This window comes from Squalius cephalus, assembly GCF_949319135.1.
Source record: "Squalius cephalus genome assembly, chromosome: 10".
NCBI classification, from domain to species: Eukaryota; Metazoa; Chordata; class Actinopteri; order Cypriniformes; family Leuciscidae; genus Squalius; species Squalius cephalus.
The window spans coordinates 10,301,599-10,530,365 of record NC_137131.1 but is presented as its reverse complement, the minus strand read 5'-3'; the positions used below and the strand labels follow the sequence as shown (position 1 = coordinate 10,530,365).

The 228,767-nt window shown below is 37.1% G+C and overlaps 27 protein-coding genes across 41 annotated transcripts; 13 read left to right on the top strand and 14 right to left on the bottom strand.

Annotated features, from left to right (window-relative positions):
* Positions 1-1,408: 1,408 nt before the first annotated feature.
* Positions 1,409-6,313, bottom strand: LOC307166344 (sorting nexin-5). The gene is made up of 15 exons (XM_079884644.1): positions 6,222-6,313; positions 6,102-6,142; positions 5,503-5,610; positions 5,310-5,417; positions 4,660-4,729; positions 4,422-4,549; positions 3,730-3,813; positions 3,477-3,551; positions 3,350-3,380; positions 3,137-3,221; positions 2,969-3,008; positions 2,795-2,881; positions 2,211-2,300; positions 2,042-2,107; positions 1,409-1,875 (listed from the first exon to the last, which is right to left on the bottom strand). The coding sequence occupies exons 2-15, from the start codon at positions 6,102-6,104 to the stop codon at positions 1,732-1,734; spliced, it is 1,119 nt and encodes a 372-aa protein (XP_079740770.1). The 5' UTR covers positions 6,105-6,142; positions 6,222-6,313; the 3' UTR covers positions 1,409-1,731.
* On the bottom strand, positions 6,293-12,172 carry ccdc174 (coiled-coil domain containing 174). Its single transcript, XM_079884623.1, has 11 exons — positions 11,891-12,172; positions 11,606-11,710; positions 11,404-11,504; positions 10,908-10,966; positions 10,624-10,786; positions 10,427-10,522; positions 10,176-10,312; positions 9,967-10,061; positions 7,629-7,758; positions 7,352-7,501; positions 6,293-7,234 (listed from the first exon to the last, which is right to left on the bottom strand). Exons 1-11 carry the CDS (start codon positions 11,930-11,932, stop codon positions 6,927-6,929), a joined length of 1,386 nt encoding a protein of 461 aa, XP_079740749.1. The 5' UTR covers positions 11,933-12,172; the 3' UTR covers positions 6,293-6,926.
* Positions 12,173-12,779: 607 nt separating this feature from the next.
* On the top strand, positions 12,780-13,997 carry ghrl (ghrelin/obestatin prepropeptide). Of its 2 annotated transcripts, none has more exons than XM_079884683.1 (5): positions 12,780-13,077; positions 13,177-13,315; positions 13,462-13,542; positions 13,621-13,729; positions 13,889-13,997. In XM_079884683.1, exons 2-5 carry the CDS (start codon positions 13,202-13,204, stop codon positions 13,894-13,896), a joined length of 312 nt encoding a protein of 103 aa, XP_079740809.1. In that variant the 5' UTR covers positions 12,780-13,077; positions 13,177-13,201; the 3' UTR covers positions 13,897-13,997. The 2 variants fall into 2 exon arrangements, with proteins under 2 accessions (XP_079740809.1, XP_079740810.1); XM_079884684.1 differs by having other exon boundaries at positions 12,943-13,077; positions 13,201-13,315; positions 13,889-13,991.
* A 158-nt stretch (positions 13,998-14,155) lies between these two features.
* tatdn2 (TatD DNase domain containing 2) lies at positions 14,156-19,693 on the bottom strand. 3 transcript variants are annotated; one of them, XM_079884583.1, is made up of 7 exons: positions 19,588-19,693; positions 18,655-18,971; positions 18,112-18,465; positions 16,611-17,594; positions 16,393-16,520; positions 14,965-15,148; positions 14,156-14,844 (listed from the first exon to the last, which is right to left on the bottom strand). In XM_079884583.1, the coding sequence occupies exons 2-7, from the start codon at positions 18,958-18,960 to the stop codon at positions 14,704-14,706; spliced, it is 2,097 nt and encodes a 698-aa protein (XP_079740709.1). In that variant the 5' UTR covers positions 18,961-18,971; positions 19,588-19,693; the 3' UTR covers positions 14,156-14,703. The 3 variants fall into 3 exon arrangements, with proteins under 3 accessions (XP_079740709.1, XP_079740710.1, XP_079740708.1); XM_079884584.1 differs by lacking the exon at positions 19,588-19,693 and adding an exon at positions 19,459-19,527 and having other exon boundaries at positions 14,634-14,844; XM_079884582.1 differs by lacking the exon at positions 19,588-19,693 and adding an exon at positions 19,367-19,439 and having other exon boundaries at positions 14,634-14,844.
* Positions 19,694-25,013: 5,320 nt separating this feature from the next.
* vhl (von Hippel-Lindau tumor suppressor) lies at positions 25,014-27,418 on the bottom strand. Its single transcript, XM_079884671.1, has 3 exons — positions 26,564-27,418; positions 25,560-25,682; positions 25,014-25,290 (listed from the first exon to the last, which is right to left on the bottom strand). The coding sequence occupies exons 1-3, from the start codon at positions 26,757-26,759 to the stop codon at positions 25,097-25,099; spliced, it is 513 nt and encodes a 170-aa protein (XP_079740797.1). The 5' UTR covers positions 26,760-27,418; the 3' UTR covers positions 25,014-25,096.
* A 117-nt stretch (positions 27,419-27,535) lies between these two features.
* crbn (cereblon) lies at positions 27,536-33,678 on the bottom strand. Of its 3 annotated transcripts, none has more exons than XM_079884630.1 (11): positions 33,536-33,678; positions 32,870-32,979; positions 32,469-32,671; positions 32,133-32,291; positions 31,880-32,036; positions 31,410-31,469; positions 31,026-31,110; positions 30,826-30,941; positions 30,628-30,692; positions 28,762-28,893; positions 27,536-28,662 (listed from the first exon to the last, which is right to left on the bottom strand). In XM_079884630.1, the coding sequence occupies exons 1-11, from the start codon at positions 33,609-33,611 to the stop codon at positions 28,485-28,487; spliced, it is 1,341 nt and encodes a 446-aa protein (XP_079740756.1). In that variant the 5' UTR covers positions 33,612-33,678; the 3' UTR covers positions 27,536-28,484. The 3 variants fall into 3 exon arrangements, with proteins under 3 accessions (XP_079740756.1, XP_079740755.1, XP_079740757.1); XM_079884629.1 differs by having other exon boundaries at positions 31,410-31,472; positions 33,536-33,676; XM_079884631.1 differs by lacking the exon at positions 33,536-33,678 and adding an exon at positions 33,390-33,451 and having other exon boundaries at positions 31,410-31,472.
* A 169-nt stretch (positions 33,679-33,847) lies between these two features.
* Positions 33,848-35,180, top strand: LOC307166362 (uncharacterized protein). 2 transcript variants are annotated; one of them, XM_079884668.1, is made up of 3 exons: positions 33,848-33,922; positions 34,482-34,696; positions 34,793-35,180. In XM_079884668.1, the coding sequence occupies exons 2-3, from the start codon at positions 34,486-34,488 to the stop codon at positions 35,113-35,115; spliced, it is 534 nt and encodes a 177-aa protein (XP_079740794.1). In that variant the 5' UTR covers positions 33,848-33,922; positions 34,482-34,485; the 3' UTR covers positions 35,116-35,180. The 2 variants fall into 2 exon arrangements, with proteins under 2 accessions (XP_079740794.1, XP_079740795.1); XM_079884669.1 differs by lacking the exon at positions 33,848-33,922 and adding an exon at positions 34,366-34,401.
* Positions 35,181-37,377: 2,197 nt separating this feature from the next.
* Positions 37,378-51,908, top strand: fgd5b (FYVE, RhoGEF and PH domain containing 5b). The gene is made up of 21 exons (XM_079884715.1): positions 37,378-37,601; positions 38,497-40,841; positions 41,372-41,477; positions 41,563-41,621; positions 41,746-41,776; positions 41,923-42,029; positions 42,143-42,263; positions 42,463-42,541; positions 42,665-42,715; positions 43,688-43,746; positions 43,886-43,957; positions 44,085-44,153; positions 45,241-45,324; positions 46,657-46,736; positions 46,820-46,913; positions 47,010-47,147; positions 47,572-47,674; positions 47,770-47,882; positions 50,127-50,249; positions 50,337-50,479; positions 51,114-51,908. The coding sequence occupies exons 2-21, from the start codon at positions 38,557-38,559 to the stop codon at positions 51,148-51,150; spliced, it is 3,954 nt and encodes a 1,317-aa protein (XP_079740841.1). The 5' UTR covers positions 37,378-37,601; positions 38,497-38,556; the 3' UTR covers positions 51,151-51,908.
* Positions 51,909-59,540: 7,632 nt separating this feature from the next.
* Positions 59,541-72,999, top strand: prkcda (protein kinase C, delta a). Its single transcript, XM_079884241.1, has 18 exons — positions 59,541-59,850; positions 64,654-64,782; positions 65,282-65,481; positions 65,568-65,634; positions 67,596-67,755; positions 67,836-67,867; positions 68,109-68,194; positions 68,272-68,401; positions 68,742-68,842; positions 68,948-69,044; positions 69,125-69,255; positions 69,481-69,654; positions 70,958-71,049; positions 71,163-71,225; positions 71,342-71,480; positions 71,568-71,756; positions 71,843-71,971; positions 72,058-72,999. Exons 2-18 carry the CDS (start codon positions 64,674-64,676, stop codon positions 72,214-72,216), a joined length of 2,058 nt encoding a protein of 685 aa, XP_079740367.1. The 5' UTR covers positions 59,541-59,850; positions 64,654-64,673; the 3' UTR covers positions 72,217-72,999.
* Positions 73,000-73,836: 837 nt separating this feature from the next.
* ddi2 (DNA-damage inducible protein 2) lies at positions 73,837-81,202 on the top strand. Of its 3 annotated transcripts, XM_079884238.1 has the most exons (10): positions 73,837-74,219; positions 74,788-74,914; positions 75,000-75,311; positions 75,404-75,530; positions 75,642-75,769; positions 75,931-76,059; positions 76,166-76,269; positions 76,684-76,876; positions 78,225-78,276; positions 78,529-81,202. In XM_079884238.1, the coding sequence occupies exons 1-9, from the start codon at positions 74,082-74,084 to the stop codon at positions 78,233-78,235; spliced, it is 1,269 nt and encodes a 422-aa protein (XP_079740364.1). In that variant the 5' UTR covers positions 73,837-74,081; the 3' UTR covers positions 78,236-78,276; positions 78,529-81,202. The 3 variants fall into 3 exon arrangements, with proteins under 3 accessions (XP_079740364.1, XP_079740363.1, XP_079740365.1); XM_079884237.1 differs by lacking the exon at positions 78,225-78,276; XM_079884239.1 differs by lacking the exon at positions 78,529-81,202 and having other exon boundaries at positions 78,225-78,282.
* Positions 81,203-81,803: 601 nt separating this feature from the next.
* LOC307166319 (rho guanine nucleotide exchange factor 19) lies at positions 81,804-126,208 on the top strand. The gene is made up of 13 exons (XM_079884602.1): positions 81,804-82,014; positions 82,216-82,371; positions 82,500-82,576; positions 82,702-82,955; positions 83,071-83,231; positions 83,844-83,996; positions 84,102-84,231; positions 84,313-84,387; positions 84,750-84,842; positions 84,924-85,075; positions 85,162-85,323; positions 85,673-85,740; positions 126,120-126,208. The coding sequence occupies exons 1-12, from the start codon at positions 81,872-81,874 to the stop codon at positions 85,713-85,715; spliced, it is 1,599 nt and encodes a 532-aa protein (XP_079740728.1). The 5' UTR covers positions 81,804-81,871; the 3' UTR covers positions 85,716-85,740; positions 126,120-126,208.
* tomm6 (translocase of outer mitochondrial membrane 6 homolog (yeast)) lies at positions 85,874-86,492 on the bottom strand (the record flags this gene model as incomplete). 2 transcript variants are annotated; one of them, XM_079884686.1, is made up of 3 exons in its annotated part: positions 85,874-86,037; positions 86,142-86,271; positions 86,398-86,492. In XM_079884686.1, the coding sequence occupies 2 exons, from the start codon at positions 86,490-86,492 to the stop codon at positions 86,175-86,177; spliced, it is 192 nt and encodes a 63-aa protein (XP_079740812.1). In that variant the 3' UTR covers positions 85,874-86,037; positions 86,142-86,174. The 2 variants fall into 2 exon arrangements, with proteins under 2 accessions (XP_079740812.1, XP_079740811.1); XM_079884685.1 differs by having other exon boundaries at positions 85,874-86,034.
* Positions 86,610-88,663, top strand: uqcc2 (ubiquinol-cytochrome c reductase complex assembly factor 2). Its single transcript, XM_079884682.1, has 4 exons — positions 86,610-86,891; positions 87,180-87,254; positions 87,511-87,580; positions 88,091-88,663. Exons 1-4 carry the CDS (start codon positions 86,754-86,756, stop codon positions 88,195-88,197), a joined length of 390 nt encoding a protein of 129 aa, XP_079740808.1. The 5' UTR covers positions 86,610-86,753; the 3' UTR covers positions 88,198-88,663.
* On the bottom strand, positions 89,318-91,459 carry tspo (translocator protein). Of its 2 annotated transcripts, none has more exons than XM_079884676.1 (4): positions 91,176-91,459; positions 90,068-90,241; positions 89,790-89,928; positions 89,318-89,619 (listed from the first exon to the last, which is right to left on the bottom strand). In XM_079884676.1, exons 2-4 carry the CDS (start codon positions 90,238-90,240, stop codon positions 89,443-89,445), a joined length of 489 nt encoding a protein of 162 aa, XP_079740802.1. In that variant the 5' UTR covers position 90,241; positions 91,176-91,459; the 3' UTR covers positions 89,318-89,442. The 2 variants fall into 2 exon arrangements, with proteins under 2 accessions (XP_079740802.1, XP_079740803.1); XM_079884677.1 differs by having other exon boundaries at positions 90,068-90,254; positions 91,176-91,448.
* frs3 (fibroblast growth factor receptor substrate 3) lies at positions 95,426-104,864 on the top strand. 2 transcript variants are annotated; one of them, XM_079883790.1, is made up of 8 exons: positions 95,426-95,707; positions 97,812-97,936; positions 98,075-98,163; positions 98,317-98,503; positions 99,389-99,550; positions 99,806-99,927; positions 100,736-101,647; positions 102,012-104,864. In XM_079883790.1, exons 3-8 carry the CDS (start codon positions 98,098-98,100, stop codon positions 102,438-102,440), a joined length of 1,878 nt encoding a protein of 625 aa, XP_079739916.1. In that variant the 5' UTR covers positions 95,426-95,707; positions 97,812-97,936; positions 98,075-98,097; the 3' UTR covers positions 102,441-104,864. The 2 variants fall into 2 exon arrangements, with proteins under 2 accessions (XP_079739916.1, XP_079739917.1); XM_079883791.1 differs by lacking the exon at positions 95,426-95,707 and adding an exon at positions 95,714-95,868.
* Positions 116,379-125,849, top strand: slc6a11a (solute carrier family 6 member 11a). Its single transcript, XM_079884596.1, has 14 exons — positions 116,379-116,634; positions 117,341-117,475; positions 117,959-118,099; positions 120,408-120,495; positions 120,745-120,877; positions 121,088-121,222; positions 121,340-121,443; positions 122,131-122,255; positions 122,617-122,729; positions 122,824-122,961; positions 123,129-123,231; positions 123,322-123,422; positions 123,723-123,893; positions 124,274-125,849. The coding sequence occupies exons 1-14, from the start codon at positions 116,466-116,468 to the stop codon at positions 124,388-124,390; spliced, it is 1,773 nt and encodes a 590-aa protein (XP_079740722.1). The 5' UTR covers positions 116,379-116,465; the 3' UTR covers positions 124,391-125,849.
* ppil1 (peptidylprolyl isomerase (cyclophilin)-like 1) lies at positions 126,123-134,182 on the bottom strand. The gene is made up of 5 exons (XM_079884675.1): positions 133,938-134,182; positions 130,294-130,351; positions 128,548-128,702; positions 128,181-128,249; positions 126,123-126,383 (listed from the first exon to the last, which is right to left on the bottom strand). The coding sequence occupies exons 2-5, from the start codon at positions 130,347-130,349 to the stop codon at positions 126,163-126,165; spliced, it is 501 nt and encodes a 166-aa protein (XP_079740801.1). The 5' UTR covers positions 130,350-130,351; positions 133,938-134,182; the 3' UTR covers positions 126,123-126,162.
* Positions 134,183-138,472: 4,290 nt separating this feature from the next.
* Positions 138,473-143,305, top strand: eno1b (enolase 1b, (alpha)). The gene is made up of 12 exons (XM_079884637.1): positions 138,473-138,661; positions 139,447-139,535; positions 139,645-139,740; positions 140,382-140,440; positions 140,547-140,616; positions 141,310-141,443; positions 141,619-141,841; positions 141,930-142,127; positions 142,228-142,429; positions 142,546-142,654; positions 142,765-142,823; positions 142,945-143,305. The coding sequence occupies exons 2-12, from the start codon at positions 139,451-139,453 to the stop codon at positions 143,009-143,011; spliced, it is 1,302 nt and encodes a 433-aa protein (XP_079740763.1). The 5' UTR covers positions 138,473-138,661; positions 139,447-139,450; the 3' UTR covers positions 143,012-143,305.
* A 1,294-nt stretch (positions 143,306-144,599) lies between these two features.
* On the top strand, positions 144,600-158,252 carry rereb (arginine-glutamic acid dipeptide (RE) repeats b). Of its 3 annotated transcripts, none has more exons than XM_079884557.1 (17): positions 144,600-144,755; positions 145,608-145,656; positions 145,957-146,081; positions 146,243-146,342; positions 147,440-147,538; positions 147,699-147,779; positions 147,867-148,020; positions 148,167-148,259; positions 149,057-149,253; positions 149,336-149,512; positions 149,622-149,732; positions 150,551-151,689; positions 151,953-152,193; positions 152,650-153,340; positions 153,603-153,740; positions 155,872-156,046; positions 156,886-158,252. In XM_079884557.1, exons 1-17 carry the CDS (start codon positions 144,730-144,732, stop codon positions 156,917-156,919), a joined length of 3,630 nt encoding a protein of 1,209 aa, XP_079740683.1. In that variant the 5' UTR covers positions 144,600-144,729; the 3' UTR covers positions 156,920-158,252. The 3 variants fall into 3 exon arrangements, with proteins under 3 accessions (XP_079740683.1, XP_079740684.1, XP_079740685.1); XM_079884558.1 differs by having other exon boundaries at positions 153,603-153,695; positions 156,886-157,978; XM_079884559.1 differs by lacking the exons at positions 155,872-156,046; positions 156,886-158,252 and adding an exon at positions 153,818-153,902 and having other exon boundaries at positions 153,603-153,695.
* Positions 158,253-158,368: 116 nt separating this feature from the next.
* Positions 158,369-164,272, bottom strand: perm1b (PPARGC1 and ESRR induced regulator, muscle 1b). Its single transcript, XM_079884570.1, has 4 exons — positions 164,137-164,272; positions 159,643-162,216; positions 159,451-159,567; positions 158,369-159,312 (listed from the first exon to the last, which is right to left on the bottom strand). The coding sequence occupies exons 2-4, from the start codon at positions 162,182-162,184 to the stop codon at positions 159,245-159,247; spliced, it is 2,727 nt and encodes a 908-aa protein (XP_079740696.1). The 5' UTR covers positions 162,185-162,216; positions 164,137-164,272; the 3' UTR covers positions 158,369-159,244.
* Positions 164,273-164,627: 355 nt separating this feature from the next.
* Positions 164,628-167,216, bottom strand: LOC307166358 (RING finger protein 223). The gene is made up of 2 exons (XM_079884663.1): positions 166,920-167,216; positions 164,628-165,901 (listed from the first exon to the last, which is right to left on the bottom strand). The coding sequence occupies exon 2, from the start codon at positions 165,875-165,877 to the stop codon at positions 165,194-165,196; it is 684 nt and encodes a 227-aa protein (XP_079740789.1). The 5' UTR covers positions 165,878-165,901; positions 166,920-167,216; the 3' UTR covers positions 164,628-165,193.
* Positions 167,217-168,580: 1,364 nt separating this feature from the next.
* Positions 168,581-172,984, bottom strand: cUnh1orf159 (chromosome Un C1orf159 homolog). The gene is made up of 8 exons (XM_079884678.1): positions 172,910-172,984; positions 172,222-172,306; positions 171,923-172,009; positions 171,660-171,701; positions 170,935-171,069; positions 170,672-170,697; positions 170,497-170,527; positions 168,581-170,285 (listed from the first exon to the last, which is right to left on the bottom strand). The coding sequence occupies exons 2-8, from the start codon at positions 172,259-172,261 to the stop codon at positions 170,182-170,184; spliced, it is 465 nt and encodes a 154-aa protein (XP_079740804.1). The 5' UTR covers positions 172,262-172,306; positions 172,910-172,984; the 3' UTR covers positions 168,581-170,181.
* Positions 172,985-174,367: 1,383 nt separating this feature from the next.
* Positions 174,368-178,300, top strand: ccdc36 (coiled-coil domain containing 36; the record flags this gene model as incomplete). The annotated part of the gene is made up of 8 exons (XM_079884598.1): positions 174,368-174,536; positions 174,694-174,766; positions 174,923-175,076; positions 175,287-175,438; positions 175,590-175,638; positions 175,747-175,837; positions 177,075-177,172; positions 177,281-178,300. The coding sequence occupies exons 1-8, from the start codon at positions 174,494-174,496 to the stop codon at positions 178,298-178,300; spliced, it is 1,680 nt and encodes a 559-aa protein (XP_079740724.1). The 5' UTR covers positions 174,368-174,493.
* Positions 177,537-182,496, bottom strand: kbtbd12 (kelch repeat and BTB (POZ) domain containing 12). The gene is made up of 6 exons (XM_079884591.1): positions 182,339-182,496; positions 180,883-182,072; positions 180,414-180,684; positions 180,062-180,212; positions 179,736-179,933; positions 177,537-179,453 (listed from the first exon to the last, which is right to left on the bottom strand). The coding sequence occupies exons 2-6, from the start codon at positions 181,962-181,964 to the stop codon at positions 179,284-179,286; spliced, it is 1,872 nt and encodes a 623-aa protein (XP_079740717.1). The 5' UTR covers positions 181,965-182,072; positions 182,339-182,496; the 3' UTR covers positions 177,537-179,283.
* A 1,396-nt stretch (positions 182,497-183,892) lies between these two features.
* slc26a6l1 (solute carrier family 26 member 6, like 1) lies at positions 183,893-190,287 on the top strand (the record flags this gene model as incomplete). The annotated part of the gene is made up of 19 exons (XM_079884572.1): positions 183,893-184,026; positions 184,105-184,244; positions 184,327-184,437; positions 184,601-184,776; positions 185,400-185,564; positions 185,657-185,809; positions 186,148-186,230; positions 186,555-186,702; positions 186,793-186,906; positions 186,988-187,065; positions 187,200-187,295; positions 187,435-187,541; positions 187,658-187,727; positions 187,966-188,058; positions 188,534-188,644; positions 189,279-189,677; positions 189,756-189,810; positions 189,926-190,071; positions 190,197-190,287. The coding sequence occupies 19 exons, from the start codon at positions 183,893-183,895 to the stop codon at positions 190,218-190,220; spliced, it is 2,403 nt and encodes an 800-aa protein (XP_079740698.1). The 3' UTR covers positions 190,221-190,287.
* A 311-nt stretch (positions 190,288-190,598) lies between these two features.
* Positions 190,599-196,565, bottom strand: p4htmb (prolyl 4-hydroxylase, transmembrane b). Of its 2 annotated transcripts, none has more exons than XM_079884614.1 (10): positions 196,256-196,565; positions 195,612-195,950; positions 195,447-195,528; positions 194,258-194,448; positions 194,054-194,150; positions 193,781-193,943; positions 193,451-193,636; positions 192,503-192,593; positions 192,263-192,386; positions 190,599-191,965 (listed from the first exon to the last, which is right to left on the bottom strand). In XM_079884614.1, exons 2-10 carry the CDS (start codon positions 195,825-195,827, stop codon positions 191,748-191,750), a joined length of 1,368 nt encoding a protein of 455 aa, XP_079740740.1. In that variant the 5' UTR covers positions 195,828-195,950; positions 196,256-196,565; the 3' UTR covers positions 190,599-191,747. The 2 variants fall into 2 exon arrangements, with proteins under 2 accessions (XP_079740740.1, XP_079740739.1); XM_079884613.1 differs by having other exon boundaries at positions 195,612-196,014; positions 196,256-196,545.
* A 1,488-nt stretch (positions 196,566-198,053) lies between these two features.
* Positions 198,054-225,683, bottom strand: myhb (myosin, heavy chain b). The gene is given in 79 exon segments (XM_079884059.1): positions 198,054-198,182; positions 198,320-198,451; positions 198,549-198,644; positions 198,724-198,828; positions 198,917-199,087; positions 199,201-199,326; positions 199,413-199,616; positions 199,697-200,005; positions 200,093-200,217; positions 200,334-200,499; positions 200,587-200,770; positions 200,853-201,049; positions 201,133-201,251; positions 201,374-201,500; positions 201,593-201,982; positions 202,081-202,171; positions 202,291-202,436; positions 202,584-202,760; positions 202,841-203,083; positions 203,197-203,452; positions 203,543-203,679; positions 203,761-203,884; positions 204,662-204,779; positions 204,916-205,003; positions 205,084-205,154; positions 205,300-205,606; positions 205,708-205,878; positions 205,952-206,101; positions 206,209-206,327; positions 206,421-206,559; positions 206,781-206,884; positions 207,021-207,119; positions 207,207-207,270; positions 207,363-207,491; positions 207,495-207,651; positions 207,789-207,816; positions 207,936-208,092; positions 208,207-208,350; positions 208,437-208,648; positions 212,642-212,729; positions 215,613-215,744; positions 215,843-215,938; positions 216,021-216,125; positions 216,206-216,376; positions 216,529-216,654; positions 216,744-216,947; positions 217,070-217,378; positions 217,460-217,584; positions 217,677-217,842; positions 217,925-218,108; positions 218,191-218,387; positions 218,468-218,586; positions 218,668-218,794; positions 218,869-219,258; positions 219,353-219,443; positions 219,538-219,683; positions 219,784-219,960; positions 220,041-220,283; positions 220,397-220,652; positions 220,743-220,879; positions 220,966-221,089; positions 221,377-221,494; positions 221,646-221,733; positions 222,058-222,125; positions 222,212-222,518; positions 222,620-222,790; positions 222,864-223,013; positions 223,121-223,239; positions 223,333-223,568; positions 223,570-223,702; positions 223,853-223,951; positions 224,036-224,099; positions 224,196-224,288; positions 224,379-224,484; positions 224,579-224,606; positions 224,696-224,852; positions 224,948-225,091; positions 225,243-225,475; positions 225,578-225,683. Coding segments are annotated over 78 exon segments (11,892 nt in total). The 5' UTR covers positions 225,438-225,475; positions 225,578-225,683; the 3' UTR covers positions 198,054-198,161.
* Positions 225,684-228,767: the final 3,084 nt, after the last annotated feature.

Here is a 228,767-nt window from a genome sequence, read left to right as displayed (position 1 = left end):
CGTTATGGCAACTTTCGATTCTCTTTTCCTCTGAATGATCTGATGGAAACGTGCAGATGTGTGGAGACCAGGACCCAGTTCTCAGGGAATATAAGACAATGTTTTACAAGCAGGAGATCATGTGTGTTCTTGTTCACAGCCCTAAGTACAATGAGAGGTTCGAGAAATTCCCAAGGATTGAAAATAGCTTCTTTGTAGATTATGAGGAAAATCTAATTATCTGGAAAGCACAAGCAATTGGTGATGACATTACATTTGAACTAATGGTGATTAAAGAGGACAAAATCGCAAAAGCTGAACCTGTGAATAAAAAATATTATTATTAAGTATGGGATCATGTTTGCCTGTTATTTCATTTCAAAGATGTCTTAAAGTTCCCAAAAGAAACCCTTAAAAAGATCTTCACCCCTTGTAAACTGGCCAAAATAAACATTGCAAAGGGAAAATGTTGCTCATATGAAGAAGTTACAGTAGTCATAAGTGGAGTGGAAGCAAGCACATCTCCTTTCCAGGAAATTGACCTCCACATCAGCATTCAGCACTTTGATATCATGAATTTAGTTTATCATTGACTGGTTGTTCACTATTAGTGATTAATGTTTTGTAATCTTCTATAAATCATTTTTAATATAATTTCTACATAGCTAATACGTGATCAAGTCTATAATAATAATTTGTTACATTTATATAGTGATTTCCTTTGCACTCAAAGCACTTTACATACAGAAGGGGGGAATCTTCTCAACGACCACCAATGTGCAGCATCCACCTGGATGATGCGGCGGCAGCCATATAGTGCAACAGAGCACACACCAGTTTATTTGTGGAGAGTGATAAGCCAATCATTATATGAGGATGATTATGAGGCCATGATGATGGACAGAGGCCAATGGGCAGGTTTGGCCAGGGGTTACACAATGACTCTTTCTGAAGGACATCCTAGGATTTTTTATGACCACAGAGAGTCAGGACCTTGGTTTAGGATGGTGTGTTTTTGGTGTGACAATATTGTCTCTCCATCACTATACTGGGGCCCTCAGAACCACACAGACCCATCCAGGTTCAACCCTGCTTAGCTTCAGTAGGTGACAGCCGAAAGCTCCAGACTGATAGCGGCTGGCATTTAATCAAGAACTATCAAGAATCATTATTAAATGAGTTTTTAGATTTTTCTTTTCTTTTTCTTCTTGAATAAGCAGTTTGAAATATGCTGCGTGTGTGTGTCTCATATGTGTCTTCATATTGCCTGTATTTTAGTTTTACTTTTTACCTTACTATATACACATATTTGTAAAGGTTTCTTGAACCTTACTATAGTGACTTTGTATGTTACACTTTTATGGGTAGGCCTGTTTGTCTGACTTCAGTTTCTTTTTGTGCAGTATTATTAAACCATCACCTCAGAATTGACAATGTTTGCAAAGTAGAAACAGTCATGGGTTTTATTGCTTTACTGCAAGCTTACATACAGTAGGACAAAGTTCACTTCTGAATCTATAGTCTAACTTAGAGTTGTGGAACTGGAAGTTAAAGTTAGATGACTTTTCAGCGTTAAAAGCTGGAAAACATTATGTAGGCTACAATCAGATTAAAGAGGACAGTTGATTAAAAAAAAGATGAGAATAAACCAAATTTACATTGCACTTTTATCATTTCTATTTTTAGCAGTCTCATAACAGTTTTATTACATTACCAGAAATATTCTTATGATCAACCACCTGTTTGTTTCATTCATTCTGAATACATGTTTCTGCAAGCTTCGAGATGCTGAGAGTAGAGTTCGGCGCACTCCTTCGCTGTGTTGAGCTGCTGTTCACACCAGCCAATCAGGGCGTTCTTCAGCACATTCACTCGGGAGCTATGGAAGCGCTCAATCTGACACACACATTAGTCCAATAAATATACATACCCTCTATAAATGTACAATGTGCAATCAACATTTCTTTAAAATGAAGAATCAGAAGTCATGTCAGTCATGTTTCCAGTGTAACACATTTAGCAGATAATCTTCTTTGGGTTTAACATCAGTCACAGCATTTACCTCTTCTTTAGCCACAGATGAAATCTGGTTGAACTCTTTCTCAACAGCTTTTTGAAACTCTTCCATCTACAGTATTAGACACAGAAAGACTTCATCTGAATTTACCACTTCAGTGTGGACGTGTGTATATGGACAGAAAATACATAAAAGATACACATTAAAAACATACCACTTCTCTCTTATTGGCCTTGGCTTTTTCTGTACTCTTCTTAACAGTTTCCAGCTCTATCAGTTTACAGGTTCTTCTGAAGAGCATCTCCTGTTACAAGTAGAAATAGACAGCACACCAGTCTTGGGTTAGATTTCATTACATTGCATACAAACTTGCATACAACATAATATATATATGCAGTTTGAACACACCTGACTGAAATAATGTTTTGAGGCTTATGTTTAAATGAGTTTTCTAAACAAAGAGTTCCAGCCCTCAAATTTGATTGGTTGAGACTGGGAGATCAGATACAGATATACAGTCTTGACTCTAGCAGCACAAAGACTTTTTACTGTATCACTCCACTTGCCTTCATTTTCCAGACAGTCTAATAAAATAAAATAACAAAACATAAACTTATTGGTTGCCTTACTAGTTTGTAAGTTTAGTTTACTAAGTTTACAAGTTTTCTGTGGCACAGCAAAAATAGACAACGTCGCTGGTAATATTGTATCTAAAAGGTCTCTGTATTAAACATCGTATAAAAGCAATATCACACATAAAAATCAAAGTCATGCTTATAGGCATTTTATAAAACATACTTTCTCTGCCTCTTGGTAGCGAGACTCCAGGTCCAGACCCAAACCAAGAGTGGTTAGGTTGTTACTGGCAACTTTCTCAAAGTTTTGCTAAGATAAAAAAAAAAAAAAAAATTCAAATTTTAGTATTCAATATTTTTATAAAAAATAAATGAAGGAATGAGAGAGTGCACTTACCTTTACTGCCTCAATAATATCAGACAGCTTCAAACAAACCCTAAAGAAACACAACATCAGAATAAACTGATTATCCTCTCATAATAACCAACATTCACATAAACTCTCTTTATTCAGCATCCACATTAATGCAAAAACAAAAGGTCATTTTATTTAGTAAATTCTAACTTGGAGAAAGCTACAGCAGCTGCATCGTCCTGATTCACACAAAGATGAAGAGATGTGGAGAAATGTCCACAGGCCAAAGCAAGCTCTGTAAAACACACACACACACACACACACACACACACACACACACACACACACACACACACACACACAGTGATATATAAGCCTACTGTATTCCTAAATGATGTGTGAAAACTTCTTGCAGTGACTTACTTTGCTCTGTCATCACAACATCGATTAATTTCTATTAAGAGAAGAACACAATATTGCACATTGTATTATAAAATGACTAACAGTGCACTGGCTAGATAAAAACTGAAAACCAGCTTAAATAGTGTACCTCTGTGGCAACCTTTGACAATGCGGCAATATTTGTGTTTTTATTTCTCTCGTTCTGAAAGAAGTTGTCCACGTCCTGGGGATAATACATTTTACATATGATATAAATCACATTCATATATCTATAAAGTTTATATTGTCATATATCATATCATTACACAGTGCTGTGTTTGGTACAAAAGACTTTCCCAGTGGTGGATGGGATGAGCACTGCATAAATCACTCACATGAACAACAAACTTTTACACAGATACCTTATGACTTTCCTTCCTCATCTCCTCCACAGCCTGACTAAGGCGATTAAAGATTCCTTTCCTGCCTCTCTGTTTTCCAGGAGACTAGTCAAACAACACATGCAATGACAAAAGTGAGATTATCAACAATGATTTTGTCACCTTTCCCTCAAAACCGATTAATGTGATGACAGAAAAACAGCAAAATGGTCAAACAATAAAAACAGACAAAAATCTTCTCCATGCTGGGAAATTTTTAGCTGTTAGCAAAAAAAGTTAGCTGTTGTTTTCGAACCATGACAGCTAGTTTCCAGCAGCTAAAAGCTAGTCTTAACCGGTTTAGGTGGCTGAGGGAGCTGGTTGAGCTTGGTCAAGAACACAGCTGAAAAACAAACCAGATAATGCAAGCTTAAACTGGTCAGCTTTTTGGAGCATAGTAGCTGATTTGTTCCAATATGGGTGACCAGCTCAGCCAGGTCTCCACCAGCTGATAGTACAGCTAATCAACCATCTAAATGACACTTGACCAGATAATGACCAGCTACTATGTTCTAAAACACAACTACTACCTTCAGTTTTAGCTGGAAACCTCAGCAGGACACGTTAGCCTGGTTAGTTGCATTGTATTATCAATCATAGATCAGGCTGTGATGCAGAATTTGAATTAATGAAAAATCACAGTCACTTTGCGTATGTGTGTGTTTATAGTAAACCTCAGAGTTAATAAGAAAGCTGTCCAGTGCTTTGCACTTGCAGAGAGTTGGGTGTGTTGCCACCTGCTGGAGATAAAACTCCAAAGCCTTACAATAACCCTGCCAATCCTGTCCTAGAGCCAGGAATCCTGAACACATACAGAACAACAGAAAATGTGTTACATAAGAAACTAAATATCAAATCATTGGCATTGGCATCCACACACACACTGCCTGTGCATATTCAGATAATACATACCAAGTTGTTTGAGTGCTTTGGTCTGCATGTTTGACTGCAATGGAAGTGCTTTAGGGGGCAAAGGCGGAAACTGTGGGCATAAAATCATCTCATGTAAGTGTTTCCCCATTCATAGATCTTGTGGTTTTAGAGTGAAAATGAATAAGAAAATGCCTCATTCAGAGGTCCCTGGCTCAAATGTTTTATTTTGTCCATTTCTTCTCTGAAGAAAGACTAACATAAAGTAAAGTGACATGTGGATGCCAAGAATTGTAACCCATACTCAGAATTAGCATTAGATGGCACTATTAGCAAATAGTGATGAAAACCAAAATATGACATGCCATGAATAAATATTGACTGAGTAATCCACTATTTTGTAGAGGGGGATCAAAATGACAAAAATGACTTGAAAGATCCATCTTTCTAAAGTAATTTTCTCCCCCTTAATTTGACTCCAAAAAATCGTCATTTCGACCCTCCTCTACAAAATAGTTAATTACTCAATAAACATTCATTCATGGCATTTCATACTTTGGCTTTCATCACAATTAATGTTTGTCTCTCTTCAGAAAAAAATATTAACAAAATCAATAAGTTTAGCCAAGGAAGTTCAAAATTCGGTTGATTTGACACGGAATTAGCCTATAATGTTTAGAGAATTCACTCACTATAATTCCCTGAAGTCCAGGAACATTTTCCTGTGAGAAAAGACTCTGTTGAAGCCATTCAAAGTCCTCATGTGCCCGAAAAACACACACCCCTGCACTGCTGTTCAACTGAGGGGAAAAATTAAGTAATGATATTTAAGCATTTCACAAAACATGTTTAGAACAGGTTTTATGTATTTACTACACATCTTACTTTCTGGGAAGTAATGGCAAACGTCAGAACGTCTCCATCCTGAGTCAAATCAGTGATTCTGATGCTGTCCGCACTTACGCTTAGTGCTGATTCTGCACTTGAACCTTCCTAAAACACTCATTCATTTACACAGTACAAGAATTGAAATCAATGCTTGCAATCAATTGTGACTATTATAAACATTTACAGGGTTTTTATAAGCAAATATCTGTGTTGTGAAGAGATAAAATCTCTTACTACTATAGGTTCAATTCAATAACATAAACTAGTGTATTAGGCATCATGAACTAATGAACAATGCTTATCTACTTACAGTAATGCATGTTTAACAATAATTAATGACTTATGAATTAACTTGAATTAACAATGAACAAAAGCATTTTTGCAGTATAAATTCATTATATAAATAATTTTATTAAATATCTATATAATAATGTGATATTTATAAATGAACGAAGATTAATAAATGCTACAAAAATTACATTTCATGATATTTAAAGCATTCATTAGTATTAACAAATTGTCTACAAACAGCAGACGGTTGAACAGCATGTTACTACATGGTCATGTGATAATCACAACCTGAAATGGTTACTTACCATCTCACTGGAATTCAACAGGTTTCCTTCTTTGGTTTAATCTTCATAAGGGAGAAAACAGAGACATATGAGAAAGCGAAGTAAACTCTTCTCTTAATCTTCCACATAAACCCTTTTTACCTTTGTCTTTGTCACTTCTACTTTATTTCCCTTCCTCTCTCTCTCTCTCTCCAGTTGATACAAAATGCTCACACGCACATTCTTGCGGAGACAGGATATCCTTCAGATCAAAGGTCACTATGGTCCTGCGATTTGGTTGTATGTGAAATTTTATCCAATATATAGTTTTTTTGTGTGGAACACATTCAAACTAAGTAACTTGTAAAGCACACTCATTACAGGCTACTGAGTAACTAAGCACAGTTACACTGGGCAAAGTTTATGAGTTGCACATGACTGCAGTGTTCATAGCATGCATAAAAACATAAGTAAAAGATGTGACAAACACAAAGTAGAATGACACTTCGCAATCATTAGATGAAGAGAACAGTAGCTTTGGTTTAAATCAATGTTTTTGATTGAAAAAAATAATTTTATAGACAAAAGTTACTTATATTCTTATTTACATTTACAACCTGGTGAAAGAATTGATGGCAAAATGAATTATGGTTAAAGCGGTTGACACTGGGACTATAGAAAGATAGAGATGAAATAAAAGATGCACAAAGATCATACAAAAATCTGGTCATTCTTTATTCTAATTTTGCAAATTAGTTACATTTTACATAAAATCTAACTGTCCCTTCAGCTTAAGACTGACATAATGCACCAGGCTTGATGGAGCCTGCCATTTCCTATAGTTTCCCAAACGATTTTCTGACTTGTTCACGTAGAGTGTTTGTAGTACGATAACAGGTCATCCAGACTCTGTGTTTGAGCAGTCTGTGGTTGAGAAGGTTGTGCATATGTGGGCATGTCAGAAGGATGACTAGGGGTAGATATGTTCTCTGTGTTTCTTTCGGTGGCCCTTTGGGATTCAGACCACTTGAAGGCAGGTTTTCCTTTAGCCTGCCCTTTGTCTGTTGCTCTGCTGTGATTGGCCCATCTGTCATCTGCGAAATAAGCAGAGGGAGGAGCAAAATCGGAGTCTCGCTCCTCTCGACGAAGACTGGTCCACTGACCCCAGGAGAACTCTGGAAAAGGAAATACATGTTTAAGTTGCATTTACTTCAAAACAGCAAATGTAAACACTGGAGCAAATGAAAAGGAAGGAAGGGATGTGCGGTGCATTTATGTGTCAGGTCATGTACCTTTGCCTCTGTCCCACTCTCTTACGTATGGAACGCCAGGTTTGGTGTCTTTTCTTTCCTGAATCTCCACCTCCACTTTCGGCACTGTTGCAGGGGCTGGAGGTCCAACTTCTTCATCTTCAGCATTCTCAGCATTCTCAGCGGCAGGAGCTACAAGGGAACATCACACATGATCCAAAAACATCCTCACATCCTTCAGAAATAACCACCAACATAAAGATACACGTTTAATATGCTTCAAAGCATATAAAGACTTGTTAAATATTCAGCAACACACCATCTTCTTCATCCCCTGGCTCCAGCTTGCTTTTCTTTATCTTTCTCATCCTCACTTTAGCGAGTCGAGCTTCAAGAAGGGATTTCCGCTTATCCTTCAGTTGCTCGCGTTTGCTGCGCTGTTCTGTGGTCTGCAGAGAAAAAAAAGAATTGTAAACCGAAAGAAATTTTTTTTTTTACAAAAAATGTACAAATTGTAATAATTTACAATGCAGCCAATAGTAGAGATGTTGAAGAAGACATTTCAATAACAGCCAATAGTAGAGAAGCTGAGGAAGGAAGACTGTTTCAATCGTGGCCAATAGTATAGAAGCTAAGCACACCGTTTAAAAATATAGCGTTAATCTTTAATAACAATAAAAATATAAATCACAATTTTTAAAATATATCTCAATTAACTGTCTTTCATATTATCAATTATATATTATTGTGATGCCTATATTCACTTGTATTTAAATGTAAAATTTAAATTACTGTTTTAGTTTTTAGTGATTTACCTTAATTTATATAGACAAAATGGTATAGAATGGTATAGTAATATTAGCCATTTTTAATGGTCAATAATAATAATAATAATAATAATATGGGTCACAATAAGCATCAGTCAGAATTTTCATATGAGTGCACCTCAAGTCTCAATGCATTTTGGAAGTGCTTTCTCAGCAAAAATATACATGTGATACTGCTTAATTTAGAGCTAAAACAAAGTGTCTTAAGGCGGGCGTACACGGTGCGAATTCGGACACTCGGGAGGTTGTGAGATATTGCACACGTTACGAGTCAGTTAACCTGATAATCGCGTCAAAGCAGTGGGTACACGACATGACTGTCCTGCACGAATTTTATCCCGAGCCGGTCGGCAATCACGTGAGCTTTCGCGTTAAGCACAGAGACCGGAGTTTTCAATGCTGCAGGCAGCTTTAGCTTCAGATTGAAAAATGACAAATGTGTGTGCAAATGATTTGTTGAAAAGCAGAGAACAGTAGCCATTCCTTTCAACATAAATAACTTGAGAGGGAGAGGGAGTTGTCTGTCTGTCTGTGTGTGTGTGTGTGTGTGTGTGTGTGTGTGTGTGTGTGTGTGTGTGTGTGTGTGTGTGTGTGTGTGTGTGTGAGAGAGAGAGACAGTGTATGCGCACGCTGTATGGTTGCAGCCACTGAACTATAGCCTCATCGATCTAGCCTGTGACATGGTTGTGTATGATTTGGCAATGGGGACAGCCTATACGCTGGGGAAAATCGGGCAGACTCCCCGAATCTTTTAAACATGTTTAAAAATTATCGTGAGTTCAGGTTGTTTGTAACATTATGGAAGCTTGTTTCCGCCACAGAATAAAACATTTTAAGAGATAATTGTGACTTTTTATCTCACAATTGCGAGTTTACATCTCGCAATTCTGACTTTATTTCTCAGAATTTCGAGATATAAAGTCAGAATTGCGTGAAATAAAGTCGCAATTGCGTGTTATAAAGTCAGAATTGCGAGATATAAAGTCAGAATTGCGTGAAATAAAGTCGCAATTGCGTCTTATAAAGTCAGAATTCTGACTTTTTTTCTCGCAATTACGACTTTATATCACGCAATTCTGACTTTATAATACGCAATTGGGAGATATAAAGTCAGAATTGCATGATATAAAGTCGCAATTGCGTGTTATAAAGTCAGAATTGTGAGATAAACTATTCTGAGGTAAAAAAAAAAAAAAAAAAAAAAAGTGTCTTTTTTTTCCCCTTAGAATTGGACTTTATATCTCACAATTGTGAGTTTATATCTCACAATTCTGAGAAAATATGTCAGAATTGCGAGATATAAACTCACAATTGCGTGTTATAAAGTCAGAATTGCGTGATATAAAGTCGCAATTGCGAGAAAAAAGTCAGAATTCTGACTTTATAACACGCAATTGCGACTTTATATCTCGCAATTCTGACTTTATAACACGCATTTCTGACTTTGTATCTCGCAATTCTGAGAAATAAAGTCAGAATTGCGAAATGTAAACTCGCAATTGTGAGATAAAAAGTCGCAATTATCATTTAAATTTTTTTATTTTGTGGCGGAAACAAGCTTCCATATAACATGCTCGCTCGGCTCGTAATTCCTCTCACATGTTGCGAGCCGCGACCATCAACGATTTTCAGGCGATTTCTCCCAAGTGAAAAAAAATCATCTGCGAGACCGCAAAAATCGTCCAGTGTACGCCCGCCTTTAGAAGGCGACATCATGCTGCCGATCTTTTGGAACAGTCTTTGCTTCGTATGCACACTTACAATGCTGTCTAGGTAGGTAGCTCATTCTGCTTAGAAAAAGAGTTTGTGACATTTAATTGTTGTTCTGACCTGATCTCTCAGCATGTCTAGAGTTTCTCTCTGTTTTCTACGTCGGTCCTCATCCTGGGCAAAAGCAAAATACCCAACACCCAGCTCTCTGGCCTCTGAAACGGACACAAAACACTCATGTCAGACACTCTCAAAGCAGCACTACTTAGAGGCATTTTCTACACATTAGACAGGATTCGGTGTGTCTAGAGATCACTCCTCTCCATCACCTTGCTCTCTGATATTTTCATAGTGAATGGGTCCAACAGGTCTCTTCATCTGCTCCTCTTCCTCTTTCTCCCACTGCTCTCTCTGCATTTCTCTCCTCATGTCATCAGATAACAGCGTTCTGTCAGCGCCAGTCACCCTGTGCATAATAATAGATATATATTGAGTACAACCAATGGCAATTGGTTAGATTGGTTAACGAAAAACAATTGGTTAACGAAAAACAAAGCAAAGGTAAGAACAATAAACGTACCTCTTGTTCTGGAGATCTTGGTCCATTTTCTGAAAACCAGGTAGGTCTTTCCTCAAACATCTTCGAGAACGTCCTAATGCATCAACATAGTCCACCCTGTAAGAGAGAGAGAGAAAGCAAGCAAGAAAACCCATAGTTGAGTTCAAATCACATTGCCTCGTAATCAGGTTCAAAATATAGTTATAAACACACCGTACCATTCTTCATTTGCATTCTGTGGGTCTGGAACAGGGACGTTCACATCAGAGTCCTCTCCATCTCGGTACCCTGCTTCATCTGCAGTGCATGTCTGTGGTTCATTCCTCTGGTTGATGATCTTCTGGGTGAAGTCCACCAGAAAAAGACTTTCAGTCTCCTCGTCTAAATATAAAAAGAAATTGTCAACTTCAATATCAGTTCATTTACAAAAAACCCAAAGCAGTGTAAAAAATGTATTCAAGAAGTGAAATGTTTGAATTTGGGATGGTCAACAAGCATATACCTGGGAAATCTCCTTTTGTCATCTGTTCATAAAGACGTGCCTTTTCCTCCAATTTTCGCCTGCATAAGACAAAAATGCATCAGGGGAGCATTACTATAATTGTATTCCAAAATCTAAACAATGAAGGTGATTTAGAGTACTATTAGAAGGATCTAAAACATGACTTTTTTTTTTACATCATTATATTGTAAAAAATATCCTACAGTCATTACAATATATCAGCATTTGAAACAGGGTGTATGGTTTCAGATTATTATATAATATCAATAAAAAAACAAAGTAAAAATAAAGTGTCAACTGCAAACACAGAAGATCTTTTCATGGAACAAATTTTTGGAAATCAATTGGTTTGTTATATACTGACATTCATTCAACTACTGTCTATATACTTTTTGAGCCACTCTGTGCCTAGTGAAGCAGGCAAAAGAAATGAATTGATGAAGAGGATATAAAGAATCAGAATAATGTAGTACTGGACTATGTATAGCCTATTCACCTGGATTTGTCCAGTGTGTTTTCTTCCTCAACAGTTTGCTGAACGTCCCTCTGCGCTCGTACATTGACACCTTCATTTTGTTTAGTCCAGATATTGGGCTTCTGTGAGCACATAAACACACACAATTACAATTACAATTACAACAGGCGTGTATAATGGTTGAATGATCACATCTAGTAGTTATGAACTGCCCGTGTCTTACTTTTATTTTTGTCTTGGACTTCTGTGCAGCTCCAGCATCTTGACCAAGTCTGTCGTGCTTAAATTTCTCCTGCTTCCGATATAATTCCGCTTTCAAATCAACCAGCTGAAATGTATATTGAAAAGTATACGTTAGCCAAGAGATTTTAGGATTTTAAAAAGAGGTAACGTTACACAATGCAAGTCTACTGTCAGCTCTGATGCTAAGCTAACTATAACACACAAACAAAACTAAAATTGTGAAAAGTGTCTTGTTCAAAAAAGAGATAAGATACAAATTATTCACCGATGAGGCTGTAACATTGTATGGTTTCTTCTTTTTATCCATGTTATCTGTAGCTGATTAGGTGATATGGTAGGCAAGCACTGACATTCAGAGAGCAAAACAGTATCCAAAAACAATGCTGAAAAGAAGAAATGTAGCCTGCCATCTGCCGTCTGGGAGGTCAAACTACAACAATATTTTAAATTGAAACCAGTTTTTCATTTCTATGGCGTAAATCAAACATGTTTCTACCATGTCAAATGTCCAAAATATGGCGTTACGCAACGAAATGTCCAAAAAAGCAACCGGACAAAGCTGGGAACGCTGGATTTAGCGAGTTTAAGATGGTCAAGCTGGTGTTCAGCTGGTTTTAGCTGGTTAGTTGGTCTCCCAGCCTGACCAGCTAAGTCCAACCTGACCTTCTAAAGAAGTGACCAAAACCCCTTTAAAACCAGCCTGTTAAGCCTGTGACTGAAGACCAGATAAGATAAGCCAAGCAGTTTAGGCTGGTTTTAGCTGTTTTTTGTGTGTGAAAAATATGAAAACCATAAGGTTCAGCCAAGTTCTATCTATTTATTAGTGCTGTTCTCTACTATACACCCCTCACACACACACACACACACACACACAATTGTAAAGTAATGGCCCATAAACTGATATTCTCCATAAAAATGGCACTTTATGCTACATTATTATTATTGATAAAAAGAAAATGGATTGTATTCAGAACCATAAAAATAAGTGTAAAATAATTGTTTTAATTGCCATAAAAACAGTACATGCATATCAGTTATGGATAGGATCATGTTGTTGGAAGAATATGCTGCCAACCATGTACAAGGGTGAGTCCACTTAAAAGTGTGTGTTCGTACCAGATATTTGCTCCGGTTACAGATGAATTGCCAGGTCTGTAAATTAAACCTGCTAAGGCAATAGTTCAGTGGTCTAGTAACACATATATCTATTGACACAGCAGCCACATCACCATATTACTTTATTTGTCATCATCTCTTATCATATTCATATCACCTTAAGGTAAATCTCTGTCACACATTCACATACAGTAACAATCAGGGATTTTCAGTTCTGTTTGTTTTCACAGTTTCATTTGTAGATTTTAATGCTAATTGTTAACCAAAGGCTATTATAAAAGTGAGAAGCAGATCTTTGTGTGCAGACCTACTGAAGCAGTTTGATCATTACAAAAGGTGGGATTGAATGATTTTTTTACTATTTCTGCACACTCAGTTTATATAAAATGATTTTACTTTTAAAGTGCAGTCGTTAAGATTGTTGTCATTAAACAGAACTAAACCGGGTGACTTTCCCAGGATGCCTCTGCGCAGTCGTGCCAGCCACATGTTCCTGCTCTTATGTGCTCTTTCCTTATGTGTCGAATCTGTAAGAGGCGGCACCAGCTTCCTCAGTCCTGATCAGAAACCACAGGTGAGCATATGTCTAGCGGATGTGTCTGAGTTTGTTTGGAGTTAACCAATTTTAGGAACTCAATTTAAAAAATAAATTTGGTCAAGATCACATCAATTCATACTCGAAGTCTGGCATCAGATATATTGTGTGTGTCCCATTTCAAGGGTCGAAGGCCACCACGGGTGGGCAGAAGAGATGCTGCTGAGTCAGAGATCCCAGTGATTAAAGAGGATGATCAGTTTATGGTAAAACCAGCAAGTGCACATTTAAATATTTCAATGAGTTACAACTGTAGTCATACTTTGTTCTCACTACCTGTTTAGATGAGTGCTCCATTCCAACTGTCCGTGTCTCTGAGTGAAGCAGAATATGAGAAATACGGTCCTGTGCTGCAGAAGGTTCTTGTGAATCTTCTTAGTGATTCTCCATTTGGTGAGCTAAACAGATCCAAACAAATGGAAAATTTCTCAGAAAAAGTCCCAGATTTAACTAAAAGTGCTTTCTGACAGAAAATTCAAGACACCGTTGTATTTGAATAGTTTTAGTGTTCTTCAGACTAACACGCTAAATGTATGTTCTCATTTGTTTCAGAATTCTGACAAGATCTACCAATCCTACAAAAATCAACTCCTAAATCATAAAAATAATTTACAGTTTAAATCAATTTCTAACACATTGATTTGACAAAATAAAGGATGACAAAGAAATAACTTTCTGCCTCTAGTTTCTATTTTCTTTGCTCACTCTCATGCGTTTCAAGGTCATGTTTGTGTTACAGATGAAACTAAACCTTTAATGGAGTCACAAAAGGAAAAGCAGCCTTGTCTTTCTCAAAAAATTAATTTCATAAACCCATTCATGTTGCATATACATTTATTTAAACAAAAGTTACATTTATATAAAACCAACAACTTGGTAAAAAGCTATTTGTTGTGGTTTTTCACAATCTGTTTCACATTTTCTTTTTACATAAACTTTCATGTGAAAATGACTGGTTTCTAATATAAGGGAAGACACAAGATGGCATTTTATGTCACTTATGTCTCAAAAGCATACATAACTTGTAAGCATGTATGCAAACACACGGCCAAAGAAACCTGAGAACAGAGAACCATGTTAAAACACAAAACTGAAGAGATATTAAAATGTATCATTGCTAACGGTTTTAACAGATGTGAAATTCCCTATAACACGGTAAGAAACTTAAGTAGCAATGCTCATACACTTACTAACACACACTATAGTACATTGGAATATCAATTCTTGAAGACATTGTTATGTAAACACAAGAAAAAGGTTTAAAAAAAAGAAAAGAAAATGCCAAAGATGGAAGACTAAACTGCTAGCAGGACTAAGATTTTGAAGGACTCCAGTTGATAAAATAAGTAGTTTAACAGCGTTTCCAATCACAGTCCGTATATGTGTCTAGTGTTCTGCCGTACTGTTTGCAGTACTGTGGTTAGCTGCTCTCCTTTCAGCACACTAATCTCACGCAGTGTGTGTATGCCCATACCAGGGTGAGCAAACCTGCATACGGACTTGGGCACCTACAGAAAGAGGAAGAGAGGTGAATGTATGTGTATTTTAAAGAATGACAAATTAGACAAGTAATGCACATATGTGTTAGTGGAATCAAACAATGTGTGCTTAGTAACTAGCACTGATACCTGTCTGGGTAGGAAATATGGTGCATCGGTCTCCAGTAGGATTCTGTCGAGTGGGATTTTTTTCACAGCTTCTCGAACCTCCAAAGCGCGTTGGTACGTCACCAGTCCAGTGAAACCCACACACAGGTTAGGGAATTCACTTAGGAACGGCTCAATCACAGAGTAGCTGTTGGTGAAACAGTGTCTAGCAAACATATGAACACAGGTTAGTAGACTATAAACTCTGACCAGTGCTGCCAACTATTTTCAATGGAAAGTAGCAAAATCCTGCTCAAAAAGTTTGTTGCATATACATATACAGATAATGACGTAATGCGGTTTCTCTCCTAATCCATGTTCACATACTGCATTTTAATATAATATATAGCCAAATGCATAGATATGTGTATGTAGATGCAACATTCGACCACTCCAGGCATGTTGGCGCGCCCGCCATCTTGGAACAGTCAGCGTGATGTCTCTCACAGTGAGAATCAATGATGACGCAAAATTGCGCAGCTTCTGGTTGTGAAACCGCTGAGATTTAAATTCCAGAAGAAATGGGATAACCTTTCACAGGCGAGAATGTTGGTTTGTGTTTTTATATGTATTAACTCAATATTACATAACACGTCTTGTTAGCTGATGCCTTCGTCTTGTTGTATTGTTAGTTTAGCAAAATCATCTGCTGAAGTCTATTGCAGATTTAGATATTCATACGTCTAAGTACATTTGCAGACGGTCAGTCAACTTGCTCTCGAGTGTTCACGGACCAGTGTTTTGACCGTTCCAATAAGACTGACGGCTTACGTATAGCGGCCCATAGAAACAGCCGCTAATGAGGCATATATGTTTATATATCTATGGCCGAATGTCCAATAAAGCCGTTCTCATTTACATACTTTTTATCAATGGAAAGCAACTAAATGTTAACCAGCAGTCAAAAATAAAACAAAATAAATAATAATTTGCTAGATTTGTTGCTACTCAGTTTTTCTTTGTAGAAAACGGCACTAAATTGGCAACACTGACTAACTAGTATTAGTGTAGGCATTTTATGCAGTAGGGTGAATCTCAATAAAATGTAATTTCACTTAAAAAAATAAGATATTCTATTTTATAAATGATAAACTTATCTAAATAATATAAGAGAAAAAAAGAAAGCAGAAAAAAATATATAGATTCTACGATCCTGTATGGACACTGGACAGAATGATTTAAAAATAGGAAAAAAACAAATATTGTAAATATTTTAATAATACATACATCAAATAAATATTAATGCTCCTTAAAACATGCTTCATTGTTTAATTCCAAATACAACTTATTACTTTAGTTTAATGTTAGAGTGAAATATGAGCCATGAGTTTTTATTTAAATGAGATTACTTATTATTTCTAAGAACGAACATGAAAAACTGGCCCGAGTGTTTGATTTATGAGAACTGACCTGTGTATTTTGTAATCCCGGGGGACACACCTCTTCATAATTTTCAGCAAATCATCATCGGCATCACGGCAATGTATGACTAGAGGCTTCCTGAGAGTGACGGCCAACTCCAACTGTCGTTCAAACACCTTGACAGGAAAAAGACAGAAATTATGTTCTTTTGACTCTCTCAAATACATGCTTAAAACATTTGGAGGTAATCATCCAGTCTGTCATACCTCTTTCTGTTTCCTTGAGTCTGTGGAATTCTTGTGCGAGTAATCCAAACCGATCTCTCCAAACGCTATGGCCTTAGGGTGTCGCATAGCACGCAAGATGCTTTGCTCATGAGTGTGGTTATACTCTTTGGCAAAATGTGGGTGGCAACCAAATGCACCCCACACTTTCTCCTCTGCCAGTAGCCCCTCCCAGATGGCCTCTCTCTCTGTGATTCGTGGGTTGCAGAAATCTGCGATGCAGCCCCTAAACTCCAAAGGGAAACTACTTGCATACTCGCGCTGAAACCTTTGAAAGCTTCCCTGGAAACCCAACTTCCCATAGAGCATGTCAAGGTGACAGTGCGTGTCAATAAATCCTGCAGAATCTGCATTTGAGTAGGTAAAATCTGACAACCAAAGAGGCTCCGAGCCAACCGACATCCTGCGGGTGTCACTGTCAGCAGTGAGAAGCATCCGTGAGGATGAGTAATTTGATTCCGAAGTCCTGCGTGTAGTATGAGGAGAGCAATCCCATCTTTCAGGTGTGAAGGGGGCGTAGGTGATGCTTCTGAGCTCGGGAAAAGGATCGGCCAGTGTAGAGCTGCTGCTGATGGACTGCTGTAATTTGAGGGTCCGCTTAACTGACATACAGCATGAATAGTTATTGGGGGTTGCGAGGTCAGAGGTTGTAGTTTGAGGCGGACGATCCGACCACAGCTCCACATCCCTGGCTGGGATGGTTGGGGTAGTGTCAGCCCCTTGAGATTCTAATTTCCAAAGGGCTTGTGAGAATGTTGAAGGCTTTAAATCTGCTGGTGATGAGGAGTAAAGGTTGAGTTCCAATGGTGGAGGAGCGTCACTGAAGTCCACAAGCTCACAATCCCTTTCAACCTTTGTTTGTTGCCCCTTCGGCTCAAAGGACTCATCCTGCGAGAAAACCTCAACCTGCTCCGAGTCCTCAACATCCGACCAATCCGGCGATTCTGGCCGCTTTAGGATCACACTCTGTGCATAGAGACAAAGTCAGTATCAATTCTTTTAAAAGACATTTAAAATAGTGCAGAATAAACATTCTTTATATAGGATTGTGTGTGTATATATATATATATATATATATATATACACACACACACACACACATACATACATACATATATATATATGTGTGTGTGTTTGAAAGTCTCTCATGCTCAACAGGGTAGCATTTATTTTATTAATACAGTAAAAACAGTAATATTGGGAAATATTATTACAATTAAAAATTGCTGTTTTCTGGTTTGCTTTATTTTTTTTTAAATGTAATAATTCCTGTGATGCAAAGCTGAATTTTCAGGATCATAACTTCAGTCTTTAATGTCACATGTTTCTTCAGAAATAAATCTAATATGCTGATTTGGTACTTAATCATCAATATTCAATTTTCTTGCAACAATGTAAAAGTGTTTACTGGCACTTGTGATCAATTCTTGCTGAACATAATAATTCATTTATTTCCCCCCAAAAAAGTAGTAGTATCCATTACCCTGGTGTCCAGCTTTACTACTTCCCCTTCATCTTCTGTGTCAATGATCTCCAGCGGGGGAGGCCCATCATCCTTAGTCGTGAGCAGAGAAAGTGGTTCATTCTTCTCACTGAATGAGCAGCAATCAAGGTCAGAGCAGCTTTCCTCCTCCTCTGCCTTCACAGCTTTGTCTGGGGTTTTCTTCGCAAATAGAATTTTAGGCCCACCAAATGATGACTTTTTGTCTGCATTCCCCACTGCATCATTCAGCGCCTTGAGATAAATGATTTTCCGTCCATCCTCTGGACTCCTGTGTTTTTTCCCAGCAGAGGGAGGTGAAGGCTCAACAGAGGATTGTTGCCCTGTAACCGTGTCCTAAATGCCACACAAAAAAACACAAATCATGGAAATCCTCTCAAATACATGCAATTTTTAAATACACACTTCTACTACTAAGTTACATAAAACCACTATAAAAAAAAAAAAAAAATTATATATATATATATATATATATATATATATTGACTGGGGAAACTGAACAAAAAAATCTTTATTGTTACTCACCTCACCAGGACTGTTTTTTTTCCGGAGTGCTCGGTGGGGTCCAGTCAATTTTAAACGTGATTTCGGTGTACTTCGTGAAGAGTGCTTTGGAGTGGTAAGATGGATATTTTCCACGTCGCCAAGTCCAGCTGACCCAGTAGATGTGTTCAGACCAGGAGAGCCAGCCTCGCTCATACCACTATCCTGACCATCTCCATCCCAGCATGTGGGCAGTGCCACACCCACACTGTTCTTCATGAGCTTTCTGGGAGAGCTCAGCACCTTATTCAGCCATGTCAATTTCACCTTTTCCCTTTTGCGGTTCATCGTACTAGGATCTTGAGAAAGAAAGAAAATGTATACGTGGGTCAAAAATCAGAACCACAAACAGATGCAGCTGTTTCTAAGCCAATTTTGAGATGGGTTCACTTCCAGGCTCTTTGAAAAACTGAAAACAAACAAAACACTGTAAATTCAAAGTGGAGATGCAGTCCAGCAACCAGATGCAGTTACAAGTACATTTGAGACTCACTTAAGTAAAAGGGAGTTATATTTACTCCCTTAATTAATTAATTAATATATCATTTTAATTCAATATATAAACGTATCTTTAAAAACGCATTGGTCAGCAGACAGGCATTTTTCTGTAGGTTAGCTAAAAGGTTAGAAACACATCGACGGCTCTTTTATACTATCTATTTATTTCTACACATTATTAAATAAAAGCACAAACCTGTGTACACTGTAAAACGCGGTAACATGTTTATTTACAAAGCTCTTAGTTAACTACAGATGCTAGTAATTAGCAGAAACCTCATGCCTGACCTAAAACTGTGACCCCAAACGTCAGTGCACATAACGGCGATCACAAGAACGGTAAACAGTCTGAAAGTGTGTAATAGTCTTGATTAAACCCGATTATGTCAAAGCAACAGCAAAGTTAATCTCACAAACCTTAAGGCCTATGCGGATGAAAGTTCAGGTGGATCACGTGCGTAAGTAATTAGCGGCGATGCGTTCACTGCTCACTGCTGTCAACGGTCCTCACCGTACTGGACCCTGGATAGCATGGGTGGTGAACGCTTAGTTTGAGACACACCAAGTATGGAGTGTGCACATTCCTCCATTTCAAGCATGTGACTTTGAAGGAATATGAAAATCAACATTTAATTTGACCTACAGAATTAAGTTAAAATGCAATATCACTTGTAATTGTATAGAAACGCTAGAGGTAGTATATCGCAGGGTGGGTTTATTTCTGAAAAGCAATTTTCTGTAAGGTGGATACAGGAATTACAAAAAGTCACATAAAAAAATAACAAAACAAAAAATAACAAAACAAAAAAAAGCCGTTGAACATTTCTGACGTTATTGCCCACAATGCCCAGAAGAAGAAAAAAGATGCAGTTCGAGGAAAACACGTTGATCTTCGTGGCAACACGCCCCAGATCTGCCGAGGAACAAAATGGGGTAAGTTGTTAAAGTGCTTTTCATCTAAAATGTATAAAAAATAAATAAATAAAAAATCAGTTCAAAAGCGATAAAACACAAACAGTTCATATAAATATACAGGAACATCAAACCATTGTTTTGGCCAACAAATATTGTAATTAATAAATTGTATAAACTTTTTATTTTTACATTTACGCATTTTACATTCTTATCAATTATTGCTTTCCCTGGGAATTGAACCCATGACCTTGGCAAGCGCCAACTCTAATGTTTGAGCCAGAGCCATAGAGAGTTATGAATTTCTCTCTATGGCTCGAGCTACAGGAAAACATGTGACAACTTGCTCCTTCCAACCTGACAGAGTTAACTATATAAAACAAAATCCTTGAAATGAGAACAGATCACAATTTTGGTTAAAATCTACTATCGTTAAATAATTAACACCTACCTTAATGCATCATGCCTCATTTGCAATTTTATAATTTTAGTTCGAAAGATGCATCAGAAAATGTATTGTAATTTAAGTTGGGTTTGAAGTAGATGTTTAAAAGCAAGCAAAACCACTTTTAGAGAAAACTACTATATACACACAGTGCCTAACAATTTATTAGATAGGCCTGACCATCTAATGTAAGGTTTGTGTCACAGCTGTCCTAAACTAACAGTATTGGCTATTACCAAAATATTTTTATATGCTTCTGTAATGGTTAATCCACCATTATGTGTAAGCTCTTTAGTCAAAGTTAGCCAAGTCAAAGTCCGGACTTAAATCCTATTGAACAAATTTGGAAAGATAGATCGCACAAAAGTTTCATCAAAAGCAAGCCTTTGGGAACAACTAGAAACTATTTGGAAGTCAATAACAGAGACTGTGAAAAAGTACTGTACATAAAAACAATGCCAGCAAGAATGGAAGGTGCTATCAAGGCCAAACGATGCCATAGAAAATATTGTTTATCATGTGTGAATAAAGACTATTTAGCTGTTTCAGTTTGCTATTTGCCTAATGACAAAAAAAGAAAGAAAAGTTTTAAACAAGTTTTGGATAGATTCTGGGGTGGATTTTTAATAGATAAAATAGTAAACTGTATATTAAACTAACCATGTTTCTAACATCTAACGTTATTTCTCTTTTTAGGCCTAACATGATAACACTTTGAAACATAATGTACTAAAACGTTCTGTCCTGTGTTTTTGAATGTTGTATGTTGTGTTGCCATACCCCTCTGACTTTGTTGTATGAGTGTAAAAATAACATATATGGGAATTGAAACTTTGAACTTGTGATTAACAATGAAGTAATCATTAAAACAAAGTTTGCTTTACCTAGTAACAGAAGGGTTTGCGTTTGCATATGAAGAACCAATCAAATTCATATCATTTTGTACCTCCCTATTCTATAAAAACGGTTGTATTCGTGTTAGCTGGTGGGATTCTCAATGGAATTTGTCTGAGATCCTCCGGCCTTGCTTCTTCTTGGGAGAGATTCGCTGAGAACTGCTCGAGAGATCCTCCGGCCGTGATTAAAGCATTTAAAGGACATTTGCTGAAGTCTGTTTGTCGATTATTCCTGCGCAGGAAGAAAGCTAGTTAGGGCAGGAAGCAAGTTAATTAGGTAGACTATTTATTAAACGTCGATTGGAGACGTTAGGGGACGTCGATTGGAGACGACCCAGGGAACGTCGATTGGAGACGACACAGTTAGTTAGGTTTAGGGAAAAATCTACGTCAATTTGGCAGGCCAGATCCAGGAGTCCTCGGAATCTCTCTGTAGAAATGAAACTTGCTTTTTGTTTGAATAAGACTTTAATTCTGATTGAATATAATGAAAGATAAAGAGAGAAATGAGAAATGTTGAAATAAGGTCAACAAATTTAAAAAATGCATAAATTGTTAAAATTATAAATCATAATAATAGGAATATGCACTCTGTGATAATTAGGTAATTTTGAGTCATAAAGAAACTTTTATGAGTTAGACTTTGATTTATTAATGTATATGAGATATATAAAACCGAGCAATAGCCTAGGTGCTCTAAAGTGATGAATAATAAGATATTAACTGCACGTGTTTAAATATTATACTTTCTATCTGAAGATGTCTAGAATTTGTATCCCGTTATCCCTTGTGGGAGACAGTGTAAAAAAAAAAAAACCTGATCCATTGCAGAGATTCTAAGATTTTGGTTTATGTTAACTAAGATAATTTTTGTGCATAGTATGAAAATGAGATTGTGTGACCAATTTAAAATAGAAATTGTGATTTGAACAAGCACATAACAGACATCTTAGAGCCACCCTCCAAAAGAGGAAGTTGACACTTCTGAGAGGGGTCAGCATGGGGAGACTGATTCAGTGCAAAGGTGACAATTCACTTGAGACTTTTCCTAAAGACAATTTTGCCATGCATTATGCAATTTTGTGGCAGAATGGATCAAAAGCCAGGCCGAGGAGAGTGCCATCACAGCCTGACGATCCAATCAGCCTGAAGTTCAACTGAATGACAATTCACACAGAAAGACAATCCAGTGTATCAGACTTGTGTGCCAGGTGCTGCATTTTCAATGATCACTACAGAGACCGTTTCAAATTTAGTTAATTATCATATTAACTTGATTGTTTTTGATTATTCACTGGTTTCAGCAATTCTTCATATTTCTTCAACTCACTCTTTGAACCTGCTTTCAATAGGTACCAGTAACAGCCCTACTGCAGGAAGTTCAATAGCGGAAGTGAGAGCATGACTCACGAATCGGTTAAAACTGAGGCTGGATTGTCCATTGGATTAGAGAGGTGATGTTGGGATTAGCTCTGGAAAAGATTAGATATACAGTGCACGGCTCGGAGGGTAAATATGACAGAACCTGGTCACAGTTCATAATGCATATCAAGAGTTTGCCTTTTGCTTGACTCATCATTTTTCTTATTTGTTGGTAATTTAGTTTCTTGCTCTGTTTTCTGTCTCTAGTCTCCTCAATGCCCGTATTCTGAATGTTACGTTTTTTTTTTTTTTTTTAATTTTTTTATTTTTTTTTTATTGTTATTTATTTTTTGTATGCTTGTTTTCCTTTCTGTGGGGATACCACCTGGATGGGGATGGGGGGTGGGGGGTGGAGTTCACACAACTTTTGTAATAAATGCTGAACTTATGTCAATGTTTTGTTGAAAATCATAAATAAAGTTGTAAAAAAAAAAAAAAAAAACTGAGGCTGGATTTGGCATGGTGAGGGTTATTACACTAACTAACTAGTGGTAAAGGCATGAATAGGTTATTGACTATGCAGAATTCTATGGAAAAGAAAAATACAATATAGGCCACAAGAGAAATTATGGCTGGAAAAGCAAAAATATTGGTCACTCCATTTCATTTAGAAGGTAATTTTCTAGATTCACTGAAAACAATGGATCTAATTAAACTTCTGAAATCACATGCTGTCATCACCAGAGGTACGAGATGGAAATGTTATTTTCATTTTGGATCAAAGATTGTGTGAAGATTTCCAAATCTTCTTTTAAATAGCTTATGAGCAACAACAAAAAGTTAGAAAAATTGAAATTGTGCAATGAATGACAAATTGCATCTGAGAAATTAAAACGGACTCTCTCAACTGCAACTGGTCTATACGATTATTATTTAAAGTGTTTAATCTATTTGATTTTGAAAAGTAAGGTTTACATTCACTGTGTTAAACTCACATGGCGACTACATCGGACAATTGAAAATTGATATCCTAACGTTTAGACACTGTCGCAAGGGGAATGCCACAGTGTGTCTATGTTCAGTAGTTTCTGTCGTCGTAAAAGTTGTTACCGTTCAGATTTGGTGGTATTCCACACCTAATAAACATATATGTTCCCCATTCAGTTCATAAACTGCTATGGCAGACAAAAACGTATGAATCTCTGGCCAGAGAGGGGTGTGTGAAAGTGTGTGTGAAATATGGTGTTCCAAGACAAATAAATTATGTCAATCAAAACAGCTGTATCTAAATTTATTAAGTGGGCCCACAGGGTCAAATATACCCAATAAAACTATCCTGAGCTGGGTTATTGTTGTGGCAGAAAGAAACAATGCCACACCTGTGCAGTGCATAACTTTGGGAAGGCAGAGAGCAAGCAAGCTTGCCCTGTCCACCCCATACTTAACTTTTTCCTTTTGCAGGATGTCATGATGGATCCCATCGAACAGAACTGATTCTGTTTCAAATGTATCAAATATTGTCTTGTTATTGTTTAACATGAAATTTTACAGGTCTCATCAAAAAAGGACAACCGGCCAGACAAGCAGATGAGTTAATACATGTGTCACTAACAAAAATACTTAAGGTCTCTGTTCACAGGTTGTTCTTGTGGTTCACTCCACAAACAAGGTCCAGTGGAGTGCGGTTGTGATCTGGGGAAAAATCTTGCAACTATCAGCAAGGTTGAGGTCCAAGCCGCTCACCTTAAACTACACCAACCAGCCTCAGCAAACCCCACACGCCAACCCCAACATGAAGCATAAAGTGGGGGATCAAAGACGTGCTAGTAACGTACCTCCCTTGCCAACGATATATATATATATATATACATACAGATAGATAGATAGATAGATATAATGAATGCTGGCTTGATGCAAGAGTCGTTAGATTTAATTCGAAAGTTAGATATAATTACAAATTTTTATATATATTTTTATTTACAAAGAACATTTTTCCAAGTATAAAGTTATTGGTAACAGAGTAAAAGTATACCGAGAGCTATTGCAAGGTCTACTAGAACTACACAGACAATCACACAAAATCTGCATTTTCTAAAGTTCTTTCTGTGGGCTCTCAAGTCAGCGCCACACATTAAAGCCTAAATGACCTGAATGCATTGCTTGATACATGTTTAAAGCATCCATTTGCTTAAGAAAATATTCCACCTGATTTCAGGTTTGTATTTTACAGTGTCAGACTACATTGTCCGTTGTATATGGTGCTGGTGCACAGGCCTGGTCAGTAAATATGTCCAAGTAAACGCTCATATTTTCATCTGTTTTGCTGTTCTCTGTTCTCCAGTAACTTCTGTTCCACTCGCTGGCTAATGCGTCGTAGATCGGCGTGGATGCTGGGTCTCTGAGAAAGGTCATCTTGTAGGCAGCGGGCGATCTCCAGCCGACAGATATCTTCTCTGCGCACCAACCGCCTCACAGCTTGCAGACAGCGATCTCGCAAGGTCAACACTGGTAAACAAATATTAAGTGCAAAGTCAATTTTAGATTCACAGTCTGATTAATGATCCTATAATTGTGTGTGTGTGTGTGGTTCCAGATTTTTTTTTAAAGATCTTTTCGTTTACAATGAAAGTAATGTCAAGTGTTGGTTTTTTTGCCGTGCCTAGAAATACAGTTATCACAGTTACTCAATATTAGTGTAAGATTTCTAATTTATAAAAGGAGTGAATTGGTTATCAGCCTGAATACTTAAGCAAAAGCCAGTGAAAAATGTTTACCAGGCAATGTGATGTGCGCAATTGAGACTTGTCCATTTTCAACGGAGGCTGGCAAGTACATCTCTTTACTATTGACTACCATTGGATCGTCAGTCTCTGCATCCCGAAACATCCATGGGTGTCCTGACATAAACAGAAATGCAGTATAAGAAAATGACATTCAAATAGATTATTGCACTACTTAACCCTTTAAGGCACAGAGACAATATCTTTGAGATTATTCATTTTATTGCCATGATGAAGAAGTCAAGAACAAGAGTCTGCTCGTGGAGCTAGAAGGTCCAATCACACCCTAACCCTAAACTTACCCTATGCCCAAGCCTAATTAAGTTAAATTCCACCCCTTAGGCCCACAGAGGTGGAGCTGGACTAGATCAAGCTTCACCCATTTGGCTCTGCAATGCAAATGGTGCTCACTGCAGAGCCAAATGACATTCAGCTCCCCCTCGGTTGAACTAATGGGTGGAGGGATGGAGACATGGTTAAAGTTAGGGTTTGGTTGAACCTACCTCCACCCATTACAGCCAAATTACATCCAAAGAGGGTGTACATAATGTACATTGTGTGGACAATGTCTCTGGACATAATGGATGGAGCTTGACCTTCCCCAAGCTCCACCTCTGGGTTTAGGGATAGGGTAGGGTCCCATTACGTCTAGAAAGGGGGAGCTGGACGTCAAGCTCCACCCATTTGCTCTGCAGTGAGCAGTGAACGCCACTTGCAAAAAAGTCTAACCAAGATGTCAATGGTTTCGAATCACTTACACTTGGGGTCAAAGTTAATTTTTCAAGCAGTTTCTTTTTTGACTAGATACAGCTCAATTGAGCTCAACCAGACTGAACAGTTTGGTTTGCCTGGTGCAAAACAACTGGTGGTTTGTATTGAATGGCATTTTTTTATTACTTCTTAAGGTATAACGTTAACAGGATTAAAACGAGCAGAACGCCTCATACTGTAATTTTACCAATTTATAAAGAACGTAATTCAACAATAATTTGACGAACCCACATAAGTTGTCATTCTTCGACCGGTGTACGGCTGTATATCTACGTATGGCTGCGGCTCCCCTCGGAAGTTGATCCAGACGGGCTTCACGACGCGCGGGCTGTTGTTGCAGAACAAAACGATGGTCGGCATCTGGCTGACCAGAGATCGGACCAGCGGCAGCGATTGCTGCCCCTCCTGAGATTCCTGAGGCATCGACAGGACAGGACCAAAACAAATCTACAAATAACAGCTTCGCTACTACGGAGTAACACCTAAAGCGCTAGTTCTCTCTAGCGCAAACAGACACAAACTAGATACGATAAAGTTCACTATCAGCTCGGACCATCAGGGATCTGTTTTAAAGAGAACACGAACGGAAAGAAGAGAACGCGTACGTGACTATCAGACATCCATCTGTACAGCTAGACGTTTGTTGTTGTGTTGCGTAATAACGTGAGAGCCAGTGAAGAAGAAAGCGCGCGACAGCATACCAACACCTCCCTCTAGTGGTTTGGTCGGAAATGAAAACATGACGCATGAAGTATAGCCGTGCTCAAAATGAAATACTAAATTATTGCGGTATGTACTGTATACTTCCTTCTCTTTTAAGAAGTAGCATAAGATACAGTAGGCATTACGCAACGGATGTTTCGAGCAGTAGTATGATTCACTGTTGTCACATGACCTCAATTAGGCTATTTCAGCAGAATCCTGAAAATAATATTTGCAACATAATTTCATAATTTTTGTCTACAAATGTGTTCAGACTGTGATCAAACTATGGCTGTTTGGAATGCCATACTATAAATGTTTCTACAAATTGTAGTGTTACCAAAATTTCCTTAAAGATGAAACACACTGTGACTTTTCAGAAGCGGTTTATTGGTGAGAATTTATTCGTACTGAACAGTATTTTATGTCTTGAACATTACAGATATGCAAGTCAGTGGTTTTTTTATGTAACCGGTGGAGAATATACACATGTGCCAATTGTCTGTATAAAGTGTATTTTGCACTCCATTTAATGAACATGTGAACAGAATCTTTATATTTTTAGGACGTTCTCAGTGGAGACTGTAGTTTGTCACACGCTACTTCCATCCTGGAAACACACATCTGTTTTTTGGCTCTCATCTCTAAATATACATCAAACCATCATTTAATTAAATGGTCTCCAAATAATCAAATGACAAAGGAAAAAGCAAAACAGAGAAACTGAGAAATACAAAATAGTTTTTGAGAATAACAAAGGGTAACTCCCTGATATTTCCTTTATTCTTCACAATCTGCAAATTTTAGCCAGTTGTTGTGTGCCAAGTACTCAAAGCAAGCACATGAGACAGCATGTGGAGAATTATTTCATTTTAAGCAGTTTAGATCTTGTTTTGAAGAAGCTTAGATGTCCAAGAACAATACATTGATTGAGGTATTCTACATGATGATGATTGATTATGTCAATAAATGTGGGCATGAAAGACTTTTTGTCAGACTAAATGAGATGGTGTTAGAGATTTGTCCTTATTTTAACACGGTACTTATTTCATGAACATCCAAACAAGATCTTGCTTAAAGAGCATCAATAACTGTCATCTAGTCAGTAATGATGAAGAAAAGACTGTAAATTAAGTGCATTACAACAGACTGTAATCTTAAAGAGCTCATCTGGTATGATATTGCACGTATCAGCCTGTAATTTACACAGCACAAGGTGTGTGAAGGCAACAACTTTCTACTTCTGTATCTTATGCATCACTGTCCCCTTTTTCTTTCCTCTCCCTGTTCATGCACACATCTACACATATAAACTCACAAACACACTTTCTCTCTCTCTAGGTGTGGTTTGGAGTCTCATGTTTTGGGGGTGATAGAGGAGACCCCTCGGGGAGCATATGCTTGTGAGCTGTTGGGATAAAGGTCACAAGTAATCGTCAGATCACATCACAGGCACAGCAAGCGTGACCCCTTGACACCCTCCTCGCCTTGTGGGATTGTCGGTAACAGGGCAGAACGAGTCAAACCCCAGAACCGAGGTGGACTCAGATCCTTTTTTACTGCTGAGAACTTCCAGCCTATATGAGAGCCGCAGGTTCTGCACTGAGCAATTGTCCACGCATACCTAAGAAAAGAAATGCATCAAATTTGATGTGACAATGGCTAATCAAAATTCAAGTGATCAAAAACACATTATTGAACACACAAAAGCATTAAATCTCACCCTGGAAACCAACTATGCAGTGTGGAAGGCCGTCCAATCAAGTTGAGGTTGTTGGCCTTGTAGACCGTAAGTGTCTCATGAACATAACCATGTGGATTCACATATGCTGCCATTGGCCCATACAGAGACAGACTAAAAACAAAGGAGTGTTGCATGAGTAACTGTTTTCATTTCCATCTTAAAGGAGAAGATCACCCAAAAATGTCAAGTCTGTCATCATTTGATAAGCCTAAAGACATTGAAAAGCTCAACAGGGAAATAATGACTTTACAATGTAAACTTTGATCTTTTCCCCAACTAAAGCTATCATATGGCTTCAGAGGACTTTGAATATTAAAGTTGCAATAAAACAGAAGGAGCGACACATTGTTGTAATGTGCATTCGAATAAAAAAATGTAGGGAGGGGACTTGATTCTATCCATCAGTTGTAGAACTGATGGAGGCAGATCTGACTGCGAGCTTGCAGTCGATTGTAAGAAAGGTGCAGGGTTCAAAGTCGTCATGAAGTAAAAATTGACCTTATTTACTATGTTAGCCTTGTGGTGAATAATTAATCCATGCAAGTTAATACACAGAAAATAATTTGTTTGTCAATAATAATAATAATCATTTCAAATCAAAATCTAAAAATTTGCTTCCGATCTGAAATGGCGTTGCTCCTCTGATGACGTCAGTTTGATGGCTTTGATTGAATATCCTTAACCATCCCCCTCCAACCGTTAGTCTGCTATGAGCGAGGGATGGAGAGGAGGTGCGCTAAAGTAAAACCCCGCCCTCTATTCAATATTCCGTTTCACTTGGAAATACGTCACAACACAGAAGTAAAGTCGGTTGCAACTTCCAGTTCACCGTCCGGGACTTTAAGTAGACTAAATTACTGGAGAAGTCCGACGTACGTCACCAGAGAGAAGTCAGTTGTTTCACCAGAAGATCACGTTCTGACAATAGAAATGTGACCCCGCCTGTGAAACCCCGGCTAAAATATCCCTTGAAATTTTATTTATTTATTTATTTACTCCAGATTTACTCAATGTTACACCGTGGGTCAGTAAGAGAATGATAATTTCAGCGAATGAGAAATGTTATGTTATTTAATTGATATATCATTGACATTTTTTTCACTGATATTACATTTTACTAATAAAGTTATACAAATCATTCCACCGAATTGACATGGTAATTGTTGCTACGATCAAGCTCTTGTGGCACCCCATTCGTTTCAATGTTTTTATGCTTTTAGCTTTTTGGACATGCACATCATAATAAATAGACCTGTTTTACAAAACTTCAAGAATTTTTCCACTGATGTGTCATATAAAGGGGAGAATCTCAGCTTTAATGTGTTATATGGCACATATGCAGGGTAACTATGGATCAAATGTGTTGCAGTTTTAACAAATAACCTATTTTTAAATTTGAATTTCTCAAAAATATGATTTTCTGAGCCTGAATTTTTGCACATCTTTGACATGGCCTTACTCAGTCAAAATTAAAGATATCAAGGTTATATTTTCACAGAATGTTCTTTACATTGTGTAGGATGATTTTATGTAGAAAACACTGAATCACAAAAAAATGACTTTAGCTGGGTTTTCACAGGCAGGGTCACAAATGTCTAAATGTTTTTAAAAAAATGAAAGATAAGCATGGATGAATCGTTCATGCGACCACTTTCATGGAACTTTTAGGGTGCTTTATTTTCCTCATTGGTGCTTGACAGGCTTTGGTGCCTTGATAATAAAATATATTTTTTTAGTAATCTTTCCCTTTAATTCTCCTCAATTGCCAAACAATATATTATATATAACTACACTGTCAAATTCAGTTCTCAGCATTTAAAAAAAAAAAAAAAATCATTGTCTGACCTGAAGATCTCATTCTTGCTGGTTATCTCTGTATCCTGACACTGTTTACAGCAGAGAGAGGTGCACTGTAAAGGGACAAAAAAAAAAAAAATGAACATGATCTTTTCCTGCATTTTACAATGCATAAAACAAACTCCTAGACAAATAGAAAGACATATATGAAGATTAATAGACAAAGGCAACTATACACATACACACCCTGTCCATGATGTCCAACTCACAGCGCAGTCTCTGGATGGCACTGCCAATCTTCAGTAGCTGAAGTCGTAGAGCATCATCTATTGGTAGGCATGCGGCCACCCTGTATGAGAAATCTGCAGAGAGAGAGAGACAATTTCTAACTACTTGACTGTGTGTGTGAGCCTGAAAGTGTCTGTGTGCTCGTGCTCAGTGTGCACCTGTGGGATTTGTAGGCAGGGACTCGTCGTTGAGGTTTTCATCCCATTCATGGAGTTGTTTCTTTACTCTGCTCATGAGAGTTTTCTGGAGAGAAACACATACATGACCATCAGTGCTAAAATGTTGTCAATATTATCTAAATGATGATGATAGTTTGCTGAGATTGTACCTTTTAGAAACGGATCAATGTATTTACAATCTAAATAAATAATAAGAATAAAAGTTAAATAATATTTACAATAAGTAAATAATAAGTTCTCTCTTATTTCTAAAAGGTATAATGGTTTAAGTGACAAAAAATGCACCTTTAAGACTTTATAATGTATAGTGTAAAATCTTTTGTTTATGATATAATCAAATTAATAATAAGAGATCAAACTCACAGAGTCATAGAGGGCATACACCCAGGGAGGCCATGAGGTCATACCAGCACAATGGAGCTTCTTCTATGAAAGAAAGTGAAAGGGAAAGTCACATGTAAGCTACGTGTAGAAGAGTAATGGCAAAACAATGATAAAGTAGAATAACTAGTCCAATTAAATATAAATATAAATATATATATATATATATATATATATATATATATATATATACTACATGTTCTTAAACAAAAACTAGTTATTGAGGGGGAAAAATATTTCAGTTTTGATCTTGAGTGTATGTTTTTTAGCATTTTAATTAAGTTAGATTTTTAGTGCATTAATAATAATAGTTAGATGTTTTAATATAATAACAACTACAACAACAACAACAATAATTGCATTTATAATAATTATAAATTTCATCCTGTGACCCCCTTGGATGTTTCCTAAAGTGGTCTAAAGTGATGTGCGTTTACCTGTATGTCAGTTACCTGTCTATGGGTCTGGCTGCACCGGTCCTGCAGTGGTGTTGTTTGTGAGCATTTGGTCTGTGGAGTGCATGTATGCAAGCGGGGCAGGAATTGCAGTGCACATAAAGGGTCTGGCAGAATCCTTTCCGGTAAAATCTGTACTTTTGCCTGACGAATCCTACGAAATACATAGTTTTAATTTTTTCAATTATTACATAACTGAATTCAATGAAAAACAGCATTGTACCCACTGAAAGCATGTGAATACCCCTACCCATCTGCTTGTGTGCGAATTTCATGCACTCTGAAGCGTTGCCGTCCAATAGCTTTGATCTTCACTGTCTCGATGCCGTACTCCTGTTCCTCACGAAATGCATAGATCTCTGCCGTCGTCCCAAACTCTGCCTTTGTCTCTGCTCCACTCGTATCAGGACTGAGAGAAATAGAAACCTGGTCAAACTATGACACACATGTACAAATGTAAGAAATACCAATACACCTGCAAACCCTCTACTGCAACCTGCTTAAATAATGTCTTTGAAGAGGAATCAAAGGTACGTGATCATTAATGTGGAGTAGTTATTATCCTACTTCTTGTGTCTGTTAATACCTTTGTGCAAGCACGGCAAACGTGCGGTCTTGGCTTATGAGGTTGCGGAACATGCTGACCTCCTGTGGTCGAAAAAGCTGCAAGGGCAGCGTCTGACCTGGGATCAGAATGAGGGCGACGTGGGGAAGAACCGGCAGATTCTGCACACTGTCCTCATCATGCAGGGTACGGCCGTGAAACTCCTCCATGTCTAAGCCCAGATACTTCACAATACACACACAAATGAAGACGAACATGCAAAATAAAAATAAAAACTATTGATGACTTGGTTACATTATTTCTATAAATTGAGATTTCTTTTACAGCAAAAAATCATCCATAAACGTGCATGCTAATGAATTCAAATGAGTGAAAGAGCTATATCCTAAAAATGATTTTAATCTTATTAGTGTTTCACTCACAGCGTGTGAAGTTGGCAGACTCGTGTCAAAGTTTATAATACTTGGCTTTTCTGCATCCTCACCATCTCGATCCTCAGTCTCCATGATATCCTCCTCTTCCTCTTCATTTTCTATAAAAAAAAAAAGAAATAGAAAGATTAGAAGTGGAATATAATTCCTCTTATTATTTACTCCATTTTCACTCATGACTCATACTTTCATTTAGTCAACTACTACATTACAACGAGTCATCTGAGGACAACGGGCAAACATGAAGTCACTATTAAGCAAACAGCAAATATCAAGCAATATCAGCAAATAACTCATATAGGTACATAATCATAATGCAGTGAATAACAACTGTTCGCTGACAACACAATAAAACAACAAAATGCGTACAACACTTGACTTCAAAATATTGTTGCATCCATTTTAAATAGCTTAAATACCTTAAATATAAAAATACCTTTGCACACAAGTGCAAATAGTGTGTGTTCTAAATAACAGGTATACGCAGACACTTTCAGTTTGTAAAGAAAACCTGTCGGCTGTCATGCACGGCGACTGCTGCGGATCTGGAAATGTCTGTAAAGATCTCCCTGCAAGTTTTGAGGAGGACATTAAGATGGCATGATTTCGACTCTGATATAACTCCGTGTTTAATAGGACACAAATAGGAATACGCACCTGGCAGGAGCTGTAGTTGGTTCCCCATTTCGTCGTTAACGTCGTCGTTGTCGCCTCCGCCCCTCTCAGCAGCCATAGCCGTGTGTTTACAATCCGCTCTCAAGAAGCAGCACTACCGTGAAGAGACAGGCGAACAAAAACACAGCGCCCTCACGTGAATGGATGTTATGGCGTAGTGAATCTTTTGAATCATCTTAATGAATCGAATCTTTTGAAATTGTTCACACTAATTCGTTCACGAGGAAATACCACTAAAAGAGCGCAATAACGTTTCGAAACGCTGGCCAGCATTGATTGAAATTCTGCGTTTATTGATCGGGATAAGTAAAAACTTTACTTTGCTATTTTTTTCAGGGAATGTTCTGGGTGTAATATAGGCCTACTTTGGTAAGTTTGCTGAAATTTATTAATTTCTTTCTTATGAAACCTTAGTGGGCCCATGTGTTTTTGGACACTAGAAAAGTGTGAATTCCATTGTATTGTAATTGTGTGTGCATCATTATGATTTTTTCCCCAATAAAGATAAAAACCCACCACAATACCAATACTAGCAAAACTACAAAAACATTTTTTTTAAATTATACCTAATAAAACAGCAATGCTGTTTAAAATAAGCCCTTTTTGAGACTTTCTGGTTTTCAGACTAATTGGAGGGAGCATGTCCATAGTTAATGTGATGAACTACACCTGTGATTACTCTGCTAGGACACCTTGATGAGTGGATTGATTTAAAAAAAGAAAGTTAAACGTAATTGCACTTATGGAAAACATTTTTTACATTACTTATGAGGAAAAAATACTTGGCATAATTTGTTAACAAATGTCACTTTGTTTGATATATCATTATACATGTTTGTTTTCTGCTGGTACATTAAATATGTTTTGTGGCCGATGTTTGAACAGTATATGTGTATAGGTTTGGTTATTATTCTCATTTGATCTTCAGGTGAATGATGGCGTCAGCAGAGCATGTATGCATGGTGCTTCTGTTATGTGTGTGTGCCTGTATTTGTGTGAGTGACTATTACTCAGTTCTTGGAGTTCCTCGCTCTGCATCTTCAAGGGAGATCAAGAAAGCATTTCACAAGCTGGCACTTAAACACCATCCTGATAAGAGCCAAAGCCCAAATGCACAGCAGACCTTCACACACATTGCTCAGGGTGTGTGTGGATGCACAAGTGTACATCCTAAAATACATTTATTCACTACCAAACTGAAGTTTTTTATTAATAATTTTGTTCCATTTTTTTCCTTAGCCTATGAGGTGCTGTCTGACAAAGAGAAGAGGCGAGTCTATGATCAAATGGACCATCTAACTAACCCTGATCATGGCAGAGAGAGAAAGTTCAAGAAAGATCAGAATGAGGACATGGGCACCAATCCCTTCATTAATAAAGAAGCGTTTCATAGTAAAAGGGGTTTTCAGCATTTTAGTCTAGAGGAGCTACTTCATACGCTCCGGATGGATGATGACTTTTTTATGGGTGAACAACCTGCTTATGAAGGATGGAGTTTTAATTTTGGGCCTGAGGATGGTGATGAAACAGTCCTCCTCAGTGATCTTTTCGACATGCTTTGATTTCCATTGTTTGATTATTTGTTTGGTTATAATTTTATATATTCAAATTGATTTTAAATTGCTTCTGCACAATTATCTTTCTTATTAAATAAATCTTTAAATAAACGTAAAAAAAACCCTGCATATGTCTTATTGTGATATAGAGATCTGACCTTTGAGGGCTGACCAATAAAAAGGTTACTTTAACCTTATGATTTTTTTCTTGAAAAAATTGTTAAACTGCTTCTAAGAACAGTACTTTCCAAAGATAGAGACCTTCAGGGATTTTACCAGCGTGAAATGTAAGTTCATAAAAAATGTATGCAACTCTTTTTTAACACATTTATATGTTGGCTTTTTAATCCAATAAAGCTTCATCTGAGCTCCACATTACTTGCTGCAAATAACTATACATTAACACACTATTTCATTTTTATAAAATGGCAAATTCACCCTTCCTTCTTACTTAACAGATGATATTTCCTCATATCCTTTCCTTATCTTTTTTTTTGTGTGTTGTATCATTGCTGTCTTGAAATATAATGCTCTAGTCAGAGCTGATGCTTTAAATATACCTATGTGATATCCTGCATCAACACATATCAACAGGGACTGGTAAACACATTTGCAATGAAAACTTAACTCATGCTAATGTATGATCAAAAGGACTGATGCTCAGATAAAACAGAATCCTTGATAAACACTCAACCTACTTTATCATGCTCAGCATTTCCTGCTTGAACTGGAAAGGGTGGAGTGTTCAGGGTGTTTTTTCCCCTCTTTGTTCAAACGATGAACAGTGATTTTGTGTCAGTGTGTTTGTCTCCACCATGTCTTTATGTGAACGCCTATGTGATTGTATGTGCCTGTGCTTAACGTTTTACTACAGCAGGTTCGCTAACTGCCTACTTGCTGTTAGCGAACAGTGAGATCTCCCTCATTTTCCAGCGTTTTCTTTGACTGCAATGTGAATGAAAACACCAGAATCATACATTCAGGTTATGACTAACTTCAACACTGTGTGTGAAGGTAATGAGCCTTTGTGAGTGTGGTATGAATCAAGGATAAGAAATGTGCCTTATAATCATATTTGTTTATGTGGGCAGTGAGTGGAGAGGAGAAGAGGATATCAGTAATATTGTCCACCTTTGTTCAGTCGCCATTGCGATTCCAAAAGTAGCATGGAGATATGAATATCATAGAGGGAATGGAAGACATAGACATTAGGATGCCATGCATGATGTGATCCAGTGTATTATGTTGTGCATGCAACTCTTAACACAAAGTAATACACTTTCCTTTTTTCTAGTTTATCCCAAGTTTGTGACACTTTTGTTGTCATGGTGTCCCAACAATCTGGAACAACTGAACGGGTAAAACATTTCATCCTGCAATTATTTTAACAGAAAGGACACCTGAATAAATGTTGTACTCAAATTACATTACAGTAAATAAATAAAATAAGTAAAGTTAGGCACAAGTCCTAGGTTTAAAGTAGTTTTTTGAAAACCTCTTCAATTGTACTCTTCTCCTGACCTGGAGAATTGAATGCTCACACTATCCCAGACTGAACTCGGGCTAAAGAAGTTTGAGGAAGGAAGCATATTTCTGTAGAGATGTTGGAAAAAGGTCATGGCCTTATTTAAGCCTATAGAAAAGACTTCCTACTATTAATCATACATGTAAAAATAACAGCTGCCAGTTTTACTCCTGTATCAACTCATTGGCCACTTCAGATGTTGCAGCTGAAGCTAACAGCTATAAACTGATGATTCTAGACCCTTTTTCAGTGCTAGCTTTACTTTACTTATTTTGCAGTTACAAACAGACATCTGAACAAACTGACATTTGAACTATTTGGATTTAACCTGTGACTGATCCTATCATTTGTATAAGAGATTTACACGATGAGAGATTCTAATCTATAATCCTGTGCAGGGTTTTTTTTTGTTTTTTTTTTTGTTTTTTTTTTGAGGGGCATCATGAATGCTTATGGGACAAAATGGCTAGGGACAAATTTATAGAAAATCCCCCAAAGTGGTAGTATGCTCATTATATACACATATTGCCTGCTCTTGTGTATGTTGTTAAGGGAGGTTGTGCAGGAACAATGAACAAGGTGGTCAAATTTCTACAAACTCTATCTGTATGCATATAGAGAGAGAGAGAGATATAGATATTATAGATATAGATATATAGATATATATAGATATACATTTTCCTTATTTAAAAACTCCTTATTTGTTCTCTATTTGTCTTGACGCCCTTTCCTCAGGAAGTCAAGGCGAAGTCTCGTCCGTGAGTGTGTGTGCACGCGCGCTCGGGCTGAGCTCCTGCTGTCCTGCACTGCTATAGCGCAAAACGAAGAGAAGGCAGTAGTTGAGGTATAATCTCGTGTTATAATCCCGTGTAAATTCTCGTAGGATTACGATTTCATCTTTATCAAATGGATTTGACCTATTATTGCCGTGTCTCAGATGTTAGATGATGTTCGTCAATGACCGCAGGTGAGTTTTTGACACGATTCTGTAACGAAAACCAAGTAGTATGGTAATTTCTGAAACGAGGAATATGTGTGTTGGAAATATCTGAAAGTATGTGAAATAGTATCAAGTTTAGAGTAGCTCACCTTTCGATATTTTTTTTTATATTATTTTCTCTAGAAATTTGTCTCATTGTATTATCCTGTATGGAGTTATAGGCTACAGTTGATCTGACTGGTTAGATATTTAATTGTAAATGCTCAAGTAGAGCACGTGTGTAATACGATTTGCTAATCCAAAATGCCAGCACTGTTTTGAGCATACCATATTAATATTTAAATTATTATGAGAATGTTTCCTAAGCTATGGGCAGTTTTGGCCCAATAGAAGTAATTATACATAATAAAATTTCCATTATAGTAAACTGTAATTGAAAGTGGAACTTGTAGTGAAAATTAAATTTGAAACATATACAATGCAAACTTAAATGGTTTATTTTACTCTTTGTGTAGATCATAATAAATTCATTTTTATGATGGATTTTTATAGTTTAAATTAAAAGTTTGGGTCCGTCACAAGGGTAAAAAAAAAAAAAAGATATACTTAAAACATTTAAAAAAGCAGAAATAAACACTTAATGCTTGATAAAAAAGTGTATGCAAAATATAATATACAAATTAATATGTCAAGACACTTGTGTGTATATCATACAATTTGATATAGAAATGTGTATTTCTGAATTTCTATTTTTTTATTTTTACTCTACATCTTATTATTCTATATTTTGTGTCCAGCTAGAAAATCTTAATGCATAAAGCAGAAGGAACTGCCCTGAATTGTTACAATGTTTACAGTGGTACTTTCCAGCAATGTTTTAGTAAATATTAATATTTACTTATTACTACACATTGTGTTTTAGAGTTGCAAAGACCACCCCCTGGACCCCAGAGGACACTTCCAGGCTGAGCCTTTCTTCAAGATGCAATGTCAACCACCTATTCCTGAAGAGTACTGTGATAATCAAGAACCCAAACCAAAAATTGCATCCAAACCTAGAAAATATCTCCAGCATCATCTCAGTTCAAACTTCCATATGCACTTTCCACTCCACACCAACAAACATCTAAGTCCTCCGAATTCAAGAGGGCGTATGATGGAAATGCATAGAAAAATAGTACTGAAACAGGAGGGGTCACAAGAGAGGAAGACAGAGAAAAAAAATTGTACGGAAAAGACAGTACAAACAGATGAGGCAAAACCGGATGTTATTCTGGAACAGGGGGATGAGTTAGGATGCGGCGATGAGTTAGCACAGGGGATAGATTTAGATTTGGTGGAAGGTTTAGAAGAAAGTGAGACATTTAAGTCAGAGGATGAAGAAGAGTCAATGGACCTTCTCTCTGATTCATCCAGTAAAAGAGAGGTGGGCGATAATGTAGAAGCAGAGCAGATACAAGTAGAGGACATAAGGAAGATAGCATGGGGACTGACTAAAAATGATGTATCAACATCACATGGAAGTTCTAGTGATGTTCATATGGCTTCTAATAAAGTTTATGGATGCATAACACACAGAGACAGAATATTATATGACAACATATGCACCAGTAGAACTTTCATTGAAGAATTTTGCCCAGATTGTATAATCCCAGGCATGTTTTCACTTGAAGAAGACATAGATGGGATGTTCCCTGATATTTGTGATGCAGGTGAGGCGTTAGCAGACAAAGATGGACTTTCCGAGTGTGATCTCTTTGAACAAACAGAGCCTCTTGAAATGACAGAGACAGAGGACAACGTCAATGGAGATATTATGATGCTTACCATTGAGGATGGATTGAACAGCTCTGATCTGTCTTCAACTTCCATTGAGGAAGAGGATGATGAAATGCAGGTGGAAAAAGAGAAAATGGAGAAAAAGGGAAACAATTATTTGTCAGTCAAAAGTGCTTCTCAGGATCTCCCAGCTGCTATTGAGTCTCCAGACTGTCCCTCATCAAACAGTGGAGATGTAAATGTCCTTGAGTCCGATCAGACTTCTTTTTCAAATTCTCCTTCTTCTTCTCAGCCATTTATTGTTTCAGGCTCTGAGGCTATCTCAGATGATGATGTACCAGATGCAAATCACAACTATTGTAGCAAATATGTGGCTGATCATGATGAAGCCATGTCTGCCTCATTAAATTTTGATGTCATCAGCGCCCTCTCGCTTGTTCAACAGCAACCTGAAACCCAAGGCCAAAATTTACAACATAATCAAGATGAAGAGAGCACTGGAGAAGAAAAAGGAGTTGCAAGTGACCACTTGAGTATATCTGAAGGAAAAGAACTCACAGTAGATCATGTGTATGAAGAGACCGAGCCAAAAGTCCAAGCCAAAGGCTTCCTTCAGAACAGGAAGTACTTTATGACTCGCTCTATATCGGTGGAAACCCCCAGTAAGAGAGTTGACCTAATGACTAGCCCTGCACCAGGAAATGGGCGACTTTTGCTACACCCACGCTCCTTCTATACAGATCAGTGTTTCCTTGAAGATAGCAGGCCTGCATTGACTGGTTCATTAGGGTGTCTTTCACAAGGAACCCTCTCCTTAGCTAAAGTTACAAGAGTGGATATTCCACCCCCTTTTGAACTTGCATCCATCACAAAGCGACCAATCAGAAAAAGTTCTCCGTCCCTCCCGAACGAAATCTCTGCTTCTTGCAAGAAGCCTGATTTCGGGTTTAAACGATACCTTCTGCCGTTACGATTCCTTAGGAAATCAGATCGGAAAAGTGTGATGGATAATAGCTCAATCTCCTCCAGGTCCTCGTCTGAGTCAAGTCCTCAAGCGTCATGCAAACGCTTGGATTTAATCAGGCATGACATGGGCAGCCTGGAGTTGCAGAACACTCCAGATTGCACACCACCTGTGTCCCCTTCTTCCTATCGCTTCCAAAAGAATAGACAAAAACAAGGACTAAACTTCACTCTTAATAATGATTTGACTTCTAGCAGCATTTCTATTGAGCCAGGTTCCCTCTTTGAGCCTCTTTCCCTTTCCAAACCTCGATCTTTTTCATCTCCCAATACCGACTCATCGGAATACGAGAACGTTCAAAACGCTGCTTCTCACTATGAGAATGTGCAGATTCGCCTCCTGAAACCAGTCATTCAGAGTCAACGAAATCAGAGTTCAACCAATGATACTGATGGCTATGTGGATATGAGCAGTCTGCCAGGCTTCCAGGGCAAAAGTCAGTCATCTGAGCAAGAGACAGATAGGTACAATTTTGGTAATCTAATGATACAATCCTATTTATTTTCTAAATTTACTAGACAAATTTGCAACCCCCTTAATCCCTTAACACAAAAGATGCATAAAAAAGACGGTACAAAACACAATAATTAAGCAAATCTTTGGTTATATTTTAGGATTATTTACCTTATCTAAGAATTATGACATCAAGTGACAATCATTTGTTCATTTAAGACCTTTAGCATGACATTGGATCATACATCTTCATTTTTAAAGTCATAAAGACAATGCTAACAGTGTCCACAATAACCTATTGTACATTCTTGTTTTTTTTACATCATGTGAATGAATAAATCCCTTAGTTTGTACATATTACAATTTATTATTAAAATTGTCATTTTAAGTTTCAGATAAGTAAAAGACCATTTTTTAGACAAGCATCTGATCTATAATTATGTTTTTGTCAGTAAAATTTATTGTCCATAAAAAAAAAACTTTAAATTTTTTAAACACTTTTTGACTCATGTGTCATGATTTTACCTTTTCTGTTATTTAGCCTCTACACTTTCTGTTCTCCTAATGTGAGGCCAGATGGAACAGTAGGTGTGTCTGTTGGTGTAACTAGTTCACAAGAGAAAAAGACAAAGCCATCTGACAAACTGGTGAGCTTATTATGAGTGTTTCTGTGTGTCTTGCATGCATTTGTTTCAATTTATTGTAACTCAGCTGTCTTTTCTTTTTTTTCAGACTGTCAACTGCTCCAGGGCTTTCTATTGTGCCAAAGAGCTTCTGGATAGTGAGGCCCAGTAAGTCATGAAAACAACATCTCAAGTGTACAAGTAGAGCGGTCCAAATTATTTTCATCATTGAAAAACAATTGAATAGAAATACAATATTATTATCAACATGCCTCTTTTTTCTTCATTCAAGGCATGTTAAGACTTTACAACTTCTCTGTGAGGTGAGTCATTCATATATTCATTAATGACGTATGTTTGCCTGTGGTTTTCAGGTGGAAATATGTTAATGTGATTATGAAAAATCTGAAAAATAATGATAGAGTGCATCTTCAAAATACTTTTATTTTTTCTCACTTTCACACAATAGTCAGTTGAAGCCGATGAGAGGCTGATGACAGTGTGGACAGAGGTACCTGATATTTGTACTCTCCACAAAAATATCCACACTTTACTGGAGACCCGCTTAAAAGAATGGTAAGACGCTCTCACCCAAGCATGTGCAGATGGTACCTTCAACAGTTTATCATCCCCAAATTATGTCCATCTGTCATCATTTCATCTGTTTCATATTTCACTCCATTCATCAGGGATCAGAATCAAGGTATTGCTGAAATCATCCTGGCAAAGAAGACAGAGTTTTCCATTTTCTCTTCTTACATCAGTCATTATGATGAAAAATTGAATTATCTGGAACACATACAAAGCACAGTAAGGAATTTTTTTTCAACAGAATCAAATCTAGGCTTATTATTAGGCATATCCATCAACCAGCCACAGCTGTTAAAACTGTACGGTGTGATTTGTGTGTTTTGTACTGTATGATTACATGTGAATGTTTATTTATTGTGCTTAGTTTGCTCGGATGGCATGTATTTGCATATTTCATAGCGTGTGTTTTATATCTCAGCTACTAGATGCAGTGACCCTGAAAAAGCAGTTCCTGCAGGTCATTGTGCGCATACTACAGTACCGTATGTTGCTAACAGGTGACGTCTAAATATGTTTGTTTCTGTGATATGCATCCCTATTATTTTAACTACTAATTTATGATTTTGTTTTGATTTTTATGTTCTTCGGTATTCTTAACGTTTCTTATTGCTTTAAAACAGACTACCTGAATAACCTCTCACCAGACTGCAGAGAGTTTGAAAATACACAAGGTAAAATGCATTACTCAAATTACTCAGGAAGCCATTTTGTTCCCTAATTTAGTTTTCATCAATTTTAAGAAATTGATGTTTGATTCTTATCTTGGCATGTTTGTAATCACAATGGAAACCTTTGGTCTTGTCTCTCAGTGAGTATAATTGATTTACTTCAGCAACTGCAAATCTCAGATCTTCAAGATAGTTTCACAAAAGACAAATGAACTTTGACCCCATCGTGCATTTTCATTAATCTTCTTAAACAAGCCTTTCTGCATTATTTATATATGATGATCATTTATTTATGAGGTGCTGCTAAAATAGAGTATCTGTTGGTAAGGAAGGTGTACTGTTATGTTCTGCAGTGTGACGTACTATGCTTAATATACATTTATTTTAAACATTTTTATATTGATTGTGTAATTATTGCATATGCAGTTTTAGAAAATAATTGTATATATTCAATAATTATTGAATAAAGGTAATTAAAATAAATGCAATCCAATTCTATTTACAATAAATGTTGTATATGGCATCTCAGCACTAATCACAGTAATCACATATAACATAAATATATATATTATATGTGTGTCTGTGTGTGTGTGTGTGTGTGTGTGTGTGTGTGTGTGTGTGTGTGTGTGTGTGTGATATGTGTATGGTATATATAAAAATGGTCTCACTTTTTTCTTTTTTTTTTTGGTCCCCATGAGGAAACTTATAAATCATACAGAATGATGTTTTTATGAAAATGTAAAAATGCAGTTTTCTGTGATGGGTAGGTTTAGGGGTAGGGATATAATATACAGTTTGTACAGTATCATTATGTCTATGGAAAGTCCCCATAAAACATGGAAACCCATGTGTGTGTGTGTGTGTGTTCTATTAATATCTATTAATATAACAAAATGATATACAATATTTGCATAGTTTGAAAATGCCAATCTATTAATATATTAAATCTCTACCTATTACTCTCTTGCCCCTTAGGTGCTTTGGTTGTGGTCTCAGATGTATCTTATCATGCCAATGACAGCCTTAAAAATGGAGTGAGTATGTGTGTGTTGGCCTAATGTGCTTGCAGAGAGTCTAGATAAGGTTATATATATATATGTGGAACCAAGTCTGTATGTGTATATGACGCCACTGTGACGTAAAGGAATTGACCATGTTTTTTCTCTCTGTCAGGCAGATCTCCTGCGTTTGGTTCACATTGAACACAGCGTTCTGGGTTTGACAGATCTCCTACAGCCTGGGAGAGTGAGAAATTCAATGGCTTACCTCTTATCCTATCAAATTTAGTTGGTTTATGAAATTGTTTCAGATTAAAAAAAAACAATTATTCAGTAATGGTGAGTAAGGTTGTCTATCTGTATCTTTGCCATAGGTGTTTGTGAAAGAGGGCACCCTGATGAAGGTCAGCAGAAAGTGCAAGCAGCCGCGTCACCTTTTCTTGGTATGCGATTTGATTTGATTTACCCACTATATTTTTGCAACGTGATTATCAATTATTCAAATATTTTTGCAACTACAACTGAAAATCTTCTCTGTCATTTGGTTTTATATATCACTTTTGTTTGCTGAGATGAGATTGTGAGTGTTGAGCACACAAGACACATGGTTGCTTTCTCTCTGCATAGTCTCTAGTGTCTCTCCTTTGTATTTGTGAGCTATTTTACTTGTTTTTTAGAGTTTCCTGGCAGGATGTTGTTCTGTGTGTGTTTATGTCTAAATGTGCTATTGTTTTTGCCGTGCTGCTCTCACCCCAGAATAAGTCTGTGGGAACGGAGACAGAGCGATCTGTTAAGATAACAGAACATAGGGTGACAGGATGGACGTGAGATGGGCTGTCAGAAATACTCTAGGCTTTTAATCCAGACGGACAGTTGTGCAATGAGACGGGCATGTGGCCCCCAGAGTGATGAACTTGAATATCCCTCATGTTTTATTACTTGATGTAGGAGACAGTCTGTGGCATGTCGTAGTTTCTTATGCACCATTGATTAACATTTTAGAAGACAAAATATGCTGCCTTATCAAACAGAATCTGATGATAAGAAGGCACATCTGAGTCCAATGTTTGCACAACATCCTGTCTGCAAAGACGAAATTTGGTTGTGCTTAGCAGTATAGTTATTTTCTTTACTGCCTATGATAACCAACAATCCTGTGCACATGATTTGGTATTTGTTGGAAAGAATAAAAATGGTGTCAGACTGAGTAATTAATGCCTAATGGTTCTATTTCACAGAGAAATACAGTAAGTGATTATTCGCTTTGTTATATCACAACTTGAATAAATGTTTGAATTTTTTCTATGTTATCATACCTTGGAAGCTGGCCTGAAACACACTGCCTGTGTAGTCACTGACCAAAACCGACCTCATAGTGCTGTCTTGTGGTGAAAATTTGTTACTGCGACCAACTCATATTAACTGTTGTGGTATGCAAATGACAAAATGATCAAGTAATTATTTGTGCTTGTATGTTACATGTAGGTTGTGTAAGTTATATTTCTAAGCCTTAACATTTTACATTTTCAGATGAATGATGTAATGCTTTACACATATCCTCAGCAAGATGGCAAATTCAGACTCATCAACAGATTACCATTGGCAGGGATGGAGGTATGAATGTTCACAATTATGGAAACTTCTACTGTTTATTCTTGCATAATGGTTCTTGGAAATCTTCTTCTTTTTTTTTTCATAGGCATAACACTAATGTAGCATTTTTAGTGCCCAAGATGCTAATTATAAGCAGTGTTGTTATTTTAACTAAAACTGTTAGAAATCATTTTCATAAATTGAAATGGAGCTGAAATAAAATGAAATATAAATATTATATGAAAATAAAAACTTAAACTTGCTAGATTAAAACTTGAAAATTTGTGACAATTGGAAATGTTGCCTTGGCAACTAACTGAAAGAAAATAAGATTAATACAATTACTAAAGTAAAACTGAAATATAAACAAATTAAAGCTAAATAGAAATAGTTTTAAAAACTAATAAAATGACAAAATTACTAAAACGTAACTCACAATTAAATAAAAACAAAAAAAAAGTGATAAATAAAAGCTTATCCAAAATATTAATAAATACTACAATAGCATATAAATAGTACCAAAATAACACTGACTATAAGTATATATGTAAAGCATTATTTAAATAGTACCTTATAGCACTATGTATAATTTTTATTATATAATAGTATTGTCACAATCTGTGTGTTTAGTTTCATTTTCATGGACTTTTAGTTTGAATTCGTCAGTCACCTGTTTCCTATTTTTCCATTGTTCCTAGTTTCCCACCAATCGTTAGTTGTCATGGACAATCATTAATCATCACATCTGTTTGTCATTGTCTCATCACCACTGTGTATTTAGGTTCCTCCTTTTCATTCAGTTGTTGTCTGGTAATGTTTGTGTGTAGCACGTTGTTTTATGTTCTGTTGAATAAATCTAGCTGTTATTGGGAAATACTTATTCTGCCTTCATCATCTTTGAGCTGGGAATGTGACAAGTATAAATAGAAGAATATGATCTAAAAGAATAATTATTATTATTTTTAATTATAATATAATATTATAATAATTAAAGGTCTAAAAGATTAATAATAAAAAATACTTAAAAGACAACAAGATGAGAAAACAGAACTAAAAGAATGAGGAAAAAATGCATAAAAATAAGAGAATAAATTTAAATTAAAATGCATAAAACATGGCAGATCGTTCTCTTCATCATATTATAGTTTGCTTTTCTTATACGTTTAAAAAAGTTCCTATATATGTTTTATTTGTTTATTTGTGTTTATATTTTCCTTCTCTCATTTTGGCCTTTCCTCTTATAGAATCTTAATTTCCAATTTATTTTTCCTTTTGAGCTCCATAAATGATCTGAACCATAGACAGGGAGTGAATTATAATTATTAAACCTTTCTCACTCTTCTTGTCTTTCAGGTCAGCAAGCCACCTATAGAGAACGCTCAGAGTGCACTGAAGATAGAAGTGAAAGATATAAGCATCACTTTGTCTGCCAGGCTAGTGAAATACACGCACTCACTCACCCAAGCATGCATGTGTATGTGTTCAGCATGACTGATGCATGCATTCCCGTGTGCAGCTCCTGCATTGAACGGGACAGTTGGTTTGTTACACTGAATCGGACATTGGTGGATCTTGGCCCAGCATCAGGAGACGTAGTGGACTGTTTTGAGGTGAGGAACCTTTATAGACAGTATGAAAAAATGTCAACGTGACACCTGAAAGAGTTGACATTTTGTTTCCTGTTTTGAATTTGTCTTATGTTTTAGTTAGTGGAGGGTCCAGAGATGTGTCTCGGTGAGAACGCTCCTCCCCTGTTGTCTGTTTCCCAGGTGACCGTTTGCATGAACTGTCCCACACATTTCAGCCTCACAAACAGACGACATCACTGCCATGCCTGTGGCAAGGTACAAATGCATACAGAGATACTTAGGTTGAACTTTATTTCGATGGTTCGCTTTAGACATTCTAAAAACTGTAAGTAACTTTGCATCTACATGTCAACCAACTCTCATTAGAGTATTAATAGACTATAGTAGACTGTTAGGTTAGGGTTCAGGTAAGTAGAATATGTTGACATGTAGTTGCAAAGTTACTTATAGTTAGTAGAATATTTGTTGGGGGAGCATCAAAATAAAGTGTCAGCAGATATTAAGCAGAAAGTCTACTAATACTCTAATAAGAGTTAGTTGACATGTTGTTGCAATGCTACTTATAGTTAGTAGAATGTCTAAAGTGGACCATTGGAATAAAGTGTTACCCATACTTACATAAAGTACCACTTTTACAAGCTCTGTTAATTCTGGTTTTCCTATCTTATCTTACTTGTAGGTTGTTTGCAGAGATTGTTGCAGGAACAAATTCCCCCTCAAATACATGAAGAACAGACGTGCCAAAGTGTGTGATTATTGTTACACTGAACTGCGTAAGAATGGTACAACCGCAATATCTTTGATTTAATTTCAAATAGTTTTATCAATTAAACCTAGTTATGCTTGACTCTCATATGTGTGTGCATCTGTTTGAAAGATGTCGCCGCAATAACTGAGAGCTCCAGTCGACCGCTCTCTGCTGTCTTCCAAAACATTCATCCTTCAAGTCTGTGGAAGAGCCGCAAAGGCCATTTATCTTTCAACAACCAGGTATCTCATAACCTCTGGATTCATATCTATATCGAAATAATACCTAAATATTTGTTTGCACTCTCAGTAGATCATTTTTCACACTGATCTAACGTAATAAATCTAAATTGTTTAATTACAAGGCATTTTTCACATCTACTGTATAATTGGCATGGTTATGATATTGGCATATCTTAGTTGTCATTTGTCATGTAGTAAGTCACTTTAGTAAGAAAGTGTCTGCTAAGAACATATTTAATGCAGTGTGTCTTGAGTTTGGAGCCCAAGGAGTATAAGTGCTATTAAAAGGGATTTGCACTTATGACCCTTTGCCTTGCAGCTCTTGAAGATGACTCACATAATTAAATATACCCTTTAATTTCACCCAAAAATCAAAAGGGCAAATATATACTGTATATACTACATAAAGAAAATTCAATATTATTTAAGACTATTAAGATTTTTGCCATTGCATTATTTTTTATAGCAATTAAACCCCCCATCCCTATTCTTATTGTTAATGCAACTCATATATATATATATATACATACAGTATATATCGTAAAATTAAATCGTATAAAATATCGTCAAAATAAACATTTTAAATGTCATCATTTAAATTTTTTTTAAAAAACTTCTTTGTGTGTGTATATATACACTCATCTAAAGGATTAATAGGAACACCATGCTAATACTGTGTTTGACCCCCTTTCGCCTTCAGAACTGCCTTAATTCTACGTGGCATTGATTCAACAAGGTGCTGAAAGCATTCTTTAGAAATGTTGGCCCATATTGATAGGATAGCATCTTGCAGTTGATGGAGATTTGTGGGATGCACATCCAGGGCACGAAGCTCCCGTTCCACCGCATCCCAAAGATGCTCTATTGGGTTGAGATCTGGTGACTGTGGGGGCCATTTTAGTACAGTGAACTCATTGTCATGTTCAAGAAACCAATTTGAAATGATTCGAGCTTTGTGACATGGTGCATTATCCTGCTGGAAGTAGCCATCAGAGGATGGGTACATGGTGGTCATAAAGGGATGGACATGGTCAGAAACAATGCTCAGGTAGGCCGTGGCATTTAAACGATGCCCAATTGGCACTAAGGGGCCTAAAGTGTGCCAAGAAAACATCCCCCACACCATTACACCACCACCACCAGCCTGCACAGTGGTAACAAGGCATGATGGATCCATGTTCTCATTCTGTTTACGCCAAATGCTGACTCTACCATCTGAATGTCTCAACAGAAATCGAGACTCATCAGACCAGGCAACATTTTTCCAGTCTTCAACTGTCCAATTTTGGTGAGCTTGTGCAAATTGTAGCCTCTTTTTCCTATTTGTAGTGGAGATGAGTGGTACCCGGTGGGGTCTTCTGCTGTTGTAGCCCATCCGCCTCAAGGTTGTGCGTGTTGTGGCTTCACAAATGCTTTGCTGCATACCTCGGTTGTAACGAGTGGTTATTTCAGTCAAAGTTGCTCTTCTATCAGCTTGAATCAGTCGGCCCATTCTCCTCTGACCTCTAGCATCAACAAGGCATTTTCGCCCACAGGACTGCCGCATACTGGATGTTTTTCCCTTTTCACACCGTTCTTTGTAAACCCTAGAAATGGTTGTGCGTGAAAATCCCAGTAACTGAGCAGATTGTGAAATACTCAGACCGGCCCGTCTGGCACCAACAACCATGCCACGCTCAAAATTGCTTAAATCACCTTTCTTTCCCGTTCTGACATTCAGTTTGGAGTTCAGGAGATTGTCTTGACCAGGACCACACCCCTAAATGCATTGAAGCAACTGCCATGTGATTGGTTGATTAGATAATTGCATTAATGAGAAATTGAACAGGTGTTCCTAATAATCCTTTAGGTGAGTGTATATATAAAGCTTTTTACCAACTCACGAACCCCCCGCAGTGCCCTCATAAACCTCCAGGGATTCACAGTTTGGGAACAGGGTTATTATGGTTGACAAACTAAAACTTGTAAAACATTTTTTAATAATTGATATGAGGCTGAAATAGAATGAACTATACATCTTAGCTGTATTGTAAATAATACTGCAATAACACTGTTAAAACTCTTGTGTAATGCATGAAAATGAGTTTTGTAATGAGATCTATGAATACATTTAATTTAAATAATAAATAATTATATATATATATTTTAACATTTGTAAATGAATTTTTCTTTTTTTTTTTTTTTTGAATTTGAATTTGGGGTGAACTATGAAACATTAATATATTATCATGTGTTGTTGCCAAGGTGACAGGGTCTGAGGGCATGATGAGTGGAACGCTGCAGAGGTGCAAGAACAGCAAGAGAAGTTGGAGAAGCTTGTGGTTCCTCCTAAAAGATAAAGTTCTCTACACATATCCACAGCCTGAGGTGCTGCACACAGTCACGTTTTTGCACACATTAACTTGCAACATGCAGTTTCTAATCTCTCCCTTGTGTCTTTTTCTCATATATAAGGAGAGGGTGGCATGTGAGACCCTTCCCCTGCTGGGTTTCTCTGTGAGGCCGGAGGCTGAAGGGGAAAGCAGCATGTTTCAGCTGTACCACAATAGCACTCTCTTCTATACTTTCAGAGCCCAGGACAGTAACACTGCGCTGAGGTTAAAACACATAAACTTTACATTCACAGTACATTTATATAAAAATGTATATGATATATAAAAATTAATAATGTTTATATGTACTACCATTCAAAATGTTTGGAGTCAGTAGGATTTTTTTAAAGAAAATAATACTTTTCTTCAGCATTAAATTGAAAAAAAAAAAAAAGTGAACAAAAGTGACAGTAAAGATATTTATATTGTTACTGAAGAATTCTATTTCAGATAAATGCTGTTCTTTTGAACTTAAAACATATATATATCATGGTTTCCACAAAATATTAGGCAGCACAACTGTTTTCAACATTGATAATAATAAGAAATGTTTCTTGAGCAGCAAATCAGCACAATATAATGATTTCTGAAGGATCATGTAACTGAAGACTGGAGTAATGATGCTGAAAATTCAGCTTTGCCATCACAGGAATAAAACACATTTTAAAATATATATTAAAATAGAAAACAGTACTTTTAAATTGTAATAATATTTCACAGTATTGTTTTTACTGTATTTTTGATGAAATGAATCCAGCCTTGTTTAGCATAAGAGACTTCTTTCTAAAACATACAAAAAAATATAACATATATGTTAAGTTCTACTATTATATAATGTGAAAATTCTGTTCTGTTCTAGGTGGGTCAACGCCATGGAAGAAGCTACAGTTCTGTAGCATCAGTCGTCCTCGTTGTGTCGTCTTCTCATATCAGCAATTAAATCTGTTATTGATCATTCGAGAGCAATGCATTTGCACGTCATGCTCAAAAATCACTACCCAGTGTGACTGGGAGCGCAATCAGCCATCCCTACGCTAACGTGACGCAACGCATGTATTTTTGGAATACCAAGGGAACAAAATGCTCACACTCAGACATTTATTTTATGCCAAATGCTTCTTCCAAAGACCTCGTTGAGCTGTGGACACACTATAAAAGGCACTTCCAGCTGTCATCTAGATGAGAATATCTAGATGAGAACTAGCGATATGTTGCTTAACTTAACCAACAGTTTCATTATACAATGAAATATATTATGTAATATCCCAGATCACTCAAATATATTAGGACAATTTCTATAGATGGGAACTGGTGTGAATTTGAGCATCTTATGTTCAATCAGTCTTTTGGACAATGGCATCTACAGACAACCAGTGGGAGTAATTTTGGACCGATAGTTAGTATCTAGCAAGCAACAGAGCTGGAATTCTTGTTGCACTTGATGAGGATGCAATGTTTAATTAACTTACCTTTTGTCCAATTTGCCATTCTGTTCACTTGGAATGTCATGTTTTGTCATCTTCAATATGAGGGCTTAATGTATATTTATGATGAATGTATAAGTAGTTTGTCAGATGGATTAACTGTTATTTAATCATTTGAATAAACATTATTTGAGTGTAGTGCATTGTGTTCACACTGAGTTATCAAACCCCACTAGTGCCTCAACTTCAGTGTTTTCTTCTTTTCCTCTTTTTCTGTGTGAAAATTTGCTTCCTTCATGCGGTTATGCATATAATACCTATAACCTGACCAATGCTGAAATCAAACCGTTAACAATATGGTAATCATGCATATATGATTTCCTAAATGGTTCATTTCATTCAATTCAGTTCTGTTCTATTCAAATGTTTTTGTGTAGTTTTTTTTTACAATGCAAATCATTCTAATTCAGAGGAGGAACCAAGAGTTTATGTTTAGCTCTATAACTTTTATTAAGACCTCTCTGTGTTTCTAAGTTTTATTTCCAATGATAGGCAGGTTGAGTCCACAGAGAGTGAATTTTAGAGATGTGATTCTGTGATTAAGTATCTTCAACTCAGTAATTAAAGAGTGTATTACAGATTGAGACTGTGTGTGAGGGATATGAAGAAAAAGGGAGGGGTGACGTTGCCCTGCTTCCACGTCCCCAGGAGACAATGTGACCCAGAACAGAGTGAGAGTGTTTTCTGGAGTACCTGAAAGTTACGGACACCTTGTCCCAAATAAGAGACACATTCATCATTTTACCTTCCTCTCTCTTTTCTTTTGTATTTTCTTATTCTCCCAAGTCACTCTGATCTCAAGCTATTCCTTGTCCATTCTGCCTATCACGTTCTGCCTCACATGCTCCCCTTTTTTCTTTTCTGAAAGCATATACAGTAAGACTGTGTGTGTGTGTGTGTGTGTGTGTGTGTGTGTGTGTGTGTGTGTGTGTATAATATATACTATATGTGTGTGTATAAATGTATATGTGTAACAAAGTTGTGGCCTAATGGTAAGAGAGTCAGAATTGTAACCTGAAGGTCACGGGTTCAATTCTCAATACTGGCAGGAAATTACTAGGTGCCCTTAAGCAAGGCACATAACCGCCAATCGCTTCCCGGGTGCCGCAGTGAATGACTGCCCACTGCTCTGTGTGTGTGTGTCCACAGTTTGTAGTGTGTGTTCACTACTCTAATGTGTGTGCACTAACTTGGATGGGTTAAATGCAGAGGACAAATTCTAAGCATTATCATACTTGGCCTTCATGTCACTTCACTTACCTTATATAGAGAGAAGTGGAACATATAGAGTATATAATGTTCCACTTTAATCAGGTTTATGATTGAAAAATGTGGTTGTAACCAAGTGCATTACTTGAGCTAACAATATATGATATAGGCCTACACATACATGCAAAATTTTCCATCAATTAATCATTGTTCCTTCTTGTTAGATGTGCATTTACATAATCAGAAATTCTAAAGGAGAAATAATCTCCTTATTATTTCAAATAAATGTGTCCAGCATAGCAATTGGCAAGGTTTTTTAATTGCATTGCACATTAGATGGATGGATCCAGGTTGGATCCAAGGTTGCTTGTTTAGATGAAAGAAAGAGCACCAAGTGGCGCTCACTGTGCAGAGCCAAATGACGTCCAGCTCCCCCTCTCTAGGCGTCATGGGTTGAGCTTGACCTAGTCCAGCTCCAAATCTGTGGATCTAATGGGCCGAGGGATAGAGTTATGGGTAGGGTTAGGGTGTGGTTGGACCTTCTAGCTACATGTGTTAAGTCAGCATAAAATACATTTTTACTTTATTTGAAACAAGATTGAACAAGAAAACAGGACTTTTGAAAAATTGGATACATGACAACTTATTGGATTGTGAAAAGTAGGCATTCCATAAGGCTGCAATGGATCTGCAGTTGGGCGTGGTCTGTCAGGTTGAGGGGAGGGGCTTGATGACATAAGCCAAAAAGGAAAGTCTCAGAGGGAAAGATTACAAACACAGAATTAAGAACGAAAATAAAGTCAATTTTGATGTCATAATTTAAAGGTCTCGTTGAACCAGCTATGCATTTAAGAACTTTCATTAAAACATATTTCAGAGAAAGAAACCGAAAGAAATGAAATACCTTGTTAAAGACTAAAAATTATTAAGGGTGGTGCTGGATGGTTAAAGCTTGGAACCTATACTCACTCACTCCAATTTGAGGGGATGGTGCTTCCACACAGCCCTAAGTAGGCTTCTTCAAAGTACTTGACTGCACTGAATTAATGATAATTAGTTGTACTTTGATTATTACTGTTATAATGTCTGTGATATGTGTGATAATTACTCTTAATTAGACGGTAAACATTAGACTGTAATCTCTAATTAGACTCTAATTAGACTGCTTGTATAGCCCAACCCACTTCACCTTTCTCACTGAGAGACCTATAATTAAACAAAGTCGACTTAATTTGCCTACATTGGCATAGTGAAATGCATGGCTCTCTTGTACATTCCCGAGCAAAAAAAGGGCCACACCCAAAATGGCTATTATGAAGCCATTAACATTAAGTGGAACAACACTAACTTTTTTTCCCCACACGGCTTAAACATTTAAAGAAAACAAAAGGGAAGGCTATCCCATGCTAAGTTACTTTATCTACAGTATTTGTGCAATTCTTGCTAATTTCCTGATCAATGATTTGTGATTAAAATGGTTAAGACCATTAAAAGACAACTAAATATACACTCACCTAAAGGATTATTAGGAACACCATACTAATACTGTGTTTGACCCCCTTTCGCCTTCAGAACTGCCTTAATTCTACGTGGCATTGATTCAACAAGGTGCTGAAAGCATTCTTTAGAAATGTTGGCCCATATTGATAGGATAGCATCTTGCAGTTGATGGAGATTTGTGGGATGCACATCCAGGGCACGAAGCTCCCGTTCCACCACATCCCAAAGATGCTCTATTGGGCTGAGATCTGGTGACTGTGGGGGCCATTTTAGTACAGTGAACTCATTGTCATGTTCAAGAAACCAATTTGAAATGATTCGAGCTTTGTGACATGGTGCATTATCCTGCTGGAGGTAGCCATCAGAGGATGGGTACATGGTGGTCATAAAGGGATGGACATGGTCAGAAACAATGCTCAGGTAGGCCGTGGCATTTAAACGATGCCCAATTGGCACTAAGGGGCCTAAAGTGTGCCAAGAAAACATCCCCCACACCATTACACCACCACCACCAGCCTGCACAGTGGTAACAAGGCATGATGGATCCATGTTCTCATTCGGTTTACGCCAAATTCTGACTCTACCATCTGAATGTCTCAACAGAAATCGAGACTCATCAGACCAGGCAACATTTTTCCAGTCTTCAACTGTCCAATTTTGGTGAGCTCGTGCAAATTGTAGCCTCTTTTTCCTATTTGTAGTGGAGATGAGTGGTACCCGGTGGGGTCTTCTGCTGCTGTAGCCCATCCGCCTCAAGGTTGTGCGTGTTGTGGCTTCACAAATGCTTTGCTGCATACCTCGGTTGTAACGAGTGGTTATTTCAGTCAAAGTTGCTCTTCTATCAGCTTGAATCAGTTGGCCCATTCTCCTCTGACCTCTAGCATCAACAAGGCATTTTCGCCCACAGGACTGCCGCATACTGGATGTTTTTCCCTTTTCACACCATTCTTTGTAAACCCTAGAAATGGTTGTGCGTGAAAATCCCAGTAACTGAGCAGATTGTGAAATACTCAGACCGGCCCGTCTGGCACCAACAACCATGCCACGCTCAAAATTGCTTAAATCGCCTTTCTTTCCCATTCTGACATTCAGTTTGGAGTTCAGGAGATTGTCTTGACCAGGACCACACCCCTAAATGCATTGAAGCAACTGCCATGTGATTGGTTGATTAGATAATTGCATTAATGAGAAATTGAACAGGTGTTCCTAATAATCCTTTAGGTGAGTGTAATTTGCCATTTTTGGATTGGCCCATTTTTTGCCCATGAGTGTAGATAAATTAATTTTAAAGGTAAACAGTTGTGTGTATTGTAAATTATAAACAGTTGGATCGTTTTAGGTAATAAAATAGATTAAAGATAGATCATCATGGATGTAATGGTCAAATGTTAGACATAATACCGTCTTTCATATTTCTAGACCAAGAAGATCTGACTGAAGAGTGATTGAGAGGCTGTAAGGCCATATGTTTCTTTATATAGCTGTGGAATAAATAATTGTGTGCATTAAGTAATTGGTAAATAATTATGAGTAACAATTTTATGTGTTATATAATATTTAATATTGACAATGATGTCATTTCTGGCAATGAAGTTCAAGAAGTTACTGGATACGGGATGTTATTTGAGTACAAATCACGCTCACCCAAGAAGAAGAAGCAACAAAGATGAGAATTTAGACGGATTGCTATCACAGAGACTATATGAGTGTATGATTGTGTGGCAGTGTCACAGTGACATTGTCATGACACTTTTGGGTCTTTTAAGTGCCTTATGTTCCTCTGCATTGCAGCAGAGTAATAAAGAGAGAGGGAGGAAAAGATCCCTCTATTTTTCTTATAATAGATAAAAGCTGTCTGTTCTTTTAATTGATCTAAATTACCCAGTCAGTGCACACACACACACACACACACATACATACACGCACACACACACACACACATATATATAAGGAATCTCTCATTTTCTAAATCATGTCAGATGGCCTGATCTACTATTAATACACAGGAAATAAACTTATCTCTAAAATATATATATATATTTTAAACTTTCTTAATATTTCCACGTCCCTTTTATTTGGGTTCATTTATCTAACATTACATGTGTAATTCCACCAAAAGTACTTTGTAAAATACTATCTTTGGTATGTGGTGAGAAGAGGAAGACATGTGGCTTCTGTTTCACTGCTGGAAACTGACATATAAGGCATCACTTATCTGTTTATAGAGTATGTGTGTGTATATTTGTGTGTGAGAGAGAGTGTGTAAGATGCAAAGTTTATGTAGCAATGTAAACTTCTCTCTAACGGACCCGTACACTAAAACTAATTCATCCATGTACTTTGTTAGGCTGTTTATAAATGTTCTTTTCACAAGCAAAGATAACAAAGACAAATGATTCAATATCATTTGTTGCTGTGGTTATTTCAAACATAAAAAGAAACCATTTATCTGTAGATCAGCCAAGGAGTAGCAAAACAGCCCCTTCACCACCTCCAATTCTGCACCAGATACATACACACAAATGCTCTGCAACATACTGTTGTTTCTTTGCTTTTTTTAATTCTCACCCACACACTTAAATCTAGGACATACACTCCACAGCACTGCGGACCAAGAGGAGGAAAGCAGGACAAGACTACTAGCACACGCGCACACACACACAGACAGAGAAGGATGTAGATGTTCACATTTTGTGTCCTTCACGCCTACATTTATCTGAACTTTCAGCATCTAGATAATATTCCATGGACACATATAGAAACCAGATGCATGGTCTGTTCCTCATCTCAATGCCTCTTGAGTAAACTATCAATAAATCAGCAGCACACGCATCACTTCTCCTCTCTGCATTTGGACATGATGTTGGCGTATGTGGCAAGCTGTTTTAAAATATATTCATTAAAAACACCTAGCATCTATTTTTATGTTACTGGGCCTACTTAGTTTTAATTTGGCAGGTATGACGTCAGAACCCAGAGGACTGATTCGCCGCTGGTTCCTTCGAGATTTTCCTATGGGGGTTTTCGATTTACATGTAAAATAAAGCCTTGTTTACATACACCCACAGCGAAAATGCAAATTTTGAAGCAGTTATGTTCAGTTTTTTAAATGTATAGCAGTTTGGGGTGTAAGCAAGTGCGTATTTGGTTTGAACATTGGGGGGGTTGAAGTTTGGGTCTGCATATTTTCCAGTGATCATGGTATAAATATGGGGGGGGGGGGGGGGTTGTAATGCATAGATTTAAATATTGGGTGTCATGACAATGTCACTGTGACACTGCCACACAATCATACACTCATATAGTCTCTGTGATAGCAATCCGTCTAAATTCTCATCTTTGTTGCTTCTTCTTCTTGGGTGAGCGTGATTTGTACTCGAATAACATCCCGTATCCAGTAACTTCTTGAACTTCATTGCCAGAAATGACATCATTGTCAATATTAAATATTATATAACACATAAAATCGTTACTCATAATTATTTACCAATTACTTAATGCACACAGTTATCTCCCCCCGAACCCCCCCACAAATTACACCCCTGGGTGTAAGTGTTGTGCTTGTGCAGTGTACGTTACAGAACAAAATGTAAAAATATTATGTTTACCCCAGGTTTTTTACATAAATTGAAAACCCCCATTATAAAACCCCATAGGAAAATCTCGAAGGCACCAGTGGCGAATTATTCTTCAGGGTTCTGACGTCACACCTGCACCACTCTAGTGGGGGGAAGTTTTTTGGAGGTAGGGGGGACTATTTATTCTTTATTTCCTTTATTTCTTTATTTAAAGGAAATAAAAAAATAAAAATTTTAAAGCGGCGCTATGCAGTTTTGGCAATTTCTATTTTGTTTTAGCTTATTTTTATTGTTTTAAGTTCTTTCAATCTAGTTTATTCTCCCTTGTCATGTGAACGGTATAGAAAATGTCTTTTCAGATGATTTGTGACTCTTAGTTTATAATACAATAAGATTTATATTTTATATTTTGAGGATGTCATTTTTTTTTCTTCTTCTTCTTTGTCAGATGTCTTTATTGTTTATTGTGAAAAGAAAAAAAAAACTCAAAGTTGTAAAAAAAAAAAAAAAAAAAAAAAAGTTTTGGCAATTTCTTGCTGTTTTCTCGCTTTTTGCTCGCGGGTTTCTCTATAAAGCTCCCCCTACAGCTTCGGAATAGATATTTGACAACACTGTCGTCAAAACTCATTGGCGACTCCCTCCCCTCCCATCTTCTCCCTCTGGTCATGTGCATTTGTTTGGTTTGTCATGTCCACTGAGGTATGTATGATATACAGAAGGCTAGCATATAAATGTTTAGATAGTGTATGTGTGCAGTGCCGTAAAGCAATTCGTTACATCGCGAGACCTGATATCACGGCCCGGCAGCCCAAAGTTGCAAGGGTGGTTTTTCCACTCACAGGCGCTAGGGGGGTGCGAAAAGACCACCATTCAACCCAAAAAAAGTCATATAACCATTCCAATGACTCCGAAGCTGTTCAATTAAGGTAAATTAAGCTAAAAAAACTGCACAGTTCCCCTTTAAAGGAAATAAAGAAAAATAAAATATTAGAAAAATAATAATTTATTGTAATGTTTATTACAATATAATATTTTTATTTTACGATTACGATTAAATACATTAAAAACAATTGTTATTTTTTTATTTCTTATGCATGATTATTTTAATTCCTTTTCTGTAAAGCACTTTGAATTACCATTGTGTATAAAGTGTGCTATGTAAATAAACTTGCCTTGCCTTTATGTACACTTCACTCTTACCTAGTTTGTCTAATACGTTCAGCTTATGTAAACAGGAAAGCATGACTTTTTTTTTTATTTGACTGGCCTTCTTAATAATTTTGACATTGGCGAGGACTGTTAGAAAGCTGAAGCAGACCATCCTAAAAAATTTACTTTTAAATTTTGTCATCCTAACAACACTGAGAGTAGTGCATAATTTAACAGCATCAGCATCAAGAAAATCAAATATTGTCCCCATAATGATGGTTTGGGGGGCCCTGCTAAAAACGAAATAAATGAAAAGAATAAATGTTTAAATGGCTTGCCATAAGCATACAATCAATGGGGCATCTAGAGGTACACCGCCAGTGCCTCCGCATGAGCCCTTCGCAAAGAGGTCACTCACATACACACTGTCCGTACTGATACAGACTACAAACGCACCTGTGCTCTCTGTTCAGTGCAATGGTTTATTATACAGGCATCTGAGAGAGAGCGCTTGAGCCAGAAGAGGGATCGCGCGAAGAAAGAGAGCACCTGTGCGACGTCACTCCGCCCTACTTTACTCAGAACTCCACGAGCGATTTGTACTTCCTCAAACGAAAACTCAATCATCGAAGAAAGCAGGCGCCTCAGAGAAAAGTCCGTTTCCTCCAGTGGAAAGGTAAGAAGTTACACATCACATCTTGGGTTTTTTGATCGAATATTGCTCGGTCGTGTCAGAACTTTTGTAATGTTGCATTTTAGAGTGTTTGACTCATTTTCTTCGCTGTTTTTTTTCCGACTGATGCGCTGAACTGATTCGAGCGCCGCGCGCAGAGGCAGTCTGTGGGTTTTGCAGATACATCAGACCTCAATCCCTCTCTTCCTCGGTGTTTTTTATGTCATTATGTTTCTCAAAACACCTTAAACACATATTTAGGCTATTAGAATGAAATGAAAAGGGCGCAGTGCAAACCGCAGTTTCACTCAACACTGTCACTTATCCTGCTGTCTACTGGACCTTGACAGAATCGGTTTTTTCCGCACTTTGTGTTGCTATACAATAAGTCTACGTAGTTGAAAAGGCAATATAGGTCGTGTCTCAACCTTGTGACCTACCTAGAGAGCATTTTAGCTGTATATTACAGGCGAGTTCTGAGCTGTTGATATCCAAAAATGTTGCTCGCGCCTGTGGTGTAGCGCTACACTACTGGCATTAGATAGTTTGTTACACAAAACCGTTAGTAACATTTTATTATTAGTGAATTGTCACTTTTTTCTTATTCATAGTCCATAAATAGCCCCAATTGATGACATTGAGGGGGTCTAAAATGCCACTGACACGCTTCTCTTCAAAATATCAATGATTATTGATCTAATATACAAAACAGATGGAGCGTGGTTCTAGTTGAGATGACTAAGTGTGTGTGTTGGGGCATGGTGGAATTTGAAATGGTTGTTACTGTTTTTAGTTAAAGGTTTTTACTGTTAATGGGAGGTGTTTTTAGTTGTTGTGGGTGATTTGTGGACAGATTTCATCTGTGTTATATTTCTTTTTAATAGCCTATTAACTGTGGATCCCTACACTTGCATGTGATGACGTGATAACTGTTTGCAGTGGAGACACACATCCTGCTGTGGTTGAACAGTTTACACCATACTACTCTTTCATTCTGTTCATGGGTGTCGATAGTTCCTTCCTGTCCCTTATATTAAATGGTGTGTGTATGACTGTGGACATAGGCTAAGTGATGAAACCTGCTGCTCCTGTTGACATCAATGTTAACTAAATTAACATAAAGACGTAAGAAATCAGCAAGAACGATTATGTGAAGTACATTCTTAAATTATGTATTTCATGCACTTTAAATCAACTAGTTAGTGATTTTGGTAATACATTGATCATTTCATCAGATGGTCTGTGAAAGATAGACAGTGTGAAGAGGATTCGTTATGCTTTATGTGCAACAACATTTCTATGCGGTTGCTAAGGTCTTCTGATTGCAGTATGGGTACTACGGTGTTCTGGCTGGTTTACTGGCAGGGTGCGAATTACACAATGGCCTTCGGGAGGGGGAGGGGGGGCTAAGAGAGTTGGGGGGGGGGGGTAACTCACAAATACATATATTTATATATGTATTAGGGATGTAACAGTACATAGAAGTCACAGTTCGTTACGTAGCGTTACCTCGGTTTTGGGGTCATGGTTCGATATGAGTTCGGTACAACAGGAAAAAGCAACAAATCCCCAATGCTAGGTTTCTTTTTATTTATTTTGAACAGAAAGTAGTGCAAATTATAGTTTGATCCACTTAGCGGCATTTAGTCCCCCCTGAGGTAGTTATACTTTACGTATGTAAAACGTATGTTTTACTGAATTGTTTGCTTGTATTTCTTATTGTATATCTTCTTATACTTTTATAATGGATATTGATAATTAAAACTGACATTTAAAAAAAAGTTGTCATTTCATTTATTGTACATGTGTACAAAAAACAATAATCAGATAGGATAATCAGAGTACATAAGCACATATTGCCTGAACCATTGAGAGAGAGAGAAAAACATTTCATATGAAAAGAAAATGAAAAGAGGCAGGGTGGTGTACATATTTAATTTGATTGTAAATACACACAGATAACTGGAAGAGCCAGAGCGAGTGACGTTATCAAGAATGCTGCTGTACCATTTGCAGAATTACTGAACCTGCGTCCTCCCGTTCTCAGTTTGTACTAATGAGTCGAACTTCACAAGTCCCAACTTTGTGTACTTGGTATTGAGAAACACCCTTGTTTTGGTTTGGTGCATAGATTGTCTCTTCTTCTGCTCTTTTTTTTCCTGTTGTGGCGGTTTGCAAACAGCATTGCATTACTGCACACGCCCCCTTCTGGATTGAAGTGTGGATCGCCTATGACTGTATTCGTCGCCTGACTGTATGCACCAGACCGCGACGATTGGGGGCGAATAAATGTACCGTTACACCCCTAATATATATATATAGATCTATCTATCTATCTATCTATCTATCTATCTATCTATCTATCTATCTATCTATCTATCTATCTATCTATCTATCCATACCTATCATTATTAGTAATGAACGCAACTTTTGACAGATAAACTGTGCACTCCTATTTCAGTGTTGTTGTTGAGTATATTTTCGGCAAACTGTTTGCTTCATGCATTCAGATTAACAGCATTAAAGAGGGCAAATGTTATCATTGATTCCACTGAACTGTGTATATGCGTTTTAAACACATTATGTTCTTCATCCATGCAATAAATGCACGTCCTGAATGAGTGTGGTTTTTATAGCATATTTAATTCAACTGCTCAGGTAATGCTAATGGTATGACCCAAGTTTCATATTACGGGTAGACTAATTTTCTTTCAGGATTTTTTTTTCTAGGTGGACTATCCCTTTATGTTTAATACTTATAGGATTAGTAGTTTGTTTCAATAGTACTGGTGATTCATACCTAACAAAGCCTTGCACACAGAAACACACTTACAATTGTTTCAGCTCCTGTTATAGCTTGTCATAAGGTTTAAAAGTACAAACACTCTTTTAAATACTTATTTTAACTCTGTTATGTGTCAATTATGTTCAGAAAAGCACATGGAGCCTGTTAACCACATTTGCCTTTCCATCATCCCACCCTCACTATCTTCTCTATATTGCTCTGATTTTCACACTTATGCTTACACAGGAGCACAGACTTGTTGCTCAGGCTCTTCTAGTCTTTTTTTTTTTTAGCTGAAGAATCAGACATTGACAGGATTCATTATGTGTGTGTGTGTGAATTGGAGAGACTGATGTTTCAGAATTGATTTTGTACTGTGCTGCTAGCTTATGTTATCGACACAGGCTTCCACACAACTGATTCGCTAGCACACACACAAGTGCAGATTTAGGTTTTTTAGATTGAGATGCTGCAACTTGTTTGAACGTTTCTGTGCTGGTTTCTGACATGTTTCAACACGTACGCTTCCTAATTGAACTAAAGCAGAAATGTGTGTTTGTGTGCATATGAGTGTGTTGACTGATCAAATTTCTCTCTCCCTGTCTTTCTTTTTCTTATACACTCTGTAGTAAAACGGTCTAAAGTCCAGTGAACAACCGGCAAGTTTGTTATGAAGCTTCAATGTTGCAGTCACAGCCTGACTCATGTCATTGGCTTTCGATAGAAGTGGGTGGAGTCCTGACATTATACAACCAATCAATTTTAGTCTCAGTTATTACCATAACCTATAAACCTCATCTGGGTCATGTTCCAAATGTTTTGATGCACAATAAAGCAAGATAATGTAATAGAAATAGCCAATTGAGGATTGAAGGGATAACCGTGTTACAGATTACCAGGAGCCCTTTCTCTACAATGGTCCTGTCGCATGAGAATTAAACTAAGAAACCTTAGCAAAAAGGTTTAATTTGCAATTCAATATTTTTATTTAATCATATTTATTGGGATTGGATTTAAAGCGCTTGAGTAAATACAGATCTCACAAACTTGTTAGTAGCTAGCCTATTTGTTGGACCAATGACATTTTAGGTTAACAACAGTTTTACATGTTTCAAATCAAATGAAATTTAAACATTTTAAAATGGACTTTGATGCACACAGTATATCAGACTCTCGGAGAATAAATGTTGATATACTAAACTTCATCTTTATTCCTAAAACACCTTCTGACATTCTGACACCTTCTGATGAATGCCTGCATTTCCCCGTCAATGTCTATTTGGTACTTTGGTACTTGGTCCACCCATTCACAGTGAGGTAATAAAAAGGAAGTAGGATACTTTTACTCCTAAACTCTGGAAATACTAATGAGAAGAGTTAAAATGCAATAGTTTTGGTTCTGTGTAGCACCTGTCACTCTGCATTTCCTTCTAAAGAATCCCAGTGTTTGGAGCTGCAGTTCAAGTTTGTTTTTATTTCATGGTCACTGTCATCATGTCAGTCTGATCATTTCAGCATGGATTGTTTTCTGAACCAAAAAGAGACCAACAGAGCGGTAGCAAATCCACTGCTCTTGAGAAAATACAGCAAAGCACTCAATCTCGTTTACATAGAAGCCTTAAAGGCGCAGCAGAAAAAATGGCCCACTTAATGCTAAAGGTCAGAAAGAGGGTGGATGACTGTATATTTTTTATGCGAATTGATAACGAAACTTAAGTATCATGAAACTACTAAGAGAACAATAGAGCTACTATTACATTTAATGACAGAACAGAGAAATTAACACCAAGATCCCTAATAATGAGACTACACAATTTCCTCAGCAGGCAAATGTGCTAGCATAAACAATGTATAGCCTCCTGTTTATGACTAAATATAATTACAACACAATGATATAAGTTCTAAATTGATAATGAAGTAATATTTTTGTTTTGATTTCTATATTCCTATATGCAGTAATGCTGATGTATTTCTTTCTGATTAAAATCATAAGAATTTTTGATGTCTGTGTCTTTTTTTAGGCTGTGCCTGAGGGGTTGCCATGGCCCCTTTCCTGAGAATTATGTTTAATGCCTATGATCTTGGCACATTCTCGCCAATGGCTGAGGCACCATTCTGTGCCGTCAAAATGAAGGAAGCTCTCAGCACTGGTGAGTAAATGTGTGCATGCGTGTGTGTGTAATGGGGGTTTCAAGTGAATTGCTATGTTTGGAATGGCATATTGCCATGCTTCTTGTTCTGTTTTTGAAGTATACTCTGTGTACATGGAACAACATGTAAATCCTCCATCTGCATAGAACTGAATTACCCATTTCATTCTGCCAAATGAGTAGTTTAGAACGGAGCACAATGCACAAAATATTGTTTCCCACAATGCAATGAACCCTGACTTGACCTTCATTTCCATGTGACTGAAAGCAATATCACTTGCAATTTTTAATATATTTTTTTCTGGCTGATTTTCAAAACTAGCAATTTTAAAAGTGATTTAAAAAAAAAGAAAAAAGTTTATTGCTGTTTTTTGCATACTGCTTCACATACTTTTTAAAAAATAGTTTGCAGTATACTGTGAAGTATACTAGTATTTCATTCCAAACATTTCCCAATGGTTTATGCTGGATCACAAAAATATCCCCTTTTCCTTTTAAGAACGAGGAAAAACACTGATCCAGAAGAAGCCCACCATGTATCCTGCTTGGCGATCCAGTTTTGATGCACATATTTATGAGGGACGTGTCATACAAATACTACTCATGAGAACTGCAGAAGAACCTTTAGCAGATGTTACTGTGGGTGTGTCTGTGTTGGCAGAACGATGCAAGAAGGCAAATGGACGTGCAGAATTTTGGGTATGTGGTTATGTCTATGCATTGTCATGTAGTGTCAATGTTTGCATTTTCACAGGTAATGTTATAAAGTCTCGCTTCATTTTCAGGTTGATTTGCAGCCTTCAGGGAAAGTTATGATGTCTGTACAGTTCTTTTTGGAGGATTTAGATACAGGTAAGGCATACTCTCTCAAATAAGCACTCAATCTCTCTTCTCTCTTCCAGTGATTTAATAGTGCTTATACTGACTGCATCTTATCATTTGGCAACAAACTAAATACAATATGAATTGCATTTCCAAATAAGAACTAAAAGAATCATTAACTTGAGACTGGATTTCTGCTCTCATAAATGTTATTCATTTAAAGCCCTGGGCTACGTTTAAGTCCACTTTTAGACATACATTTGCGAACTTCCCTGTGCACTTCCCCTCGGGGGAATCCCCGCCCCCATTCAAGTGGGCAAGGAAGTATATTTGGACAGACCCTCGACCCCTTGATTTTGACTGAGTCTACTCAACATGTAGTCTACACTTCAGGCAGATCCATAGACCAAAATGCAACACGTTTGTGATGTCACAGCAGGTCACGCTTAATTTACCCCCACCCCACACAACTCTAGTGTTTGATATAGGAGTAATTTAGACATTTAACCGCATTTAATACTTGTAGCTACCCTTAAGATGACTTTAAAACACAGTTATAGTTTATTGTATTGTTATAATTTCTGTTTGTGTGTTTTTTTATATATATATTTTATTTCATATAAGTGAATATATTAATAAAAAAAAAATAATAAAAAAAAAAAATATATATATATATATATATATATATATATATATATATATTAGGGCTGTCAAAAGATTAATCGCGATTAATTGCATCCAAAATAAAAGTTTTTGTTTACATAATATATGTGTGTGTACTGTGTATAATTATTTTGTATATATCAATACACACACATGCTTGTATATATTTAAGAAAAATGTGTCATTTATATATAAAAAAATATATTTATATATAATATAAATTATATATACACATATATACAGTATATGTATGCAAATATTTCTTAAATATATACATGCATGTGTGTGTATTTATATATATATATATATATATATACAAAATAATTATACACAGTACACACACATATATTATGTAAACACAAACTTTTATTTTGGATGCGATTAATCGCGATTAATCTTTTGACAGCCCTAATATATATATATATATATATATATATATATATATATAGCCCAAGAATACATACAGGCCTATAGAATGGTTGCTAAAACAAATTCATAAGGAAAAAAAACTGTAAATAATAAATCGGCTCCATAGCAGATTCCAAGAGATCAAGGGCTTAGGGTGTTCTATTTAAATACATTTCAAGGGTTTCGCCAGTAGTGGGCACTTTGTGCTGCTTAAGCAATGACGTATACCCGAGTGAACGAGATGGATAGAAGTTAGCGAGGCAAAGGCACAAAAAAACGCATTTTGAATCTAACCTATTGCCGTTAGCTTTGGGAGGGATCATGCTTATCTGATCACGTGTGTGTGTGAATCCATTTGGACTTCTTTTAAAGTTCTGTGCAAAGGAATGTATCTGCTGAACGTGTCACAACAGATCTTCCCTGCATTACTCAAACGTCTTCTTCAAACATTCTGTCCATTGGTCGTCTTATATTGTGTTTTATTGTTTTTAGAATACAAAGTGTTCCACTACAGATTTTCTATTTGTTTGTAATGATGTGTAGGGAAAAATTATGTACACTACTGTTTAAAAATTAGTGTCCGGTAATACATTTTTAAAATGTTTTTGAAAGAAAGTCTCTTATGCTTTCCTATTTTAATTTTTTTTTATTAAAGTAAAAACTGTAATCTTGTGAAATATTATTACAATTTAAAATAACTGTTTTCTGAATGTTCCATTCCAAAACTGAATGGAAAAAAATGCAGGCATTTCAAAAGTTGAATAAAAAACAGCATAATATTTACTATATACTATATTAATTTAAATTATTATTAATTGCTTTCAGGACATAACGATCTCATGCATTTATTGTCAAAAAGTTTCATGCCTTCAGTTTGATTCTGCTTCCATCCTGTTTCGTTTTTTCTCTTTCACTCTCAGAGAGTCATCAGTCAGTAGTGACAGAAGACGAGATACCAACTCTCACTCGTCGTCGTGGAGCTATTAAACAGGCTAAGATTCACTTCATCAAAAACCATGAGTTCATCGCCACCTTCTTCAGACAGCCCACCTTCTGCTCTGTCTGTAGAGATTTTGTTTGGTCAGTCCTGAATGTTCAGTTATAAGACATTAGAAGTTTATAATTCAGACATACTTATAATTTTGTCTTTTACTGCCCAGGGGTCTCAACAAGCAAGGTTACAAGTGCAGACGTGAGTATATTTTGCTGTTTTTTCCCCATTATCCTAAATGCTTGCCCACATACTATGTCCACAAACATGCTTTAGTAAGAATGTACCCTAAAAGGGGAAATACTTGATTGGATTGCTTCCCTTTGTTCAACTTTTAATAGTTTTATCCAGAATTAAGGAACACTGTGAACACACAGACCCTCGGAAAACCTGTCTTAGTTCCTGAGCCCACCTAAAAAAAAATTATGTTTTTCTTCACCAGAATGCAATGCTGCCATTCACAAGAAGTGTATTGATAAAATTATTGGAAGGTGCACAGGCACTGCAACCAATAGTCGAGACACCATGGTATGTGCTGTATTGCGTTATTTAATTTTTTTATTTTATTGTGATAGAGTTAAGGTATTTAAAGTTTGTGTCTACAGTTTCAGAAGGAGCGTTTTAAGATTGACATGCCACATCGCTTTAAGACCAACAACTACATGAGTCCCACCTTTTGTGACCATTGTGGCAGTCTGCTGTGGGGTCTTGTCAAACAGGGCCTCAAATGCGAGGGTGAGTATACTATGTGAACAGTATATGTATTATTATAAGGCCCCCTAAATTAACTGTTTGCCAAACCTGCTGATTTACAACTATGAAAATGAATATAATTAATTCCCTTTTTGATTTATTTAACTTGCAACATATTTTGGTGTTTTACATTGTGGTTTAAACCATTTTAATACATAGAAACACCTAAAAATAGTTACCAGCTCAATGGTCTGTAACTCTGTAAACTGTCTAGTTATATGTACTTCGGGGAAAAAAGCCACTTTATTTTTGTTATTTGGTGCTTGGCTAGTCTTAATTTTGGACTCTGATTATATGTTTGCAATTGTCTCTTCTTTTTCAGATTGTTCCATGAATGTCCATCATAAGTGCCAGACTAAAGTGGCTAATTTGTGTGGAATCAATCAGAAACTACTGGCAGAGGCTCTTACTCAAGTCTCAGTTGTATATATCAATGTTTGCACTAGCCCTTGTTATGAGGCCCTTAATATAAAAATAACAGCATTAACGTATTGAAATAAAGTTGTGTGTATATTTGTGTCGTCATAGAAATCCACCAAGCGACCTGAAAGCAACTCACAGAGCAACTCACAGGATGTTGCCGTTTACCAGGATTTTAACAAAAGTCCAGGATCTGATGTTAATGGTGAGAGTGCTTGATTTAAATGGTGGTAATTATAACAATAAAAATGATGATTTCAGTTTATCAGAAAAGCTATGTTGCAGATGGGGCTCCTTATGGTCGTCTATGGGAAGGTTTGAGTCCTCGCCCCCCCTCTCGATTAACCCACCAAACACGTATCACTGCTGAGCATTTCATTTTCCATAAAGTCCTGGGCAAGGGAAGCTTTGGCAAGGTAACATACAAACTCTCTTAATTCCCACTCACATTCATATACAGTGTAGAAGACATGAAGGAGGTAATGCGTTTTGCTTATGTCATGTGATCATGGTGGAAGGGCACAGGATTATGTGGGAAGCTCCCTCACTTAGCCTTTTGGCTTTGTTTTAGGTAGCTGCTACATACAGTCATGCTCAAGGCCACGAACACAAACCCATGTTCATCATCTTTCTGTTGTCAGGTGCTTTTGGCTGAGCTAAAGGGCTCTGGTGAATGGTTTGCAGTGAAGGCACTGAAGAAAGATGTGGTGTTGATGGATGATGATGTGGAGTGCACCATGGTAGAAAAACGAGTGCTGGCTCTGGCCTGGGACAATCCGTTTCTTACGCACCTCTACTCCACTTTTCAGACCAAGGTACACCAAACATACATTTACCAACAAAATACCCAATCACAAATTAGTTACACAAACACTTGAAATGTATGCAGTTATGCCTGTCATTTAGTACATTATCATAATTTGAAGTTTTTCACATTTCAAAATTCCAGTTAAATTAAAATTTTCAATAAAATTCCAATTAATTTTTCATTTAAATTTCTATTTTCTCATTAAAATAAGGGTATTTTTACTAGACATTATTATTAATTGGATGCCTCCCCAGCTAAAATCTTTACATTAAGGCAACATGGATGTAGTTTCAAAGTTAAATACAACTTACACATTGGTCTTAAAGGAACGCTCCACTGTTTTTTTCATATTAAACTATGTTATTCCCTTAACTAAGATGAGTTGACACATACCTCTCTCGTCTCAGTGCGTGCACTCAATCGCTCTGGCGCGCGGCGACACTTTGATAGCACTTAGCTTAGCCCAGTTCATTCATTAGGGTCCAAACAGAGAAGTTAGAAGCGACCAAACACCTCCACGTTTTCCCTATAAAATAAAACGTGGCGCTTTTCTAAGCGGGTAAAAAGGATAACTATAATGTATGGCGGAATAGCACTTGGGAGCACTTCGACTCGGCGCAGTAAAAAGTCACGTTGGTTCTAATGACAGAAGTGAGAGGGAGAGAGGATTTTTCAGGAGTGATGATATTACTGCGCAGAGTCGACGTGCTCCCGAGTCTCAAGTACTATTCTGCCATACATTATAGTTATCCTTTTTACCCGCTTAGAAAAGCGCCACGTTTTATTTTGTGTCACCATACTTGGCCGTGTAACTACTCGTGTAACTGTATTTAAATAGGGAAAACGTGGAGGTGTTTGGTCGCTTCTAACTTCATCTCTGTTTGGACCCTAATGAATGAACTGGGCTAAGCTAAGTGCTGTCAAAGTGTTGCCGCGCGCCAGAGCGATTGAGTGCACGCACTGAGACGAGAGAGGTATGTATCAACTCGTCTTAGTTAAGGGAATAACATAGTTTAATATGAAAAAACGGTGGAGTGTTCCTTTAAACTCAATAAAGAAAGACTGACCAATAATCGTTTTATCATATTTTCCAAGAAAGTGGCTGTAAAAGCCATCTTATACCACATAAAACAAAATCTAAGGATGTCACCCAATCCCAATTTATAAACCTAACCACAGTTACTCTAGGTCTGCAGGGTGTCTAAATCTTAAAGCGACAGTACCAAACAATAAGTTAATGTACAATGTCACGCACAAATAATTAATTGTTAGCTACAAATAGTTTATTTTCTTTTGTTTATCTCTAACAGGAGCACTTATTCTTTGTGATGGAGTATCTGAATGGAGGAGACCTGATGTTTCATATACAGGAAAAGGGGCGTTTTGATCTGTACAGAACCACGTATGTCATGCATATATGCATACAAAATAACAATAGTTTCTATAATATAAAAATGTTGGTGAGCCCTTGATTTAGTGAGCATGTTATTATATTAATCTGATGTCACTTACCAGGTTCTATGCAGCTGAAATAGTGTGTGGCCTGCAGTTTCTCCATTCCAAAGGCATTATTTACAGGTACAGATAAAATTACACCACTGTTTTGATGTATTAATTACACATTACTTCCCCATTTCACCTCTGAAACAATTCACAGGACCGTTTTCAGTGATCATTTTTTTACCTTTTGTCAGGGATCTCAAGCTGGATAATGTGATGTTGGATGGAGACGGTCACATAAAAATAGCTGATTTTGGAATGTGTAAGGAAAACGTGTTTGGGGAGAATCGGGCCACAACCTTTTGTGGAACTCCAGATTATATCGCTCCTGAGGTATAAAATGCACTTTGATGTTGGTTCACCCTCAGACCAACAATGGCCTGGTCCTGACTTGATGTGTTTGTGTGTGGTAAATCACAGATTCTGCTGGGTCAGCAGTACTCATTCTCAGTAGACTGGTGGTCATTTGGCGTGCTCGTGTATGAGATGTTGATTGGTCAATCTCCATTCCACGGTGACGACGAGGACGAGCTGTTTGAATCGATCCGAATGGACACACCTCATTATCCCCGCTGGATCACAGTGGATACTAGAGAGATGCTAGAAAGGGTATACATGCACATAAAACTCAATTAAAAACAACACAAATCAAATTTCTGCAATTACACTTTCTTTTTTGTTACGCCTGCACACAGCTGTTTGACCGCGACCCATCACGCCGTTTAGGGATTGTGGGTAATATACGAGGCCACCAATTTTTCAAGACTGTCAACTGGCCTGCTCTAGAAAGTAAAGAAGTTGAGCCCCCCTTCAAACCAAAAGTGGTATGTTTTTCCTCCCACATCTGTTTCTCTTCTTTTTTGTCTTCTGTGTTTGCCAATTTTTTTTTTCTGGTCTTGTCTAATTGCAGAAAGCTCCAAATGACTGCAGTAACTTCGACCGGGAGTTTTTGAGTGAGAAACCTCGTCTCTCACACTGCGAGAAAGGCCTGATCGATTCCATGGACCAGAGCGCTTTTGCTGGCTTCTCATTCATTAATCCAAAAATGGAGCATCTTTTACAAAAGTGACCCATTTATAATGTGGTCAAAAAGAAAAAAAAAAATCTGTTATGTTCATGTGATCATAGTATTGAGCCAGTTTATTGCTCTTACCAAACCAACCATGAGCACTCTCCCAACTCTTCCTTTAAAAGAGACAGGCTGTCACTGAGCTTCTAATGGAGCCTTTTATAACCTAATATACATTTCAATCTCATTCCCAGTCTAAATGCAATTTTTAACTTGTCCTTACAAATTTAGGATGTCTAAAAATAACTTAGGTTAGTACTAACTGGGTTAGGACAAAGTTGTCGGTTGAATGCAGGGAGTGTGTTGTTCGGTTTGGGAGAAGAGCAATTTAAAGAAGTGTACAAAAACAAAATAGGTCAGAGATTATATACAAGTATTGTTTAAATCAATATGTGCATGCTACATTCATAATTACATTGTGGATTTCTGCAATGATCTGTGTCTGTTCTGTGAGTGTGTGTGTGTGTGTGTGTATTAATTGTTTGCACAAAGGATAGACCAGAATATGTTGAATATGTGCTTTGTAAGTGTTAAATGAATATATTGTGTTTTAATTAGGAAATTTGTATATCTGGTACAGAAATATAGCTATCTTAGCTCTGATAGTGTCATCCGTTTGTGTATTTTAGTGTGTATATTGTTGCATTTAAGGTGTTTTTATAAGATCCACTCATTAAGAGTCCACATGATCAAATTCAGTACATGACTCTGTCTTAGGATGAGACACTTAACAGGGTCTAATAAACATTTTGATGGTGAATAAACTGACTTGGATTGTGATTTATATTTTGTCATATTTCGTTTTTTTTTTTTTGTATCTCACCTTTATAGTAATGTTATAAAAACAGAAGAACAAAATAACGTGTATAATAATTCTTGCGAAAAGAGTAGTGGAAAAATCAATATGATCTTTTTCACAAAGAGGCTCACATCCTTTTAGACTGATTCCTTTTAGTGATCAAGAAATGAGTTTCTTTGTTTTTAAAAACTTCAAAATCCTAAACTTTTTTTTCCCCCAAGAACACACTTTGTATAAGGACAATACAGCAGTATTTCAGTGTTACAGTTTTATCCTTAAAGTACCCTTAACTTTATATTTGACAGTCATTCCTCATAATTATAAAAACTGTTAATTTAATTATCTAATATTAATTAAAACTGCTGCGAAAATTATGATTTATATCCAATTAAGTTGTGCCGTAGCGCCCTCTACAGTACGGGGTTTAGTATTGTCACTTGCTTACTAGAATATTTTGTAGGGATATTAATAATGTATTTTATGTACTTTGTGTGTTATTAGTACAGTTGCTTAATCAGATCTCGAAATTAAAAATCTAAATAAATATGCATGCATGTAACACTGGTATAAAAGTCTGAGGACACATTGGACAAACTAGTATATGTGTACAATTTAATTACTTAAACGTATCTTTTATTTATTTTTACTCTATTTATATTGGGCTAATCGCTGTAATTAATGTTATTAATTTATTTAATTTGATCAATTTAATAAAATTTATTAATTCATTCAAATATTCTATTAATTTATCATATCAAAATGCATTGTTTTAATGTATGTTGTTTCTGACTTCCTGTCTCAGTAAGCTACTAACTTACGACACACGAAATCGGTTTACGGCAGTGGCTAGAGACTGAGCTGTGAAAAGGAAGTGAACGAATTCTTTATGAGCGAATTGTGTTGGCTTGTTCAGATGTTTCTCCATATGCTTAACTTTTTCATAACCAGATTTTACACAACGTTTTAACAGGACAGACGTCGTCACGTTTCCTGTAGCAAAACCCCGAAATAACGGCAGTTTCTGACAGCGAGAGAGAAGCAGTAACCGGGTTTGACCCCGAGCGCAATGCTGCTCACCGTGTTTTGTGCACCGAGAGACCGCTCGGAAACCACTTTCGCCCTGGAAGTGTCCCCGGAGCTTGAACTCAGGGATTTTTTGGCTCTTTGCGAACTTGAATCAGGAATACCAGCCGGGGAGATTCAGGTAACAGTTAACGTAAACATATTCCAAAAGTGTTGCAACAGTTAGTTAGCTACTATGCTAAGCGACCTGACTAAACAAATTAGTGCCATAGGTCCATGCTATTAATAGCCTACTGAGCCTATGTCAACACTTCCAGAAAAAAAAAAAGAAAAAAACAAATCTGGAAAGATGAACAGGTCATAGTTGCTCTAATGCGCTAATAAACGTTTTTTTGTTTGGTAAAGATGTATCCTGTCAGGAAACCATAATACACGCAATTGTGTGCTGTTTAAACACATAACACGAACGAGTCTTTATTTGGCATGGGTGTGTTGGGTAACATGGTGTAGCAGATAAATCTTTCGATTTGAAAATTGAAAGAGAAACTTTGCCTGTACTCCCATTACATGGTGCATGAACTGAAACTGTAAGTCGATTATTATACAAACAACTTTAAAAACTATTCTGTGAGTTTGGTATTTTTAAGAATTATTTTGAAATGTAAAGTGATTTTATAGGGTTTTTGATAAAAAGAGGATGTGCTGTGTTTTAAAAAATTGAATAAAATAATGCAACCTTTGCTCTCCAGATCTCCTACGCAGAGCAGCCGTTACAAGATCCCACCCGAGCCCTAGGGAACTATGGGTTAAAGGATGGAGATGTGCTAGTGTTAAGACAAGCAGAGAGGTTACTAGGACAACAACCCTCAGTTCCAGGTAAACCAGCATAACTAGATATGCTTTAAAATGGTGTAATGTGAGCTTATCATGGCATTAATCATAATTAATCTTAATGTCTTAGGTCTGCCTCGCATCGATTTCAGCTCCATTGCTGTTCCTGGGACGTCCTCAGGCCAAAACAGACAGCACCATGCCCAACGCCCCAGTGCCACCCAATCACGGCCGCCCCAAGCCACCACTCCAGGATCAGGATCAGGCTCAGGCGCAGGATCAGGCTCAGGCGCAGGCTCTGGCTCAGGCTCAGCCCTGTCTCCCCAGGGATTGGACAACCCCGCCTTGCTACGTGACATGTTGCTGGCAAATCCTCATGAGCTTTCGTTGCTGAAAGAGCGAAACCCTCCACTTGCTGAGGCTCTACTGAGTGGAGACCTTGGTAAATAAAAATGATGGGACCTAAATGCATCTATGTGGATGATTGAATGTTTTTTCCCAGAGTGACAGAATCATTTTTCTTCCCTTTTTCAGAGCGCTTCACCAAGGTGCTATTGGAGCAGCAGCAGGACCGAGCGCGGAGAGAGCAAGAGAGAATCAAACTGCTGACTGCTGATCCTTTTGATTTGGTTGCTCAGGCCAAGATTGAGGAAGAAATCAGGTAACAAATAAGGGGTGAGATTATATGCACAGCAAAAACATGGTCTATGGCACATGGATCATAAAAAAAAAATGAAATAAAAGAATGCATGACATTATTTTACATTTCCAGACAGCACAATATTGAGGAGAATATGACCATTGCAATGGAAGAAGCACCTGAGAGTTTTGGCCAGGTGGTCATGCTATACATCAACTGCAAAGTCAATGGACACCCAGTAAAGGCCTTTGTTGACTCAGGTAGTCAATCGTATTTTAAGATATCTTCTCAATAGGATATTGTTGAGTGCATTGTTATATTTTGCTTAATGTCTTACTAAACATCATCAATCTAAATAGTTTTTTCTTAATACTTGAGGTTTCTTTATATTATGTACTAATGTTTTATAATCCTTCTTTAGGAGCTCAGATGACGATTATGAGCCAAGCATGTGCAGAGCGATGTAATATCATGCGTCTAGTGGACAGACGCTGGGCAGGCATTGCCAAAGGGGTTGGCACTCAAAAAATTATTGGCCGAGTTCATTTAAGTATGGCATTTATTTAGACCTGCTCCTTTAATATGCAATATGCATATCCTCCAACACTTTCTCTTAAATCGTATTATAATATACAAAATATATATTTTACACCCAGCCCAGGTGCAGATCGAAGGAGATTTCCTGCCTTGCTCTTTCTCTATTTTGGAAGATCAGCCCATGGATATGCTGCTAGGCCTTGACATGCTGAAGAGACACCAGGTCTGCTTGGGAACTTTGGTTCATAGCCAATAAAGTGATCTATTTCCCGTAATGGAATCTGTTTAACCATTAATGTTGCTTTAATGGAATAAAACTAACATGAGGATTTTCCCATATTCCCTAGACACATAGAGTTCAGCAAGTGAGGTTACTTTGTCTGCATGCTATTGTCAGTCTGTGTACTCAGGAATCTCACTTAATCTTACAAATATAGCCTGAATAGCTTGTTAGCTCATTTTTTTTCTTTCTATAATATTATGTAAACAATGATATTAATATTAAATATAATTTTATGTTCTGTTTTAGAGTAGATCACCAGTAGAAGTTTTTGTTTTCATTACTTGAGTTTGCAATGCCTGTTCTCTTCTACTTAGCGCCGTTCTATTTCTTATAACTTGATTTTCTCTCATCCAGTGCTCCATAGATCTGAAGAAAAATGTTCTCCTGATTGGGACGACGGGTACAGAGACACATTTTCTACCTGAGGCAGAGCTGCCTGAGTGTGCCCGGCTGGCATATGGACCAGAGGGACGAGACGATACCCGTCCTGAGGAGATTGCAGATCGAGAACTGGCAGAGGCAATACAAAGATCTGTGCAGGACAGCGGTGAGATGCATGATATGTAGACCAAGAGATTGCATGACTAATAGGTTGGAATAAAAGCTAGATTTATGCTGCCTTCACGTGCTATCAGAAATTTCCTACTTCTCAAGTCGTGATTACGAGCTTGTCGCATTCAAACGCTTTGTTGTCGGAAAGAACAGGAATCATGGAGGACGCCAGCTTTATTCTTGCCTGTTTATTTGGCAAATCTTATTAAAGCCAAAATAGCGTCTCATTCATTGACAAACATATAAACATTCACAGCGCTATCTAGATTCTGAAATTTCTCGCTGTGTATAAGAGACACGATAAGCTTCAAATGAGAATTCATATATGCACTACTTTAACAACAAGATAAGATGATGTAGTTGTGGAAAAAAATTTAATAAAGAATACCTGTCACAGCAGAAATTGTTCTCCCCCTGCCATGTTTAAAGTTTATGACCCGCTCAGCTCGGGAACTTGGGTATCAAAATGATCCCTGATAATTTTGATGTCCCAGTGGTAAATATGACTTGAGTTCATGACCAATTTTTGACTTGGAAACCTGTTTAAACTCCGTATTTAATTCCAATTACACACGAAGGCAGCATTAGATTTTAACACAAGGAATGAATACTCATCAGTGGTTTATTGTAGAATTAAAACGGATTTCCTTGTTTAGGGATCAGAAGAATTTAACAAAACAATTTTTGTATAGTTTGTTTATCTTGGTTGCAAAACAGAACCACTCACCCAGTTCACAAGGTGGTGCTCATTTATTTATTTATTTATTTATTTATTTATTTATATATGAAATCTGTAGTTTTTGATTGAGCAAGGACAATTAATCGAAAGTGAATTAAATTCAAGCTGTTCTGCTGAATGACAAAATTCCACAAAAATAGCACAACTGTTTTTAATATTGATGATAATAAAAATGTTTCTTTATCATCAAATCAGCAAATTAGAATGATTTCTTAAGGATCATAATATGAAAATAAATTTTTTTTATTTTTTTATTGTAATATTTCACAATATTGAGGAATACTGAGGAAACATGAGTTAAAACATGTTAGGACATTGGCTCTTCAGAATGTATTCTTCAGTTTTAACATTGTCACTAGATAAAATAAAAAATCTGCTGTTTATACCTGCAAATACTGTATTTCATGTTCACATGGTTCATGTTGAAGTTCATGTTTATACAGATTACCCTTAAATAATGTGAGTTGAACACCACCTTGTGTAGCTTATGTGATTGATAGGAGCATGCCTCTTTTTTTCTCCTTTTCTCTGGATGTGTTTTTGCTAATTGTTTGCCTCTTATTGCATGAAATGTGTGGCGTTTGTGTGCCCTAACTATGAGCAGGACAGAACTGATGTCATATGGACTGACAGCTGGAGAGGGCTCTACCTACCAGGTACTACAGTCAAAGAGGGAATATTTCATTAGCCTAATACAATATTTGACCCAGTAAATATTAGACACAATACATACATTAGTACGCACTGGAACGGCCTTCATTTTGTGAGTAATTTCTTGAAATACGTTCAACTTTGCCTGTCTATGATGCTAACTATTTGGCATGGTTTGCAGTGTTTGCTGAATTTGCATGGTTTTATATCACCTATATGTAGACTTTCAAGTTCATCAGTTACTGTTTCTCTCTCAGATATTGAAGATGGAAAAACTACCTCACCACAATCCCTGCCATTTAAACCTCTCAACCAACCCACAACATCGTCAACCTCAAATCATCCCCACAGTCTCACCCTAGATCGTTCCAAATCTGCCCCAGCCTCTATAAACCAGGGAGCGTCCCCATTTGAAATTCCCACATCGATTGAATCCTCTCCACTTCAGTCATTAAAAGTTGGTGAACCCTCTCCAGATCCCTCTGATGACACCTTCAGATCTCAGTCCCAAGGACTGGCCGATTCAACATCATCTTGCTTACAGACGGATGCAGATGCTCCCATCCCAAGAACTCTTCCCTCTCAGGAACCATTCTCTAGTACTGTGCCCGAGGACAATAAAGTGACTGGTGACATCATTTCAGGAGATTCCGGCAGTCCAATGGACACGGTTTTGGGGAAAAATATCACTTCCTCTGGGACTGTAGCAGCAGAATCTCCCTTTATTCTTTTTAACCCAGGCTCTCAGACTCTAAAACTGGATCAGGAAGTGGACATGGATGTTTCTTCCAATGCAAAACCAGAAACTGGCCATGACTTTCCTGATCAGTTCCAGAGAGACCAAGGTAGTGTGATTGAAGATGTTTCAGGGGCCCAACCACAATGCATGCCTGTTCCAGATTTTAGCCTTGAACCCTGTCCTGCTGAGCCAGCCACTACTTCTGTCAATTCAGACACTGAAAAGAGTGAAATACCCTGTGAAAGAGACCAGCCGGAGTTAGATAACATCCCTTCCTTGGCTCAAGCACTTAAGGAGCTCCATAAGCTTCTGATGTCCAGCAGTTGGCCAACAGTTTCTGGAATGAATCCTGCCCCTAATGCTACAACATCAAGACAATATGTTAATGAGGTGAACCAGGATCATGCTGCAAGAAACCGAGCCACTCTGAACCCAACCATTGACACATCCTCTAATACTGCCACAACAAAGGACAAGGAGGGAAGTGTTGCCAAAGCTGAATTTACTTCTCAATCAGTGAGGGATACTCTAGACGTACCGAGCAATCCAAGGCACACAGAGAACCAAGCTTCTACTCCGGTAGATCCCATAGTGGAACAAACGATTCAGCACCCTAATGCAGCTGAAAGAAATTGTGCCCTTGTTATTGAGGAAGGTTCTGGGCCGGTGACCGCTTCTTCCCAGGGAGATCTTGAGCTCCCTGAGGGCCAGCAAGTGCAGGACATTGCGGACGAAAACCCCTCAGGCATTGACATCTCAGCTGACCTGTCTCAGCAGCGCCCCCTTTCTGTTACAGCTGGCATATCAACCAATTCCAGTCAAGGGCCATCTCCTCAAACTCAAGCGACTGCGGCGGATCCTCTTTTCCTTGGAGACTCCAACCAACTTGCATCACAGGCCTCGATGGGACAGTTTCCATTAGAGCACATTCAGAGGATCCAGGCGTCAGGGTTCTCCGCTCGTGAGGCTGCCTTGGCACTGGAACAGGCTCAAGGCAGCGTGGAGCTTGCCTTATTGGTGCTGCTTGCAAGAAAGATCACTGTGCCCACTTAGACTCTAAATCAACTTTTAGGGGTGGCGTCAGTCAACATATGAGCCTTTTTCATCCTGTGGTTTTCCTTTAGCAGTCCTCATTGTCTTGTACTTGATGGTCTTATTCTGGCTCTCTACTTTGCCAACATACATAATGTTTAAAAATAGATATGCGAGAAGCTGGCCATATTTCTCTTTCAACAGAACGATAAAGTCTGTGCAGTCTTTTTAAAGTTTTGCATGTTGCCTCAATAGTTCGTAATGGATTGTTGATTTTATTGGTTTGGTTTGAATAAATTTGATAAACTGTCAGACAATTTACAGGAATATGAATAGTTTACATCTGGTGGTGGGGCTCTGTAATGAAATGAACGTGGCAGAAATAGACCTGTTTCCTATCTTCCAACAACTGCATGGTTTTAGATCTCAAAATTGATTTATGTGCCTGATGTTTACTGACCTTACACAGAATCTTCTGATGCATCTTACTAAATTTATTTTGTTTAAATGTGATCGGAACAGATAGTAAACCGATAAAGCACCAATTTCAGAGTCCTTTTCCCAATTTTAATTTGGCGATAATGTTCAAGCTGAGGTTATTTTCTCTTTAATAACCATTTTATTTAATAGTTGCCAATCCTGTATAACTTGACATGTTTTCTATAGGTTGCCTTTGGAAATTATATAGTAGACTTAAATACCATAACCTTTTGTGTTCATAGTCCATCCTTGAACAATATTGTCAGTCTATTATCAGTAGTATTTCTTTGTATCAAATTCATGATGTTGTGGTTGTGTTTTATATTGTGTTTTCCATTCAAATGAAATTGACAGGAAAAAGTTGACAAAGTGTTCTACAGGAAGATTTACCCCCCCCCCCCCCCCCCCCCCCCAATATGCCCTCAGGGCAGCAACCACTACATTTTGTTGGGAAGTCTGTTTTATTCTCTTATTTGTTGTCCCTTGTCTAAACACTTGATTTTGGTGTAAAGTCCTGATGTGCCCTCTCCAGCTGTCTTTGATCTTTTGTCGTGTCTACCCTCTTTGTCATTTTTGTAATCTCTGGGTCATATATCAGTTGTGTTCATTCTATTTGAGAAACTCAGTTTCATCTTGTATACAGTTTAAAAACCAAATAAAAGGAAAAAGTGGTTCTTATATTTCAAGCGTGAAGTTGTGCATTCATTTTTAGGATGATTTAAGTGTAATAATTATTTGACAGCAATCATGTCGAAAGTGTAAAAGAAAAATACGGACTAAGCATAATACTAGCATAAACTGCTTACGTTTAACACAACGTGTCACTGATTCATCTTTTATAATAATCGGGTGATTCTCACAATGGTTAAATTTGACCTTAAAATCATAATATATACCTTAAAACCATATATTATATTAATATTAACTATTTCATTCAGAAAATAAAGCAAGTTTTTATTTAGTTGCACATCCTAGCCTATTTATATCCACATTCACTGTCATGTTCTTTTTACTGTAATGAGATGCTAATGAAAATCTTGATCCCACTATTTCATAAGATGACATGACACTGAGACACGACATTACATTTTCTTTATTGTTTCTTTAGGTTCAGCCAATAATAAAGTAGGCTAATTTTATTCGCCAAAGCAACGCCCAATCAAACGCAGCAAAATTGTTTGTGGGAAATTGGACAGGTGAGGACGCTCTTCTGAGTCAATTAGACCCAGACAGATCTTAATCCAGTGGTTTGGAAAGTACTCCAGTGTCGAATGAGTATAAAAGAGGTATTTTACTGCGACAATTCAAATTTAATACTACGCATAAAACCGCGAGAAACATTACCTTAAATGGCTCATGTCATGGAGAATGAGACAATCTGGGCCGACAGAGATGATGTAACAGAAGCACTAGATGCTCGTCCCGGTCTGGATGAACAACACAGCCCTAAAACAAACGTGGAGGACTGTGAAGCGTCTGTAGAGCTTTACTAGTATGTAATTAAAATAAATTAATAATAATATTTAATTCGTTTGTTTCTCTGTTGTTCTGACATGAGCTAATATCATAACTATTCCTATCCTAATCTATTGTTTTATTTCTTATTAGCCGCCTACCTCGCAATAATCATTTTTAAAAGCTTCAGATGGTGCTTCATTTTTACCTCTTTTTCATTTTTACCTCTTTTCCTTAGTGCATCTCAAGGGTTGGCTGAAGCTCTTAGATCTGTTGCAACCTCACAGTTATTGAACTTAATGGGGTTTTCTCTGCCCATTCCATCCCTTTTCTCTTCGAAGAGCTCCAGTCTGGAATCATCTGACATGAACTGTGAGGAGAATGAGGTGAACAGGTAACATTTATGATGCACAAAACGATAATTCAGGCATCCAGTATTAACAAAATGTAAATGTATGTCTGTACATCAGCTTTTGCACAGAAACAAAGCAATTAAGCATTTAAGCATTATTCTTGTTTCAGGGCAGATGCAACTGAAGTCAATGCACAACAAGAGGAAACGTATGTTGCCAAGTTTGAATCCGAGTACATCAACAGTTGTAAGTTTACTGATGAATCTTGCAAAAACTGTCAACCAGATGCTGTAGCTGGGTCACATTTATTTACCAAATATTGATAGTAGCATCAAATATTGCTTTCATATGTTCCAATTTTGTTTTCTTAGCTGTCCCTTTATATCAGGAGTATTGGATGAGGGCTGTGAAAAAGGATTTACACAGAGCACAGAGCACAGCACTTTCAGAATTGGTGGCATCGGTGCGTCTTCATGGTCTGAAAACTCCTCCTCCTCCTTTAAGCCCAACCTCTGTTTTGAGTCCACCAGGACTACATGCTAAGCCGTACGCTCTATGGCAGGAGTTACCACAAGTTGAGTGTCGTCTGAAGTCCCTCAGTGCACAGGAGATCCAGCTTCAGGAGGTGTATATTGCAGGATACCTACAAGACTGCTGCGTGCTTGCAAAATGTGACCTTGGTCCGATGTCTACTGTAAAGTTACACTACTCATCCCTCTGTTTTTGTGATTTGGGGCTAGGCCATGTTTGAGCTGATTGTGTCAGAGGCCTCGTATCAGAAGAGTCTGGTGGTGGCACTGAATGTGTTTCAGTGCTCAGCAGAACTCAAACAGATCCTCTCCCGTGTGCAGCATCATGTTCTGTTCTCCAACCTAAAGGACGTCTGCAGAGTCAGTGAACGGTAAGGATACATGCTTGGATATATAATTTACATTTAGTCATTTAGCAGATGCTTTTGTCCAAAGCGACTTACAAATTAGGACTAAATTAAGCGAGTCATCGTGAAGAGGCAAAAAACAACGCAAGAAGTGCTCAAAATACGAAGTTCAGGCATTGATCAGAGTAGCATAAGCCCGATAAGCGAGGATTTAAAGGAAAATGAAAGATCTTCTTTTTTTCTTTTTTTTATGAGGTTAGGTGTTCACGGAAGAGATGGGTTTTCACCTGTCTTTTGAATGTTGCCAGGGATTCTGGATTCTGGATGAGGCATTCCACCAGCATGGAACTGTGAATGAGAATGTTCTGGATGGATGTGATGGATGGATGGATGGATGGATATTGTAATAATATTTCACAGTATTGTTTTTGCTGTATTTCTAATATAATGGCTGCTGAAAAATCTGATTTGCTATCACAGGGTAAAGGGTAAATTACATTTAAAATATTTAAAATGGGGAAATATTTTGCCATTTCTTTTTTTAACTGTGTTTTTGATCAAATGCAGCCTTGGTGTGTGTGTGTGTGTGTGTATATAAAAACATAATGCAATATTACTTAATTTGGGTTTATTTAGGATTCTGCAGGACCTGGAGTCCCATCTCAGGCAGGATGTGGTGATGTCACGGGTTGGTGATATTGTTTTGAATCACCAGCAAGACTTCCAACAAGTCTATGTGCCGTATATCACCAACATGATGTACCAGGAGGCCCTCATCACTCAGCTGCTGTTTGTTCCATTTTTATGTTTATTCCATATTGAACACATCATTCAATTTAATATTATTGCATTGGCATGGTAGCGTTCTAATTACCATTTTACACTTCCCACCAGGCAGGGCAACAAGAAATTCCCATTGATCCTGAAGAAACTAGAGAAAGATCCACAATGCCGGAGACAGACGCTCAAATCTTTCTTGATTCTTCCTTTTCAGAGGATCACACGTTTGACACTCCTACTTGAGGTGAGGGAGATGTGTAGACTCTTCAGAGAAAATGCTGTCAACATCTTTTTGTGAACATGAATTGTTTGTGTTTTGGTTTAGAACATCCTCAAGCGAGCTAAAGGTGTTTATCTTAATGTCTCTAATTTGATGGAAGCCATTGAAGCTGTACGTAAGGTAGGCTGTCATGCTTTGCTTTCAAAATAATAAATGCCCCTGATATCTTTATATATAAATTATCTTAGATCTTGTCTTAGATATTAATTGATACATATTGATCAGTATTCGATACTGTATGGAAGCTTGTTTCTGCCACGACATTATTTTTAAAATTTTAATCTCTACTTTTTCTCAATTCTTTCTTGCAATTGCGAGGGGGAAAAAGTCAGTTGTGATTTTTATCATGCAATTGTGAGAAAGTCACAATTACCTTTTTCTTTTTTTATTCCGTGGCAGAAACAAGCTTTCATAATTGGATGCAATTCATCTGTTACTTTATAAATTAATACATTTGTAATTTCATAAATCTGATTGTGTAGATAGTGGAGGAGTGTGACAGAAATGTCGAACAAATGAAGATGACGGAGCTGCTTGTTTGTTTGGACAAGTTAGTGGATTTCGGAAATGTCAAGGTATAAAATCTTAATGTAAAGGTAATTCTTATTTTTCTGATGTCGTATTTTTAAACCCGTTTTCTTTCTGTTCTCAATCAGTCCATTCCATTAATCACCAGAGGGCGTCATTTGATTCAAGAGGGAACTTTGAAGCAACTAATTGTTGGTGGCGATAACAAAGTCTCTGTAGTCTCTCGCAAAGACGTATACATTCATCTCTTCAATGATCTTTTGCTCCTCTCTGTTAGAAGGTATGATCTGGTGAAATGTTTTTGTAAGTTTGTTTTATGTTAAAGTTTTCATATCCAATGATATTGCTATTTTACATTCCACTCAGTGGACACAGGTTTGTTGTGCAGGACCATGCACTATTTCCTGATAATGTGCGTGTAGAGGAAATCAAAACAATTTTGGGACTACCCGCTGAGTCCTTCCTGCTCCATCTGCCCAAGAACCACAATAGGTCTTCCACCTCCCTCATATTGGCTGCACGCACACGGTAACTTTCACGACACAATATATAATCCATTGCCAAGACTACAAGTATGAGGGTTGGACAATGAAACTGAAACGCCTGGTTTCGTCTCCCATTATGTTGTGTGGATTGCAATATTTTATGTACAGCTGTGCTATTGCTCAGCTAATTCACACTCTGCTCTGACTGATAGAATGTAAAATCAGTGAAGATATAGACGTGAAACCTCCAACACACTATAGTGGCCAGTGTTTCATTGTCCAGCCCGTTTTTATTATCTTGAGCGCTTTAATTTGAGTGAACATTTTGGTTTGAAAAATCTCAATTCTTGTGTAAGGTAATATCTAAAACGGTAATACTTCTGTCTCCTCAGGTCAGAAAAAGAGACCTGGGTCAAAGTTTTGTCTTCAAAATAAGGGATTGCAAGTGTGGAAATGCTACGTAAAAGGGTATCAAAATATGCATTGTGAAGTGCTTCAGAAATATAAATTATAATGGATTTTTTAATTTTCTAGAATATTGTTGCAATATTATGTGTATTTTTTATGTATTCATGAATAAACTGCTGTTGGCAAATGTTTCAACGTGATCTTTATTTCAACAAAACACAAAGTACACAAGAAATCTACAATTGTAATCATCCAATTGCTGGGATTTATTCCCTTAAGTGTCGAATGGGCTTGTTCAACAAGACCCACTGTAGAAAATGTCTCTGTTCTCCCATTTCAGCACCACCTACTTTGAGAAGAGAAAATAAAGGAGTTAAGTAACTTATCGGATATATTTTTGAAGGGTAGGGGTGAACAATGCTTTCTAGTTTGTTTGTTTTTTTGCTGTTTCACCTGTAAATCCTCTTTGTCGTTGTTGATCGGGAGCTACGTGATTGGCTGAGGAGACATTAGGTCGAAATCTGAGAGGTTTCTTGCGACCCAAACACCCGCTGCAAATAATCCCAGGTTTACAAGGAGATTCCTGTAACAAAGAAACAAAAGGGATCACCACAGATGCTGGCAGGACATACATTTGAACATCACTTCGAGTACAGGAGTTATACGCTGCAGTACTGTTTGTGTCAGATCATTTACAACAGTAACAAACCTTCTAAAGTCATTTCTGTCCGCTGCAAAACGGCAAGCTGTGCTTATCCAACCCATGACGCCACCCGATTGCCCATCGGCTTTCTTTCCGCTCATTTTATTTGGTACTAAATGATTCTTTTAGTATTAGCCGAGCAAGCTGAGGGTCTTTGAAATTACCTTGAGATTTCTACGGCAAACCACGAGGTTAACAGAATGGCTCTACGGATCCTCAACTGGGACAAACCGTATTTAGAGACGGACAATTTGCCCTATATGGATCAATTTTGAAACGCCGTATCATTTGACCCTCCACGGCTTACAGTTTTCAGCACAGTGCAGTTGTGAAACACCACCTACAATTCCTGTACGTAAAACATGTCTGCCACCAGATACCGTCGATTTCTAAAGCTATGCGAGGAATGGCCAAAGGACGAATCAAAGAAAGGGCGAGATTTAGGAACATTTTTACGCCAAAGAGTCGCTAGTGCTTTCCGAGAAGGCGAAAATACACAGGTAACGTTAGGGGATTTACTAAGTGAATTACTGCACGATTTACCCTTGTTGCAGACCTTGCCAGTTGCAAGACAAGTCAAATGTCATTTTTAATATTATGCGCAGAGGTATTAACGCGTTCATTAGACAGTCACTAACATGTTAGGAGTTCTTTCTGCAACATGTACTTGAAGTTTTTTTTCTTGTAAAGATTCTAACTAAAAATACTCGTAAGCAACAATACAAATATCTTATGCAACATTGCCTATAGGCAATGTTACATATAAGGTGTCTTGTGTCTCAATTTAGATTTCAGACCCAGAGAAATGTGATCAGCTGTATGAAAGTCTGGCTCGCATCAACAGTAATGTGTACAAAGAAAAGGTGAGTGAGATTTTCTAGATCTAAGTTTATATTTCTATAATCAGATTTACTTAAACTGGCCTGTCTTCTTCAGAAATGTTGTATTTTTTTTGTATCTTTACAATCTTCATAGTTCGCATATTCTGTGGAGACTGGAATATTTATTGTCAAAACATCTTTCCTCACATTTTTGTAGAATGTCTTTCACTCAGTTGATTTGATTGACACAAACCTTAGTTTGACAACTTCAAAAATATTTTTGTCCGTTTGTTTTCAGTTTCCACGAGCAAAAGATACAAGTTTTACAGGTGTGACAGTGGAAGAGTGCCGAATACTATTGGCAACAGGTGAAGATTTGAACTTTATCCTGTGATGTCAAAGCTGAATTTCCAGCATCATTACTCCAGTCTTCAGTGTCACATGATCCTTCAGAAATCATTCTAATATGCTGATTTGATGAATTTAATGTGTCCATGTCAAATGCTTTAATTTCTTAAAAAAAAAAAAAAATTCTTATAGATATATATCTTACTGACCCCAAACTTTTTGAGTAGTGTATATAAAGATTTGTTTAATCTTAAATGTAAAGCACTAGTCTGTATTGACATTCAGTGTCATGTAGCTTATCATAACCTAGTGAGAAGAGAAAACAATGGAGTATATTATTTTTTTAATTAGGGAGGAAACATTTTGTTATTGTTGCATTGTATTGTGAATTTTCACTATAATAGCAGTTTGTCTAGATCACCTTTACGTTTCATGTCAAAGTAATGGTTCATTAGCAGTCATTTTTATGTCTACTAGGATTTAAAAAGTGATTTGTATTATTACTAGCTAGTTTATTTTGTCTTTTGCAGGAAACATGCAGCAAGCAGATGAGGTAAAGAAGGGATTGTGGAAGACACTAACGGAGCGCTTCTCCTCTAAACCTGAAGATGGACCCCCTGAAAAAACTGAAAAATAATCATCATACTGTACAGATCTTATTCCTCTTAGCACTTTTTCAAATAAAACAATTAAGGAGTGTATTTAAATCTTCACTTCTAACAACTGTAGCTCTCTTCATGTTGGTGGTTGAACAGAAACTTCCAAGAAGTAAACGGACGGATGGTTTCATTCGGAGAGCTTTATTAAAGTTAGAGAAATGTGATCATTCAGGAAAAACAATATTCAGTTTCATAAATTATTACTTGCATATTATTTCTCTTGAAAGGCAAATAAATATTTTTTGTATTTACCGTGAAACAACCCAGTATGTTTTGGATAAAAAGCCATGCTGAATTATGTACATTCTTTAAATTTCCCTTAAGACTATGTATTTTTTTCTAGATGGTTGAATCATCTGTTTTGCATATGTAGTTGTGGGGGGTTAAGGTAGGTTCACTCAAAAAATCTTTATTCAAATTACAAAAAAAGAAAAGAAAATCAGACTTTTGTCTTCATTACTTCTCTTAACATAATTCGGGGTTATATATTTATTCCTTAAAGCCTAAAGTAAAACAGTAATGTCTTTAATTTCCATTTTAACAATCCAGCATATTTTATTGTGAATTTGTAAATTGTGAACAAATTTTGTGCAATTTGTAATTTAGGATTAGGATGAAATGACAGCAGTTTACTAATAGAAAGTTGCATAGACAAGTGAAGTAACAAAGCGGAGTGTGCACTGGTGAATTTTCTGGCAGATATTGATAAAATGGCCTACGCCAAGGGAAAATATGTTCATAAAAGATAGATGATAAAAACCTACCCTGCCTGATCACCACCCTTGCACAGCCGCAAAGGTTTGTGACCAGACCTTGGTGTTTGAAATAAAATCCATGTTGTAACTGAATTTCCTTTAAAAAAACAGAGTCGTTAAAACGTTTTTTTATTTATAAAAGTAGGCAAGAAGACAAACAAACATTTTATTTTATTATAATTAAACATTTTAAGTTGGAATAACCTATAAACTGATCTGTGTAAAATGCTGAACTTAAGTGAAAAAATTATGGAAGCATTAGAACATTCTCATTTTATAGCCTTTCCTGCTCTTATAATTAAGACATGGTACATTTTCTGATATTATAAACTTGTAAGTAAAGTTTAATTTTTTTTTTTTTTTAAATCTTCATTATTAAGTAGTAACTTCAAATGGCCAACAAGCAAAATAAAGTAGTTTTCTAGTCAGTTGTGTTAGTTAGAGAGGTGTTAGTTTTTATTGGCCTCTTTAGTCGTCTTTTTTGGGATCTGGATTGTCTCTCCAAATGCAGTAGTTGAGGCAGGTAGCTAGGCAGAGCCAGGCCATGTATGGTACCATGAGCAGTGTTGCAGTGCGGCTGATGGGATACCAAGACACCATTGTGGCTGCCACTGTGCCACTCAGCATCACTATCTCAATCATCGCCTATATATGAAAAAGCAACAGAAGAACTGTACTATAGAGATTCAGTCAAGCATGTCTTCACAAAAATCTGATACTATCTCATAGCTATATGCAGAGAAACTGGTCCTGGTTTCCCTTCAAAGTAGTTTAACTGAACAATATGATTTTTGAACCTCAGAGTAATGTCTCACCAGTTTAATTTTGTGTGCTCCGAAGAAGATGGGAGTCCAGGCCCAATTAAGTGCCAGCTGCAACCCATAGAGCCCCAGTGGCACCATTGCATCCTGGCTGAAGCCTCCAAGCTCTTTCCACACAAGGTATGAACCGTAGCTTTAAAAAAAAACAAAAAAACGTTTTTACACCATCTGAAGGTTTTTTTAGTTACTTATTAACTTTTAAACTTAACTTCCTTCAAAGCTTTTAAATGCATAACTGACAGATATAGCTAGTGGCCACTGTTTGAACTAACCCCATGCCAGTGTAGAGAGTGGTCCACACCACTGGAAAGGCAGCATTAGGTGGCCTCCATGAGGGTTTATTGAGCGTGGTGTACCAGGTCTTCACCTCCTTCCGTGTGATGAGACCACCAAATATCCCACCAACGTGTGGCAGGGCAGTCAAACTCAGCAAAGGAATCCACATCCTTTCAATGCAAACTGGCAAATTAAGATTTCTAAGCAATTGCCTATGTACATACACATTGTTTTAGTGTAATTGCTCTGCACCTCCTTTGTCTGTATAACAAGTCTGATAGCTTATCTCCACAGCATGTGAGTCAAGGAGGCCAACAGTAGCTTAGGGCTCATAAGTAGTAAATTAAGGACATTAGCATTCAAAAAATGCAATCATAAAACATTAGCTTGATGCAAAATAATAATAATAGGTAGTACCTAATAATATGTAGTAATTAATATATAGGCCTATAAAAAGATGTAAAATAAGTGAAACATTCAAATATAATACTATTTTGCTATAGCTATCGGGTAAACATGTAAACACACACACACATTGGTAACACTTTATTTTACAGTATGTGCACTTAGGCTACAGTGTAGGCTACTTACCTAAGAAAGTAACGTTACTGGGTAATATAAGGTAACTACATGGGTTAAGGTTCGATTTAAGGGTAGGCTCAGGGTTAGTACCTAGTTTTATCCAGATATTACAATTACTAAAATAAATACATAGTGTGTACACGAGAAACAGAACCGTAAAGTGCTACCAAATAATAAACAGATTTTAAACGTAAATATGAACCGTATTTATATTTACGTCTAAATAAATGCCAGTTTGGCGAAAGTGGCCACATTTGTTCTTAAAAAATAGGCGATTTTTTTTTTGTTTAAAAATCTAATTTGAATGAACTTCCAAAACTGTGTCGAATATTATATATAGACAGTATTCTTCAGTACAAACAGCGTGTGACTTTGTCGCAAAATGTTAGTCACGCGCTCAACAGAACATTTTTTAACGCGCGCTACATATGGTGTCATTTTGTTTACAAATCGAAACGCCCTTATTAGAGTAAAGCAGTTGCGTGCTGTATTTGTACTATATAACAACACTGTTGTTTTTACCTGACAGGTCGAAGAGCTGCTCGGGGTTATGTGAGGACGAGAGAAGTCTCGATGGCCTTCTATGACCGGAATGATCTTGAAATCATGATATAACTTTGTTTAACAGACAGTGGGCGTGCAAGAAGGACTATGCTGCTGTTCTTGTGTCGAAACAATGCTACTTAAACGTTGGCCACTAGAGCGAGTCATGTAAATATCTGCCGCTCCCTCGTGTTGTGAAACGATCCCTCAGCAGAGCGCGAGCGCGATTGGTGTGTTCAAGAAGATCAACGCTGCGCTGCGCTGGATCACATGTCAGTTTTTTTTTTTTTTTAAACCACTGTAGATACCACTGAAAATTAGCTTTTGATGTGTCAAATATCAAGTAGTCTGAAAGAGGTAACGTTACCAAATCGAAGACGACAACAGAAACCCGTCAATGACATTGCAATAAATAAGATAGAGTGTAGACGTAATATCTGTTGTGTATTTGTACTGTGTTAATTGAATAATGTGCACGGAAAAATATTATGCAAATTAACACAAAGATCGGAACAGTTTTATTCCCATATGTGTTGAGTAAGAAGAGCACCAAGGAAACGTGCACGAATAGGCTACAGAAGATGACTCCCTCTCTAGGCTACTTCTGTGTTGAACAGACTGCTTCTTGAAAAAAAATAGTTATTTGCTTTTTAAACCTTCCAAATGTTTTACCCGTAGAGATTTAACATGCACACTGCGACTGAATGATTTTATGTTTATATCATATTGTAATTTATTTAAAACATTATTTTGATATACTGTGTATCACAATTCTGTAGTAAATCAAAACTGACATTTGCTGCAAGTTCATTATTTTAGCACAGTTATATGAACTCCAGTAGCTGTTTATTAATTTCCTTGTGGTCATGGCTTTATTAACAAGTGTGCCGTGTTTTTATTTTGTGAAAGCAGTTTCAATCCATTAAAATTCAGTTAGATGGATGTTTGCAATCAAGACCAATCTCAGAAAACATGAGGTTTAGCATGGGTTTAATCTCATGATTGATGACGACATTTTATTTTGTCACCGTAACACCGTTGGGACGTTTGCCATAGGCTATATTTAAAACAATATCTTAGTAAAAACCAGTAGAACTTATAAATAATATTATTATTATTGACGAAACTATATATAATTTGAAAGCTTAGGCTACAAACTAGTTGTCATATAAAGGTGAATGATTTTCTAAATGGATTACAGAGGAGCAGTAATTTATTAACTTGCAACAAGAATATTTCGCATGTTCAAACCTTTTTTTTTTTTTTTTTTTTTTTTTGAAATAGCGATGAAAATGAAAAATCATGAAAGACTGGTAAAAAAATCTGTTTGTTTTCATGCCAAGAGTTCAAAAGATATCATCCATTCATTTTTTTGAGGAAAAAAATGTAGTTTTTTGAGGTCTGAAAATGTAGTTTTTCAGTTCTAATCAAATACTGCCAAACTGCCCATACCAGTTGTGAATAGGATGTCTACTTCATAAATTGTATGAATATTATGGAAATATATGGTTCAGCAGATCACTCAAAAAAACATGGAAATGGAGGCGCCCTTATATGGTCAGTAATGAAGCTTGGCCGCCATCTTGTGAAAAGTTTGGTACTGCGCCCAAACAAAATCTTACTGAAAGCTCATTTTTTGAGATATCAACCTAAAATTTGGAACACAACTTGTTCAGATTTTTTGCTTTGATTATCTTGCAATTTTAGAGTAAAACATGTTTAGTAAAATAAATATTTTATATAAAATATAAAAATAATATATTTTTACATTTTCATAGGCCTAAACAAACTTCTAAAACTTATTTTCTATTTCGCTTCCATAATTTCATTAACTTTCACTTCTACAATAAACAAGACCAACCTTATGTCTATAACGTTATTCCAAAGCATTCTTGAATTACAACCATTTAAGTTTGGATAGTGCATTTTCATGTCTATGCAATAAAGGGGTTCATTTTGGCAGTGATGATTTAAAAAATGTATTCCTTTTATTGTCTATATCTGTATATGGTGCAAATGCATTTTTTTTTTTTTTTTTGGTTGTATTTAACTGTACATCATTTCATCTCCTGCCACTGCAGGAATTACAATAAAGCCACTTTGATTTTGCAGCCGTTTAACCTTTATGACATCATAAAAGAATTCTAAGGAATGCTTCTTTTAAATACACTAACAGCAGATGAAAATACTGAGGGCTTATTTTGCTGCTAACAATCTCAGTTGAACACATTTGACTTAAAAGAGCAATTTTTGCGCGACTATCTACTTTTCAATGAATTCCTATGAATGTTCCCTGTCCGGTCTGGAGGATGAGCAGTCTTCTTACATTCCACCACCTCAAATAGGCCTGAATAATGGTAAGAGAACATGATTTCCAGCTTAAATAACCTTTAAACCAACTATTTTTGACGGGAAAAAAAATATTTTAATTTATCCAAAATGCTGTGCAATAAATTTTATATGAATTATGAATTTTTATTACATTTTTTTAATAATATTTCCTCATACAACATCAGTTAAATCTTATTTAAATATTTTTGCTTGTTACATTAAATTACATTGTGTAATTTTTAAGGACTCCCCACGGCCCAAAATGACTTCATGGCACCTCCATCTCCACCTCCTCCCTCACTACAGTATTACAGAGATGAAGTGGAATCTACGGCCCTTCCAAGATCTGATGCGATTGAGACCCACTGTGGTGTTATCACGCCTGAAAGTAATTTCCTAACATTAATATCACACCAATGTTGCAGTTTATCAGTATAGAGGTGATAGAGATATTTGCTTATGTTTTTTATGTTTAGATTTGATCTGGGATCCTCCAAATCTTAAGGAGCTTGGTCCAATGAAATTGGTAGGTGTTTACAACCTTCCACCAGCCTTCTGGCCTGCCAGCTTAAAGGATAGGGTGAAGAATCTTGGCATTGATGTGGATGGGACAAATGACAGCAGCAACATAAAGAATCCATCCTCCTTATATGATATGATTGAGGACCTTCTTGAAGATTTGAATTTCTCGACACCTTCCCATCATGCATATGAGGATATTTTTGACATATTAGGCCTCTCTGTTGATGAATACTATGGACTGAGTGAGATTGCTGCCATCACAGAGCAGGGAGAGGACAAGCACGAGCTGTCTCTCAGCCCTAGTGTCATGGAAGCAGCAGCCACTGATTCTGAGGAACTTCTGTCTTATTTCCCAGGCTCAAGAAAGAGAAAGAGGGCTATTTACTCCGGCAATGAGTTCTCTTCTGCTGCTGCTGAAAGTTTTGAGATGCATGATGATTTTGAGCCTCCACATTCAAAGCCTCGACTGTTGTGAGACTGTTGAAGATGTTCTCTCTCTTTGTCATGCCATCTACTCCAATGAAAGCACTGCTTTTTACGATTAAAGCAATGTCTGTGTCAATGTCAATGTCAGAAAATACTTAAGATATTTGACCTTTATGTTCAAATAAAAATATCCCAAGAACATGTTAAAAAATATGATTTAATATTTTAGAAAACATTTCTGAAAATAATGATTAAGTTAACACAAAAGATCTGAGAATCTGATATATATTTTTAAAAAGGTCAGATACTCAACCTTTTGAATGTAAATGCATCTTTTGAGTATAGAGAAACCCTCCAAAAATGTTATTCAAAAATCCATAATATATCTGTAAAAATATATACAGTATTTTTTTATATTTTAGAAAACTGTTTCCTGTGTATTCAAGGTGCAATGAAAATATTTTAGTACTTCTTACTTGATGGTAAAAACACACAAAATAGTTTTGTAGAAAATGGTAGCCTATGTGTTTTGCAAAAATGTATGAATACAAATATGTAGTCTCTAAAAACTTGGTAAATGTGTTTTAATCTATATGAAAAATATTTCTCTTGTCTTTTTATCACCTGGTGTAGAATTTCACACACCTCATACAAATGGCCCTAAGATTGTTTCCCCCTGTAGCTACATTTTTATTCTTCTTCAATAAACTATCGGACATAAACTAAGTAATGAATATTAGACAGTTACAACCCATTCAGAAATGAAAGTTTGAACCATTTCTCTAATAGAAAAACACCTGTTTGACAGAATACTGCATGTACAAAACCAATAAGAATTTGATTTGTCTATCTTAAATGACAGCAAGGTGGATTTAAATAGAGCTGCTGCCAACACGTCATCGTGTGATGCTCAAACACATCTTCTGGTCCTCCAGCATATTCTACCTTCTTGTCGCTCCAGCAGCCCTCGTTGTCTGCCTGAACTCTCACCCTGGTGGTCGGGAAATGTCAAAGAGAGGCCCGTGCCGCAGCAAGGGGGCGTTACGGGGGAAAAAAACAATTGCCTTTATTGTTATATTTCCACGCAGTTCTATTTTCTTAGTCTCACCACTAGAATAAGCATCAAAACGACCACCACGCCGACCGCCAAGTCCGATGGTGTAGCATCCGCCGTGGACTGCTGTTCGCATCCTTCATCTGTCTCGTCTCGTATCGCAATCATTGCCAAACATGTGAGTAGCAACCGCAGCTGAATTGTTCTGCAGTAGCCTAAACGTGTTTTGATGCTGCTGGTACAGCGCGAGCTCTATCGCATCCTGCTCTCATTCATCCCGTTAGTTTGCGTGAATGTGCAGTGTTTGATACACGTATAACTAGCATCCAGCTGCAAACGGTAAGTGGTCGTGTAACACTAACGTTGATACAAAGGCTGGAACGTCGCGAGCGAGCCATCTCCGTGAACGCCGCAAGTGTTGCTTTTACTGGTTTGACTTCTACTTTGCTTTTCTGTCTTAGCATTTAAAAAGCTAGTCCTGCAGATTTGTGCAGCAGTTCTACGCTCTTTACGACTGGTTCTTGGCGGTGATGTGCTACTATACGTTCAAGTTGCATCTGTTTGTCACTAAGTGTCTATTCGGGAGACCTGCTGCACGAGATCTGGATGTACGATTCTGGTTTATTGCATAAACTACAGACAAAAAAAAAACAATTTTCCTGGTAACAAACGCGTCTGGTGCTGCATGATAGACCTCAGAGAATCAAACGTGGATTTCAGGTTCGACTGTGCAAATTGCTGTGTGAGGCACGAGACATTGTGTGGCCTGATGTTATGAACTGACATGCTCATATATACTGATTTATCAGTATACAAAAAGAGATAAAATATTTAACGCATTATCTCCAAGCTATGTGCATTGCACAGTTTCCTTTTTCTGTGTAGGCTACTATGGCACTAATACTATGTTAGTCTGGGGTTATGTGGAAAGCAACTTTATGACTGGGCCTTCATGTGCTGGACAAACTTTATTAATGAGTTGCACATGAATTCAATTCAAGGCACACATTTAAAAATTCTGTCATCTTCCAGCATTAACCATTTTGCATTTAATAATGCTTCATTATATTGAAAGAAGTTGTGGCGTTTTAAATGCTCATGATGCTATATTGACCACATGAGCACTGGATTAGTCATTTTGAGTCATGTTAATGTTAATATTAATATTAGCAGACAACAAATATAATTATACAAGATTTATTTTAGAATTATATAGTAGTTAATCAAATTTTTTTGTAATATCAATTGGATTTGAGTTTACATTTTTGTGGAAGTCATTGTTACAAAACTGCTGTTTAAATGTTAGACACACAAAACACACTTGCCATTAATTCAAGTTTTTTGTTCTATTTGTCATTCTTCTTTCATGGTAGTTCCTAGTTTTTACAAGCATGCAGAGAATCAGAATAAAAAACTATTTTTGCATGCTTTAGGTATTCATTGCAAAATAATTTGCTTTGATTTGAGAGTGTGTAGTATAATTTCAGAGCAAAAGGTATTATTTTATTTATTGTTTTCATTCATACATTGTGAGATTTTCTGATGTGGTCCAGCATGCTCATGAAAATTTTAATTAACGTGATTTTCTGATGAACTGCTGTGTTGATGAACTTGCGTTACTTGCAGAAATTGATCTCTGGTTTTTAATTGATGGACACAAATATTTACAGTTTTATAGTGTTTCATTTTAAGTGATCAACACATGTAGTCAAGGTCTGTGTTTTAAACTTTAAGCAAGTGCATGTTATTCTTGCATATTTTAAAAACACTAAACATGTTTACTGACATTCATTTTGAGATTCAGTTCACGAATGGGTCTAAAATCATGTTTACACTGAATTAGATAGTAGTTAGTGGTCATTCCACACTTACAGAAAGTAATGACACCTGTTGGAATTTTGCCTATGGGTTTTTAATATAATAATGCATTATTACAGTTACTGGGGAAACACAGTAACACTACAATGCATAAACATTGTACTCTGTATTTGGGCAGTTTGGGTTTGGAACCTGAAATACAAGATCTGGTTATCATTTATTAGTAATTTTTTTTAAGAATCAGTGCACATCTTATAGGCTGAATGTGAAACCATGAATTGCAAGCGGCTTTTCTCTTGAGAATAAGATTCCCAGTAAAGTAATTACGTTTTATTTCTCCAGTGGGAGTCAGAGGAGACAGATAAACTTCATTCCCTGTGTCTTAATCACAGTAGTTCTTGAAAAAGAGGACAGTATACTCAGAGGATTGTACATCATGTCTTTTCTTTTTCTCTGCTTCATAGGAGAAATGAAATATTTGTGCACTGGGCCTGGATGCTCTTACAAGCACACCCCACTTCCGCCATGACACCCAGCAGAGGATTCTGGGATTGACGCAAGCATCACTCCCACTAATGGCCTGGACCAGGTGAGCATGCATAAGTGTACTTTTTGTCTTCAGTCATCTCTTTATGCATAAATAACAAATTATAAATGTCCTGCTTATTAACTTCTAGCTGTCTCCATATGTTTCTAGCAATAACTTACCCGTCTGTCCCTGTTTAAGGTTTCAGCTGGCCTGCTGAAGCTATGGGGAGCTGCTGGAGCTGTCTATACAGAGACGCTATCCAAGACAACCATCTCAACAAATTCAAGGTGCTTTTCACAAGACACCTGTGAATTCACACTTTCTGATAGAAACAAACCTTTTAAAAAAAGTACTGTGGTGGTAATATTTGGTGGTAACAGCTGCTAAGTTCACCTTGTAGAGCATCATTTGGATCTGAGATAACTGGTGATGTTTGACAGGTGACTAATGTGGACGATGAGGGAAATGAGTTGGGCTCAGGAACCATGGAGCTCACCCAGACAGAGCTCATTCTGCACACACGCAAACGTGACGCCATCCGGTGGCCATACCTTTGCCTGCGGCGATATGGTTACGATTCCAACCTCTTCTCTTTCGAGAGTGGCCGTCGTTGTCAGACAGGACAAGGTGAGATGATTCTTACCTCTACATTATGCAGATGGAAGACTGAATTGTGTGTAAAGCAAATACAGAAACCGTCTGTGAACCCCTTACATTTGTTCATAGAGTAGTACATTAATATCCGCACACTTTTTCAGTGGCGTTGGTTCCGGAAGAATTTTTCCATTCGTTTTTGCCACCAGGACAACCAGCTATGAGGTGAAACACAATGTTACAAAGTTTTATATGAAGGAAAAAAGTTTTTGAAAATCGGACAAAAAGACAAATTGACAAGACTGTGTACTCAATGGCTTTAATTTAAAGTTGTTGATTAAATCAATAGAAACAATATATTCTAGGTTTATTGCAAAATATGCATATAAATAATTAAGTATTTTAACGTCATCCGGAATGCTCCATGGAAGCTCTTTTGGCACGATTTGCCTGTTGCGACTGATTGGTGGAATTTTTATACAGCATCATGGGTAATGTACTTTATCCACAATAAATTTAGCTGTTAAACACAATTATTTAAAAAAATAATGTCTGCTGAAGCATATACCATTGATTAACAGCCTCTGAGCTCACAGTAGGTCTATTATGATCTATAAAAGGTTTGTAAGTTATTGTTAAAAATCAATTTCCTTATGGAGAAAATGAATGAGTTTTTACTTCTGGAACCTGACTGTTGCACTCTGTTTGGGGGGGGGGGGTGTGGTTGATTTGGCTATTTAATGTGCATACTAGTTATATTAATTGTAGTTATTGTTAAATTAAGTTCAATTTAATGCTGTCATCCTAATTTAGATGTTTTGTGTGCCAATATATTTTTGCGCCTTCCCCCAATGCATAAAAGTGACACTCCACCTATGCATTTACTATTTTTTTTTTTATTCTTGTATGTTTTGACAGGGATATTTGCATTCAAGTGCTCTCGTGCAGAAGAGATCTTCAACCTGCTGCAGGAGTTAATGCAGTGTAACAGCATCAATGTGGTGGAAGAGCCCATGATCATGACCCGGCCCGGGCATGCGCCAGAGATGGACATGCCTCGAACTCCACAGACACCCAATAGTGAGCTGGAATATCTACACACTTGAACAAATAGCGTTTCATATGTACATGTAAATTAATTTTAATGTCACATCAATGGTGACAAGTGCATGCACATTTAAACACCTAGCCACCTGTATTTGCATATCTCTCCATTCATTAAATGTCTCTCACAACTTTATTTTTATGTCTTGCTCATAATCAACAGAACTTTTATAGGAGGGATACCTAAAAATCACCTGCTTAAGTGTACTGTGCTTTGTTCTGTTTGTGTAGCCCCTGCCTTCCCGATGCAGGGTTTTCCTAATGGATACCCAGGATACCCAATCAGTGCAGACTCATCACAGCCCTCTCTCACCAACGACCTCAGACACAGCCTCATGGGACTGGATGACCAAGTGAGAACAAACACCTGCCTGTGCACATACACAGAAGCCACAAAAAGTATCTGGACACACAAGCAGCACTGCATTAGCCACAACATACCAAACCAAACAAATAATGCTAGAACTTTTCTCCAAAAATAAGCTGATTTTGCAATGGGAAAGGTCACCCAAAAATCATGTCGATCCATACCTGTACGACTTTCTTTCTTCTGCGGAACAATTTTTGTGGAATTTTTTTAATGATGTTTCAAATGTTTTTGTCATTTGGGTCCAAAACAACATTGGACCAACATGAGAGTAAATGATGATAGAATTGTAATTTTTTGGATGAACTAACTCTTAACCAATTCATCTCAAATAATAATTTCAGTGGTTGCATGAGGTCACTTCCCCTGAAGTTCACACAGGGGTTCTAGCAGAATAACCACAGATTAAAGTTCAGAACATTAACTGTGTTTCACAAACATTTAAAACCTCATAGCTTCTAATAAGTGAATTGTTTCGCTTGAAAAGTGTGTTTGTTCTATTTTATAAATGCCTCTTTATTTGATGCTGATTTATTTTCTAATGCACTGACAATTTATGCATTTGTAAGTTTGGCTTAAATTAAATAAAATAAAAAAATACCTTTGAGGCTTTTGTACGTTTGAATAATAATAAAACTTTGCTTGAAATTAATTAGGTGATCAAAATTTACAAATAGACAGTACAGATATTGTGCATCACACACATCTTTTTCCAGGTGTTAAAATATCCATACTGTAACACTTAACCCAGGCAATTATATAGCAACTAACGAAACTTTCTTGCTTGTTTTCAGACTCATACATATGTGAATACAGTGGGAATGGAAACTGACCTCTCGAGCCGCCACTGTGTCCACTCCCTGCCCGAAGTGCGGCCCACCACCTACCCGGAAACCTCAACTACCACCACCATACGTGGAGGCCCAGTCCCGGGCCAGCCCAGCTTGCACTGCTGCCCTCTGGACGACCCTCACAAAGACCCTCAGGTCTTCCTCCAGCCTGGAGCCCAGGAGGTGAAGTTCATGTTGGGTCCGACCCCAGCACAGCGCCACCTGATGGAGAGAGACAGAGACCGTCACGTCACTCACCCGCTTCGAGCACCAGATGGCAGCTCTGAAACAGAAGGAGAGGAGACTCCGTCTGTACACATGTGCAACACACACTCCTATCACCATTGCCATCATCTAATGCACCGACACCCGAGCATGGAGCCTTGCTCAGAAAGCCAGCTGACATATGAGAATATCAACGGACTCCGAGGGGCACGTAGGCAAAGGCTAAGTCCGAGCACTGTGTCCCAATCTCAGTCTTTGGGCTCCAGTAGCAGTAGCAGCACCACCGGTGATTCCCGCACGCACACACATCCGCACTCCCTCCCGCTGACGCACACGCACGCTTCCTCACTGCCTCCGCAGGGATATGGCTGTGACCGGGGAATGGGGGTTGGTGGTCATCGGCGCACCGCGTTGCTCAACTATGAAAACCTTCCTTCGCTCCCCCCGGTTTGGGAATACCGAGCGCTTCAGCGTGATGAAGAAGAAGATCAGGATGAAGACGAGGATGAGGATGAGTATGAGGAGGAAGAGGAAGAAGAATATGATGAGTACGAGTATTCTGAAGGGCCCGCAACCCCAAACGGATATCATCAGGAGAGTGGCGGTGGGATTCATCGCGATGCTCTGCAGAACTATGTCAACACTGAACAGGTGTGTAAACAAAAGCACAAGCAAATACATATTGCTTGTGAGAATATGCCAAATCTAATTGCATATCAGGGAACAGTAAAATAGGGATTTCCAGGCATGGAAAGTCATGCAAATTAGATAAATTTCATAAATATAATAAAATATATAACATGTATAACAATGGTCTATAACAATATACTGTATATTATAGATATGTTTAGCTCTTAAAAGCTGTTAGAGACTTCAATCTAAAAAAAAATGTGGAAAAACTTTGAGAGTTGAATCTGTATAAAAGGAGATAAAATCTGGAAAAGTCATTAGTCAAAAAGTGTGGGAGCCCTGTGACTAGTAACACTGAAATGTACTTGCATGCAAACTCTAACAGCTACAGCCTCCAACACGTCTTCGTCACGCTTGCCATCCCCACCCTCACCCACCTGAGAGGGCCAACCGCGTTTTCAACTTCGACTTCAGACGTCAGCGAGCGGGACGTGGCAGCGCCACCTGCGAGCAGCATAGCCGTCACCCGCCGCCTCCTCCCTCTCGCCAGCTCAACTACATCCAGGTGGACCTGGAGGGTGAGCCCTCCGGTTGCTCGGGACACGGAGGAGGGGCTCCGGTACCACAGAGACCTCCTCCCCTCAAACGTGGCATGGCTGCCGCCGCAGCGGCTCCATCTTCCCGTCGAGGAGAATGCTACGCCGTGATTGACCTAAAGAAGACAGCAGCCATGTCCAACCTACAGAAGGCTCTCCCTCGGGATGACGGCACCTCACGGAAGACACGCCACAACAGCACCGACTTGCCTCTGTGAGAGGGGAAAAAAGGGATAGAGAGAGAGTTACAGGTATGCCAGGAATAAAAATGAGGGAAAATGTTCAGGAAAGAGAGTTTTGGTGGTATTTTCCTCCCACCATTATCGTGAAGCGATATTTTCTCATTTTCTACACTCATACCAACTGCTGCTTGATGAAATAGTAACTGGTGAGCCAAGCACTGAGCATTTATTTATTTATTTTTCTCACATTTTGTGTGGGAAGGTTGGGTCATGATAGTGAACTACTTATCATATGGTTTTTGGTAGCTGTCTGGCCTTTGGGCCAAAGAATTGGGTTAAGAAAAAAAGATTTGATTCAGGAAACTGTCTGCAGTGTTTCTAAGTGTCTTAATCCTTTATTTGAGTTATTTTTATGTTATTTGTCATTTTATGGTTTGTTGGTTATTTAAAGGGATACTTCACCCAGAAATGAAAGACAGCAACCTGCTGGATAACAAAAATATATATTTTGAGTGATATAAGGATGAATCATTTTTGGGTGAACTATTCTTTTACTTTTCAGTATAGGCAGCATAGTATTTTGACACTTGAGCAGAAAAGGACTTGAAACCACCACAAGAGTTTCAATATCACATGTGAGATAAGAGATAATACTATAATTATCAAAATAGATCAAGTTTTCAAATTACTGGACATTCTTCATGTTGTCTGTTTCAGTTCCCATATAGCTATGTGGTGGCTGCAACAAGGATAAAGAGAGCGAATTGTTCCGTATTTGAATGCCTCTTGACTCTTCTATCCTCAGGAATTGATTTGATCAATTCAGTTTGCACTTATCTTTCTTAAATTGTAACTGAGCCTCTCCTAATTTCAGAATTCCCACTAAGGCATGGTAAAATAAAGTTTACCCAATTAAAAGTAATTATTCAGAATGTGATCAATAGTCTTTATGGTGGTTTTGAGATGGAGAGGTTTTTTTGAAGATCCAGACTTTGGCCCAGCAAAACTCATAGAAAGGGAGGCTAATTCTGATCCAAAAATGAGCTTATTTTGTTCAGTATCTGCTCAAGCTTTAGCTATAAGCACCATTGCGAGTCCTTTTTTATTTAGCTATATCCGTCTCTTTTTTCACTCTCCCCAAAACTGAGTCCTTAGCAGTCATTTGCATTGAAAAATAAAGTAAATCAATATTTTCAAAAAGGGTATTTGTAGATAGTTCAAGTAGAAAGTAAAATACAATAAAAACGACTATTCTCACGTCCCTAAAGTGATGATATAGAGAACCTGAGAGTGACAATTTTCTGTGAATCCAAGAGTGTATTTATGTACATCTATGTTTTGTAAAGCTATGTAAAGCACCATATGCATATTCAGAGGTAAGAATGTTAATTATTTTTTTATATCTTAAAAAATATCATGCCAGGAATCATGAGGCAAAACATATTTATTTAATTTAGAATTATTTATCTAGCTCGCTGTCTGTCAATTTATTTATTCATTTATTTATTGTTTCGTATTTGAATTATTCGTACTAGTAGATGTTGTTAGATTAGTCATTTTAGAGATACCAAAGGTGGTATGGGAGACCACAGAATCAACCTTGGTATTATTTAATGTCTTTTTTAAACTGCAGTTTCATGTTGAATAATAACTGTATTTGAACATATTGTGCCAAAAATATAATATCACTGAACTATGTGCCATTGGTAAATGTTGAATTTTAGGGCTAACAATCAGCAACATGTAAGACATAAATGCAGCTGTTCCTTACAATTACATCATGATCAGTTCAGGACTTTATAATGTTTTGTCTACAAGTACACACACACACACAAAAAAAAAACCTGACATGTCAGTGTATTCCCAGTGAAATCCCATTGTATCTATCCAAATTAGTTAAAAGGGATATTTTATAGTCTCTAACATTACTGCTGTTTTTCATTGGAATTTCATAAATCAACTATTTTTATAACACAGTTGGTGTTCTAAAATGGACATGCATCTTTTTTTCTTTTTCAGTTTTACCATTCGCTGTCTTATGGTTGTTAACGCAGCCCTAAAAATGAATTTATTTCTCACCAACAATACTGATGTAGCTATACATTTCTGAAGTTCTGAAAATTTTGCTAGGGACCTCCAAGAGCTGAGGTTTTTAATCGTACTTGCTTGGCATGGACATAGACCTAGTTTTTCAAAAATCTCACTGGCAGCCATATTGTTCTGAGTGCAGGGCTTCGTGGGCCTGACTTATCGTGGATTATTAGCAAAAAGTTGATAATTACTAAGAACAAAACGTATATCATGTGAGAAACCAACATCGCAGTAGATTTAAATGTTCTGTGAGAAGCCATAATTGAACGGAAGTATTTTAAGGGTCAGGGACAGGTATCTTGTTTCTTAACGAAAATGTTTAGAGTAATAAATGTGATTTATTTTTTTATCACCAAAATTTTTACAAAATTTAAAAATATTATTATTTCAAGAGCCTTGCAGTTCAATACAATATTGCTGTCAAATAGGAAATCCAAATAAAATCAACATATTACACTCACAATCACAATTACATAGACTTATTATGTACTTTAAGAATGCGATGATGAACTATTTGGACACTTTTAGACACTTTTCAGAGGATCAATCTAGTTTTTAACATCTATATTTTATTATTGTGGTATGATAAACATTTTGCAATAACAGCTAATGGAGTCATATCAGAATTTGTTTGAGTTGTTCAAGAACATGTTCTGTGATACGAGTCACAGCTGTGTCTGTGTGCATTCAGAAAGGACTGGATCAGCAGTAGGTTTACTGTCTTTCTCAGGCCTCATCTTGATAAACATGCGCTATGTGTGTATTTAAACCAGGCTTGAGGGATAAAAAAAATCTAGTCATCTTGTCCGTAGGTGTGGGATCATAGAGAACTCGATTGTGCCATAAGTGATTTTCATCCACTCTTTTAAAACAACGTGTAGCTATAGTGGAATTTTAAAGGTACAGTAGCACTACTAACTAGAATCCTGTGTTGACTTTGATTGCGTGGGGCCGCTTTGGAGTGTAAATGCTTGTTTTGTTGGTTGCTTGGTTGGTTTTTGTTTTTATACCTTCCATACACATCATTCTTTTCATTCATTATCAGGGGAAATCAGCACTTGAGTTACATGTTAGACCCAGGTTATTTGCACTGAAATTGCAATGGGGTGAGCAATCATCTGAAAGTACTGTAAATCCCTGTGTGAAATCCTGATTTTTCAAAATTTACCAAGAAGTGCAATGACTGAATGTGCTTATTGACCTAAATGGGAAATAGTTTAAACCTTTGTTTCCATGAAAACAACATTGAACCTCTTAGTTATGGAATACCACACCACTCATCGAGTGTTCATAATTAAGTTTCTCATCTAAACCTGGGATGGTATTCCACTTGAAGAGGGTTTTGCAGTGACCTTATCGAATGACCTGTCCTATTTGGCGGTAGACTTACATTGTCATAATAAAGCTTAGGCGAAGCTCAATGACTGTGATGTACTGTACATTAATGTGAATGTGTCTCAAATGTGTCCGAGTTAAAGAGAGAGAGAGAGAAAGAGAGCTGCCCGCGCATGGACTCTGTACCGGAGACTGCATTTCTGAAGCTCCTCAAACTGTCTCGCTCTCAAACGGTCTTACTCTCTGTATGAATGTACCACGCAGAGATGGACTTGTAAAATGCTCAGATGAGGTGATTTACACTCAATGTTTCTATCCTCCCTGATGAAAAGATGTGTTAATGTAAATGTTTCGTCTCAAGAATTCCGATTTCAATTCGATTTTTTTGATTGTTTCTTTATATACAGTATTTACATTTTCTTGTAAGTATGTAATTCTGTGTATGTACATAACATATATGGGTATGCAGTTGCAGTCAGCTTCTCCTGTGTTTGTTTGTGTTGGCGCAACAAGACACTATACTTTTGCCACAGCCATTTGTAGAAAGAGCAAACGCCTTGACAGTCATTCCATTAGATGGACATTGCAGTCTCTATAAACAGATTGGAGATCTCCTATAGTCTGTTGATGTTGCAGTCACAACCCTTCCCCATTCTTACAATGCAAAGCAGGCATGCCCCATGTTGAATGTTATTTTCAGTCATATAAACTTTTGAAGAGAAAGGCTTGTATAATAAAAATGAATGTGATTAAATGTAATGTCAACATTAAAACTGGAAATATCATCAAGTGTTACATGTTTAAATGTCTGAGAACAAGATGGATCGCTCTTGAAAAACAAATTGTGAACATTGTGTACTTTACTTTTCCTTTGTCAACTATCTGCTTAGTCCACTAGATGGCAGCAAAGGCTGCATTACAAGAGCTCGTAAAAGAAGAAACAAAGAAATGAAACATGGTTTACACTTAGTAGTGGCAACACATTTTGCACATCAAAAATTTGCAAGGGAAAAACGTACTCAAGGATGTTCTAAAACAGAACGTACAAATTTAATTAATATTAAACATATTAATTAAACATTATTTTTTAACAATGGTGCTTGCCGAGTTATTACTATTGCTCATTGAGATAGAATATAGAAAATATCAGGTAGTCTACAGCGTTTTAAAGAAAATGTTTAGGGAAATAAAAGTGGTTAATTTTTTTTCCACACCAAAACTTTCACATTTAAAACAGGTGAAAAACATGTATTTAAAGAGTGTGCTCCTCTTGCTACATCATTTTGAATATTTTAAGAACTTTTAATACGAGTGCAATACGATATGCTGTCAAATAGTAAATCCAAAATGGAAACGAAAAACCTTACAGCAATATTTATCCTACATCTAGCTTTCTTGAAGGGGTGGTTGATTATGATTTCACTTTTCTAACTTTAGTTAGTGTGTAATGTTGCTGTTTGAGCATAAACAACATATGCAACGTTACAATGCTCAAAGTTCAAAGCAAAGGGAGATTATTTTCTTTTAAAGAAATTAAAAGGACTACAACAAACGGCTGGTAGGGACTACACGACATTCCTCTGGGGTTAGTGACATCACCAACCCTAAAATTTACATAAACCCCGCCCCTGAACAGATTTATATATTATCAAGACAGAATATGCTAATCAATGACTACTACTAGAAGTTAACAACACATCAGCTACATAAATTAATCAACTAACCATTCAGAAATGTCCTGTTGTATTCAACATGTTGTCACTTCTTCTTGAGTCTCTCCATCATTGACTCCGGTTTGAACATAAAAGTCTTTGAAATTTCCAGTGCATGTCTGTGTGAGGTAAAATGACACAAGCTGTTGTAGCTCCGCCCTCTGTGCCTGGAGCATAACCTCATTTGCATTTAAAGGAACAGACACAAAACGGTGCGTTTTTGCTCACCCTCAAAAAGTGAAAAAAAACCTTCAAAGTTTTTCAAAAAACTTTAAGATGCTATATAAAAATATCTGTGGGGTATTTTGAGCTAAAACTTCACATACACACTCTGGGGACATAAAAGTAAAAAAGACATATTTTACATCTTGTGAAAAGGGCATTATACCACCCCTTAAAAAAAAACAAAAAAAAACATGTAATTAAATCCTCAGTGCCAGCTTTATGGTTTAATGGATTTTTTTTTTTTTTACAATACATGGTTTATCCTAATTTGTGTTCATCATAATCATTAAACTAATTATAAAATTTTAAAAACTGCCCAAAAGAATAAACACATTAATATGTGTATATTATTGTATTGTAATGTATTATCTTAGCTCATGTCTGCGCCAATGTGAGGTCCTCTAAGCTGGTCTAATTTGGCCAGTCAAGCTAAAAGTGTGTTTTTTAATAAAATGAGTTTTAGGCTTCGTGTCGGAAAAAAGAATAGCCTACACGTATAACGTTAGGCTATATTAACAATGGCAATCTTGTATTCTTATTGCTGACCCTGTGCTTGTTTTAATTTGAAAGAATATTTGCAGTCATTATTTATTAGTCATTATGTAGTTATTTGTGCTAACTTCATTATCCCTTTTTATTTATTACCCATTATTAATATTATTTACAAGCTGATGGAAAGCTGCTTATGTACATGTAAGAGTTAGGAGATGTATGACACAAAATAGCTAGGCTACATGTCCTGAATTATGGGATTAAACGCATAAATATAGATGCAAGTCCTGATTTTGCAGAGACGCGTTCCTGGGGTCAACATATTTTGTTGATCCTGCACAACATTCCTGTCCGAAAATTTTATCCTAACTATATCCCTACCCCTAAACCTAACCCTACACATAAATTATCACTAAAATCTGAGGGAAATGATAAGTGACTAACATTGATGTAGTAGCATCTGACAAAGATGTTGATCCTGGACCATGTTGCACTTTTTCAAACAGTCTGGTTTGAATTGGATTTGTAAACCTTAGACATACAGACCAACCAAACATCTGTTGTTTCTGATTTAGCTAAATTGCCTTCATTATTGTTTTTGGACAAGGTTTTGACAGCTAAGACATTTGTGATATCATTTAACGAAGAACAAGAAGATTAGGATTCTTAAAAGACTAAACCCCTGGGAAGCTCAATGTTCCTTTTCCCATAAACAAGATCAGGCTGGAATGGTTTAAGGACAAGTAAATATTTACTATTTGTTTTGAACTTAAATTTTTTTCTTCAACTCTATCCTCATGCACAAACTATCAGTTTAATAATAAGGTTTTTAAAATTTCAGTTATTTAACTGTACACTTCAGAACAGCCAGTAGTATATTTCATATATTCATATAACAAACCACTAAGACAAGACAACAAGACAAGACTGCGACAGATAGTGAACATTTAATGTCTGCAGATGCCTTTAATATTAGGCTATTAAAAAAAATAGAAATCCATTGGGATACAAATTGTTTGGAAATGTTCCAAAGAGCATTTTCAAATAGGAAAAGAGCATTTTAAAATAGGCCATAAACATATATTATGATTTATTTTTATTATTATACCTAGCCCTAGCACCAACTCTAACTTTAACCACGTTGTCTTTGAACGTAGAATCTCTCTAACTAGATCTACTGCTTGTTAGGTTGCAAGACATGTTAGATGTCCCATATGGCTGCAGAGAATGAAGAAAAACAAAACATGAAATGTGTTTGTCCAAATTTTGATTGATTAAATCATTAGTTCTATGTATTATATTGTAAAAAAAAAAAAAAAAATTATTTAAATTAATAAGAATGATTTTCATTTTCATTTTAAAAAGGATACATAGAATGTGGATCTGCACTACAGTTGGGTGCTCTGATGTCTATAGGCTGAGCAAGATACTGTTATCTCACAGTGCAAAAGTTGTACAAATATATCTTAATAAATATTGACAGGCATGGCTGAAGTAATTTGAGAAGAATTTGCCAAAGGTGTTGAAAAGCGCTCATACACTAATTTAAAGTGTAATTAAATTATCAATACTTGAATAATTTTTGTAATATGGGTTTTGTAATATTTGTTTTGGTTACCTAACAGCAAAGCTCTTTCCTTGCTTGTCAGTGTTGATCTAACTACAGGCATTTCTTGTGTGTTTAAGCTAAAGTGCTGGTAATAAATCAACATATTACTGAAATACTAAATTAATTTATTTTAATACTAAATACTTGAAATACTAATAATTTTATTAGATCTGATTGCATTGGGACATTGTTCTCACCAGATTCTATCCATATTTTTACCCATAGAAAATATTTAAAAGGGCATGTTGTACCTTATTTGATACATTAGTTAATAAATGTAATGTTCAGTTAATGTATGTAGTGCCTTCTCTCATTCTTCTCATGACTAGATAATGCTACAAACATTTAAACTGACAAACATGGCAAAAAAATAACAGATACTCTGTCTGATGGGAAGATGCATTCCAAAGACTCCATAATCACTCATGATTCAACTCTTAAATAACAGATCAGTCCTGAGTTATATCAAATTCTGAGTTATAGAAGCTGTTGTATAATGTTCCTATTACATTCATTGTGATGATAAGCATGAATGCTGTAAGGAGGTCAGTAGTTATTGCATAAGTTGTCACAAGTTATTGTGTTAAAGTGTTATATTTATATTTAATAACCTTATATTTGCATTTAACTGAAGCTAACATAAAGAAAGTATGCTAACTTAAGGATGACAATCATTATTGCAATGCCTGAGGGTTTTTTGGGGGGGTTTTTTGAGTAAAAACTTTTGAGTTTTGACTATTTTTAAAGTATGCATCAAGTCATGTTTTGAGAAATTGAACCCTAACACAAGACCATTTGACCTTGTTAAGCCACTAAATTAACATCTCTCATAATGGGAGTGGGGGAACGGATTTCGACAGCTGGATTTTTTGCTATCGGATTCTGTTTCCCCAATGTTTCTTAAAAAATAGGTTTTAATATTTACAAAACTGATACTGAGTTGGCGCTGGGCAGTGTGGTGACATAACGGCGTTGTGCTTCGGGCGACCTAAGTTCGAGTGTCAGCTTGTGGACTTTTCCTGACCCATTCACATTCACCTCATATGTTAAAGGAGCTGTATGTAATATTGTGGCCAAAACTGGTACTGCAATCACTTTCAAATTACTGTAGAGCAGTGTATCCGCTCCCCCTCCCCCCTGACTCGAGGTTGCCAGATATGCTGCAGGATCCAGCAGGAACGTAGGCTGCTACAAGGAGCTGCAGCTGTGGTAAGAGCAGCAGAGCTGGCAACCCGGATGCCGAAACACTTCTGACTTCGTGATTGGTAGATAGGTGGAGGGTGGGGCTTCAGGCCAAAACACAAGATGACAACATCAACATCAGTTGAGGGCTGCAAGTTCACTTTTTAAATGACAATATCCTGGCCGTACTACTGTTGTCAGCGATATAAGTATTTGAAATGAACATGATTTCTTAATGTCTAGTGACATATCAGGGCCATTTTATGATTAATTGAAATACATTTCTTACATACAGCTCCTTTAACGCAGAGGTCGAGTTCACTCACGGGATAATACAATTCACAAAAGTTCATTATTTGCATGTGCTTTGCCGGTTAAATATTTCAATTCGCATGCTGATGCGCTGTTCTAACATGCATACATGCGGTCTGAGTATGGACCAGTTCAATCAGAAGACTAAATTCACCTGCAGAGAATAAGGATGTCACAACAATAATGAGCCACTCACGCAAGGTATAATTAAGGTTTAACAATGTATTGTTTTGTTTGTGTTGAATGCAAAACTTGAATTCAACAATTGTAATTTTCAAAACAAAATAGGCTAAAGAAAAGAAAAATAAAAGAAAAAGAAAAAAACAATTACATTTGATCAAGCAACACAGTAAAACAAAAGCAAAAACAAATAACCCCAATAAATTCATATTTAATTCCCTTCACAAGGATTTAACCCCTCAGGTTCCAAATTTTAGTTCAGTGCAGTCTCTGAAGTTATATTCACAACCTTGTGAATATGGCTGAATTCGTTAAACGACAATGGTATTGTTCGTTACTCAGTCTCTCCTTGTGACTGAATCCTTTCAAATGAACAGTGAAAAGTGTAAATGCTGTTAGTTCAGTTTCCTACCATCCAAATCGGCAACGATAATGTCAGTTTCAAAATATTCTTTAAACTGATGCCAGATAAGCTCCATCCACACACAAAGAATCAGCATTTTTTTTAAGCCTCTACATCAAAACCTCTCATAATGGGAGTGGGGGAACGGATTCCGACAGCTGTTTGTTTGCCGTCGGATTCTGTTCCCCCCATATTTCTGACACACTGAGGTTCTAATATTTATCAAATTGATGCTGGTTAAGCTACATCCACACACATAATAGAACAAGCATCTTTTAAGCCAATACATATACAAATCTCATCAATGGGGATGGGGGAACGGATTTCGACAGCTGAACTCTTTGCCGTCGGATTCTGTTCCCCCATGTTTCTTACACAATGGGGTTCTAATATTTATAAATTTGTAGTGTATTATTGGCCCCCATAGCCTAGTGGTCAGTGCGCTGACATTTATTGTTTTTGAGCTTCGGGCGACCCGAGTTTAAGTCCTGGGTCATCCAACTTTCTTGATCCTATACTGTCCTATCATAATAAAAGACAAAAAAAAAAAAAAAACATATTTAAACTGATGCCACTTAAGCTCCATCCACACACAAAATCGAATCAGCATTTTTTAAACCATCCATCAAAACCTCTCATAATGGGAGTGGGGGAATGGATTCCAACAGCTGGTTTGTTTGCTGTCGGATTCTGTTCCCCCCATATTTCTGACACACTGAGCTTCTAATATTTATCAAATTGATGCTGATTAAGCTCCATCCACACACAGAATAGAATAAGCATCTTTTAAGCCAATACATCAACATCTCTCATCATCGGGGTGGGGGAATGGATTTCGACAGCTGAACTCTTTGTCGTTGGATTCTGTTCCCCCTATGTTTCTTACACAATGAGGTTCTAATATTTATTAAATTGAATTTTATTATTAGCCCCATTAGCCTAGTGGTCAGTGCACAGATATTAATTGTTTTTGAGCTTTGGACGACCCGAGTTCAAGTCCCGGGTGAACTTTCTTGATACTATACTGTCCTATCATAATAAAAGACAAAAAAAAAAGTTCTTTAAACTGATGCTAGTTAAGCTTCATCCACACACAAAATAGAATCAGTATTTTTTTAAGCCATTACATCAACAACTCTCATAATGGGAGTGGGGGAACGGATTCCAACAGCTGGTTTGTTTGCCGTCGGATTCTGTTCCCCCTATATTTCTGACACACTTGAGCTTCTTAAATTTATCAAATTGATGCTGGTTAAGCTCCATCCACACACAGAATAGAATAAGCATTTTTTTAAGCCACCTATCAACATTTCTCATCATCGGGGTGGGGGAACGGATTCCGACAGCTGGATTTTTAAATTTTTTAATTTTTTTTATAAATGATTTATCCGTGCACATCATTATTTTTTTTTAAATTCATATAGCCTCTTAATCTTTAATCAAAAACATTAACCTCCAAACAACAGGTTTGTTCAACTTGAAGCATGCTGCAGAGACCGATCGGTGTGTGACACCAAAGTACTGCGAGAGCGATTCAAAAGCATACAGAACCCTCTGCTCTCTAATTTATCTTGCAATGCTTTGATGTCATACACTGATTGACCTGCGCAGCACTGCGCTGGTGGATCATAACCGGGTTGTAAGTACTGCTTCAAAATACCAAAAGAAGAAACAGGAGCTAGAGAAAAAAAAAATAGAATAGGGAATTTATTGAAAACTGCATTTAAACTCAAACAGGCTGTTCATCGACTGATCAAAAGTTTAAGACCATAGCCGTAAAAAGGTAAAATCTGCACAAAAATATGGCTTTCATGTCATTGTTCTTCAGGCAGTCCTACTGTCTCGATCTCCTGATGGCAAAGGCAAAAAGTCTTTCTCTCCTTGAACATGGCAGGATTGTTAAGCTGCACAAGCAAGGGCTCTTGCAACACGCCATTGCTGCTGAGGTTGGACGCAGTAAGAGAGTCATTTTACATTTCTTAAAAGATCCTAAGAGTTATGGGACAAAAAAAAGTCAAGTGGTAGACCCAAAACAATTTCACCTGCACTGAGCCGGAGGATCCGACGGGTTGTTCGTGCAGACACAGGTCGATCCTCGACCTAAATTAAGGCCCTTACTGATGCTGACGGCTGCCCAATAACCATAAGACGTCATCTGCGAGAGAATGGCTTCAAGAACAAAAACCTTCTTCAAAGGCCACGTCTCCTCCCACGCCACAAACTTGCCCGTTTGGAATTTGCAAGGGAGCACCAAACATGGGACATTGAAGGTGGAAGAAAGTTTTATCTCTGACGAGAAAAAATTTAACCTGGACGGTCCTGATGGCTTTCAACATTACTGGCATTAAGGAGATCCCACCGGAGATGTTTTCTACGCGGCACAGTGGAGGAGGCTCCATTATAATCTGGGGTGCTTTTTTCTTCAATGTGAAAATGGAGCTTCAGGTTGTGCAGGGGCGTCAAATGGCGGCTAGCTATGTGGACATGTTGCAGCGGGCATCCCTCTTGACTGAGGGCCCTTGTCTGTGCGGTAATGACTGGGTCTGTCAACAGGACAACGCTGCAGTTCACAACGCCCGCCTGACGAAGGACTTCTTCCAGGAGAATAACGTTACTCTTTTGGACCATCCTGCGTGTTCCCCTGATCTAAATCCCATTGAGAACATTTGGGGATGGATGGCAAGGGAAGTTTACAAAAACGGACGTCAGTTCCAGACCATGGATGCCCTTCGTGAAGCCATCTTCACCACATGGAGCAACGTTCCCACCAGCCTCCTGGAAACAGTCGCATCAAGCATGCCGAAACGAGTGTTTGAAGTGATCAACAGGAACTGTGGGGCTACTCACTACGGAGTCCTTTTTTGACACTTTTAGTTCTGTTGTGGGTTTATTTTTGGGCTATGGTCTTAAACTTTGGATCAGCTGATGAACAGCCTGTTAGAGTTTAAATGCAGTTTTCAATAAATTGCCTACTCTCTATTTTTTGTCTCTTGCTCCTATTTCTTCTTTTGGCATTTTGAAGCAGTACTTACAACCCGGTCATGATCCACCAGCACGAAATGCGAATACTTGCAATGTTTCCCCCGGTCTTAAGATTTTGTTCAGGAATGTACCTGGCGCAATGTGGCGCAAGTGTTTTTTGCTAGTTTCAGCCCAACGCAGTTATCATTTTCACGTCCTGTGCCACGTTGTTTAGATAGCAAATGCATTTGCGCCCATCTGTTCGTCCATGGGCGTGCTGGTCTGAAAACAAGGTGTGTTTAGGCGCATTGTTGGTGCGTTGCTATTTTGAAGCAACTGAAATACACTGAGCCATTGACCAACAAAAACCTGGTCTAAAGTCAATGCCGCAGTCATATTTCTTTCATATTTAAAGGGCGCATTAGTAATATGCGCCTATATAGGCGGGTGCACAACGGGCGTACACTCTGCTTATTACACGGATGCGCAGCAGCACACAAACATGCCAAATATTAAAAATAAAAGGATTACAATGTAAAAGATTATTATTGTGTAAATATATGGTTGAATCCGGTTTGTCCCGTAGCTTTAACCTCGCGCACGAGCAGATCCGTTTCCTCTCTGGAGAAGCGTACAGTCTTTCCGCTTGCAAATTCCGCATGCCGCGAGCGCAACTGGCTTTTAAAGGGAATGGAAGATGAGACTCTGATTGGTTTATTGAATGTTACGCCCAAAACACACCTAATCCTTATTAAGAGAATAAGGACATCCTTTTCAGAAAAAAACAAAAATAAAGTAATTCAAGCCAAAGCTTAAAGTTTAAAAACTAATATTTATTATGAGTACTGTGAGCCTATTACATTTGAGTCCAAATAATATTACATTAAACAATAATTCCTCTTAAATACTTCGGCCCAGTTTCATACAAGGCTTAGATTCAGACAGGAGTAGAAAGCCATTGTGAAATTAGGTCATTAAAGAAGCTTTTGCAGGGCTGCCAACTCTCACGCATTCAGCGTGAGACTCACGCAATTGACATTTTTCACACGCTCTCACGCCTCACATATTTTATGTGTAGCCTAATAAAGGGTCATCTCATCTCTGAATTTACTCTTCACTGTTTTTACTTAAATAGCCTATCACTTAAATTGAATTCAATTTAACAACGCAGAGTAAATTCAGAGAGGACCCTTTATTTATTAAATAATCATACTCAAATTTCTCAACCCCCTTACAGCCTATCCCTTCATTATCAAAAGCTGAGACGACTCATGCCAATTAAATGGACTCGAAGAATTTCACAGTTCACGACTTGACTGACAGCACCTTTTGAAATATAGCTACACTGCTGAGAAGAAAACTTATTAAAATGCCTTAAGTCACAGAACAAGTTGACACATCTCTACTCTCCCTGTAGCCTAAACACCCACCGCCCTCCCCTGGTAATGCTTAAAAGCTGCGATAAAGAATCGCGCTAATACAAAAGCTTCTTCGAATCGTACACGCACATCTACGTAAGCGCTGACAGACACAGACTCCCACACATAAACAGTGTAAGTATGGCAGACACCCCTACCAGGCGGACAGGGAACCAACAGGCTGATCTAAGTCCTGAAGAGAGAGGCCAGTGGGCAAACAAGATTGAATTTCTGTTAACTGTAGCCGGAGCTATAATTGGGCTTGGAAATGTCTGGAGGTTCCCATATCTTTGCTATAAAAATGGAGGAGGTGAGTAGTATTGGACAATAGGCTACACCTGATAAATTGCTGATTAGGGTTTTAATTTTATTTGTGAGTAAGGGATCAAGTCATTGCCTGCAATTTTTTTTAGTATACAAGTACATTACAAAATTACTTTAAAAAGAGATTAGGATTTTGAGCCTATAATATCCTTTAATGTCTGTGTTTTTGAGAAGCATTTATAAACCATCTGTTTCACATACTTTTAATAAATTACTGTGCTTTTTATCACATTGTACAACGTTAACATATTCATAACCAGTTACATCTTTATATGCAATTTGTTTTTGGATTCCATTGTGGGTAACTTTGAACAAAAAGCATTCAGAAAAACACAACATTCTAACCCTTTTTTCTAAGCAATATTCTACATAAAATTTTTGAGGTTAGGTTTACTTTTATAGATATATGTTTTTAATTTATATATAATCCTGATGTGGTATATACATTATAAGAAATGATTATGACATTAGGTCAGAATAACCTTATTGTTCAATAAAACATTTAGTTATATCTCCAATTGAATTGAGGGATTCCACAAGAAACCAAATGATACTTCAGCAACTTGAACAGAGTATGTGGTGCTGGCTAACTGGACATCATGGACACATGAGGATTTATTTAGGTTCACATAGGACTTTTTAAAAATGATTATTTATCATCTCATTTTACCATTGACATCTTAAATCCTTAGGGGCTTTTTTCATTCCATACGTCCTGTACCTGGTTACTTGTGGTATCCCGCTTTTTGTGCTTGAGACATCTTTGGGTCAGTACACAAGTCAGGGAGGCATCATATGTTGGAGAAAGATCTGTCCTCTTTTTGAAGGTGGGTTGCTCACTTCTCAATAAGTATGGATTTTGTGATGCTTCTTATCATGTAGTCAAATGTAGTTCTCATTTGTAAGTCGCTTTGGATAAAAGCGTCTGCTAAATGAATAAATTTAAATGTTGAACAGATTGTAATGCATTTGCTAAAAATGTTTCTGTGGTTAGGTTAATGTGCTAAAAGTTTAAAGTTTATATTAAAATATAGGTTATATATTTTTCAGCAACCACATTTTTAAAGTTGCAGAAACTAGTTATCACCCATAAGAAACTTATTGCTAGAAACTAATTTAGTGGCCCAAGCTTTTGTTGCTATAATTGTTAAAATAAATAAAAAATATATCATAATAAAATATAGTAAAATAATAACAAATGCTTAAGTATATTTTAAACAGTGTCCTAGTATATACTTTCTATTGCAATATTTCTCTGTTACCTAAACATTTGTTTAAAAATTTTGTACTAACATGACTCTTTTTTTCAGGAATGGGTTATGCCAGTCAAATGATTATTGTCTATGGCTCAGTCACCTACATAATCATCATAGCCTGGGCTTTTCTGTACCTATTCTCAGCCTTCAGTGTAGAACTACCCTGGGCCAGCTGCAACAATCTGTGGAACACAGGTACATTTGGTTGAAGTATGGCAAGCCGTTTTAGCTTAAATTGTACCCAGCGTTACTCGTCGTAATTGCATTTTTACTAGTAACAATTCAATTAGAGAGCTCTACAATTCAATTCTTACTAGTAGCAATTACAGTTAGAGAGCTCTCTAATTCAATCATTACTAGTAAGTATTACAATTACAGAGCTCTCTAATTCAATTACTAGTAACAATTCCAATTAGAGAGCTCTACAAATGAATTTTTACTAGTCATATGTCTCCATTGACTTCCATTCATTTTTAATTACGGAGCTCTACAATTGAATTGTTAGAGAACTCTCTAATTCAATTCTTACTAGTAACAATTCCAATTAGAGAGCTCTCTGTTAGGGGTTCACAGTTTAGGACCCAAGGACCAGATGTTTGAAAGAAGACCCGGAGTCAGAATTATAAAAAATTGAAGAAAAGTTTTACTGAAGATAGTTTGCAGTTTCATCAGCAGAAGTTCAGCTTCAAGACTCACACAGGAGTTCGTAGGCCGCCCCGCTTACAGTTACTAAGATCACAGCAGTTATACCATTTCCAAGGTCTAAGCTACGTCATTGCTTATAGGTTGAATGACTCTCATTGGCTAAGAAATAGATAAACATAGTAATTTTCCACACATATACAGATAGACTGAAGCATATCTCCATAGATTATGTCGTTGACACTCGGACCCTGAAGTTAGGCACGTCGTGACCTTCCAGGTCACAGATTTGGGTTGCTGGGTGCCAGCATGTCTCGAACAACAACTCAGTCAATCTCCTATAATGCCAGTGGTTCCTTAACCTATAAGCAAGAAGACTAACACACACACCGACACACAGCTTTTCCAAGGTTGGATTTGGCCAGGCTCTAAACAGGAGTCTCGTCTAAAAACATCAAGATAAGTTCTTTCTCTCAGGATAGGACACTTTAGTCTAAATGGAAAATATAGGCTTTAACAAAGAAATGGTCCCTTAAACTATTGGCTTCAATGACCCCTATATGTTTTAACATGTTGAAGACCTTTCTCAAACACAAAACATCTCCCTATTTCATTTCTGGAAGCTGGGATAAATAGGCAAGCACTGTTACTGCATTCAGATATCAAATACTGACATTAAAGAATACATGAAAAGAACATTTCAGTAATCACACTGGTAACTTCTATAACAAAGTAAAATCTCCAGAGAAGTCATTCAACTCATTTGATATTTAGAAGGAAAATATTTATTAATACCTTGATTATAATCACTCATTACATATACATTGAAGCAGCAGTGGATTCCAATCCACCCCCTTCATCTCTAATTAAATTCTTACTGGTTACAGGTTTCATTATTGTTCTAAACATACATACACACATTACTGTAAAAGACTAGAAAGAATAGTACAGACACAGCGGAATCATTGAACAAAATCTGAGATTTATTGATGAAATAATCAAATCAGTCAAAGAAAAAAAGAAAGTCTACAGTACAGAAAAATGTCAACTGTGTTCCTCACTGTTTCCATCATCCCTGTCTTGTGGATTTGGCCACAGGTTCTCATCAACATCACTATGATTTTTTTCATTAGCTAAACATCTTGTAAAGACTCTTCTGGCATGGCAAATCTATAATAACAGTTAAAGACCCAGAACCAGATATGATGAATAAAGACCCAGAGTCAGAAGTGCAGTCATTTGAAGAAAATTTTACTGAAGATAGTTTGCAGGCAGAAGTCATCTTCAAGATTCACAAGGAGTTTGTAGGCCGCTCTGTTTTATCCTGAGCTCGGACAATCATTTCCTGTTTAATGTCCCGCTGGCATTGTGTTTCAGAGCTCTGTACCTTAACAATGGAGGGGTTCATAGTGTTTGAACTTGGACTCAAATATAAAGAAATGCGGTCAGCAAGGAGTTCAGTAAAGTTGCCAATACTGATTCGAACTTCCCGGATCAATAACTCATGAGCTAAATGTTGTTAAAACACGAATGACACCGATTTCCATAACGTAGACAACAAGCTACAACCCAATTTTCCTCAAAACGAGCTTTATAATCTAAATTGATCTCTGAGAAGGCGGCTGAGAGACAAGTCGGAAGGGACCTCATGTGGTACTTAGCTAAAAACAGTGAAGCGTGTGTATTTTTGCTTCACACGCACATATAATGAAGGAGATTTCTAATTATGTTTAGCTACTATATATGAACCAGATGTTTTGTGAAATTTATGAAGATTTAATCAGATTAGGTCTGGGTTTATTTGTTCTTCAGGATTGTTGCTTATATACCTTTAACCATATTTGTATCTCTTTGGGTTTAGATGCTTGTACTGTGCTTAGTGGGAAGAATTCAAGTTCAGAGTGGATGTCTCCTCTTAATGCCACTTCCTCTGTGATGGAGTTCTGGCAGTGAGTTAAATGAAAATGCAACTTACGCTGAGAATAAAAAAACAATTCAAACATAAGTTTAACATTTTAGAGAATCTGACACCAAACCAGGTCAGAATTACTATTACAATTGGACATGGTGCCATGCAAATTTCATGGTGTATGAATATGATAATGTTCTGCTTGTGTCTTTCTTACATAGCAATTAATTTACATAAGACAGCCAACTCACTGTTTTATTATATCGTTGAACGATTTCTGTATGTTCAGTCACAGAGTGTTGAAACTGTCCAGTGGAATAGAGCATTTGGGAACAGTAAGGTGGGACTTGGCCCTTATTCTTTTACTTGTCTGGATCCTGGTCTACTTCTGCATCTGGAAAGGCGTGAAATCTACTGGGAAGGTTATAGTCCTTACAAACATCCATAATACCTTTCATTAAAACCTATGGGCATCCAAAATGGCACCAAATGGCTTGAATAAGTAAATCATTTTCAATCTTTTTATTACCGGTGACAGAACAGAAAACAGTTTTCAGCATGAAATAACCATACACTCTACATTATTGTCAATTAAAAGTCAATTAACTGCTGTAATATTATTATATTTACAGGCAGTCTATTTCACAGCAACATTCCCTTATGTAATGCTCCTGATACTGCTCATACGAGGGGTCACTCTACCTGGTGCCATCAACGGCATCCACTATTATATGTACCCGGATCTGACACGGCTAGCTGACCCACAGGTAAAGACATTAAAGCCTAGAATGAGTTACAGCAAATCTAATTTGTATTACTGTTTTCTTGTACTGTGCTTTTTAAGTGACTCTTTCTGAATTGTCTTGTTTTTGTTTGTTTGCAAGGTATGGATGGATGCTGGTACTCAGGTCTTTTATTCTTATGCTATATGTCTTGGATACCTCAGCTCTCTTGGAAGCTACAATCAATATAACAATAATTGTTACAGGTGAGTGTGCATTAAATGAAGCAGAACATTTTATTTGAACTGATAAAATGGATTAATTTAATCCGTAGTTTTCACTTAAAGATGATTAAAAGTTAATAAACTCATAAGACCCTTCAAAAATTTGCACAATGTCCACAAAAATATTAAGCAGCACAATCGTGACTAACTGTAATAAGAATAAGAAATGTTACTTGTGCACCAACTCAGCATATTAGAATGATTTCTGAAGAATCACTGAAGACTGGAGAAATGGCTTCTGAATGTATATAGTTTTGCCATCACAGGAATAAATTACATTTTAAAATGTTAAAATAGAAAACATTTGTAATATTGTAATAATATTTCACAATATTACTGTTTTTACTTTGATCAAATAATAATAAAAAAATATTCCATTACATTTGCTGTTTTTTCTTTTTCTTTTGACCAAATACACAACAGACACTATAAGTGGTGCTCACTGCAGAGTCAAATGATGTCCAGCTCCACCTCTCTGGACATGTAATAGGGTGGAGGGATAGAGTTGTGGGTAGGGTTAGGGTGTAGTTGGATATTCTAGTTCCACCCAATAGGGCCAATTTACAGTCGCTCTTCCTCTCTGGACGTCTAGCGAGGGGGAGCTAGACGTTAAGCTCCACCAATTTTCTTTGCAATAAGCTAATGTTTGTGATGTGAAAATATTCCTAGGGACTCTTTCTTCCTCTGCTTGCTGAACAGTGGAACCAGTTTTTTGGGTGGATTTGCCATTTTCTCTGTTCTGGGTCACATGGCACAGGAGCAAGGTGTGGACATATCCCTTGTGGCTGAGTCAGGTAAGAGAAAACTTTTTTATTGTTCTTTTGAAACTTTCCAACATATCAAATAAATTATCAAACTGAATTTTAAACGGAATAACATTGTTTGTTTTAATACGGTCTCATTGTCACTGCCTCAATTCAGTAGTCTTTGTTATTCAAAAAAATGTAAGCAGACCCTATTACTTGTCATCCTTTGCAAGTGCTATTTTCAGTTGTGGCATTATGTGTCTAAATAAAATAATTTCAGCTCAAATCAATATACTATCTTTATTTATTAATTTGCTAGTTATGTAGTAAGTAGGATACTGTATGGATACTGTAAGAGGCTCTAGGTGGTGTTGGTCATTGTACCACATTGTACCTTGGCTGTCGTTAGGTCCAGGACTGGTGTTTATAGTGTACCCTCAGGCGGTGACAATGTTGCCATGGTCTCAGTTCTGGGCTGTGTGTTTCTTCACCATGATCATCCTTTTGGGCTTGGACAGCCAGGTTAGACCCTTCTCTTTCTAGGCCTAAAATCTGTTTCTTTGCTCTCCCCCCTGTTCCTGCCTCCCTATCCAATGTCTTTTCTTGTGTCACTCAGTTTGTTGGACTGGAGAGCATAATGACATCAGTGACGGACATCTTTCCCACCGTGTTGAGACGTGGCCTCAGAAGAGAGATGCTGCTTTTAGGGATTTGCCTTTTCTGCTACCTGATGAGCCTCTTCATGATTACAGAGGTATATACCATTTTTATATAGTATTTTACATAATGAAACCTGTAAATATGTTGTTTTTGGAAGGCATTTCTAATCCTGCAAGTTTTTGTAGTCCATGGCTTTGCATTTTGTTCATTTGAATATCATTGTTTATATCTTAAAAAAGTGTCCTACTTTTTGTTTCACAGGGTGGTCTGTACATTATTCAGTTGTTTGATCATTACGTGTGCAGTGGAGCAACTCTCCTGTTCCTGGCTACATGTCAGTCTGTGGCCATTGGCTGGGTATATGGTGAGTGGCCTACATTTAAATGTGCCTTAAATTTTACTTACTGCTCTTTCATGACTTAATGTGCTTAAAATTGTGCTGTCTCTCTCCAAGGTGCTGACCGATTCTATGAGAACATAGAAGACATGATTGGTTACAAACCCTGGCCTGTGATGAAGTACTGTTGGCTCTATGTCACCCCCTCTGTCTGTGTAGTAAGTGTTTCTGTCACAGGGTAAAATAGGAGCACTCAGAACAGTTTATTAAAATACATTACCAAACTTCTATATGCATGTATAAAAACATCAGAATCTTACAGCGTATTGATGCATTATTTAGAATGTACCATAATGAAAAATGCAACGTAAAAATGATATTAAAAAAATTATATTTGTCCTATTATGCTTTCATATATATATATATATATATATTTATTTATTTATTTATTTAAAAATTTTTTTTTAAGAATACATATGTGTTCTGATCAAACCTGTATTGTCAATTCTGTCCTGTAGGGTACCTTTATTTTCTCTCTGGTCAAGTACAGTCCCCTGAAATTTAATAACACATATGTGTATCCATGGTGGGCATTCGGTATCGGCTGGTTCCTGGCTATATCCTCTCTCTCCCTCATCCCCATCAACATGATCTACAAACTGTACAAGGGGAAAGGGACCCTCTGGGAGGTAGGTGTTGTCAGGAAAAAACAAATATAAATGCTCTTTTATGTTTTTTCACTCTGATTTCACCGATGTTTAGCCTCACTAAACATGAGTGGGTCTCAAGGATTAATAGTCATGGCTGAAATATATATACATATATATTAATTTTGCTTTTATGTTCACAGTTTAAGGTCTTCTGATTTTATTATCTTAATATATTTTATTTTTTGAAAATTTTATTTCAACAATATATATAAATGTCTTGAAGTGTTTCTAAATTAAAACCTTTAGCAGAACCAGCAGGCAACTGATTCACAACAGGAATGAATTTCTTTCATTTCCTATGGGATCAAATGTAATAGAGATAACTGAATAATGTTTTTTTTTGTCTGTGTTGCCCTCAGCGTCTCCAGTTGGCTTGCACTCCAGCAGAGGATCTACCTCAATCTCACAGACCTTCAGCACATAATTATACTCTGTCATCCTGTACAGACAGAGAAAAGACCCCAGACAACCTTTAATGCTCAGCTGCCATGAAGTCAGTTGTCCCTACAGTAGATATTAAACCACAGTTCAGTCAAAATTAAGCTTTTGAAGCTTAAACGGGTAAATTAATTTGATTAATTTATTAGTTATTAATTCTGAAGAAAAAATATTGTAATGTTCCCTAGTGGAAGTTCATAGAGTAACATATGTGAACAGCTGACACAATGCACATTTTCTCCCTTCTACATACAGAAATTTAATAGTGCCTTGTTTTTAGCGATATAAAACATTTCTTTTTGGACAGTAATCTATTAGTGCTGTTTATGAGCTCAAGTTTTGACAAAAGATTGTTTGTCTCATTAGGAAAACTAAATCTCACCTCATATTTACAGATGCAGACACGTTTACTAAAGCAGGGCATGATGAAAAGCAAACTAATCATGCATTTTGACAGCTGGCTGTTCTCATAGGGACGGGTTATTAGAAATGTTCTTTATGATCTTCTCATGCAAGTTAACCTGTTATGAGATAAACTGAGCCTTCAGGCAGTTTTTATTTGATCCATGGTAAGAGCTTTATTGATATTTCTTTCAGTGATATTCAGTGTTTCACATACCTTGAGGGCATTATGTAAAATGTGCTTGATCAGCACCAAGGTGTTTGGAAGTATAGGTCATGTCTAAGGAGATAAATGTATTTTTCAAGTAGTATGTAGTCTTTCTATAAGCTTTTTAATCTCACATTGTAATTTTAGATTCATTATACTTTGTATAACAGATTATATGAAATGTAAATCGAACATATTATGTATTTACAGAATGTGTAGCAGAATCATTTTAACATCTATCAGATCATACTGCAAATCATCTTCATTTAAATGGGGTAGAAGGTAAATAATATTTCTTTCTGTCTGTCCGATTTCCCCTTCTCCCGGATGATAAAAAGCAATGCTTTCAAATGATTTATTCTACTTATTCCTCGTGGGATCTGCTGAGCAGCTTATAAACTCAACAAGAGCCCATTTGAAAGGTTTTAGGATCCAACAATAATAGCATTCTGTGGGTCACAACCTCCCTGGTTTTGTTTACTTTTTTCCATAGACACAGATTAAGTTTAATCCAGAATAGTTGCACTCTGAAATGTGAGTTTTCAATAAAAATCCTTTGAAGTCTAGGATCATAAAAAACATCTGTCCAGAAACTCAGGATTAGTGATATTGCTTCAAACTGATGTTGTTCTGCCAAAACAAAAGTCACTGCTAGGCCAAGATACCACAGATTTTGCAATGTTGTGTGTGCTATTTGCATTTAACCCTTTTTAAAGCCAGTTAGCATGCCTGCCAGCAGTTATAAACAACACAATGATTTATGATTGCATATTTTGTTGGTGAACTTGTGCTGTGGCACAAGTACACTTTATCTCCAAATTTGATGTGAGAAATTGTATGATAGTTTTCTCTTATTTTGTTCCAAAGAAAGCATTTCAAACACCCAGACATCTTTTCTGATCTATGAGCAACTAATGCAGTGTGAGTGTGTTGAAACCATAACTGTCATCTCCAATTACATTCATGCGATTTATTCAGCCAATTACAATTATTTTGCCAAATAATTCTTCACCTTTCTGTGTGTCATTTAGCATAACATAAAGGTTTCTCTGTAATGAACCCAAAGTCATATAGTTAAGACGCCATCCTCTGGCCAGGGATTTGTACTCGGGGTAACCAAGAGAACAGCAAACATATTAAATGAAAAGTTTAATGTAATAAAAGGGCTGTACAAAAATAAGGCATAAAATGTTAGACATCTTAGTTAGGTACATTCACTCTGAGAATTTTAATGTCATCCATAGGACGGTCCTGACTGTTGGTTTCAACCATGCCAATACGATTAAGAACTCCAATGCCCTGGCAGACCCGTCCAAATATAGTGTGTTTCCCATCCAGCCATTGTGTGGGAGCCAATGAGAGGAAGAACTGGCTTCCGTTTGTATCTGGCCCTGCATTGGCCATTGCGAGAATCCCAGCACCTACAAAATACAAACATAATTGAAAAAAAAATTCTCATGAAAATTATGTGAAGACTTTATTGTTTTCAAGTCAGACTGAGTTATTATAAATTTGTAATCTATTATTAAAGGGGTGGTTCAGGATTTTGGACATCGGACCTCATTTCAAAGTTAGCCTGGGTGTTATTTATCAGTGGAGACAGTTTTCAAAAATTTTCACCCAGTCCTTCCAGTTGCATAGTTCGCTGGTGCTAGGCTAGCGCGAGTCAACAGTAACTGCTAGCCTGCCATTAAAACAGTTTTACCCACTCCACAGTACACCAAAAGCAAATAAATTATAACGCCAGACTATCGATGTAAATGTCTGTTGAGAGAATAATGTTAGAAATCAAACTACCCTTTCATCGCATTGCAATAGTTATACTTTGTTCCCTGTATTTATTAGCACAGTCTACAGCAGCGGCGGAGTTATATTAAGTTACCTAGGCAACCGAGATTACTACTAGCTAGCTAGACTTCCCGACTGTAGTGCGCTTCTGTTCTGTGTTTACTATTCAGCGCAGTACTACTAACCGGAGCAAAGTAAAATTCTGCCGCTGCTGAGAAACTAGTTCCTGTAAATGTAAACGATCATTGAGATGCAAGAGTAGTTTGATTTCTAACATTATTCTCTCAACAGACATTTACATCGATAGTCTGGCGTTATAATTTATTTGCTTTTGGTGTACTGTGGAGTGGGTAAAACTGTTTTAATGGCAGGCTAGCAGTTACCGTTGACTCGCGCTAGCCTAGCACCGGCGAACTATGCAACTGGAAGGACTGGGTGAAAATTTTTGAAAACTGTCTCCACTGATAAATAACACCCAGGCTAACTTGGAAATGAGGTCTGATGTCCAAAATCCTGAACCACCCCTTTAAAGCTGCAGTCCGTAGTTTTTCCTCTTTGTCGCCATCTCTGTTCGAAATCTGCAATTGCAGTTATTCGCGGAATTATCAACTTTACGTGGGTTGTGCCTCGGCATGGCACAGCGCGGATGAGTCCAATGTTTTGAGGAGAATGTGTGGCTGTCAGTCGCCGCGCCGGTGTGGATCCTGTCATTCGGAATCACAGATTCTACTTTTTGGAAGTATGACCAACATAAGAATTTTCACCTGAAAATGTCATCCGAACAAGTAAGTAACATCCACTTTTGTTCTGACCAATTAAGGGAAAAAAAGCATTGCAGTAAATCACGCTGATTAAATATAATGATCGCTTATCATATCCTGTCAAACCGTGCAAATTATACTTTCTTCTCAAATTGTTAATGTTAACAACATCAGCACTGTGTGAATACATTTAATGCCCTTCCGATATTATCCTTGTTTTCTCATGGCCCGGTTGCAGTCTCTTTTTTTCTGTAGCCACTTCGAAGTCCGAACAAAGTCTTTGGTGATTGTCGTTTGAACCTTTCTGGATCCGCCATCAAATTGATAAGTTTAATTATATCAAGTGCTGTGAGAAAAGGCTATAAATCTCCACCTCCAACATCCTCACACGCAGCATAGCCTACTAGCCGAGACTCCTTCTTTATGAGTACAGATGTGACGTAATGACGCAAAGACATGCTAGAATTTCCTGCGGAAATCCACCAGTACCACTGGAATTAAAAACATGAACTGATCTGCAATTTAAAAATGTAAGCTACAACCTATAGTTCCTATGCTGGATATTTTGTATAAAATTATGCCATAGATTTGTGAGCGGACAAAATATTTCCACTGCACTTGAGTGCTCTGCTCATTACTGCTATTTACAAAACTATTAAATCTACTCACCTGTAAATTTCAACTCTGGATGCAATTCATCCTCAAACTGCTTGCCAAATATAGATGCACCACCACGACCTGCAGAAATTTATCATAAAATTTTTCATAAAAATGCTCTTAATGGTTAAACAACCCAAACATAGCATGACAGTAAATTCAAATTAAATTCCATTCATCTATTATGGAAGACAAAAGTAGTTATGGTTTCCCTTGGTAAAGCAAATTATTGACATTAATTCACCAATTTTGGGGATTTTTTTCACTATGTAGAATGAGACTTCTCAACAACCTTACTCTGATTCATCTTATTAAACTGTCAAATGAAATGTCTAAAAGGAGTGTTGAATGATGAGTAATGTTTCCATGGCTGTCTCACCTGTGCCCGTTGGATCGCCCCCTTGAACCATAAAGTCTTTAATGATGCGGTGGAACTTGATGTTGTTGTAATATCCTCTTCTGCCCAGCTCTGCAAAATTCTTGCATGTTTTTGGCGCATGATTCCAGTACAGTTCTAGCACTAGAGTTCCCATCCTGAAAAGACAATGTGAAGTGTGGGTATGTGGTAACATGCTATTAAAGGTTAATGTCTACTAGCAATGTCCGATTCATGTATGAATTGTTCTTTTGAACTGGATCTTTTAATTGGACCGGTCTAACTGTTTTTTCACAAAATCGAATCAGAGAAGATAAACAATTGAGTGACTCATTCTGAACAGAGAGTTTGGTCAGGTCCTATAGGCTGAATAATAACTGATTTAATTTAATGGTGGATTGCTAGTTTTATCATCAAGCATACAAAATGTCTGTTATTAAATATATTTTTTTTTTTATCAAGCAATCAGTTGATATTGAAACAGATGATTGATAACAGACAATAAAGATTACTTTAAAAAAAAACATTTTTTAACATACTAAAAGCACATTGAAGAGGAAAGAGCAAAAAATCTTAATTTTTCCCAAAAGCAAATTCAAAATCTATCATATTTGGAAATGTAGAGTAAGGAAGGGCATTACACTGTTTCTTTGTTTTGGTAATAAGCATTAAGAACTCTTTCAGCGACAAGAAAAACTGCAGTTTTTTATTTGTGAATATAGAATTTGCCATGCAAAATTTAGAAATTCACAAACATACTCCATCTTGCTTCTATATGTAAGAGCTTCAGTTTTGGGTAAGTTGCTCTACAAAAGTAATTAATACAGGTTACACTTTATTTTAAGGTCTGTGTTATACATTTAAGTACGGAGTAATAATGATTAACTACATATAATAGGGTTAGGAGGAATAGGGGTTGGTTTGGGTTAGTTGCATGTAATTATGCATAATGTATAGTTATTATTACAGTAACTACATGTAAAGTGTAGCAAGGACACTGTAAAATAGTGTTACCTTAATTACTAGCTACTAATTACATCTTCAACAGAGTTCAACTGTACTAGTTAGTCTCTATAAAATGTATCGGATTACTTATTACTAATTACTTTCTAAATCCCACATCAACCTCAACCAGTTGAACAATCCAAGGATAGACATGAAACTGCACTTTTGATTCTTTCAAATAAACAATATACAATTGCATAAATTATTCTTTAACTGAACTGTGTGTAAAGGGAGAAGTTACAATAAAAATAACATTAAACTGTGATGTTAAATCCACTATTGTTTTATAATCTATACAGTATTTAATGCAATTACATCAGAAGTACTTACAGAAGTACAGTAATTCGATTACTTAGTAATTAATTACACTCAACACTAAAGAGCATAATAACATCTTTCAGAAACAACTTAAAATATAGCGTTGTTTAATGCACATTAATAAATGGAATGGCGTAATTACGTCACAACGTAAAAGAATCATTGAATGAGTGATTTTTGAAACTGAGTCGGAGATGGGTAACGTTAGCACTCTGATCTAAAACAATCTCTAATCAGTGCGTGATTAGATCTTTAACCCTTTTGCATCATTCATACAAGCAAGCGTTAAAGCTACACGTTTATCTCTATATGTAAACTTAATAAAACTGATAAAACAATAACCACAGCTATAATGATAGGGCTATGTGTTATCAAAACGTGTCTCATTCATTCACAATTCTATTACTAATGTATTGTGCGACTTACGTTGTATCCAACGATACCGTGGGGGGTTGCCAAGAATCCGGCGGTATTCCAGACATGTCTGTTGATCAACAAATATGCTTTAGACAGAATGTATTATTGTTTTTATTATTTTAAATTATGTCGCAAAGCGTGATAAGGAAGTAGTAGCACGGTTTGGTTTATTCGTTATTGTAAACCGTCAAGACTACACAATGTAAGTGCTGACATCTAGTGGACTGGATGAAAAGCCACGCTTTTATACATCCCATATAAAAGATACATCCACATATCTTTGCCATGATCTTTGCACTCTCAATGAACATAAAAAATGGCAAAAATGTTATAGTAGCATATATATATATATATATATATATATATATATATATATATATATATATATATATATATATATATATAAAAAATACTATATAATTTTTGGCTTTTTTGTTTTTCTAAGTTTCTCTTTTCTGTGTGTGTGTGTGTGTGTGTGTGTGTATTTCTAGTTTTGCTCAGCTCTAAATATTTCATTGGATATCTATTGCACTTTGTGAGTTTTTGTTCAAAGTAAACTATTTACTGGATATATTTGTACACTACAAAGTATAATTGTTTTAATTTAAAATAATATATACTTTGTATAGCCTATAAATTAAAATATGCAATTTCAATGATGTATAAATATCCTTATAATCAGAAAAAAAAAGAAAGTTTATGCAACGTCATTGGTCATCTGAACACCGTGTTTCATCCGGAAGTGACACACAAAGTCTATATTTGATGTAAATCTGTTTTATTGCGTTAATTGACTTAAGTACAAAATAATAATACAATTAAACAATATGACAAGGAACAGTCAGATCCATATTCTTTAATACATGTCACAAGAAAATACATACTCAAGACTGTTTTAGACAGCAATTCTAAAAAATCAATATGAGTCATTGTCACAGCGTCACTACATTAGGAAAAGGATAAATGTTGATCAAATTCCTTGTGATTGATGGCATTACCAGGCAGTATTAGACAGAGTATCAACATCTAAACTTGCCTGGTAAGACACAAATCAAAGGATTTTACTGCAGCGGAGAGGCAGAGGAAAGGGTCTGGTGTCATGTGACTGTAGAAGAGATGAAAACAGACAAAAAGAAAGTGACAAATTAAAGTGGTTATTTTTTTTTTCAGGAGAAAGGTCTTAAAGGAAACTGTTTAAAGGGTCTAGTAAAGCATAAAGTGCAAGCAGAGATTCATCATGGCAGGTTAATAAACAGTTCAAAACCTAAAGGGTCAATGTCAGAAGAGTCAGCAGCATCCATATAGATTGTGATGTAAACTTGATTAGGTTATGTATAATGTTGTGTAGAGACAAAAACAGGTGTTTGTTTGTGTCATGCATGTTTTTAATGGCACGAAGGTGAGTAAATAATGACAGAATATTCATTTCTGGGTGAACAACACAGCCCTGCAATTACTTAATGAACAGAAAGCGACATTATTCCTTATTCACATTCAAAATACAACCAAAATATTTGATTGGGTCATGCCTACAGATATATTTTCCATAAGAAACAATATTTGTCATGTGAGTCTGTGGGTTATTTGCATGTCTCTTGCTTAAAAAGTTTGCTTTTTCTTTGCATTTTCCATTATATAATGACCTGGAAATAAAGTAAAATGGGTTTCAAATCATTACAGCAAACAGGAAAGGTGAACTGTGTAGGTGCAGTTCAATTAGTGTTTGTCACACAGATCTCAGGTGTCATGCACACAATAAGACACAAGAAAAGGAGGATGAACTGATCGTTGACTAGCACGTTACACATTAGAGGGTGTGTGATACGGAGGAATTACTTTCGTGACATTCATGCAGGCATTTGGATGTAAAAGGGTGCGGTTCAGAACTTTACTGATGGTCTAGTTCTTCTCTGTAATTTAATCACACTCCTTTTATTTTAATCAAGCCGTCTCAACTGGTATTTCTATTTTAAATCACTGATTTGATTTAATAACATATTCTAAAGTCACATGCCAAATACTTCACAATTTCATATTTTTTGAAAGCATTTCATGTTCCTATTCTATTAAGTCCACGGTGAGTGAGCCCCCAGAGTGCATCGTTACCAGACAGTGTTAGAACATCAGTGAACAGCCAAGCACTGCCGGGTAAGATGCACCCTAGAGACAATGGATGAACTTCTTCAGCATCATAGCATTCAAAGCAACTATAGCCAAAGAACCCACATTTCACCAAGGCATATTTTCATTTGTGTATTTGTTTGTGCGCATATTTGCATATTCTGCGTGTCCACACCCAGATGCAAAGCATTTTTAACGATGCCCGTAGAGGACCATCTGCATCATTACCAGGCAGTATTAGAGAAGATATAACATCCAAAACTGCCTTGTAAGATGGAGATGGGCATCCAATGTAGATCTCAAATGATTTGGCATTTTTACTTTTTCACCCCATCTGAAACAAGAGGGAAGACTCTATATGCTTTTCATATTGCGTGTCACTATAAAATGACAGTTAGTGTACTTTAGCAAGACGTTGTAAGGTGTTTGTTAATGATTATCTATTTTCCTGACCGGCCCGTCATTTGTTTTTAATAGCTTCATACACTGCCTTTAAACGGCGCTTATCTTGCATCAGACCCCAATCCTTTTGATGTAAGCTGTCCATGTTCATTTTGACTGGACCGCTTCCACTTTGCAGTAACTCCTTACTCATTTTCTTGACAACCATTATTAGAAAGAACAAAAAACATTGAAACCCCAGAAGTTTTCTTCTTAAGTGTATGCCCTGCCCTTTCTGCTTGGCAACTATGACCTTTGAGACGTCTCCTTGACCTGAGAGAGTTCAACTAATTGGTCGCACCTTCATCAAAACAAAATTGTGCCTACAACCTACAAATCCCATTACAACCACACGACGTCGGTGGTAAGGAAAGCGCTTAGTCATGCTAATCAAAATGGCTGATCCTTGTCACCTAAACCTGATGTGCACCTGACTGACCCCTCACCTGTACGTTAGATTAGATAAGATTCGAGATAACTCACTTACTACTGAAAAAAAGCTAAGCAAGTCTTTATGGTTTGGCTCTATTGATGTTTCATTTCTCTTGTTACCAATAGCTTTTAATTAAGAGAGGAAAAATAATACGTATGAGAGTCCATCTGTCAATCCATTTTTAAAGTCTTTAAACAGTTTCTCAGATGCAACAAGTCTATTTTATGTTTAACACCATTAAATTATAACATTCAAAACTTCTGTTGTATTATTTCACGTCATTTCTTTAAATGCTTTACATATTGTACTTCATTCTCCTTTGTTTTAAACTGATCAAACAGGTTTGACACATTACGGAAGTGAAAGTTAACATGCTGGGCACTCACAGTCCATTATGTTTAACCAATTTCAATGATTGACATATCATACTAAAATGCATACTTCATTATTATATTAAAGTAAGAAAGGATTTTTTTAAGTATTAAAAATCTAAAATACTATGTATGTTTAATTCCATCTTATTGTCTTTTTTGTAGTTTACTATTAGCATTTCTGTTGTATATAATAACTGACATACAAAGACATTTATTTGCAATTAATGAATCATTTTGTCAAATTGTTGAATGTATTCAAAAAATGAAAAATAACTATTAGTTACCCTATCAATTCCTGTTGCGGTCATTCAGTATGGAGTCATGCACAAGAGATGCCATTGTGTCGCAGCGTCGCTCTAGCTGAGGAAGATCACTTCCTGCTCCTTCCTCTTGATAAAGGTATGATTGCTTCTTCCACTTTAGGCCAAACCTCTCGAACCGGTCTTGAGGACAGCTGAAGAAGACACAAGGACATTACTAATGGAGTCTCAGCACGAGAAGAAACACAATCTCCTAAAGCTCCTGAAGCGAAGAAACCGTTCCTACAAAACATCTAGGTTTTCAGGTACACCTTGGAGCCCTGCCCAGGTGTCATTTTTACGCTGTGACCAATCCCTGCCCTTCTTCTATGAGCAGGTGTGTCTTGTGCTCTGTGATTGGTTAGTTTAGTGTGGAAGTGCCTCTGGGTTTCTGAGTACACAAATGAGACAAGCTTTTAACCTTCAAAAAGACCACGCCCCATCCTCGGTGTCTCTTGTTCTGGGTCAGACTTTAGGGCAACAGACAAGAATAAGCCTCTTCTCCTCTTTATTTTTAAGGTTTAGTCTCCTTTCTAATGTTCATCATTAGATTAAAGTTAAAAAAGACGATCACCAATCAGTAAATGTGTCCTTTGTGTGCTCCTCTGATCATTTGAATTGTTTACAATGATAATAAACTCCATTGAGGTGTTCAATAGCAAACTGATATACTTTTTTACTACATTCTTACTCAGCATTTTTTATTCATTTGACTGCAAAAAACTAAAATAAAGAATATTAAACCGAAATCATTTCTAATTCAAACATATAATCAGAAAACATGATAGATAAATTATTATGCAAGATTATCAATGTCAAATTATGGATAATTATCAGTGTTTAACATTATTAAAAAGACTTGTGTATGAATTCAATTCATTCAGACAAATTGACTATTAAATTCAGACTGGCTAATCAGTCCAACTTGCAATGTGAGATTTTATAACTATAAATAAAGAAAAAGTGAGATTTCTGTCCACCTAACATTTCTTTGAACTTAAATCTGGAATTTGATTTTGCAGATAGAAAACATACTTTGTTGACAATAAAAATAAAGTTCCACACTCTAAAAGCACTATTAAATCCTGCTTTTGGCATTTAGAGCTGTATGCAGGGAAGTGGTTCTCAACCTTTTTTGGACCAGCGCCCCCTATCCATTATCCAGGTCCATTAACGCTCTCCATGACATGATGACGAGAAAGTATCAGCAAATAATTAATTGATTTCTAGCCCTTGCATTAGCTTTACTACTAGATATATTTATGAAGATGAGAAATAAAAACCCACCCTGTGATCAGCTGTTTGGCCGAGCTTGTTACGGAAAGGCCGATCGGTTGGTTTTTGTCACATGACCTGCTGTGCACTTGCGGCATTCTGAAAAGTTGAGATGTTTTCAACCGACCGCAATGCTTCTATTATGAGCACGCTTGTTATGAACCTACATTTGAAATAACAAATTTGCACGTGCATAAAACGCGATATGTGAACGGCCTCTGACTGGTTCGAGTCGGCACCGCTGCGGAGTAGCACATTACCAAGATGCCTGCAATTTTGTTTATTTACCACTAGAGGGCCAAAAGTTACAGACTGCAGCTTTCATATGTAACTAAAAAGCATGTCACTAAAAGCCAAATAACAGATTTGATGGGAATATTATCATCATAGTTTCTCAGAGAGCAAAGAAGTCATCTGAAGTCGAAATTAGCCTATTTATCAGTGTATATCGTGTTAACGAACTGCAATGGTTACAAATTTGAGTGGACAAATCTTTTTCGTTTGTTTGTGGACTGTGATTTTGAACTGATAAGTGACTAAATGTCACAGAAGCTATTATGTATGGAAGACTAGGAATGCAGGATTTGATGTGACACCTTATAAACCGAAAAAGAATAAGGAATAGCATGAATCCATTTAATTAAAACATAAAAATGTAAATGAATAAATCATTTTAAAATGGACAAATGAGTAGACATTTAAAATTGTTGTGCAATTCTTGTTTTATGTTAAATGTTTGATTATTCATGTTAAATGTAAAAATGTTAAATAAAATAGAACAATAAATTAATAAATAGTAGGCATATAAAAAATAAATAGACACATGAGACTCTTTATTCACGTTTAAATAAAGCCAACATTTAAAAACATTTTGGCAGTTTTTGTTTTCTTTATGAAAATCTGAAAATCTGGTTAAAATATGCTATTATAAACTACTCGTAGGGGCAACAAATGAACTTCTGACTCTCTCCCATGCCACTCAAAGTAGATAGATATAAAGATGGGCTGTCATTGGACAGTAAAAACGACCGTAGGCTACACGGTCATTAAAGCGGTAATGTTTGCACTTAGGTTTTATTACGCATTTAGGAGAGTATTGCAAGAAGCTGCTTACATTAACCTTACTTAAAAAAAATACAATCATGATTTTTCATGAAAAATTATTTTAGAATTGTAGGCCTAAAATACCTTGGTATCAGCTTGTTTTCATCAATGGTATAATTAATACAATTACAATTAATTTGGTTTGTCATGATTAATTTGTGCTCATAAAAAAAAAAATTCCAAAAAGGATTAACACACATGAACAATTAAATTATTATTGTATTATTAATTATTTTTAACTATCTTGAAACTATCCAAGCAGCATTTCACGCTCAGATGTGACAGCGGAATTAATATACATTACCAAAAATTGTGATTACAGAATATATTTAAATTATCCATCAAATTGTCATTTTCTCCTTACAGTCTTGCGAGTTAATAATATTGCCAGACCAGTAAATTACTTGGTGAACAAAGAAAACATTTTGGCATTAGGCATTGGCATTAGTTAATGCCTAAAAATTTAAAGTTTTACCTTATAAATAGTTTTAAATAATTTTAAAATTTGTCGCCGGAGTGAATGAGAACATGATTTATTGAAAATATTTGAAAATATATAAGTGGTTCTTAAGTAAATACTTTTGTAATGGCTTCTCAACTTTCCTTTCCTCCCCTGTGTGATTTATAGCCACCACCGGATTATTGTCAGCGTGAAACACATTTTTGAGCATGTGAATGCTGATTCTTGTCAGTGCAGGATTCTATAGTCAGAGCTTGAACGCACTAGTTATTATTATTATTATTTTAATTACTTGTGCAGTCAATAAAATGTATTCATTGTAGATTTTGATTTTTTTTTTTTTAGTTTGTGCAATGAACAAAGGATATGAGAGTTCCAACCCTAGCAGGAGTTAATGCTGGGACTGTATTGTAACCCAGGCAACAGGTCAATGCCTCACTATATCCAAAAGCCTGTGTGGATTGCTAATGAGATCCCCGAGGTCTGATTTGCAAGACGAGAGGATGGAGGAACATGGGGATCAGCTGGCTGTCAGCAAGGCCTCCTGAGAAACCATGTACCTGAAAGAAGCGACAAAACATCAACCATTTCCACGAAACAAAGTGTACATGAGGGGAAATACACACCTGTATGTGAGACTGTAAGAGAGAGGGATAAAAAGAGGGAATGGAGGAGGGAGGGTGGGGGCAATGACCTGAGGGATTACTGGCCCAAGGGAATGAGTTGCCAGGATTCTCCAGCACACAAACACTCTATTGTGCCTCTTGTCATTGCATCACATTTTCCCTCCAGACAAGAATATGGTAGTAGAAGGTTAATGATTTAACAATCTAAGATTCCGAATTTGAGAAATCATTTAACAGATTGGCACCATATGACTGCATCATTCTCTTGTTGTGATATGCTTGTCATAAGGACAGTGACCAATTGTATTGCTTCTATATTGTTTCGACTCGATTTTAAGACCAGGGCTTCAAGTTTAAGCACGATTTTGATAACGTCGAACATTTTAGATTCTTACATTTTAAATAGGCCTAATTTAAATAGTGGAACTTAATCAAACCATGGCAGATAACAATTTATTCTAAAAAAGACACTGTATAGACTATTAAATTGCTGGAGAACGGACTAAAAATTTCACCATCATTATCATCTCCCCCATTGGGTGGAAAATGTAGCGAAGTAATCACCGTTTCCTCTGAGACAAAAGTGTCTTCCTCAAGGGAGCGCATGACTGCTCACAGAGCCGAATTCTCCATTGAGCTGCATTCAAATCTCCGATACATTTTTGTAAGTTGTTTTAGACATTTGTACACTTAAAAAGCATAATCGTTTAAACAATAGTAAATCTATGTTTATCTCCCGTAGAAATGATTACGGGAGAATAATACAGCTCTAGAATCATTCAAAACAATTGCTATTAAATTAAATCATCAAACGACTGTGATTGGTCAAGCCTAGGCAGCGTTGAGAAAAGTAACAACTAACACGTGATAACTCCGTCCCCTTCGGTAGAGGTCTGGACAATCATTTACACCTGAATAATTCAGATGTACATCTTAATAATCATTTAACTGAAAACACACAGTAAATTGTTAAAATATAAAAGTTCATTTTTTAAATTATGTTAAATCCGACCAAACAGCGGCAACATCCTGACCGCAAAGCCCCGCCCATTTCCACACTTGTTTCAAGACGACAGCCATTCTAGCCAAGTAGTCTTTTCTATAATCTCCCCCTATGGGTGAGTTTTCTCTGAGAGTGAACACACACTGATAGACATCCTAACTAGAGCCGCCAGCGTTGAGTGTGAACTTGAATGAGAGCTTGATTTCTTCATCTTGCGCTTTAATTATACCGTTTCGCTAAGGTAAGGAGCGTTGTATTATTATCTTTAAACTTTCCGCTAGCTAACTTTACATATGTTTTATATTGTAACCAGGCTTTGATTTAGTCTTAGGCAATCTTAGTACGCTAATAATTAGATATTTAGACAGAAAGCATGAAGTTCTCAGTCTCGAAGCGCTGGATGAAAGTCACCATGAGCACTCGACATTGAGGACCGTGATGAGTCATGCTTTCCATCACGCCCACTTATCTTCACACACTGTAATTAGATTAAATATTTGCAGAACAAACTATACAAGGAAAAATCAGATTCCAGGAAGGAAATGACTGAGTTTGAGACTGGCCATTGTCGCTCATAATACTGTACATTTTAACAAATAAAATTGTTGATGTTTGTATTATGTGTATTGCATGCAAATACGTCTTTTTGCTTTTTGTTCTCTGTTGACAGCATAATGGCCAGAGAGTGACAGCTGCTAATCCAATTAGACCTGAGCTTCTCATGATGCCCCAAAAGATAGCACAATCGTCAATGCACAATGTGCATTTTGAAAACTATTAATCATGTATTTGCTTGAAAGAGATGTGGATTAATTTATGCAGAAATTTCCCTTCTATAATTAAATCTGCCTCTTGTCTGCCTAATAGCAGACAAGAGGATTTGACAAAGTGACCCTGCTGTGGGTCAGCAGTATTACTGTAAAGCAGATGGTGTTCTCAGGTTTCCTATGTGGTTAGATTTGCAGAGATAGCCTATCAATTTCAGCTGAAGCTGATTGCTCTTTCTTTATAATTTTTTTTTTTTAGGAACATGTCTATCCTGAAGATACATGCTCGTGAGATTTTTGATTCTAGGGGCAACCCCACTGTAGAGGTGGACCTCTACACAGATAGAGGTGATTCTCCTTGACATTTCTTTCCAAATCGTGATTACTCAAAATGAAGATGGTTCAGTATACAAGCATTACAAGCAGAACAAATACTAATCTGCTGGTTTTAAAACAGGTTTGTTTCGAGCTGCTGTCCCTAGTGGAGCATCTACAGGAATCTATGAAGCATTGGAACTAAGAGACAACGATAAGTCACGTTACCTGGGAAAAGGTAACTGCTTTTTCATGTCTCTAATGAATGAATCTGGTCTTACATCATTCATTGTACATTGTTTTGGAAATAACCAATACTTGTCAAGCTAGATTTATTTACTGAAAACAATCGACTGTCTCTCTTTTACCAGCTATGTTTTTCTCTATTAGATTGGGAAGGAAAACTTATGAAATGTACTGATTAATTGGTTCAGCCTTGTGTTAACAGATACCAAGTTAACAAGTGAGAATTCTTTTTTTTTTTTGGTTTGATGGGTCTGAATTTGCATGACACATTCAACCCAGTGTCAAATTGTGTGACCTGATTATGTACATTTCTAAAAATGCTTGTGCATGTGATTCACATCAGTGAATAACGTAAGGATCTTTACTGTGGTACTTTAAAAATAATTGTTAAAATTATTTAGTGTGCAATATCTGCATGGAATAAATACAGATTGTTTATGGCACTCGATTGGCTGACATTACAAATCATAAAATAATTGACAAATATCTGATCTGTAGCTTTGTGGAAGCAGCTAAACTAAGCAAGGGAATGTTAAGATGTGCATGTGTCTAACTGCAGCACCATTCAATCCACAATAACTTGTGCTTATACCTATTTTGCTCATTTATGCCATCTTTTTCTGTGCAATGTAGGTGTATCAAAGGCTGTTGAGCATGTGAACCAAACTATTGCACCTGCCTTGATCAGCCAGGTGAGAATTTTAGACTTTTATAATTAAACCAGTGTAGTAATTAACTGTACATGGGTTGGTAATGATTTGTTTTGTCTGTCTTGCTGTCTTTCTCTTTGTCACATAGGGAATTCCTGTAGTTGAGCAAGAAAAGATTGACCAGTTCATGCTGGATCTGGACGGAACTGATAACAAGTGTAAATCATAATATTTCCGTGTTTACACATTAACAGTAGAAAAGCAATTGTGCTTTACATTAAAAGTTTCCTCTTAACAGTTGTTCTTTACCTATGTGGCATAGATATTTAATTAGATTGTGTTTGAGCTGAAAGAGCTTTTTTAGAGGGTATTTAAATTTAGACAAGCTCCATCCTCATTAATATTTTTTGTGGGCCAAGCCATTCAGATGTTTTTCCGTGCTTTTTTTTTATTTAAATTTTTTTTTTTAACAGTTTCTTACACCCCTGGCCTGTAATATGTTAACACTACCATTCAAAAATGTATGCCTAGTAATATTTTTTTTAAAGAAATTAATACTTGTCTTAAGCAAAGTGTGAATTAAACTGATAAAAAGTTAATGTTACATTTATTTAAAATAAATGTTGTTCTTCTAAACTTTCTGTTTTTTAAATTTCGTAATATATTTCTGTTTTTACTGTATTTTTAATCAAATAAATGCATACTTGTTGAGTTTAGGAGACTTCTTTCAAAAACATTTAAAACTATTACCACAAACCTTTGATTGGTATTTTAAAACATTGTCACAAAAATCCAAACACAAAAGATAGTTTCCCAGTTTTTTTGTGTGTATAAACTTGTGAACAAAAGCAAATATTATGTAATGTGTCTAGTCATAATCCTTTAATTTCTGCATCTGTTTCGAACATCAGCTAAATTTGGTGCCAATGCCATCCTGGGTGTTTCCCTGGCTGTGTGTAAGGCTGGAGCTGCGGAGAAAGGTGTTCCTCTGTATCGTCACATTGCGGACCTTGCTGGAAACCCCGAGGTCATCCTGCCTGTGCCGGTGAGAAACAGAACGCTCTTGTATTTGAAGCTGTACAATGAGCAAAAAGTGTAATGCCACTGGAAATGTGGATTTTTTTTTTTCTGTTTAAATCTTAATAAACATATGAATGCAAATTATGGAAGAAAATGTTATGCTCCCATTGAGTTTTGCAATTTTCATTGTTTTCCTAAAGGCCTTTAATGTGATCAATGGTGGCTCACATGCTGGCAATAAGTTGGCCATGCAGGAATTCATGATTCTGCCGGTCGGGGCCAGTAGCTTTAAGGAAGCCATGCGGATTGGTGCAGAGGTGTACCACAATCTGAAGAATGTTATTAAGCAGAAATATGGCCAGGATGCCACCAATGTTGGGGATGAGGGAGGATTCGCACCAAATATCCTGGAGAACCAAGAAGGTATTTGAAAAAAACAATCATACTGGATGAAACTGTACAGCTAAGAGAACTTATAACTAATATATTGTTTTCTGGATGTTTATAATAGCTCTAGAGCTGCTGAAGAATGCCATCAGTAAAGCTGGATACACAGATGAGATTGTGATTGGCATGGACGTGGCAGCGTCTGAATTCTATCGTGACGGAAAGTACGACTTGGACTTCAAGTCTCCCGATGACCCCGATCGATACATCAGCCCTGATGAGCTTTCTGACCTTTACAAAAGTTTCATTCAGGATTATCCAGGTATCCATCAGTTATTTGCTCTCTTGCACTAATTACATTACAATTTTTTTTCTTTGAGCTCAGACACTGAGATGTGAATCCGTTTTTATTACTACTTCAGTGGTCTCTATTGAAGACCCCTTTGATCAAGATGATTGGGAGGCCTGGACCAATTTCACCAACAGCACGGACATCCAGGTGGTGGGAGATGATCTCACTGTCACCAACCCCAAACGCATTGCTAATGCAGTGGAGAACAAGGCTTGCAACTGCCTGTTGCTCAAAGTCAACCAGATCGGGAGTGTTACCGAATCCCTGCAGGCGTGAGTTCAAAACCCTGATCAAATTGTAAAAATCTTCACTTTTGTCAAAATATTTTTTTAAACTACTAAAAGAGATGTTTTGTGATCTTTTCTATTTGTAACATCCCACCCCACAGATGTAAGATGGCTCAGTCCAGTGGCTGGGGTGTTATGGTGAGCCATCGCTCTGGGGAAACAGAGGACACGTTCATTGCTGACCTGGTTGTGGGACTTTGCACTGGACAGGTACAGTGTGCTCTAATCTTATTTTAGATTTATCATAAAAATGAGGAACTTCAGTTTACAGTTACATACTCAAGTGTACTTGACTGTTTTATTTTCCTCTTCTTATTCAGATTAAAACAGGAGCCCCGTGCCGTTCAGAGCGTCTGGCCAAATACAACCAGATCCTCAGGTAAGCTTACAGTTGTGTTTATGATAATAACAATATTATTTGTTCCAAACATATGGGCATTAATAAGCATATGTATTTTATGTCTTCTGCTTACCTGCTTGCTTTCTTCCTTCATGCACAGAATTGAAGAGGAATTGGGGGATAAAGCTCACTTTGCTGGGAAGAACTTCAGAAATCCACTGAACTGAGACCAGCCCAGTACAGTTAGAACTACTTAACCTCCTACTAATAGTTCAGTTCAAGATATGGCAATACCAACAGAAAGCAGTATGTCTTATGAATGATTATTTGGTTGTTACTGGGACCATATAATCAAGGATACAGAAACAAAGCATCATAAACGTTGTGATGGTGTCTATTTGGATGAGTGTATTGCAAAGAAAGAGCAAACAGTATTTTCCTGTAAATGCTGCATAGCAGATTTCTTGAGGTCTGTGCTTGTAATAGTGAATACTGTTCAAATAAAAACATTACCTCAACTAATGAGAGGCTTTTGTGTAGTATTTTAATGTTAAGTGTACTGTTTACCTGTTTTTGACGGAAATACCAATCTTTTGATTCTGATGATCTGCTGATTTTTTATACACTTTGAATGCTTGATTCTAAATGGTTGATAGTTTGTTTTCTATAACTGCATCGCAAGTAATTCCAGATAATGACAGCATTGCAGTTCCATATCACTTATCCAAATTATTTAGGTTATTTAAAAGGGTTACAGTCGTAGCAATGTACTTTCGGGGGAAAAAACATTTAGGTAATAATGATTCCTTTAAAAATAATAATAATAATAATAATTATATATATATATATATATATATATATATATATATATATATATATATATATATATATATATATTAGGGCTGTCAAAAGATTAATCGCTGAAAAAAAAAGAGTTTGTGTTTACATAATATATGTGTGTGTACTGTGTATAATTATTTTGTATATATAAATACACACACATGCATGTATATATTTAAGAAATATTTGCATACATATACTGTATATATATTTATATAGTTTATATTATATATAAATATAATCATATATATATTTTATATATATATATATATATATATATATATATATATATATATATATATATATATATATATATATAACATTAATGTTGACATTGTTGATTATGAACAAAGCCATTTCTTGATTGTGGTATAGAATTCCACTGCTTTAATAATCGTTATTATAATAATACTAATACTAACATTACTTTTTAAGATTAATAATAATGTTAGTATTATGTGTATGGTTTTATTTGATTTCTTATTGAATAGAAATGCACTACTGAAAATTTGTTTCAATCAGATTCACCGGCTTCTTGTTAACAGTAACTGTAGAAATGTATGAAGCCATCTAAGTAGACAGGGCTGCATTTAAAGCGTCTAGCCTAATTCCACTGAGCCGAAATAAATCCACGGTCTGTGGCAGTTCTTTAAATCTAAAGCACTGTATTTATATCTCACAACCCACACACTGACTATAACAAGATATTGTTATTCTTCTTCACTCTTCACGCATGGTGCCTTTCATCAAATATGCAAAGGAATGCCGACAAGTCTAGGGTGGTTAAATTTATTGGGACATCTATATTCGTGTGTGAATATTGACACGGGAGGATGGCCAAAGACATCTCCCTGAAGCTGATCTCCATAGACAGCGGACACGGAGATGATCCCATTAGCGCTGGCTGCAGCGGCACATGCTCAGTTATGCTTGTTGAAGGGGATCTCAGTAGGCTGTGCGTGAACACTGAGGTCATCGCCTGCGCTGAGGAAAAAATACTCAGCGCAGCCTCCATTTTGAGTAGTATGAAATAGAGGAAAGCATAGTTTTGAGCCGCCGCCGACGCTGCAAACAAACTGTAAACACTAGCGAAACGGCCCCTGCCATGGACGACTTGTTCAGTCCGCGAAGGTTTGTTGCTTCTTCTTATTACAGATTTATGCTTTTGCGCGCGCCAGCGCTTTTTGCGAAACCCGGAATACTTTTGCATTCTAGTGCAAATCGAGACGATTTTGAACTTGACAGCTCGTCTCGCTCGGCCACACACACACACACACACATACGCAAAGGCCAGCTATGAGCCTGACCAGATAAAATGGGGCAGATGTTGTGTAGGTATTGTTTCTGACTGTTAAGTGTAATGCATGTTGAACGTGGTGCTGCTCTTACAAATTAGTTTTGTTTGTCTGTTCTGCAAATATTTGTTCAGCAAATTGTGATTTTTAGCATACTATTTTCTTTCGCGGACAGCAAACGAACTGTATTTGTGCATAGCACACTCTTTAGTTCAACACACTGATTTTGATTTGCACTGTAATAGACTCAGGCACGCAGCAATGTAATGATTTATGTGTAAATATATGAACTGGACGTCCAAGCCCCCGTTTATATAACCTTTGGAGGGAACGGAGCAGTCGGACGCTGATTGGCTGGTTATGCTCTGTAGGCGGGATTTGGATTGATCATCGCGACTGCTGATAGGCAAATCACATTTTATGATTAACACTGAAAGGAGGCGATTTAAAAGGGTGGAAAATAGTGACATGAAGCTCACATGACAGGCACCGAAGTTTTTCTAATAGTATGTTTCTGATAAATATGGTGTTTGTATTCATGTATTGTTAATAACAAGCATACTTTTTTACTATTTACATGTGGAATATTGGCTGTAAGTTTTTGCTTCCTTGAAATTTTAATGTATTAATTGATGTAGCCTACTTACACATCCATATTTCAACTAATAAATCAAATTTTGTCTTTTAGGCAGCTGAACAGCACGCAAGGAGAGATTCGAGTGGGACCAAGTCATCAGGTAAAATGAGTTTAAAGAGATTCCAATAGTGTTTGCAGATCTATGGCATGCAGTGTTTTAAAGGTGCACGATCATTAAAAAAAGTTTTACAAATAAAGAAATGCTATACCAGCATGTCTACAGTCCGGAAGTTGCTAGTAAACAAATGTATCTGCGCTGAAAGTCCAAAACCACTGGTACTTTTGGGACAAATCATAGCCAGCTAAATGTTAACAAAACCTATTTACTGAGTGCACCTTTAATAAACTCTGTTAACCTTTTCTTTTTGACTGTTATGTTGTCATGATCAAATGTATGCAGGCCAAGCTACCTGAATTACAGCCGCCACTTGCATATGGAACGGAGTCTGTCACAGAAAATGAGGAGCTGGTGTGGGCACCTGGGGTCAATGACTGTGACCTTCTCATGTACCTACGGGCTGCCAGGTAATGGCTGCTTTCTGGATGCCAGTTATTATTCACCATCTAAATTTTTTCTTCATAATCGCTTGAGGTTATATCTAAAAAAGGGAACTGAGGTGTCTGTGTATGGTGTGTGATTCAACATATCCTTCTGCATTTTTGTTTTGTGTTCTCTGTGTAAACAGGAGCATGGCAGCTTTTGCAGGGATGTGTGATGGAGGTTCAACGGAGGATGGTTGTCTTGCAGCTTCACGGGATGATACCACATTGAATGCTTTAAATACGGTCAGTGCTTGTTATTTTTATGTGTTTGTGCTATGTTTCTTCAAAAAAGAAACTTAAATGATTTAATCAATTTGTTGTAGTGTTTTAGCAAATATACGATGTATTATTAAAGGATGGGTAGGCAATTTTCGGAGAGGCAAGCAATAGCGAGCGTGCTTTGAAAGTATGAGATCCCACTCTCTCTTCAGAGTGTCTCAATCCACGCCTCCTCCAAGCAAAGCAAGCAAAAGCGTCACGAGAGACGATATCAAACTACCTCATGTCTCAAAGCACATAGCACTAGAATAATAATGAACAAGAACAACTTAAAGAGCACTGACCTGTTCCACCTGACTACTGCAGATTCATTTCGGCGTTGATAGTGATTCCATTGAAACGCATAAATTCGAGTCACAAATCTCTTTGAGTATAACGTCACGGGTTTCTATCTCTTACAAATTACGGTAGTTATAGCGTGAACAGAGCGTAAGATCGTTGTTTTGCTTCAGGAGGAACAGCAAAATGTGGCTGCTGTTTAAGTTGCGGTGCTCGGTGACTGACGTCTGTCTAACTCTGCATAGCATGAAACACACTGATGACGTGTGATGTCTGTGTGAGCAGGTGCGCAGAGGTATGGAAATACATATGTTGACAGGCAGATAGGACATCGTATTATTGAATTCGGACCGAATGCAATGATTGGACGAACATTTTATGGTCCTATGCCTTCTATTGACGATATATATACATATAAATACGTTTAGACCACTTAACTTAGTGATTGGTGTCAGGATGTGAAGAGACTTTCAACAAGCATAACAAAATTGTTTCTGGAGCAAATCAACTACCCTGCCTTTAAATAAAGATTGTAAAAATTAAATTCAGTAATACGATGTCCTATCTGCCTGTGAACATATGTATTTCCATACCTCCGAGCACCCTGCTCGTGCAGACATCACACGTCATCAGTGCGTTTCATGCTTTGACCTTTGATGTAATTTGGATTAAAGCCAGTGACAATTAAAAACTGCAAATAATAAATCTTAATTTTTACCTCAACTGTAGTTAATTTGCTGTGCAACTGGGGTATTTGACTTTTTAATTTGTTTTGCACACAGCTCCACGAAAGCCAATACGATGCAGCCAAAGCCCTGCAGTGTCTGGTGAAGAAACCAGTTCCAAAACTCATTGAGAAAAGCTGGTCAGAAGATGAAGTGGTGAGAAAGTGTTTGGGTTTGGATTTGGTGTTTTTCCACTTGTACCATCTCATTTTTCACTGATAAAACCTGGTTATAGTGGAATGTAGAAATGTGAGACTAGAACTTTTCGAAATGTATTACTTAAGAATCATCAATCTGTTAATATGTTCAATTACAGAAACGGTTTATCAAAGGTCTTAGACAGTATGGCAAAAACTTCTTTAAGATCCGTAAGGAGCTACTGCCTAGTAAGAAAACGGTATGGAAACCTGCCATTTCAAATCTGACTATAAATGTGTGTTTGTCAAATTGAATTTTTTTTTTTACAACACATTTGTCCTCTCAGGGTGAGCTGATCACATTCTACTATTACTGGAAGAAAACTCCTGAAGCTGTGGCATCACGACCTCATCGGCAGCAGAGAAGACAGCCGGTGTCCCGCAAAGTGAAAACTCGCAACTCGACAGCTGCAGCCAATGCAACATCTCGCACTTGCTCCAGTAAGTGCAGGACTATGCGCCATATGTCTGTTCATTTTTTGCAGGCTCTCCAATCATGATAGCAAGACTGATACAGTTATAATTAAAAGCAAGTAACTCCACAAGAAGAACTGTTATTCATTTTTGTATTTTCTGTCTGTCTGTAGTGGAGCTCAGTTCAGCCAGTGAAGATGATCTGGACAGTGAGGATAGCGAGCAGGGCAGCAAAGGACAAGCCTGCAGTCACTGTCTATCCACTAGTAAGTTTTTCATCCTTCTTCAGGCCTCTATATTGAGAATGCTGTATATACTGCATTTCATTAGTTGTTGACCATATGCATGTATCTATCAACCATCATGCTGTTCTGAAAGTGACTTTCTGCTGTACTTGGTTAGTCACCCTACATTGGATTCAAACTGCTTAGGTTTGCAATTCTTCTTAACATGAGATAAGAATGGACTCTGTTTGCATAATATATGTTCCTGGTCTTGTTGTGAAAATGTTTGTTCCACTTTTCACAATCCAATCAATTCCCAATGGATATGAGTCTAGTCCTACATTTTTATTCTTGTTAAAAATTTGGTTTTATTCAGCTTTCTATTCATCAAAGAATTTAGAAAAAACGGTTTTCAGATAAATATTGAGCAGCGCCACTGTAACGCAACAGCGCAATTCAATATTGATATTAGTAATAAAAGTTTCTCGAGCAGCGAATCAGTATATTAGAATGATTTTTGAAGGATCATGTGACATTGAAGACTGGAGTAATGATGCTGAAATTTCAGCTTTGCCATCACAGGAATAAATGATACTTTTATACTGTGTTTTTGAGCAAGTAAATTCATCCTTGTAGAGCATATGAGACTTTTTTTCAAATTTTATTCTAAAAAAATTATACAATTTACCGACCCTAAACTTTTCAACGGAAGTATACTTTACACATTACGGAAGTAAAATGGTTTGCAGCTCTTGTGACTTCTGTAAATACTCTTTATTTGTATGAGACTTTTCTTTTGAAATAACTCACACAACATAAAATGAATATGTTTCTTGCAGACTCCAAAGACTGGCAGCAAGGAGGGAGAGACAATGTCTTGCTGTGCTCTAGTTGCCACTCTCACTTCAGCAAGCATCGGCGCCTGCCACCTGTTCCCAAACCAGCAGATCCGCCCTACCTCTTCAAACCTGTCAAAGAAGAGGAAGAGGGTGTCAGACATGGGATGAAGACCCGTCGGAGCCGGGTTCCACCACATGTAGGCCTAACTTGCGCTTTAGTGCTCAGGGAAATGTGTAAAGAGTAGTCTGCTTAATTTAGTCTTATGTCTCTACATGTAGATGTCATCTCTTCGAAGTGGGCGCAATAGACCAACCGGAAGTCCCGACAGGGCCATGTCTCCCACCGTCGAGGATGTGCGATCTAATGGACAGTCTCCCAGAGCCAGTTCCACTGCTATGGCAACCAGGGCTTCCAGTTCTGAAATCAAGAATGGAGTGGCTGGGAAGACCAACAAGGTAGTGGTAAAAAGGAGCCTGCTTGGTTTAGAGTTTGAAAAATGTGTATTTATCCTTTTTGTGTTGTTTAACCTGTTCATTTTCAAATGTCTTTATTATTAAACTTTAGAAGATGAAAGTAGAGGCGTCTATAGTTAAGGGTGTTAAAAGACCGAGAGAGTCAGCTGCTCCAGATGCCGATGAACCGGAAAGGAAAAACATGAAACGGCCCAAGAATCAGGTAAGGGGAACAGTTTCTCTTTCTAATTCTTCATGGTTGGTTTCTTCAAAAAAATCGGAATATTAAGTCCTAAGTTTTAAAAACTAAAAATCAAGCGATAAAGCTTGTGATCTTTAGTTATCAGTACTATATTGTTATCATTACTATTTTGGTTATCAGCAACTCTTTTTTTTTTTTAAATATATAAATGATATTAACTGTGCTTGTTCATTTCCAACATTTTTTACATTTAGATTGCCATCATCTAATGCTCACCTAAGGCCGACAGATAGCAACAGACACTTCGTCAGGTTTTGTCGGATCAGTGTGTTACCCCTGTCAGTGTCTGTTGGCGTCTGTTGGAGCTGTTTTCACCTATTGAACATGCTGAATCGGCGCTTGTCTGCGCTGGTCGGCGTCTGTCGGTGCAGTGTGAATTGGCCTTTTCAGAAAAGACACTAATAATATATATATATATATTAGGGGTGAAATGGTTCAACTTACTCTTCAGTCCTCACGGTTTGGTTTGGATGTGTACACACACAAAACTTCTCACACAGCATGTGTGCGCAGTTCTCTTTTGCTTAAATGTTTAAGTATACATTAGTGGAACTCTGTCTGTCTGTTTTACATGTTGTTTTATTCACCAAACGATATTATAGATGCGTCATCAGATTTGAGATTAACCTTGGTGCAAGTGCGTGCCGAGCTGTGGGTGGAGATGAGTTTGATTTTATTATCGAGAACCCTTAACACCCCTAATTTATATATATATAAATAATTAATATATGTATATATAAATAATTGCAGTGATTATAAGCAGCGTTTCTTTAACCCAGGATGGTCCCGATTCTCCATCAGAAGGTGAGGGTGAAGGCGAGAGCTCCGATAGCCGCAGTGCCAATGACGATGGCAGCAGCGACACTAAAGACATTGATCAGGACAACCGCAGTTCCTCCCCCAGCTTGGCCAGTCCCCTGCAAGCCAACGAAAGTGACTCTGACTCCCCAGCGCCACCCACTGCACCTGGTGCAAACCCACAAACCCAGCCCCAGCAGCCTGCAGCGACCCCTACAACACATGTCCCATCTGAAACGCCATCATCTCCTCAGCCCTCTCTGCTTGCATCCTCATCCGCACCTTCACCTGGAGCTTCTACCGCCACCTTGAAGGCAACATCCATAGAGGTTTCTCAGGAGGTTCCATCTCCAACCACTTTCAGAAGTGGTCCCAGGGGACCCGAAGCACTGAACTCTTATTCAAACTCCTCGTCTCAGCAGGTGCAGTGTCCAGGGCAGGGGCAGTCATTCCCTGTGCCGCCCCATTATCAGCACAATCCAGGTCAGCTGCAGAATCCTTCATCTGGGGCGAATCAGCCACCAGGGTTTGTTTCCAGACTGCTGCACCTTCAAAAAGAAAGTCCTCTTTCTCCTACAGCAGCAACCCAAATCAAGCCCCCTCCGACCACTCCAATTCCACCATCTCACAAGCAGCCCCCTCACCTTTCTGCACCTCCACCCCATTTCCTACAGATCCACCCCAATTTGCCTCCCCCTCCTGCTCTAAAACCTCTTGCTTCCTTGCCCTCACAGCACTTGCCTTGTTCCCAGCCTCCTCCACTTCATATAATTCCACAAAATCACCCTGCTCAGCCTTCCGTTCTGACTCAGTCGCAGAGCCAGCAGGTCAAAGGTCACACCAGTGGTGCCCCTCCGGCTAGTTCTAACCCATCGCTCCCCCAAAATCGTCCTGCTCCTGAGTCCACTGCTTCATTCCCTCTTTATACTTCTCCCATCCCTGGCCCTGCCCATCAGCCCTCCACGTCTTCCTCAGCAAGCACTCCTGTTGGACAAGCTCATATCAAAGAGGAGCCAATTGATGAGGAGGAGGAGTGTGATAGCCCGCCTCCCCCTCGCAGAAGTCCCTCTCCTGTACCGACAGTTGTTGACATACCCAGCCATGCAAGTCAGTCAGCAAGGTATGGAGATCACATTTGTCAACATTAGAATTTCTGTTAAAATATTATAAAATGGAAAAATATGATTAAAATGTTTTTCTAATGTAGTAGTAGTCTAAAATATTTTATTTTAAATTCAAAATAAAAAAGTTAAATAAAATGGTTAAAAAAAAAAAGTTCAAGGTAAAAATCATTACCTTGTATTTCCTTTTGAAAACAATTCAAAATGGCATTCACTAAGACTTTACTTTGCAATTTTATTCTATTTTGTTTGTCAATTGCAGATTTATCAAACACCTCAACCGAGGCTACAACTCCTGCTCTCGCACAGACATGTACTTCACTCCCTTGGCCTCCTCAAAACTGGCTAAAAAGCGAGAGGAAGCTGCCGAAAGATCCAGAAGAGAAGCAGAGCTGAGCGCTCGACAGGGACGGGAGAGAGAAAGAGAAAGAGAGAGGGAGAGGGAGAGGGAGAGGGAAAGAGAGCGGGAGCGAGAAAGGGAGAGAGACTCTGATAAAACCTCTGTAAGTATATGTAGCATTTACTTTTGAATTTTGAGACAAAAAAACAATAGTTTGCTTAAAATTAAACCTAGTTTTTAGCAAATTAAATTTCTTTTACTTTGTGACATTGTCATGATGGTAATTTCCCCTCAAATTCTGCTTACTGCAAAAAAATTCTCATGGCAATTGTCAAGTATTTATGAATCATGATAGTATTTCTTGTTCTGTTTCTGCTTTTTATTAGGTTGTCAATTTATTTAGAATTTCTAAATAAATAAATGTGTGAATGTAATATTAATTGAAAATAAAAAAAACAGTCTTGTTCCTAATTTTCTTATATAATTTAAATAATATAAAGATAATTTTCTAATTATATATTTTCTTATAAAAAACTTTTTGCTTTTGAAAAAAAAATCTATAGAATTTTGAAGATCTTGCTTTAAAGAAGTTAATATAATAAACCTTTTATTTACATAGCGGGCTTCAAGCTCATCCCATGATGGCCGCATAAGTGAGCACTTGCTTGCTGCCCACGTGCAACCCGGCCGTCCGTCATTCGAACCCCCTCCACCCACCACCGTGGCTGCTGTTCCTCCATATCTTGGCCCTGACACTCCAGCCCTCCGCACGCTCAGCGAGTACGCACGCCCCCACGTCATGTCGCCCACCAACCGCAACCATCCTTTCTTCATGCATCTTGGGCCAGGTGAGCACCTGTTAGCTTATCACATGCCGGGGCTCTACGCAGCAGACCCAGCCCTTCGAGAGCGAGAGCTTCGTGAGCTTCGAGAGAGAGAGATCCGAGAAAGAATGAAGCCTGGATTTGAGGTGAAGCCGCCGGAGCTGGAGAACCCACTTCATCCATCGGCAAATCCTATGGAGCATTTTGCGCGCCACGGTGCCCTGCCTCTTCCTCATGTGGCCGGGCCTCATCCCTTTGCCCAGTTCCACCCAGCCATGGAGCGCAACCTAGCGGCTCCTCCTCGACCGGAAATCAGCTACGCCGAGCGCTTGACTGCTGAACGGCTCCATGCTGAAAGGATGGCCTCCGTTACAGCTGGTGACCCTGTTGCACGGCTACAGATGCTTAATGTTACTCCACACCACCACCAACACTCACACATACACTCCCATCTTCATCTGCACCAGCAGGACCCTCTCAACCAAGGTGAGAATTTCAATTAATGAAACACAGTTATCTAGATCAGTATTTCTCAACTCCAGTCCTCGGGTCCCTCCTCCCAGAATGTTTCAGATGTCTCTCTTTTCAACAGACTAAGAAGCTAATGAGCTGAATCAGATGTTTAAATTAGTGAGACATCTAAAATATTCTGGTTGGTGGTTACCCAGGACTGGAGTTGAGAAATACTGATCTAGATTACATTCTTTTTTAGAAAGTATATGGAAATGTTGACATCTTTGTTTTTCAGGACAAGGGCCTCATCCTCTGGACCCATTGGCTGCTGGACCCCCTCTGGCACGATTCCCTTACCCACCTGGTGCCATCTCCAACCCTCTACTCAGTGAGTTACCCCATGAGCACGAAATGCTCCGCCACCCTCTGTTTGGTGAGTCACCAAATAGACTCCCGTTTCATATAAAAGAAAGCTAACATTAACATTTCTAGCCCATATAACCCATATAGCCAGGCCCACACGTAATCCCAGGCCCACCGCTGAGCCGAATCAGAACACCAAACCCTTTTGATTTGTACATCTTCATTGCTTGCATGCTTCTTAAACTTTCAGCAGCCAAGTGAGTGTAGTACTCTCAGCTTTTTTTAAACACATTTAACGGTTTAAATCCATTCTGTGGAATTAGTATTTAAGATTCAATTATTTTATATATATATATATATATATATATATATATATATATATATATATATATATAATTTTAGTTTGTTAGATTTTTTTTAATGTAGTCTCTTTATTCACCGAGACTACATTTATTTGATCACAAAAACAGTAGTATTGTGAAATATTTTTGCAATTTAAAATACATTTTCTATTTTAATATATTTTAAAATGTGATGGCAAAGCTAAATTTTCAGCATCATTCAATGATCCTTCAGAAATCATCCCAATATTCTGATTTGGTGCTCAGGAACCACTATTATTATTATTATTATTATTATTATTATTATTATCAATGTTGAAAACAGTTCTGCTGAATATTTATGTGGAAACAGTAAAACATTTTTTCAGGATTCTTTGATAAACATAAGCTCACAAGAACAGCATTTATTTGAAATAGAAATCTTATAGAAACATTATACATATTTGTACTGTCACTTTAATGCATCCTTGCTGAAAAAAAAAAAAACTTTATATATTAGTGCTGTCAATGTTAACTTGTTAATGTATGCGATACATTTTTTCCAGTTTAAAGTGTTAAACATATGTAACGCAGCATCCGTTTATTCTGTCATCCTTTAGCTAGCGTTACATTATATGATCACGCTCTTATTCACGCAAATGAAACCATTCAAGCGCCACAAGGCGAACGAGAACGTGCTCTGTGATTGTCCTGTCTATAATGTCAAACACACAACTTGTGTGCACAGAAAGACGCACGCAAGTATTGATTTCTCTTTCCCGCTTGAACAAAAATAACACACACAATTATGCCAAAATGTCCGTTCTGTCGAGTACCCTCATAAGAGCAGTCTTAAATGAGTTAAATAGACTTAAATGAACGTAAAGAGTTGTGAGAAAATGAAATGCATGTGAGATCCATGTCATGTGCAGTGCTGCAAATCTTTAAGTGACAGCAGCCGCTAATCCTCTGTCATTAATGTTAATCAAAGAACAAAGGTAACAGAGAAAATTACTCACTGCTCTTGACTAAAGAACTTTTGTAGCTTTAATAAGGATTAATCTATTTTTAATTTATAATTTTTGCAATGCAGACTGTTTGATAACTTTATTTAGTTTCTGTATATTTCCTACCTGTTAGACCTGTTGTGAGGGGATCAATTTCATTGAGACATCAGTAGCAGTTTTGGTATCGGTGATACTGGCCTTCATTCATAAAAAGATGGCATTAAACAAATATTTAAAATATACTGTCTTTATGCTGTTTCTACATTAATTTGGAGATAACTGTGAAATTATTACATTATAAAATATTTAAAAAAACATATAAAAACAATTCATGATTAATCACAGAAAAAGTGTGATTAATCTAGTTAATTTTTTCAGAAGGTACTGTATGGTACTGTATAATATATACAATTTATATGTATACCGGTAGTATAATATGTACACTAGAGCAAATAAAAGAGTCCACAGATTCCGTCTGGGCCTGTCTTTTTCTTATGATAAACTGTCTAGTCTTGACTTGAAGGAACAACTCAAGTATTGTTTTCAGTATTATTGTGTCACATAGAGCTTACATTTGGTTGCTATGACTTGCTATCAAAATAAATGACGTTTTCAACATTGTGACAATGCATACTTGATTATAATAGTCAGTCAAGGCAACAAAAAAATATGCATCGGTGGATTTCTTTTATTCCTCAAATAATTAAGCCCTAATTAAAATCCATTAACAATGCCTTGTTTTTATTACTCAAAGAGCCAAAATGGATAAATGAACACAGAAAAATGGCTTAAATGCACATGTAATAATGTTTGTCAACCTATTGTTGTTTTATTGTTGCTTCATAATACCATGTTTTGTGTCTTTCTTTCAAAGGAGGACCGTTCAGAGAGTTACCAGGACCCTTGGCTCCGATGTCTGCTGCGCATCAGTTGCAGGCGATGCAGGCACAGTCCGCAGAGCTGCAGAGGCTGGCACTGGAGCAGCAGTGGCTACATGGACATGCACATTTACATAGTGCTCCTCTCCCCAGCCAAGAAGACTACTACAGGTGAACCACAGAGACCTTAAAGTGTTAGCTCACACAAAAATGAAAATTCTCTCATTAATTGCTCAAAGACATCATAAAAGTAATCCATGTGACTCTAGTGGTTTAACCTCAATTTTATAAAGCGACGCGTGTGCTTTGCTTGTGCAAAAAACATAATTCACTACTTTATTTACAAAATATTAAGCTCCAAAGCGCATTGATGAGAGCACCACGTGTTGCATGTTATGTTGCGTTGACTCGAAAGCAAATGTAGTGCGTGAACGCACATTGGGAGAATAATATTTTGTAAATAAAGTGGTAAATAGTTTTTTTTGCACAAACAATGCACTTGTGTCGCTTCATAAATTTTAGGTTAAACCACTTGAGACACTTAATGATGTCTTTACTACCTTTCTGGGGCTTGAAAGTGGTAGTTGCGTAGGCTGTCAATAGAGGAAGCTCTGATTTCATTAAATGGATCTTCATTTGTGTTCCGAATATGAACGAATGTCTTACAGGTTTGGAATGACATGAGGGTGAGTAATTAATGGCAGAATTTTCATTTTTGGGTGAACTAACCCTTTAATGGGCTGTTCAAGAATGCATGTGTAAATAAGCTCTTGGCAAGTTTGTTTTGATGGCATTTATTTTTCTTTAAAAACGCATGCGCTGATGAGTCATTTACAATATGACAAGGAGTGTTTTCATCACTACTGCTCTCTACTTTTAGTGCTCATAAAATTAAAATAAGTTGTGTTTGTGACATTAATGTCAGCCTACAGTACACAGAAGATTTTTTTTATTACCTTTTTACTTTGATTTTTAAGTGACTATACATTATACTGTGGTCTCTTTGACAGCCGTCTGAAGAAAGAGGGAGACAAGCAGTCCTGAAATGAACAAATCCTCCACTGTGGATTACAAAGTGATTCTGTGTTCAGGGTATCAGGCCTTTTGTTTCAGAAAACCCAACATGGGTTTATCCCTGTTATGGCACTTATAAACATTTGACCGACTCCTTTGTGCTGTATGAAATAACTAGCCTTTTGGAGCACAGTGAATTTGCTTTCCTTGCATGAACACTATTTAGAAACTGTTTCTGTCAGAAATGCAATTCCCATGTAATGTCGTTATTGTGCTAAAAGCACAGTACTGTAGATTTACTAAGTATTTGAGAAGTGCTGTCCAATATCCAGAGTTTATCACAATTTAGTTTCAAAGTTTATTGAAACATTCATTTTAAGATTGTAAATATTATATGTTTAAAATAATATATTAACTGGTGGAATTTAAAAGTTGCAATGATAGATTTGGATACAAAAACTTCAGATGACCTGTGTGCAAAAAGTGCATGCTTTACTCTATCCTTCCTTTTTCTGACAGCCTCCTCATCAATACCTCAGAGTACTCATCAATATAAAACACACCTGTAGTAAACTCTACAATACCTTATTCTTTCAGTGATTTAGCTTTTTACCATTTGATTTAATCATGTAAACCAAATGCAGCCTGAGTATTAGCATGTTGACTGTAGTGTTGATCTTGCCCTGTCTGGAAACAGAGCTTGTCCGGCTCTACAGAACAGTTGCTTCACTGCCATGGTCATACGATGCTGCAGAAGACCAATCAGGCTGACAGACACTTGCTTGCAGTGTTTACCACCACGCTTAAGGACACAATGTGATAGGGCAGATCAGTTCCTGGGTTATCCCTACATGGGACAGGAAGTTAATTTATAGAGGGTCTATAGTTAGCAATAAAATGCATATGGCATATTTAATGGTATCCTCACAATCAGCTCCAGCCCTAGCATGTGCGATTGGCCAATTAAACAAACGGGCTACTGTTTAGTAAGTTACATTTTCATAGTCAGGCTGGTTGGGAAGGAGCACAGCATTCTCAGAATAATATGAAATTCATTATAAACACAATAAAGAAAGAAAGGTAATATTGTGACCGTTTAATGCAATACAAGTGTATTGTTGTGCACTACTGTTAACTGTTAAAATGACAATAGAAAACATGAAATGGAGTGCCATTGTTTTGTATGCGTTCAAGCGGACATGGGTGTTATCCGTTAACGCTGTTATTGTGAAACTCTGATGGGTTACTTTTTCTAAAACTGCCAAAAAGTCATTATTTTCTTCGAATTAACACTAAACATTTGTACTAGCATTTTACAAAGTATATGGATGTTATTAATGAGAAATATATTCTCGTTTTTAGTACCCATGTCTTGATGTATATTTGTCTTTACATGCACAGTGTTGTCTAGTTGCAATTACCTTATAGTTAAAACTTCAAAACTGTCATTTCGATGACAAATGCATGATTATTACAAACGGTTTGGCAAATTTTTACTTTTCATACACTTCAATACATCCCTTATCATGTCATATGAACACATATAGTCACCTCAGATCTTTTGTTCTATTTTTTATCAATACATTTTCTTTTAGTGCTAAATTCATTTATATTTTTTGTAAGCATATTTTAGAGGCTGTTTCATATACACTTGCTCTTATCACATTGACATTAGTCTCTGCTTATGTGTGATAGAAATATTTGACACTCAGCAGCAGTCGTTCTTCTGGCACTTTCTGATACCTCCATGACTCCCAACTATATTTTATGTGCGAATTTATATTCTTTATTAAATGTGCTCAGATCTGTTTCTTCACTGAAAAACTATATGAACTTTTTTTTAATCCTTGGCCGCATGATGTTTTTGCATTTAATAGATACATCTAGAGTGATTATCATTGAAAATGTTTTTTTTTTTAATATATATATGTACACTGCAAAATAGTTTAATTGTGACTTACATAAATATGTATAGCACAGCTTGAGTCCTGAATATAACTGACGCAAAACTTACCAGTTGTCACTTCTGGTCCATATCAACATAATATCTAAAGCAATATATGTCTTCTAACTGAACAAGTGTTTGTATGGGAAAAACTAATGTTTCCTCCTTTGCTTTGTATGCTTTTCTTTAACAAAATTGTCCTTTGATAAGTTATTTATTGATTGAACACCTATTTTGTAACATGAATATATTAAACATTCAAATATTAGACTGTTAGGAAATATGGAATACAACCTAATATGTGTATTTACTAAAGTGTTTGGTGTGAATTTGTGCAAAATTAACCCTTTCCTGTACACTGGCCCCTTGTGAGAAATCCTCAGAAAGCTCTAATACTAGATTTTTATGGTTCATCCTTCTTTTATGTATCGCCGCAAGTACTGGATGGCAGATATCGCGCTCACATTTGCCAGAAGAGCTGAGAAATAATAGAGGGAAAAAGGATCATGTTAATTTTGTGTGCTCATATTATCTGAATAAATTGCCTAATTTAATATGTAACAGACTGATCATTGTGTCTCATTTCAGAAATACACAATCCACATGACAGTCTTACCTGCTTTCCACATGTCTGTAGATTGTGGGTCGCTTGACTTTAGTACCCAAGATGCAAAAGCAATGCAAACAAGGCACATGTCTGCTTGCTTTAATGAAAAAGGAAAGCGATCTCTATCTGTAAGCAGAATTTTGCAATGTTAGACTTGACATTTTCATATCTATTGCATCAATTTGGTCTCTAAAAATGTACCTGTGTCTGCGACTGTTGCCCCAACATGTATCTGATGTTCTGTGAATTTTCCATGGGCCTGGTTTTCTAAGAGAACCACTGGAAGCTTTGGCTGAGCCATAGAGGAACTTGATGTTGTTCTCGTTCCATAACCATAGACTGTGTCATTTGTTTTGGGAACACCCCAAGAAGTGGCCATCCTACACCATGTCCTTCCCATTAAAAGTTTAGTGTGTCTCAGAGAAAGGTTTCTCCAGGTACTTCTCTGGCTAGTGATAAAGCACATGTTTGATGTTTCAGAGGGGCTTGCACACCTCATAAACCGGATTGCGGGAATCTCAACTTCACTATCCAACTGGATCTCTTTTTCTACCTCTGGAAATTCTAGGTCTTTTACCACTGATCGAGAAGAGGAATAGATAGGAACCAACGTTTTCTCACTTTTTGTTGAACCTTGCACTGAAGGAAACAGAAGATTCCCAACCTCAAAGTCTGAGAAGAAGTCATCATAAGTCTCAGCCACAGATACGGTCTGTAAAAAACAAAGTGAAGTGTTACTATCTGGGATCCAAGCCTTATATTGTTCTGATTCTGTGTCACTCTTCAACATTTCGAAGAAAGACGGCAGACACTGATCGTCAAGAACATCAGAAATCGATAAAACTGGAGAAGGTGTTGGTCTTCTCATGCTATAGTGGTCCAGTAGAAATGTACTCATGTTGTTGTCTTCTTTTGTTGTTAGAAATATGTCCTGCATCTCTGCTTCAGTCTCTGAATGCAGTGGGGAATCACTCTCAGTACACAGCCTTGCAATCTCGTTTGATTCACTTCGCCAAGTTTCTTCTAAATCCATGGGACGCGTAGGTTCAAGAAACCTTTGGGTTTGCTCTTTGCCTTCAAGGGGTTCTGGACTAGGGTTTGCACTTGCATGAAGACGTTGTAGAAACTCTTCATCGAAATCAGAGTAAGTTGAAAATTCACAGCTCGATCTGTCTGGTTTAGAGTCATCCAAATGTGTGAAATAGTCCGAATCTGCTGCATCGTCTACCAGGCCATCTTCTAAACTATCATCTTTAGATTCCACCTCACCCCTATCAAGATGAGTGTCGACAGTGTCCACATGGGTTATTTCCTCTAGAGACCTGTTATTGGCTATTCTAAGTTGCAAAATATCATTTATTGTTAGTTTTTCCATTTCATCCCAAAAGGAGGAAATGGCAAATATAGGTCGAGTCGGACCTGAAGTCTTGGCACTGTTACTAGAGGATTGTATCTCTTGGGATGATTCTTCTCTATTAAATGATTGTCCCAAGGGCTCTTGTTGTTCTGTTCTTTCTCTTTCAGTATCTGATGGAGCAGTGGGTTCAGAGGTACCCATAATAAATCTGGGACTTTCCACCCTTGTGTCATTATTAAAGTGGCTTAAATTATCAGTTGTATGTCTACATTCACAGTTCAAATCTATTGTGGATTTGTCATATTTATCACATGCTGTGCTTTCATGATCCAAGGATTGGGGCAAAGGGCCACTGAGATCTGTAAATATTTTCTGTGGCATCTGTTTGGGAGTTAAAAGTGAATTTAGAGAGTCGTCAGGATTTCTTTCTAATTTTGCTTCTGGAATTTCTGTCATGCTTTCCTTTTTTAAACTAATGGCACAGCTTGTTTTTTCCCATTCACTCTCACATGATCTAATGGGCGAAATACATATTGCACCTTGGATATGAAGTACATTTGGTGAGTCAGGAAAAACACTTTCTTGTTCAAATTTGTCCTGCATTGTTTGTCTGTCAATAATTTCTTTATCTGGCTCTGTATTGTTATTAAAGGAAGAGCACGTTTCCATCACTCCGCTATTCTGGCTCAGGTTTTTAGAAGTTTTTTTTTTTCTTCTTTTTTTTTGGACTGAAGTGGGACCCTTTACTCTCAGACGGACTGGGCTGTCATTTACAGTGACAAACCAACGCTCCTTCTCTTTTTTGGCCACTGGTGAAGTGTCCGTCTCCTCAGCTAGCATTTCTATACCATCCGCACTCTTTTCATGCTTTATATCTGTTGAAGATGTTTCAGAGACTGTCTCGGTGGTGGCTTGACTTGATTTATTCTCACCATTCTCTTGATCCTCGTTATTTCCTCTTAATTTCTCTAAGTTTAACTTCTCAGTCAGATTGCTGTCTTCATTAGCTTTGTTTTGACGTTCACATGTAGCCCCCGGTTCATTTTCTCTAGCATCAGACATCTGCTCTGCAGACCTGGCATTCTGTGGCTCTGTTTTAATATATTCAGTAAACTCTGAATTCTCAGATGTATGTTCTATTTTAAATTCTCCTATTTGATGCTGTTTTTGTCTGTCTACACTATCATTTTCACAGTGTTGGTGAGGGCTGGTCTTAGTGGGAAGAGATGACATGTAGACAGAGGTTTTATCATCGTCCATGTCACTGAAGCCAGACTCATCTAAGGCTGCAAGCTTGGCCTGCTGAACAGAACATTCCTCACTCTCTGTACAGAAACAGTCCCAATCCTGCTCTGCTATCAGCACACTGTGGTCTAAGTCATCCATTGCAGTTGAGCTCCAAAGGCTTGTTATGACATCTGAAACAAACAAAAAACACAATTATGAATTTTTTTTTTTTTTTTTTTACTAAAACATTTACACTGCCATTCAAAAGTGTGGGGTGAGTAAGATTTTGTCTCTTATGCTCAACAAGGCTGGATTTCTTTGATCAAAAATACAAAAAAAAATGTATTCTATTTTAATATATTTTGAAACGTAATGTATTCCTGTGATGGCAAAGCTGAATTTTCAACAGCCATTACTCCAGTAACCGGTTGGAAACAGTTGTGCTCCCTCATGAAACTGTTTTTCAACATTCTTTTATTAATTGAAAGCTCTTAAGAACAGGATACCTGTGCGATAGAACTCTTTTGTAGCATATCGTTGCCGTCATTTTTGATCAATTTAATGCATCCTTACTTTTGAAAATATTAATTTCTTTCAAAAAAAAAAAAAAAATCGTACTGACCCCAAACTTTTGATCTGTACGGTAGTATATTTTATTCAGCTGATCAGTATAGACTGCATCTTTCAATTCAGTCATACAGTTTTAAATATATATATATAAAATAGTCATTAATGCTAACTTTTGACCAAACAACCGGTTTCACAGACAGGGTTTAGATTAAGCCAGGATTAGGCCTTAGTTCAATTGGGTAACATTTATAAACATGCCTTAGAAAAAACAATTCTGGTGTGCATCTTGAAACAAAACAGTTAAAGTTTTAACTTTCAGTTAAAACGGCTCAAACATGCATTTTAGTCTGTGAAGGCTAGAGTTTACATTGCTAGGGTTCATTTTTTTAATTTATTTTTTATTTTTCTAACTGTCTATTTTTTCTGGCATAGAGAAAACTAGTGAGGATGTGGTATACATATTTCATGCCTTTGAATTTAAAGAAAATCAATATTTAGGTTGTTGGTTAAAAGATAAGATGAATAATATGTGGGGATTTAGTTTAGGATTTAGAAAATTTTAGGAATTGAAAGATGCAGTCTATATCGAACAGCTGAATAAAACTTTTTAGAACTTTGAAATAATGTGTGCGTCTTAAAAATATTCTCCAATTAAACGCCATTATACCAAAACATATTGCTTTTAGGCAACATTGCATAGAAACAAGTTTCAACCATTCAAATTCGAGAGATGAGGTCCCAAACTCCCAAACACTAAGCAACCTAAATTCAAAAGAAATACGCTGTAATACGCTCAAACTGTCTCTAATGTCCCAGTGAGTATGATCTTGGCTTGACTGTAAGCTGACTCCAGAACAGACTGTACCCAGAGCTTTCACAACAACTCAATGCAAGGTGATTTGTGGATTAAAACATGTCAGTGACAGGAAATAGCCCCACAAGAGTCCCATAAAACATCCCAGCATGATGGTCTGTTTGGGTTGCTTCTCTTTTACAAATATTTTGCATGCTCCAATTGCTCAGAAATGACCTTGTTGTGTCTCTTAATGCCGAGAATGAAGATCATGATTTACAACCTTTGATAAGAAATCTTACAGTGTTATCTAGCTTGCAGGCCTTTTTTTTTTTACAAACGCGTGGAGATACATGTAGCATACAGCAAATGCATTCAGCTGTGCTTATTTTCCTTTTTTTCCCCTACATTTTTAAAGAAAATATACTTTCCCAGGAGCATCATGACTGTTGTGCGAAAGCCTAGACAAATTATCATTATTATTATGATACAGCCATCATCTTACTACAAACTGGGTGTTTAGTTCTTTATTAGCATATTAATACCTAAAGCCCTGCGCTTGAGGTTCTTTTCCATGGTGCGCATGCTTAAGTGGTTCATTTTTAGTACAGTAGCACTACACACACATAGATCAATGGAAATATCTCCAAACACAAAACCTCCTCTTAGAAAAGTTCTGCAAATTCTGCATCTAGTCAGTTTCCATTAAACATCTTTTCAACATCTCATCCCTTGTATGTTTTCCTACCTTTAGTCGTTAGTTGTGCTTTCGAAACACTTCAGTGTTGATCCGACACTGGCGTGGCATACCTTCGAAACTCCAGTGCCCTTGCATGTGGGAAAGGGGGGCCCTGTGTCCAGGTCTGTTAAAAATAGAGCTGTGTGTCTGATCACATGGAAGTGTGTGTGTGTGTGTCCTGCATTCTCAGAGGGGCATTCCATTTCACATGTATAAATAGGGTTTCTCTGGGGAGATGGTACAAATCTGTCACTGATCACCTATGCTGCTATTCAATAAAGGGTTAAACCATTGAACAATGTGCTGGAAGGAAGATCCTTTGCTTTTATGGTTTAGAGGAAGTAATGCTGTGAAAACAAGTTTCTGGGATCAATCTCAATTTATCTATGGTAATAAAAGTCTGGCAGTGTCATAGGCCTACTTTACTACTGTAAATATATTTCAAGTTAAAAAAAGAGAAGTATATCAAAGACAAAAGAAAAATAGGCAATATTTAATTTGTAATAAATATTCATTTATTTTATATTTTACAAATGATTACAAAAAAATCTAGTATAGTGTGTAAAATATTACAGCCATTTAAAAAAGTAATTTGTTAATATACGTGCTTAGAATAATTGTAAAAAAAATATCAATAATTTTGCAAATAAGAGCATATAAAAACATAAAAAGAAATTGCAGGCTTATTATTTTACAAAATGTGCAAGAGCTTCTAAAGGGTTCCATGCAGCAAGGCAATCATGATCCTATAACTGTAAATCATAACCTGTTTTACCTCAGTGTTTATTTGTTCATCTGTTTTAAAGACAGAAAATAATTTTTAATATTTACAGTGGTATTTAGGAAGCTGTGATATGACAATGACATTTCAAGCAACAAATATTCAGTTTAGAAATATAGAACTTTAACCAATGCAGTTTTATTGACATGAAGCTGTAAATGTTGTGTTTTGGCCTCTAGTGCTATCATCCAGTCAGTCATGTTTTTAGACTGAAGCCAACACCATCTGAATGTCTTTTGCAATTCATGAAATTTAAACTGTTAAAACTGTGTGCACCTGCGTGTCTTAGGAAGTCACTGTAGGTCTGGCAGATGCGAAAGTAGTTGGCGTCACTGGTTGATCCAAGAAGCATTCTGACATTGAGCCTGAGATAATAGCGCACTGGAGGGGCCACAGTATGACAAAGAAGACCACAAGGAGCACTATGATGAAGACCACAAGCCTTTTCCAGTTCCCATGAAAACCCAAGAATCGCAGCAACCTGTGTCCACAACCCTCTCTTCTCTCCTCTCTCCTCGGCGGCTCTTCTGCTTTATGCTCACCAATGTCAATGCAGATACAGTTAGGTATCATTGGGTTTGAGTAGCACAGCCTCTGTCCATCTAGGAAAACTTTCTCCACTTGTTGCTGGTCGCTTGGAAGTTGACCCAGAACTTCCTGGCTGGTGGCCAGATCCGGAGTACCGTGCTCAGGCACGGACGTTGGCTGCCGACAAAGGGGGCAGGTGATCTGGGTGCCTGCCTGCTCCGGTGAAATAGCTACAAAGCGAGCCAGACATTCCAGACAGAAGGTATGGGTACATTCAAGAAGCTTCGGTGTCTTGAAGGTGTTGTCGTACGGGGAAAAGCAGATTGAACATTCCGGACCAACATCCCAGACGTTGTCCTCATCATCAGCAGAGGCCACTGTCTCGTGTTGGTGCCGTATTGAGCCCATACGTGTTGATGTGGATACTTCTGGTTCCTCCATCCTGTTCTGTGCTCAGAAGAAAATCTGAAATGCAACATGAATTTTTATATAATTATTAATAATTCATTGGCACAATGACTGCTTAAAAGATACAGATGAATTAAACCAGTGAGTAATACTTGAGTAATGGTCTTTCTTAACACTAGATTTTTTCTGAAAAGCTTCTGATGTGATTATAGGCAACTTTTATTCAATATAAAAAGTTGAACCGTTTTTTAATACACTCAAAACTATTTAGGCCTTAATTTAAAATGTATGTCTTTGAATTGCATATAAATCTTCCATCCATTTGCATTACACAGTTTTAACATAAACAAACTTATAAACTTAATGTGATGCATAGTTGTCAATAAAACAAGTAATATTTCTGTAATAGTAGAAATAAAACAAATGTTTTAAATACACAATAACCAGGTTTATATATGTATCATCAATCAATCCAAAATGAATTTTGAATGAAATAATTAAAAAATATATTTATATAATAATAAACTATGCCATGAGTTTGAGTTACTTTAATTTATGTATGACAGAAAATATGCATTACATTAAGTTTATTATATAGTTTATGTTAAAACTGTATCCAAATAGATGTTATGTATTTGAATGCAAGAACAAAATCCTTTTTGAATTTCATAATCCCAAATGGTTGCATGGTAAACTATCTGACATAGCAAATAACAACATGTAAATGTGGTTGCTTTATGGGTATCATTACTGCAGTTCTGTATATGATAAAGATGATGCTGAGACAAACCATGCAAAAAAAACCAATCATGAAAGAAATGCATTTTGAAGCATGTTTCAGTCAAGTACTATCATCATGTATATAATTTTACACTTTAATCAGCATCACGTATACCTGTTCATCATGACTCACTTGTTTTACATTTAATGTACTATGACTAGACAAAATATAAACATCTCTAATTTGTAATTAAAATGACATTAACCTTAAGGTTTGTTCAAATGAAACCACTGATCCAATAAAAACCCAACTGTTGGGTTTGTTGGGGCAGAGTGAGAAAAGAAAAGAAATTACCTTAAAAGAGGAAGACAGTATTATTCTCTTGCTGATGCTTTCTTCTTCTTCTTCTTCTTCTTCTAGATAGATTCAAAATTGACTGAAAAGTTCCCAAAACAAGTCTTTCAATGCCTGTCTTTCTCCAGACCTGTCTGTCTTGGTCTTCCGGTAAAGTACAACTGGCCTCTTCTCCTCTTCAGAAGTTTGAATTATACTTCTGAGCTGTGACTCAAGTGAGTTAAATCATAAATCATTACCTTGTTCTCTCTCTCTCTTTCTAACCAGCCGACACACACACACACCCACACCCACACCAACTCATACACGTACGTGTGCAAATAATGGAAAAGCAGGAGGGATGACAAAGAGAGGGAAACAGAACAGGTTTTCCGATAGGATTAGGTTTCACACTGTCATTGAATACCTTAGTTAACGCAAGAATGACAAAGCATAGTAAGTGACTAAGGTTAACACAAAGCACATTATTTAATTCACAGTGTTGTAAATTATTAAAATATGAATAGTTTTATCCGGAGAGACAAGTTAGAAAGGTTCTGCAACTGCATATTTTTATTTGATCACATACAAATTGTATTAATGTAATTTTTAACATAAATATAATCTTAATAAATTTACTACAGCATTCTGCAAGTTTACTGTCATCATTCATCTGGTTCAACAAAAACAATGCTTGTGGTAACTGATAAGACATCACACGTGCATAACAAAACCATAATAATAAAAAAATGGCTGTAAATTTGAACCGTATTCAAAGTCACATGCATGACTGTTGAATGATCAAATATATTACCTCTCTGTCTCGCTTGGAGATAAACAGCCAGGTATGAGGAAAAATATTACGGGATATGTTTACATGTGCAACAAGAGTCACATGTTTTCTCGCTGAGGGTGTGAGTACAGTTCCTGTTGTGTTTATTTTACATGGTAGTGTGCCAGCTATTGTTATGTTGAATGCTTTAAATAATCCCGTATAAATGTGGATATTTGCAATTGTATCAAAAAGTGAGACATGACAAACATCACATAGTAGATTGAGCAAATGGAAAGACAGTGACGTGGTACTTGCTCTGTTTTGATCTAGTGTTCTTATAAGGAAGTGCTTATAATATTATAGATAAATGGGATCAAAGTCTCCCCATCTGTTTACCCAAGGCAAATGTAAACTTTTAACAGGTCACATTCAGATGAGTGGTTTTCCGATCACAATAATAGTTAGGTTTGATTATGTTGAATTGCTTTTGAAACAAGTCCAACCTAATATTCTACCATTTTAATAACTACTCTACAGATGATAACACAATGATAGTATTGGCCAGCCATCAAATTCTTAAAAAAGAGATTTATAACCACCACTCCCAACCTTACTCTACATCTTCCTAGAACTTATAAAGCAAATGACTCTTTGATGATTAACACCATCCGCCACCTGGATTGTTTATTTTGTGCACTCTTTGCAAGAACTATTAGGTTACATTCTGCTCTGATGATATAAAGTAATAAATAAATGACTTTTTTCCTCATAAATCAAAATATCTTTTATTTCTGTAAACACTGAAATCTTCATCAAATATTATTCAGTTTGTGATCAATACTCCATTAGGACATCAACATACAAAAAAAGTGAATCAACAGCATCAATAGAACCATAATTCATATACAAAATATACTGACATGCTTTCCAGTTGCTGCACAACAGCCAATAAAATGACATGAGAAATAAGTTGAATTTAAGTGGTTATATTCTAGAATCAGTATCACTGATGTATCCCCATGAAAGCACATAATTTAACTTTACATCAAGTAAACATTCCTTACTTTTGCTTAATCCAGCATACTGAAGATTTAAAATTTTTACAAAACAAAGTTCAAATACCCCTACCTAAAATGAAGTAGAAAAGATGTAGAAAAAAATCAACCATAATCCTTTAAATTAACAGAACCATTATTACAAATGAAAAAACTAAAAACAACACAGAAAATCATAAATATATAGGCACAGGGGATGATATGGCTTACTAAAAGGCCACTATTTTCAATAAACATTTTCAAAGTAAAGCTAAAAAAGTAACTGACTTCTCCAGCCCGTTCATACAAATACCAGTGTATCACTCTCTTTATGACACTATAATATTATCAAGCATTTTTTTTTGTTTGTTTTTCAAGCAAAAAACAAGAAAAATTTACCAGATAATCTAGGAGTTCTTTCATACTTTTACATTCTAATTTTGTATAAAATGTACAAAATCAAAAATGGTAACTTCACCCATTAGCACATTCACTTAATGGCACTTTATATTTTACAGTGGGAAAAAAGGAATAAATGGGAACTGAATGTTTTAGTTAACTCCTTGTTTGGCAACAGTTTTTCACAACAATTTTGAATATATATTGTGTGTTAACAGCAAGTTTGCAACTTTAAGGCCTAGCAAATTTGAATATATAATTATAACTCAAACTTCTTTGGTGAAAGCCAGAACATTTTATGTTGAATATAGTGAGGAATGTGCTATTGTTAGCGGTTGGACATTTAATACACGCTTGTTAGTATAACATGAATATGCTGTTAACACAGAAACCCAAGCCTAAAGTATTTTCAATGCTCATACAGGGTATTTCCAGCAAATGTACAGTATATGACATCAATAAGTGCTGTTGCGACTGTACAGGATTAATAGAAAATATAATATTTGAGTGTACAGGAGCCAAACACTAAAATGGTTTTAACCAAACGGTAAATATGCTAATGTCTATTTATTTATGAGGTTTGAGGGGTTGGTTGTGTGCAAGTATGACTAACTGCGGAAGTCTTGTTTTATAGCCTAGTTACAATGTCACAAGATTCAAAAGTACAATATCACACAAACATACAGGTAACAAATATAAACAGTACAAAATTCATTGAGAAAACAACTTGATTGACTGAATTATAGCTTAAAAAATACTCTAGTAGTGCAACACCTGGTCTTTTAAAAAAGAAAGAAAGAAAGAAAGAAAGAAAGAAAGAAAAAGAAAGAAAGAAAGAAAGAACATATTGTGTGAAATATATATAAATAGAAATAAATATCTGGATCAATGAAAAGATGATCTAAAAAAAAGTTTTCCAAGATAAAAGCCTACATCAAGATACTGGATGCCTCGTGTAGCCTACATAACTTTAAGGAAGGTTTCACAAAAAAAGTTAACAATCCCATAAGGAAACAGTGCTATAGGACAGGTTCATGTTTTGAAAGGGGGCTTACAGACGGCCCTTGGAGGCTGGTCACACATTGTATACCTTGGTTACTGCCCCTGTTGCCACAGTAGCACTGTTGGATGCTGATGTTGCTGAAGGCCTCTCCCTCCTGACATATCTTGGCTTGCGAACTGCAGACAATATTTTTTTTTTTTTTAAAGTCACATTCATTCTATATACTAAACAGAGCATACTGCTTTTACTTCAGTTTGTTTCAATTGGCAAAACATCTATTGGGAATATCTGATCAATGAAATTTAGCACAGTTGGAACTAGGATACACCACCTCTTTAGAACTTTGATCATTCAAAATACAGATTAAGTAGTGACAATTTCTATTACCTGAAGATGTAGCTTCAGGAATCATGACAGCCTTGGAAGAAAATATGAACAAGTTAGTAATTTGGCATCCATTGTTAAGCTACAGTAATATTTAAAAAACAAAGCAGTGTTTGTCTTTGATAACATAAAAGCTTTTTAAGACAAAAACAAATGGATTTTAAGTGGATTATCTTACCGTCTCACTTGGTTGGAATATAAAAGCTGATAAAGGAAAATTACACAATTTACAAACCTCAAAAAAAAAATCATCTTGAATAAATGAAACCTCAAAACACTACCAATCATAATAATAAAAAAATAAAACAAAATATGAAACACAGTTAGGTAAATCCAAACTTAAAAGAAGACGTCACTAACAAAACTGTTCCTATGTCAAAAAAAGCATTGAAAACTGATTTACACATTTATGACGTTTAAGACTTTTCATTTTTTTTTTACCCTTATTGCGCCTGTAGAAGACTCCAGGGAGGCGGTTGGAACGCTTAAGGTAAAAGAAAGATGCAACCGAGAGGATGAGGCCCAGGCTGATCAGTAGAGTTCCTAGAAGGACAGAAGCCGCTACACCCGGACCACCTGTCATTAAAATGCAAAGGATGAAATTATAGTGCCGTACTACAGAGCCCCGCATATGACATGCGGGAAAAAATGAACAAATCAAATATGTCAGCATGTTTTACTAATTCGTTCACTCCTTTTAAGTAAATAGTGTGCACGATATAAGAATTTGTTCCCTTGATTTAGTTAAATCAAATCAAATTAGTACAACATGGCCATGATTTACTAAATCAAGGGAACAAATTATTATAATCTGCACAAGATTTATTAAAACGAGGGAACAAATTATTATATTGTGCGAACAATTTAGTTAAAACGAGGGAACGGATTAGTACAACGTGGCCATGATTTACTAAATCATTGGAACTAATTATTATATTGTGTGCATGATTTAGTAAAACGAGGGAACAAATTAGTCATTTGTGGCCACGATTTACTAAAAAGAGAAAATTCATTTTTAATTCGTGTCCACGATACTCATATTTTTGTCTGCATGTCCTGTGAGGACTCCTTTCAAATCAATATCAATATACAAAAATTAACTAGGTTTTGAAGCAGGTTTTTTTGTGAGCTGTTCACATAACTATTATTAAATAATGGTAACTTACCAATCATTTTGATTAATGTTCCTGGAAAGTGACTAGTCCTTGCTAGAGGGAGAGTATAAAACAACAATGAAGTAAATAAAAATATAAACAATATAATAAATAAAGAGCAAATATAAGAGTTCAAAAAACAGTAGGTAAACAAATAACTCCTAGAGTCAAATGATTCCCAAATTGTAGCTTTAACATTTCAATGAGGCATGATGCATACAGAAAAATCCACATTAAGCAATCTTCTAGACTATGTAGTTATTTATGGCACTTACTATTGTTAAATAAAGTTGAATTCCCCTGTTCTGCTGAGTCACAGGACACACAAAAGGTTGTACTGTTCTCCTGAACTTGAAGGAGCCCTAGAGGAGGATCCAAATGCACTATCAATATCAATTGTACTAAAATGTCCCTATAGCCTATCAATAACATACAATTGCAAGGAACTAGTTTCACACAATGCATGCATAGAAAATTTGCTCAGGTTGTATTTACAAGGCACATTCCTTCCCATCATTGTTTTAATGCTATTTAAAAATTATTCACAATTTGAAAAATTACATTTGAAACATACCAGGATTACAGAGTGAAATATTTGCACAGGTTTCATTCATTCTCTTTATTCTTTCACAACAGTCATTGGAGTTTTCAAGCAGAGCCTGAAACACATGCAAAACCAAAATACAGATCAAGAATGGTCTCTGGAATTTCTAACACAAAAAGAGCAGCACTGATGTAGTAGACTGTACTGATGAGATTACTCCTGTGGAGTCAAAATGGATTTAAAATGAATAAGCCCATTATGTTTATGCTCTAAAATGCCCAAATTTGAGGTAATCCGTTTTTTTGTTCGATTTAACATGTAATTTTGTATATTTAATAAATGCAGGGTAACGTTAATTGTCAAATTCAAGATTGAGCCATCAAGTTTTCTGAGGACGTCAACTCATCTCACGAGCCGTCTCATTCTACACTGATGATTCAAATGTCGTTTTTGGTCGGTGGTTGTATATTCTCTAAAGAATGTCATTTTAGCACCATTTTTGAAGACATACAATATGACACACAAGCTACCCCACCAAACAAGTTCTTCAACAGTCTTATTTACTGAAAAGCTGGCTAATTAACGTTACTGTAGCTTGCTGTGTGGATAACTGGTATGCCATTTTACAAAACACTCTACGAATAAAACAGAAGCAATGACTGTTTCGTTTTCCGACGACATAAGACAGATTTCTGTGATAATAAGCACGTGAACTTACCTGAGAAACGTTTTAATATGTCAGAAATCTGTTGACAACCGGAGTTCAGTTTACTTCCTGATAAATAAACTGCACTGCCAAAATACAAGTCTTTTTTAGATTCGCTTTTATTACACCACCATTATTAGAACATTTTTATTAATAATGTATGTTCATATTGTGATGCGAATAACATTTATTAACTAAACATACTAAAGCGAAACAGATCCGTCAATGCCGTTGTAATATTAGAGGTTTTATTGTTCTTTATTTTATTGCTCCCTCAGTGTATTTTAACGATTAAGTTATTAATAAGAACATATGTGAAATTAAATATCAGAGTTGCTTTGCATTTTCAAAAATGTAACGTTATGGCTTTTATTATGGAGATACGACACGAGCATTTGTAGTTTTGGTTGCCAGGTTACAGTTTTTTTTTTTTTTTTTTTTTTTTTGGTTTATGGTGGTGAACCACAGTGCGAATGTTTAGCAAGATAAGTAATCCTAGTGTTTTTTTATCGGTAAAAGTTACACACTATTTCTCCGCACTATGTTTTTAAATGTCGCAGGCATTCAACCCAGCAGTTTTATCATTACCAGCACGTAATGTAATAAACAGGAGTGCAACTGTAAATTGTAAATTGTGATTTCTTAAATAACTGAATATGTTTGCAAAATGCATATATACGAAGATGACATGAAACAGTTCTGCTGCCTAATATATTTGATGAATAAAATGTTAAAAAGAACTGCATTTATTCAAAATAAAAAAATATTTTCTAATAATCTTCTTTACTATGATTTTTTTCTTTATCAATTTAACACATCCTTGCTGAATAAAAGTATTGATTTATTTCAAAAAAAGAAAGAAAAAAAATTACTGACCCCAAATTACTGACCAGTAGTGTATATTGTTGTTACAAAAGATTTCTATTTTTAAAAAATGTGCTTTTTTTTTTTTTTTTTTTTTGTCTGTCATCAAAGTATCCTAAAAAGTATCACAGGTTATGAAAAAATATTAAGCAGCAGAACTGTTTCCAACTTTGATAATGAATCATCATATTAGAATGATTTCTAAAGGATCATGTGATAGACTGGAGTAATGATCCTGAAAATTCAGCTTTGCATCACAGAAATAAATGATAATTTAAAGTATAATAAATTGAAAACCAATTATTTTATATTATAATAATATTTTTCTTTCTATATTTTTGATTAAATAAATGCAGGCTTGATGAGCAGAAGAAACTTCTTTCAAAAACATTAAATATAGTAATGTTTCCAAACTTTTGAGCTGTACTGTATATATATATATATATATATATATATATATATATATATATATATATATATATATAAAAAAAAAACTTAAACACATATTGTAAGTGGAATAAATAATGTTTAAATAGTGCCATCTAGCGATCGCAATCAGCCAGGCTATGATTAAAGGGGGTGTCGGTGTAGTGTACTGTTGGCTGCATGAACTGTTTTTGAATTCTGTAGCCCGGGAAACCTGCCGCAGTCTGTTGTAGATGTCACGTACTAACTTACACACAGCTTAATTAAACCGTAACGGTCAGCACCAACGACCGCCAACATTTATTTATGTTGCCTCAGAATCATTACTGCATATCAAAGTCATTTACTGGTAAGTCACATTTCTTTAAAACGAACTAAACTAAATAGCTGCTTTCTCACTAATTTATAATGAAAACACACGGCTTTGATGACGGCAGCCGTCCGGCTCCCGCGTAAACAGTAAATTATTATGACACTGATAAATGTATATTTAAACACATTTTTAGATCTTGAAAGCCTGGATATGAAGCCCAATGTCTGGAATATTAAGGAGATGTTGAACATCCCCGCAACTTCTGGGTATGTCTGATACCTAAATAATGTACTAACTAGAAGATTTTTGTCAGCTAACTTTTACTGTAATTTACACTAACGTTACCCAAACTTTTACCTTGAAAGGGAACATTATAATCTCGTGTTTATATTGATGTTTATTCAGAATTATGTTTGTTATAGAGGGATAAAACCCAGTAAGGGTCCAACCAGTGACTACTCTAGCCTGACTGACTCTCAGTTTCTGTTGGGCTCTCAAATGTGGCCTGACAATTCACAAGGGTTTACTCAGGAGATGAGTGGACAGAGCAGAGGTTCTCAGCATACATCCCAGGAGGTAAATATCTCGGGCATAAACTGTGTTTGTTTGTACAGTAGAACATGCCATGTTTTATCTTGAGTAATATGATGAACATATTCTTGATTGTTTTATTTTTTGGTCCACAAACCTTTCATAAATGACATTTATTGTGACAGGTTGTTGTGAAGGAGAAGTCTATAAAATATTTTAAGTTTCATAATTCCAAATTGTTTAAATCCTCTACAGATGAAGGACATGATGGTGTCCAGCAGTTATAGTTCTAAGCCGTTTTTGTTTGGCGGTGATGGCAAAATCCTCAACTTCACTGGTGGCAAATCTGTTGGCATGTTGGACAGATTTGAAGAGGAGAAGCGAAAATCCAAAGAAAAATATGAAAGGTAATTTGTCTATCCTTGATTCTTGCTCCATAATAATAATAATAAACTATTCTAACTGTACTGATGTCTGTTTTAAAGTTCTCAATTGTAATTTTTCTTATAGCTTTGGTTCTGTCCTGACATATTGTTATACAACTTTTTAACTTTTTAGGGAAATTCTCACAAATGGAATTCTACAATTGCAGGAAACTCTGGAAAATGTGAGTTTATACTTAAGGCATAGATACATGTTTAACACATTTAGAATATTTTCACTGCACATATTCACGGTATCAATACTTGACTTTGACCTACCTCTTCCTTTTTAGACCAGAGAGACTTTATTAAATTGCATTGATGGAAGTAATGACAGTACCAGAAAAGTTTTAGTGGAGAGAATGGATCATTTCTCAAACACAAGTACGTTCTTGTAGTTTTGTATATTCTTATAACTGTATGCAGATGGTTCTTAACAGTTAGCCCATGCTGACGACCGCAGTTTTCCACAAATAACACTACCATTAAAGATAATTATTATACAAGGTTTAAAGGTACACTATGTAACTTTTTTTTTTGTAACTCACCATCGGCAGGGCTCAATCCGAGGGGCGGGATAAACGGTTGTCTTTCAAATTCCCTCTGCATGCAATAGGATAGTGCTACAACCAACCAGAGCGTTTTCCCACCAGCGGAACTAGTTGATAGATTAAACTTTTGCCGTATCTGATCGGCAAAACCACGAACATATCTTCCTTTTTTAAGAATGACTTAAGTGCCGTTTTTTGTTCTTTTCTCAAAGAAAAGCTTAACTCCAAGTCCTCCAGAGTCGCGGCCAAAGCCGATTCGAAAGACCGCTGTTCGCCAGCAGTAGCAGCAATTCTTTGTTTTCAAGTAGCAGGGAACCGTCGCAACTCTGTCATCATTATGTTAAGCCTGCCTGCTGACTCTATACACAGTGTGATTGGCCTGACTAGAGTTTGGTTTTTCTAGCTCAAAAGCCAACGGAGAGTTGCTAGACCACCCTGGCTGCAAAATAAAATTGGCTGCCACTAGGGTGCGTCTAGATTTCTAGGCTAGTGTTTCTCTTCATATCTGTAAAATTTTGAGAAAAATTGCTCCGGCTGCTTTGAGGCATGTATGGTGTGGGAGTGGCATAGCTGTCACAAGTTCACAATGAGCGAGAAAGGTTGACATGGAGCACACTAAATCTCAAACCTCCCCAAAAATCACCTGTTTAAAAAAAATGCCTAAAAGAGCGAAGTTTACTGACAAAAAGTGAATGCAACAGAGCTTGTGACAGAGTCTATTAATAGATATAGCTACTGTCCTCAGCTAGTCAGCTTGGGATAATTTTTTTCCAAACTGGTTATATCTCTTAAACCTAGTAGTGAATGTTTTATGAGGAGATTAGTAGGATATTCTCTCTTTTTTAGTTATGAGAAAGAATCATATTCATCCGCACAGTTATGCAGAGCCGAAGCACAAAAAAACAAAACAATGTTATTCCATAAAATGCATGCAGTTTTGTTTTTTAACCGCTAGAGGGCCAAAAGTTACATTGTGTAGCTTTAAATAGCATATTTATATATTTTTTTATATATTAAATGTTGTAGATGTTATTTATTTATAACTTATGACATTATGTTGTCCATTGCAGTTGAAGGTTATTTAAACAGTGTGAAAGAGGGTATAACATGTCAATTTGAGACTCTGCAGAGCCAAACACAAATAGAAATGGCAGACAGGGAAGCCAAGGTAAGGACTGAACATATAACCTGTCCTAGACAATCGATGTAAAGCTATTATTAACATACTCTATATTGGCATTGCTAATAAAGCCACATTTATTTTCTATTAAAATAGAGCAGTCTGGCTGCAAAAGAGTTGAGCTCAAACGTGCTTAACCTCCATCGGGATCTGGAACATCTAAAAGTAGAGCAGAGCAAGGAGCAGGGCATGCTGGGAAATATTCTGTCTCAGCTTAGCACTTTGATTTCTACTCACAAGACAATAGCAGGACCTAGCTCTGCTAGAATGATTGACAGTGAGGTCCAGACATCACCTGGTCTGTTAGAGAGGTTCTGTATCATGTCAACTGAGAAACACCAAGAGAGCAAGATGATGTGCAACAGACCTGTCATTTATTCAGGAGAAGCAGTAGAACAGAACCAGTGTCTGCTTACCACACAGAAGACACAAAACAGAAATGCACATGCTCTGCCTGTAAAAAGACAGCAGACAGCAGTCACAGAGGAGGTTTCCCCTGATGCTTCACAGAGATTTTGGTGCACACAGTTAGTTGAGACCAGACCTTCAAGCCCACTTGTGGATGCTCAATCCACTGCATCCATAGAGGACCAAGAAAAACAGTATGTAGATAGACACCTGGTGCCTGAAAAACCATTGAACAGATTGGGCACTGATGCAATGCCACCACTGAAAGTACCTAGGAAGCGCCAAAAAGCCCTGAATTATAGGGGGAAAAAGAGAGCCTTGGTTCTCCCACAAAGACAACCGGTGAGAAAAAAAGGAGCAATGAAGTTTTCAAATGACAGCTTGCAGAATGAAGACCTTCAGTGTGAAAAAAAAGACAGAGTACCTTTGTCTTCTCTTTGTGACAACTGGAAAGTGACCAACAAATCTGTTGCAGAGAATCACTTAAAACTACAGCAGCATGCTACTGTAGCACCAGTCAGTAGGTGTGTAGCTGAGCAACCACTAAAACCCTTCAGTTTGTGGTCTGAAGATACAGACAGTTCCCAAATGATGGTGGAGTACAAGATGACTGAGTGGGAAAATGTGGTGCCTGAACCTAAAGCTAGTGTTATAGTAGGAGAAGGTGGCCTGTGGCAGCTCTTTGACATTACTAATGACTCAGAATAAAATGCAGAATACTTCCATACTGTATTCTGATTACATTTACATTTGAGAAATGATTTAGAGTATCTTCTATGGTCAGGTTTTTTTTTTTACTAAGAACTTGAAATTGCCTGTGAACATGTGAACCTTGTTCTCTAACCACTTTTCTTGCTATAGACAATATACATTATCTGTTCCTTTTCTGTTGCTGTTCCTTGTTTCTTTTTTGAACTTTGGCACATATGGATATTATAAAAACTCAAAGACAGTTTGGCAGACTTTACTGCCTCTAAAAGTATTGTTCTATTTTACTTGTACAATATGACTCTAAAGCAATAACATTCAAGCACATTCTGTAATTCAGACATTTCATATTCCTTTTTGCAAATCATATTCCAGAAGTTTGTGAATAATTTGTTTTGGCCTTGCAAATATTTTAAACAACCTCTGTGTAACATTAACAGGTAAAATATAGTTAAAAATATATTCAATTTTGTTTGCATTTGAAACATGACAGATTTAGCTGTTGTTAAGTTTGACAGATTAATATATGTTTAGTAAATTGCATCGACTGCTTAAAGTTACAGTACATACACTGTATTGTGCAACTCTATGCTATACATTTTTACTATGCTAGTGAAGTAAAATCATATTTTAAGTTTCTCGGAGTGTTACTTTATTTTGAACTGTAAATTATGTGAGTTTTTCATCATATCATTCGTCACGTATCTTAATACATACTATACCTCAACTATTGGTAATATCTAAAATCCAAAAATGTCGACAACAACAAAATCACTAAAGCACTCGCAGAATTATAAATTAAAATAGTTTGAAGTAAAAATATCTATTTATGAAAGCCCTACTCCCTATATCTACAGTTTTCTGGCAGGAGGGTAAAAAATCATGTAATTTATATTATTCACATGACAGAAGAGGAAGTTTGTCATGTGAATAATATAAATCGCATAATTTTTCATGAGAAATCATTTTTGGAGAGATTGTTGTCATTCCTCTACCAAGTCAGCAGGAGGGGGTATGAGTCCACGAGGGTTCAGATTTGCCACCAAACATACATCGTAACTGTCGTGCATCAGAGCCTGCCTTGCCACCACAGTCCATACATTTTCCCAGGGATCCAACTGCAGGATGTCTTTAGTGATGGCATCATGACGATCTTGGGAAAGAGTGGAGTACTTACAATGTTGTCTATTTTGAATGGCCACAGAGTATTACATGGATTTAACTGTTCAAGGCTAAACTAATGCCAAATTTACAAAGGTGGCAATTAGGTTTAATGCTGCTCAGAGGTAGCATAAATGCATTTACACAACAATTTTAACTGCATATTGTTATACTAGGGGCTGAGGTGGGTCAGAGCACAGAGCAGCCTTAACTCAGCTATGTAAAGATGCCTAAGTGGACTGATACTGTTATTACAGTATATTTAAATATTTACCTGCTCCTTTGTAGTATCCACAGACATAAAGTTTTCCATCAACAGCACCAGCATTTGATGCATTGCTGCGAAGTGATAGGAGAGACCATGGTAAAGGAGGACCATCCCTCCAGAAATCGCCATCAGGGTTGTAGATCTCTACTACATTAAGGCAGTGACGTGACTGGCCGCGATCCACACCTTCACACCCAATACCACCTGCAGAAGGAGACACTGAAGCTCATTTTACAGTACAGTATAATCTTTGTAATTGCATGGGTGATGCCTAGCTTTACTTTTTCATAAAATAAGTTGTCATATTGCACTCATCCTGTTGACATTCTCACCCAGTACATAGATTTCCCCATTGAGTGCGACTGCGCTGCAACGGTATTTTGAATATTTCATAGGGCCTAGTTCACTCCACTTGTTGTTCTCGGGGTCATATTCAAGCAGGCGATTACTCATACGGTCAGGCTCGTCATCTGTGCGGAACGACTGCCATTCATGAGACATGGCAGAACAGGTGCATTAGAGCGAAAGAGAGAAGGCAATAAATACACAGTTACTGTGCTCCCCCACTTGGTTTTATTTTCCAAATTATAGCGATTTATTGTTTTTTCACCATCCAGCCTCCATTCTTATTACTCTTCTTCTGCAATATAAAGATGACAGATTTCCACTATTTTGGTATATTACCTGTGGAGTCCGTCCTCCAAGCACATAAAGGCGACCCTTCATCCGAACTACACTGTGATAGGCAAGGGGCATGGGCAGAGGGGCACCACTTCGCCATGGCCCACCCTGTAGAGACCAGCGCTCAACACTGTTGGTGATAAGGTACTGGTTCTTCAGCTTCATCTGACCTCCAATCAGATACAGGTTGTCTCCCAAAGAGCTCAATGCATAAGAGTCACGATACTCTGCTGAGCTCAAGTGTTTCCAGGATCCTTGGGCTTCCTTGTTGTACCTGAAAAACACATAGCAAATATTAGATTTTTGAACTGAATGTTTTACTGTCTGTAATAATGTGAAATATTTTCTCTCATTTAAATTGAAATTTTAGGTGCTCTAATAAACACATTAGTTTAAGGTTTTGCTTGATACAGTTTATTTGATGTTGAAAACATGGGAGTATTACTGTCACTTTCTCCTGCAGAAGCCTCACATGAAAATCTCGACGTTTCTGTCTTTCTGCCTCGCCATCTTTCTGGCTCCCAGCTCTCCTGCCACAACAATTTCATTCCTCTCAGTTACCACTCCAGCACAGACAAATCCAAGCGCATCACCGTATCGTGGGGAGGTGATAAACAGAGTCCGCCCGGTGTTGGGAGCATAACAAAAGCTGCGCTCTGTGTAGCTTCCATAACGTGAGCGTATCCCTCCGCCATCATTACCAATGCAGAGCAGGAGGTCTGTGGTCTCCATACCGTAGCGCAGCTTCAGTCGGCGGGGTGGAGCATCTGAATCTAAGCTTGCAGTTTCAATTGCCTCTTCCATTATCTGAAGACATTCGGCATCAGCTAGCAGTGCTGTGTTCCTTTTCATCGTCCCCTTCAAGTAATCCACACCAACCAGTGGAAGACGTACCTTCTTTAAGAGTTCTGGGAGGTGCCTGGCCCGGTTCTTTTCCACTGACCCTACACCACCCGGACTGTACTTCACCCAGCGCATCACCACATCCAAAATGCTCTCTTCCCGTGAAATATTAAGGTCATCTGAGCCCAATAACATCCCTAATTGGTGAGCCTCCAACTCCAGCACCTCTTCCCCAAGGCACACTTCAGTGAAGTGCTGCCGCAGATAGCGCTGAGCCTGGTCGGCCAACCCCTCTGCCCCTAGATCCCGGGCATAGTAATAGATTCCAAGGCAATTGGAAGGATCCATTTTGTCAGTCATGTAGATCTGACAACGACTGAACACATCATCCATTTGTAGAAGAAAAGCAGCAACAGAGATGCCCTGCACATTGGCTGCAGTGAGTGGAAGTTTGGAGCTGTACATGTATTCTAGCAAAAGGGCCAGGCTTTGTGCCGGCATGTCTTTTAACTCCACTTGACGGTTGGTACACTCGCGCAGGCCACAGGTGAACATTACGCGGAAGTATGGACTGAAGGCAGAAAGCACCGCACGATGGCATGGGAAGCTAACACCCTCAGCGATTAGAACCACGTCTGTTAGCTGCTCAGCATCCCGCATTCGGTTTAGCTGCTCCAACAGCGTCAAACCATGCTTGGCTCTCAGATCCATTTAGTTTAGTGTTTTTTTTTTTTGTCTTGATAGCTTAACTTGAAGAAGTGTTAGCCTTAGCCTAAATACATCCTGGAGGTCCTTAAAAGAATGTCAAGGAACATGCATCTGAAGAGATAAAAAATATATATTTTTTAGCAAATGTAGCTAAATAACAACTTGCTGCGACATGCTAGGGCACCCTCAGTAATCCACAGAACTTTAAAGAAAGTTCAATTTAATGAACCAATAATTTTATCTTGCTCTAAGGGTCAGTGCTAAACAGGTCAATGCTCCGACATGTCAACAAAAAGAGTTATTGTTGTATCAGTCACAGTATTGGCAACAAGTGAAGTCTATCGCATTATGTTAGCACATGCATCAATGAATCGTACCAGATCTCTGGCTTCCTGTGGTGTCTGCCTTCAGGCAACAATTCGTCCATTACCCACACTCGACACAAACACGCTTGCTGCCTTGCGTTTGACAGTAAACACTGGGAGAGGGAGCATGCTCTGTCAACCTTCCATGGCCATTCCCACTAAGCAACAGCGCTAAATATAGACCATGATTTGTCAAACTACTGAAGGGAAAAATATTCAACAAGTTTTCTTGATCACTGAACATGACTTAACATTACAGCTTGTGTAGAAGTTTTTTTTTAATTGTCACTTTACTTTCCTATGCTTATGTGTTTGTTTTTCTCTCATGGAATCTGAGGAAAGGCCCTCATGAGACATGAGAGCTAAGGTCAAATTTCACCCCATCATGCTCTTAAAGAGACCACACAGTCTATGTGTAAGCATTTGTTCTTCAGTGCAGCTTCTTAACAGTTACTTTTGGTGCAATAATGGCTATTTATACATACATTTTTAATTTGTGTTATCAAGTTTTTGATGAAGCAAATCCAGAACTAGTATTTGATTCAATTAAATACATCTTAATAGTAAACAATATTAAACTTTATACTCTATATTATTAAAATTTAATTTCCTTTTTTATTTTTAAGTGTGCTTTTGAAACTCTGCAATGTGCCATGCTTTTACATGCAAATTTACCTTTTTGTTGTAGTGGGGATGTAAAGACTTTTAAAGGCAGTAAAGACTAGAAGCCAACTGTTTTTTTGTGTTTATTTATTTATTTATTTATTAAAAAAAAATCCCCTGAACTCATACTATGCCAACTGTACAAACAGATATCTTAAAATAGCCCCCCTATGCTCCCTATTTTCTTCAATGTAAAAATAGGACCACAAGTGTAATCGGTTCAAGTCAGAGGCCTACACTACTCAATTATTAATATATTAACCACAGAGGAGAGTTGTGGCACTAACTCCCCATTCCATTTATTTAAAGCCATTTTAAGGACCACTTCATGTGTTGCAAATTTACAGTATGAATGACGTCAAAACATCTCTTCCTGTCCTGTCATTAATTCATAATATGTTGCACATCACGACGGAATTTTCTACTGGAACAGAAAAAGTTTCCATCGCAGTTTACCTTAGAGTGCACAAAGAAGCTACTAATGAACACAGGAGGAAAGTCTGACTCAGCATTTGCACTAAAATAAAAGAGTTGTGAGATAACGATCAGGGCTTTTTTGTAAATTACATTTTTCTATAATGACATGCACATTGGCAATATTCATGTTAGCTTGTTTTGCTCATTTAATGCTTCTGAAATTGTATGTATCCATTAAAATTATTACATGATATTACTTCTTAAGTTAATGATTAATAGAAAGCACAGCTTCAACCAACCTCATTATCTCCCCTTTTAAATATTTCACACAGCTTTAGAGGGATATCAGAGATTACTGTCACGCAGAAAGCTTTATGAAGTTGTATTGATGTACTGAGGTCAGTGTAATTTTGTGCTTTGTAATTCATTTTTATCTTGACACAGAGTAGACCAATTATAGTAGCTATACTGCACAAAATAGAGAAAATGGACTCAGGAAATGCAGAGTATTGTATACAGAGAGAGGTTATAGATGAACAAAGGCTGAAAGAGCGATCACAGAGAATGGACCATTCCCAGACCAACCTTCCCATCTCCCATTGGCTGAAGAAATCGCTCAGGTAAGATATGGCCATGAAAGCAACTGTTAGTGTGAATAAAATCAGCATTGTTTTTACGTTTTTTTTTTTTTTTTTTAGCTGTTCGATACCCAAACTAAAACGTACCATAGTTGGTTTCTTGCCTGTTCTGTCCTGGTTGCCCCGTTACTCCATCTGGGATTATGGCATGCCGGATCTCATTTCTGGCATCAGTGTGGGCATTATGCACCTTCCACAGGGTAAAAGCATGTTTCTTGACTTTTTAATGACTGAAACATACAGGATAATCTTTGTTTGAGACCTTGTATTTGTGTGTTTTAGGAATGGCATATGCTTTGCTGGCCTCGTTGCCTCCAGTATTTGGACTCTACACATCCCTCTATCCTCCATTAATTTATTTTATTTTTGGGACCTCCAGACACATCTCCATAGGTGAGAGCCTAATTTATATTTGAATACTAATGAAAATGATTAACTTTAGTTGATTTTATTTTGTCTAAATGGATTATTTTCTGCTTGAACTTCACAATGTTCTGACTTTAAGTGTGTGTGTGTGTGTGTGTGTGTGTGTGTGTGTGTGTGTGTGTGTGTGTAGGCACATTTACTATCCTCAGTATTATGATTGGAAGTGTGACAGAGAGACTGGCCCCAGATGCAAATTTCCTTATTTACAATGGCACTAATGTGACTGAAGAGGTGGATATCGTATCTAGGGACTTCTACAGAGTCCAGGTTGCTGCTGCCACCACTGTACTGGGAGGACTTATTCAGGTGATAAATAAAAACACATACAAACACAGACTGATACAAACACACAAAAATGTATATACCTAAAGCCATGTCATTTATAAATATACATAGAGTAAATATATATATGTACTACCATTCAAAAGTTTGGGGTCAGTAAGTTTGTTGTTGTTTTAAGAAATAATACTTATTCAGCAACGATGCATTAAATTGATCAAAAGTGAAAGTAAAGACATTTACAATGTATTATTAATATTAAGCAGCACAACCGTTTAATAATAATAAGAAGAAATTGTTTTTGAGCACCAAATCAGCATCTTATAATGATTTTGAAATGATCTTGTGACACTATATAGACTGGAGTAATGGCTTCTGAATTTTTTTTTTTTTTTTTTTTTATATATAAACAAATGGTTGTTTTATATTATAATAATATTTCACAGTGTTACTGTTTTACTGTAATTTTGATCAAACAAATGCAGCCTTGGTGAGCATAAGAAACTTTTTTGAAAATAATAAAAAGTCTCAACTTAATCTTAAATCTTAATCGACCCCAAACTACTGTACATATATCCACTATTGCACATGAATTATAATATATCAGTTTTACATTGTAATTTAATACAATCTTGCATTCTCACTCTTAGGTTGTATTAGGCTTGGTGCAGTTTGGGTTTGTTGGTACGTATCTTTCAGAGCCGTTGGTCAGAGGTTATACCACAGCTGCCTCCGCTCATGCTGTAGTAGCCCAGTTAAAGTACATCCTTGGAGTCTCACCCAAGCGCTTCAATGGACCTCTGTCTATTGTCTATGTGAGTACAATCTAACAGACAGAAACATGCATTAGACGTGCATGCCTCAATACATGCAGAATTAAGCATAACTCTGTAATTTCTCTGTGTAGACTCTAGCAGACTTGGTTAGGCTGTTGCCAGAGACTCATCTCCCTACTCTGCTGGCTAGTGTTGTGGCCATTGTGGTTCTCATCACTGCCAAAGAGCTTAACAATGCGCTCAGGCATAAAATGTTGGTGCCTATTCCGGTGGAACTCTGCACTGTATGTAATCCAAAAAACAATTGAGATACTATCTGCTTCTCTTCTTCATTGTTTGATTCAATCCTACCCATAAGTTGTACTTAGTAAAATTTTTATTTAATAGGATTCATTAAATCTCTAAACCAGTATCTCTGTTGTATCTGTCTGTAGTGCCTTTCCTTGATGCCCTCTCTGTGCTATTAATCTGTGTAGTCAGCATTTCAACTCTGCAAATAGTGCATTATAGCAATAACTAATTGCACCTAGTCTGGCTTCTTATTTACTACAAAGGAATCGTTAACATCATTTTACCCTTAGCTCATGAAATTCATGAAAGTTTGTATATGCTTTTATGCTAGATTGTAGTGGCGACCGTTATATCATTCTACACTCGACTGAGTGAAAGCTATAAGATATCAGTCGTTGGCGAGATCCCAAGTGGGTGAGTTTTCACATCAAAAATATTTGTATTTTTAAATAATAATTGTTTTTTCTCTCAGTTAGTGGTGTTTGGGAAGGCAAGCATTACAATATTATTATTGTTACCATTTTTTGGGGGGACTTGGGGCAACCATCCACAACACTCTAGCAACACCTTAGCAACCACCTACCAACACATTAGCATCTGCATAGCAAGGCCATGATAACCACCACTAGCATTGTTTTAAAAATCAAATATGATCAAATATTGGAAAAATAGTTATATGACTTATGATATTATTTCAAGTGCATGCATTACTGTGGTCGTTCTGATGTGTTTTCTCAGACTTCAGCCTCCCGGGGTTCCAAACACCCGTGTCTTTTCTGAGGTGGTGTTGGATGCTTTTGCAATAGCCATTGTGGGTTATGCCATTTCTATCTCTTTGGGCAAAACCTTCGCTCTGAAACATGGTTACAAAGTAGAAAGCAACCAGGTGGGTAAATCGCCATAACACATATGGAAATAGACAATCAGATAACTACATTACACAGCTGATCTCTGTCTTTTTCTGACTGCGTTGTAGGAGCTGGTGGCTTTGGGTCTCAGTAATACAGTCGGAGGTTTTTTCCAGTGTTTTTCAGTTTGTTCTTCTATGTCTCGCAGTCTCATACAGGAAACCACAGGAGGCAAGACACAGGCAAGACAAATGCATTTGTACAACTTAGCGAATGCATGCATTTATATATCTACATTTGCTCATCACATTGTGTTTGTTTAGATTGCAGGAGTAGTGTCTGGTGTAATAGTACTGGTGACGGTACTAAAGTTAGGCTCACTTTTTCAGGAGCTGCCCAAGGTATGTATAAACAATCCTCTGTGCAGACTATGAGTCAGATTACCAAGCTATTTTTTACTTTATAGATTCATTATTTTGGTATGAGCTATGAATAAATTATGACTAGAATTTCCATTCTTTGTGTGTCTCTCTAGGCAGTTCTTGCTGCCATTGTATTTGTGAATCTGAAGGGAATGTTCAAGCAGTACTATGACATAGTCACACTGTGGCGTAGTTGCAAGATTGATCTAGTAAGTTTTGCTACAGTCTCCACCAAAAATCTACAAGCATTTAGTGGTGCTTACTGAGATTCATCTGAATCGCTTACCCAAAGTATTGGTTTATCTGTACTTATTTAGTCATCTCTATGCTCTGTTTTTGTGTTTGTAGTTGATATGGTTGGTGACATATGTGTGTACTGTGCTCTTTAATTTGGATATGGGTCTGGGTGCCTCCATGGGTTTTGCTCTACTCTCTGTTATCTTCAGAACTCAACGGTTGGAGTCTTTCCTTGCTTCTTATCTTTCAACATTGTTTCTCGCTCTTGTCATCTGCTTTATTCTCTTACTGCATCATATCTGACCTTATCGCATGACTTCTATGTGTGTCTCAGGCCCAGTTATTCACTACTGGGACACCTCCCTGGCACTGAGCTATATCTAGATATGGAGACACACAAAGAGGTGAGTATTACATTAATTTTTAACTGAAATAAATAGACAAATAACCAAAAATGGCCCTCAGTTCGACATTCCTGTGCAGTCCTGCTAAATGAAGAAATATCAATCACATTCCCACTATTACTCTATTACTATTACCATTTAAATAGCAAACAAGACTTCATTACGCCTATGTGACCTTTTATATTTTCAGTGTATCTACCTTAGCAGACCTATCACAATCATGCCTTTTGTTTTGCAGGTGAGGGAGGTACCAGGTATCACCATATTTCGCTCTTCCGCCACCATGTACTTTGCTAATGCTGAACTTTATCTTGAGGCCCTTAAAAAAAAGGTAAAATTATTTGTTTGGAACTTGGTATACAGTAGAGTATTTATTTTTCAGTACTTTGGAATATGACAGTGGTTCTCAACCAGGGGTCTGGGGCCCACTAGGAGGCCTCAGCCAACATCCAAGAGGGCCTTCCATGCAAGATGGCTTAAAATCATTTATAAGACAAAACATAAACAAAAACAACCATGCCAAGCTCTAAAATATTTTATTATGGGCAAATTGTGAGTAAAAAATTAAACATTTCTGGTTATTTTAAAAATGTTAATTCTAAATATTTTAGTCATGTTTTAATTACAGAAACTAGGAGTGCCCATAGATTAAAATAAGTTTTAAAAATAAAACTAGTCTTAGGGGTCCTTTGAATATTTTTGTGGTTAGTGGGGGCCGTTGGAGTAAAAAGTTTGGGAACCACTGTCTTTAAAGATATACCTATATTATTTTCGCTAATGCATATTAATTGCTAATGTTTCCGCAGAGTGGCCTGGACATTGGGAAAATGCTCACCTATAAGCGCAGACAGGAGGCCAAGCAGAGACGCAGAGAGAGGAGAGCAGAGCGAAGAGCCCGAAGAGAGGCTAAAAGACAGGTCTCTGCTAACTGTTTCCATGGTTACTGGATAATATGATAAACTGCACCATTAACATGAGCTAGTCCTAATCCTGTACTATCATGTATGTTCAGTCTGTTCCAAAACCTAGTGATCTTACAAAGGCAGCATTTAAAGGCGGCATGGGTGACGCTTATGCTGCCTCCCAAGATTTTGACCTAATATTGTCCAAATTATAAGGAGAAGTCAATCCCAGAATGCATTTTTATGAGCTCAGTGAAAACATATTATATTTATAAAAATTTGGGTCATCAAAATAAAGTGAAACCAAAAATTGTTTTTATAAATAAATAAAAAACATTTAATTTAACACTGAAAAGCGTCAATTAAAATAGTAATTGCAAATGGATTATTCTACATATTTGTGTGTGCTGTGTATATTCATGCATATATTAGCTTAGCAACATAATAATGTCAGACTCTACTGAAATCAGATGTTTCCTGTGCAGAGTGCCAAAGTAGAGCATTTCAAAACAGTCACTTTTAAAATAACTCCATAATGATTAAGTTGCTATGTGCTATGTATCCAGGAAGGCAGCATGTCTATGGTCAAACACCTAGTGAATTCATCTGCTCAAATCTGTGAACTGTCACTTTCATTCTTCCTTTACAGAAAAGAGCTCTCAGGGAAGCCTCTCAGCGATCCAAAAAGTCAATTTTTACAGTGGAAGATGAAGTTAATGGAGACATTCACAGAGAGCTTAGCTGGAGAGAGAGGGAAAACAGTACAGTGTTTGTAATACCCGAGACAGCACGGACATCTGATGGCTGTCACACCTGGATGTACCTGAAGGGCACTGACCCTGACACCGCCACCCTGGGGTCAGTGTCAGATCTACATGACGGGGACACCACCACGCTGGACTCCAGCAGCGAGGACACTTTAAGCAGGGATCTGGAGAGGGTTTCTCTGGGATCCCTGGGGAAGTGGACCTGGGACATCCATTCCATCATATTGGATTTCTCCACTGCTAACTTTGTTGATACAGTGGCCATTAAGACATTAAGGAATGTAAGTGCTTCAAAAGTCCAACAGAGAAAAAGTGACTTTGCATTGCAACCAAGCTCTCATCACCATTTCTTATTGTAGATATTCCACGATTTTGGAGAGATCGATGTGGATATTTACTTGGCAGGCTGTCAAGGTAATGGGTCTATCATCATTACTGATACAGTGGACTTCAAAGATCAGCCTTCCTGTCAGATGTTTTATTTAGTCATTGATTATAATTTGTGGCCTGTTCATTGTTTTCACTCAAGCACTGGTGGTGGAACAGCTTGAGCGTGGCGGCTTCTTCTCTGATGTCATCACTGAAGGTCGTGTCTTTGCTACTGTGCATGATGCTGTTCTGTACTGTCTCAAGCATCGGGGAGCTGTGACCATCCACAGCTATGAGAATGTTCTGGTAGGTTCTATACGCACAGTATATGTGCTCACCAATATCACACTTACAGTACATATACATGGAATATGATTATGGAATGATTGTTGAATATTATCATATACATGATTTCTAACTTCACATTTCAGGATATAAGTGGTACCAGACTATGAGAGAAGACTGATTTCTTGATCGATGATTCATCTTGCTCCTACAAGCTATATACCAAAAACTAAACCTCTCAAAGTCCATGAGATGGATGCTCAAATAGCATTTGACTAATGATACTTTTCTCTAAATTGGTTATAAAAATGTAGGTGTTTAAATAAAATATTTTTGTGTATTTTTTGGTTTATTTTACTTGTAAAGGATTATTGTAAATTATACTGATTAGTAATATGAACACGTAGTTTTAAATGTAATGTAATTGTATTTATACCATTTTATAATTTTTTTTATAAATTATAAAAAAATATATAAAAGCAACAGACAAAATGTTAAAGTAGAAAATGCAATGTGTTTTTAAAGAAAATAATATAGTCTCTGATTTATCATTTTAATAATTTATTCAACAAAGTGATTCTGTGCATTTTAACAGCAACAATGTGATTCGACTCCAACAAATAAATAAAATAAGTTAACCTCAGACAGTCTTTGGATGCATTGCAATTAACAAAGTAAAACATAGTAAAATAAATTATTAAAATCCAAACAAATCATACAAGATTGTGCAAGTTTACATGCTTCTTTTCAGGAATATCTGAGCGGGAATAAGTGTAAGAAACGTCCTTGCAGAGATGGAGGCTGAATAGATGTTACATAGGTTAAAACTATTAATTATTTATAGTTACTAGTTATGATAATAAACTAACCTGTACTCCATTGACAGAACTACAACTAGTTAATGCTGAGTGCACCTGCAGACAACACCAAAGTGTTCAGTGATTTTGATGTCAGTTAAAATGTCACTTCAGTAGAAAGCAACAATATATATATATATTTTACACATTCTTTGGTCACATACACACTACATCCTCCCACAATTGTGAAGTTGCTTTAGCACTGCCTGTGCTTTATTTGCTGGAGGTTGCCAAAGTAGCTAGTCATAACTATCATCCCACCAGGGAAGAGAGACATCTCGGATGCTCTTCTATTTACTATTACTGCATTTAACGCTTAGCTGCGGTGTACGGCCTTTGGAAGGTACAGTAGAGTGTCAATCTTTATGTAAACAAAGTTGTCAAATATGGCTGCATTCCCATTTAATGGGAATAATAATGCCTTCAAATATCTACATTAGGAACAGTAGCATTGTCTTTCACAATTGCATAAAATGTTCAGGCTGTTTATCCCTGAATCCAACCCAACACAGGTTCCAGTTCAGACACTGGGACCGCTGAAGGCTGGGTAAAGCTCATTCAATTCTGAATACAAGGAAATGTTGGTAGGGCTACATTTCTATAGTGTGCATTTGTGTGGAAGAGTGAACAAGATTAAAATATACAAAGGGTGAGTGTATTTGTGTGTGTTTGTTGGTATGAGGTCAGAGCCTCAGGGTGTTTGAGTGATGCAAAGGCGTGTGTGTATAGTGATTTTCTTGCCGTGTGTGTAAAAGAGAAAGTGAGGGACTATAAAAAGATCATTACACAGAAGTGAATGTGTATATATGTTCAACGTTGTACCTGGATTTGTGTATGTGTTTACAAGTCTTGGTGTGTTTCAATGTGTTGGTCTGAGTTCAGTTCTGAAATGAGTTCTTCTTGCTCTTGTGTCTCTTGTTGAGAAACAAATTGTTGGTAGCGCGCCTGTCGCTGGTAGTCTGGATCGACATTGATCCAATTATTGGCAACCCACTTAGTCCCTCGTGTCACCACACAGCCACCATGAAGAGAATACTCATCTTGTTCACCCACCCAACCTACAGAGGGCAGCACAGAACAACAACAAGATTTTCCAGACAATTTATCTGGACAGTGAGGTCTAAAAGTCTGAAATTGATGTTAATATTTCAGTTAGACTTTTTATACTTAAATTGTTATGGTGATAATACAATTTGGGTAATTTGGGTTTGGGTATCAAACAATGATTAAACAGATAGAATAAGAAGGCTTATGGATAATTGGTGCAAATATTACACCACCATTATTTCATTCAACTTTATTCCAAAACGTTACAAAAATACATTACAAAATATCAGATAAGTTATAATCATTACCTCTACCATCGGAGAGATAGTTATACCAGAAAACTGCCGTCCCCTTAATGGGCTTCACTCTCAGGTTGCCTTTATCGCAATGCTTCCTGGTGTCCAACAGATCCACATCATTCTGTATCAGTGACTGGGAAACACAAATACATGCACATAACAAGCTGTGGCATGTGCTTAAATAGACTAAAACTCTTGCTTTTAACTCACAAATAAACATGCAAAGACATTTTATTCAATAAGACGCACCGCTTCTTCATAAGTCCTATTATCTGCCACTGGAAAGGTGGTCTCTCCCCCTTCTTCTACATTACTAAGGTAAAACAGAACCGTGATGTACCTGTAAAAAACAACACAAATACTATGAACTTTAGGGGGATAAAAACTTGCCATATTTGGTCGGAAATGTATTTACATGATATTAACTCATATAACGAAAGTGCCCCTATTAAAAGGTTCCTAATTTTGTTTTAGAGGTCTCCTATAATAGGTTTACATGCATCTAAGGTCAAAAAACACTTTAATTTTCTCATAATATACATTGCAGCATCACTTCTTTTCTCACGGTGTCTGAAACGGTTCGATCAAAGACTCGGTCTCTCTAAACCCCTCCTTTCCGAGAGCCTACTCTGCTCTGATTGGTCAGATGGCCCAAGATATTCTGCTTACATCGGTTGGAAACGAAATACCCTTTACCGTATCTGAACTTTTAGGAGAAAATAACTCCTTTTCTCATGCACTTTGATCTTTGAAACTTTCCAGACCTTTTACATTCAAAAAACAGCTTTATTAAACACTAATGTACATGAAAGGTAATATCCGAAAAAGCATAACATGGGCTCTTTAATGAAGTTAATATCATGTTCCTAATCATGCTCTTGTTCTAAATACATTTATGCATGTGTGATAATGCTTTATTATTATTTATGACATTATATCATTGTAAAATATTAATCTTAGACCCGGTTTCACAGACAGGGCTAAGCTTAAACCAGGATTAGGCTTTAGTTCAATTAGGACATTTAAGTAGCTATTATAAACATGCTTTAGAAAACATTACTAGTGAGCATCTTGAGACAAAATAATGACACTGACATATTTTCAGATATGTAAGTGCAAGTTGCTTTCAGTTAAAACCGCTCAAACATGCAGCTTAAGCCTTGTCAATGAAACCGGGGGTTAATCTCTTTGTCTTACCTGCAGGAAGTCTGGAATGGGGAAGTGGTATTGGCAGCAAGGCGAGTGTGTGTGCAGGCTGTTTCAGGGTACACCGGCCCACTGTCATGATGAGCGTGGTAATGGCCGCCCTGCTCATAGCGCACCACTTGTAAAGGTTCACTTAACTCCACCAGAGAGGATGGCAGTCGTGTTAAACGAGTAACTCTTTAAAGACAGGAAGAGATATAGATATAGCATTATTTCAAACCGAGAAGGGGTGACAGAAGGAAACACATGAAGAAAGCAAAGCTTTTTAAAAGCTGTATGTCAGCACACTTGATGGGTGGACAATAAGAGAGCAGATAAAACCTTTTGCGGAGGTCTTGAAGAACCTGATGTGCTCCCTGACCCTGGTAGAGCCAGGTGTGTCTGCTGTTCCTCACCAGCTGGCTCCTTTCTACCCCACGCTGTAGCAGAAAACGCTGAAAGGCATCACTTCTCAGACGCCCAAACTCCTCTAAACTCAAGAGACCTGCGTCAAAAGAGACATATACTCAAAACATACATATGGACACTCAGATTGGCAAACTATGATCTACGTCTATTGGGTGTCCGTTTAAGATCTCCCTCATAGGTCTTTACCATTTCCATCCTGATCAACCTTTAGGCCATCGTAGATTTCCTTAAGGTTCTCAGAAGTTAACCAGATTCCATCTCTCACTCGAGAGTGTGTCAATATCTACACCAGAAAATCAAGTTACAGATTACATGTAAAGTAAATGAAGAAAGATTTACACATTACATTTTCTCAGCATTATCAAACTGCAAAACTAAGGCTCAACAGACCTCGTGTGGTTGTAGTTGGCCATCTTGGTTGAGGTCAAGGAAATTGAAGATTTCCTCAGGACTGAGGTTGAGCTGCTGATCAAGTTCCTCTTGACCTTCAGGGACCATAACCTGACTCTCCATCAGACCCTTCAGCTGAGCCAAACGCACAACTACGCCACACTCCTCCTCTGACAGAAAGCCAGGGATCTCTACAGCAACGCACACACAAACAGAGCCACAATGATGCCTCACACAGATAAGTGAATCAACAAACACAAAAACACTAATAGCAAACAATGCGTGCATGCCAGTAAGACTAAACGTTTAATTTCATAAGATCACCCAAAAATCGAAATTCTAACAGATACCTTTTTTTTTCATTAATTTTTACACATATTGGGAATTATGAATAAAAATAATGAATTTTTGTTAACAAATTTTTACATTAAAGTTTTATGCACGGGCAGAGGAAAAATCTGAAAATAGTGAGGGAAACATTGTAAGCTTTATTATTAAGGATCTTTCACACCACAATGCTAACTATATTAGTGTCCACACACCAATAAGCAATAAAAATTTAGTTTATTATAAGCATACACTGCGATTATGTCATCTGTTATAACTGTGGTGTGGATCTCGCTATTCTCATACAATTAGAATTAGTATTAAAGTTTTAATAATTGTTTTAATTCTATGAGAATATTGGTCCACACCACAGCTGTATTATTGAAATCACTGAAATATTTTTTTTTTCAGCTAATGAAAGATAAAAAACACTGACAGCCAATCAGAATCCATCCAACTTTAAAGAGTGTGAGCATTTAAAGCGGCAAATGACAAATGCAATGCACACTTATAATAAACAGAACGTTATTGTCCATTTGTGTGAACACTAATATAGTTATCGTTATTGTTCTTGGTGTGAACGGGCCATGAAAATTAATTAGGTGACATAATCTTCATTCAATTGTTGTGACCAATTTGCTGAAAGTAGGTAAGTGGATGCTAGCCATATTAGGATAACCGCTCACCAATTGCACACAGCACATGACTACTTTTATGGAACTTTTCTGTCCTGTCAACAGCTCTTGTCTAGTATTGTACGAAAAAGTGTGTTTCATGAAAAGAAAATCATACAGGTTATGAAAGACATGATAACAGACTTTTTTTATGGGACGACTATTCCTTTGTAGCATCTTGTCCTTACCAAACAGAAGGGGCTTTAGACTGAGTGTCTTCATTTCATGGACTTTCCCTGGCACCAGTGACACTTTTTGGACATGTCCCACCTAATGCAAAATAAAAAAGACTAGTTTTTGATACGAATACAAATACTCAAAGATATCCAAAACATCTAATGTATACCCCTTACCCGTATTCCTTCAATGCGAGGAAGATACATATTTCGAGGGAAGCCCGAGTCTGAAGGGGTCTGCGCATCTGACGGTCCGGTAACTTTATGACTGTTATCTCTGTTTGTAAAATCCCGGTTTGCCGTGCTTGTGTTAGAGCCGTTATTATAATGCACATACAGCAGAAGTGCAATGACATTGATGATGTAAACGTGGAAGAAAACCATCACCACCATGAAGTAAGAGCGAGAACACACGCTGCTCTTCTGCAGAGAGACGCGCTGACGGGGCAGAGACCGGGGTGGCGGTGATGATGATGCTGAGGCTGATGATGCGGTGTCATCCTCTTCAATATTGTCCTGGGGTTCCATCATTTTAGCAGACAACACTTTTATTGGTCGGTTTAAAATACACTATTTAAATCTGTTTTCAAAAGAACATTATGGTAAAATGTATAGCTGGTATTTGGCAGGTATTCGACAGATAAGAAAACCCCGCATTAACCCAGACGTCAGTCAGAAGAGATCAGCAGCAGACTGGCTTGCTAAAACACTACCTTTGTAAAAAGCTTGTTAACTAACTTACACGAACAGATACAAAATAATCTCGATAACACTCGCTGGTTTAAACTACGGATAAAGGATTTTCGTCAGTATAAGCGTACCTCCGGCTTGTGGTAGCATGACACTCTCTGGCTTACTCAGCACTTCCAGTTGTCAAATTTCACTCTCTTGTTTACATCGAGACGCGTGATTATAGCAACTGCGCAGCTTCTACTATCCTGCGAACCGTTGCGCCGAAGCACCATTTTGAAATTCATTGTCCTCATAATCCGTGTTGGGAAGATCTTGTAGTGTCTGCTTATATTAATTTGAATTTATATGTCAGCTTTCTTGGCTATACATCTCGAAGTGAAAGTGCAGCTGACTGGACTTTCGAGGGACGCCATTCACCTGACAACTGCGGGCATCCTCGTCCTCGACGCACTGCTCATCATAGAAATGAATCTAATGTACACGTAGATGCCACATTCCACCGCTCCAGACACGTCGGTCCGCCCGCCATCTTGCAACGGTCAGAGGGTCATCACTCTCAATGATGCCACAACATTGCACAGCTCTGGTTGTGAAACCGTAGAGATTACAATGGTACTTTTAATGTTTTTACTTTTACTATGGTGGTAACTATTTAATATTGTGTCAGCTGACGCCTTTCTCTTGTTGTATTGTGTTAGTTTAGCAAAATCGTCTGCTGAAGTCTATTTCATATATAGATATTCATAGATCATTATAGTCATACATGCGTCTAACTACGGTTGCAGACACGGTCAACATGCTCTCGGACCGCTCCAAATGAGGCATCTATGTTGCTCATGCCCAATGATGCCCAACTCTACCGACGTTCGATTCGTCAATGAGCCGTTCTTTGGAGTCGAATATTTTCAAGGAATCGGTTGAACAGGTTCACAAACTGATATTGGACATAGATCTTGGATAGCTGCTAATCGTTCATTGGTCTTGAATCAACAACTACTCATTGAAAATTGAAAATCTAATTGAAATGAGAACCGTCTTTTTAGTGAAAATGTTTAATGAACAGCAATATGGTCAGCATCATGCTGGGATGTCTGACAATGTAATGGCACAATTTCTCCAAAAGACGTAAACGAATTGGTGAATACGTTTTTTTACGAACTGTTCGATAGAACCGAATCGAGAATCATTCCGTTGAACTTGCCCTTGCCATAATATAACCATAGACAGAGAATATAACAGAACTGACAGAAGCAGTTGTAGCCTACTACAGCTAGAGCGATTAATAGCGCATAGTAACCCCTGGTGGTCAAAAACATTATCTCGTATTTAGTGCAGAGCTTGAATAGAATAGGTTGAAAAAAAAAACTTGAATTACTGCTTAGTTTCATATGAAGTTGTGTTTCTTTCGCAATTTAGTGCAGTTCTTCTGAGAGTTATGTTAATGTGGCTTGTGAATTATGACATGTGCTTCATTTGCTGGATGCTAATGTGGCTATCAGGTAAGTTGCTAGGCAGGTCTTTCATATGCGTAGCTGTGCAGTTTTATTTATTAACAGCAGGTTCAACTTCAAACCAGTGTTTTTTTTACTAGGGTTTTCTGTGAGTCTGTATGTCTTTCAATAGATCTTTCCATTTAGCATAAAGTTGGGATGTGTCCAATCACGTGACGTTCCCAGGTATATATTGATCTACCCTGGAAATCCAGAGTTCTCGCAAGAGCACAGGTTGAATCTGAAAATCTTTCAGATTTAGGTCTGGATTTCTCAGCTAATATTGATCTGCACTTCCTCAAAAGCACATTATATTGAAAAAATGTAGAACCAGAAACACTGCCTTACAAATTGTAATTTCTTGTGTTTTTTTAGCCATGAAAATGTTTAAAACAACATAGTCACAAATGTAACCGTATGTAACACACAAAGACATATCAGATCACACAGTGTTTTATTAGTTACTGTTTCTTGTGGGCATTTTACAAGTAATTTCATATTATATGAGTTATTGTTTCTCTGCCAGCTCTCTTTCTCAGAGGGTTCATTCCTCAGCCTCTTTTCCCTGGAAACATATAGAACATATATTTGCATAAACAAAAGATAGATTTTGTATACAATGCTTATGCACAAATAATGAAGTTTATGAATACCAAAATGCTTGTGCACAAATAATGAAACCAATAAAAGTGTGATATTTACCTTCCCAAATTCACGGCTTTTAGCTCTCAGCTTGTTGACCTGAGACTCAGCAATGTCAGCTCTCTCCTGAGCCTCCTCCAGCTCATGTTGCACCTTCCTGAATCTGGTCAGGTGAGTGTTGGCCTGTTCCTCCTGTCAATGAAACAACACTTGTTTAGGTTCATCATATCCAGAATATTTTGTTGCATATTAAATAGCATATCACTCATCAAAGTCTAAAATCACTCACAGAATCTTCACTCTGTCTCTTGTAGGCCTTGACTTTCAGTTGAAGTTTGTCCACAAGGTCTTGCAGTCTGATAATATTCTTCTTATCTTCTTCATTCTGAGTAAGAGAAAAAAATAAATTAGAAAGTGTCTTAATTTGATCGTTTACCATACACATATTTTTGTTTGATAAGTACCTGATAAGTCAGTTCCTTCACTCTTCTTTCGTATTTGCGGACTCCTTTAATAGCATCAGCACTGCGTCTCTGTTCCGCTTCAACTTCGCTCTCCAGCTCACGAACCTGAAAAACAGATTAACTGACGTTATTCCTGACTTTATGCTTGTGATAAAGTAAGTGAATGTACTGTGTGTAATGTATAGCCACATACTCTGGCCTCCAGTTTCTGGAGCTGCTTCTTTCCACCCTTCATGGCCAGACTCTCAGCCTCATCCAGACGGTGTTGCAAGTCTTTGACTGTAACCTCCAGGTTCTTCTTCATCCTTTCAAGATGAGCACTCGTGTCCTGCTCTTTCTTCAGCTCCTCTGCCATCATGGCAGCCTGAAATAATTTTGTACTCGGTTACTTTGGTTAATAAGAATATGTTAATAATTAGTAGTCAATGGCAGGTTATAGAATGACAAAATAAAACTCAATGAACATTTTTCACTTACATCAGTTATTGCTTTCTTTGCCTTCTCTTCAGCATTTCGTGATTCCTGGACCACATCTTCCATCTCACCTTGAATCTGAGTAAGATCTGCTTCCAGCTTCTTCTTGGTGTTGATAAAACTGGTATTCTGAAGAAAATGTTTTTTTTCTTTTTTTAAATGTTGTTTAGGAGTTATTCCTTAAAATATTTCTTAAAACAAGTCATTCTTCTTACTTGGGAGTGTAAGAGAGTCACTCGCTCACTGGCATCCACCAGTTCCTGCTCGGCCACTTTGCGGCCTCTCTCGGTCTGCTCCAGAGCAACTCTCAGCTCCTCAATCTCAGCCTGCATCAGGTTGTTCCTGCGCTCTACCATGGCAACCTGCTCTCTCATGTCCTCTTGAACCCTCAGAGCATCATCAAGATGGAGTTGAGCATCCTGAAGCAAATAAGAGGCAATTAGATCTTCTGATCTAATTAGTCAGATAAAAAAAATACACCTTCTGTAATGGCACAAACCTTGAGTTGTCCCTGGACGTTCCTGAGCTGTTTCTGAGCTTCAGCAGCCTGGCGATTTGCATGGCTCAGCTGAATCTCCATTTCATTGAGGTCTCCTTCCATCTTCTTCTTGATTCTTAGGGCATCATTTCGGCTTCTGACTTCAGCATCCAGAGTGCTCTGCATGGAATCAATGATTCTCTGGCTGTTTCGCTTGATCTGTTCAATCTCCTCATCCTTCTCAGCCAATTTCCGATCAATTTCCCCTTTTACTTGGTTCAGCTCAAGCTGAACACGAAGAATCTTGGATTCTTCATGCTCTAGGGTTGCCTGAAAATAAAGATTGTTTGTAGGGTATTGTTTGCTAGAACAGTGGAGATAATGGAAGTGTAGAAAACTTCAAGCCCCGTGTGTTACCTCAGCTTCTTCAAGAGCAGCCTGGATTTCAGATTTTTCAATTTCAGCAGTTTTCTTTCCTTTTTCCAGCTCATGAATAGTTTTTCCAGTCTCACCAAGCTGCTCAGTTAAATCTGAGATCTCCTCTGTATGCACGAAGGGACACATGATTAACAAAGTGTTGAAACTTACTATTCTGGAGAAGATCTAACAAGCAAAAGAAAATTTCACTGATAATTCTGCAGTAACCCATTGTACGTACGCTGAAGGTTCTTGTTTTCCCTCTTTAGAGTCTCCAGCTGGTCCAAAGCCTCCTCGTAAGAATTCTTCATTTTGAAAACTTCTGTGCTAAGAGAACGAGCTTCCTTCAGGGATCCTTCCAGCTCTGCCTGACTCTCCTCATACTTCTGCTTCCATTCTGCCAGGACCTTGATGACATCAAAATTGAACATTAGAAACCTATGGTGAGGTGCATCACAAAAATATTATATGTAATTGAAATAATGTTGCTTTACCTTATCAAAGTTCCTTTGTTTCTTGTCAAGGTTGGCAGCCAAAGCATTAGCTCTCTCCACATCAATCATGAGATCCTCAACTTCATTTTGCAGTCGTTGCTTGGTCTTTTCCAAAGAGGCACATTTGGCATTCACAGCCTCAATGGACTCTTCAGCGTCCTGCAAACGCTGAGCAAGCTTTTTCCTAGGAGCAAAAATTAAATATTAGTCATTGCTACTACTTTATTTCAAGTTGTGAGAACATTTGAACAGAGGATTTCATTTACTTTGCTTCCTCAAGCTCTTCAGTACGCTGAATGGCATCAGTCTCATATTTGGTTCTCCACTGAGCCACCTCACTGTTGGCCTTTGACATGCTGCGCTGAAGCTCAGATTTAGCCTCCTGTTCTTCCTCGTACTGCTCTCTGAGCATATCACAGTCATGACGGGAAGATTGGACAGCATGTGCCAGGGCATTTTTGGCCTTTAAAACAATAAAAATGTTCCAGAGTTATTCAGTAGGTTCAGTACATAAGTTTATTCATTTAGAAAATGCTAATTCCTCACCTTCACTTCTTCCTCAATGTGCCTCTTCAGCTCTTCAATCTGCTGAGTATAAGCCTGTTTGCTTCGAGTCAGCTGAGTAACTAAAGACTCTTTCTCCTCTAATTGACGTCCCATTTCACCTAGAAAGGATTTAATGATGATAGTCAATAAAGATGATGGTCTCAACAATAACTGCACTGTTAAATAGGTGTTTATAGAGAATGTAGCTAATATTATCCCTTCTTTAAACAAAACTACTTACCATTTTCAGTTTGAAGTCTTGCCTTGTGAGCGCTTAGATCATTGATGTGGCGTACATGTTCATCATGCTTTGTCTTAAACTCGCTCAACTGATCTTCCAGTGTACGACACATCTTTTCAAGATTTGTCTGCCAAACACAAAGATATTTTTTGATGGATTTTTTTTTACACACAATGCTGTGTTTCATGTACAATACTCCATAAATATGTTAATACTTGCCTTTGATTTGGCAACAGCCTCCATACTGCTTGACAAGTCATCAATCTCCATTTTAAGCTCACTTTTCTCTTTTTCTAGCTTCTGTTTCACACGCTGGAGGTTGTCGATCTGTTCTCCCAGCTCTGCCACAGTGTCAGCCTGCTTCTTGCGCAGTGCCGCAGCCGTTGCTTCATGCTGCAAGGTGGACTCCTCCAGATCACGGCGTAGTTTCTGGAACTCAGCCTCACGCTTCTTGTTCATCTCAATCTGGGCAGAAGTGGCGCCACCTGCTTCTTCAAGCCTCTCACTGATCTCCTCAAGTTCCCTGGAGAGATCCGATCGCTGCTTCTCAACCTTAGCACGAGCAGCACGTTCTGCCTCGATTTCTTCCTCCAGCTCCTCAATGCGGGCCTGTGGTAGCAAAACTTTGATGAGTTACAGTTAATTACTGTTACAGTTCATAAAAATGTTAAATGTTTTAAAAAAAACAATAGCTCTTTTTGAGTGACCTGAAGTTCTTTAATCTTCTTCTGGAGCTGAATACCAAGAGATTGCTCATCTTCAATCCTGCTCAGAAATTGACTTGACTCAAAGTCCTTCCTGTTTTGAAAAAAACAACAACAAATGTTTTATGAGTTATAGTTATTCTGAAAGTGAACAAGGGATCTGAATTATAATGTCAAATTGGATAGGATAACAAAATGTTATTAGTTCCTCACTTTTTCAGCTTTTCTTCTAGTTGTTGCCTGTCATTCTCCAGATCCATTATGGATTCCTGGGAAAGTTTTAAATCACCCTCAAGCTTTCTCTTGGCTCTCTCAAGGTCCATACGGAGTTTCTTCTCCTGCTCCAGAGAACCTTCCAGCTGTTCACAGATGTGAAAGATTAGTTGTTGTTTTTTAGTTTTTGTTTTAACCAAAGTATTCCATGTTTTATGATTTCTGCTTCTTGTTGTAACAGTAACTAGACATGTGAGGACTAGTTGCACTAATCTGTTACATTTCAAACTCACGTCATCGACTTGCTGCTCAAGCTTTGCTTTGGCTTTCGTCAGAGAATTGACTTTGTCCTCCTCTGCCTGAAGATCATCAAGAGTCTGTTGATGTGCCTCTTGGAGGGCTTTCTTCTCCTTAGTCAGCTTGACAATAATCTCATCTTGAGATGTCATTTCTTCAGTAAGGTTTTTAACCTAGGAGACAAATTTATTTGAATGACTGCAACCTGAGTAAAAGATCAAGATTACCAGAAGCTTTTTCTCAAGATATTAACCTTGTTTTCAGTGGCATGTTTCTCCTTCTCTACTTTGGCCAAGGTAAGCTCTAAATCATCAATGTCTTTCTTCAGCTCAGAGCACTCGTCCTCTAGTTTTCTCTTCTTGGCTGTCAGTTCAGCATTGATTTCTTCCTCATCCTCTAATCTTTCAGATGTCTCTTTAAGTTTCGCCTCAAGCTGGATCTTGCTTTTGATGAGTCCTTCACATCTCTCCTCAGCATCAGAAAGGTTTTCTGATTCCTGTTGATTAGAACATCATTTGTTTTTATTTTTGTTTTAAATTGTGTATTTATTATCTTATAGACATGAATTGCTTATTTGTGATCTTTTCAGGAATCTGCTGAAAAACTCACCGATGCCACTTGTAACTGCAGGTCATTTTTCTCCTGCAACAGAGAAACCATTTTTTCCTCCAGCTCCTTCTTCTTGCCAAGTGCCTTTGCTAGATCCTCCTTCATTTTTTCAAAATTCTCTTTCATGGCTGCCATTTCCTTCTCAGTCTCTGCACTCTTCAGGAGAGGCTTGATCTTGAAATACAGCTTCATCCATGGCCAGTGTTTCACATTCATGAATGAGCGGATGTTGTACTGGATACTGTAGATGGACTCTCTGTATTATAGAATCAGAAGAAATGGTCAGATCCTCTGTGTGAATATGAAGTGTTACCCCCTACAGAATATTTTTCATGCAAAAACATACCTTCTCTCCATCATTTTGACAAACTCTTTCCTCATAACATATCCTCTGCAAAGTGCTTGAGTCATAGTCACAAGGATAACAAGTTTTTCATCTCGCATCTCCTCAAGGGTTCCCAGCAAACCAGCTTTAAAGAACACCTATCACAAGTAATTGATAAAGCAATTATGCACTATTATATAATATTTACATAATAAGTCAGGTGCTTTGATAGTATGTACCTTGGTGTGTCCAAACTTGTACTGGGTATGATCCACATCAATAGAGCCAAGAAGCTTCTCTGAAGCCTTCTTATTGTCAATGAACTGACCCTCAGGGATGACACTAGCATTCAGTACTTTGTATCTGAAGAAAAGACATCATAAAAATATCAGTTTTTTAACGCAATATGCAATAATACAGTTTCAGAATCATGTTGAACTGAAATTTGCACCTGGATGATACATTACATGAAGTACTAAGAGAGGACACCGATCTCATTCAATATTGTGTACACATGTATTTGTACGTAATATCTGCATATATATGTTTCCATTTATTGTATTTATAATAAGATCTTGTTTCCCATGCAAGAGTGGCACATATGTGTGCGAGACTAAGACAACTTGTTTTGTGCAAATTAATAACTGTGGGAACATGCTCCACATTTAGAATAATCCAGATTCACAAACATTAGCATAAGGCTAAGAACAAAGTGTTGTGCGTTTTGCATGAGAACACTTTCTGTGTGCATAAATTGACAAATAGTATTAAATTATTTTAAATATTAAATGAACCCTAATATTCATTAGCATGTTTTAGTTGTCAAAAGACAATTGATATTATTTAAAGCACATGTACATAGTAGTGACATGTGAAGGCCAAGTATGATAACCCATACTCAGCATTTGTCCTCTGCATTTAACCCATTTACTTTAGAGCACACACATTAGGAGCAGTGAGTAATGAATACACACACTGCAAACGTGACCCACCAATTAGGAGCAGTGGGCAGCCATTATTCTGCGGTGCCCGGAGAGTGATTAGCGATTAGGGAATCTAACTGGCAACCTTTGGATTACCAGTCGGATTCACTAACCATTTAGCCCACGACTGGCCCTCATGTACATATAAATTAAATACCTCTGCTTAAAGTCACCATAGAGGATTCTGCTTGGAAAACCCTTTCTGCAAATTCTGATTCCTTCCAGTACACCATTACAGCGCAACTGGTGAATCACCAGAAAGTTCTCCATAAGACCTAAAAAATTAAAACAGTTACAAACATAGGTTTTAAGAGAAGTGGTTGTTCCTGTTTATTTTAACATAGAGTCACATCATTAAATATATCACATGCTTTTCAGTATCCTAACATGGATGTGCAAAAAAATACTGACCTGGAGTCTTTGACTCATTTGGAATCAAGCAACGCACAAAATGAGGATGAGTGCTTCTCAGGTTGGTCATCAGTTTGCCCAAGTTCTCCTGTTGGTTAAAGAATAAACAGATAAGCTATCATCCAGTACACCTTTGATGCAAGGTGTAAAATGGAACCATATCTTTACCCGGAACAAAGCAGACACAGTCTGGAAGGAGCCGCCCTTCTTTTTCCCACCCTTTTTGCTACCAGATTCAGCTGTTGATAAAGCAATATAGTAGAGTAATCTCTGGTAAACAATACCATGTACAGAAATCAAAAAGAAAGTTTATTTCTTAACAAAACTAAAAATAACAAAACTTATACATTTTCAATTATAAATGTGTGCTTTTGTTTTGCAGACCTTCAGTAGAAGCATGAGCAGCATACAGATGAGCCAACAGTTTCATTGAAGACTTCTGGTACAACTGAACCACAGAGTCATTTAGAGGGTCCTTGTTCTTATCCAGCCAGCCTGTGATGTTGTAATCTACAGTTCCAGCATAGTGCACTAAGGAGAAGTGGGCCTCAGCTTTGCCTTTGGTCGGTTTGGGCTTCTGGAAGGATGGAGTTTTACCAAGATGCTGGTCATGCAGCTTGTTCTTGAAGGTCATGTCTGTTGCTTTGGGGAACATACACTCCTCCTCAAGGATGGAGAAAATACCCATTGGCTGCAAGAAAGAGCACATTTCTTTGAGAAAAGACAAGGGTTCAAACCTGTTATGTTAGAAAAAAAGAAAGCATTATATGTCCTGAAAGTGAATTCTTTTACCTTCTCAATAAGCTCAATGCAAGCGGCCAAGTCCATACCGAAGTCAATGAACTCCCACTCAATACCTTCCTTCTTGTATTCCTCTTGTTCCAGCACAAACATGTGGTGGTTGAAAAACTGTTGCAGTTTCTCATTGGTGAAATTAATGCACAGCTGCTCCAGGCTGTTATACTGTAATTAATATAAATTCAGCACCCGAACCAAGAAGCAAAACCTAAAGCATCAGATAATCTTATTAACTTACATCAAAGATTTCAAACCCAGCAATGTCAAGCACTCCGATGAAGAACTGTCTAGCCTGCCTGGTGTCCAGCATCTCATTGATTCGGACAACCATCCACAAGAACATTTTCTCATAGACTGACTTGCACAGAGCCATGGCTGAATTATTCACCTAATTTAGAAAAAAAGAATGCTGTTTTATACCATTTCATTTTTATTCATAAAAATTTAGTGATGTAGCATACTGTACATAAATGATGCATTTTTAAATGCACATACCTGAGGAACAGTTTGACCTTTGGTCACATATTCATTCCCGACCTTCACTCTGGGATAACACAAAGCTTTCAGCATGTCAGCAGAGTTCAGTCCCATGAGGTAAGCGATTTTATCAGCCACTGGAAGAAATATTTCAAGTAAATTACTTATATTTGTCCAGATTGTGGCTATATATGGATGTTTCTATAGATGAACTTAGACTGAAATCACACCCTCATTTCCATCAGGCTCGGCCTGCTCCTCCCTCTGCTTCTGCTTGAACTTCATGTTCCCATGATGCATCACAGCTCCTGTCAGCTTGTAGATGCCCATTTTCTCCTCAGCCGTGAAGCCCAGAATATCAATGGCTGTCTGCAAGTCAAAAACAATCAAATGTGTCTTGTCATTTAGTATACTTAATTATCAATCTATTTGTTGAGCCTATGTAACTCAAATTTGTTTAATAGCATGTCTGAAATATTTGTATATATTAGCAATATATATCAATGTTAAAGTATTTGTTGCTGATGATGCATCTAAATTAATGTCTAAATTAGCATGTAAATTAACTGACAAGTTGACTTTTTTCTTACATCAGTTGCAATGAACTCTTCTACATCATTGATGCTCTTGACTGTGATCTCACCATGACTGACCATGGGATAGTCGTATGGGTTAGTGGTGATCAGAAGAGCCTCTGTAAAAGAATTATGATTTTTTCTTTAAACGTTATACTGTTCAAAAAAAATATCATGGTATCTTTGGAAAAACTGTATTAAATTCAGATTATATATTGAAAAATAATCCTAATGCAAAAATGTCCTTTTTTTTACCCAGCAGTTCTGGCTTATGGCCAGTGCAGAGCTGGTAGAAGATGTGGTAGCTCCTCTCAGCAGACAACTGGAAAGTTACCCTGGACTTTTCCAGCAAATCTACGAATGAGTAGCATGGTTATTCAAAGGATAAAATGAATGTCTGTAATATCAGTCATTTGAAATTTAAAAGAATAAAGGACTCACAAGTTTCAATATCAGCTGAGGCCAGCTTTCCAGTTGAGCCAAAATGAATTCGGATGAATTTACCCTGAAGATTTTCAAACAAATAAAAATAAATAAATAAAATTTGTTACAGAATTAAAACACACAGTTGAGCGATGCAGTTGACTCATAACTCACAAAGCGGGAAGAGTTGTCATTCCTCACAGTCTTGGCATTTCCATAGGCTTCCAGCAAGGGGTTGGCTGCAATGATTTGATCCTCAAGCGACCCCTGATGTGTACAGAATGTGGCAGTCAAATAAGAGTCCTACGGATTTGCTCCATCCTCATTATCATATAGACAAACAAATACTATATATACCTGCATTTTTCCAGGCTCTACTTTCTTCTGTCCAGATACAGCGATTGTCGCAAAGTACTGGATGACACGTTTGGTGTTCACAGTCTTTCCTGCACCAGATTCTCCACTGAAAATATGGTACAATATATTATAATCTAATATGCAGTATGAATATATATTGTAATATTAAATAAAAAATATATAATATGGTTCTGCATTCTTATCACACAATACCAATGTTCTGTTTGTGATGAGAATACTTACGTAATCAAGATAGACTGATTCTCACGATCTACAAAAATGTAGAAAGCCATTTATTACATTCAAAATACTAGCATATTTAACGTCTTTTTACAATCTTAGCCAATATACCTCAGCTGCATTCAAAATAATAAACATTATTTTTCATACCAGTGAGCATGAACTGATAGGCGTTGTCAGAGATGGAGAAGATGTGAGGTGGGGCTTCAATTCTTTTTTTGCCCCTGTAGGCTGTTACGACTTTAGAATCGTACACTGGGAGCCACTTGTAGGGGTTCACAGTGACACAGAACAACCCAGAGTAGGTCTGCAAGAGAGTAATGTTCTTTTACTTACTAGATATAAACATTGCATTGATTTACATGTAAATCTTTACAATGTGTTTGAAACAGATTAACACTAAACATTTTTGATTACTTACGTAGATCATCCATGCTGCATAACGCTCTTTGAGGTTGTACAGCACAGTGGGTTCATTAAGGTGGGTCATCATGGCCATGTCCTCGATCTTATCAAACTTGGGGGGATTCATTGGATAAATTTCATCCTCCTTCACTGTGATGGTCTGGAGGGAGAGTCATGTGACTTATGAAATGTTATAATGCAGATGCATTTTAAAGATATTAAAATATGAATATCTCTTATACCCACTTTGTTACACAGAGTTTGCACCGTTGCTTTGCCACCCTCCCGACTCTTGAGGACCCCTTTGAGGTACATCTCCTTGGGTTCAGCAACAAAAAAGGCAGTTTTGGCATCAAATGGCGTATTTTGAGCTTCCAGTCGTTCCTTCTCCGGCTTGCGAAGGTAAATGGCCGCAGGGCCGAAACACTCCATTTCTGGGTCCCCACTCATGGTGATGTCTTACAGAAAAACAACCAATTATTTGTCATGCAAGTTAGCAATCGGAAAGAACATTTACATTTATACATGTGTGGCATCACACTTTAACATTAGACTGAAGTTTGAAATAACCCAGTACTTCATGTATGATTATCTTGTCACCCGATGTCAATATTTCTACAGTATAGAATCATATAGACCAGGGATGGGCAACTTCGGTAATGGAGGGCCACTGTCCTACAGAGTTTAGCTCCAACCCTGAAAAAAATCACCTGCCTGTAATTTTCTAGTAATCCTGAGGACCTTGATTAGCTTGTTCAGGTGTGTTTGATTAGGGTTGAAGCTAAACTCTGTAGGACAGTGGCCCTCCAGGACCGAAGTTGCCCATCCCTGATATAGACTAACATAACTTCATATTTGGGTAATGTGGTTGAGAAAAACTAAATCTTTTTTGTTACAAAAAGAAGTTTGTTAAGCATGAATTTTCACAAGCAACATAAGAAATATTAATTTGTCATAATGTTTAGTAGTTACAGTTCTTTTAAAAGATGGTGCCATGTTTACCTTTGTCTTGCACTAACTCTTAGGATTTGATCTTGATGTTGTAATTCACCACCTCTGTGTACTGTTAAGAAAAACAAAGAATTTGCTGTCGGTTGAAACTTTATAGCTTGGCCAAAATATCAAATAAGTAGACCAGTGTTAAAATTAGTATAGGAGCACAATGTTAAAAAATGTAACAAAAAGCCTAAAATATCCCTAAAAAGTAAGTAAAAACGAAAAGCAGAGCTGTTTTGTGACTTAGCGTTCAGACACTCACCTTAGCTGTGTAGTTGTGAGCCCTGGGAGGAGTTGGGAAAGCCCTCTTTTATACTTGGGTGCGAGTGTCTTGTCAGCACATTTCATTATCTCATTTTTGGTCATGAGTCCTGTTTGCCCACTTCCATTTGTCCCCTTGAGCAGCATCACTGTATTATTTTTATCTTTTGAAATGACAAGTTCCAAGATGGTTTTATCTCTTCAAATTGTTATTGTCTAGAACAGCACTGAGGGGAGCTTTTTTTAGCCCATTTCCAGAGTTTAAATGTGACTCTTATGGTATCTGTTATGAATTACCTGTCATTACTGGTCAGAATATGCATTGTTATGCATAGAAAAGGATTAAGTCGTAAAACTGAGTTCCAAGAATTTGGAATTATGGGCCTGGAGTGATTATAGATTGTTCCTTTTCAACTTCAGAAGATACAATTCAGAAGATACAAATAAGGAGAGCAAATGAATAACCATATCCCTAGATACTTGTAAATCCTTCTTATGAATATCTGGACATATATGTAGGATAATATCTGGCAATAACAAGTCACCCACCTCGTTGTGGAGAAGACATCAAATGTCACTGGTATAAGGTTGCAGGAGCCTTACAAATTTAACATGTTACAAAGAAATCATACTTCGATCCCTTCAAGAAACCAGCGAGGATGCCAAATGACCATGCCTTTCCTTACTAAGAACAGCTGAGGCTTTCCAGACCTCTCCTGGGGATGAAACAAAGTCCAAGGTGGTGACAAAATCCTTGATGTCAACAGGCCAACTTGAGTCATTGTGTGCTATTAGCTGTGCCTTTCCACACTAAGAGTGCTGGGGGAATGTCTGAATGGCCTTTTATTCACTTTCAAGATTTACTTATAACTTGAAAATAACTTGACTTGTGTTTTATGTATAAATCATTGTACATTCATAAACATCTGACTTCAAACAGATAGCATTTTCTATTTAAAACATCAAACAGAATGACACTTTATTGAGATCAGTGGATCAGGATCTCTTTAGTATGATACTCCTCCTCTGTTTGGCTAAATGTAATGTGAGATTTGATTTAAAGTAGGCTTTATGGGCCTTATGGTAATTCTTTCCAATGGAAAGGTGATCTCATACTGGCAAAGAGCAGAAAGCTTTAAAAATTGTGAGGCTGTTACTCTTGAGATATAATTGGCTCCATTGAATAAAAATGTGAAACATGATCATCCACCCATAACACTACATTCTTATTTGGACAAAATACAAATATAGCCAGTGCAGTCTTAACCCACCAAATGGCAGCATGCTCAGGGGATTTATTGTCTCTTGAACTTCCTGCATTACATTACAAAACACAATCCAAGTGTTTTAGCGTCTGTCAAGAGCCTGCAAGTGTGCAGCATTAAGATTGTGGGTTGGTATAATGGTTCTTGGATGAACCGTAGTTTCAGTTCGTTATGATGCGGCTTCTTTTTTTAGGACTTTGAAATGTAATATAGCATCTTTGCTTATCGTGATTAAACATGAGTTCATTGTTCGACATGCGAGTATGAGGCCACATTTACACTTTCACTGAGCATAGATCTGCTGCTAATGAAGCCTCTATCTCTTGGTGGGTGCGGCTGGGTTTCTTTGAATACCACAACGGATGAGTATGAATCTTTTTTTATATTATCATTAAAATTATTATTTTTGATGAAACGGCATGATATCGCACAGACTTGGTTTGGTGTTCTTTCACTTTTGTGTCGTTCTACAATTCACAGTGTGTAGGACACTTGCTGTTCTCTAATATATTGGTTCAAACCATGGCATAGTAAGCTAAAAACAAACAACAACAACATAATTGTAAGTAAAAAAAGAAAAACAAACTTAGTTTCCCTAATATAAAATCTCTCAAATATGGAATAGCTATAAAATTTGTCTTCTATAGATCTGTAAATGAAGATGTATGTATAAATATGCATAAATTGTGTATTTATTTAAATGTAATTTCTTAGACACTACCAGCACAAAACATAAGTCTCTTTTCCAATTTGCATACTATTTTCATAACCTCTCATGGAAAGGAAGTTAAAGGAGTTTGTAATGATTCTCAGTTTAAGAAATGTGAGTTTGAATCTTCTACAGCTGACTTTTTAATGCATCTTGACTGCCGAACAGTCTGACAATATTGACAGCTGAGATCCTACATCGTGACATGGTCTACAGCAGAGATTGTGTCCGTACAGTCTGACAAGCAACAGTCGTAAAGGACTATTATTAAAATAATAGATACTTTAGATGAAATCAACTGAAAATAAAAGAAGACATTAAATCTCTCAAGATCTCAGCAGAGGATGATTAAACAACTCCAAAAACAGCACTACCAGTTCTTATTGAAAATTAACAGAGGTTTAGAAGTTGATGTTTTATTGAAAACAATTTAATTGGAAGTCACCAGTATGGTGATCATTGTTTTGCTTAAATTTAGCTTTTGGTCCTTGACTTTCTAACATTAGTTTTTCTCTGGTTTTTATAAATCACATTTGCTAAAGCAAAAAAGCCTAGAGAAAATGTGATCAGGTGGTTATGTTTTGATAACGACATAATCATCATAGTGGTCTGATACACTGATCTGATTCAGTGTGTAATATTTTTAATACAGTTCAATTTTACATTACCGCCACTGTGATACTACAACAAAAGATCAAGCAGTGTTGCAACAATCAGTAAAGGATTTAAAAATTATCATTCACAAAAAAAGCTTTGAACTACAGCGTAGTTAAGACACACAGACATCAACAATCAGCACATGAATCTCATCATGTGACAATCAACAAAATAGATAAACAGATCATCTCTAAACATAAAAAGGTTACTAAAAACAACAGCAAAAATAAAAGTTAATAGTAAGAATTAAAGAAAATAACAATTCAGCTGAAATTCGCAAAATTTGTAGACATATGACAGAAATAAAGTCAAACTGGTTAGTAATAAGTGAAGGTGGTAATGCTGTTTTTGGAGTTGTTTAATCATCCTCTGATGAGATCTTGAGATATTTAATGTTTTCTTTTATTTTCAGTTAATTTAATCTAAGGCAGTGGCTGGAAGTCAGTTGTAGTTCTTGTGTTTCTGCCATGCTCGTCAACACACTTCATCCGTGAGCGCTTGTCTAAAGCATAACCAAAAAAGGTGCTTCCAATAAATTAAAAAAACTATATTTTTTCCTCTACCTTTTACTTTTGAGATGGCTTCTTTGTTACTCCAGTTTACCCTTGAGATGTGATGGAAATATTGTTGCTCCTGTAGGATCAGGACCATCTCAAGTATGGAGTGGGGCCAAGAACATGTTAGAGAAAGCATTATTATTTTGAGCCTTTATATTCATTCATTTAAAATCAGTTGTAAGATTCAAACTTACATTTCTTAAACTGAGAACCATTACAAACTACAACTGATTTTCCACAAGGGGTTATGAAAATATTATGCTAATTGGAATGCAGACTGTCATGTTTTGTGCTGGTAGTGTCTCAGAAATGACATACTCCTACATCCAGGATAACCTTGTATGTGGCTTGAGTCATGTGTCTTTCACAAAGAAGGATCTGCCCAAATCCAGCCTTACTGAAGAACCCCCAGATCATCACCAATCCTCCACCAAATTTCACAGTGGGTATGAGATACTGTGGGTTGTAGGCCTCTCTAGGGGCCTCATTTATAAAATGTTGTGTAGAAACCATCCTACATTTTTATCTTATGATAATTTCTTGACGTGAGTACGCCTCTCTTCCAGATGTGGAATTTATAAATCGCAAATAATCTTGAAATTGTGCGCAGCTGAATGATTTCAGATCTTCGCGTTGTAAACACCGCCTTATTAATGTCATTAACATATAAAAGAGCATCAGTCAACGTCCAAATGCTTTACTTTAGAATGGCGAGTGGCGAGAATTGCTTAGATTTCCTGCAGTACTCCGACTCTCTGCCACAAGGAAAAGAGCGTTGGCTTGCTTAGACCCTGATGTGGCGCGAAGCAATTTTTCATGTCAAAGACTGTTTTTATAAATATGAACGTTGGCGTGGATTTTAGTGTACGCACACTCTAAAATCAAATCTTTGCGTACACACGTTTTATAAATGAGGCCTCAGAATAAGGCAGATCCGTCTTTGTGAAGGACGCATGACTCAAGCCACGTACAAGCTTATCCTGGAAGAAAACTTGCTTCTTTCTGCTCTGACGATGTTCCCTAGCTCAAAGGATTGGGTTTTCCCGCAGGACAATGCTTCAGGCCAATAAAGGTGTGAATGGAGGACCAACAAATCAAGACCCTGTCATGGCCGACCCAACCTCCAGACCTGAACCCTACTGAATGTGATCAAGAGGAAGATGACAACCATAGAAAGTAAGAAGAGTAACATCCGCACACTGAGTTTACAGCTCCAAAAACATTTATTATTAAACAGCGCTGTTTATTAATAAATGTTTTTGGAGCTGTAAACTCAGTGTGCAGATGTTACTCTTCTTACTTTCTATGGTTGTAATCTTTTTGTCCTACACCTGAGCTCAGGGGCTGTTCTAGGCCCCTTTTAGGGGGGCTTCAGCCCCATTTCTGTCGTCTCAGCCCCCCTAAATCTGTAATCACCTATTTGAATGATCAGGCCAGTGATGCTTCCTCAAGAAAGTTTTTTAAGTGGGAAGAAAGTGTTTTTAAGTCTTGTCAGTTTAAACATTCAAGTGATTTTAAGCCATTCAAGCACAAGATGCTGGGAAAGAGAACTCAGTACGGTACTGGTGCGTTGTGATAGATTGTTTCTGTGTAGCGTGCACACACACACCTGAAGCGCGCACAGAAATCTGACTGTCAGACAGCACACGAGTACCGGATTGAGCTCTTTCGCATCTTCTTGAGCAAATAAATGATGTCAAAAGGCCCGTTGTGACTAGTACCCACTTAACAGAAAATATCTGATGCGTGTCAATGTAAGGTGACATCATTAGATGTTAAATTGACAGCAGAACCATATGTTACATCTGTTTCAATATGTTAACCAAACAACATAAGAAAAAGAGATAATTACTCACTGCTTTTAACTAAATAGCTTATGTAGCTTTGTTCTTGTGTATTTATTTGTGCTTTGACTGTTTACTTGTCTTTAATGTTTGAACTTTATATTAGTTAGGCTAGTATTAGTTTTTACTGTGATGTTGGTACTAAAATGTTGGTATCGTAAGGTTACATAGGTCAAAAACAATGAAAGCAATAACTTTTATTTATTTCTTTATTTAGGTAAGGCCAGTGAATGTTTTGGCAGGGCAAATAATGATCTAATCTAAAAAAATAAATACTTAGTGCCCTGAGTCAATATTTTTGTTGATACATATTCAATGTTTTTTAGCTAGTTAATAGTGATACTTGTTAATAATAATGATATGATGACAATTTTCTGTTAGTCAAACTATAACCTACATGTGTACCAACTGTGGTGCAGAAAGACTGGTATCATTGTATAATTTTTTTTTTTTTCTTTTTTTTTGCATTGACTTAAGTACCAAACTTTCTATGTACCAATTTAAGTACAGATAGGCTGGTACCGGTACTGTTTTGACTTACTATATATTAATATAGTGGTGTCGATTTAAAGATGCACTACTTAGGCAATGGTCCCTTGCTACAGATTCTCACTGAGGGCTAAGTCCCCCTGAGGATGAAATCCTAGAACTGCCCTTGAGCCCAATTAAGGTTTGTGATATACACAACATTTTTGTATTTTTGATTCCATCAAAAGGAAGATGGTCATCAAACAAAGCCGAGCTGCTTGTGCCAAGAGTGGCATATCGCCCAACAGCAATGTGACAGACTGAAAGGGAGCATGCCAAGATGCACGAAAGCTGTAGTTGGAAATCAGGGGTATTCCACAAGATATTGCAAGAGAGAGTAAGTCAACATTTTAAATGAAAGAAAAAACTGCAGCCATTGTTGTTTGGTGGGCAACTTTATTGACCACATAACTCAGACACAGCACAAACTCATATTATATGCTTGTTCATTGCTGTCTCTTCTTGAAGGGTGATATTCACTCTGCAAGCTCTTTTCCCTATGGGGGAAAAAATAATGCAAGAGTCAAATATTCTGGATTTTTGAGTTTAGTTTTTTTGTATATTCAGAAATCAACATGTTCTGGATAAATAATTTCCAGAAATACCTTTCCAGCCTCACGACTCTTGGCCCGGAGCTTGTTGACCTGAGACTCAGCGATGTCAGCTCTCTCCTGAGCTTCCTCCATCTCATTCTGCACCTTCCTGTATCTGGTCAGGTGAGTGCTGGCCTGTTCCTCCTGTAGTGGATTTACCCATGCATCAGTAGTTTATGAAATCATCAAACAAAATAATGTCTTGATATTGATTACATAATACTGTATAATACTGTACTTACAGAATCCTCGGCTTGTCTCTTATACGACTTCACTTTCATCTGCAGTTTGTCCACTAGATCCTGCAGTCTTATTATATTCTTCTTATCCTCTTCAGTCTGTTAAAAAGACTCTGCATTGTAGCTAATGCTGCTCTGTTGACAAACCGTTTCTTTTCAGAGGTCAAGTAAAATAACCTACCTGGTAAGTGAATTCCTTAACTCTTCTCTCATACTTCCGAACTCCTTTTATAGCTTCGGCACCTCTTCTTTGCTCAGCCTCAACCTCACTCTCCAGTTCACGAACCTGAGAATTAGATAGAAAAATTAGATTACAAAAATTCCAGGATTTCATAACCTTTTTACATATTGTACAAAAGCTAGTACCCTAGCTTCCAGTTTCTGGAGCTGCTTCTTTCCACCCTTCATGGCCAGACTCTCAGCCTCATCCAGACGGTGTTGCAAGTCTTTGACTGTAACCTCCAGGTTCTTCTTCATCCTTTCAAGATGAGAACTCGTGTCCTGCTCTTTCTTCAGCTCCTCTGCCATCATGGCAGCCTGAAATCACACATGAAATGTGACTACAGCTCTTCTCTGTGTTCAGTGGATGTGATTAATTGGGTTTGACTAGATAAAAATGGTTGTAATTGTGTGTACATATGGACATTTAGAACATATCAATGTGTATTTTCTTATAAATAGGCACTCACATCAGTAATAGCTTTCTTAGCCTTCTCCTCTGCATTTCTTGCCTCCTGAACAGCATCATCCACTTCACCTTGGACTTGAATGAAATCTGCCTCAAGCTTCTTCTTGGTGTTGATGAGACTGGTGTTCTGTATATTAGAGAGTAAAACGTGGTTTACCAATTGGTGATATTGTCTAAGAGACAGAGGAAATAAATCAGAAACATTTGAAAACAAACCTGGGAGTGCAAAAGTCCTACACGCTCACTGGAATCCAGCAGTTCCTGTTCGGCCACTTTGCGGCCTCTCTCGGTCTGCTCCAGAGCAACTCTCAGCTCCTCAATCTCAGCCTGCATCAGGTTGTTCCTGCGCTCTACCATGGCAACCTGCTCTCTCATGTCCTCTTGAACCCTCAGAGCATCATCAAGGTGCAGTTGGGCATCCTAATAAAAGATGAATAACTTGTTTCAATAGAATAAGGATTGAAGAGTTTGAGGTTCGGCTTCCATCTGAGGCCAACTACAATTTTTTAAACAACAAGGTACAAAGAGCTCCACGACTTTACCTTGAGTTGTCCCTGGATGTTCCTGAGCTGTTTCTGAGCTTCAGCAGCCTGGCGATTTGCATGGCTCAGCTGAATCTCCATCTCATTGAGGTCTCCTTCCATCTTCTTTTTGACTCTTAGGGCTTCATTTCTGCTCCTGATCTCAGAGTCTAGAGTACTCTGTATGGAATCAATCACTCTTTGGCTATTCCTTTTTATCTGATCAATCTCCTCATCTTTCTCAGCCAACTTACGATCAATCTCCCCTTTTATTTGGCTTAGCTCAAGCTGGATACGAATAATCTTAGTTTCCTCATGTTCCAGGGTTCCCTAAAGACCAGTAGGACAGCAATAGTTAACAATAGTTAAAAAAAGGATAATGGTAGTTATTCAAAAACACAAAGGAGTTACCTCAGCTTCCTCAAGAGCAGTCTGAATTTCTATTTTCTCTGTTTCAACTGTCTTTTTGGCTTTCTCCACCTCATGAATGGTCTTACAAGTTTCACCAAGTTGTTCAGTTAAGTCAGAGATTTCCTCTACAAACAATTTAAAAAACAGAGTATTCACATGCAAGCGTGGAAAATTTGTCTCTCTATCGTCTGCACTTTGTATTTGTGAAAAATCTTACGCTGAAGGTTTTTGTTCTCCCTCTTGAGGGTCTCCAGATGATCCAGGGCTTCTTCATAGGAATTCTTCATCTTAAAAAGCTCTGTACTAAGAGAACGGGCCTCTTTCTGAGCTCCTTCCAGTTCTGCTTGGTTTTCCTCATACTTTTGCTTCCACTCGGCCAGAACCTTGGAAAAAGTAAATAGAATTTGTGATCAAGGACATTATGTTGTTGTACAAAGAAGTTGCAGCTATTAAAACATCCTGTACCTTGTCAAAGTTCCTTTGTTTCTTGTCAAGATTGGCAGCAACAGCATTAGCTCTCTCTACATCAGTCATGAGATCTTCAACTTCAGCCTGCAGTCGCTGCTTGGTTTTCTCCAGAGAAGCACACTTTGAGTTCACAGCCTCACAGGACTCTTCAGCGTCCTGCAAACGCTGAGCAAGCTTTTTCCTTGGAGCAACAATGAAATATTAGTCATTGCTACTACTTAATTTTCTTTTGTGAGAACATTTAAACAGAGGATTTCATTTACTTTGCTTCCTCAAGCTCTTCAGTACGCTGAATGGCATCAGTCTCATATTTGGTTCTCCACTGAGCCACCTCACTGTTGGCCTTTGACATGCTGCGCTGAAGCTCAGATTTAGCCTCCTGTTCTTCCTCGTACTGCTCTCTGAGCATATCACAGTCATGACGGGAAGATTGGACAGCATGTGCCAGGGCATTCTTTGCCTGAAAAGCAACAAACAAAGAATTATTTGCTAATGTTCCCCTACTTGCTACTAGACGCTTCCAAAATAGTAAACAGTTACCTTGATTTCTTCCTCAATGTGCCTCTTATACTCTTCAATCTGTTGAGTGAAAGCTTGCTTGCCTCGAGTCAACTGAGTAACAAGAGCCTCTTTTTCCTCTAGCAGACGGCTGAATTCACCTTTTTAAAAGACAGAACATTTCCATGAATCCTTGAAAAATTAGGAAATACCTTCAGTTTGGAGTTCGTATTCAAACATACCATTCTCAGTTGCTAGTCTTGCTCTTTGTGTACTTATATCATTTAGTTGACGGATTGCTTCATCATTTTTGCTCTTAAGTTCACTCAGTTGATCTTCTAGAGTACGGCACATCTTCTCCAAGTTACCCTGAGAGGAAAAATTGCTATAAGTATGACTCTTATATTAAAAATGCAAATATTCAGGAAAAACAATTGTCATGCCTTTGATTTGGCAACAGTCTCCATACTGCTTGACAGATCATCAATCTCCATTTTGTATTCGCTTTTCTCTTTTTCTAACTTCTGTTTCACACGCTGGAGGTTGTCGATCTGCTCTCCCAGCTCTGCCACAGTGTCAGCCTGCTTCTTGCGCAGTGCCGCAGCCGTTGCTTCATGCTGCAAGGTGGACTCCTCCAGATCACGGCGTAGTCTCTGGAACTCAGCCTCACGTTTCTTGTTCATCTCAATCTGGGCAGAAGTGGCGCCACCTGCTTCTTCAAGCCTCTCGCTGATGTCCTCAAGTTCCCTGGAGAGATCCGATCGCTGCTTCTCAACCTTAGCACGAGCAGCACGTTCTGCCTCGATTTCTTCCTCCAGCTCCTCAATGCGGGCCTGAAATAAATGGTGGTAATGATGATGATCAGATTTACTTGAGCCGGATTATGCGATCAGTCATCAACCCTAATGTTATATATTGAGAAGTGACCTGGAGTTCCTTGATCTTCTTCTGATGTTGAATACTAATAGACTGTTCATCCTCAATCTTGCTTAGAAATTGACTTATCTCAAAGTCCTTCCTATGGGAAATAATTGTAACAGATGTATATGATTTACATACCATCAAAAATGTTATTCTCTTCAAAACATTTCATTTAAAAGTTAAAGTCTTACTTCTTTATCTTCTCATCTGATTGTTGCTTGTCATTTTCCAGATCCATAACGGATTCTTGGGTTAGTTTCAGGTCACCCTCAAGCTTTCTCTTGGCTCTCTCAAGGTCCATGCGGAGCTTCCGTTCTTGCTCCAGAGAACCTTCCAGCTGTTAAATAAGATTGCAATATTGCTTTGCCTGGAAGTCATCCATATCTAAACTTAAACCTAAAATAAACCAATATATTGCAGTAAACATTGTAACTTACATCATCCACTTGTTGTTCAAGTTTGGCTTTAGCTTTCGTCAGAGTATTGACTTTGTCCTCCTCTGCCTGCAGATCATCCAAAATTTGCTGATGTGCCTCTTGTAGGGCTTTCTTCTCTTTGGTTAATTTTGCAATGCTTTCATCCAGTGAGGACATCTCCTCTGTCAGATTTTTCACCTAATAAAGAAATTTTGTGAAATTGTTAGAGTCACATCAGCTCAGACACTTGATGGGAAATATGAGTTGAGAAAGTGAACCTTGTTTTCAGTGGCATGTTTCTCCTTCTCTACTTTGGCCAAGGTAAGCTCTAAATCATCCATGTCTTTCTTCAGCTCAGAGCACTCGTCCTCTAGTTTTCTCTTCTTGGCTGTCAGTTCAGCATTGATTTCTTCCTCATCCTCTAATCTTTCAGATGTCTCTTTAAGTTTTGCCTCAAACTGGATCTTGCTTTTGATGAGTCCTTCACATCTCTCCTCAGCATCAGAAAGGTTTTCTGATTCCTGTTGATTAGAACATCATTTCTTGTTATTTTTGTTTTAAATTGTGTATTTATTATCTTATAGACATTAATTGCTTATTTGTGATCTTTTCAGGAATCTGCTGAAAAACTCACCGATGCCACTTGTAACTGCAGGTCATTTTTCTCCTGCAACAGAGAAACCATTTTTTCCTCCAGCTCCTTCTTCTTGCCAAGTGCCTTTGCTAGATCCTCCTTCATTTTTTCAAAATTCTCTTTCATGGCTGCCATTTCCTTCTCAGTCTCTGCACTCTTCAGGAGAGGCTTGATCTTAAAATACAGCTTCATCCATGGCCAGTGTTTCACATTCATGAATGAGCGGATGTTGTACTGGATGCTGTAGATGGACTCTCTGTATTATAGAATCAGAAGAAATGGTCAGATCCTCTGTGTGAATATGAAGTGTTACCCCCTACAGAATATTTTTCATGCAAAAACATACCTTCTCTCCATCATTTTGACAAACTCTTTCCTCATAACATATCCTCTGCAAAGTGCTTGAGTCATAGTCACAAGGATAACAAGTTTTTCATCTCGCATCTCCTCAAGGGTTCCCAGCAAACCAGCTTTAAAGAACACCTATCACAAATAATCGAGCAATTATTATGAACTATTATCTAATATTGTCATTTACATAATAAGTCAGGTGGTTTGAGAGTGTGTACCTTGGTGTGTCCAAACTTGTACTGGGTATGATCCACATCAATAGAGCCAAGAAGCTTTTCTGAAGCCTTCTTATTGTCCATGAAATGACCCTCGGGGATGACACTAGCATTCAGTACTTTGTATCTGAAACAGAAGTGATTTCATTACATTTCAGTTGAATTTCCATCTGAAGTACCCTTGCACCACAAATGCAAGTGTCATTGTAAATACAGGGCTTTCCTGTAGCTCAAACAGTAGAGTGTTGGCGATTGCAACGCCAAGGTCATGGGTTAGAACTGATAAGACTGTAAATGTGTACCTTGAAATGCAATGTAAGTTGCTTTGGATAAATGCGTAAAAGTAAATGTAAAATGTAAAAAAAAATCCAAGTGTATGATGTCCACAAATGGCATGTACAATATGTAAAATACCTCTGCTTAAAGTCACCATAGAGGATTCTGCTTGGGAAACCTTTCCTACAGATTCTGATTCCTTCCAGTACACCATTACAGCGCAACTGGTGAATCACCAGAAAGTTCTCCATAAGACCTGGAAAATTATACAATGGGATAGATTTAATCTTAAAATTTAAAACATCAATATTCTTAAACAGGATTCAGAGTATTTTCATTACAGCTAAACAGAGGTGATATTGTTATACTAAGCACTATTTATTATTGGAATAAATAACAATACTTACCAGGTGTTTTTGATTCATTTGGAATCAGGCAGCGCACAAAATGGGGATGTGTGCTCCTCAAATTGGTCATCAGCTTTCCCAAGTTCTCCTGTAAAATTGTGTCCAAAATATGTTAAATTACTTGACCAGTATACAAGTACATACACTCACTGGCCACTTTACTAGGTATTAGGAGATTCTCATCATGGATGTACAGCCGACAAATATGCAGCAACTGTGTGATGCTATCATGTTAATATGGGTAACAATATCTTAGGATTGTTTCCAGCAATTAAAGAATTAAGGCAGTTCTGAAGGCAAAAGAGGGTCCAATCCAGTACTTACAAGAAGTAGCTGTGGCCGGTGAGTGTATATAACTAATATAAGCATTTTTAGAACACATATAAACATAATTAACATAATAAAAACTTACTCTAAACATAGCAGACACTGTCTGAAAGGAACCACCCTTTTTCTTGCCAGCCTTTTTGCCTGCTGCCTCTGTACAGTACAAATATTATAGATAATTCATTTTTTAAATGCATAATATTAATACTCTAATATATATGCAGTAATGTTTTGCAGACCTTCAGTAGAAGCATGAGCAGCATACAGATGAGACAAAAGTTTCAATGAAGCCTTCTGGTACAACTGAACCACAGAGTCATTTAGAGGGTCCTTGTTCTTATCCAGCCAGCCTGTGATGTTGTAATCCACAGTTCCAGCATAGTGCATCAAGGAGAAGTGGGCCTCAGCTTTGCCTTTGGCCGGTTTGGGCTTCTGGAAAGATGGAGTTTTACCAAGATGCTGGTCATGCAGCTTGTTCTTGAAGGTCATGTCTGTTGCTTTGGGGAACATACACTCCTCCTCAAGGATGGAGAAAATACCCATTGGCTGCAAGAAAGAGCACATTTCTTTGAGAAAAGACAAGGGTTCAAACCTGTTATGTTAGAAAAACAGAAAGCATTATATGTCCTGAAAGTGAATTCTTTTACCTTCTCAATAAGCTCAATGCAAGCGGCCAAGTCCATACCGAAGTCAATGAACTCCCACTCAATACCTTCCTTCTTGTATTCCTCTTGTTCCAGCACAAACATGTGGTGGTTGAAAAACTGTTGCAGTTTCTCATTGGTGAAATTAATGCACAGCTGCTCCAGGCTGTTATACTGTAATTAATATAAATTCAGCACCCGAACCAAGAAGCAAAACCTAAAGCATCAGATAATCTTATTAACTTACATCAAAGATTTCAAACCCAGCAATGTCAAGCACTCCGATGAAGAACTGTCTAGCCTGCCTGGTGTCCAGCATCTCATTGATTCGGACAACCATCCACAAGAACATTTTCTCATAGACTGACTTGCACAGAGCCATGGCTGAATTATTCACCTAATTTAGAAAAAAAGAATGCTGTTTTATACCATTTCATTTTTATTCATAACAATTTAGTGATGTAGCATACTGTACATAAATGATGCATTTTTAAATGCACATACCTGAGGAACAGTTTGACCTTTGGTCACATATTCATTCCCGACCTTTACTCTGGGATAACACAAAGCTTTCAGCATGTCAGCAGAGTTCAGTCCCATGAGGTAAGCGATTTTATCAGCCACTGGAAGAAATATTTCAAGTAAATTACTTATATTTGTCCATATTGTGGCTATATATGGATGTTTCTATAGATGAACTTAGACTGAAATCACACCCTCATTTCCATCAGGCTCGGCCTGCTCCTCCCTCTGCTTCTGCTTGAACTTCATGTTCCCATGATGCATCACAGCTCCTGTCAGCTTGTAGATGCCCATTTTCTCCTCAGCCGTGAAGCCCAGAATATCAATGGCTGTCTGCAAGTCAAAAACAATTAAATGTGTATATAACATATTTAACAAAGTGTATCGAAGATATACTGAGTATACATTCATATGATTATGCATAAAATGTTAAGTGCTCAAACATTTGACTTCCTCTTACATCAGTTGCAACGAACTCTTCCACATCATCGATGCTCTTGACTGTGATCTGGCCATGACTGATCATGGGATAGTCGTATGGGTTAGTGGTGATCAGAAGAGCCTCTGCAAAGAGAATTTTTTTTTTTTTAAAGGACTTTATACTGCTAAAAAAAAATCACAATATCTGTTCTTGCAGTCTTTGGAAAAACTGTATTAAATTTGAATTATATATTGAAAAATATGATCCTAATGTAAGAATGTCCAGTTTTTTACCCAGCAGTTCTGGCTTATGGCCAGTGCAGAGCTGGTAGAAGATGTGGTAGCTTCTCTCAGCAGACAACTGGTAAGTTACCCTGGACTTTTCCAGCAGATCTACGGATCAGTAATATAATTATCAAAAGAATAAAAGGAATGTATACATTAATCAACTGAATTGTGAAAGAATGAAGGACTCACAAGTTTCAATATCAGCTGAGGCCAGTTTTCCAGTGGTGGCAAAATGAATTCTGATAAATTTACCCTGGAGATTTTACCAGAGGTAAGATTAATTAGATAACAATTTTCCATTACAGAATCAAATCACACAGTTGAGCGATGCAGTTGACTCATAACTCACAAAGCGGGAAGAGTTGTCATTCCTCACAGTCTTGGCATTTCCATAGGCTTCCAGCAAGGGGTTGGCTGCAATGATTTGATCCTCAAGCGACCCCTGATGTGTACAGAATGTGGCAGTCAAATAAGTGTCCTACGGATTTGCTCCATCCTCATTATCATATAGACAAACAAATACTATATATACCTGCATTTTTCCAGGCTCTATTTTCTTCTGTCCAGATACAGCGATTGTCGCAAAGTACTGGATGACACGTTTGGTGTTCACAGTCTTTCCTGCACCAGATTCTCCCCTGAAAATAAAATAATGCAACATAAAATGACTCCAGTTTCTTTGATGCTATATTTAATTACAAGATCAAATTGAAAAATCTGAAAAATATTCACGTGATCAAGATCGACTGATTGTCACGATCTACAGAGAGTGAGAGACATTTGATTTTACCAAACAAAGTATATATGGATTAAAAAAATCATAATCTATTTTCTTCCACTAGCTCATACCAGTGAGCATGAACTGATAGGCGTTGTCAGAGATGGAGAAGATGTGAGGTGGGGCTTCAATTCTTTTTTTGCCCCTGTAGCCTGACACGACTCCAGAATCGTACACTGGGAGCCACTTGTAGGGATTCACAGTGACGCAGAACAACCCGGAGTAGGTCTGCAAGAGAGGTTGGTAAAACTCAGTTGCAACTTTCAGTTACACAGACATATTAGTTGAAGTAAAACAGTATAACAAGTACTCATTTTACTTACGTAGATCATCCATGCTGCATAACGCTCTTTGAGGTTGTACAGCACAGTGGGTTCACTGAGGTGGGTCATCATGGCCATGTCCTCGATCTTATCAAACTTGGGGGGATTCATTGGGTGAATTTCATCCTCTTTCACTGTGATGGTCTTTAAATAAAAAAGAAAAAAAGGCAAATGATAAACCGCTGAGAGGCCGAAGATGTTTTTTCAGAAGGCAACCTCCTGAGCTTAATATGAAAACTAGAAAAAAGACTAAATTCAGATTATATTGCTTTTAGCTGCAAACCTCTCAACTTACTTTGCCGCACAGAGTTTTGACAGTGGCTTTGCCATTCTCTTTGCTGATTAGCACCCCTTTGAGGTACATCTCTTGTGGTTCAGTCACAAAGTAAGCTGTCTTTGCATCAAACGGTGCGTTCTGAGCCTCAATTCTCTCCTTCTCTGGCTTCCGGAGGAAAATAGCCGCCGGGCCAAAGCACTCCAACTCACTCATGGTTGCTCTTTATTGGACAGAAAGACTTAAGCCAGTAACTGAAATAGTAAGTGGTTCAACATAAAAATGAAAAAAAAAAAGATTAATATTAGAATAATGTAAAGGAATTTTGCTTTATGGGGTCAAATAGTAGATTTTACCTCCTTTCCAGTCAGTAGAAGTGATGAGAAAAATCTTTAAAAAAAAAAAGACAATCCTTCAGTACGCACATCTTAGCAGGTTTTCATTTATGCACACAGAATGGATGTAATTGACTTCTTAAACTTTTAGTATTTAGACTCTTGAATTTGATCAATGTTTTTAGTTCGACTCACCTACTCGAAGTCAGCCTCAGTAAATAGATTCACACTCAACTTCTTGTTTTATAGAGCACAACATGTTGAGTCAGCAAAACGGTCCCTCTCTATTTGGTGCTTGGACTGCCCTCAATTCCACATCTCTCTCTGGAATATATTATTTTTATCTGATGATAAATCTAAAGTGATTTTGTGTATAGCAGGTCTGTTACAATATTTTTAAACAGTTTGGAAGCTTTGCACATCAAAGACATGCACGAAACGAGCATTTTCCAATTTGTGTGATCAAAATGATAGAAAACACATGGAATAATATCATGTGAGAAGAGAACCTTGATGCTCTGTAACAAAATGTATACACTGTATTAAAATGTATAGCAATGCAATGGTGTAATTGTGTCAAATCAGTCTTCACAATGTCTCTTGGCAATGTTGGGCTTCTCTCTTTAGCTGAGGTGAGCCTGTAAATGTCACTTGTATAATGTTGCCAATTCCTTTCAAGAATACATTTGATAAAAGACATGAAATTATCAATTTTGAAATTAGATGCACACAGATAAGATGTAAAAGTGACCGTAAGCTGCTAACTGAATCATTTTTTCTTTTTCTTTTTTTTTTTTGATTGAGCCTTTTATTCTCTCTGTGATGCTTTTAAAAAACACCATTGTTGACTCTTGATCCATTTTTATATTCATTTAAGCATACACTCCTTGTAATTTGTAAGGATCTCAGAGAAGACAGCTATGTTTAAGCCAAAATAGCATTTCCAGTTTGATATCTAGTGTTTAAACACAATAGTTGTTTGTATTTTTATGGTGTAAAGGGCAACATCATCTCTGCCAACTTTCCATCTTGACCCATCTCTTGTTGTTCTCATAGTTCTTCATGCCCATTCAAGAAGGGATCAAATGATTTATACCAGTGTCCTTGAGATGGGAAACAAGATAGGGGTTCAGTAAAAGGGGAAAGTGATGAAAAAATTTGAAGGAGTTTACCCATGAGGGTGAGCTCATCTCCTCAAATGGATATATGATATTTTGAATTTCATATTATCTTCTTATAAGGATTAAGAACAAATATAGACACACTCATGCAGCTGGCCTTTGAAAACAACCAATTACAAGACCACGGTAACTGGAGGGGCAGGCTGGGGTCACCTGTGTTTTTAGGGGGCACATTTTAACATTTATCTTAAAGGGATATTTCACCTAAAAGTTACAATTCTGTCATCATTTACTCGCCCTCATGTCGTTCCAAATATGACTTTCTTCTGTTGAACATAAAGGAAGAAAATATCTCATTGTTTTATTTTTTCATCCATACAATTGAAGTCAATAGGCACCGAAACAGTCATGATATAAAACAGTTATGTTGGCACCAATAGCCTCATGGATAGCGTGCCGACATATACCGCTGTTGCGCTTCGGGTGACCTGAGTTCGAATCCCGGCTCGTGGACCTTTCCCGATCCCGTCCCCCACCTCGCTTCCTGTCCACTCTATACTATCCTATCACAATAAAGGCAAAAATCACAGAAAAATAAAAAATAATAATGATATAAAACAGTTATGACATAACACACTTTTTAATATCTATATTTCTGAATCTCTAAACTTGACACATTCTATATAATGCAAAAATTGATAACAAAAAAATAAATCTGCAGCCTAATCTTACAAAACGGACTCTTAGCAAAGTTTGCATAGTCATGATTGTTAAATATATTTTGTTTAAAAAAAAAAAAAACTAACACTGTATAAGCAACACTGGACAATTTGATATATTAATATTATTTCTCACTATATGTGAACATGACTGCAATTTAATATTTTCTTTTACCTGTATCTCTTTTCTCTGTGGTATGAAAATGTGCTGGAAATGTGATAGTGATGGTTTTTTCATTGCGTTAGTCATCATTTTTCTTTGGCTGTATTATAATGACTTGCTATTTCAGAATATGATCCAAGATTGCATATGTGGATGTGATCAAGAGAAATTAGCTATTGGAAAATTACATTTTAACTACGCTCAAATGAACAAAACAGATTATTTTCTTAGTGTGAAGAACATTTTAATAATCTAAATGACCTTTTTCCAAAGAACCTTTTGCACTATGGAACAGTTCCATGGATGTTTAAAGTTCTTCATGGAACCATTGGTGCCAATGAAGAACCTTTATTTTTTAAGTGTGTAATGTCGACTCTACTTCAAATGATCAGTCAAATGATATGCATTATAGAGCTTTATTATTCTCTTTAAATGGCAGATCCCTATTCATTTTTTTTTATAAGTTAATAAATCAAAATATGTAAAGCTAAAAAAAAAATGGATTACACCAATGTCTTAGAACCTCAATTAAAATTCTAAGCTTATATCTAAATCATGTGACAGAAGAAGGGTATCTGTCCTCAGCTGTAGGTTTATAAACATTTATATATACTGTATATAGATTACATTATATATTGGAATCTTGTGATGGTCTGAAATGTTCTCTTTTTTTAAATATCAGAAAAAAAGGTAAATATAGTGTGCCGCATATCAAATAGTTGACTCAGGCTCTTCAAATATGGGCCATCATTGTACACATATTGTAATATCCAAAATGCACAATAGACTCACTTACCGCAAAAACAATGAACCAAGAGCTGTCATTCCCCACAGTACACAACACAATATAAGCAATAAAGGGATTTATTCAGCATCATTATTATGATATGGTTTATAAGATCCATGTGCACCAGCATGAGTTTTTTTTTGTTGTTGTTTTTTTTTAATCAAAACTCAACATGAAAAATTGTCATTTTAACAGTATACATATTATAAAAAACATTGACAAAACAAACTTTAAATTATTGGAACAACATTTTCCTTTGTGCTCATGACCATCGATGAGGTTTCATCTATATAGACCCACCCTGATTTTAAGGTTTGTTTGAAAGGCAGAGGTAAAATGAGTCTATCCTTTTAAATATGTACAGTATGTACTCATTAATATTCATGAGCACAAGGAAAAGCTGAGGCATTTTCAGAATATT

Coding starts and splice junctions, on each gene's coding strand:
- LOC307166344 (XM_079884644.1), bottom strand. Junction 5,418..5,502: donor TTGCCATTACTTCCCAGAAA/GTAAGATGTGTA, acceptor TTTTCCCCTCAG/TTGAACAGCAGTGCAGGGGT. Junction 3,381..3,476: donor TGTCAAAGGTTGCCACAGAG/GTACACTATTTA, acceptor TTCTCTTAATAG/AAATTAATCGATGTTGTGAT.
- ccdc174 (XM_079884623.1), bottom strand. CDS start 11,932: ATGGATAAAAAGAAGAAACCATACAATGTTACAGCCTCATCG. Junction 10,787..10,907: donor GACAAAAGGAGATTTCCCAG/GTATATGCTTGT, acceptor TTTTATATTTAG/ACGAGGAGACTGAAAGTCTT. Junction 10,062..10,175: donor TGAAAATATCAGAGAGCAAG/GTGATGGAGAGG, acceptor TGTCCGTTTCAG/AGGCCAGAGAGCTGGGTGTT.
- ghrl (XM_079884683.1), top strand. CDS start 13,202: ATGCCTCTGCGCAGTCGTGCCAGCCACATGTTCCTGCTCTTATGTGCT. Junction 13,316..13,461: donor GTCCTGATCAGAAACCACAG/GTGAGCATATGT, acceptor TCCCATTTCAAG/GGTCGAAGGCCACCACGGGT. Junction 13,543..13,620: donor AAGAGGATGATCAGTTTATG/GTAAAACCAGCA, acceptor CTACCTGTTTAG/ATGAGTGCTCCATTCCAACT.
- tatdn2 (XM_079884582.1), bottom strand. CDS start 19,394: ATGTTACCGCGTTTTACAGTGTACACAG. Junction 18,972..19,366: donor GCGTTTTACAGTGTACACAG/GTTTGTGCTTTT, acceptor TTCTTTCTCAAG/ATCCTAGTACGATGAACCGC. Junction 18,466..18,654: donor AAAAAAACAGTCCTGGTGAG/GTGAGTAACAAT, acceptor TGTGGCATTTAG/GACACGGTTACAGGGCAACA.
- vhl (XM_079884671.1), bottom strand. CDS start 26,759: ATGCCTCAGGAATCTCAGGAGGGGCAGCAATCGCTGCCGCTGGTCCGA. Junction 25,683..26,563: donor AAGAATGACAACTTATGTGG/GTTCGTCAAATT, acceptor TGTTTATGTCAG/GACACCCATGGATGTTTCGG. Junction 25,291..25,559: donor TGCGCACATCACATTGCCTG/GTAAACATTTTT, acceptor TTTGTTTACCAG/TGTTGACCTTGCGAGATCGC.
- crbn (XM_079884629.1), bottom strand. CDS start 33,611: ATGGCTGCTGAGAGGGGCGGAGGCGACAACGACGACGTTAACGACGAA. Junction 31,111..31,409: donor TGTATGCCCTCTATGACTCT/GTGAGTTTGATC, acceptor GTTTCTCTCCAG/AAAACTCTCATGAGCAGAGT. Junction 30,942..31,025: donor CCTGCCTACAAATCCCACAG/GTGCACACTGAG, acceptor CTCTCTCTGCAG/ATTTCTCATACAGGGTGGCC.
- LOC307166362 (XM_079884668.1), top strand. CDS start 34,486: ATGATGGCGTCAGCAGAGCATGTATGCATGGTGCTTCTGTTATGTGTG. Junction 34,697..34,792: donor CTTCACACACATTGCTCAGG/GTGTGTGTGGAT, acceptor TTTTTTCCTTAG/CCTATGAGGTGCTGTCTGAC.
- fgd5b (XM_079884715.1), top strand. CDS start 38,557: ATGCAATGTCAACCACCTATTCCTGAAGAGTACTGTGATAATCAAGAA. Junction 41,622..41,745: donor CTTCTGGATAGTGAGGCCCA/GTAAGTCATGAA, acceptor TCTTCATTCAAG/GCATGTTAAGACTTTACAAC. Junction 45,325..46,656: donor TACCATTGGCAGGGATGGAG/GTATGAATGTTC, acceptor CTTGTCTTTCAG/GTCAGCAAGCCACCTATAGA.
- prkcda (XM_079884241.1), top strand. CDS start 64,674: ATGGCCCCTTTCCTGAGAATTATGTTTAATGCCTATGATCTTGGCACA. Junction 71,226..71,341: donor TCCAAAGGCATTATTTACAG/GTACAGATAAAA, acceptor ACCTTTTGTCAG/GGATCTCAAGCTGGATAATG. Junction 71,481..71,567: donor CAGATTATATCGCTCCTGAG/GTATAAAATGCA, acceptor GGTAAATCACAG/ATTCTGCTGGGTCAGCAGTA.
- ddi2 (XM_079884237.1), top strand. CDS start 74,082: ATGCTGCTCACCGTGTTTTGTGCACCGAGAGACCGCTCGGAAACCACT. Junction 75,770..75,930: donor AAAGGCCTTTGTTGACTCAG/GTAGTCAATCGT, acceptor ATCCTTCTTTAG/GAGCTCAGATGACGATTATG. Junction 76,877..78,528: donor AAGATCTGTGCAGGACAGCG/GTGAGATGCATG, acceptor TTTCTCTCTCAG/ATATTGAAGATGGAAAAACT.
- LOC307166319 (XM_079884602.1), top strand. CDS start 81,872: ATGGCTCATGTCATGGAGAATGAGACAATCTGGGCCGACAGAGATGAT. Junction 84,843..84,923: donor TGGATTTCGGAAATGTCAAG/GTATAAAATCTT, acceptor GTTCTCAATCAG/TCCATTCCATTAATCACCAG. Junction 85,324..85,672: donor ATATTGGCTGCACGCACACG/GTAACTTTCACG, acceptor CTGTCTCCTCAG/GTCAGAAAAAGAGACCTGGG.
- uqcc2 (XM_079884682.1), top strand. CDS start 86,754: ATGTCTGCCACCAGATACCGTCGATTTCTAAAGCTATGCGAGGAATGG. Junction 86,892..87,179: donor GAGAAGGCGAAAATACACAG/GTAACGTTAGGG, acceptor GTCTCAATTTAG/ATTTCAGACCCAGAGAAATG. Junction 87,581..88,090: donor CCGAATACTATTGGCAACAG/GTGAAGATTTGA, acceptor TGTCTTTTGCAG/GAAACATGCAGCAAGCAGAT.
- tspo (XM_079884676.1), bottom strand. CDS start 90,240: ATGTGGATTCCTTTGCTGAGTTTGACTGCCCTGCCACACGTTGGTGGG. Junction 89,929..90,067: donor ACTCTCTACACTGGCATGGG/GTTAGTTCAAAC, acceptor TTTTTTTTAAAG/CTACGGTTCATACCTTGTGT. Junction 89,620..89,789: donor GAGCACACAAAATTAAACTG/GTGAGACATTAC, acceptor TTTCATATATAG/GCGATGATTGAGATAGTGAT.
- frs3 (XM_079883790.1), top strand. CDS start 98,098: ATGGGGAGCTGCTGGAGCTGTCTATACAGAGACGCTATCCAAGACAAC. Junction 99,928..100,735: donor TCATGGGACTGGATGACCAA/GTGAGAACAAAC, acceptor GCTTGTTTTCAG/ACTCATACATATGTGAATAC. Junction 101,648..102,011: donor ACTATGTCAACACTGAACAG/GTGTGTAAACAA, acceptor AAACTCTAACAG/CTACAGCCTCCAACACGTCT.
- slc6a11a (XM_079884596.1), top strand. CDS start 116,466: ATGGCAGACACCCCTACCAGGCGGACAGGGAACCAACAGGCTGATCTA. Junction 116,635..117,340: donor TTGCTATAAAAATGGAGGAG/GTGAGTAGTATT, acceptor TTAAATCCTTAG/GGGCTTTTTTCATTCCATAC. Junction 117,476..117,958: donor GATCTGTCCTCTTTTTGAAG/GTGGGTTGCTCA, acceptor TCTTTTTTTCAG/GAATGGGTTATGCCAGTCAA.
- ppil1 (XM_079884675.1), bottom strand. CDS start 130,349: ATGTCTGGAATACCGCCGGATTCTTGGCAACCCCCCACGGTATCGTTG. Junction 128,703..130,293: donor ACGGTATCGTTGGATACAAC/GTAAGTCGCACA, acceptor TTGTCTTTTCAG/GATGGGAACTCTAGTGCTAG. Junction 126,384..128,180: donor TCCAGAGTTGAAATTTACAG/GTGAGTAGATTT, acceptor TGTATTTTGTAG/GTGCTGGGATTCTCGCAATG.
- eno1b (XM_079884637.1), top strand. CDS start 139,451: ATGTCTATCCTGAAGATACATGCTCGTGAGATTTTTGATTCTAGGGGC. Junction 139,536..139,644: donor GGACCTCTACACAGATAGAG/GTGATTCTCCTT, acceptor GTTTTAAAACAG/GTTTGTTTCGAGCTGCTGTC. Junction 140,617..141,309: donor GGACGGAACTGATAACAAGT/GTAAATCATAAT, acceptor TTCGAACATCAG/CTAAATTTGGTGCCAATGCC.
- rereb (XM_079884557.1), top strand. CDS start 144,730: ATGGACGACTTGTTCAGTCCGCGAAG. Junction 144,756..145,607: donor GACTTGTTCAGTCCGCGAAG/GTTTGTTGCTTC, acceptor TTTGTCTTTTAG/GCAGCTGAACAGCACGCAAG. Junction 153,741..155,871: donor GCTCCGCCACCCTCTGTTTG/GTGAGTCACCAA, acceptor TTTCTTTCAAAG/GAGGACCGTTCAGAGAGTTA.
- perm1b (XM_079884570.1), bottom strand. CDS start 162,184: ATGGATGACTTAGACCACAGTGTGCTGATAGCAGAGCAGGATTGGGAC. Junction 159,568..159,642: donor GGCAACAGTCGCAGACACAG/GTACATTTTTAG, acceptor TTCTGCTTACAG/ATAGAGATCGCTTTCCTTTT. Junction 159,313..159,450: donor TACAGACATGTGGAAAGCAG/GTAAGACTGTCA, acceptor ATTATTTCTCAG/CTCTTCTGGCAAATGTGAGC.
- LOC307166358 (XM_079884663.1), bottom strand. CDS start 165,877: ATGGAGGAACCAGAAGTATCCACATCAACACGTATGGGCTCAATACGG.
- cUnh1orf159 (XM_079884678.1), bottom strand. CDS start 172,261: ATGAATGAAACCTGTGCAAATATTTCACTCTGTAATCCTG. Junction 171,070..171,659: donor AACATTAATCAAAATGATTG/GTAAGTTACCAT, acceptor TTTTAATGACAG/GTGGTCCGGGTGTAGCGGCT. Junction 170,698..170,934: donor CTTCTACAGGCGCAATAAGG/GTAAAAAAAAAA, acceptor TTCCTTTATCAG/CTTTTATATTCCAACCAAGT.
- kbtbd12 (XM_079884591.1), bottom strand. CDS start 181,964: ATGGATCTGAGAGCCAAGCATGGTTTGACGCTGTTGGAGCAGCTAAAC. Junction 180,685..180,882: donor AGAAACGTCGAGATTTTCAT/GTGAGGCTTCTG, acceptor TGTGTTTTTCAG/GTACAACAAGGAAGCCCAAG. Junction 179,454..179,735: donor TGGATACTACAAAGGAGCAG/GTAAATATTTAA, acceptor CTCTTTCCCAAG/ATCGTCATGATGCCATCACT.
- p4htmb (XM_079884613.1), bottom strand. CDS start 195,965: ATGATGGAACCCCAGGACAATATTGAAGAGGATGACACCGCATCATCA. Junction 195,529..195,611: donor CTCGCATTGAAGGAATACGG/GTAAGGGGTATA, acceptor ATTTTGCATTAG/GTGGGACATGTCCAAAAAGT. Junction 192,387..192,502: donor ATAGGACTTATGAAGAAGCG/GTGCGTCTTATT, acceptor TGTGTTTCCCAG/TCACTGATACAGAATGATGT.